This window comes from Strix uralensis, chromosome Z, assembly GCF_047716275.1.
Source record: "Strix uralensis isolate ZFMK-TIS-50842 chromosome Z, bStrUra1, whole genome shotgun sequence".
In the NCBI taxonomy this organism is placed as follows: domain Eukaryota; kingdom Metazoa; phylum Chordata; class Aves; order Strigiformes; family Strigidae; genus Strix; species Strix uralensis.
This window is the reverse complement of record NC_134012.1, coordinates 389650-636391: the sequence shown is the minus strand read 5'-3', so window position 1 is coordinate 636391 and position 246742 is coordinate 389650. Positions and strand designations below refer to the sequence as shown.

Here is a 246742-nt window from a genome sequence, read left to right as displayed (position 1 = left end):
GGATTTAAACTGTGATCCCATACAAGACATCGCTGTAGCTCATTACTGAGCCTCAGTAACACTTAACAAGTGTGTGTGCTTTCTGATGCTCTTGTGTTAAGTGATCATCAGACCAGGTGTTAGGAGCAGCAGCACCTCTGAACTGCTGTGAAGGGAGGAGGCATCTGCAACCCTCACTGCCTGCAGGGAGCTCAGAGTGACACCTCGAACAGGACCGGGCACGGAACTTAAGCGCTAGAAATAAAACTTGAAATATGCAGAACTGGTAAGTGCACGTCAGAGCTGGCTGGGGTGTTGGGGTGTCCCCTTAGAGAAAGCCACGTGTCTGTCCTGCAGCACTATTTACACCTTTAGCCTTGCTTCAGCAGCAACCCCCCTGGGGTGAATGTTTGTGGAAGCCTTTCTGGAGGAGATGCCCAGACAAGAGATGTCCTAGACAACTTGACAATGTGCTGTGGATTTTTCTTATTGAACAAGGGTGGCCTGTGCTGTACGTAAACCCCAGGTTGTTGCTCCTGAACTGAAGCCTGAGGCTCATCCATCGAAGGGTTTTGTAGGTGAAGAGTTGAGTGTTGTTCGAAACTTCCAGCAACAGGCCCGAGATACGGCTGCTAATTAAAACTGCTTCCTATCTGTGACCCTTAGTGCAGTAACCAGAGAGATTTGTTTGTTAAAGCAGTTATTGACCAAAGGAGAAGTGTCATTTTTTTTCCCAATGCCAAGTTGTCCCTTTGCTGCTCTTTAGACAGGCAAAGGAATAGGAATTTCAAGAAAAGGTAAAAATGTTTGAAAGTGTATGTGGAAGGAGAGCGCTGCTGTTCCTGGAAGGGTTTCTGGTCAAGAACACTTCAGATGCAGAAGGGGGCAATAAGGAAAGAGGGAGAACATCAACACCAACAGAATGACACAAACCTGACTGACAGAGGGTGAGAGAGGCAGTAACAGAACCAGAGCTGGTCACTCGCTTTAATTGATAAGGGTCTATGGAATGTGGTCACGTTTGTTTTGGAAAGGTTATCTGATCAAGGACCTTGTCAAATGGGATCTCAGGAGAAGGGGGAGGGAAGAAATAAAAGACAGAGGGATGCAAAACAGACAGAAAGACAACAAACCAACCTGGTTGATGGTGGTGGTGGCTGGGCTCTGGAGAAGCTGCATTGAGCCAGGACTTTGCAGCGGACGAGGCTGGAAACTGGGGGGACCAAGCTGGGGTGGGGGGGGACCAGGCGCTGCGCAGGGGTCACAGCCCAGTGCCCAGTGCCGGCTGTGGAGGGGGCAAGTGTCTGTGTCCTCCCCAGGCCGGGTGTGCACAGGGTGTGTGTTGGTGCTCGCTGGCGAACCCCGATGGAGAAGGAGGCCCCAGGTCCGGGCAGGTTTTGGGAGGGGTCCCACAAGCGTGGGGTGCCCGTGGGATGGGTGTGCAGCGAGCAGGGGACCCGTGGGGTGGTCAGAGGGCTGGGCAGGGGTGCTGGAGGAGGCTTAACTGCTAATACAGAAAAATGTACATGGTGACGCCGGTGCAGCCCTGATCTTACATGGGGTACGTGACCAGCACGTGAATGAAGGGTTTGTGTCGACAAAAACATACCTGACCTATTGTTCTAACAAATTATGGCTTAAAGCTTCATATCAGCACTTAAATACTGTCTGTACCCAACTCCTTTGGATGTTGAAATTTGAGTCTGCTAAACGCGGCCTGGAAATCAGCTGCGGACGCCGGAGCGCTGCGGTACCCTGCGAGCTCTGGTGCTTTTCGCTTCTTGTCTGAATACAAACTTTTCCCCGAGAGTTTGGCTTCTGCCTGGGACTTGATCTGAATTGAAATAAGGGTAGGAGATGGAAGGGCTGGTTGAACGAGGCGTATTGATAACAGCCTAGCTGATCGCTACCATGATGTGTGTTTTACATCACCAATCGCAACTGCAAAGCCCAGGGGCTGAAGAATTGAAACATTCACTTGCTTTTGCATTCCTTGAGTTTTAATTTCAGGAAAGACTACAAAAGGATCCTGAAATACCTGAACTGCCGCCGTTTAGAAGCACATTCTGTGTGAGTAACTATCTCCTCCCCACGGTGACAAGACTGACTTGTGAAAGGACAAACAGTAATTAAGATGTCTTGTTCCTTCCTTCTTTTTAAGCTAAAAACAACTGGGAGATAATTGATTCAAGTTGTCTTACAAGCTCTGATGTGTGAAATAAGGTTCCTCTTCATAGGCTGCCGTCCTGACTTTTTTTGCTAATATTCCTTGCTGTGAATGAATGACAGCTGGTGATAGGAATCAGAGTGGGCAAGAAGCAAGATTCGTTCGTGCTTTTTTTGAAACCAGACTGCTGCTACACTATCAGTAATTTTTTTTACTGAGATTGCTGGAAGTCTATTTCAGCTGATCTCAGGTGGAACTCAGAGGCAGGCAAAACCAAGGGTTAATAAATAAAGGAGCTGTGTGGATAACGAGGAGCACGGGTTGTGTGCCAAGCTTGCTGAAGCCTCTGCACTGAGGAACGCAGGGCCCGGAGGTTTGTCTGGCTTCCCCGCACGCAGACTGCTCCTCTGGCAGGCAGCCAGGTTGTACAAAGTTGTGCATGTCATCGGTCAGTCTTGAGCCCAACTGCTGCGCCACACCCATGAGGCTGTCCTAACTTCATTCCGTTGGTGAGGAACCTCTTCTAGAGTTTAAACGTCATTTATGTTCATTATTATCTTGGTTTTGTCTGGGATAGTTTTTGTCCTACCTAGTGACTGGCACGCTGCTGTGTTGTGGATTCAAGATGAGAATAACATTGATAACACACAGGTGGCTTAGTTCTTGTTAAGCTGCATTTACACTAAGTCAAGGACATTTCAGCTTCTCTTGCTGCCCAGCCAGTGAGCGGGACGGGGGTGCACAAGGAGCTGGAATCCAGCTGGCCAAAGGGGTGTCCCTGCCGTGTGCCACCACTCTTGGGATGTAAAGCTGGGGGAGGAAGGGGGGGGCGGACGACATTCAGAGCGATGGCGTTTGTCTTCCCAAGTCACCGTTAAGTGTGATGGGGCCCTGCTGCCCTGGGGATGGGGGAGCACCTGCCTGCTCACAGGACATGGCGAATGAATTCCTGGTTTTGCTTGCACAGCTTTTGCTTTACTTATTACACTGTCTTTACCTCAGTTTTCTCAAATTTATCCTCCTGATTCTCTACCCCACCTGCCCCAGGGGGGAGCGAATGAGCAGCTGCGTGGGGCTGAGCTGCCAGCGGGGGTTAACCCACGACAACTGTACATGAATGTGTTCCTGGTGCTACCACTGAGCTTAAGTCTTACTCCTCCACGACCCTACCATTTGTCTGAGTGTATGAGTAGCCACGACTTGCTGACATGTGTTTTGTGAGATTTTGTGGGCCCCTCACTCCAAAAAAAGCCATTGAATGACTCGAGCGTGTCCAGAGAAGGGCAACAGAGCTGGTGCAGGGTCTGGAGCACAGGTGTGATGGGGAGCGGCTGAGGGAACTGGGGGGGTTTAGTCTGGAGAAGAGGAGGCTGAGGGGAGACCTCATGGCCCTCTACAACTCCCTGAAAGGAGGGTGCAGAGAGGGGGGAGGAGTCTCTTGAGCCAAGGACCCAGCGCCAGGACAAGAGGGAATGGCCTCAAGCTGCGCCAGGGCAGGGTCAGACTGGCTCTTAGGAAGGATTTCTTTGCAGAAGGGGCTGTTGGGCGTTGGAATGGGCTGCCCAGGGCAGGGGGGGAGTCCCCATCCCTGGAGGGGTTGAAGAGTCGGGTTGACCCAGCGCTGAGGGATCTGGTGGAGTTGGGAACGGTCAGGGTGAGGTTCATGGTTGGACTGGAGGAGCTTCAAGGGCTTTTCCAACCCAGATGATTCTGAGATGCTGTGAATTAGCCAAGCTTTTGGGGCCTCCTCTTGGCTCCCCATTTCATCCTCCTGGTGTTGAATACTCCCCCGACTGATCTCAATTCCTTTGAAAGCAGGGGATCACACAGTCCCTGTTCTTATAAGTCCCTGTATGGACTCCATGCAATAGCAGCGCTCTTTGTCCTCTTTCTGCCAGAACTACTGTTCCTGGTACTGTGCTATGGGTATTCATGTTCTTCCCACTGCAGGTGTTCTCAGTTCCTCCCTTCTGTTCCCCATCGTTCTTCTCTAACATTGTGCTATCAGCAAATTTCTGTAACACCACCTACAAATGGCGTCCAGGCCACGAATAAAGCTATTTAACAAGAGTAGTCACAGACCAATGCTTGAAAAACGTCCTAGAAGCTCTCCCCTCTTCAGCAGATCACTTGTCATCTCTTTGACTCCCTTATGTTTGTAATTCATGGAATAATCCCTGTCCTTCCCAGAGTAAGCATATTTCTTATCTGTTGCAGTTTGAAGTGTCCTTCAGAACTGCAGTTCTGCTCAGTATTGTTTAGAAAAACCGCTCCCAAAGAAGGGCTGGACGAGTTTTGATATTTTAACAAAACTACGTTGTATGTTGATTTTATTTTGAGGAGCAGAAAACAAAGCTTTACCCCTGCGGCCCATCTGTTCACATGCTTAAATTATTTTTCCATTTAAAGCTTTATGTAAAGATCCTTTTTAAAGCTCCTGCTTTAAAATTATAACCCAGCAGATATTTTTCATAGAGAATATCATGCTCTCGTTGTTTTTGTTCTCCCTGCCTCTTTTCTTCAGAACTTGTCCTGGAGGGGGTTTTGCGGAGGAGCAGGCTGGTGGACAGTTGGAGTGTGAGGGTAATAGGAAACCGGCTGAGAAACTGCAGCTGGTCGGTGTTAAGATTAAAGCAGATATGTGTAATCTGAGCAGACAAAAACAATTACGTTTTAAGGGAAAATCAAAGTATGTTTACATATTGAAGCTAAGCTAGTTATTGAGTCTATAGAGTGAGATTCAGTATAGATGTAACAAAATAAAAACACACAGACCTGGTTTTGGTCAGGGTTGAGGCTGTTAGTTTAATTCCTTGCCCTTTGTTTTACTTAATTAAAGTCAATGCTAACTAAGAGAATTACTGCTCTGACATCTGTAATTTATGAAAATAGTGAAAAGTTAAAAAAACAGGCAGGAATGCCGTAGAAAACCTACCAAATGTCTAAATACCACCAACTTTCGTTGGGAGGGACAGACAACAAAATTTTAGTTGCTTTATTATATTTGGCAGTAGCTGCCAGATCCTTCAGCCTTAAGTTCTGGGTGCTTGAGAGCTGTAATAGTAAACGGGCTTCAAAACAGCTTTGCATTACACTGTCCTGTCCCCAAAACCTACTTAACCCCTGGGAGATGTTTTCCACGACCTCAAAATACCTCCACAGGTTCAGAGAGGGGTTTTGCCACCTGTCCCACAGGCACATCGCTCCCTCATGAGGGTGCAGGGACGGCGGTTGTGGGCATCCGCACCCATCTGCTGCTGATGGGACGAGAAGAGATGCCTCACGGACCCGTCCCTAGCTTGGTCTGACAGCTGTGGAGGGTAATTGGGTGGATTCCTCTACGTTTTGAGCACAGGAGTGAAGGTGGGCAGCACTCTGTGCAGTCCGAGGGACAGGACTTCTCCTGTCCCTGAGCACCGCTGAGAGTCGGACGGGGGAGCTCCAGATTCTTTGTGTTTGTCTGAAATCCAGGTACAATTCTGGTGAGCAAAGCAAGCAAAACACATTGTCCTGGTTTTTGTTAAACCTGGCTTTCACTTCCAGCATAGCAGGGTGCTGCTCCCAGACCTCGGGTACCTTCTGAACTGCAAAAGCCCTCCAGGTGCACAGCAAAGCTGGTTTTGGCTTGGGGCACGGGTGCATTTTTTTCTGTCAGATCTTTGTGTTTAAGTAGACTTGAATAAAATGACTCGCTAAAAAACCCTGTTTCTGAAAAAAATGTTTTGCAGTGGTTAACACTTTGACTAAGCTAATTTTGCCAACGTCAGGGATATCGGACAGACCAGAGCAACTTATTCCCTGTGTTCTGGGAGAAGGAGGGAGGGTTGTGCTGTTAGAGGACACTGTCACAGTTTGTGAAGTACGCAGCGTAATTCACACAGGGGTTCATCAAGTTAAAAAAATACATCAGGCAGACATTTATTCATTTTTGTCAGTCAGCTCTGGCAAAACCATGTAGACTCAGACACCCTGTGAACTGCTTCTCTGGTTTAATACGAGGGCTGCACTCCGTTAGAGAAAATAGAATAATCCACCGTCATTTTTGTTTTTATCATATTAGGTTTTTGGCAGAGAATTTATTCAGTTTCCAATATATAGTTATTTATGTGCTACTAACTAGCTTTTCTGCATTCCCTAGAGAAAGCTCCATTAAAACTCTTAATGTGACACCACATATTTTTAGTAGACTAGAAAATAGTTACAATTTTAATTTAAATTGAAATGACTGTGTAATGGCTGGACAAATCATTCTCAGATCCCTAGAGCTCTTAATTGTAATTCTCCATTGTTTCTATGCATAAATTTTCTTTTCAAGTGCTCATTCTGAAATACTTAGTAATTTTTTTAATGTTCTGTATTCATTTAATAGTTTTTTATGGTTAACAACTTCATGATTAAACTTTAATGTTAAATATAAATGGTGGAAACAATAAGCCTGTTCAAGTGTTGGGAAAATAAAGTGTGTTTATATTTTGACATGACATTAATTCAAGGAACTTCTTTTTGTGGCAGGAAAGGGGAGGAAAAAAAGGTCTCACTGAGAGTAATGGGAGAATTTCACTGCGTTTCCATAGCAGAGGAGCAATAATCGTGCTTTAACGAGCAGCCTTTCTTTAGCCCTTCCTACTGCCTTGAGTCATCGTGACACAAAATAAACCTTTACCCAGCAACTCCCAAAAACTGGTCGAGCAGTTTGTCTCTTGCATCACCCACGTCACGATTTGATTTGGGCAGCCCTGGGGTGTGGGGAGGAAGAACCGAGGGGCAGCTCCTGCCCCGGGGAGATGGTGCCCGCCCCAGCCAGAGACCCCCAAGGGAAGCCCTCGGTTCACACGGGGTCACCCTGGTTTTCAAAGTCCTTCTGAGACAGAAACACCTGCAGATCCCTGTCCTCAGGGGTAGCTCTTGGGGTTTGAGGTATCGTCAGTGATCACAGCCCTGGAGAGGCTACACTCTGCTTTCTCCCCCCTCAGCACTATTTTTCCACTAAATGCATTTTTTTCCTTCCAAACACATCCTGCCCCACAGCCTTGAGACCCTTCACACCTGTATGACTTTCTTCCTCCTCTTGCCTGCTCCAGCAGTTCTCCCTTTCTTCCCGAAGTCTCTGACCTTCTCCATCTGTGGAAGCTCTGAGTTCCTTTACCCCCACCCAAAGCCTCCCCATGGATCCTGCTCTTGCGCTCCCTTCCCCGGATGCCCCTTACACCCCACGTTCCCTCTGCATCCTCTGCCGCTTCTCACGGATTTCAGTTTCCCAGGCTCTCATTCTCCCTTGTCCACACCCCTGGTCCCAGGCTTGAGTCTTCTGAAGTAGTTGCCACCTTTTCTGAAGAGGATAGTCACAAAGTGAGATAATGACCATCCTTTCTAGGGCAAAAATCTCAGTTCTATCTGCTGGTAGGAAGAGAAATTGCTGTCTCGGACAGACTGTTGGCTGCAATAGAAAGGTGAGGTTGAACCTTCAGATCACTAGAAGACACCACAATCCTAAGGAGCAACTCTGGGTTGCAGAAGCTGTAAAAAGAAAACCAGTTACCCCACGATTCCCTACAGGAGGCAATTCCCGTGTCTCGCTGCTGATGCTGGGAAGTATTACAGCCTTATTTTGTGGTATGTGCCACCACGCTCATAAAACCACATGTGAGCAGCAATGTCTGTCCCAGGGCAGGATGGGGCTTGCTCATGTGCATGGGTGATGAACATCAGTGGAAGTGGTGAGCTGAAGGACAGTGTGGGACCTCTCGACCTGTACCAGGCTTTTCCCTGCAGGGAGAGAGCTGGGTGTCCCCGAAAAGGTCTGGACAGAGGGAGGATGCCCAGCATTCAGGCTCAGAGCAGGTGCTTGTCAGCACAGGGCAGGGAGCTCACAGGACTCAGGAAATGCCACAAAAATTCTGAGGAGTTTCAAGAGCTCGAGGAGGAGCGTAGGAGCAAGCACAGAAGCTGGCGTGATTAGGTCAAGATGCCCCTGCAACAGAAGGAAAAGCAATAAATCTTGTCTCGGCGTGAGAGGTTTGCCTTGCAAAACGGTGCTACCAATTGTGAAAATTAAATATTCGTTTGCAATTTGAAATTCCCCAGAAAACTGGTTTTCATGAAAACCTGTAGCTATCTGTGAAAGGAGGAAGCAGTGGAAAATACTCAGCCTTGCTCCAGAAGTCACTTCCAGGGTTTCGGCTTCACAGGCCAGCTGGGAAAAAGTAACTGAGTTGCTGGATGTGTTGGCCTTGAGCGCAAGCAAAGGGAAATCTAGCTAAGATAAAGCAAATCTCCCAAATGGGGAACAGCGAGGTGGCTTCCTGCTGTTGGTAGCAGCATCTTCATTTTGAAACGTGGAGATCCACAGCTGAATCTTCCAAACTCTCTCAGTATCGCTGTGCAGTGGTACTTTACAGCCTCCTAATGAAAATGTTCAGGGTAATACAGGTTTTCTTTTAATTAAAAGCTCAGCAGTTAGAAACTCATCCATTTTTAATTAATTGTGTAGTAATAGATTTTCAGTTTTGTTTAACTTTTGCGATAAAAAAGAGGTTTAACGTTAGGATTTGGGCTGCTGTAATAAAATCCTGTTCAGTATGCACCTACGTAATAAAACTAAAGCAAAAAACAGGACGCCGCTACGCAGAAATAATCCGTTTTAGAGAAAAAGTCCCGCGACGGGTGATTGCCGGGAGCGTACGGAAAGGACAGGGACACTGCACTGGGAGGGGCCTGACGGGGTGTCGGGGGGGTCCCGACCTGCTGCGTTGGGGGGAGTCAGATGGGCAACCTCCGACGTGGAACCCCCCCATCCCCTCACGGGAGCTCATGGGGTTTGGGGGTTTTGGGGGCTCCCCCCTCGCTCGGGGGCTGACAGGTGTTTTAGGAAAGGTGGGAGGGGAAGGGGGTGCCCTGCAGCTGGGAGCAGGATCCTGCTTTTCCGCTCGCCCAGAGGCAAAGGGTTGTGCTGCTGATGGGGGGTCCCCAGGGGTGGGGAAGCCAAGGGGGTGACGTGGTGGGCGAGCTGACTCTGGCACACAGCTCTGAGAAGGGGCCGGTGGCCCCCATGGCAGCAATGGTGCTTTGAGCCAATGCGATGCCTGTGCAAGGGTGTGAATTTTGCCTTTTTAAGAAGAAATTAGCTTTTTCTCTAAGACTGTTGCTATAGTATAGCTTCTATAAAATAACTTCTCCCTCTTGCCAAGAGCTGGCACCAGGACAGGGGTCCAGCACGTGGTCGTGAACCCTGAGCTCAGACCTGTCCCCTCGGAGCCTGGGGTGGTGACCACGGCGGGGGACGCTGCCCGCACGCTGGTTGCTCGGTCTGTGGTGGAACGGGGGTGGCCAAGTGACATGGCAAGCAGTGGGGAGAGGGTTTGTGGGTCACTGGGCTCCTCCAGTGCCGGCACTCGCTCCTTGGCAGGATTTCCGTGCAGCTCATGAGCGCCTGGTCTGCTGGTTCCCCGTGAAAAGCTAGCCAGGAGCCACCGCAGATAATTCTGGGTGGAAGCAGAACATGATTCTTCTTGACTTTGTTTTCAGGGTCAGGGGAGATGTTTTGTTCAACCAGAAGAGAAATGCGTATCTTGACTTCCAGACAGATCTCCCTCAGAAAGGAGCTGACGCAGTAGCAGGAGAGAAGTCATTTCAATATACCTACAGTGGGTGATTTAATAATAATAATAAAAAAATCAAACTACCCAAATACTTAAAGGAAACCTGCTCTGCAACAGAGTTCTTATTTTTTCCTTTGCTGAGAGAAGTTGTTTTAACTGCTTTTCACGTATACTGTTTCATTTAGCAATGGTCTTAGAGAAAACGGTTGGACTAGATGATCTTCAAGGTCCTTTCCAACCTAGATGATCCTGTGATTCTGTGAAAACCCTAATTTCCTCTTAAAAAGACAAACTCAAGAGCTTTTACCACCCATGCCCTCCCCACCCCCAAACTGTAACAAGAGTGGCCAGTGAGTTTTTGGTGTATCAAATGGAATTGATTAAACTTGATATCAAGGATTGTATAAGGTAAATTAATTAAATTGATTAAGTAGGGCTCAGGTGGTCATGGGCAGGTCACGATGATCTCTGGGTTGCTGCTGGCATGCCAAGGTTTATTAAAATGATAAAGTTACAAAAGGAGAAGATCCTGCTTACTATGCACAGAACAGAAAGAAAGAAAAAAAGGTTAATCAACAAATCATAATCATATAAATGAGCACAAGCTCATCCTGAAAAGCAATTACTTTTCTGGGCAATTTCATTCAACAATGGTAGGCTGTGCTCTTGAATCATGTCTCTAGCAGAGACACAATTAGCACCAAGATGGCCTCATTATGTCCTATCAAATGTAAACAAAAAAAAAAAAAATTGCTTGCAAATACATCCTGTTTGGTGATTTTCATGTATTAATACATTTTATGTTAATTTAATCATAGAATAGATCTTTAAGGATATGCCTTGTAAATAATTAGTAGAACTCCATTTAACAGCAGCGTGCCAAACCTTTGCCCCAAAGGATGCTGAGCAATATGTTGTATTTTCTGCAACCAGCTCTCTGAATATTGCCTTGGACACAGCTTCTCTAATCTCATCGTTGAGCTCGCTGCCAAAAGGAGGCAACCAGGACTTTGTCACATTTGAAGTTACAATGGATTTTTTTGCATTTTCAAAGAGAAGAATCATTATCTCCACGTGCTCTGTCACTTCCCGGCTGGTCAGGCTGCGCTGGCTCGGAGGTGTGAGATGTCCATCCTTCACTGTGGCCTTCATCCCCCTGAGCCAGACCTGGGGAAGCTCCAGGCTGGAGACGCTCCTTGACACCTGGGGACAACCGTGGTGGGTGTGGGGAGAAGGGACAACCGTGTGCACCTCGTGCTTGTCCAAGAGGCCTCCACCACGCTGTGGTTCTCCCGAGAGCACGTCCGTCGCTGTTGGCTCGTCTCTAACATCTCCCAGCAGCCCACAGCTCATGATTTCTCCCAAGACCGAGGGTGCAGTGCCAGGCAGCAGCATCCTGCAGCCTCGCTGGGGAAGGGGGTGACGGCCCCGGGGGCTGAGATCAGGTGCTGGGCTACAGGACTGCAAAATGCCCACAGCTGCCAGAAGGGCAGAAGCTGCAGGTTTTTTCCATGCAAATGGTTTGCAGTGGCCTCTTGTTTCTAGGTGTTGTATCTGTGACAGAATCCAAATGGTAATGCAACTCCCATGTCCTTTGCAAACTCTTCTCCATAACTGTTATTTTATTTAGTTTCTATTTCTCTGTTCCTTTGATGGTCACTAGGGGCTGGTATGGGCATCTCTTGTACCACTCCTGAAAGACCAGCCTTCTTAGAATCGTAGGATTTAGGTTGGAAAAGACCTCTAAGATCATCGAGTCTAGCTGTAAACCTAACACTGCCAAGTGTTTGGTTCTTAACACTTCCTGGCACCAGTTATGGTCCCAGGCTTTAGCTCTGACGCACACAAAGCAGAGAGGATTTGAGCCCAGGTCTGCAGATGGAGACCCCAGCCAAGGTCCATTTGGGAGAGGCCATTCCTCCGGACGTGTCAGCTGTTGGGAAACACAAAGATCTGGGACCCCTCTGGGTGTAAAGGGTAGAAAAATGTTGAAGCTGCCTGTTTCACACCCAGCTGGTAGTACCCACATGCCAGAAGAGGAGCTCTGGATTCTGCTCTACTTCCCGGCTGCTCAGAGGGACGCTTCTCGATGCCCCCAGCCTTGGCTCCCCGTGGAGATGACGGCACCAGCACCTCCCTTCCCTGCCCGACTCCTTCCCGTGGAACCGGGCCAGCTCAGCTGCTGGTCAGCACTGACGGAGGACCGAGCACGTACACAGGGAGGATATACTACCACGGGCCCAGTGAGGGGCTGTGACCTTATACAATCCATATGTGTACGTGCTCCACACGTGTTCTTCTGAGTGTGCAGATTGATACATCTCATCCTATCCGTACAGTGTTGCACCTCAGGTAGAACCACCTTTGTGTCACTGACTGCTACAAACACAAGTTCCAGTTATTAAATCCCTCTCTAGAGATTTTTTTTTTTTACTCTGTCTGGATATCAACAAGCTGGACCAATGGGCAGAGAGGAACTTCATGAAGGTCGACAAAGGGAAATGCCCAGTGCTGCCTCAGAGAGGAACAACTCCAGGCACCAGTATGTGCTCAGCTGGAAAGCAGATGGCAGAAATAGCCCTGGAGGTCCTGATGGCCACCAAGCTGACCATGCGCCAGCAAAGCAGGCAGGACTCATCGTGGGCAGTGTCTCCAGAAGGTCGAGGGAGGTGAGCTTTCCTCTCTACTCAGCTCTGGTGAGACACATCTGGAGTATTGTGTCCAGTTCTGGGACTCCCCGAAGCACAGAGATGATGAAGGGGCTGGAGCATCTCTCCTACAAGGAGAACCTGAGAGAGCTGGGACTGCTCAGCCTGGAGAAGGCTTCGGGGGATCTTATCCACGTGTATAAATATGTAACTGGAGGAATGAAGATGAGGGAGCCAAGCTCTCTTCAGTGGTGCCCAGAGACAGGACTGTGTGGAAACACAGGAGGTTCCTCCTGAACATCAGCAAACACTTTTTTCACTGTGAGGGTGATGGAGCAGTGGCCCAGGGGGCTGTGGAGTCTCCATCCTTGGAGATGTCCAAAACCCAACTGGTCACAGTCCTGGTCACCAGCTCTAGGTCACCCTGCTGGAGCGGGCAGTTGGACTGGGCGATCTCCAGGGGTCCCTTCCAACCTCCAGCATTCTGAGATCCTGCCCTGGATTTTCACTGAAAGAGCAATTTAGGGAAACTTTAACCTTTTTCTACAAGAGAGGCAATAACTCTACTGGGATTTCTAAGGGAATAGAAAAACTTTCATTCAGACAGGAATGGGGCAACTTGTGGGTTACTGAGACTGCTGAGAGAAAGAATATGTGTACAATACTTGGTAGTTCTATGAAAACAATGATTTTTCCCCCAAAACAAAGTAGTACTAAGTATCATGAAAAAAATTAAAATCTGTGACAGAAACCAGGGGCCTCTCCAAGTTTTGTGCTCGTGGACACGCACACATTTGTGATGGAAAAAATGAGACTGTTGACACCTGTTGTACTTTGTTATTCTGGCCCTTCTTTGGAAAATGTACAAACATTTCCAGTGAGGTCTAGATGGAAATCTGTTTCCATCCCCTGGCTAAGCTTGTCAAAGCAAGAGTGCCCATTTCTGTCACGATGCCGTGAGCACCTTCGTTCTTCTGTCCTCATTCTGCTGCTATGGGAAGACATGTTTACTATTTCAGTGAGGTGTAGTGGGACTGAACAGTGGACATGTATTAAACAGTGGGTTTTTTTTCCTTAAAAGTGTTTTGTACTTTCCCGGAGAATAAATTATTAGTGTGTTCTGATATGGATAATCGTGTGTCAGGAGGAGAGCACTTCCACCAATATCATTACCTAGTGCAGCTGCTAACATCTTTCAAAAAAAACCCATAAAGACCTCACAAAAGACGCTTCAGTTCAGGATGGCACCCCACAGCGGTAGAGGAGAAATAAAGTCTGCATTCACGTGTGGCTGTAGCCATATATAAAGAAGTCTGTACTTGTTACCTGCTCACCAATTCCCATGAAAATAAAACGTAATAGGTTTAAGATCGTTTAAGCTGGATTTGGAAGACTGCGTAGATCTTGTAAGCTTGTGGTATGTGCAGAGGATGGGCTGGTTCGTCAGAGTTAAAGGGTTAAGTTATGCTTCTGAATCCCGCACAACACTAGCACAAATTTTCTTAGATATGGCCAGAGATTAAATGAATTTGGTTCTAACAGAATTGAGGGGGGGGGGGGGGGGGGGAAGAAAAAAGCCCACACCAAACAAGCCTGAACTGCACAGCGTTACGGAGAGAGATGTCCTTGGCTTTTAAAACTGTTCTAGAAGAGGGATATAATTATCTGGTAAAACCTATTGGTTATCATTTTCTATTAGTTCTATAGGACACTTCCATTATGGAAGGTCACTTTTCTCCAGCTACTATATTGCATTTTGTACAACAAAGTACTCATAGGATGTGACATTTGGTGTTCTGCAAAATAAATTACAATTCTTGTCCCGTGAAAGCAGCTAAAAATAGGCAAGAGAGAGCAGACAGTTACCTTGCAGCATATGCCATCTTTAAATGCGGGCAAAGACCCCAACTTTATGGGGGTGGGAGCCGGAACACTCGAGTGTACAGCCAGCGCTTCCTGACCTGCTGATGCGTGTTTTTATCTCCTGAGGGGGCCATGGCTCCGTGGTTAATAAATACCGGTTTCCACGTGTTGTAGCAGCTTTGTCTGCCTGCCTTTTGCACACAAACGAGAGGCGGAGCGACCAGTCCTCTTTTACAGCAGTGGCAACACAAGGCAAAATTTTTTTGTTTTATTTTGATGCAATTTGGCATTTGGTTGGCCGATCGCTTGCATCAGGAAGGAGCTTCTTAGACCGGCTGCGATTACTGCACAGCAGCATGTGCGTGCCCTCCGTGCCTCGAGGGTGGACGCTGTGGTGTGACCTGGCCCCACCTCACGCCAGCACCCGCGTGGCCTCACGCAGGTCCAGGGCTAAGCTCTGCTAATCCAGTGCTAAACTCTGCACTGCAGCCCTGCTTTGCATAACTGAGGATGTGCTGGGGAGCTTCCGACTTTCTCATTCTCGCCTCCAGGAGAAGCACTTCAAATATTCTTCCCTAATAAGCAGATAATTGAAGGACTTGCCCTGGCATTTACTCCTATCTCCTTGCCTAGAAAGAGCCTGATAAGTAAAAAGAAGAAACATCAGCTTGCTCACAAGCCTAAATGGAATATTTCCTAGGCAGGGCTCGCAGAACTCTCATTATCTTTGAAGAGGTGGTTGCTCTCTCCTTCGGTCCTCTTTGTTTGCGTTCTCCCCCCCATTTTTTAGGTCTGGATTTGCTTTGCAGCGGTGCTGCTGGGCCCACGCCATTTGTTAGCCCTTGCACAACATCACCGTGCTGCACACAGGAGATACTCATTTCTGACTTATTACAGATGAATAAAAACTTGCATTAATAGTTAAAAGTAGAGTATTAAAGCTGTGCTTTGCGCAGGCATGATTGATGGCTTCCATTACACACCATTAGATATTTTATTCTTGTTAAATGAAGAGCAGCCAACTTTGTCAAGTATTTTTAGTTCCCTCTGGTCTTATTGGCTCCATCTATTCTCAGGGATGTCCTGTAAATGGCCACATATGGCTTTGTGTCTGTAGGAGTGATGACCGTACAGCTGGCTTTCATTGCCCACCAATTTACCGGAGCCCCCTTTATTGTGAGCCTGACAGCACCAGGGAGCTTTGTAGAACTAACAAAATATATCTATTTTCTAATTGTCTATTTATCACCTTCCAGGGATTGGTGGGCCTCTCATCTGAAAGCAAAGGGGGGACGGCCTTGAACAATGATCCTTGTCAGGGCAGTTGCTCACTTTAAATTAGGGTCTCATTGCTAAATAACTAATTTAGTCCTGCTATCAGACTGAAAAAGTGGGTATTCAGTGCAAAGTGCCAACTGGGGAATTGATTATGTCTCCTCTTAGTGTGCATGATAAAAGTGCCAGACCTGCAGGCAGTAGGTAGCTCCCCAGGGGCCGGCAGCCTCCCTGCACGGAGGGTCTGTGCTGGACCACCGGGCAGGGGCTCCGCGGGGCAGCTGGTCCCTGGACCCTCGACACGAGCCTCGGGCGCTTGGGACCCGCGTCCGGCTTCTCGGGCAGGAGGTGGGGTAAGGAGAGAGGGTCCGGAGACAGGCCGGGAGGAAGGCAGGGAAGGGAGGTGGCTCGGGAAGAGGGACAGAGAGAGGCTCAGGGCAGATGGAGGCTGTTTGCAGCGATGCCAGCTTTTGTTCCCCAGAAGCAATTTGCCCAATGTCCCCATCCACTGCGAGAGCTCTTCTCCCATCAGCGTCCCAGGGGGAACAACCTCAGCAACTCTCATCAACCGCAAAATCTCTCCCGTGTGCCCAGGCTGCCCTTCCCCGTCAGGTTCAGTCCCGTCATGGAGCTGTGGCTGGACCAGGATTTGTCACCGTGGATGAGCAGAGCCCAGAGTCAGGTCTGAGCACTGAGGAGCCTCTTTCCCGGCTGCAGCACAGGTCTGGGTTGGTTCCGGGTCTGACTGGAGGACACCGGGCTGCCCCTCTCAGAGCTGCTCTGTGGGTCGCTCATCTCTGCCTGAGGCAGGTTGAGGGATGGGGGTGCGGGTGAGAAGGGCAGCATGAACCACCAGCCCCTGGGATTTTTAGCCAGCAGGGACTGTATTAGAAAATTTTGTTGTATGAAGCAAGAACAGAGCAGGCTACTGATTATGTAAATAATATTAGCAAGAGGAGAATGCATATTGTCTGTGAGTTAGAAAACAGGCAGACACAAATATTAACACATAAATATTGATCTAAATATACATGTATGCATTTAATATTATCATACATTACGTATTTATAAAACATAAATAATTATGTTAAATAACAAATACCTGGTTATGGGTCTCATAACTTTCTCCCATGTGCTCCTTTCCACAGGCAGCTTGAGCTGCCATATGACTACCTCTGCAGATTTTGGGGACAGTTCGTGGATTCCCCGCTGAGGACTATGGTGCGGGCACACAAACGGCTGAGCGCCCTGCAAGGCACGTGGGGAACTTGGTTTTGGGCACAGACCACCATCACCATCCCCATCCCAGCTAAAATCTAAAACGCGGCTTTGACCTCGTTGGAAGGAGGGTCGAAGTGTGAAGGCATGCAGGCAAACCTCCACCCGAGGTTAAACTAGGCCATGCTGCAAGAAACCACTGGACTTTGGTGGAAGGGGGGAAGGTTGGTCTGCTCCAACTGGGGCCTAAACTAGCCCTTTTTATTAAACTCAGTAACTTGTGTTTTTAGTGAAGTGTAAATTCCAGAAGGGCACCAACTTTAATTTGAAGATAGCAGCAAATTCAGATCCCTGCCCCAAATAACATATTCAAGTGTTAATTGTCCTCGTTATCCTGCATGTTTGTGTCCCTGCTCTAGTTTGAATTTGTCAGCCTTCAGTTTCTAGTCATGTGAGGGATTTATATGTAAAACCAGAGAAACCCACAGGCATGATGGAGTGGCAAGGGCAGTGAGGGGATCTTCCCTCTGGGGAAAGAGACTGAAAGGGAGTCATGGTGTGCCAGAGCCATTTGGGCCAAAATGACCAGATTAGGGTGTAAAATCAGCAAAACAGGCACTGACATGGAAAGACTAAATAGGGTTTATCTGGGATGGGGGGCAGAAATGTTGCACGTCCTTGGGGCTGCCCTGCTGAGCATATCCTGTGCCTGGCCAGCCCGAGGTGAGCCCCGAGCATCCTACAAGAAGAGGGAGGATGGAGGGGAACGGGGTGAGGCCCAGCTGACAGCCACGAGGTCTGGGGCACCCATCTACATCACCAGCAGCGTTTGCGGAGCAGATTTTCAGTGCTTTCTCCTTGGGAAAAACCCACTGACACATGTTCTGAAAGAGATGTGGAGAGACCTCCTTCATTCCCGAGGGACTTTGCAAAGAAAAATCCATCAGCTTTATTCCAGCTACTGTTGAAGTTTCAGCATAGGTGAGGAAGCAGAAGGGGTTAAGATCTGTTCCTGATCAATGTTATAGCAAGGGAAGAAACACTTGTGCTTATTCCTTTTCAGATATAAGTCTCAGAAACTATTTGCCTGGGACTGTGAGCGGAGCCCTGAACTGCCTGTGTAACCTCAGTGCTAAAGGCTGGAAACTGCAGTCGGACACCAAGTACCCCGAGCTGTTTCCAATGACAACGGGGGATCTGACACATCCAGGAGATCCCCTTCCCCTCCAAGCCTTTCCCTCTCCTCTCCTCTGCCCCAGCCCAGGCTTATCAACTGCAGAGAGGAAAAATGCTTCACTGCAATAGCCGAGAGCAGAAATTGCTCACTTTGTTCTGCCTCTGCAGCACCTGGCCGGGATAGGTTCCACAGGAGAGGGACCCTTGGCCACGAGCAGGCCAGCCCAAGCATGCACTGAGGTGTTTGTGACCCATGTGTCCCCCTTTCTCTGCATGTCTTACACTGGTGCTGGCTCTCCCCTGCCTCTGGTCCAAAGCTCTGCAGAGGCAGGGTCTTCCTCGCTCCAGGTCTCAGGTTCACTTGATACTACGCAAGTTTCCTTCTAATGCTGGAATTCATACTCCAGGGAGGGAAATGCTATGAAGTTAAAACACCTTTTCTTTCCTGCTCCCAGCTGGCTTGGACAGACCGAGCATGGAGGGGCATTTCTGCTTTCCTCTGAAGCTTCTGTCTACAGGGCACCCTGCACTCAGCCACGGCATCATCCATTTGTGTCCTGTCTTCGGTCACTACACGCTCTTTTATTAAAATTCCGGAGATGCCAGTCGGTTTGAAGGAAGCTGCAACTTGCAAAAATTAATGTCCTTTTTCAGCAAAACCATCAACCCACCACAGTGAAAAGCTTCTTCCCTGGGACCTGTACACAGCGGCATCAGAAGATGAAAACTCCTCTCCCCCTCCCCTAAAATACTGGCTTTGGAAATAATATTTTGCAAACCTGCCTGCCGTGAAAGGCTTTGTTCCTTTCAGAGCCCAGGTTACGCGAGGCGCGGAGCAGCAAATGTGCTGCTGTTTGTGGCTGCTGAGCATCGCACAGGACCTGCAGCTCAGGGCAGCCACAGAAGGAAAGGAGCCCAACGTGAGCCCTACCCACGGTGCTGCTCTCAATGACTACATTGTCATCGCTCACCGGGACATGCCACAGGACACACGGTCTGGGTAACCTATTGTGACAACATGCGGCAAAGGCAGCGGTTCCCAGTCAGCCCCCCTCCCCCCGCAGCGCAGCTCCGAAGAGGAGGAGAGCAGGTTATGGATGTCGTGGTGCCTGTCCTGTCCCAGGCTTTTCAAAAAGTGCTCCCGTGGTAATACAAAAAAAAAAAAAATTAAAAAAAAGCCACTGCACGTTGTTGTGGAGGTCTTCACAAAAAAAAAGAAAAACAGTAGTTTTATCTACATCTGCTGCTCAGATTGCCGTCAAGTGGCTGGTGTGTACTCAGCTGTGAAACAGTTCATTTTCAGTCTTTCAGGAATGCCCGTTTCCACCTGAAGCTTGTGTGTGTTTAGTAATTAAAACCAATAAACAGACTTACATCTGCTACCCATTAGAAACTCATGAAGTGACCTGTGCCGATGACACAAGATGTTAGCGGAGGTGCTTGCACAGGTTGGGTGTGACGGGCTGGCCGAGCTGCCCTTGGGGGGCAAGGGCGACCCTGGTATGTCAGAGCCAGAGCAGCCAGGGGATGTTCGTGGGGATAACGGCTCCGCACCGTGTTCCCACCCCAGTCTGGGGGCCCACAGATGGTTTGGGTTTGCTGTGGGGCATCCAAAACGCTTGGCTGATAGTCTTTCTACACCCCTCCCATTGAAAGGTTGTGCAATTTATTCCTCCTGTAGTGAGGCCTTTGAAACACACCCCGGTCCCTCTTCCCATCGGTGTCTCCTGGACACATTCGGATACCACCTGCCAAGGCTGGAGCTGGAAACCCACTGGCCAGAATTGCCTTTTCCAGCCTCCCTCACCCCCAGCCGGGTTTGTTTATCCACATAATCTGATCTGACATTGGATTCCCAGTAAGGGAAGTGCCTGGAGTTGTTCCTCCCCAGGTTTGTGACTTTGCACTTCTTGAACTTCATGAGATTTTGGTGTGTCTGTTTCTCCAACCTGTTGAGGTCCCTCTGAATGGCAGCATGACCCTCTGCCAAGTCAGCCACTCCTCCCAGTTTGGTGTCAGCTGCAAACTTGCTGAGGGTACACTCTGCTCCCTCATCCAGACCATTAATGAAGATATGAAACAGGAGTGGATCTGGTATTGACCCCTGGGGTAGACTGCTACTTAATGGCCTCCAACTAGACTTTGTGCCATTGATTATCATCCTCTGGGCCTCGCCACTCAGCCAATTTTCAACCCAATTCACTGTCTGCTCATCCAGCTCACGCTTCAAAAGTTTTTCTAAGAGGATCTTATGGAAGCAGTGTCAAAGGCCTTACTGAAGTCCAGGTAGACAATATCTACTGCTCTCCCATCATCTACCAGGCCAGTCACTTCTTCATAGAAGTTTATCAAGTTGGTCAAGCATGACTTCTCCTTGGTGAAGCCATACTGACTAGTCCTCATGAGGGTTTTTTTGCCTGTAATGTGCCTGCAAATGGTTTCCAAGGTTAGCTGCTCCATCACCTTCCCAGGGATGGGGGTGATGCTGACCAGCCTGTAGTTCCCTGAGTCCTGGGTTCTTGCAGACAGGAGTGACGTTTGCACTCTTCAGTGTTCATGGCACTTCTCCCCATCACTATGATTGATCAAAGATTATTGAGAGTGGCCTTGCAATGACATCTGCCAGCTCCCTCAGCACCAGCTCCAATCAGTACTGGACTTACGTATGTCCATTTTGCTTAAATATTCCCTGACCCGATCCTCTTCCACCAAGGGAAGATCTTCCTTGATTCACCTTTTCCCTGTGGTCTCTGGGACTTGGGATTCCTGGAGGCTGGTCTTGCTACTAAAGACTGAGGCAAAGAAAGCATCCAGTACCTCAGCCTCTTCCATGTCCTGTGTAACCAGGTCCCCCATCTCACTGTGCAGTGGGCCCACGTTTTCCCTAATCAGCCTTTTGTCTCCTATGTACTTATGGAAGTTCTTCTTGTTGTCTTTGACATCCCTGGCCAGACTCTGTTCCATTTGGGCTGTAACTTTCCTAACTTCATCCCTGGATGCTCAGATGACATTTTTATATTCCTCCCATGTTACCTGTCCTTGCTTCCAGCCTTCGTACACTTCTTTTTCGTGTTTGGGTTTGGCTAGGAGCTCTTTGTTCATCCACCCAGGCCTCCTGGCATTTTTGCCCATCTTCCTATTTGTTGGGGTGGACTACTCGTGAGCTTGGAAAAGGTGATTCTTGAAGTAGTTTTCTTAGGTCCTTCTTCTGTCCAGGGCCTAATCCCACAGGACTCTTCCAGGCAGATCTCTGAAGTCTGTTCTCCTGAAGCCCAGGGTTGCAAGCCAACCTCCTCCCTGCCTTCAGGATCTCTCTCCCTCCCCCACCATTTCTAGTTTCAAGCCCTCCTTACCAGGTCAGCCATCCTGCTGGCAAAGGCACCTTTGCCCACTTGCTGAGGTGGATCCCATCTCACCCCAACAGATGCTGACCAGTAAATAAGGTCCCAGAACCCAAACCAGCACAAGTTCCACAACCAATTATTGACTTGCCCTACTAGTGCCCTTCTCACACCCGTTCTGCTCACTGGTAGGATTGGGGAGATCACCACCTGGGTGCCCATGCTCTTGACTACCTCCCCCCGAGCTGTCTCATCATTTTTGATACTGTCTAGGTTGCTCCAGGCAGTGTCATTGGTGGCCACATGGAAGAACATCACAGGATAATAACCAGAGGATCAGACAAGCTTGGGCAATCTCTCCACAACATCTTAGAGCCAGGCCCCATGGCAAGCAGCAAAACTCTCTAAATGATAGAGCAGGTCAGCTTCTGTCCCCCACAGCAGGGACTCACCCGCTACCGTCTTCCTGGTGGTCTCGAACAGTTTAGGGCTGGCTGGCCCAGATCCTTTGCTTGAAAGCACATCTGGCTGCTCTTCAGTTTTGAGGGTGGTGAAGTTATTTTGCCATTGTATGCTCTTAGGTGGGGCAGGAGCCTTCCTCTTGATTCCAGAAGCCACCAGCCCCCATCCTTCCCCTTATCCAGAGGTTTCACTTACCTTGACAGTGGGGGTAGACACTGCCTGCTGCTCTATTTTAGGTGGGGACCCAGGATCTTCAAGCTGCTGTGTCTTGGAGCAGATGCTGTCTATATCCCTCTGATGCCAAGATGGCATAGCTCCCACAGGACAGAGGGACATTGTTCCTGGCCCCAGAGGAAGCCCCAGACATTCCCTGCAGCCTGGGATGTGGAGAGCTGCATCTAGCAGCCAAAGCTCCACCTGAATCAAAGCCTCTGCACTGGCTGGGGCAACTGGGCCAGCACCTGCTGTGGAAACTGCCCTGTGGCTCATAACCACCACAGCTGAAACTGGTTATGCTAGTATAAATTTAGCTAAGGACCCCTTCTTTACACTCCTCTGCACAAACTCCAGCCCCTCAGAGCTGTGCCTTGGGTCTGGCTCTTACTCGGGGCTCTTTTGAGCACCAGCTGAAGGGTGACAGACCCTCCTTAATCCAGGGCATCTGCAACACAGGCTCCAGGCACCCTGCGTCAAGGACAGCTCATTAGAAGCTGTTGCTCCTCTTACCTCATCCTTGCCTGACAGCAGCAGGCACCCTCAAATTTCTCAGGAAGTCCCCAAAGATCCTGGACCTCATCCCCAGAAGGTCCAGGAGCTCCCAGAGCAGAGCCCAGAGACTGCTGCACAGACTGCTGCCTCCGTTAGCTGCTGGCACACAGAAAGCTTTGGAGAGCTTGAGGATACCCATTTGATCATTCAGGAGACCACAGTGAGGAGGACAAGTTCTTATGGAACTAAGGGTCTGATAGAGTTGAGTTTTCTTTTAACTGTATAACGAACCACATCAGCAGACTCGCAGCCTTGTGTGATTAGAGGTGAGCCTTGACAACTGGCAGATCTCACCCTTACCCGCAGCTGATCTGGCAGGAATAAACGGCTGCAGGAACGGGACTGGCAGCAGTCAGTCTGATTACTCTTCCTCCTCTCCAGTCCACACAGTTTGCTGGGGCTGTGCTACGAAGTACCTGTAACAAGAAGCATCCTTGCACGTGGACAGTGATGTAACAGAAAAGCTGATGTGGTCCATAGGCACCAGAATACCCCAGAAATCCCGTTGCGAAGCCCTCATGCCCTCCTTGCACTGCTGAGTGTTTCATTGACCACTTCTGGCTGCCACACCGAGGTATCTTCAGCTGCAATGGAAGGAAAGGGAGAAAAAGTACCCCATTTCCATGTAGCCCTCACAGCTCAGTGGTAGAGACTCACAACGTGGAGTTTATGTTCACAGACCGTGCTTGATGTTGACTCGACATTTAATTATTCCCAGGAATGTGGGGCTGAATGTCTCCGGGGAGCAGTAGTAGGAAACAAACCCTTTAACTCCTGGGTCACCTGCTTAAGTAAAGCCTGGGGCACTAGTGCCTTAAAGTTATTTCTGTCTCCACGCTAATTTGTGAGAGGAATTAGTGTCTTTAAACCTGGTTGTTAGCAGACAGCTATGTAATGACCCCCTAGACATTGTATTAGTTTGCACTGCCAGTGCCTGGTCAGCAGTTATGCTAATGTGTATTTTGATCCTAAAATGGAGCTTGGGCCATCAGTAAACCTCAGTCTTTCGTGCAGGTTTAGTTGCTGCCAGGTTACCATTTCCAAATGCCAAATTCTTACTGGAAAGTGACAGAAGATGTTAGGAGTTTGCTTTGTTTTTTTACCAAAATTCAGAGGTGATCTGGGTGTGGAATACTAACTGGATTGATCTTCTACCAAATTAAGAGGGGTGGTATATATTAAAGTGCCATCAAAGAGCACAACAAAAACATCTCTGAGAGAGAATTCTGTTGGAAGAGTTATCAAAATACCACACGATACAGCTGCAACCAGCACTGCAGTCGGGCAGACGTTTGATTTTGTAGTCACTCTAACTCTTCTCAGAAAGTATGCAAAATCAAAAGGCCGTGATTGAGTAGCTGAATGCTGCCTTCTAAATATTGTGATTAATTTTCACATTCCACCATTTTGATGGCCACCAGTGCTCACCAGCGGAAGCTGTTGTGCTTTTACACTTGGTGAGACATGAGCTCAGAGGGAAGGTGCAGTTAGCTCCCGTACCTGCTGCCGATACACCTCTGGCCGTCTCCACTCCACTGACCAGTATTCACTTACCACCTCTCATATTTTACAATGAGTTCCCAAATCAACACCATGCAGCTTCCATCACCACTACTGTGGGTTTCTAGGATCCCACTGTTTTCCATATCCCAGGATATGGAAATCCATATTCATTTTTTGATGTGTTTTACATTGAACATAAAGTAAATGAGGAAAACAGGCAGTACCCAAATTGTGGCCATCTTATCCACGCCTCAGTTAAGGTTTTGAATCAAAGTGTGATATCTTCCATGATTATGTTTTCCATTTCTGCCAATCAGTGAGAAAAAATGACACATGGGAATTAATGAAAGAATCTGGCTTTTTCCCCTTTGGCATTTACCTTGGTACTACTGTGTGTACGGATGCCTACGAAATCATACAATGGTTTTGAATTTTAAGGTTGAAATAACACTAGTGATGAGCACCTCCTCTTAGTGGTCACAGATGTCACAATAACCAGACAATGAGAGGGTCCAGCATGCAAAGGGACCTGGATTTTAAATCCAGGCTGAGCTACGTGCGCCCTTACACCTGCGCTGCTCCGGCACGCTCCTCCCAGCTGAACTGATGAAAACTTGAAATAATGCAACGACAGACAGTCCTCGGCTTTTGGATTTCTACTCTAAGTATCTGAAATACTCGTAGAACAAGATTGCAAAGCGCTAAGCAGAAAACTCGTTCTCTGTTGCTATTCCAGAACTGCTAAACCCCAACCGCATTAAGACTTGATGGGACTTACCTCTCTGCCACTGAGGTAAAGTAGGAGAAAGTGGGATTTCACACAGCACACCGAGCACTCTGGAGTGCAGATGCCTCTGTTGTGGAGCAAATGGTTGTCATGGGCATCCAAAGGATGTTAAATTGCAGCGTGCAGGGCTGTTACTGGCATCTTGCTAAATAAAAGGGCTTGCGGTTTCTACCTGCTGGAAATAAAATGGGTAGGAAAAAAACTAGAGTGGAGCAGCAGCAGGCCTACCAGTGCAAGAGACCTGGTTGTCCCAAGCCCATAGAGAGGAGGGAAACACTGCAGATACAGAAAATTCTCTATTGCTCCCCTTTTTTCATTTCCTCCTAGCTATTATAGGCACAACTGATGCGTGTCAAGGTGTACAGAAAGCCAAACTTCCCTCGCATCGTGGGTCAGCACCCAATGCTCAGCACCTCCTCGAGACCCAGATACAAACCTCCCTTCAAGGGAACTCCAGACAACAGGGTCTGTGCGTGAGAGCACAGAGACAGCATCCAGGCACCAACCCAAATCCCCAGACACCACCACGCATTTGAGGGGACTTCTATTGGCTCAGTATGGGGAAGAAACAGAGGGATCTTTACTCAGGGAAGAACAGATCTCCCTAGTCACCGGGACTGCTTGTCCATCATTTTAAATTGTTTTGGTATTTATATAATCTAATCTGGTTAATCAGACACGCATTTCATTCCTTCGGGGTCATTTACAAGTGCATTATGAATGTGCCAGGCAGCTGAACAGCCTGAATGTTTCTGGTGTGTCGCTGATACCAGGATGCTGGAAGGTTCTCCCCAGCCTGACACAGATTCAGACTTTCCCTCTGTGGGCTGCCCAGTGAAAACAAAAGCTAAAATCTCACAGTAATATTTTACAGCAACTCAGCCTGTGATTCTGCATTCATTAACTTTTTATCTTAAACAACAAAGGATATTGGTTTTTATGGTCCTTTCATGTGGTGGTCGAGTCAAAAGCCACAGCAGCTTAACAACCTGGAAGATTTTTCATTGTCTTGCTGCATTCAGCCTTTCTCAGGCTGCCTCCCTGTAGCTCTCCAAACCTGAATCCCAGAAAAGAATTAAAACTGCAATTTATTTATACATCTTCTGTACAGATATTATAGATCCCACAATTGCTGTCTTCTAGTCTATTCAGGCAGTGTCCTTTACGAGATGATTGCAAGCTGTTGTATTAGAGCAGAAGCCCCACAAGCAGAGCAACGCAAACTCTGGCATGGTTGAATTACGGAGCTTCAGAGGAGGCAGCGCCAGGAAATCCAGCCGGCAGCGCGTGATCTGAGGATCAGAAACGGCAGAGCTGGGCTGACGATGGAGAGTTGATAATTAGCTTTTTGCTTAATCCTTTCAGCAAAGGCATCGCACGTGTTTTTGGCGGCCGAGCCACGGCGCCAGCGATACAGCGTTGTGTGCCCTTTCCTCAGGCTCATCCCTTAACGTGACAGGCTGGGGGATGAGCAAGGCTCCTTCCATTCCATGTGCTGGCGGGGATGCCTGTCTGCCCAAAGCAGGGCTATTTTTTCACTTGAATATGCAATAGCTACCTCCACCTGGGTGACAGGCACCTCCCGTGACTCTCCGGGACGACATGACAACAGCAGAGCTGCAATTTTAATAGACTCCAAGTAGTTTTCGCAGAGCGAAGCCTTAAAAACTCCCCAAGGAGAGATCATCAAGCGGAATGGTCCCCGGTGCTGGATTTATTAGCAGGCAGGACGGGGAGGTTGATGAGCCCACGCGGCTGAGCAGACACGCTGTCAGACAGGACTCTTAATCCAATCAGTTACCTGTCGGAGGGGACCGGTCTGCAGCTTCCAACCGCAGCCCCTCTGGGGAGCACCACGGCACAGCCCCCCCTGTGCTGCCCTGGTTAGGGATGAGGAGCTGGGGGGGTCCCCGTCCTGAGGAGAGGGGACACGGCTAAAGCCACGCTCGGAGCCTTCCTCTCCTGAAAGGCACCACTTGCTGTACAGCTTAGAGCCTGCTCGCACTCTCTGAGACTTCGTATAGGCACAATTAAACCTCTCTGAGGCATTCTGGTGATTTTTCTGGGGACTTTTCACCTAGGCAACAGCCTGGCAGGGCTCATGACCACGTCCAAAATAGCATTAGTGTCTTCAGAGCCAGTGACCTGGATTGCCTCGCCTGGGGTCTGTTGAAGCTTTTTGCAAATAAATTAATCCTATAAGCACGTTTTGTTTTGCTGACGTTTTTGCACAACACAGCCAAGAAGAGCTGCTCAGGTATCCAGGATTCCTTAAACTTAGTGGAAAATTGTGATTTCAGTAGTGACTATTTCAGGCTCTTACTAGCAAAGACGGCCAGAAAGCGATGGTTCTGCTTTACAGAAATGGTTCAGGTTTTATGTCTTTTATCTGAGGATGACAAAGAGCGTTCTCACAAAATCAGATAGCCCACCGCCTAGTTGTCTGGCTGGAAAACACAAGGAGTTCAAGATCCCCCCATCCCACAGTGCTGCAAATGAGGCAGCAGAGGCTGGAAGCCCGGCCCAGCGCTCATCTGCTGCTGCCGACCGCAGAACCCCTGCCAAGAGCCCCGGGGACGAGAGCCAGGACGGATGGAAACGGCTGCAGAGCCAAGTCCTGGGCCCACGGCACCATTCCTTCCGCGAGGACAAGCGGAAGCTGTGGCTTTGCTCAGGTTTTCTAGGCCAGATTAAATCTGTCTGCACAGTTCAGGTGTTGAACTATGCAAGCATTGGGATGGTTTTCCCAAGGAAGACTCCAATGGTGAACCAGTCTGAGTTGAAATAAGAACTCTTCAGGTTTGCAAGCTCTATGAATAACCTTAATTACAGTCATTAGAGGATAAAAATATGTGCGTGTGAACAATATATATGTATGTATGTGTGTATTTTCAGACCCTTATTACTATAAGACTTACAAAACAGATGCTGAAACATGAAATATTAAAGCATTTGTGGCTGCAAGGGCTGCTACCTCAGATGCTTTCCTTCTTGGTCTGCATGGTCCCTTTTTATCTTCTTCCAGATACAATGATAGCGACTGTCCTGTTTTCAGCTGGAATAGAGCTAATTTTTCTTCTTAGTAGTTGGAATAGTGCTGTGGTTTGGATTCAGTATGGGACTTGGTATAGGAAGAATGTTGATACTACACGGATATTTTCTGTTGATGTTAAAAAACCCAGGACTTTTCAACTTCCCCAGTCCTGCCCATGTGCACGTGCACACGAAGCCAGGAGGGACCTTCATGAATAAGCGTGGCTAGTCACACAAAGGTGAAAACCTGTGAGTCCTCGGAGTTGGGAGAGATGTTGGGAGCACTGCGGGGTGCAGCTGCAGGTGAGGCACTGCCAAATCGGGCTCAACCGACAGCCTCGCAGGAGGCAGCAAGATGAAGGGGAACAGCACTGATTGGGGGTGGTTTGTGCCTGAACTTGGTTTGTGCATTTCGGGGGTTTTCTGGCCACAGTGGCTAAATCCATTCTGGGAGACAAAAAAACTACTTGGGGACTCACCCTTCGTCACGGAGCAGGCAGTGAGGGGTCCCTGCCCCTTTGTGAGCACTGCGGAGGCACGCAGGGGCTCTGGTTCCTCTGCCAGGAGAAAAGCATCAGACAGATTGACAGCAAATCTGCTGCCCCTTCTCCTCTCCATCCTACCACGTTATCCTGAAGAGGTCCATGGAGGCAGAGCACATCAATTTGAGCATTGGGGATGTTCCCCGTTACCGTGTGCTCTACCTCTGTGCCCCCAGCCCCTGGTTTTTATGATGGTGTCTCCATGGGTTTCTCCTTCCACCAGTACAGGAGGGTTGTGGTCAGGAGCGGGGATGGCTGCGCTGCCAGCTCTCTGCACGTGCCGTGTGGGACAACCTCAGCCCTGCTGCTGCGGGTTCCAAACGTTCTGGCACGTTCCAAACACTCACAGCTGATGAGGAGCCCTGCAAGTGCAAGAAGTCGGTACCTCCCAGGACGATGCGCTGGGTGGGGGCTCTGGAGGGTCCCCATTGCTCAGCTAGTTTGGAAGTCAGTGGGGAGATGCTCTGGCAGAGGCAGACTGCACTCATGAAGGGGTTTTCAGGCATGTGTTTTGAGTGCCAGTGCCTGGGTAGGCAGGACTTGGGCACACCTGCCTGTCCTGCCTGCTGGGAACACCCTGACTGCAGAGGGGCCCTGCCTGCTGCCCGTCCCTGCCCACTGCGGAGTGGCTGGAGATGCCCTTGGCTCCTTTCCTGGCTTCTTCCAGCCCAGCGGGCAGCACAGGCAGGGCAGGCAGCACAGGCAGTGCTGGGGAAACAGGCACCGAGCAGGGGGGAGGACAGGGTGTGGGCTGTGAATGGAAAGAGCAACCCCTGACCAGGGAATAACACGGTTGAAACAAAAAACCCCAAACCAACCTGATTTATTACTTTCCCCTCTTATATGCTGAACGTCTCTGTCTCAAACGTCTTTTACCCTTTTCTGTTTTCACGGCGTGCATCCGTGACCAGACAGGCAATAGCTGCAAGTGCCTGGGCAGCAGGAGGGGGCTGCACGGAGACTGTGACCTGGGGGTGCCAAAATCGTGGATTCTAACCCCGCTGCCAGCTTGGGTGACCCTGGGCAAGGCACTTCTGTTACACCCTGAAAATCGGGAACTGTCTTGCTCTGTTGCCCTTTATGTCTATTGAATATTTAAGTAGGGACTCTTATTGGCTGTGGTTGGGTAGACAGGATATCAGGTATATGATTTTACTGGGTCTAATAGATAATTCTGGGGTACAAATTATATAGAATATAAACCTCTGCCTAGAAAAAAAATTACACAGCTTGAAAAAAGAAAATTGTTTTCCTTAGAACAAAAAGAAAGTTTTTATTAAAATAAATCCAAAACCTGCATAATTTTTCACAATTTCTGTTCCATAATCACAAATTGAATGTGTGAATTTGTTATTCTCCTGAAAAGATCAGAAGCCCGATATCTGCTGATAGCAGTTGGTCTGTTATTTGTGAATGATCATGCCCAATGTTTTGCTTCCTGGTCCTTTAAGGATAAACACAAGTCGTTATATTTTCTGTGTGTATGTGTCTATGACTCCTGCAAATTTAAACAGGATTAATGACTCTCCTCTCTCCATCTGCTAGAGGACCTGACAGGAACACGCAGAGGTACTGCTCTTTTTTCCTTCTAGTGGCCAGTGCCATCTCTTGATCAAGGAGACAATTTTTAATACGACGGGACTAATATTTCCACTCACACCAGAAAGATTTTTGTTTGAACTGTTCTTGAAAGCACCATCACTGGGCTTTTTCAAAGGCTTATGATGTGATGCAGCATGCTGGCTACATGGTTTGCCCTCAATTTACATCTGATAGTTATATTTTCTAATTAATACAACCTTGTCATGGTCTCTACAAGAATAGAAAGCAACTCTTTAGGCTGTGTTTCTATTCTGATCCCCTGTATTCACATCCAAGGGTGAACCTCGTGCTAGCACTGGGTGGTTGTTCAAGTACATGTTCAAGTAACACATTTGACCAATGTAGTGATATAAATCTGGGAAAACAGTAATATGGATCAGATTAACAATATTTCCAACTAAATGAAACGACAACAGCAAACTCTCTGGCATTACAAGTGGCAAAATCCAGTGTACAGGCAGATTGACTTTATGGGAAGTTCAACCGAAGTCAAGAAAAATTTAATTCTGAAGGATGCTAGAGATAACTAGAAGCCCTGTACTTTACAGCAGAAGCCCAGGGGTGCTTTTTTCATAATTCCAATCAGCCAGTGTGAATCAGCCAGTACCACTTCTGCCAATTCTCCCACCGATATTCCCGGGTTCCTGTTTGTGCCCACCCTTTGCAGAGAGACCCTGGGTGAGCGAGCATGGAAGAGCTGTTTTCACTGGTTTGAGCTTTTATAATTAAAGCCTAAACACCTCAGAGTCATACATATGAGTTAGTACTTTTCTGTTGCCCATGTTGTTCCTCCGCTCTAATTAAGGAGCCCACATTTGAAGACAATTAAGGGGACATTACTTTGCTGTACAGATGTGAGGATGCCTGTAGACTCAGGGACACTTTTTATGACACAGATGTGTCTTTTGCCTTGGGCATTAATTGCTCATCAGCTCCTGTCAGGCACCATCCAATCAGTTTCCTCATTTTTATTTTTGCATTGTCAAAATCTTTCCCAAATGGGGGGCAGGAGGGAGAAGACTACATACAGTTGTCCAAGAAACACTCCTTACCACTTCACCTAGCATTCTCCATTTGCTCTTGTGGGTTTGCGTCCTTTTGAAAATTAAGAGCATCAATTCTGTGATCAATCAGAAATTTCTCCTCTGCCTGTAACACCCGCCCTGCCCCAAGCCAAACAGAAAACAATGTTTTTACATTCTACTTTTTTGGGGGTCATTTATTTAATACAATTCTACTTTTAGGCATATAGGAAGCAGATAAAAATGTCAGGCCTTCAAGAAATAAAAATCTCCACGCATTTGATGTCAGGTTTGACACCCCCATGAATTCATTATGGGAGAAACAGGTATGATGTGAGAATGGGCAAAACAAACAGTCAGGCTCTCCAGACCCCCACTGACAGGAAATTTTTATGGATTTTCCCACCAGGTTCTCACCAAAAGAGAACCTTAGACTCATCACAAAGCCCAGGGAGATTTGCCCAGCGGCCTGCCCAGCCCACCGGTGCCAGAGGGGTTTTGGCACGTGGGGAGTCTTTGTGCTCCTTTCCCTCCTCTTACTACTGCTTCCTTCCTCCTCACCTCACGTTTACTCCTTTCACCAGTTCCTCGTGGAGGAGCTGCTGGTGTTTCAGGAGCCCGGTGGCAAGCATCCTCACCACGGGGTGAGAGTGCAAACCCCACTGTTGCCAGCAGTGCCGGTGGCCACCACCCTCCCTGGTGAGGAACCCGCCCTCCACACTGCCAGATGTGGAAGACGTAGTACTGCCTTGGGGGACCTGGGTGGACCTTAATTAGCAGTGTCTATCTGCACGCAGCCTTATTTTCTGTAGGAGAATGGTCGTTAGTTTTACTCCAGTAGTTAATTTTTCATTGGTTATATCCTGTAGTACATACAACTTGTTTCTTACTGTCTACCTGGATTCGAGGACTGCGTGACAGAACTTCAGTTTTGTTTAAGTGGTGATCAGGGGAAAAAAGGAGAAAGGAAAATACTATGCTTTTCCATTAATTGTGAAGACACAAAGTAAGAGATCCAGGTATGTTTAACCTTATGATGTCCTGAAGTGGTTCAGCTATCCTGGGGGGAGAAGAAGGTGATTAAACAAATGTCACTTAGTCACAGCGTGATGTTGCTGTAGAGCAGTGTACTGTCACTTTTCAGGTGTTATACAACTCTAAAGTCACAGGCTTTTTACATAACTCAGAGGCTTTTTATATGTAATCCACAAGGTATACATTGCTAGGAAGAGCAGACAGAGAAAAGGAAAATATTCCCGGTTTCCCCTTTTCTGTATAGAGCTACTCACTTATCCAGGTCTGTGGGCTTGAGGCTCCCTGGGATATTTTCAGAGCTGTCTAGGGGCAGACATAGCAGCCCCCTCAGAGGGGACAGGATCTGGGGCTCTAAATAGGATGCTGAATTTTCCCAAAGCTGGCAGAGCAATGCTGAAGGTGTGTGGTGGGGGTGGGAACGTTGCTGCCTGCATTGCACTGTGGTGGAAAACGCTGTCTGAGAGTGACGGGGGCTGTGTGCTTTCCACGTTGGATCAGCATTCCAGACCTTTTCAGGACTCCTCCGATTCACCCTCTCCCATCGTAGAGATCTGTGCTCATCAGTAGAGTCATGGGGTCTGGCACACGAGCAAGGGAGCTGCCTGGTTGGGATGTCCTCAGGCAAGTGTCGAAGCAGGAGATGGTTTATTTTCCATGGGGAAAGCATCAGGAGTGTCTGGTCTAACACAATTTGCATGTCTGCCAGCACGTGGTGTGCACACCATGAATGTTGGCACAGATGTCAAAGAGAGGACTAAGCCTTTGGCACCCATCTCAAGATTTCTGAAGATCGGATGAACACCGTCTCACCGCCCATGGGTGTGTTTGGTCGGAGTCAGCTGCTCAAGGCACGGTGTTACCCCGGGGAGGTGCTCTGCCTCCCCCATCTCTGAATGGCATCCAGGACACTGACTTCAGCTGAACACTGGTGTTTTAAACAGCCGGAGTGGGAAAGAAACCCTGAAATGAAGAGGGTCTCCAGAAGTGCCTTGACAACACTCTTTATACATACTGGCCCTTGAGAATTTTTGCAAACCTCAACTGCTGAGAATACCTGTTGAGATGTTGTAAACCTTCATCCTAAGTGCTGTTCTGGAAAAGTGGGGTGAGAACCTTTTAAGGATATGTCTCCAGTGCTATGTAAAGAGACAAATGGAGAAGTAAAGGTTGGTGAAAGTCCAGAGAGGGACAGGATAGCAAGGGCCAATTACAAATCTGCTTCGTATAAATCTCATTTTCCAAGATGTTATTCCTTAACAGGAGGTAGAACAAAGTGATCCTGGCACACCAAAGCAAGGCAGATCCCAAGAGCCCAGAGGCTGGCTTGAAAACATGACATTTTATGGGAAGAAACCAATTGGTTTTATATGATTTCTGGGTTTATAAATTCAGTGATAAATCAAATTGCTACCTCAGTTGTTCAGAGACTAAATGTGGACAATTATTATGGAGAAAATCTTCAACTTATATCTCCAAATGAAGAGTGGAAATACTGTCATTTCCCTTGGGGACGTGAGAGTCATTCGGCCAGGTCGTAATTTTCCCCTGCCAGCAGAGACAGCTGTAAGGACAGGACCAGTAAGGAAAGACAAATCAGCCTGGGGACATAGTGCCCAATAAGCTTCCCTGCAGTGTTGTCACCCAAGGGCAGGCACTGGTCCACAAAATCTTCAGGGATAAACAGCATCCGTTAGGACCCTTGCAGCATCCAAAAATAAAGGCAATCAAGGTGGTGATGAGATGTGCCTATTGCATCTCGGCCATTGGTACATCTGAGACATTCACCCTGAAGGTGGACCCCTTCAGTGACAATAGATAAGAGCAGTGACAGCTCTCAGGGAGCTCATGGGAGCCAATGGTTGTGCAATAAGTGATGATGTCCCTGCAAGGGACTCAACAAGAGCAGAGCATTCGGGATATCCACACAGTCGGTGTTTCTCCGGGCTTTCAGTTGCTTACAGCTGACTGTGCGAGTGGTGTGGTGGGGATCAGGCAACAGCATGGAACAGCAAGAACAGGCTGTAAAATCCCAATTTTGTTGTTTTGTTGTTGATCAACATGTCACCAGAGGAAGGGAAATACATGAGTTGATTCAAGTTGTCCTGCAGCAGGCAGCTGCTAATTTTTCACTTTGTCTTAACAAATGAATTCAGGAGAACCAACTCCAAATCTACCCTGGGCAGGGCCTTTTATTTGCAAAACTCTGGGATGACAATAGTTGCTGTAGCCTGGTGCAGAGATGGAAAGTAAGGGTGTCTGAGCTGTTCAGCTTCATCTCAGAGCCATTCAGACCTCACAAAGAAGGACTTTAGAGGCTGAGGTTACCCTGGGACACGGGAGAGTGTAGGAAATTAAGAATGACATTTTTCAGCTTTAAGTTGCAGGTGATCTCTCATAACTATTACTTTTAGAAAGAAAAAGGAGAAATACTTGACTGGGGCCCATCATGAAACCAACATCCTTCAAGCTTTCTTCACTCAGCCATAGCCAAGTCAATCCACCTGTCTGAATGTCTCTGGTTTTGCAAATATGTGCCTTGTGATAACCCCCAGTTCCCTTTACAGCTTCTCTATATTTGGAACTGCACTGGACTCTGATACATCAGAAAATTAAGCAGAAAATGCATAATCAGGAAAAAACCAAGTCTACATGACTCCCTGTTTCTTCCAGCCCTTGCATGGACCCCTCCTCTGCAGCCAGGTCACTGATATGACTCAAGCCAAGGTATTTGCTGTCAGAAAAGGCAAAGTCTCTCCTGAGGGACCAGGCTTGCAGCGTTGTGCATCCCTTCCCTTGTATTTTCTTCAGTGGCAGGCTGATGGTCGCAGGTCCCAAGCCACGCGGCTTGGGCGTTGCACAGAGAAGCATGTAACCCTAAGTCACGGCACGGGGATGTAAAACCTCCTTCCAGCAGATCTCTTATGTAGAGCTCTGGAAAACTAGTCTCCATCACTAACCTGAATCCAATCATACCTTGTTGCACTTTGTTTAAGTATTTTGCAGGAAGGGACAAAGCCAATTTTATGTTCATTACTTACAAAAAGTTAATGATAGATTACTGAAACCAACAGAAAACTGAGGATGTGTTAAATATTTTGGGTTTTTAAAAACTTTTTGTAGATTCTCTTCAACGACTGCTAGGAGGACTGGAGTGCTAGAGGGGTACAAAAAGAGCAACGGACCTATTTTAAAATCAGTTTGAATTTTATTGAGAATTCTATAATTTATGTGGGCAAGAAGACCTGAGGGTCATTCCAGGCTCAGTCTGGCTGGTGAGAAGGCTGGGACTCGGTGCCAGGCACTCTGCAGTGACAAAATAATGTTTGAGCAGTAACTCCAAGATGGGGCTGTGCTGACTGTTGCCCCATGTGCCTTTCGCCCTGCTGATTCAGTAGCCTGCTGGGGCCAGGAGCTTGAACCTTCCGTAAGATCACGCCTGTGACTCTCAAAACACCCTTAGTAAATGGAAAGAAAAGGCAAGTCTCCATTATTTTTAGCTGCTTTCCATCACGAAAGGCTCAGGGGGGGGAAAAAAAAACAAAAACAAAAACAAAACAACAAAACAAAACAGGAAGGAAAAGTATCTTGGCTTTGAACCAAACAAAATCTTTCATTTCAGATATGACCATTTTTCAAACACTTTTCTATAAGGAAAGAAGATTTCAAAACAAAACAAATTTTAAGCAAAAATTCAAAACATTTTTTATTACAGAGCCTTAGTGGACTATTCTTTAAGCTTTTTGGCTCGTGGTTCTTCTTATTGGTCAGTGCACACAGGATCTCCTTGGAAAAGGATCCAGGACTTCTGGCGCTCCTGCTGCTGTGCAACACAAATGATCTGTTTATCAATAATTCACTCACGGGAAAGCTCTTGGGCAGCAGCTGTCATTATTGTTGCGGGTGGTCATATGCTGCAGGAAGCCCAAAGGGAACAAGATCCCATACGCTGAGGTGCTGCACCAGCCGACAGCACAAGGAGGTGCAGGACCCTACGGCTTTACGTTCTAAGAAGCCACTCCTCAGGGAAGAACACAAATTAGTGCTTGTCGAATCCCCTGCCCCAGAGTCCAGGCGCCATTTCTCTCTCCTGCCAAGTGTAAATGTAGAGGACAGCCCCTTCTTTAAACACAGCACTTCTTATCGGGGTGCACCCAGCCCAGTTCCCCCCCAGTAAGACCGTCCTTACCCAGTGACGGGGAGCGACCCAGGGAAGGCAGGGCCCCTGCAAGTTGGTTGGTGGGAACGGAGCAAAACCTGTGTGCAAAACCACTCTTCACCACTTCGAGAGCCACTGTTCTGGGGTCAGTCTGCTCAGATTTGGAAATCCCTTCTCTTTTGAGAGTCTCGTTTGCAGAGGGGCTGCGGATGCATGTGCCACGCTGCGCGTAGAGACTGCGCCCGCGCGCCTGCTCCATCCAGGGCCGGGTTTGCTGCTCTGCTCTCTGACTGCTGCCTCTCCTCTTCCTCTGGACTGACTCAAACTTCCCCTGATGTTGTGCTCAGCTTTGGGGGTTTCTGCCTGCACCCTTGAGAAGAGTGTTCTCCTTCTTGTCCTGGCCTGGTGGTCAGCACATCTTCCTCAGGCCTGGAGAACTGCTGGTTTTTGATCACCCTCCTTTGTGTTTTCTGTTACAGCCAAGGAGTTGACTTTTCTTCAGCTTTCTCCCCCAAACGCAACGTGGGGGAAAGACACTCCTTCCATGCAGCCAATATTGTCACCGTATTTGTTATCCTACACAAGACAAAGTAATCTCCTCTTCAGTACTGTATATATCAAACATAGATAAAATGTTCCTTTTCTTTCTTTCTTTCTTTCTTTCTTTCTTTCTTTCTTTCTTTCTTTCTTTCTTTCTTTCTTTCTTTCTTTCTTTCTTTCTTTCTTTCTTTCTTTCTTTCTTTCTTTCTTTCTTTCTTTCTTTCTTTCTTTCTTTCTTTCTTTCTTCCTTTCTTCCTTTCTTCCTTTCTTCCTTTCTTCCTTTCTTCCTTTCTTCCTTTCTTCCTTTCTTCCTTTCTTCCTTTCTTCCTTTCTTTCTCTTTCTCTCTTTCTTTCTCTCTTTCTTTCTCTCTTTCCTTCTTTCTTTCTCTCTTCTTCTCTTCCTCTCTTCCTCTCTTCCTCTTTCTCTCTCTTTTTTCTCTCTTTCTCTCTTTCTCCCTTTCTTTCTTTCTCCCTTTCTTTCTCCCTTTCTTTCCTTTTTTTCTTTTTTCCTTTAAATTCAGGATTCTTAAATATCAGGATACCAGGCTGGGGGCTGCAAGAGAGCATCCGCTGGCAAAATTTTGCTCCAGTGCTCAGCAGAGCAGGCAGTGAGTGGGGGCAGATGTTTGCTGTGTGTAAATGCCTTGCAGAACTCTCATGGCTGGTGGAGTGGCCTCCCATCTTCCTCCACATCTGGCCACTCCACAGCTGTTCTCAGACCAGTTCCTGAGGCTTGAGCCCCATCTTCTTCGTTGTTGCCTGATTCAGTATGTATAATCCAGCAGTTGTACACAGAGTGCATAAAATCGGTTGAATTTCATAACTCATATATGGGAAGACTCCCAAACTCTTGCAGTATTGTCATCCAAATTAACTCAGCGGCTGCGGTGCTGAGTTGTCTATATAATTAAAATAAATAGAAAACAACTTCACTAAGGTATGCTGATCTGCAGAAAGGTGCCAACAACTAGTGGTTTCCTTTTAACACATATGCAAAAGACTGCTTCTGAATCAAACGAAAAATTTCACTCCGGATCTCTCTCCAGGTTTCTGCATGCAGATATAATGGAGAGTGAAAGGGAAAATGGTGGGGAGGAAGAAACTTCTGCCCTGGAGGGGCCAGGCAGTTGGACTAGATGATAGTTGTAGATCCCTTCCAGCTGAACTTCTATTCTATTCTATTCTATTCTATTCTATTCTATTCTATTCTATTCTATTCTATTCTATTCTATTCTATTCTATTCTATTCTATTCTATTCATTCTATTCTATTCTATTCTATTCTATTCTATTCTATTCTATTCTATTCTATTCTATTCTATTCTATTCTATTCTATTCTATTCTATGCTATGCTATGCTATGCTATGCTATGCTATGCTGTTCTATTCTATTCTATTCATTTTAGTGAAGTCAATGGAAGTTTTAATTCCAGCAGAAATTCATCACTGAAAAAAGCAGGTATATTGCTCTTAGTGTAACACTTCAGAGACTCTCAGGTTCCTGAAACCAAGTGTTTTCCGTCCTCACTCACATTTCCCCCTCATTTCTAAAGGGAAATAACCTGAATAAGGCTGAATGAATCATAGGCTGAAAACCTCTGGGCCAGCTTTTCTAAACACACCCAACTTTGCCTGAGTTTTATGTCGTGCCATTGTGCATCCCTGCCGTGTAGCCCGCCCTATGCCCTGGATGCTGATGGTTCCCACACTCGGGATGTGGGAAGGGGATGGGCTGGCGGCAGGAGGGGAAGATCTCACATACAGCCTCCAGTCCTGGCATCACCTCCACGCAGAAGTGTCCCTGCCTGCCGGTGTGGCAGAGAGGTTCCTGTTGTGGGTAACTTGTGGAGAGCAGCAGACGTGGCCATGACCAGGTCAGGAGAGGACATGGGGATTTCCAGGAGACCCCCAGGAACTGACCCAAGGGGTCTGTGTCCTTGCCCGTAGCACGAGTGTTCAGTAACAGCACGTGGGTGGAAGATGTGCTGGTGGAAATGTGCACAGATATCACATCTCTTTGGGATGCAAGATTTTAATTGCTGTCAAGATCAACAGTTCAGCGCAGACAGATGGAGATAGACTGAGCGTAACCTCCCCTCCGGGTTAAGCTGCCTGCCTGGGAGAGGAAAGCCCCTGGTCAAGGCAGAGCCCCCGCGGCATGGAGCTGTCGGTGCTCCCCCCATGGTGTTGCACCCTCGCGGGGCTCGGAGGATGGTGAGGGAGGACGCCTGCACGGGCATCCCCCTTCTCAGTTTGGAGAGCAGGTGCAGTTTTCGGCCTCAGTCACCCCCTGGTTCCCCCCTGAGGCTGCCGCAAGGATAAGCACCGCGGGCACAGCGAGCCTCCACCTTTTCTGTGTGTGTTTTAGCCGCAGCAATGCTCCTTCCGAGACGGTGCTAATTTTACAGCATCAGAAGACATGTCCTGAGGCTCTCGCCTTGCTCATGTACCCTTTTAGTTTCTAATTTCTTGGATTTGTCACACACCCTGTAGATTAAAATATAGTATTTTATCTCTGAATCATTAACTTTTGTTGCTTTCTTATGCCCGTTTGGATCTTTTTCTGCTCCAGACAGCTCCGATTATAAATAGTTCAATAACACATGTCCTCCTTATTTTAAGACTATCATTTATATGACTGGAAGTATGAATGTGCAGTAAGTTAACAGTGATGCCATAAAGAGGCTAAAATAATTAATCATTTTGCCACAGTTAATGGATTCAAGGGCACAGGAACATGTACAGGAGCTCCTGCTGCAGGTTTCAAGAACATGCCCAGGAGACAGCAAAAAGCAAAGGTGTAAGTAAGCATTTAGGATGAAAACTGGGGAGTGGGTGTGTGAGCGCCCGTGTCTGTTGAACACCAAGGTTTCCAAATACTGGTCTGGGAATGTGTCCCAGCCCTGCAAGGACCGGCAGACAGCAGTAGGTGCGGAGGGATGCCCCGCAGAGTCCAGACCTGGCCGGCACAGAAGGAGGGGAGCAGAAGGACAGTAGCGAAACTAAGGGAATTCCTCCAGAAAAAGAGTGTGCAGCATGTATTCTATGCTCCTGCAATGTGGCAGAATAAGTGCAAGGGCTCAAGGTCTCCAGGCAGATGTGCCATCCAGCTTAGGAGGACGAGTTGTACTGATTTGATGTGAAATCTGTAACAAGAGCTGAGCTGAGCCTCTGAATCAAACCAAATTCCTCTTAACAAGAGCACACACTTTCCCAGGAGATGCTCGCTTCCCTAAAAATGCGACCGGGGAGCATGGAGAAGGCAGCTGAGGACTAAAATTGCATTTTTGGCATGTTGAGACTGACACGTACAGATTTTAAGGGTTATTTTGGTGTGGAAAACTGGAGTTCCTCAGGTTTCCTGCTGCTTGTTCAAAGCCAGCCCCCAGGTACCAGACACAGACCAGCCGCTGGCATGGGCGCTGGTGCCAGTGGTAATTAGTAGCTACTTAACCAGATTTAAATGCTTCTCATGGAAGACAGCGCAGCTATTCCAAGGTAGCTCGCTTTCTCCATCATCAGCCTGGGGCTGAACTGGTTTATAACACAACTGAGCCGTGTGTGAAATTAAGCCCCCGAGTGCCACCTCCTCCCTTGCTTGCCAGATTTCCTCCAGCTCGTGTAAGACGCTGTGCACATGCTTTTGGCGCTTCAGGAAAACCTTTGCACAGCCCCTAGGACGAGGAAGTGGCCAAAACAGAGCTCTTCTGAAACACGGCTCTACAGCCCTGGCTGAAATTTTATCCTAGACCAAAGGAACCAGTGCATGGGGATGGGGGGATGGGGGGAATGCCATACCCAGAAATAACAAAGGAGCAGGTAGACAGAAACATTTCTACTTATTCATTATGTGACTTGTCAGTGTTTGATTTTTCCTTTGTAGGACTAACTTTTCCTTTTTTCTTTTTTTCAAAAGACATTTTTTTCTGTCTCTTTTCCAGTCCACTCAGCGTTGAAGCAATGAGAGTGCTATCACGGATTACAGGCAGGTCAGAGAGGGCAAATTACTTGCCAAAATAGTCTCTCTGCAGGGTCTTATTGGTGTTATGTGCTAAGTTATGTGATAAGTCAAAGTTAGCGTTGCATAACATTCTCTCAGTACTTCTTGTAACCGTTTTTGCAGTACATAGACTGATTCACTTTCTGCAACGCTGCTGCTGTTTTCTCCTGCTGAAACTTTTCAAATGCATGTGTTAACTTATTGCTCACTGATTCCTGCTTCTTGCTCCTGCCTTTGTGCCAAACATGTTTGTTTTCACTTGATCACAGTCCTCTGAGTTATGATTAAACGCAGGTTCAGTAGAAGGGTGTCTTGCTTACACTCACTGAATTTATGGCTCTTTGGATCTTTGGATCACAGAAAAGTCACCATGAAACCTCTAAAAATGGTGAGATATTTTGACTAATACTTACTGAGTCAATAAACCTAGAACTCTAAAGCCCACAGGAACCTTTTCTGGAAGTCTTGACGGAAGGCACGTGCTTGGCACTAGACTGGGGGGAAAAGGTAAGGTGTGCTACAAGAGCTGCTCCCACACGCTGAAAACCCAAGACTAAATGTGATGGTGTCAAAGAGTACGCCTGTGCTTTTGGGAGGACTGTGCTGTGGGCCTGTGGGGTGATTTATGCTGGATGAAGGTTGAGCAGGTGTGCTGGCAGCTGTCGTGGTCTGTTGTGCAAGGTCAAAGACAAGCATGAAGGTTTTCTGCACTGCTCGGGCTCGGTGGTGTAACCAGGGAGGAGGCGGGCCTCGAGGTATCTTCATTACCCACTATTAAAACCCAATCTTTTGGCATTTCCTCCTTCTTCCTTCCGATGGAGGTGTTCTTGGAGAGGTTTTGGCCCCCTTGCCTGGAAGGATAGCCTTCTGGTGGCATCGCCACTGATGAGGCTGCTCTGTTCACCCAGTGCAGTGGCTCAGCCACAGGTGTCATGTAGGTTATGGCATGCAGAAGCATAAAGACAGTCAGCAGGCGACCCAGGCAAGGACCACTTCTGTTCCTTTTTTAAAGGAAAAAGAATGTGAGATGCTTTTCTGACACTTTGTGATAACCATTTCTCTGTGAGCATCAACAGCAGCTGAGGGCCACATCCCAGGCATGTGCAGGTCCACATCTTGAAAGCAGCGCCTGCTTGGTGTATTTTGGGTGCTGTGATCTCAGGAGCCTTCCCTTTTCCCTTCTGAGCTGTTTCTCCATTCACTTGCTTCTCAGCTCCTCCGGCGATGTGTCTGCCTGGCAGTGCTCCCTCCCCTGCGCATGTGCAAGAGGCAGAGGCCATGGCCTGTGGCCAGGGGTGCTCTCCAGTGTCGGTGTTCACCGGTCCTGCACTACTGACACGATTCCTGCAGTCCCAGGGAATAGATGGAAAGGCAGAGCATCGTCGAGCAAGGATTCAGATTAAAGGACAAATGTAGCTGGCCAAAGTGAACAATTATATGAAACAAAGGGAAAATAACGACTAAAGATCTTTCATTGCAGCCAGTTAATTATCATGAGTTCTGGACTTAACTGTTCAGGCATAGAATTAAAAACCTTAATTATATTGTCACCTTTGTCTCTCAGCTCCCATTGCCCACAAATGAATCCATTTACTGTAACTGCTGCTGATGGGAAGAAATTGATGGCAGTCCCAGTGAAGTGGGAGAGAGGAGCTGGGAGAAAAAAAAAAAGTGAGAGGCAACATGGTGATGGCTGCACAGCTGGGTGACAGCTACATTCCAGGACATTATAAATTAAAAATACTTTTAATGAGACAAATATGGGTTTGATGGATTTCGTGCTTTCCTTCCTTTCCCTCCCCCCTTCCCACACTCTTGCTACCACCAGTGTTGCCTTTCTAATTTTAAGTCGTGCCTCCTGACAGATCATTCTCTGTACTCTGCCGCCGGCTCCCTGAAGAGCCTCCTCTGTAGCCCCGTGGAATCTCCCACGCACTCGGGCTCTGGAGGGGACAGGTGCTGCTGGAGAGCCGTGGCCGTGGGTCCCTGCCCTGGGAGGGGGATTTTGCTGGCCACAAAAGCGAGTGTTGGCTGCTTACGAGCTGCAAACCTGGCAGCCACACAGCATCAGTGCCCCCTCCTTGCAGACAACGAAGCAGTGTGATGCTCACCCAAAGTCTTGCTATTTGGCTGAAGATATTAGCTTATTTTTTCCTTTTTTTCCCCCTTGGTTCTGGGAATTTTCTTCAAGACCTCTCAAACTGCGGGCAGAGCTGTTCCCAACGAACAAAATTAAGGGGCCTTATTAGCGCTTCGCTCCCCGGGTGGCACGTTCGCCACGGCCAAACTCGGCAGTGCCGGGGTCTGCGGGCACCGGATCTGGACCCACCGTCATGTTTTTCACACACGTTGCCATGGCTACGCAAGGATGAGTTAATGTGACGGAACCAGTGCGCGGAGCAGAGGGCTCGCTGCGGACGCAGCCGGTGCACATGGCCGTGTCGGAGGCTGCGCGTGTTCACACCGGTTTATTACCCTCATGTAGTGGCAAGGCTTCCCGCTGTGGGTTTGAAAGCTTCGGCTTCAAACTCTATCCGAGCTCAGAGGTTGGGGCTGCACTGCTGCTGCCTGGTCCCTTCGGCCGCCTGCCAGCCCCCGTGCTGGCTGGAGGGGCTGCACTCACACCCAGTGCCTGTCCTCCACCGTGGACACCAAAATTAAGGTCTTTGAGGAGGAAAAGTGAGGTTCCCTGGGGTGGGCTGCCCAGAGCTCGCAGCAATAGTGATGGCGTCAAACCTCTGGTGAGGCTGTAGGGTTGCTTTCAGGCAGTTTTGCCAGCATCTTACTAACCATTTGCTTTCTCTGGTATTTTGTGGATAATTTTTTTTTTTTCAATTTTTTCAATACAGACTGTAGCCCCTTGTGTTTTCTGCAACCACAATACATTGTACTCTGGATTTTACAGCTGGGCAGGTCCACACTGATTTACACTGCGAAGCTCCCTCTCTGCTGCAAACATTTATGCATCTATCCTGCACTCCTGCTGTGGGTGCTGACAGCTGAGCCACATCAGATCTAGTCAAGTCATTACAATGTTTGTTGCCATAAAGCCAAAAGAGCAGCCTCAGCCCAGGGGTGTAAACGAGGTTTATCATCACTGCTGCTAACCTGGGACGGACCCATGGACTCGTGCTCAAAAACTCCCTGTTGGTGCTGATGTGTTCGTTTGCCAGCAGAGATTCTGGCAGCTTGGAGAAACGCGTGGTGGAGCAAACTGGGACGAGGATTTCTGGTTTGCTGTGATTTTTAAAAATTTTTCTTTCCAAAGAGTGAAATACAAGCTACAAATTTGACAGGAAAAAAAATCCACTTTAAACCCTGCAAAAGTCCGATAGCATCTAGTTGAAGATGTCCCTGCTCACCACAGGGGGGTTGAATTAGACGACCTTTAAAGGTCCCTTCCAACCCAAACTGTTCTATGATTCTATCAGAAAGTTGCAATACTGCAATAAACGGCTTAACAGAGAAGAAAACCTGAACAATGTGAATGAAACTGGAAGTGAAAACAAATCATTTTTACCTCCTTTGAATTACATAAATGCAATTGATTCAGTTCAAATCTCTCTTGCCTTTTGTAAGTTTTTTTTATAATGTTTCAGCTCTGTAATATACTTTGACACTGGAACAACTGCATTTTCTGGCTGATGGCCCCTATCCAGGCTCCTGAAACTTTCAGAAAGCCCCCTTACCTGTGATTCTAACTAGAAGAAAAAGTTTCAAGAACCTTCAGACATTATTTGGATTGCAGAATGAGTCCTCTGCAGTCCATCGACACAGCAGTGTGCAGGAGGTCTGATGCTGCGGAGCAGGCTGTTATGAAGTCCCCTGTATTCGCTGCTGTGTGCATTTACTCCTCAAACCCTCGGGAGCAATCCTGTCCCAGCTCATCTCTGTGGGCAGTTCAACTCTTGTCCTCCATCCATCTGCTCCAGTCCAGACATGGAACGGGCACCAAAGTTACTTCCAGGATGACCTGGAAAGTATCAAGGGTGACAGCGTGGCTCTGGGCTGATGGTCAGTGGTGACCAGGGTGGTCTTCTCCTTGATCCTGTCAGTGAGGGGCAAAGGCTGGAGGTCGACAGGTTGAAGATCAACAAGGACTTGAAGGTCAACAATTGGTTATGCTGCTGCTGTTGGCAACAGGGTTTTGGTGTCTATGACCATGAGAGGCTCTTAGAGGACTGAGACTTGCTTGGAAGAGATGGGATCCACCTGACCAAGCATGGCAAAAGGATCTTTGCCAACAGGCTGGCCAGCCTGGTACAGAGAGCTTTAAACTAGGATCCACAGGGTGGGGAGAGGATCACCAAAACCAGGTGAGGAAGTGGTAGACCAGAATGGCAAAGAAAAGGCACAGGAGGGAGCTTGTAATCAACAAAACAGGGCTGAAGAGGGTCTGCACAAGGGTAGCCACATAAAGAAGGAAGGCCCTACCAGACAAACTTATACCCTTTCTGGGAAACCAGCACATGAGGGTCCCTCTCTGAAATGCCTGTGCACAAACACACGCTGCGTGGGGCACAAGCAGGAGGAATGAAGGGTCTGTGTGTCATTGCAGAGTTACGATGTCATTGGGACCACGGAAGGGTGGTGGGATGGCTCACCTGACTGGCATGCTGCACTGGGTCGGTATGGGCTCTTTAGGAAGGATAAACTGGGAAGGGAAGGAGGGGGAGAGGTGAGAGCAGCAGGGCTCTCTCTCGAGGTGGGTGATGAGGCCAGTGGGAAAGACAGGGCAGGGTATACTTATCCTTGGTGGAGCAGGATCAGGTTAGGGAATAGTTAATCTAGATACATACATGAGTCCATGGGGCCTTTTGGGATGCATCTGTGACAGCTAAGGGAGCTGGATGATGTCATTTGCAATGCCCCTCCTGATTATCTTTGAAGAGATTCCTGAGGACTGGAAGAAAGCAAATGTCCCTCCTATTTTCCAGAAGGGCAAGAAGGAAGATGCTGGGTAAGACAGTCTCAGCAACTTCACAGTGATCTGTGGGAAGGTGATGGAGCAAATAACCCAGGAGACCATCTCCAAATGCATGAAGAAGAAGGTCACTGGGCAGCACCAATTTACAAAGGGAAAGTCATGCCTGACCAACCTGATAGCTTCTATGATGAAAAGGCTATCTCAGTGGTGAAGGGGAGAGAAATGGATGTTTGTCTTGACTTTAGCGAGGCTTTCAACTTTGTCTCACACAAAATATTCATTTTTTTAAATTCAACATTCAATTGAAATATTCACTCTGTTAGACAAACTGAGTGGATAAATGGTCAGTGAGGTGGACTGAGAGCTGACTGAACAACTAGGCCCAGGGGGTTGTGATGACTGGCAGGAATCCCAACTGGTGGCCAGTGACCAGTGGTCAATACCAGGGCCAGTGTCATTTAACATCTTCATCAATGGTCTGGATGATGGGGCAGAGTCCATCCTCAGCAAGTTCACAAGTGATACAGAAATCAGTGGGGGGGATGATAGAGCAGGTGGATGTGCTGCCCTTTAGAGGGATCTGGACAGGCTGGAGAACTGGGCAGAGAGGTATCTCGTGAAGCTCAACAACAGGAAACATGACCCCCACTGTCTGGAGAGCAATAACCCCGATCACCAGGAACAGGCTGGGGACCAAAGGCCTGGAAAGCGACTTTGCAGATGTTCGGGTGGGCAGAAGTTGAACGTGAGCCAGCACTGTGCCCTCAGGGCAGAGGAGGCTGATGGTCCCTGGTCTGCATTAGGAGATATGTCACCAGCGGGTCAAGGGAGGTGATGATCCTGCCCTCTGCTCAGCACTGGTGAGACACATCTGGAGTGCTGGGTCCAGCTCTGGGCTCCCCAGTATAAAAGACATGGACTTACTGGAGGAAGTCCAGTGCAGGGCCACCAAAACAATGAAGGCACTGGAGCATATAGTCACATGAGGAGATGCTGAGAGAGTTGGGACTGTCCAGCCTGGGGAAAGGGGGGGTCAGAGGGGATCTTGTTGACATGTGGAAATATCTGATGGGGGGGAGTAAAGAAGCCAGAGCCAGGCATTTCTCAGTAGTGTCCAGTGAACAGATGAGAGAGGATGGGCAGATGCTGAAAGCAAAGAAATTGCATTTAAACATAAGAAAAAACCTTTTTACTGTGAGGGTGGTCAAACACTGGGAACAGGTTGCTCAGAGAGGTCATGGAGCCTTTGTCCCTGGAGATACTCAAAACCTGAGACAGGGTCCTGAACAACCCTGCGTTGAACCAAGGGGCTGGACGAGATGATCTCTGGAGGTCCCTGCCAACCTCAGCCATGCTGCGATCCTGGGATTTTCCTGAGAAACAGCTGACAGGAGACCTGGTCCTTGAAGCCTAGGTCCTGCCGACCACAGTGCCCGTAAGATGGAAACTTCAAAAAAAATCCTCATGGGCACAATCCTGCACCAGAAACGGCCAGCACCGACAGGACAAAGCCTTTCTCATCTAGGGGAAGTCCTCTTCCCCGCACAGCTGGAATAGCAGAAATGACCTTTTCCTGTAAAAACACACAGAGCTACCAGGGAGGGTCACTATTGATCAACCACAGACCTTGCCTTACTAATTGCAGAGTCTTGTTCTGCACATGAATGTGTAGCAGATCCTCTTTCTTTTTGATTATCTCTGTGTAATTTAGAAATAGCTGAAGATCAGATGTGGACCAGTGCACATTATTATTGCCAATATGAGTTTAAATTGCTCTCCTTGAATTATTTGGCTTTACTTATCTTCTTCATCCTTGCTTTAATTTTTCGCTGGTTTAGGGTCAGATGCTGCCATCCCCACACACGGTGAGCAGGTCGTTCTTGCAAGAGCAGATCCATTCTGGTCTGTGGAGTTCATTTAGTTTAAGCAAAACAACAATTAGGCTGAAATGAAAAGTTTAAGAAAAGTAATCTTTGCTTCCCTGTGAAGAGGCTTCACAAGCATGTGCTGACCTTTACCCCAGGCATTTTCATGACTTTTAAGAAAAAAGCTCACGCATAAATCAAATGCCTGAGGCGTTGCAGACTTGGAAGGGGTTTCACCTCGCCAGTCCTCAGCTGCTTAAAAACACAGTGCCCCAGCAAGGTGCAACTTGTTCAGCCTCTGTGACGAGGAGGGAGGACCACACATTAAAGACATTAACAAAATTTGACGCCGAACGGGCTCCCTTGGTCCTGTTGCTGCGGGCACCTGCCTTGTGTCTGGCCTGGGACAGTGTCCCAGCAGCCAGATTTCTGCTTTTCTCCCTCTTTCTGCCCATCTGTGCCGTGACGACAAACCAAACATCCAGCAGCAGCTGCCAGCACCTGTTTCTAATCTCCACCCCGTCACTGGGACACTGCAGCCTGTACACAGAGCTTTGTAAAAGAAAATAAATTCACTGGGTTCTCTCGATTTGCCTTCTAGTTCCTGAAATATTATTTTCTGCCAGGATGAAGAGTTTCTCCCTTAACCTCTAAGTGAAAACTGATGTCTTCATTTTTCCTTGTTATTATAGGACATACAAGTTTAAACCAAACACTAACATACAAATTTAAGCAAAACATTAAAAGCAACACCAGTGTGGCTGATGCCCTTTAAGCAATGTGTTTTCTAATTCTTTTATTGCAAGAGCAAGGAAGCAATGTCTGTTAGTGACTCCACAACTGCTGCCTGAGTGGCCTTCTCAGATCTATCAATTCCTACTTCTGGCTGTTACCGACGTCCTCGCTTTGCCCTTGCAGGTGACAGAAGGGCACTCTCAGAGGAAGCTCCCTCTATTTCATGCTGCTGGAAGTGATGGGTGAGCTGGGAGCCCGTGAGGAGCTGCTGGACCTCGGGGCTGCGCCGGGGACTGAACTGGGTGATGCTGGTCTCCCAGAGAAGGGGCTATTGCAAAAATTACCAGAGCGAACCTGTAGCCATGTCTTGTTCATGACGAGAAGAGTATGTCTGGTTATTACCCAGCCTTCACTAAGTGTACCAACTAATGGAGCGAGAGACATGAAAGATTTCCATGGCCCACCTGGAGTGTAATTCAAACCTACCCTGAGGGAGGTCACGATAAGTAAGATGAATCTCTATCTTTCCTTTTCTTTACAACACCAACCTTTGGCTTCTAAAAAGTTATTTAAACGGTGATAATTTGATGGTAGCTGGTTGCCTTGATGAACTTACTAACTCTCCGAGGGCTGCAGATGTGTCAGGTCTTGCAGGAGTTGGTAGAGGCAAATACATATTTCTCTATTTTTTGATTAAAGCTCTGGGTTTAAACACCGTAGACAAGTGAAAGCATTTGGTGAAGCTCTTTGTGATGGAAACAGAACTGTTCAGTTCTAATTACAATAAGGTCGTGTCATTGCTGCTTTTTTAAATCTCTGTTTTCCAACAAAGGGTCTTATAGCTTTCTATACCACACTCATTACTACCTGCAGACAAAATGATGGGATGTCAGCTTGGAAGTAAGGGTCAGATCAAAGAACTTCCATTTTTTCTGATCAAAGGATTGGTTCTGCGTCTGCAGATACACAATCCCTTACCTCAGAGAGGACGTGACTTGAGGAAGACCTGCAAGATCAGACTTCCCAAGCCCACAGCAGCCCCTTTTCCCAATTCCTCTTACTCTGGCTTTTCTCCAAATGTCTTTTTCTTTTTTAACCTTACTTTTCTTTTTGGGATCTGAAGTGTCACTTCCTCAAATCTTAAGTAAATGCTGGCTTTGCAGCATACCCCGTGAGAGATCAGGTGTCTTGTCCCTCCAGCAGAAAGTTGTGGCCACCGTACGTCCCAGGCCCGTCCCCATTGACTTTGGAGACCTGGGGGTGAGATCCTGAGCCCACAGGAGCTCAGACCAAATGGCATGAAGGACAAACAGGTTTTTCTTTAACTCTCTGCTCTGATGCTCGAAGGCCAGAAGATGTTGGCTGTCACTCAAGGCTCTCTCTCACAAGCCAATCTCTCTCCCTGATGTTCAAGCATTCCACCTTGGCCAGTGAATTTCAGCCTCAGCAAGGCTGGAAGAGGAACCTTTCCAGAAAAGCTCCAAAAGCAGGCAGGCTCAGGGTTGTTTTCCAGCTCAGCACTTCCCTTCAGCTTCCCCGCTTCTGAATAAAGCTGAATTATGGGACATTTTACAGCTCTTGATTTCGGAAACTGCCTCTGCCTTCGTGGGAGGTAAATGTAATGTTTTCTTCCATCACAGACTGTGGGATTGTCCAAGGGTTGGGAGAGTCAACAAAACCTCAGATTCTGCAAATGTTTTGAAACAGAAGGTATTTTAAAGTGTTTCTTAAAGCCCTGCACAGTAAGGTTTTAATCTAATTGAGCAATTCCCAAATAAATTTTGTTGCCAGTAAAATGTAACCCTAAATATTCAAAAGCAAGAGATCTTTCCAAGTTACAAGCAGCTCATTAATGTCCTTTTAATAGGCTTTGTGAGCACAACCTCAGCACCAGAAACATACGCGTGTTCCCTAATAAGGCCCTTCCTGATGACAAATAAGAGCTGCGATCCTTTGTGCTTGAATTCCCATGCCTTAATCACTTCAGCTACACGAATTGCTCCGTTAACGGGCTGGAGAAATTGTGTCCAGTCAACAGATGTCAGTGTCTTCATTCTCACAGAGCCGGGGCTGTGTCCAAGCCCCGCTGAGCATCCGGGACTCGACCCAGCGCCCAGCTCACCGCTGCAGAGACAGGACTTATCCCCGGCAAGGCACCGTCTCTGCCTTCGCCTGCACCGCAGCAGGGAATCCTTGGGACAGGAGTAATAAAAGGCTGTTGAATAAGGGAATGCTGCTTTTTCAAAGAGTGAAAATTTTATTGCCAACGTGAAAAATAATACTTTGATTAAATCAGCTAAACAATATTTTTAGAGATATAATAGGAAACAAAATTTTTGCACCCTACTGAAAAAAAAAAATTAAAACTGCTGAAATAAAAAGTTTTGAAATCTTGGAAGAAAAAATGCATAGAAAATGGAATGAATTTGCTAAAAATCGATGAACACAAAAGATACATTTTCTTTCCAAAAGAAGTACAACTGTGTACAAGAAATACCAAATTAATCTGGCTCTGAAACTTCATCAGACTATGCAAAAGTGTGAAGACACATTTCCCTCCAGAATTACAGGACACGTCTCTTGACAATGTCTCTGTGGATCCGGCTTGATAGTTTTTAGGGGAATCTACTCATAGCAAAATTTTAAGATATTTTCAGGGAGTTTGGCCCTGGAGTCATTCAAGCAGCAACTTTCCTGTGACCGTAACTCCGTGTGGAGCCCGCGAGTCCCTCCCAGGGGTGGGCAGCAAACAAGCGTGCATGCAATTAACCAAATTCCCCTTTCCCTACCTTGCGGCTGGTGGTGGTTGAACTGGTTTTGGTAAGCCAGGCACCCAGCTGGAGAGGTTTCACCCGCTGACATACCCAGGAAGCTGTGGACAACTGACAGCTGCTACTGCACCCAATTTCCCAGCCCTGTGTTTGTTCCTGAGACCGCCTGTTTCCCTGGCTGTCATTTCTCCTACCCCAAAAAATGCTGTCATGATCAGAGACTGCTCTAACCGGTGGGGTTTTTTTCTTTTTTTTCCCCCAGTTTTTCATCTTCAGAGTTTCTAAAGAGATTAGCGATGTGCAGGGCTGACAAGATGAATTCCGACAAAAGATAATTGCATGAATCCTTTGTAGCTGAGCGCTTTCAGCACCTCAACACTGTCAGTTCCCATTTCGTTCAAACGTGTGTGTCAAAGCTGCTTGGCACACGTAGGGTGACCAGGAGTGCTCGGCCAAAACCATTTTGAGGATTGCAGTCTGTGCGTGCTCAGTTTTTGTTTTTTTTTAATGAAATGGATGTGGGTGAATGGGAATTTGGGGACCTAGGTACATCTGAAGCAAGTTAATGCCTCACGTGAGGGATGGGTGTGGATGTGCCGTGGTCAGAGCGGGACCAGCGGCCATGGGAAGGTGTAGCAGGAACCATCTTCCCCCAGGACAGGGATGAGTTCCATGGGGCACAGCGATCAGCACCACGGGGCTTGGCATGGGGCCGGCCTCCACAGCAGCACTGCTCTTCCTGCAGAGGAAAAAACACACACAAAAAACCCCAAAGCCCCTAAGGAATGAGGTGTGTGTGTTTCAGCTGGAAGCACGGGGACATGAGGACAATCTTCTGCTCCTTCAGGCTTCAGAAGAGCCTGGACAGGGTGGGAGGACGGTGTCCAAGGCTTTGCTTTGCTAATGCACAAGTCAGGTCTTTGCTCTCAAGACTCGTGATGTCTCCCACAAGAGAAGTTTCCCAGTTTTACCCAAGTAAATATTTTTAATGAAATCCGTTGTCTGTAGCCTTCTCACGGATGTGAGTGGTCACAGACCCCCCTGCTTTAAGGGTGTTCCTCATGCTGCTGACTGATGGTTCTCCATCCAGGAGCTCAGACCTTCATTAACTCTTAGCTTTAATGAGAACCTGTCTCTGCATTGTCATTTTGTTTTCTTGCTCTGGCCGCTAGCCAGTTGAAGTGGGTCACAAATTTTTCAGTGCATTTTGTTGGAAAACACTGATTTCACCCAAAGAGACAGCTCTTAGCATATGCGAACATTTTGAGAAATTCAGAAATTTCCATGGGAGAAACTTCCAAAACATGTTTTCAATTTTGGAATCTTCATTTTAAAACATTCCAGAGCAGCAGTTTGAGATTCTTTTCTGGGGAGAGGGTTCCCCCTAGTTCCATTATTTTCGTGCTTGCCACATAAGCTCATGAGATGTTGTGAAGTGATATCAAGAAATACAAAATAATATTTGAAACAGTTTTGGTTCCCCCATGAAATGCCACAGTTGTGGAACGCCAATTTTCCTGAGCCAATGGCTCCACGTGGCACCTCTAGAAATACTCGATTTCACTCTGAGTCAGGAGGCTGACAAGTTTCAAAACCCCATGTTTCTCTTAAATCAGAAATTCCAGATTTTGCCTGGCCATGCAGCTTGCCATGCTCCAACAGGGAAGCCTGTTTGCATTAATGATGCTGATCACCACCTCCGCTGCCGGAGAGGAGCTGGCGAGGGGCTGCTCGAGAAATCGTTTCTCCTGCTTCACAGAAAAATGTCACTTTAGCAATTAAATTTGCACGTTTTCTTCTGTTGTCTCAAGATTTCTTCCTTTAAAGAGCTGGTCTCCTGCAGCCACTTGCCCCAGTTCAGGATATCCAACTGATTCCCAGTCCTCTGATAAGCAAGCCTGGACCTGCAGCAGGATGCTCCATGGTGTTTTGGGGCTGTTCGCTTCAAATAGTGTTGCTGTCCCTTTCACGGGGCGTTTCATTTGGGTCTTTGTTATCACAACTCCAGGGTACTACACAGAGACTCTTGGCATACGATACCAATCCAAGAGGAAATCCTATAACTGTAAAAATTAAATGTATTTTTTCATGCAAAGTTACAGCTAGGAATTGTATATTTAAAAATGCAGTTACAATATATGATGTAAACACAGGTGAGAAGATGAGGAGAACTTTGGATATCCAGAAAAAAAATAAGTGCATGAGGCCTTGTAACTCTGAGACAGGGAGTTTTTAATTTAGTTTGTTGACTTCTCTCTCCACATAACCAACACTGAAGAAGTAGGTGCTGGGAAGTGACACATGGATTGGTTTGGCTTCCATCTTGCACATCTCCAGAAAAAAGCTGGATTAATTGTGCACAGCAGGCTGGGTAGACGCACTTTTTGCGTGCTGGGGAAACTCCACTGGCGAGCGACACTAGAGCTGCCAGTGCTGCCGGTAAAACCAGTCTGGGCTTGACCTTCAGCCGTGTGTTCACGCTGCGTAACCTTCCTCCTCCCCAGACCAGAGCCCTTGTCCTAGACCATGGCGGGCGCTTGGGCTCGTTTGGTTCATGGACACCCCGGGACTGATGTGTAATTGCTGATTTCTTGCTTCGGTAAAATTTGGAAAAAGAGGTAGAAGAAACACAGCTCTTTGCTTTTCTCTGCTATCATATTTAGTCAATTCATTAACTTTACTCTCTCCCTTGCCTACCTCCAGTTAGCTGTTAATTTCAGGTGCTAAAAATGTAATTTAGTAACTGCACGAGACCAAGAGGGAGAATATAATTCACTTCTCTGCCTCTTAGGGGACCTGTACATAAAGTAAATGAACCCAGACTTGCAGTTATATAAAAGTTGGTTTTAGTAGGGGGAAAAAAATCAGTATAAGCAGACAACTGGCAAACTCAACTATCAAAAATTACGAGCCCTAATGGACTCAGTCAAAGACACTCTATCTCCAGTTGAAAGGGCTAGGAATTTGTCAACCAGGCGTAATTAGAACTTGATGAAGTGCTGTGGTGCTGCAGCATAATGCATGCAACGATGTGGCCTTGATATAAAGCCCTTTCCCTTCCCCACCTAATCCCCTCTGCATCCTCAGATTTATGCAGTGGCTTGGCCACAGGCAAGAGAAAGGAACGGTTAAGAGCTGACAGAAACACACCTGATGATAACTCCAGGATTAACCCAAAAAGAAGGAAAATCTATGGGTGCCCATTCAAGCTGAAACTCTAAGAAATCATTAGTAAGCCAAGTTCAATGATGATGACAAAAGAAATTTAGGGATGAAATGGAATTATTGGCATTTACTTAAATTTGCCAGTTTCGACAGCACAGGGAAAAGATCTGTGCTGGGGAGCTTGCAAAGGAAAATACAGTTTAGGGGATGCACACAGCGGTGGGCTGGTGAGTACTGAAGTGGCAGACACAGACCCATCCTCTGCCTGCTCTGGCTGTGCTGAGCTTGTTACCCAGTTACCTGCCTCCTGACACAGGATGAAAACCTGTCTGTTGGCCCAAATTTTCACCATCCTTCCTCAGATCAATGAGGGTGCTCTTCTCAATGCCTTGCTGTTGGGTTGGGTGATCTCTGTTACTCTTTTTGCTGAAAATTAGAAGTGGAATAAACACGCTGCTATGTTGAAGTTCAGCCCAGGTGAGATTCACAAACAGCCGTTTACTTCCCTCTTTCAGCACTTTTAATGGCCCTACGTGTGGATCTGCTTCCCCAGCAAAGCAGAAAAATTCTGTATCCTAAACCTTATGAAATGTTAGACTTTGGCTTTATTTTAAAGTGGATTGCCCAGAAGCTACAGGATGATCTGCAAAAGCAGTTCTCCACCTATGAGAAACTAAGCAAAGAGAAAGGTTCCTGCCTGACTTTACTCTTTTTGGTTTAGTTTCAGTTTTAAATTTTCAAAGAGATTTCATAGTCTCCGTATCAAATAATAATAAAAAAAATTTACTTCAAAATGGCAGACTCATTTAAGCCTTATTGATAAAGTATTCTACCAGTCTTTCTGCGAAACCAAATTATTTTCATTAAACATTTTAATATTTGCAAAAAAATTTTATATCGTTATTATTTTTTACTGGATCTGTAAAGTTGCATCTTTTAATTTGTTTGAGCTAGAGACAGTCAGTTTTAGAGCTAAGGCTTTTGGCTAGCCCAAAAAACTGTTCCAGTGTTGGAATGCCCTTTTGGTGACCGTTACTGGAGGATATTGGATCGGACAGACCGCTGACTGTAACCACACTGTCCCTCTCTTCCTCCGATTTTGTTTCATCCTACATTTTTCCTGTTTCCCCAGCGATGGTGTGTGGAGGGGTTGGTAGGACCATGCTGTGATGGGCAGATCAAGCGGGGATCCATCCAGCTGGCTCTGCAGGGGTGCAGAGGGGCAGCTCCCCTCCACCCTGCCTGTGGAGGGTCATCACCCCTTCCTCCTGATTTCGGACATTTCTTTCGATCTCAACCAGGATTACGAATTTCAGAAGACATCTTATCTCATAAGGACACTTGCAGGGTAAGGATGGCAACAAGAGGCTTTTCAGTCTGTTCTTTATTTATTTATTTTCCTTTTCTTTAAGGGCCATCAACCATTCAGTCAAAGTGCCTGTACAGGAAGGGTCTCGAGCTGACGCTTCTCCTCTCCTCCCCCACCCCCAGGGACAGGCAAGACACTAAAAATGATGGATTGTCCTCCCACTCAGACGTCAGACGAGCTGTTTACAGTGCGGTGTAAAGCCTGGCACCGGGGGAACGCTTGTCTGCCCTGGAAGAGAGATGGACGATGTAGGGGCGTGCAGGGGGACGGGCGCCGGGGAGGGACCGGGTGCTGCCGGGTGGACAAGGACCTGGCCATCAGGGGCCAGCAGGAGGGCAGAGGTTGGGGCTTTGGGGTGAGGACGTGTCTTCTAGGGCAATCCCGGAGAGCGCTGGACATCTGCAGCTTGCAGGGTGGGTTTACCTGCCGAGGCATGTGGGTACATGTGGGTACACAGACCTCCAGACACACTCTCTTATCACCCAACTTCTCATTGCTGCCTTACAACGGCAAAGAAAGCCTTCTGCTCACACCTCCCAGCTGTCTTCTTTCTACAATAGCCTGTACTTGAACAAAATATGGGTTATTTAATAAACAATATAATCCATTTCTTACAAAATACGTTGGGTTTGCTCCTCCTTAATCAGCAGAGTAACCTCTTGCCCTTTTTTTATCCTGTGATTTTAAACCCTCCCCCTTGCTTAATTCAGAGAAGGAGCTGGAGCAGACTTGAGAAACTTAAAAGGCATCAGAACAGTTCATTTACTTCCTTTCCATACTTCGAGCTCTGTCAAGAGCTGGCCAGCATCCCCTAATCTGGAAGCCCTGTGCAGAAAGGGGGACTTGTGGTGCCACCAGGAGATGTTCTCCTTCTCCTCATCGGCTGACCACCACCCAATTCCCCCAGCACATCGTTGGTCTACGCCCTCCTGTCCTCTGAGCAGATTTAAATATACGCCTGGTGCTTTCTGCCTTTCTTTGGCGAGCAATGAAGGGGACCATCTCAGCCATACTAGTCTTCTCATGAAGGCTGGATTTATAAATCCAGGTTGGCTAGTCTGGGGACCAGTCCTTTGCAGAGCTCTGTGCTGCGGGACAACCACACCGAGCACTGACTGTGCACACGCAGAGCTTCGCCGGTTCAGCTGTTAACATTGTTCAACCGACCATTCAGTGGCGCATCAAGTAGTCCTGCCGCGGGACACAAACATGTTCGTCCACTTTGCACATGGCTTACGTGACAGAAGCTGTCGGGTGGTGTTTTTAGTTGAGCTCCGGTTTCACTGGAAAACAATAACTTGGGGCTCCGAAGTTCATAATTAATTTTAATAAAACAATTATTCTTTTTAATTAAGATAAGAATTACACACATTTGCCAGCAGTTCGTCTATGCCTATCTGAGAACATTTTGCCATGAGAGACTTCTCTCAGAACTGACTTTGCAACTAATAATGTGGTCTTCGTCACTTAACTCAAAAGTCCCTATTGGCTTTAGCACAGTGAAGCATTAAGGAAATGAAATATTTTTTAAAAAATGCATACCCTGAAGTTTGATTTGTTGAAAGCATTTCCTGAACTGACAAGTTACATGCCGTGTCTACGAAACCCACTGGGAACTTTCAAAACTTGAGCAGCAGTTTCTAATCACTGACTATCATTAGCATTTTAGTGAATAGATTTTTGATAAGAAAAATCTTTGCCCTGTGAAAAAAATAACCTGACATTTTTAGTGCAAATAGAGCTCCTCTTTTAATTATTCCTTTAGCTATCCCCCAGGCGCTGGGTGCTGCAGTGAACGATCCTGTGGTGCCCCGGCAAGGGAGTACAGTGCTCTGGCAACAAACACTTGACACTACAGCAAAACTTTACACTGTCACTGATATGTCACCACACCAGGGGATACGTCTTCTGCCGAGCGTGCTGGTGAGACAGAGGGTGGGTTCCCGGTGTGGAGGGCACACAGGCGTTTCTGGTGGACCTCACGGCAGCTGAGTGGTGCCAATGCCGCCCGTTAGTGGGGGCTGCTCCATCAATAGACCAGAGCAGAGCAGATGGGACCCCTAATGAGGGACCCTACTGGGAAGTACACACGAGGGCAGCTTAGGCACAGAAAGATTTGGCCATTTCAAGCTTGAGGGTGGGAAGGCTCTACAGAGGGATCTGGACAGGCTGGATAAATGGGACGAGGCCAATTATATGACGTTCAACAAGGCCCAGTGCTGGGTCCTGCACTTGGGTCACAACAAACCCCTGCAACATTACAGGCTTGGGACAGAGTGGCTGGAAAGCTGCCCAGCGGGAAAGGACCCGGGGGTGTTGGTCAAGAGCCAACTGAATATGAGCCAGCAGTGTGCCCAAGTGGCCAAGAAGGCCAAGAGCATCCTGGTTTGTGTCAGCAATAGGATTGTCCCCCTGCTCTCGGCACTGGTGAGGCCACACCTCAAATACTGGGTTTAGTTTTGGGCCCCTCACTCCAAGACAGACATTGAGGTGCTGGAACACGTCCAAAGAAGCTGGTGCAGGGTCTGGTGCACAGGTCTTACGAGAAGTGGCTGAGGGAACTGGGGTGGGGGTCGAGCCTGGAGAAGAGGAGGCTGAGGGGAGACCTCATCACCCTCTACAACTCCCTGAAAGGAGGTTGGAGTGAGGTGGGGGTCGGTCTCTTCTCCCAAGGAACAAGTGACAGGATGAGAGGAAACGTCCTCAAGTTGCCCCAGGGGAGGTTTAGATGGGATATTAGGAAAAATGTCTTCACCAAAAGGGTTGTCAAGCTCTGGAACAGGCTGCCCGGGGCAGTGGTGGAGTCACCAGCCCTGAGGGTGTTTAAAAGATGTGTAGACGTGGTGCTTAGGGACAGGGTTTAGTGGTGGGCTTGGCAGTGGGGTTAATGGTTGGACTCGATGATCTTAAAGGTCTTTTCCAACCTCAATGATTCTGTGATTCTAAGCTGAAGAACCAAATACATAGACTATAGGAGACATGATGAGGAAGCACAGAGGAATTTCAGTGCAGAATTTCTGAAGAATGGAGAAATCTCATCAACATAACCATGGAAAGAATGATGAGTTGGTACTATTTCTATAAGATTTCAAGACATATTTGGCAACATCTCTCACAAAACATTCAGAATACTGGCTATGAAGTTCAAAGGTGTGCTATTATGAGTTAGAGACAGAAAGCCAGAAGCAAGAATAAACTGTCAGACCAGTCTGTTTCTTCCACGAGGCCCTGGAGCACATACAGTACCATGACAGGCAGCAAAATAGGCAACGGGCTTTCTATATTTCATAGACTCGACTCTGACGGTGTCTGAGAGGCACTGAGAACCACCAGATAAATGAATACACTGATAACCAGAGCAACTCGTAATTTACCAGTGATACCACCCTCTGCTTTGGAAGAGCTTACACATTGCTTGGCTGTAACTGGAAGGAAAAATGTGCTGCAGTAGCCAGGAAGGCAAATGGAAATGACATGGGAAGGGAAGGGAAGGGAAGGGAAGGGAAGGGAAGGGAAGGGAAGGGAAGGGAAGGGAAGGGAAGGGAAGGGAAGGGAAGGGAAGGGAAGGGAAGGGAAGGGAAGGGAAGGGAAGGGAAGGGAAGGGAAGGGAAGGGAAGGGAAGGGAAGGGAAGGGAAGGGAAGGGAAGGGAAGGGAAGGGAAGGGAAGGGAAGGGAAGGGAAGGGAAGGGAAGGGAAGGGAAGGGAAGGGAAGGGAAGGGAAGGGGAGGGGAGGGGAGGGGAGGGGAGGGGAGGGGAGGGGAGGGGAGGGGAGGGGAGGGGAGGGGAGGGGAGGGGAGGGGAGGGGAGGGGAGGGGAGGGGAGGGGAGGGGAGGGGAGGGGAGGGGAGGGGAGGGGAGGGGGGTTTCAGGCCCACCCATAGCTGGCTGATGCCCTTGGCTTGTGTCTGCAGGACCAGGGAGACCCCACAGGGGTAAGCAAAAATCCCAGTGCTATGGGGGTTGTCCCCCAACAGAGGGAACTGCCAAATGAAGCAGAGCCAGTTCAAAGCTTAGCACTGATCCATGATTCTCTGCACATCTGAACAGTTGCTGTGCCCCTGCCACAACCTCTACAGCCCCAGGGACCAGGACCCAGGGTTAGCACAGGTGAGACCACAGCCTGAGCAGACCACCAGCCCCTCTTCAGCACCAGCTGGCAGGGCTGTGCATCCTTCACGTATCTTGCTGTGTATGGACACCATGAACTGCAACACATTTTCCCAGCCTCTTGCCAGGTAAACATCACTCTGCTGGGATGGGGGAGAGCTCTTGTGTTACTTCAGGTGCTTTGGCTGAACACCACATCATGTCCCCTGACAAAAAAAACCCCAAACATAACTACTCTGTTATTTTTAGATATTATTGTAAGAGAGGGGCCAAAGGGGAGATGGGGCAAGTTCGCTGTGATGTGAGTGCAGCAGTGCTGAAAAACAGCTTTTGGTTGTCACCCATCTGGTGCTTTAGTAAGAACTCATACCATAGTATGAGCTGGGGCTGGGGCAAGGGGCTGCTTCACCAAAAGCAATGTTGAGTTTATCCTTGAGATGTGCTTGGCAATGTCTGTGTGGAGGGCAGGAGAGGAACACTGGCTTTGGAGAAGGCACTGGGAAAACCATCAGAGATGCCCATTCCCTGCCAGCATGTTCCTGAGCCTGGCTGGGTGGTTAGTCCTGCCTTAGGCAGCTTTTCTTCTGAAGCGTTTGTGCGTCAGGCAGTAAGAAGGACAGAGGAGAAGAAATCAGCCCTGATCAGCAGCGTTTTATGGACATCCATGACATGATTTCTGGTTCTTCTGAAGTCCTGTGCTGGTCAATCACAGCCAACTCCTTTTCTTCATAACTGGGTCCACTTGCAGCCTCCTTTTCTCTCTGCTGGAGTCCAACAGCCCCTGGGCTCCCCTGCCTTGGCTGCCGGGACTGCCACCCCTCTTCCTCCTCTTTTCTCCCCGCATCAGCTGGCATTTTTCTTCTGCTCACTGACATTCCTGGGCCAGGGAAAGCAGCACAAACAAGGTGAGGAGGGGATCTGTCCTCCTCCAGCAGCATCTCCCAGTCTGATGTAGACACAGGCTGTGGGGACCGCTGGCTATTACCAACTGTGCCGGAGACTACTGGAGACAACAGGCTGAGGGGTCACCTTGCCTGCCTTCACTGGTCCCAGCCCTGCCTGCAACGGGCAGGCACTCTGAAGGAATGTGTCTCATCAGGCACGGAGTGAGGGGTCAGGAGGGGACTCGGTGGGGCAGATCAGACTGTTGTGCAGGGACCAGGGAGCTGGGGACTTTGGGGAGCAGCAGGAAGAGGGACAGGAGGGGACCGGGGCTGGGGTCAAAGCACCGTGGCCAGGATTTTTCCGAGGAAGGTGAAGGAGGACGCACAAAGAGCTCACAAGTCCTTTTCCCTGCCGTCCCTGCCACCGTGTGCCCAACTCGCCTGCTGTCCCGCCTGACAGGGAGGAGGTGAGGGGCTGACAGCGCTCGGCACAGAAAAAGGGATGGGAAAGAGGGAGAGGCTGGCTGCAATCCCCGCTTGAAGCTGATAATTAATAAATGAAATGCCCTGGGACTCCACTAAAGCTTCCTCAGATGACTTATCTGTCGTGGGCTCGGCAAAGCATTAAATGGCCATTTTCTGACAGAATGACTTCACTGCGCTGGAGCTTTCTTGACTTTGTGAGGAATATTTCTCCCCTCCTCCCACCGTTTTTGTTTTTTTTTTTTTTTTTTTAAATCTTCTCTCTTTCTTCCTCCCTCTCTCGCTCCCTCTCCCTCTCTCTCTCCCTGGTTGACGGCTCTAGTTCATTTCTGCCTATTTAATTGGGCCCCGGATGAATTTACTCGACAGGGCCATTCATCATGTGGCAGCGGCTGGCGGACGAGCCCAGGGGGAGTGGGGCTGACAGCTCCGGCAGCCTTGGATGCTGCCTGACTCTGGAAGTTCACATATTTGGGCATTAGTGCAGCTATTAGTTTAACAAGCTTCGTTTATCCCTGTCACTACCACTTCAGCTTCCCATGTAATCATTTGAAATGTAGATTACTGCTAGACAAATGGGACAGAGCAAGAGTACACAGGAGGGAAAAAAAGTGACATGGATTGCTTGTTACGAGCTGGGTTTTTTTTTTTTCCCCTCCCCTCTTTTAATCCCTTCCAATGTGAGTGCTTTGATTAACTTAATATTCACATTATTTCTATTGTAAGCAGTTTGTCACCTGTGTACACCCCTTTTTAGAAAATAGTTGGTAGGGATTTATTGACCAAAAAAAAAGAGGTTTAAAGCAATTATACAGGTGTCTAGGGGTCCAAGGTCTGTGCATACCCAGCCCTCTCCCTAGGAGATGATGGAAGTCACTTTCTTCCAGACAGATACTCTTATGGATTCTGGACTGGGACCTTCCCAGCATGGGTCTGTCCCCTGCAGTGGAAGCCATCTGAGGTGTTGTGGTAGGGTGACATGGCAAGTTTAACCAGCCCTCCCAGCCTCCATTTGAAAGGCATCTGCCCAGCACATTATGTTTTGCACTGCAGGACTCAAAGCAGACCGATGTCTCCAATGCTCAGAGAAAAGTGTGTTCCGCCACTTGTGACCCAGGAGTAACAGCAATGCTGCATGCTCTCCACCCCCAGACCTTCATAGGTCGTTGCGCTCTTGTTGAAGGCCAACGCATAGAGCCAGATGTGGGGAGGGCAGAAGGTAACACAACCTCACCTGCCCCAGCTCCCTGTGTAAGATGGTTTGATACCATCTGCCTTTCCCAGCAGTCCAAGACAGGCACCAAGTTCATCTTTCAAAACTACATCTAGAGGTGTCAACAGTGGCAAACCCATTTGATTGCAAAGAAAAATGGTCCAGTGCTGCTCAGTTATCACCCCAACTTAAACGTGCATGTTATATTCTGCGTTCATCCGACCCAATCCTGGGCTGCTTTTCTGACTTTCTCTGCTCAGCGCAGGAGCTTTCCTCTGTCAGATTGCAGCCTTGTACTCGGAGCTCCAAACTGTAGACAGGTAGGTGAAGTCACTCTTTAACTGACCCTTGGACCAACCAAAAGGGTTGCTCCTTCTTCAGTTTCTCGGTACAAGGAAGGTTTCCAGGCCCCGAGTTATTCTAGGAGACTTCCCTTGAGCCATGTCCAGTTTGCCTACATCTCTTCTGACTCAGAGATGCTTTACTTTGTTGCAGTACCATGAGTGCTGCACTCAGGAACAGCCTTTCTGTCTGTCCTACTGTCCCTACTCCCTGGTCCTTCCCTGATCTGTCAGCCCTGGGAGCTCCTGTTCAGTTGGTTTTGCGCCTTGAACCTCGCCACATCCTTTTCTCTGTCACTCCTTCCCAGACACGCCTGCCTCCTTCCTGTAAATCTGACAACATTCCATGCTCGTACCTGCCAGACCTCACATTTCATGTGAAAGATGTGTTGTTCAAGTAAAACCAGCACACTGTGCAGATTCAAGTCATTTACCAAGCCAGACACTCCACTAACCTGTGGTATCTGCAAACTTTACCAGTATGGGCTTGGGATTTTCTTCCTGCTCCCTGACAGAGCAAAGTGGAATTTAGAAATTCTGCTCTGGGTCATTCAGCACTCCTGTCCACACTGGAGAAGGATGAAGCATTAAAATTCAGGAAATTTTTCAGAATATTTTCCATGTTTTAATCCATTTGAAGACACTGAAGCATGTAATGGGAAAATAGTGAAACCTCTCTGAATGGAAGTTGCCTAAATTTCCTAGAGTGAGATGGTGGGTGTGCTGTTTGTCTCTGGGATTGCAATTTATGGTGGTGTCCCTCTTGCAAGAAACATGCTGGCAGCTCTGGTTTTGGGTGTGATCACTGGCATCAGCATGGTTTGCGCTATTATCTCCCGTCTCTTCCCCTATTTGCACAGGAAGATCTCCAAGGTGCAGCTTGTGATATGTTGTTATCCCTTTCCAAGCCACTGCGAAGTGACACAATTCATTTATCCCTCCCTCCTCTGCAGCTCCCGGACTCTCCTGAGGGCCTCAGCAGCTGGTGTCTTCCCCTAATGAAAACAGCTCACAGGTCTGTGTCAAGTCTCGTGGCAGATCAGTTCAAAGGCAGCTGATTTTCTTTCACCAGCAACAAGCCGGAGCGTAGCACCCAGCCACCTTCCTGTTCCCTCACCGGCTTGGCAGGGACAGAGAGGTCCTGGCTCGACTCCAGCATGAGTCTCAGGCTTGCACCCCCGCACTGGCTCTGCAAAGCCCCTTAAGGATTTCTCCTCTTCTCTGTCCTATTCCACCCCCATAGAGTTTCAGGGGATGCAGCAGGAGACCAGCTTCCTGTGTCGCAGGGGTTTCTGCAGGAGATCCAGGGTCAGTGGGATGGGGAATTGTTCCAGGGAAAAAGTCAGAAGGAGACAAATGGGGGAGGGGAAGGGGTGATGGGAGTGATTAATGGGTGCTACTCTCCCTGTCTGATCTTGGAAAACCACAGCTGTGCAGAAGCAGGGACATTCTTGGGCTTCCCGGCTGAGCTGGAGCTTAAATAGGGCCCTGTCCTGCTGGGACGGGTCAGCCCTGGGCTGTCCCCAGAGCTCAGGGCTCCCAACTGCAGGCAGCAGGGGCAAATATGTTGATTTAATGTCCTCCAGCCTGCTTGGCCCTCCCCATAGAGAGCTGCTTCCTTCAGCTGCTTCCCCAGCAGAGCAGCCAGTGTCTCTCTGCTCTTGGTCTGGGCCATCACAGGCAGCTTCATCCTGTCCTTATTAAACTCAGGGAAGAGAATAACTGATGGGGACCCGTGTCACCTGGGACAGGGATGCTGCAGCTAACCATTGGTGAGCACATCTGAGCTCCCATGGTTTCTGACCCACGTCGCTACCAGAAAACCATCATCCCAGCCTGTGCCCAAAAATGTCTCGTGGGGGGCAGGGAAGGGGGGACAGGGGAGGAATCACCCATCTCCAGCTTTCTGCAGGACTGTTTTGGCCATAAGGCAGCTTTGACGAGGTGGGTTCACAGTCAGACTCTTCTGGAGTCCACCTTCGCTGGGCTGCCTGTGATTTTGGAGGAGGGTCAAATGGACCCTCCAAGGTGCCGGTGCCACTGTCCATGGGGTGGTATCTTCTTTTCAGGAAGGTGCAGCAGAGGACTGTTCCCCTGCCCTGTCTACTAGGAACCATCAAGATCCTGGGCTGCGATGAATTACTCAGCGTGTCCAAAGAAGAGCAATAAAGCTGGTGCAGGGTCTGGAGCACAGGTCTGATGAGGAGCGGCTGAGGGAACTGGGGGGGTTTAGTGTGGAGAAGAGGAGGCTGAGGGGAGACCTCATGGCCCTCTACAACTCCCTGAAAGGAGGGTGCAGAGAGGGGGGAGGAGTCTCTTGAGCCAAGGAACCAGCGCCAGGACAAGAGGGAATGGCCTCAAGCTGCGCCAGGGCAGGGTCAGACTGGCTCTTAGGAAGGATTTCTTTGCAGAAGGGGTTGTTGGGCGTTGGAATGGGCTGCCCAGGGCAGCGGGGGAGTCCCCATCCCTGGAGGGGTTGAAGAGTCGGGTTGACCCAGCGCTGAGGGATCTGGTGGAGTTGGGAACGGCCAGGGTGAGGTTCATGGTTGGGCTGGAGGATCTTCAAGGGCTTTTCCAACCCAGATGATTCTGGGATTCTGTGGATCCCAGGCATGCCTGGGGAGCCTTGGTTACACAGACTGCACCCTGAGAAAAGGTCAGCATTGCTACCATATATCCAGCCAGTACCTCAGGATGGGAGTTATTTTTCTGGGGGTCATCCTCCTCCCCACCACGCACCTGACAAGTTTGAAGCTCTTGAAGCTCCCATCCCCAGCAATTTTCTGCTGCATTTCCAGGACGTACTTGCAGTCCAGAAGAGGGTTATTTGCGGGTCAAGTGGAGAACTGAGGAGTTTGATCAGAGGCGTCACGGTTTGGGGCTGGTTTTGAAGTCGCTTCCCTGGTCCAATCTGGACCTTTCTGCATCGCAGGAGAACTAGGAATTGTCCTTATTGTAATTAATTACAAGCTATTAGCTAATTATTAATTAGCTATTAAGTAACCATGAGCAGTTTTAGAAGACCTTACATGCTCACCAATTTTGCAAGACAGCTCTTTTAAATGAAAGCACTTTCTACATCCTAATGAAATGCCTCTCTGAATAAAAGCAGCAACGTGATGCACGCCTTGCAAAGCCAGGGAATAAGCCCCAAGGTAACACGCTGACTCCCTTATGTGACTTCTTCTCTTTAAAAAAAAGCTACTGAATTATAATGTACTGATTCTCTATGAACTGTCAACAACTCTGAGGAAGTTTTTTATCCTGTCAAATGCCAATGATTCCTCAAACTTGCATTCCCCAGTTCCTACACAGCTTCTTTTCTTTTCTCGGAGATAGGATTGTAGGGAGCGAGCGAGCCCATCACTGTCCTCGGGTTCTTGTGAAACAGTGATTTTGTGTGATCTGCCAGGGGTGCTGGCAGAAGGAATGACCCTTCCTCCTCTACTTTGAAGTACCCTATTTTCCCCAGGGTTTGCTATCTGCCTCAGGGTGCTCCAGCCAGAGCGGTTCATTTACCAGGTGTTCAGCAATGGATGATTATTCTGAGTAAGTAGCAAAAGGTTAGAGAAATAAATGCATGTGGAAAGGAGACTTCTCCTTGCCTAACAACACTTTTTCAAACACCATGCTTCCCAAACAATTGTGGATAAACAAGAGTGATTTCCCATCTGGGGAAACAGATTTCTCTGCAAACAGTAATCCTGACCCCCAGGAAACAGGTCTGGTACAGGACAAATAAAAGCCAGTGTCTGTCGCCTTCCCTTTTCCCTGAGATGAAATGTGAATAGCTCCCACCAGAAATGATGAAATGTGAACGGATCCCACCAGAATGGCTGTTTGAACTAGTCATGGTTTTCAGTTTGTTTGACTGTTAGATTTGAGGCCCCAAAGCCAACACATAATCCACAGTCATTCGAGAAGTGAAGGACTGTTTATCTGTTGAAACCTCATTTAATCTCAGGCAACTTCCCTCACCATTTGCCAAACATTTTCCTTTATGCTTCAAGGCTAAAAAAAAAGAAAAAAACCTTCATTCAACATTCAAGCAGTAATTGCAAGACTGGACTTTACAAATGGAACATAAATAAAATTACCTAGCTAATTAAGATGTATCATGAACTGAAGCTCGTTTCTATGATACTAATTGCGTATTTCACCTCCCTGTTAAGTGGATTTGATAGTCTGAAAATAAGCCATTTGTGTTATGCAGAGGGAGAAGTTTCAGAGATCAACCCTCTGTCCAGTGGGGTGTCAGGCCTCCCTGCTCAGACCCAAGACGAACACGTTCAATTGACGACCCTTTTTCCCAGCCCCATGAGGAGTTTGATTTTGAATGTGTCAGCTGTTTGTTCCGCCCCAGCCCCCTTTCACCTGCATGTACAGGAGAGTAAAATTCACTGGAACAGTGGAAGTGTTTCAAATACAAACACCGTGCAACTTTTCTGCACGGACGAGGCAGGTTAGAAAACTAACTTGGCCACCTCTACCTCTACCTAGCGACAGGCACCCACAGCATTTGTTGTTTTAACTCTGTAATTAATTTAACTTAGCTAATAAGTTGAAGTTTAAAAAAAAGTGAATAGGTTTAACTCTGTAATTATTTGCGGTTCTGTACGGCAGGCAGAGAGAGCTGTCAGCACTGCACGGCACGTGAGGACGTGGTGATTACAGCCTTCACGTAGGAGATGGAAAGCATGATCTGAAGTCTTCACTCTGCAGAGGACCTTCCCCGCGGACATGGCCAAGTCCCGGGGTCCCCCTTTCCTCGTTGCGGAGTGGGGACAGCGGCTGCCTCGCCTTGCAGTAGGGGCGCGTTCCTACACATGTGTGTAAATGTATTTAATGTATCTAACACCAGTGCAGGACAGGCATGTCTGAGAAGCACTGCCTTTCAGACAAAACCCCAAAAATTTCTGCTCGAGGGAGAGAAACCCAGGGTCTGCTAAATAGAGGGACAGATGAATATTTTAAGATTAAATGCTTTAAATCCTGCAGTGAGGGAGAACGGAGCGGCGTGCCCGTGCCATGGCCCTTGATGCCGCCAGGAGGATGCTCAGCAGGAGAGGGGGACGGCACTTGCCTGTGCTGGGCAGGCCACCACTTCTTGTTGGAATGTTTTGCTCAGCTGTTAGCAAAAAGGGCACAGTATCTGTGTGGGCTGAGGTAAAGAAAACCCCCAAGAGAAACAAGTTATTTTCCCCCAAAGAGCTGTCCGTTGACACAGACACAGAGCATACACACATGGACACCCAGAGCACCCGTGGCCTCGTCCTTCTCCTTCTCCTGCTGAGCAGGACAGAGGCCTACCAGCCGGAATATCTATACATCCCCTCAGGAACAGATATACATCCCTCCAGCAGCTCCGTCTGCCCAGCAGCTGTGCCTGCGTCCCTCCACCTTCCCTGGGAGGGCTCCGGGTGGGATGTCCCTTCCCCTGAGTCCCTAATTTGGGTTCCCAACTGCTTTTGTGCCCCTGTGCTCCTCTGGGCTTGTGGAGGTGGCCCAGGGTTCCTACTACCCCCCTGGTACCTGCAGGTGCCTCAAGAGCAAAGCCAGATGAGGGGGGTTGCACTTTCTTCAGGGATGGGTTTGGTCTGTGCCTGACATTCCGGGCTGGGTCTTCAGACTTTCCCAAGTTTAGGCTTCTGTTTCAGATTCAGAGAGCGCACAGGGCTTGTGGTTGATGTTATTGTGTGACTTAATGAAACTTTACTCCATGAGTTATTCCAAGTGCTCAGATTTACAGAAATCGGGTCACCTGCTGGGGGCTTGTGGATGGCGTGAGACCCAGTGTTTTGGCATCCTAGTTCCCATTCCTCTGACACTTCAGGATACCTTAATTACAAGTTAGAAATGGGTATGAAGATACTGTAATAATCTCTTCCGTGTGTAATGAGTTTGTTCAACACTGATTCCAAAGAGCAGTAATGCCACCAGGGCCAGGGTGCAACCCAGCCCTGGGAACACCACAAGCTTCTCTTGGCTTTGGCTCTGGGAATTTCCCCTCTCCTCACCCCGGACCCTGTGTCCTGCGTGCTGGGCCAGCCATGGAGCAGGGAGGAGACCCCCACAGAAGCAACTCTCTGGCTTCAAAAAGCAGAAACTTTTCTCTCCCATTTTGCTACCTCTGCTCCCAACTTAGTGTCTGTTCTGTGTGGGATTCTTGACGTGGTCCCAGTCATGACACAAAGCGGTGAAACTGACAAATCGCGAATCAATGCTGCTTCTTGCTTTCATAAAAGAGACATTATCAACTGAAAACATAAAGATCATTTTATCTTTATTAATAGTTTAATGCATATAAGAAAGCGGTTTGACATTTTATACACCTCCAACTCTTTTCTTCATGCATTGTTGAGCAGGCTGCACCAGAGTTCACCCACTTAAATCCATTTCATAACTCCGTAGATACACAACAAAAGGGTTTCAGGATACAGCGGTACTTAACTAGCAGTATTTTAAAAAATGTAGCCATCTCCTCCCTCAACGTTTTCTGGTTAGAGATTAAAATCACTGCTAATAATGAAATTTAAATCAGACCTGTTATTTAGAGTGAGGTAGTCTGTCCCATTCCCCTTCCTTCAGCAATTTGTAGGATCTTGTGTTGAATATTCCCAATTCTTACTAGAAAATGTCTTTGTTTTGCGGTGTAGGGAGGGTTTCCCTGCCCAAGGCTCCTCCAGAGTTTTCTCTTAGCTGTTCCTTGTCAAATGCTGGTTGCCTTGTGATCAGCCCCTGAATTTCATTTCCTTGACAAAGCGTATTGCTTTGGTGTGATGAGTGCTGCTGACCGCACCCACAACAGGAAGATTTTAAGCACAAATCATCAGGATAAGGAGTAATTTCAGCACTCAGACTGTGCCCGTGTCCCACCTTGGTCTCGTCTCGCCTTGGCTGCAGCACAGCCCAGCTCCTGCACCATGGCAGGGTCCTTCCTCCTCTTCTCGCAGTCACCGGCCTCTCTCCCCTCGTCACACAGCTCCCAGGCTTCTCCTCTTCAGGACCCTTTTCTGACCCGCCTGGACCAGAAAAACCCACAAACGTGCAAATGCTTCCCCACCAGCTGGAAAAACGGTGGGGCGAGGGGCCTGGAGGAGCTCGCAGGGCTGGATGCTGGAGGAGGGGTGTGACGACAGCCAACGCGTGCACTGCCACACCGATAGTGTGTTCATCCTCATCCTCATCTCCCTCTGCCCAGGGGGTGAATGAGCCTCGTGCCCCGACAGATCAGAGGGCAGCCTGCCCGCCCCTCAGACGAGCGTGGCCACGAGCCATTGACAGGCTGCGGGAAGAAACCGGTGACTCCGGTGGGTTGTGAGGCCACTCTGGTACCCTGGGCGAGCTGCGAGGCACCTCCGCCACCCTCGCGGGGCTGTGAGGCACCTCTGGTACCCGCGGTGGGTTGTGAGGCCACACCGGTACCTGCGGTGGGTGCGAGGCACCTCTGGTACCCGCGGTGGTGTCGGGGGTAGGCAGGCCATTTTCCCACCTGTTTCCCCGGTTTCAGGGTGTTGCTGGTTGTGGGCAGAGGCAGAGCCGAGAAGCTGCAGCGCCCATGAGAGCCCGGCGTCTGGAGCAGCGTGTGATGTGCTGGGATCTGAGGAGAAAACCCTTCCCTGATCCCAGGTACCCAGCGCCTCCTGGTGCCCTTGTCCGCTCATGTAGGAGTCTTCAAATTAATAGGTAAAAAAAAAAAATTAAAGAACTGCTTTGCATTTTCTGGGAGTTGTCATCCTATTCAGCGAAGGATTACCTTGTGTCACTGTAACTTACACAATTACTGTTTTTGATTAACAGCAAACCTGATGACCTGGCCTGTGCAGGAGCCTTAAGCAGAGTCAGCCAAGCAGAACATACAAGTGAAGGGAAAACAGTTAAAACTTAGTTTATTTGCTGCATTGGGGTTGATTGTTATTTTTACACATATTTTCCCCGCGCAGTTTGACAACCTCCCCTGCACGCACAGCGCCACACTTTGAGTGACAACACAAACTCAGAATTTCGTGTTGATAGAGTTAGTTCGGGGTTAGGGACTGGGAGGGCTCGGCCGGGATAGAGTTAATTTTCCTCCTCGGAGGACAGACACCGCGGCAAAAATATTGATAAGGCCGAGGCTGTGGTGGCCGCGGAACCATGTTTATTCCAACTCAAGGCCTCTGCAGCTGCTCCCACGAGGCGGCAGAGGGACGCAGAGGTGACACCTGACGCAAACTGGCCAAACGGGTGTCTCGGACCCCGGCGCGTCATTCCCAGTATATAAACTGGGGGGGGCGGGTGGGGGGGCAGAGCGACTGGGACCAGGCTGGGCATCCGTCGGTTGCTGGTGAGTGATTGTTTCAAAACTGCGTCACAGCTTTTTCTCGGGTTTTATTTCTTTCCCTTTCTGTCATTTTCCTTTTCATTGCGATCTATAAGCAGTAGTAGTAGTATTTTATTTAAATCATAAAACCGTTCTTATCTCCACACACGCGTTTCCTAACTTTTACACCTCTGATTCTCTCCCTCCTCCGCCGTCAGTGAGCGAGCGACTGACACTTCAGCTACTCCAACCCCTGCGGCACGTACCAGGTACACTCACTCCCACCCATACGACCGGCTCTGGGGCTACTCCCACCCTGGAGCCGGCACCGGGGCTACTCCAACCCCGCTGTCAAGGTACCGCAGTTACACCCACCCCGTGACCGGCACTGCTGCTAATCCAACCCCTGCGACTGGCACTGGCTTTACTCCCACTCCAGTGCCAAGGTGCCCAAACTACTCCCACCCCACTACTGACACTTCAGCTACTCCCACCCCCGCGGCACGTACCAGGTACTCTCACTCCCACCCCTGCAACTGGCACCGGGGCTACTCCAACCCCGGAGCCAAGGTACTGGGGCTCCTTGTACCCCACGACCGGCACCGGGCCTTCTCCAACCCCACTGTCAAGGACTGGAGTTACACCCACCCCTGTGACCACCACTACTGTTACCCCAGCCCCAGCGACCGGCACTGGCTTTACTCCCACTCCAGTGCCAAGGCACTGGGGCTACTCCCAGCCTCCACAACCAACACTTCAGCTACTCCCACCCCCACAGCACATACCACGTACTCTCACTCCCACCCCCGCAACTGGCACTGGGGCTACTCCCACTCCCACAAACAACACTGGGACTACTTCAACCCCTGAGACCGGCACCACAGTTACTCCAATCCCCATAAACAGCACCAGGGCTACTCCTACCCCGGTGTCAAGGCACTGGGGCTACTCCCACCCCTGTGTCCGGCACCAGGACTAATCCCACCTCGGTGTCAAGGCACCTGGTCTACTCCCACCCCTGTAATTGGTACTGAGGCTACTCCCACCCCAGCATCAAGGCACCAGGGCTACTCCAACCCCCGCAGCAGGCACTGAGGCTCTCTAACCCCAGTGTCAAGGCACTCTGCCTACTCCAGCCCCCACATCCACCACTGCGGCTACTCCAAGCACCACATCCATCACCATGGCTACTCCAACCCCCACATCCAGCACTGTGGCTACTCTAGCACAGGCGACAATTACTACGAGTACTCGAATGAGCATGACCGGCACTACATCTACTCTAAGCCTGGCAACAGGCACTGTGGCTACTCCAAGCCGCACAAAAGATGATTTGGTCATTCCAACATGCAAGACAAGAACTGTGGCTGCTCAAATCCCACAACCAATACCTTTGCTACCGCAACCCCCCAGCTATGACCACAACTACTTTGACCCCGGCAACAGGCCACATGACTCCTTCAATCGTCATGAGAGGCCCTACGGCTGTTCCAACCCTGGCAACAGGAACCACAACTTCTTCAGGCCCCCTGAGAGCCTCAACGACGATTTCAACCTCCACGACAGGAACTACAGCTACTCCAACCCTGGCAACAGGAACTACAGTTACTCCAATGCTGACGACAGTAACTACAGCTTCTCCAACACCTACAACGGGAACTACAGCTACTCCAACCCCAACGATGGGAACTACAGCTACTCCAACCCCAATGACGGGAACTACAGCTACTCCAACCCCAATGATGGGAACTACAGCTACTCCAACCCCAACGATGGGAACTACAGCTACTCCAACCCCGGCGACGGGAACTACAGCTACTCCAACCCCGGCGACGGGAACTACAGCTACTCCAACCCCGGCGACGGGAACTACAGCTACTCCAACCCCAGCAACAGGCACTGGGGCTACTCCAACCACTGTGAGAGGCGCTGTGACAGCTGCAACCCCCAAAACAGCCCCTTCAGGTACTGCAGTCCCCGCAGCAGGCACTGCTACTCCTTCTACCCCTACAACAGCCACAACCCGTCTGACTACCCCAACCACGGCAACAGGTTCTGAGCTACTCCAGCACCGGTGACAGGCATTGCAGCTACTACAAGCCTGGCATCAAAGCACTGCGACTACTCCAAACCCAACAACAGACACTGCCGCTACTCCAACTCTCCACAGCAGGCACTGCAACTTCTCCAAGCCCGGTCTCAAGGCACTGTGGCTACTCCAACCACCACAGCATCAGGGCTACTCCAAACTCCTTGACAAGCAATACAGCTACTCCATCCCCTGCAACCTGCATCCTGGTTATCACAACCTCTGCAACAGGCACCACGGCTACTCCAACCCCGGTATCAAATCACTGCAGCTACTCCAACCACTGCGATGTACACCAGGTCTACTCCAACCCCAGCAACTGGCACTACAGCTACTCCAACCACCACAACCCACACTACAGCTACTACAAGTAGCAGTTGGCAGCAGGCAGCAGGGCTCCTCCAACACCTTTCTCAAGGCACTGTGGCTACTTCAACCCCCACAGCAGTCATTGGGGCTACTCCAAACCCCCTGACCACCACTACAGCTACTCTAACACCTGCGACCTGAAACCATGGCTACTACAACCTCCGCGGCAGGCACCAGAGATACTCCAACCCCCATGTCAAGGCACTGCAGCTTGTCCAATACCCGCGACCAGCACTGCAGCTACTCCAACCACCGCAGCAGGCACTGGGGCTCCTGCAACCCCAGTGTCAAGGCACCGTGACTACTCCAACCCCAGCAGCAGGGACTGGGGCTACTCCAAGCCCTGCAGCTCACACTGGGGCTACTCCAATTCCCAGCCACAACAAGAACCAGGACTACTCCAAACCTCTCAACCATCACTGTGGCTACTCCAACCACTACAACAGGCATCAGGGCTACTCCAGTGCCCACAACCGGTCCTGTAGTAACGCCAAATCCCACAGCAGGCATCGGGGCTACTCCAACCCCCACGACCAGGACTGCTGTTACTACATCCTTGGTTGGTAGCAGGCACCAGAGCTACTCAAATTCCAGTGTCAAAGCACTGAGGCTACTCCAAATTTTGCAACTGGTGCTGCAGCTACTCTTCCCACAACAAGCACTGGGGATACTCCAACCTCCACAACCAGCACTGTGGCTACTCCAACTCCCGCGACCCATAATGCGGCTACTCCAACCTCAATGACAGGCGCTGGGGATACTCCAATCTTCACAACAGGCGTCGGGGCCACTTCAACCCCCTGGACTGGGACTGCAGTTACTCCAATCCCAGCAAGCGACACCGCGGCTACTCCAACACCCACGACTGGCATTATTGCTACTCCAACACCAGCAGTCCACACTGCAGCTATTCCAAACCCCACCCACAACAGGCACCGAGGCTACTCCAAACTCCTCAGCCAGCACTGTGGCTACTCCAACCCCCAACCACAACAAGCACCAGGGCTACACCAAACCCCTCAACCATCACTGTGGCTACTCCAACCACTGCAACAAGCATCAGGGCTACCCCAACGCCTGCAACCGGCACTGCGGCTACTCCAATCCCCACAACAGGCACCATGTCTACTCCAACCCTAGCAACCAGCCCTGTGGCTACTCCAGCCCCCGTGGAAGGCACCAGGGCTACTCCAACCTGCTCGACTGACACTGTGGCTACTCGAACCCTGGTGTCAAGGCACTGCAGCTACTCCAACACCCATGAGCAGCACTGCAGGTACTCCAACCACTGCAACCATCACTGCTGCTACTCCAAACCCTGTGACTGGAACTGCAGCTACTCCAACCTCCATGACAGCCACCGGGGCTACTCCAACCCCGGTCTCAAGGTACTGCAGCTACTTCAACAACCGTGACCAGCACTGTGGATACTACATCCCACAGAGCAGACACTGGGTTTACTCCAAACCCAGCTACTAGCTACTCCAACAACCGCGGCAGTCACTGGGGCTCCTCCAACCCCAGTGTTAAGGCACCGCAACTACTCCAACCTCTGCAGCAGGGACTGGGGCTACTCCAAGCCCCACAACCCACACTGCAGCTACTCCAAGCCCCACCCATGACAGGCACAGGGGCTATTCCAAACCCCTCAACCAGCACTGCGGCTACTCCAACTCCCATGACAGGCACCAGGAGGGCTACTCCAACCCCATTCTCAAGGCACTGTGGCTACTTGACTCTGAGCAACCAACACTGCAGCTACTCCAATCACCATGACAAGCACCAGTGCTACTCCAACCCTGGTGTCAAGGTGCCGGGGCTACTCCCATCCCCACAAATGGCACCGGGGCTACTCCAGACCCCATTGTCAAGGCATGGGATCTACTTCCACCCCCATGACTGGCACTGGGGTTACTCCCAACCCCTGTGACCAACACTTTGGCTACTCTAACCCCCCCAGCACATACCAGATACACTCACTCCCACCCCCATGACTGGCACTGGGGCTGCTCCCACCCTAGTGTCAAGCTACCAGGGCTAGTCCAACCCCTGTGACAGGCACCGGGGCTACACCCATCCTGTGTCAAAGCACCGGGGCTACTCCAACCACCGCAACAGTCATCAGGACTACTCCAACCCTGGTCTCAAGGTACCACAGCTACTCCAACTCCTGCGACAGGGACTGCGGCTACAACCTCCAGCCATGACACATGCCAGGGGTACTCCAAACCCCTCAACCAGCACTACGGCTACTCCAACTCCTGTGACAGTCACTGCTGCTAGTCCAACCTCAGTATCAAGGCACTGCGGCTACTCCAACCACAACAACAATCACCAGGACTACTCCAACACCAGTCTCAAGGTTCTGCAGCTGCTCCAACCACCGTGCTCCGACTACTTCTTCCACCGTGGCAGTCACTGGATGCCCTCCAACCCCCATGTCAAGGGACCGCAAGTATTCCAACCCCTGTGGCAGGCGTTGTAGCTATTCCAATCCCTGTGACCCACACTGCAGCTACTCCAACCCCAGCAACCAGCACTGCAGCTACTCCAACTTCGCTATCTGCACTGTGGCTTCTCCAGCTCCCACGTCAGGCACCACAGCTACTCCAAACCCAGTGTCAATGCACTGTGGCTACTCCAACCCTCGCAACAGGCATTGGTGCTACTCAAAAATCCTCAGCTGGCACTGCGGCTACTCCAACCCCCATGACCAGCACTACTCCAACCGCTGTCACCCACACCAGACCTACTACAACCTCCATGACAGAAACTGGGGCTGCTCCAACCCTGATGTCAAGACACGGCAGCTACTCCAGCTCCCACTGCAGGCACACCACGGCTACTCCAAACCTTGCGACAGGCACTGTGGCTACTCCAACCTATGTCAAGGCTCTGCAGCTATTCCAACTCCCACGACAGGCTCTGCAGTTCCTCCAACCCAGGGTTCAATTTCTGCCCATATAGAACATGGTGTGCCCCCAGGACAGTCTGCAACCTCTTCTGGGGGTTTTACCTTTCCTGGCAGCTATTGCCCTTCTACAAGAAACAACCTTTCTGGTAAACCCTGGAGTGGGGCTACACAGACCAACCTACCACAAGTCCCTACAGGGCCAGTGCGCAGTTATCTGCAGACATGAGGTTGGTGTGCCAAACCCCTGCCTGCTCTCGCCTTGCCTTAACATGCAGACACTCTGAATTACATTTTGGTCTGGTAATTGAGTGTTTCAGTATCATATGCTTGCATCAGCTGTATGTAAATGGAAAAGGCCTTAATGTGTTTGTTAATGAAAAAGTTACACTGGTATGTTAAAGAAGAGTTTATTTAACTTAGTTTAATTTAAAGGCCACTTAGCACACTGAGCATTAATGATCTACGATAAATGTATTTCTTCAAAGGATTTCTCCATTATTGGGTGTTCTTAGACAAAAGTCTACATTGCATATATAGGATTTAGATAAATTGCTGCACTGGGTAACAAAGTGTGATAAATGGACATTAATTCATGCTAAATTACGACGAGATTCCTTCAGAGGAATTATTATATCCCTATGAATATAAAAGACACCCTCTGTATCTGAGAGTTTCCTGGGAAGCCAGACATTTCTATGCGTTATACCAAATTACAGATGTATTCATTACAATAACATTAATAATGATGACTCCATTTGTCAGTTCCACTCTAATTAAGCATTGTTGCCATAATGGACCATTATTTTAAAGTGTTATCAGAGAATGTTTACAATGGGTTTAACAGAGTTAGGAGCCAGAATTTAGCAGTCTCCTGTTAGGTGTGACTTTCCCAGTGTTGTGAGGTGGCAGAGACTTAACAGGGAGATCAGATGACAGGGTTGGCTGGAGCACCCCTCTCATCCCGACCCCAGATGACCAAGGGGATATTCCACGCCACGTGACATTGTGGTCAGCAATAACATCTTGGGGAAAGAAGGAGGGAGGGGGGATGTTCACAGTTATGGCATTGGTCTTCCCAAACACGACTATGCATCCAGGAGTGGCTGGATGTCTGCCTGACGATGGGGAGTGGGGCATGAGTTCGTTATTTAGCTTTGTTTGTGCATGTAGCTTTGCTTCTTTTAATAAACTGTCATAATGACAACTCACAGTTGTGTTTTTCTTACCTTTTCCCTTCTGATTCCTTCCTCCATCCCATGGCAGAAGTCATAAGCAAGTGGCTGGGTGAGGGCTTACTCTTGGCAGGGTGGCCTGTGCTGGGTTTGTGTGTGTGGTGGGGTTTTTGGTAGCGGGGGAGGGGGCTACCCCTGTGAGAAGCTTCTGGAAGCTCCCCCAGCTCCAAGTCGGAGTCGCCTCTGGGCAAGGCCGAGCCAATCAGTGACGGTGGCTGCACCTCTGAGATAACGTATTTGAGAAGGGGAACCTGGGAGGAGGAGTGGGAGTTGTGACGGAGACACCTCTGCAAACACCAAGGTCAGTGGAAGAAGCGGGGGGAGCTGTGCCGGAGCAGACCCCCCTCAGCCCGTGGGGCGAGGGCAGGCTGTCCCTGAGCCCATGAAGGGCACCGGGGGGGGCAGATGCTCTCCTGCAGCCCAGGGAGGGCCCCACGCTGGAGCAGTTCAGGAGGAGCTGCAGCCCATGGGAAGGACTTGTGTCAAAGAAGTTCATGGAGGGCTGTCTGCTGTGGAAGGGAGCCCACGCTGGAGCAGGGGAGGAGTGTGAGGAGTCCTCCCCTGAGGAGGAAGGAGCGTGGGACTGACCACACCCCCCATCCCCTGCCCCCCTGCAGGGAAGAAGGGAGAGAAATAGGGAGCAAAGCTGAGCCTGGGAAGAAGGGAAGGGTGGAGGGAAGGTGTTTTCAAGATGTGGTAATGCTTCGCACTGTCTTACTCTGTCTGTTAAGAGTTGGTGGTGGTGTTTGAATTAAATCAAAGTTCTTTTTCTTCCCCTAACAAGTCTGTCTTTTGCTCCGGACCATAACGGGTGAGTCATCCCTCTCTGTCCTTGATTTCTGAGCATGTTGTTGTATTTTCTCTTTCCCATTCCTGAAGGGGAAGGGGTGGTCAAGCAGCTGCATGGTCCTCAGCTTCCCTCTGGGCTCAAGCCACGACACCTCCACACCCAGGTACAGAATCTGGGGCCGTGGCCAGAGAGGACGCTCATGCGTGTGAACGCCATTGGTGGTACCAGAATCCAGTTGGTCTGTACCCAAGTTCTGGTGCCTCTTCTCCCACCAGCTCCCAGCTTGGCTTCATGGTGGGTGATTCTCAGAGCAGCCACTCTCAGGCTGCCCAGTTTTGGCAAAACCTTCTTTTGGCCTCTCTCAGCTTTCTGGTGTCTTCCGCCAACTAAGGTCCCATTGACTCAAACTGGAGTATTTTCTGCTGCTTTATTTTCAAGGGTCTTACCATCATTCCCTTACCATGCTCTAACATGGTGGATCCCCTACAAACGTTCTGTGGGAAAAGATCTTCATCTTCTCTCAACCCTATTTGACCCAGTAGGGGATTTCTCCATTGAGGGAATTCAAACCCAGAGGGTGGAGGAAAGGGACGTAGTGGGTTCTCACTCTGTGTACACAGGAGTGTTGCCCTGCAGTGCATATTGGTGAGATGGTGCAGCCTTGGGAGGAGGGAAGGGTCCAATCTAAAAGTCCTCTGTGGCCCTACACTGACAACGCCTCTACTTTTGTGGCTAGAAGAATTGTGTAAACAGCCCAGATTTGAAGACCTTTCCATCTAAGAAAATCATGCTGAAAGACAGGTTTCCTCCAAGTCCTTTCACAGGGCTCTTGCCTTTTCCAAGTAGCTGCGTTGGTTTGGTTGCACACACAGATGAGATTACACAGCATGATGGATGAGTTTACACCTTTTGGAAGTTCTCTGGTGGATTCATTTCTTCATATTCTTTTGCTGCTTCTGCAAAATATGACTCATTGTTAATTCATGATCCTCGCCTTTATTTGAGTTTGATGTTGCTGCAGCCTGACAAATTTTACCTGCTTTGCTGTGGGTGGGTCAATTTCTCGTGCATATGGTGACAAGCTTTGGCTCTGCAGTTTCTGCTACACTTGCAACACCTACCGCTCAGTTTGAAGCAAGGGCATGGCATCCAGTTTCAGGTGTACTCAAAGCTTGTCCAGCAGAGCCTTTGGAGGGGTGCAGGAGTGAGAACCACCACGTTTGCAGGCAGAGAGAAGGCCATCCAGGTGGATGGCTGCTGAAGCACTCTTCAATTCACTGTTTGGGTATGGTCAGTAGCCCCACTGTTTCTATTTGGAAATGCTGCCCTAAAGAATGTTTCCTAATGGCTCCAAGACAGCGCATACACAGACAAACAATTTTCTTTTCTCCCTAGGGCATTTCAAGTCTTTAGGGTTTTGGGGTTTTTTTAAGAATTAAAATAGGTCATGAAATCCTGAGGCAGAAGCCAGAAGTTCTCACCAGCTGTCTGTGACATTATTTCCAGATGTTCCTGCTCATAGCCATCACGGCCCACTGCAGGAATCCTGGCAAAGGGGCTGTCACTTTGATCTCTTTGTACCAGCTCCTGTGTACCCGCCATCATTGCTCCTGACTGTCCTGGATGGGCTGCACATTGCCCTTGTCTGCAAAATCTATTACAATACAGAGATGTTCCTTTGCTAACCAAGGGTCTTCATTTCCTATTCATTAAAAGTTTAAATGACAATTCCCGAGCATCTTAAACAATGGCCATTTGTACAGAGACTTGAGCAAAAACTGTATTTGCATCCTTGAAGGGCATTCTCACTGAATGAAGCGGTATGGGGCCTCACACCTGGAGAGACAGGAAGATCCTGTGCCTCTCGCCACAGTTTTGTCAGGTCTAATCCCACTGTTCTGCTGCCAGCAGGCTGACGTGGCATTTCACATCCAGACGTGGGAGGGCTTAATGAGGAACGGGGACTGCCTGCCTGCTGCAGGACAGACGATTTGCTCCTCTCTTAACCTAGAGCAGCTGAAAGATAGCAGAAGTTCAGAAAGTATAAAAAACAGAGCCAGGAACGGTGATCCCTCCCACCAGCACCTCGTTGCAAGGAGAGGACAGCCACAATACGGCTCCTGGTGTCACCACCTGACAGTTCTCTTGCACAGTCCCTTTGCTGCAGTGTCGCCAATCTCCCCTGAAGGCTGCCCATGCATTGGGAAGGGGAAGGCGGTTGGGTTCATCCATCCCTCTGCCCTCTTCATCAAGTGCCAGGAGCTGCACTTGGACATACCCTGCTGTAGGACAGCCAATGAGTGTGGTGTCTGAGCACCAGACTCACTTCTGGGGTCTCGCTGCCCAGGAGGTGAGCCGTCCGTGGTTGATGCGGTGGGCTCCAGGGGCTGAGGCCTCTCCTGCCTCCCCCGGAGGGGTCACCATCAGCGGACAGTCCCCAGCTGAACGGGATGTGGACAAGAGCTGCTGGATGAACCTGGCAATTACACAAAACTGTAATTTTTGAGCACCTGTTCTTCTCAAGTTCTCTCCATGACACTGCGGGCTCAAGTGCAAGAACACCCACTCCACTCTGAAATACTATTGCATGAAAGCACCCCCAGTTTGTGCTGCTGGAGCGGGGGGTGCAGGCTGCTCCCAAGAGTGGAGCCTGCAGGGGGTCGAGTAAATACCGGATGCAAGCTCTTGGTTGACTAAATTCTGCCTCTTTCTGCCTATTGCCTATTGATTAGACTGTGATTTTATTTATCTGCAATTACCTGCTGAATTGTAGAAAGTTCTGTGAGTTGTGTTTCTCAGGTTTAAGACTAAAATGTATGGTAATGGGGCACAGAAATAAAATGGCATTGCTCCCATTCTCTGGAGCTCCCTGGAGGATGTTAACTGTCAGAGTTGATGTTAATGTTTATCGTAAGGACTACACTGCTGTGGTGAGTTTAACACGGCCAGCAGCTCAGCATCCACCTGGCCGCTTGGTCACTCCCCACCCCGCAACAGGATGGGGGAGAGAACAGGAAGAGCAAAAGTGAGCCAATGCACAGGTCAAGAGAAAGACAGTTTACTAAGTGAAGGATGGGGGGAAAACAAAACCAAAACCAATGATGCAAAGGGAGATGCTCACCATCTCCCACAAGCAGACTGATGGTGCCCAGCGAGTCCACAAACAATGGCTGCTTTGGAAAACCTCACTCCCCCAGTTTTATTGCTGAGCACGGTGCTGTGTGGTACAGATGTCGCTGGGGTCAGCTGTCCCACCCGTGTCCTCCACCCGCCCCTTGTGCACCCCAAGCCTGTTCTCTGAGAGCATAGATGCTGTGCAAGCCTGCTCACCAAGAGCTCAACATGGGCCTGTTACCAACACTGGTTTAGCCACAAAACCAGATCACAGCACCATACTGGGTGTCATGAAGGAAATTAACTCCATCCCAGCCAGATCTGGTACAAACATCATTAGTAAAACACTAGAAATTCAGAAAGGGTGAGGACAGAAGTTCTGGACACCTTCACCATTATTTGTTCAATGTTAATTAAAACTTGCAATACGTCAGTTGCTAGAATACTGTTAAAATTAAGACAGAGAATACAGGAGCTCAGTCCAAACCCATGCTTATGTCAAACCAAGTGGGTGTTCCCTCACCACTGTTTCACAAACCCAGCTCTTGGGTGTTTAGGACACCGCGGCAGCACTGGCCAGCACTAGCAGGACACGTGTGATGATGATCCAAGTAAACTTCTCACAACTCAAGGCTACCCAAGAGGTTTGTCTCTGGTCATGCAGACCAGACAGCAGTCCCAAGTGCGTGTGAGCACCTGGAGGAGCATAGAGCTGCTGCCATGAGATGGCAGATGGAGACAAAGGTGAGCTTGAAGAAACATCAGTAGCACCACAAATAAACCCCCACGTATGCCTATGTGTCCAAATGTAGATGCATTTATATGTAACTCATTGAGAATAAATAATTCATCAGTCATTAGCTAGAGCTCTTTCTAATAAGAGGGGTTTTTTATGGTAGTAGCAGTTAGCGAGATTAATCCTGCATCTCAAGACTGGGATGGATCCCAGGGCAGGGGAAAGGAGAACTCATCTGCTCCCCAGTGCCTCCCTGTCTCTGCTGGTGGCCAGCAGTGACATGGGCAGAAGTTTGGGCTCTTCCCATCTGTATCACAGTGGACAGGAGATTTTTGCTTGGAACAAGAAGGCAGCTGGGGTGAAAATCCCCGTGCCCGGGAGTCCCCTTCCCTTCTGCCTGCACAGCCGGAGGATACCCCCTCCCACGGCAGAGGGGCTCGGTGGCAGTGCAGGACAGCAGAGACCTGCTCCAAAGCAGGGGAAGCCTCAGCAAAACCACTGTGGTCTTCAGAGACCAAGAGCTGCTCTTTAGATGGTCCTAAACAGCACTTGACACCAGTCACTGGCAAGCTGTCCCAGCTGGTGTCTGGGGTTGGCTTGGAGGTTGTCTCATCAGGACACCAACCCGCCTGCAGGACGAGGACATCTGAGAACCTGGATTTCCCTCACCGACTCAAACCCGACCGCATGCACAGTGACTCGGGCTTTGCCGGAGGGTGAAGGACCCCGCCGGGTCCGACGGTGCAGCCGGGTGGTGATGCGGGATGGGTGAGCAGTGCCCGGCGCTGCCTCCTGGGCGCCTCTTCACCAGGGCCCCCAAAATCCCATTTCAAATGCAACTACCTGTTTTTTATTTTTTTCCAAGGGATCCAGGACACAAGGGGAAAACAAGAAAGAAAGCAGGCTTTTTGAACTTAAAAAAATTACTTTTATTTTAGGAACCAATAAAATTATGGTAAATATTTACAAATAATTATCTCACATAAAGGTTACATAAAACCAAATGTCCACAAGTAACAGTCACTCTCATGAAAAGACACACAGATATTGAACTACGCCAATCTTATTGCATGTTTCTTCAACTAATCTAAAAATAAAAAGTGTTGCAGTCAACCATTTAACTTAGAATAAAATCACAAATTTCAGTATTGACAAGAAAAGGAATTGAAAAAACCAAATAAATGAAAAAAAAACCTTCAAACAGCCCCTCCCTTTTGACCCATGCCTTAGCACCCCTGCTCCCCAGCCCACCTCCCTTTTTGCTCCCCAAAACAAAACCCAAAACAAAAACCCCAAAATAATGTTCGACATCTTTGGCAAATTGGCACTGCTGTAATTACATTCAAATATTATAACACACAAAAGCAACACACAGCACTAAGGAAAAAACACCAAGATTTCAAGTCTGTTCTTTTCCTACTAGAAAAAAAGAATACAAAACATACACATTTTAAGAAGCATTTTTTCATCTGTTTTGCAACAGATGTTATCCCCTACTTTCAAAGGCAATTCAACAGTTATTTTTACGAGTTCTTTTTTTTTTTGTAAGTTATTTTTTTTTTGTTTGTATGTATTTTTCAAGGGGAGGAGGATTTTCTTTCACTCCCTCTCTTTTCTTTTTCCTCTCTTTTTTAAGAAGTAAGCTTCAATGCAGGCATTGCAGACTTTGGTGGATACAATAGATATGTATTTCTTTGATGCTAGAAGTCCCTAATACAAAGTAGTTTGTCTCTAAGAAAAAAAAAGCCTGTTCTTTTTTTTTTTTTTCTTGGAAAGGAATTCCATTTGCAATGAAATGAGTTTCTGTAATTTCAGAATGTACAAAGGCCACTAGAAAGTGAAAAACCAGGACAAGGTTTCTTCCCACATGAGGCTGAGCGAAGTGAAAGGCAGGTCTAAATGCCCACCGGCCATTTTCCCGCTGAGCAGGAGACCCCGGGCACAGGGGTCAGGCCGGGCGGTGTCCAGGGCTATCGCAGGACTCGGGTCCACCCGAGCGTGCCTACACATACACACGTGTGTGCACAACAATCCCCGCACCGCAGCACTGTCCTGCAAAGCCCCTCCGGTCTGTCTCTTGCCCTGGACCCCCCTCACAGGACATCGCCACAGTGCCGGAGCGAGCAACCCTGGCACCAGGCACCCCTTGGACGTGCGTTTCACTCGCTGTTCGCACGTCAAGTCTCATGAGCTCTGCCACAAAAACGACTCTAACTGGTTTAGATCCTTCCGGATCTTTTTGTTTCTCACACTGCCTGCGACAGGAGTGGGTTTCACTCTGAGGGACACAACGGGGCTCCCCGGCTGGCATCCCCAGCCTGGCGCTACCACTGCCGAGCACCGCCTCGGTGCCAACCACCCCACCCGGCTCTGCCTGATCCTGCCCATCCAGGGCTCAGCAAGATGCCACATGGCACGTTACCCAAGAGCCGTTGGCCCTCTAACATCATTTTCTCAGTGAATCCAGAAGAAAAATCAGGTTTTCCCAACATTTGCTGGGACAGAGTCACAGGCTGGGTCAGCGTAATGCCGTGCTACCTCCCATGGCCTCCCATGTCCTGGTGGCACACACGTGGGCACACACATGCAGGAAGGAGCTCGGCACTGGGGAGGACACTCGGTCGCAGCCGTGGAGCTGCCGGCGGCAGCCACACAAATGAACTCCACCTCAGGCCACGGCTCTTTGAAACCGTGGGAACTCGTGGTTTAGAAAAAAGCGACACTGCAACATGGCTTCCTCTCTCCTCCAAGCTGAAGGACGTGTAGAATAGGTAAATTAAAGAAAATAAGACAAGGAATACAGCGCCATCAGTTAAGACCAGGCACAGCAGAGCATTTATCAACAGCGAGCCATTGCCAGCACCCGGTGCATGAAGAGGACTCAGCCACGGGGAGCCGAGTTGGGGTGACGGGTGCCCCAGCACTCACTGCTGGGAGCTCCACGGACCATCCCTCCCCGGTCAGACAAGCTTTCTTCCAAAAACCACCTCTCAGCTTATTTCTTTTTCCTCTTTTTCTTTTTTTTTTTTTTTTTTTTATTGTTTTGTTTTCCTGGTGCTGTTTCTTCCCTCGCTGTTTCCTTCCCAAGCGCCTCAAGCACCGCAGCTGCCCCAACGCCCACGGTCCTGGCGCGGATCAGAGCACTGCTGGGACATCTCTGCAACTCTGAATCAACACGCACCCTCTGGCCCCGTGCTCCCGGAGCTTGGAGCATTTTTCTGATTCAACAGTGAACAAACAAAGTTTTCAGTCTGCAACTCCGGTTCATGAGCTCTGCAGTCAGAGGAGCTGCCTAACAATTATGCCTCCATAATGGAGCCTTCAGACACAGATGCTAAGCAAACTCAATGCCCACAGATTTTATGTCTTCTTTACAGTCACACTCTCACAGCGTTTGATTGAGGGTTTCCTCAACAAGTCAGATCATGTAACCCTGGCTCATGGCCTCCATTGACTGAGTCTTACAGCAACGTTTTCCCTCTCCATCTCTCCAATCTCACTTCTCAGCCTGTGCTTGATGAATTTATTGCTGGAGTGCATGCGACTGGAAAACCCTCCCTCTAGCCAAGTCTATTACAGAGTTTAGTGCTGAAACTGCCTAAAGGCACTTTATTGGGCTGATTTCTGCAAGGGTCTAGTAATGATACACTGCGCTACGGGGCGTCCCGCCTGAGTGAAGGGTAGGCAGGGCACCTCGAACCCCCATGCTGGTCTTGCTCTCTCCCTGCCTTGCAGCTCCAAAGGGTCATTTGCTTCCAGCGTCCACCTCACCCAGTGACCCGCCATGAAATGGAGGGGCCACAGAGGAGGGAGTGGCAGCAGGTGACTCTCCAGCATCCCCAGAGGACCACATTCTGCCAGTGGCACCTTTCAAAGATGCTCCTCAAGGAGGAGGATTCCTGTGACAAAGGCTACAGACAGAAAGTCCAGACCTCCTGAGGAAAGCAGTTTGTAAACCCCAGGTGAAATATTCTCAGAACCAGAAAGTACTGTCCAGAAGTGTCTTTTCCAGAAGTAAGGCATGCACGCTCAATGGCCCAACTCTTACTGGCCTTTCTTCTGGGAAGCGGTCCCGGCAGATATGAACGAGCCATGGCTGCCATGTTTTGGGAGGTGGGCCAGGTGCAGGTGTGTGCAAGGATAGGAGTTTGGGGTTTCCCCTTCGTGGCTCCAACTGGGACCTGTACGTTGCCCTGCACCCCTGGTTGGAGGGATGGAGCCCACCACCATGCCCAGCAAGGTGGTTCTGGCCAAGGACCACCCTCGGGGTGTCCTGATGAAAGTCAGGCCTGAGCACTTCAGGTCACTTCATCCAGTGGCATCCGTGCATCCTTTTAGGGGGAAACACATCCACTGTGCCTTTCCTAAGTCCCCAGCCCAACTACAAGCACCGCTGGCCTGAGTGTGCTCAGATCCGCCAATGTCTCATGTTTAGTCTTCTCAGCGTTACTTGAATTGCGTACAGCACACGAGCCATGCCACCCAGGAAACATGTAAAAGAAACATGTCTGCAGGGCAGTACGCAGAGTGGGTGAAGGACCCACCCACCGTTGACAGGAGCTGCTGTTCCCTCACTGGGCAGACAGAAACACTCATTTTAACCCAGCCTGGTCACCAAGCAGGTGGTGTCTCCGTAGCTACTGTAGCTCAGCCCACCTCTGCTCCAGAGCCATCACCTGTACCCTCACTGCCTGCGGTCAAACACTCGTTTCTTTTCTCTTCAGCCAAGGCACTGGATGGCCTCATCCCTTCCCAAGCTCACAGAGAAGGTGTGTGTGCTCAGGGTGCAGACCCCTCAGCCAGGAGCTCCCGTGGAGTCCCCATGCAACCAGCATCCAGAGACAGAAACACCCTTTGCAGCTTTGTCAGCAGGGTGCAAGCAATCACGGGGTGCTCAGGAAGCAATGACACAAAGCAATGCTTCAGAAGGTACCCTCTGTAAATCGTCCATGCTGTTATTTGTCTTCAGTTAAAAATGGGTGTGTATCAGCTATTAATTGCTGAAAGATGAAAAGCAGGACTTTTCTCACTAATAAGTTTGTCACAAAGCTTACTTCTGGGTTAGCGACACAGTTTGAAGGACTCTGACCAAGCTCCATGATGGGCTCCATGAACATCCCACTCAAATATCATTGAGCTGGTGGGACCTGGGTGTCTCCATGGCTTTTGAGGATCTAAACACATCTTCCCTGGAAACTTGGAAGTGATGGCTGCATTTCCATAGGGTGAGAAGATGCCACTGGAGCTGAAGAGGGAGCTTCTCAACGGGTCAGTGGCCACTAAGGACACCAGACATGCAGCACAAGTGATGAGGTGGAGAGGGAGGAGAGAGAAGAGTGTTAACTCAGGAGCTGCCATTTCAGAGAAATGCTTGTACGGCTGGAAGCAAGTATTTGTACTCGAATGTTCATCTGCAGGAATGCATCACAGGTTCAACACCAACAACCCTTCTTCAGCCTTGGGACACGCACAGGCAAGCGCCAGCAGGACCCCTCTGCGCTGCCTGTGCTCCTCTGGGAGGGTGAGGATGGTCAGGTCAGGATAAAGGAGCCTACAGCCACATCTTCATTGCAGGAGGACCAGGGAGCTTCCCCACTGCCCTCAGGAGGAGGGGATAGGGTCATGCCCGTCATCCATATGTGACTGAGGTTGGCTGCCCCTCAGCCTGGGATGCAGGGAGAAATCAGCATTTCTCCTGGCTCCGTGAAGTGGCAGAGATTGGTGTCGCTGCTTAGCGGGTCATTTGCCCTGCTCTTCATTAGCCCCAGGAAGCCACACATGGAAGGACATGTCACTGTTAGTGCTCCCTCTCTGAGCAGGAACAAAGAAACATGGAACTAAGGGGACAAAATTCCCCCCAAGTGCACATCTGGACTATGGTGGCTTGAAATTGAAACGCCTTCGCCGAAACGTAGAGACCCCAGAAGGAGCACCTTCCCCTCCGGTTTGCCTCGGGAAGCACGTGTGGCTGCCACCCGCTCCGTACCGCTCAGTACGTCCATTTAACAAAAATCATTACCGTGGTATTTCTCGCCCTTCCTCTCAGGGTGGTCATAATTGGGGTTTAGCACACAACCTATTGAGATGTACATAAGGTGTGAATGATTATTCAGGAATTCCTTCTTGGGTGCTGCCTAACTTGAAACCAAAGAACTTGTTTCAGTGCTCATTATGATGCCAAATGAACATAAATGAATATTAAGCAGTAAAATGTCACAAAACGGCCCATGTCTTTCAGTTGCCCATGTGTTTGATACCAGCACACAGCATGATTGCACACGACTGTCAGATAGGATGCTCTACACAGAAATAACAGCAGCCTGAAATACAGCCACAATGAGTGTTAACCCGGTTCAAAGTTGCTTAAAGCTTACTGAATTCTTTGAATCAGTGCACCAGTTTCAAAACACATTTTTGGATGCGTTTTGAGTTCATATTTGTACAATGTTGCTGCTTATGCTTAAGCCACTCTTATAGTAATACAAACAAGCAAGTATTTACAGTGGTGCTTGTGTAAAATTGAGCAGACTGATTTTTATCTTTGCCACCAAAAAAAAAAAAAAAAAAAAATTGCCTTGAGTCTCACAGCCTGTTTCAGTGTGCAGCAAGAGGAAGCTGCCCCAGGGGGGGCTGCTCACACCTCTTCCTTATCCCCAGATACAGCCGTGGCACCCACAGGCGATTAAAGCAGTAGCCAGCCGGCTGCAAAAGACGTGAAGCTACTGCGCGTTTTTGATCACACAGAGCGTCGGGAGAACCGCGTCCTCCCGTTTCTTTGTTTGATTTGAGACCCAGCCAACACGACCAGATTTAAGAACACAACAACAATCGCTTCACACCAAGTTTAAAGAGCAAAATTTCAATTAGCAGGTTCCTACTAGGTACTTTCTCCTTCCCTGGCAGCACGGCCGGCACGGTTGCGGCAAGGTGACCGGTGGCGGTTGTCCCAGGCGGTACGTGCCGTCGGTGCCGGCGCCCTGGGCTCCAGCGTCAGTGGCGGTCGTAGGCAGCGGCGGCCGCCGGCGGGGCTGCCCCACGGGCTGCGGCGCTGTAGTAGTACGGGGAGCCTGCAAGGGAAGAGGCGACCATGAGGAAGACAAAGGTGGAAAGGTGCCAGCCTGCAGTGTGCTGACACGGGCGGCAGCGAGCTCTCCGGCCTGAGCTCCGGCTTGCAGCAATAAAGGCCGGGTAATTAGAATAAAAATCACATTCGTGCATTCTGCTTGAGAACGGTGCTGCCATTGCTTTGCATTTCTGCCAGCTGTAGGTACCCAGTTCCCTTCCTCCACTCAAAACATTACTTTCATTTACTTCACCAAAAAAGCCAATTACTTTTCAGAACGGAAGGTCAAAATGTTCCAGCTGCAACATGCTACCACACTCCGACTTCTCTGATTTATTTTTCCCCTCCTTTTGGGAGAAAGAGGAGGTTGAAACCCAAAGCATTCAACATATTTCACTGGACTCAACAGTAGTTCCCCCTTTTCTGAAACTACTTCTATCAGGGAATAACCCCCTGGATTTTGCTTAGCTCTGGCAGTGACCTTGGAGCTCCAAAAAGAAACACCAAGTTTGTGCAACCAGGTCTTTGGGATCACCCCACTGCGTGGGCCTCTGCCTGGCCAGGGAGAGTCCTTTGGTGTCCAATACATTCATCGAGCAGAGAAACAGTCTTTAGAAAATACTGGTGACTTTCTCTTTGACTTGGTGAGGAACTTGAACTCAGAAAGTATTTTTACAACCACCTCCAGTGAATAATGCCTCGTTCAATGAAGTGTCTGATGCTCCATATCACAGCTTTTGAAATAGACACTTAAGCCTCAAACTGATCAAATTCATTCTCTATTTTGTCACTGAATACTTGCGTTACACATCTGAATGAACTATGTGGGCCAGGCTTAAAGCGTCACAGATTGAGGAATGATGAAATGCTCCTTTACCAAGAAAAGGCTCTGCAGGGCAGACTGGGTGACCAGCGAAGGATCACCTGAAACCTGGACCTTTTGCTTTGACTTCGGATGTACCCGGCAAGATACCAATCTGTCCAGACAGCACCAGCTATTAAAAACCTTCCAAGTGCACCGGTGATGAAACCGGAAAAGATTCAGGCAAAAAAATTTTCAAGGCACTACCAGTTGGGCCTCCAAGCCACCATCAGTTTCAGCTGCATGAGATGTAAGGCACACCACAGTGTGGAAGAAACCCTTTGGGAGGACTCACACTCGGACACATGCGTCTGAGACCCCAGGCAGTTTTGGATGAGCAACAAGAGCCAACGCGAGGAATGCCTCTGGAGCAAGCTGGGCTGTAGGGTCTGGTTTCACGAGTGACCCCATCCAAGATCCACCGGCCATCCCGAACTCCCTACCTTCACCCCACTTGGGACAGCAGCCTGGCAGACACAGTCAAGGGTCTTCACGGCCAGGCTGTTCCACCACCGTGGCCCCGGCACACCCTCTGGAGCGGGAAGAACCCAGACAGCGCACCCGTGCTGATGGCTGCCAGCTCTCTGCTGAGCCAAGGGGCCTCCGTGTGGGAGGCTGGAGAACCTCCTAGCCTCCCCATCTCTTCCACAGCCTCCAGCTGAAGGCAATGTTTTTCAGAACAACTTGAGTGATTACTTGAGGCCTGCTGGCTCAAAAGCCTGCCCACAGAGCGAGAATCCCACTGCCAGCCTCTAAGAGGAAGCCCATGGACATTTACCGTTAACCATTGACTCAAGATGGTGGCATAACTGCAACACACAGGGTTTTCTTCCCCTTCTTCCCAAACTGTCCTCGGTAAGTGGCCTGGAGTGTTCTCCAGGGCAGGTGATATAAGTTGTGCTGCCTGAGAGGACACCCTGAGGAGACAGCCCCACCAACTGAAACACCTCCTGAAAGGATGGGCTCTTCCCCACTACCTCCCTGTCATGGATCCACCAGGATCTATCCACACGCAAGTCCGCCTGTTTCTTCTAGGCTGCTGGTGTCCTGAGCACCACGTCAGGAATCAGCTCAGGCTTCATCGGCAGCTCATTTCCAAGGGAGCACAACCCAACGCGTCTAAAAAACAAGAGCTCAGCCAACATCTGCTATTGCATGGTACCAGCAATGCGCTCCTCAGTGCAGAAAGAAGAAACTTTTCTCATAATCAGAGTCCTACCAAAGCAGGTGACACTCTGCTGTTGCAACCCCGATGGGTCAGAAATGATGGGGTTTGGCTACGGGAATGTGGCATCTGCATCAGACAGCTCTGAGCCAGCACGGGAGCTTGTACAGGGCTGGGATCTGCATTGTCCTCAGCACCATCCTCAGCGCCCCAGACCTCTCAACTTAAATATCACGCAAATCCCCCACAAAGGGCTGGGTTTAAAGGAGGTAAATCAAGCTTTGGGACTGTGGTCCCACTTGTCTAGAAGGGCAGTCTTACCATACACAAGAATAATTCAAGACAGTCCCTGAAATCACCTGCCAGGCTAAGAATTTGCAAAGTTGTTTGAGAACTTATAGGCAGGAGTCCATTTCACCTCAGTTTATTAATGAAAAGGTAAGTATTTTAAGCCATAATAATGGAAGCAAAGCAGATCCCTTCAAGGGTCATCATCCCATCTACACTTGCACAGTGCAGAGCTGGCAGCCTTCTGTTATCTGCTAAGGGCACCACAACTGCGATCCCAGGCTGGATGGAGACTCCTCCTCCAGACAACTGACATCAGGTTGACAAGCCCCAGCCTTAGGAACCGTATTTTAAGGACAATACTGGAAAGCTTCACATGGACAGTGAACACCGATCTCACGGGTAGCCTAAAATAAACTGCTGTGTATTGTGTATCCCAGCCAAACTCAAGCCATTAAAAACGTGGAAGCCTTCCTTGGCCAAATGAGGCAGTCTTGAATGAGCAAAGGCAAAGTGAACAGCTCACCAGCCTTTGAGATGTGCATGCCCCTGTCTAGCTGGGATTTTGGGGATGTTCTCTGTAGCCAGTGAACTGGGGGCTGCGCTCTCAGGGGTGCCCAGTTTGTCAGTCTGTGTCCCCTCATGGCCACTCCTGCTGCCCGGGAGCCCTTGGGGACCATCTCCCATGGTGGGACAGGCAGCACCTCGGGGTGGAACAGCTCGCAGGCCCGTGAAGAGCTGGGTGGAACTGCTCCAGTGTCCTCACCCACCGCAGCACCAGGGAGGTCAATGGGGAGCAGGGGCTGGTGGTGCCCAGCTCCCCGTCATGACCGTCAGCAGAGATCCAGGTGCCTGCCAGCACCAGCACTGGCTGTGGCAGCTCAGCTCAGGCAGAGGGGTGGGAAATCCAGGGAAGTGATCCAGTGGCACCAAACAATTTCATCCTGACCCATGTGGGTCCCACCGCAGCTGGATGCAGTGCTTCCCAAGCTTTTGGGGTAAAGGGGCTCTTTTTGGGGTCAGGGCCTCCACTTTCCCCCTCCCTCCTCCTCCACTGTTCTGACTCAGTGCAGCTACCAAAGCCCAATATTTCTCTTATGCTTTCCAAAGGCTTTACACTTCTCTCAAGTTTGATTTTTCCAGTTTGCCTTGCAGCAGTGAAATCAAAAAAGCTTGTATTTAAAGTGAAAAATGAAAACATCACATCACAAAGCATTCACTCTTCCTCCCTGTCACCATGCCCCCATCCAGAACACACTTGTCTGTCCTTCTGCAATTTTTCCTTTCTAATTCATACTACCATCAATTTATTTCTTGACACAGTCATTTCTGGTGCCTATTTGTTCTCTAATCTTTTCACAGAAACCCACAGAAGAATTGAATCTAATCCTAATTGACCGGCTCCAAGCCCTGCCCTCGCACGATGCCATCAAACCCTCGCAGCCAGCGTGCAGGGACCACGTGTCAAACGAAACCCACCGCGAGCAGCACCAAGACAAACGCGGCGAGCAAAAATGGTAAAGAAGTTACCGCAACAAGCCAGCACGAAATTGAATCGTTTTTCTTCATTAGACCGTGTTGCCGCTATCCGCTCTTAGCGTGCGCGCGTGCCCCGAGCACACATGTGCTCGCTTCCCGTGCGCTTGTGTGCGCTTCCACGTGCAGCCCTGCACTGCACCGCTTGCAGGTCATTCACAGCACAGTGGGGAGAAAAAAAGAAAAAAAAAAAAAAGAGGAAAAAGATGCCCCTTTCTGCACCTCCTCTTCTGGCTTTGGGATAGGGACACAAGCTACAGCCACCGAGCCAGAGGCCACGTGAGCGGCCAGGTTTTGCGTCCTCTTCCCAGCAAATCCCTCTGGAAATTCAGGGTCTGTCCTCACCCTGGCCATGGTCAGGGTGGAACTGAGCCACCCCACGCAGCAAAGAGACACCACTGTTATCTCTCTGTTCCTATTCTATTTAACCCCCCCAAAAAAATCACTTTTCAACCCAAGTATCCTTTCTTCCTGCCACTTGCAAATCACAGCATCTCTCCTTTTAGCTACTCTTTCACAGGTCTCAGCCTGGTGTGATTGCTGCAGTGCAATTCTTCCTTGCCAGCACAGGGAATTAATTGAACATAGGTGCTGTTAAGTGCTTACAGTATTACACTTTCATCTTGGTGAAGGGAGCGGGACTTAGTAAAACAAACTGTGTCAGTCCATGTACCAGTCCTGATTAATTTTGTCAAGGTTTCTGCTTTGAGGCTGATACTGCCAGAGCTTGCTCTCAGGAGAGAATTACTAAACACACTCACGTATACTCCTGAGAAGAGTGGAAGCATCTTGGATATAGTCTAAATTAACCTCCTCTCCACTGCAGGTGCTCAGGCTCGTCACATGGAGCCTTCTGGGTGTGCGAGGAGACTGGGAGGAGGATTTTAAGGCTCTGCCACAGATTCCTACTTGCCCTGAACTACCAGTGGGGTTAGCAGGCCCCTAGGCAGAAGGGAGTGTGGGATCAGGCTTCCAGGGACAAAGGCAGAGCTGTGGATAAGCAGGATCCCCACAGGGCATAAGAGATGTGTCCGACCCACAGCCTACAGCTGAACACGGAGACATGCCGCGCAGGTCCTACAGCTGTACCTGGACCTTGCACTGTCCCTTGGAGCAGCAGCTCGCTGCCCTTGACCTCCAGCACTGTGTGCATGGGCAAGCAGTGTTGGGCACAGGCAACCCGTAGCTGGGTCATGGACCTTCGCCGTGCCCTGCGTGGTATGATGTTGACTTCTAATGCCTTTCCAAACCGACCACCATTTTGCTTTTGGTGCTTTTCTGACAGAGAGGCTTGAAATGAAAGGGAATCCCGAGGTTCAGCTCATGAGAGCTCACTGCCCAGCTCTGACATGGTGCCCACAGAGCACTTGAGCAGCGCAGGGGCGAACGGGCTGCACCAGCTCCCAGCCAGCTCGGCAATTCCTGCAGCAAGGACAGGAACAGAGCAGAACGGGTATTTTAAAACTACCAATGGTCAGACAAGGGGGTTTCCCCCTCCAGGAAACGCCAGCACTCCCAGGTTTGTGACCAGGCTGAGCTGGAATGGCAAGTACATCCTTAGGACTTGCTGCAGAACAACATTTCCCATTTCTTTTTCTTTTTGATGCATCAAAACTGCCAGTCTCATAACTCCAAATCAGAGTGTCACTGCACACTCAAAGCAATATAATGTTACCTGTGCAGTGACTGAGTCTGTGTTTACTGAAACGTAAGATTTTGAAAACATCGAAACACAGTATTTCATAGAGGATAAAAACAAGGAAGCAAGATTACACATTTTAACAGCTCCCACCAGCAAAACCCGCCAGCATTGTTGTCATTATACCGTGAAACATTTCAATTTCAATACAGCTGCAGTTTCTGGAGGAAAGTGGTAGCATCCAAATCTTTTTGCCCTTGCCTCATTTAAACACATGTTCACAGCATGCTACTGAGTAAATACTGCTGCACAAATCCTCGCCAGCCTGAGACAGAAGCCTTGCTATGGGCAGCACACCATCCCTTCAGCTCTGCTCAAGCGGCGTGCCTCCCACATGGCTGAAGATGAGGCGGAATTTGCCCCCAAAACGTGTCATCCATAAAGGGAAAAAGAAAAGAGGAAGAACATGGAAAAAAGGGAATGGCACAGGTAAGAGGTGTTCTGGCAGCAAGTGGGTGGCTCCTGACCAGCCTCTGGTTTAAAGTCTCCTCCTGACGCAGACCTGCCCGTCTGCCCCGGCTTCAGGGCACCACGGGGACGTGCCCTGCCCTGCACCAGGCCCAAGCACTCAGAGCTCACACAAGCCCGTCATCTCCACCAAAGAGCCAAGCTGGGTGTGGGCACAACCTGCTGCTGACAGGGTTGAAGGGCCACTGCCCATCCCTGCGGGGCAAGCACGGAGCTTCGGGATGGCTCTGGTGCATGTGTCGTCCCCCCCGAGGTGTGCACCCACGGCGGGGAGCACGGTGTGTGGCCCAGGAGCCTTGCTGAAAGCCCTGTCTCCACCTGGAAGGGCAGGATTGGGGCCGGGCTTTCATTTATTTGTAACATCATGCTAGTTTCTTGACCAGTTTGCAAGCAAAATTTAAAAAGCCACCCAAAACCTGGCTTCCCAGGCCTGCCCATGCAGCGGAGCTTTGCTGAAGCGGCTCTCCTGCTTCCAAAGGAGTTGCAAAATTGGAAAGGAAGAAAGTGTGGCACGTGCTCTTACCGCTGGCTAAAGCCTCTTCCCCACATGGCCAAGCCAAAATCCCGCAGGCGCTGCTGGCTGTGGCCATGGAAACTGCGGGTTTAAGCACAGGGACTCCCCTGGCTTTGTGCAGCTATGCCCATCCATATTAGCTGGAGATCTGTCCGCTGATTTATGATGGAAGCGCTAACAAACCCTTAAATGTGGCACGGCAAATAGCAGCATTATACCAGCACCATGGCATGAGAGGCAGAGGCTGTCTATTGCTCCCCAAGGATTTGTTTAAGGACAAGAACCATGATGAATACAGCCTGGGTGGCTCAATTACATGGGGACTCAATTACTTAAAACAAAGAAACTGGATGAAAAAAGTATGACAAAAATTCAGAATTATTTCGCTGCTGGAGGTCACATATAACAGCCCTGTCATCCATAAATCTGGAAATCTCTAAGGCATGCTACTCCTGTGTTGAGAGATGACAATTAATTGGTATTTTACTTACCTCATCCATGCAAATTATGCAGGGAAAAATTCTAATTACTGCATGCTACATGTATATAAGGTCAAAGTGGGCCAGCTTTTGACAGTGGTGTAAAATGGATTATGTTTATCCTTCACATGAGGGCCATGATCCTGCAGGAACCACGGGGCTCCCACCCCCCCACTGCTTGCAGGGACCATGCCAGCATCGGTGAGGCTGCGCGGGCACTGCGGTCCCTTGCAAGGAGGGATGGATCATGCAAACACACAACTGGGGAGCAAACGGAACACAGGGTTGGGGAGAAATGCAAAGTGCTTGAACGAGCAAGAAACAACAGCCTGGGGAGCAGCGGGACTCTCATTCGGCCATACATAACTCAGCAACCCAAGTTTTGTCTGAACAGGACTCCTCAAAAAATGGGGTTTTTGCCTTCTGACAACACCCCATGTCCCTGGAAGGATTTTATGGGGCAGAAATGGGAAGAGAAGAGGTTTGGGTGGGGGCTTCTTGCTGACGAAGGGAACCAAGAGCATCTGTGTAACCTGATGGAGACCTGCAGTCCTGCACGGGGACCAAGCACGGGAACTCAGGACTGTACCAGGACCCGCATCCTGCCCCGATCGCTGTCGGGTTGCAAACGAGGCACAGCTTGCACCGAGCCCCCAAGGCAGTGATGGCAACTTACCAAGGAGTCCAGGGTTGGGAAACCTCCAGGAGTCGTTGTACGTTGAGTATTGTGGGTGGCTGTATGGGCTCCCAGAAAACTCACTCCCTAAGTTAAAGAGAAAAAGACAACACAAAAGATCATTTGTTTTGAGACCACAGTTACCATTGTGGGTGGAAGGAGGTGTTCAGTGGGTGCTGTGCTCCAGTGACGGCCTTAGTAAAAGCACTGCTGGCCACTTTCTTTGAGGAAGGGCAATACAGGTGGGTGAGTTATTACATAAATGGGTGCAGCTTTCTTTTATACATCCTTTTTGTGCTGCAGCCCAGACCTGCTGAGCTGGAGGAATTTTCTCAGGCAGCCCACGCTGCAGGACAAGACAGCAAGGAGGGATGGAGAGGAGTCTGGGATGCATCAACTAAGCCAGCCCTTGCCTCTATGGCCTTACACCACTCACAGCAAGAAACACAATGCGAGGACAGGGATGCTCAGACAGGCTCTCTGCTGGCCGGAGAAGATGAACCAGCTGATCTTCTAGATACTGCGTACCCTTCCAGGCTCTCCAGGAGAGTATGGCCTTGGTCCCAGGCATCCATCTATCACTGCGACCCAAGGAGAGGGATGCTTGCATCAGTTTCAGATGGCTTTGAAACCCTCCAGACAAAGGCACAAAAATGGCTCAAATAGTTATTGCTATTTATCTCCTCGCCAGCTCCCGCTCTCCCCATCTGTTTGTTCTCTTCACATGTCACCTCCTGTTTCATACTTCAGCTGTGAGCTCTTCAGGACAGAGCCTTGCACCATGGGGCTTTGACCCTGGGCAGGGCACCCGGATCCACCACCATGCAAATACCAACAATGCTGCTGATTTATGAGGAAATCTTCCACAAATGACAGTTTCCCACTTTCCTCCTCTCTTTCTTCCTCCTCTCCTTCTCCCTCTCCTGTACACAAATATATTCACGGACAACACAGCATGGCAGGAGAAAAAGTAGGATTCCTATGGCAAGAGGAGAGGGCTGCCAGGCTGCAGCAGCAAACACTCGCCGTGACCTTCACCCATTCTGGTCCTCAGTGCTGGTGTAGCCCCCGACCCATCCCCAGGGCTGCCTTTCCCCGAGCCGAGCAGCAAACCCCTGATGCCACGTCTCCAGCTCCACCTGCAAAGGTATTTTCTGCCAATATAGAAGTAACACAGGTTGGTCATTTCTATAATATAGGTTACTTCTAAAATATAGGGTCAGGACCGGGGTAGCTTGGTCTCCACATGATGCTGCTTCAGTGAAAATGAGCTGCCCCTCAGCCTGCACCAAAGGATGCTGGTAAATGTGCTGACAGCAAGAGCCACCTACCACTGCTCCGGTCCATGGGGTCTCCATTAACACCCCCTCCCTGCTCCCCACCGTCCTTCAGACCCACAGGCCTGCACCCCCCAGCCTCGACCCGCTCTCTGCCCCACTGGCAGGGAGATGAGAGGAGCCCCGATGCCAGCAGCCACGAGTGCCTGCACGCTCAGCATGCCTTGCTGTGTTAACCATGTTTCTTCACAACCTCAGAGCAGGTTTTCCTCACTGCCTCTAAGGATTAGCATCAATTCACCATGAGCCACGGGAAATGGAGCTGTTTCCAAACCTTTCTTCCTAGCGAAGTACATCGTATCTACATCCCCTCTCTGCTCCTTGTCCTTATGGACGATAGATGACTTCAGTACCCGAAGGTTACCTCCATCACACCTCTCACTCTCAAAGAGTGAGGCATGATGAAGATGGACAAGCCAGAAGAGACGTCAGGAACCACCCGAGGTGCCACGGGGACTGGCAATGGTGTCCCCATTGCCTTCCGCCATCCAGGGAGCAAGCTGCCTCGTGCAGGACACAGCGGCTCCTCCCTGGCCCCTTCTGTCTCTTCACCCGAGGCCAATGCTCAGCCAGAGCTCTCCCTGCTCCCAAAGCCCCTCAGCTTCCAGCGCATCTCAGACCCAGCTCTGCCCTACCGGTGTTTTCCCAAAGCACATGGGCAGCTGTACTGGGCCTGGCTGGGATGGAGTTAATTTTCCCCACGGCAGCCCTCAGAGTGCTGCGCGGTGTGCTGGCAGCTAGAAAGGTGCTGATAACCCAGCAGTGTTTTGGCTGCTGCTGGGCAGCGCTGGCGCAGCACCAAGGCTCTCTCCAACATCCCCCCCGCACACACTAGTGGGCTGGGGGGGGCGGGGGGCAAGATCTTGGGATGGGACACAGCCAGGAACCGACTCAGGCTGACCAAATGGGTATTCCAGACTGTATGGCACCTGCTCAGCAATAAAAGCTGGGGGAAAGGAGGAGGAGGGGGGCATTTGTTATTTATATTTGTGTTCCAGACCAACTGCTGCTCATCCTGAAGCCCTGCTGCCCAGGAAGTGGCCGGACATCGCCTGCTGATGGGAAGTAGAGAATAAAATCTTCTCTTTCCCTTTGCTTTTGCATGTGACCCTTGGTTTTGCTTTATTAAACCATCCTTATCTCAACCCATGAGTCATCTGTTATCTTTTCTCTCCCCTGTCCAGCTGTGGAGCAGAGTGATAGAGCAGCTTTGGTGCGACTTGGCATCCAGTCAGGGTCAACCCACCACAGCAGCAAACTGGCTGGTAACTTCATGGGTGAGTGACACGATCCCTTCCAGTCCCCGAAGGCTCATGGCCAGGTCCCAGTGTGCGCTGCACACAAATCCCTTTGTCCCATGGGGGCCTCTTCTCGCTCACCACCTTCCCCAGTGGTTTCATTTCTTCCTTTCCACAGGGCAGTGAGAAACACAGAGGCTGAGCCCCGTTTTAGCTGCACAAAACATGACACTGCACACGAGAGCCGACGGGAGCAGGTCTCACTGCCACATTCTCCCCTGGACCTGCACCGTGCACAGGCGGAGGGACAGGGTGGACAGGACAGCAGGACAGACCCCGATCCCCACTGCAGGCTCTTTGCACAGGGTGTGCAGAGGAGTCTGCCCGCCTCCTCCACACGCCAGCACCACCCCAGGCTTCCAACGAAGCCCACGGCGAGAACTGCGCCCCAAGGGAGGCCACGCAAACCCACCCAAGGACAGGACAACCCCTCATTTTCAGCTGTCCCACCGCTCTCCCTCCCCATCACACCCACTGCTCCTCTCCCCCATCCTCTCGAAGCTGCATGGACCTGGTCCGTCCTGCGCCGATGCTGTGCACACTGCTGAGCGGCAGCACTTTCTAAACGCTCGTCAGCGCTGCGGCAGGGCTGCGGGTGGGAATGGGCTGACATTTCATTGTTTCATCCTCTCCTGCCTTGCTCTCCTCCCCCACCATCCCCACTGCCCTCCTCCCCGCACTCACACACAGACACACATCGTGGACCCTCTCTGGGGGATGCTCCGGTGCCTGTCAGGCTGAGGCTTCCAATTCTCTGTTTTTTATGCCTCAGTGGTCAGGGTGTCAAGCTCCTGCAGTACAGACCAGCCAGGAGCTCGAGGAGTCACTGAGCACCATCAGCTCGGTGACAGTATTGCTTGCTTCTTAACATACTCTGCATATCCATCAGCCTTGCAGGGGAAAAAAAAAAAAATAAAGAGAGAGAGAGAGAACAGGGGCAGGAAGGAAAATGAGAAAAAAAGAAATACGGGAGAGGGGAGGGGAAACGGAGAAGTGGGGGAGAAAGTCTCAAGCCCTGCTGCTACCATCGCAGCACTTGGGCAGACAAATGGTACAGCCATAAGTGAAACTAAGCTAGATGAATGAACGCTGCATGAATGCCTCGTGATTTCCACCAGATATTCCGAGGTCCATCAGCTGCACTTCTTGACAGCACTGTTCCGCGGCCAGCCCTTGCCCCCTTCAAAAACACAACGAATCAGCTACCGGAGGACGCGCACACGTGCAGCGTGTTGCACACACGTGCACGGTGTCTGCCCGCACCACGAGGAAGGGGTGGCAATCGGACCCGCTCATGCAAAATGGTAAGCCCCCTCCTTAGTAATTCCCATATCGCTGAGACACAACGATGCCAAACCAAGGGCTTCTGCCCACCTCTCGCTGCAGACCTGACTCCGTGCTGCCACGATGCTTTACGTGGCTGAAGCCCAAAAAGGATCAGACCCTTCTGTCACCCCGGAGGCAGAGGTGCAGTAGGGGAGGGAAGAACAATTCCCAGGAACGCTGCTGCTACAAGGCAGCGACAAGCCCTGGGAGATGCTCTCCACCCTGAGAGGGTGGGAGGCCCACGGGGTGAGCCCCGTGGTGGACAGACCCTTTGCTGCAGGCAAAACGGTGTCATCCATTCCGCAGCGTTTTCTCCAGGGATTATCAACTCTTGTTTACCAGTCTGTTTGGTTTCAAGGTAAGTTCCTGCATGTTTCCTTCGTGATGCGCAGCAAAACTGAAAAGCGTGAGCTTAAAAATCTTGAGAACCAAGAGATGAAGGAAGAGGTCTCACGTGTCTTTCCAACCACCATGGCTTTAGAGAACTGGCCCTGGAGGGGATGGGGGAGGATGCTGGCACCTCTGTGCTGGACTTGGGGCAGGAGGTTGTGGGAAACCTTCCCCCCCCTGCTGAAAGGCAGAAGGATGGGGCAGATGCTCAAAGCAGGACCAGCTTTGACATGGGCCATGTCAGGCCAAGGTGTGGCCATCTCCCAGGATGGAGAAAGCCTGACCACTGCCACCACACTACCACTGTTCACCACGCAGAGCACCTGGCTGCGGTCCCAGGAGGCAGCACAGCAGTAACGAATGTGTCCTTTAGCCTTGTCTTCTTAAGACGCTGTGGCACTTAATACCAGCAGAAACCAGCAGCCCAGTCCACACAGAACATGCTTGTTACCCAGCTGCTGGTACCTTCAGACTGAAATGCGAAATTTGAACAAATACTCAACAAAGCAGTTTCATATGTCACTTCCAAGTTCAACACATTGCTCTGGTCCCCAGAGTCTCAGAAGACCCTGTGACTCAGAAGTTCCAGTTTCAGTACAGCTCAACCAGAGCCAACTACATGAAGGCAGACACGTGTTTGGACACTTTTCACTGCGTTTTCTCAGATACCATGTTTTTGCACATGCATTTGGGATGGGAAGAAGCCATCAGGACCACGGGGGTGAACGGATGTATCCGAATGACGGCTGCAGGTAATACAATGTGCAGGCAATACAACGTGCAGGTGATACAACGTGCCTTCCTCCCAGCGACCACCACACGACAGCTCTCCCAACGGGGAGAGCAGCCACAACCCCGCAGCTGTGCCATCCCTCCTGCCAGACTCATCCCAGCTGCTGGTTTTCTCCACCAGTCCCCATTAGCCCAGCTGTTTTGCTGTCCAAGCTCTGGGTGTAGGACAGTGTCTTATTCAGTCCTTCCATTTGGCAGAAAATTAAACCAAACCTGGAGAAAAGGTGTTTAATAAATGCAACTGCATAAGGGACAAGAACAGAAGATCATGGGACAAAAATCAGAGCCTGGCCAGCAACAGCAACACCTTGCTTGTTCCTCATTTGGGTCCTGGGTAAGTTTAAAAACCATTTGCTGTACTTGTCCCTAAGTTGGGGTCCTGCTCTCGCCCTCCAGCCTGACCTCCCGCCAGGGGCTGCAGGTGCATCTATCTTGCCCCTGTGGCAGAGGACCTTACTGCAACTTCTAAAAAATTAACATTCTCATGGCTTTTATTTGTTTTCTATCGTTTTCTTCCGTGGAAGTAATCACATGGATCATAAATTCCTTCAGCGAATTCCAATAACAATCATTACCCTGGTAGCTAAGATATGCTTGACTGCATGGGCAGCAGGGCTACACACGGCACCGAGACACCCAGACGGACCACCCGGCCAGCACCGCGAAATAGCGGCTGTTTGAACGCAGCCTCGAAATCCATGACACGGCAGTCACACGTGCAACAGGGCCAGGGGTCACCTGCGCTGGAGGGGACCGAAACCAAAGGACGGCAGGAGAAGTCGCTTCTCACCGCTCGTCAACACTGCCCAAGAGATCGCTTCAGCGTGACCTGGGCAGCATCCCCCGCAGAGTCAGAGTGAGAAACAGCTGTGGGAGACCTCAGAGAAGAAGGAAAGTGGTCTGGCTTCTCTGCAGAGAAACAACGGCTTAATTTCCCCTCAATATATGCCTCTCCACACCAAGCCGTTGTAGTGGCTCAGGGCGAGAGAGACAGAGGTCTGCGGCCCTGCCTGGAAAGCTGCAGCCTCTGTGACTCACAAAACTCGCTCCCTTAGAAGTTTTCTCTGTGTACAGGGGAGCCGGGAAACACCTTTCAGTTGAAACTTCCTTTCACACAACAAAGTAGTTTCACATCACTAACATACTTTTGCAAATTTGTGACAATCTTGACTAAATCCTTCAGTTAAAAAGAGCCCTGGATTTTAATTTTTTTTAAAAAATCAGATGTTTTCCAAACAAATCTTTTCTTTTTCTTTTAAATTCAGAGAGGTGGTAAGTTTTCAAATTGAGTTCAGTGATGCTAAAAAAAAAATTTTCAAAAATCTGAACTGGAAAACAAACTGTATCTTTTAAGCAACATCCAAAGTAATTTGTACTGTTGGGGTTTTTTTTGATTGAACCTTGGACTTTCTTCCAATTTTAACATTTACTAGCAAACAACAGATCAGTGTTTTATATTGCTCTAATCTATAAATATCAACTGCATTTAACCTGCGGGACTAGAAATCCAGGGTACACCATGGATTGATTGCCAGGTCTTCTCCTGGTCCCCTGCCTTTTTTTTTTCCCACAGAAGTCCCACCGGAGGAAGGACATTGATAATTCTGCCTTCTGCTCCACGGACCGAGCACCCTGGGCTGTTAATCTGCCTGCTCTGGACCATGCAGTCCACACACTACAAAAAACAGGAGCATGAAAAAGGGAAAAATTACCAAAGTACAGCGCTACTGAAACAAAATGTGTATTTCAGAAACAATGTTCCCCCTGGGAAGAAGCTGAGTAGGAAAATACACCGTATATAGCAAAAGCCCACCATGTTCTACCCAATTTATCTCAGTGAAAATAGCCAGGGTGATAACCAGCTAAAAACCCCAGGACAAGCATGCAGGATTCATAGGCCAGTCTTTGCAGAGCAGGCTTGGGAAATCTCAAGATTGGAATATTGGAAACCACGCCAGGGCGAATTCCAGGTCCAACACGTGAGGGCGATGGCTGTTGCAGAGAGATCCCTCTGGAAGGGATTGTCATCCTGGGCCGGGGGGGCCACACACCCGTTTCGGATGTTGATGTCACCCTCCTGCCCGCCAGCTGCGGTTCCCACCTGGCCTGCAGCGGCTGGAAGGAGTTTGACTGAAAAAGAAACGTTTTCCCTGATGGGACTGCAAAAAACCTCTTCAATGAGCAGTTTTGAAAAAAGGAATTGCTTTTCAAAACACCCGAGATGCTCTGCAACAAAATGGAAAGCTGCTCCCAGCCCTGTGGATGCTCATTGTATCCAGCAATTTATCTATTCCCACAGGAAAGAAGTGAATAAAGCATTAATAAATGGAACATTTAATTTAATAAATAAATAATTTATTCATTTCCGTTAATAATTGACAATTTAGAGAAATGCGTTCTCTACAGTTAGTATCCCTCCCCCCTTTTTTTTCTTGAGGATGGAATCAAAAGTGATAGATTTCAGCAGAAGAACAGCCCTCACAAATGATTTTCAAGTAAAACTTTCCTTACGCAGAACAAAATCTTCACTTCTTGATTTTAAATGAAAAAAAACCTGACAAATGGCAAGTTCTTAGAGCACTAAGCCCTCTACCTGTGTTGTTTAAACACAATACGATAAAACTATGTCAAAAATTTCATCCAGCTGCAGCCAAGACAGAGCCCCCAGAGCGGCCACGTTCTGCAAGAGTCCAGCCGACCACGAGTACACAGGCGCTCGCAGGATCCCAGGTAGTGCTATTAATGCCATCCAATTAATTAGACAGCGTCTGTACCGCTCGTTGAAAGAAATGTGGTGGTAACTGCTAATTACCACGGCCGGCAGTGTAAGCAGCTCTCGGCTGAGCACCTGCAACACCCTCCTCGAACAAACCTGAACAAACAGTGAAATACTTCTTGTTTGTTAAAGCTCCCTTCTCTCCTAAAAGTGGGAGGAACAACCTCCTGGCCGGGACCCCAAAACGCTTCCTACACCCTTCATGTTCAGTCCCCTACAGATACGGTCACAGCAACCCTCCTGCACAGCTGAAGTGATGCTGGGGGCAAAACCAATCTTGGAGCAGGGGCCGGGGGTCTGCTCCGTTGGCTGTCGGGGTACCGCACACGCGTCCGCGGGGAGCTGCCACCACCAGCGAGGCCAGCATCTTCCCGGGATGTTAGGGACCGCGCCGTCAGCAGCAGGTTCCTCCCAGGAGCACCAACGGTGCCTGTGCAGAAATACAGCCCGGACGGATGGACGGACGCACGGACTCCGACAGGGATCTCCAAGGTGCACGCACAGGTACGTGCACACGCTTTACATGCGTAGGGAAAAACAGGCTTGTAAATCCAGGGGTAAACCTGTCGTAAGAATCCAGCGGATCGATAGATCGGTTATTATCCCCTATGACCCCTTCCACCCGCACCCTTACACTCCACGGGCACATCCCACTTATGTCTGTAACATCCTGTAGTCATTGATTAACCCTTTGACGAATGCTCTAGGTGCAACCATCACCTGAACTTTCACACATGTGATTTCAAAATTAAATTAGCCCCTGCACTGGCTAATTTTTCCTGCACATCAGCCAAGCTGAAGTCTGTTGCAGTTGCCGCTGGAAGGCACTTGGTCACAGTCAGACAATGTCCCTCCAAAGTTCCCAGTCCCATCAAGACTGCCAATTAACTTCTAATGAAGGTTGTAAATAATTTTATGATCATACAGATTGGACAGTATTTCCCCCTTATTTTATCTTTATATTAACTAGCACCTGCTCAAAGATGTACAATTTTATTTTTAATGGTTCTGAGTAGGTTGTCATATTTTAAGAAAACAGTAACATGCAGATTTTTGTAACACTACCTCATTTCCAAGAAGCTACAAGGCACAGAAATCCCATCAATGACTAATGAGTTGTGGGTTAAGGTGGACGTACCTTGCTGTGAAGTCACTGTACTATTCTCGACCCGTGCTGCCTGCCATAAAATTTTAATGCTGCTTCTGACATATTTATGAAATACCTCACCTAGTCTTCGCAGGATGACAAAAAGATTTACATCTGCAATTACTGCAAGCACATAGGTTTTAGCTATGCACTTTAAACTTTTGTACACAAAGGTATTTAACTTTAATACAACAAAGGTAGGTGGTGCCACAGAGCAACCATATTGGAACTGCATTAGGAGAGATTTATCTCCCCGTACCAGGAGGACAACTGCCCAACTCATCTGCATAGAAGATGGCACTGCAATTAATGACAGTGAGGAACCTGCCCCTTCCCTCTCCCCCCCGCAGAGTCGTCCGCCCTCTCTACCAGCCGCCGGCGCCCAGTCAGACCCCGCAGCAAGAAGCTGCATCGCCGGCGATGCCCAGCGCAGAGACCCACGCCAGAGCCTCGGCACCGCTTCATCTTCTCCGCTCCAAACTGACCGACCAGGCAGAGCAGGCAGGAGGGAAAGCAAAACTTCTGTCTCGCAGAAAATACCAAGCTTTGCAATACGGTTTCATCCCAGATTGGTGTAAAATGTACCACAGAGCATCTTGTGGAATGAAATCCTCCAAACTGTGTAATGGAAATGTGGTTGGTTCAGATGAAAATATTCCACTCCACGCTTCATCCTAACTTTAGCCTTTTTTATAATTTCAGCCTTCATAATGATAATGTAATGTGTAGTTACTTCCAGGAATTACACAAGTAATTTAGCTAGTAGCAGCAGTAGATATAATGTTACGAGCCGTAATAACATAACTATGGTGTGGAAACTGTGAAGTCTGGAAATTAAGCATTTTGGTAGCTTGATAAAGCTGCTGACATGGAAGCAGTCTTCAATTATCTGCAAACACAGGTGTGAACGGGTCCAGGAAAGCGTCTGCATGGCTGAGGGAGCATCCTCCTGCACCGGCGTCTCCTCAGGCATCCTGGTGTCCCCGTCCTTGGTCACCATGTCCGACCATGCCGGGACCAGCCGTGACTCTGCTGGGACCAGGCCAGCGGCTCCGGCTATGCCGGGTGACAGCCAGGTCCTGCCCCTCGATGGACAGAAAAGTCTCTTGTCCTCGTGTAAACCCCCTGCTCCCGGCTGAGCCACTCAAAACCTCAGTGTCTCGGCCCTTCTGCCTGCAAGATCAGGTTTTCAGCTGGACTCCAGGCTTCAGCCACCCCTGGACCCGGGCTTTAGCACATCAGCAGGGTCTGCCTTCCCCCTCCGGTTCTTTCTGTCATCGCGGGGAGCTTGTGCGAGCTCTGAAATACAGAGGCACGGCCCCAGCAGAGATGTCAGCTTTTCTTTCTGACACCAAACACAATGCAAATGAATGCCTGAGTGACAGAAGACAGATAATTTCTCACTTGATTTTCACAGCACTGCTTTGGTTTTACACCACATCCACGTTACAGTCATCCTTTTAATGCAGAGAAAAAACATGTCAGCCCATCTCAGGTCAATCTCCGGGAGCGCGGCGGCTCAGCCCTCCGGCAGGACAGACACTCTGCTGGCAAACATTCTGCAGCCAAAGCCATTTCCAAGTAATGTCTGCAGCTGCTCAGCCTGGCCTGATCCAGCTGAATCAGCCCAAAATTGTGCCAAGGAAGAGAGCACGTGGTGGGGGAGGGATGATGGACGGGGCGTCTCCTCCCATGCGTAGCGGGCTGATGCTCGAGGACACATCCCGGCGGGGGGACACCCACAGCTCCCCACGCATCCCAACAGCCCAGGGCACACCTCCCCGGGACCAGGCTCCTTGCCGAGGGCTGGCATTATGCTTCCTGACTTCAAGACTAGGCAGCCTGGGCTGAGGCGGCTCCTTCGTGGTAGGAGGAAGAGAAGATGGGGCAGCAGCATCAGCCTGTGCCCAGCGCCTCCCACTGACACTTCAAGCAGCCCTTCTCCCACCCAGGCACTGCTTATCCCACCGTGGAGTCCACGCACACCTTCTCCATGTGAGTAAAACATCTGTGTACGCTTGGAAGTTATTTATTCTGTGACAACGTGTCTCTGTGACAAAGCAACCTTTGCTGCTGCTAGAGACTGAGAGGATTTAGTGTATCTGCTGCTAAACGGATACTGAGTCAGGACCAGAGTGCTGCCATTAGTCTTTTTATGCAGGAATTAAGGGGGTTACATCTAAACTTCCCAGCTTACTCCGCAGCTAGCGCAGATCCTGATTCCAAATCTACTGCAGCCATAGCTGACGGATGATTTATTTGCAATCAAAGTGCCCCAGCGCCGTATTTGCTGCTAGAAATGAGCAAATGCATCTTTCTTTCTGAAGACTTCTCACCTCCCCACCCCGGCTGTCCCTCTTCTCCTGGCACAGGCAGCCCGCCCGTGAGCAGGAACTGCAGCAGACACGGCCTCGGGCTCTTCCCCCCTGCACCTTACACCTGCCAGACACGGCGCACACACAAGTTTTCCAACAAAAACTCAGCTTCCTACAGTTTGGCAGCTTCTGCTTTAAAATGTGTTTTTCAGAGGAAAGTTCTGCCGTGGAAATGGGGCAGACCTTGGAGCGCCTTCCTTCGTTTTTACGAAGGCATGTAATTTTTCTTAGAAGTTTTAACTTAATTTGGTTTTCTTTCTGTTACCATGTTTTGTTTCTTTTGCACTGATTATATTACATCGTATTGTACTGCACTGCAATCTATTGTAATGTTGTGGCATTTTCGCTTCTTTTGATGAAGTCTCAGTGTGTCCAGAAACTCCTGGAAAGAGAATACTTAGTTCTCAAAACAATTACTTTCAGTCTGAGCCCTAGACATCAGTTCTGAGTGTTGGAGTTTACCGCAGGGCAGACGTTCTACGTCCAAACAGTCCTAACTGGAAGCAAACTCCCTCCAGCAATCATCACACAGAATCAAGCGTACAGGCTCAGAAAACAAGTCCAGCGAATGATAATAAGGCTGAATTCATAAATAACACTCTGCAGGAGAATGGCTGCAAACCCAAAATCTATGCACGGCTCACCCTGCACAGCAAAGGGGGGGTGACAGGGGTGCCTGGGTGTGGGATCTGGCCTCCAGTGTTCCCCTGGCCACACGAACTCTGGAAGCAGGAGACATCCAGTTCATCACAGGACAACTTAGGAAGTGCTTCCTCACGCCATAAAGCCAGGCAGATACGGAACTGCTCAGGCTGTTGCCCAGAGCCAGACAAATCTTTCAGTGTAAGCAGAAAACCAGGCTTGGGGTGACGCAGGAGAAGCCGCCCTTCCAAGAGGCGCTCAGCGTGAGCGGCAGATGGGCTACCCAGGGTCTAACACCCGGGGGAAAAGAAACCACGTCCTCCCCAGCACCCCCGGAACCACAAAGCGCCCACCAGTTGGGCTGCGGAGCTCGGATGTGATGGAAAGGCTGCTGCCTTTCGGTGGGGGTGATCCCATGCGCTCCCCGCGGGACAGCAGGAATACAACGGCCACGTCACGCTCCCGCTCACAGACACGGTGGGCCCGGAAGGGCTTCCCACCCTGCTGGCTTTGGGGATCTCAGCACTTGGTTGTATGAAACAGTTTGTCAGGAAATAGCCGTCACGGATGCCGGGGACACCACCACGCTCAAAGCTCCGGCAGCTTGTTGTTCGCAACCACAATGCTTTTGTAACCCCCAACTTTTTTAAACTCTGGGTGCTGACATGACAGAAGGAGACACCAGCACAAAACCGCTGAATGCTCAGAAATTGTAAAGCATTTTGTGTGCTCTGACATGGCTTGTTGCTCTGGTCAGAGAAACCTTATCACGAGCAAAGGGGTTGAGTTCAGCCCTGCAAGGACAAGCCAGTCCAGGTCAGCCCCAGGCACATGTTCCCACCTCGGAGGCAATGCCTGCGTGCGGCTCAGGACACCCGGCACCTTAACTGGATTTTTGGTGCTCTGCTTCACCAACCCACAGCTTCCCAAAATCAGAACTAATTTAGACCTCATGGCTTTCTAATTACAGTTAGCTCTCACTGCGTTTCCACCCACGGACAGCTGTCAGTAATGACAAAAATGGAGCAAACGGAGGGGGAACCATGGAGGGCAGAGCAGCGTGCCTCCCCTCTGGCACGCCATGTCCCGGCTGGACACTGAGTTCTCACCAACGGCACGTCAGGGGTGCATTGGTGTCATTGCTGGTTTCCAGAGTCGGGCAGACAACAATCCATTGGGAAACCCTTTGTAAAGCTGTTCCTGCCTTCCCGGAGCAGGTGGAGGATGGCGCTGCATCCCCCACACAGAGGGGATGCCCTTGGTGCCCAGAGGAGACCCTGGGAGCTGCCTCGATGGGGGCAAATGGACCCTGCGTAGAGCGAGCTCTGGCAACCAGCCCCACAACGGGCAGCTCCCGCTGCCAGGTCCTACAGGGCTAACGCAACTAACGAGCAGAGGGCAAGCTTTTAACACAAAACAGCTACTCGCAGCTCATCTTTGAATTTCTGTCTCTGGGTATTTTGGGGTAGAGGGTCGTATTTCTTGTATCTGACAGCACAAGGGGGCTCAAAACAACTGGCTTGCCGGGGGCAGAAAAATGTTGAGTAACATAAAAAAAAAAAAACCCAAACAGCAACAAAAGGCTCTTTTAAATTCTTGCTGTTGCTTTTATAATCACTGGTGTTACTTAAAGGTGGGCAGCCATCAGGCTCGTAACACTGAATGAACTATCAGCAGGGAACAGCCCCCGTTTTCAGCTGCGGCCAGTGTCTCCTCATGGGCACCTTGGCATGTGCTGGGTGGAAAGAGAAGCCGGGAGGGTCCCGTGGTTCCCCACAGGGACACAGGACAGAGCCCTGTCCCATCAGCTGGGCATCTCCAGCCCTCTCCCCCCCCATCCACAGGCAGCATCCCTCGGATGCCAACCACTTCTTGGCATCCTCCACAGTGATGCTCCGCAAGCTCCGTAACCACGGCCACGCCAGGAGCCTCCAGAAGAAACAACCGCAGACCCCAGTTTCCACCCCTCAGCACTAAAAACGCCCAACCACGACACTTTTTGGCCGCGAATAGCAGCTTAACTTGAAAATCAGTGTCTGAACAGCGCGCTCCCCTATTCCATGGGCGGCATCGCTCGGCTGCCGGAGCCCCAAACCCCCGGCACCATCCCGGGGTGGGGAGGGGGATAGTTTTGGCATTGAGGTCTGGCTGAAAACTGTCTCCCCTCCCCGCTGCAGCCCCCCGGCATCGCTGCATGCCGCTGCCGGCTGACGCGACTGATTGATTTGACTGAAGGTAGCCAAACTGTCACTCAGGAGGTGCCCCCTTGGTACCTCTTCTGGCTGGATCTACTTGAGGGTGGGCTTGCCTGAGCCGTTCCTGTCAGGGATTTCAAAGGGAACAAGCGGCTGAATGCGGATCTGACAGCTCGGCCGAATTAGAGCTATTTGCATGCTAATTTCCACCGTGCTTAACTCACTGGCAGACCTAGAGCGAGAAGCAGCCTCTGCGTGTTTGGAACAATGCTTGACTGATCTAGCTGCGTTAACGAGCAAATTATGGTAATTTTGTTATTACAAATGCATAGAAATTTCCAAAGAGTGGAGCAATACAATATGTTTTCTCTCCTCCTCCTCACTCCCAAATACAGACCCTTTTGTTTATACACACTTCGCCTTGCTTACTTATGTTTAGATATGCACAGTGTCTCACCTTGATGGGAGGAGGCAGAAATGACCGCCGGAGCGGAGAGGAGGGAGCCTGCAGAGCAGACGGGACCGGCTTCACTGCGCGTGGGACGCTGGGGACCGCATCCTCAGCTGGTGTAAAGCAGCAGAGAGCCTCGGCGATTGGGGTCAGGGCTAATTGACCCCAGCTGAGGGTCAGGTCTGCGAGAGGAAGGTGGGTTTGGGAACAGCAGATCCAGAGGCTGCTGGCTTCCCAACACTTCACCTTCTTGCCCTCTCTGGCATAATTTCTAAATCAATTTAATGAAATAACATCTGACAACATCATATTGAAAACAATATAAATTTTATCTATATTCTGTGCAAGCGCAGTAATTACATTCCTGAGAGATGAACACCGAAACGTTTCTCCAGGCTTCCAAGGTGCTGGCAGACCCTCATTCAAAATGTACATGAGCAGCGGATAAACACAAACCATTTACCTAACTGCTTTGTTATTAATTAAGGGAATCATTTGCCAGTTGATTTGCAATCTGGTATTGCCCCAAGATATTTGCGAAGGCACATCACTTGCTCCATCATATGTGATGAAACTTCTCTGGGATTTGTCTTCTGAAATTACAGAAGGGTGGGGAGACACCTTTGTGTAGCATCCCCAGACTTGCAAAAAAACAGTAAATTCACTTAACCAGAGAACACCAAATGTCAATACTCCTGTCCTTTGGCAGTGGGTCTTCTGGCTGTGGAAGCCAGGGGTGCTTTGCGTGCATGGGTGGGGGGTGAAGGTGTTTTTGGGGCATGCTGGGTGACGGCTTGGTTTGAGCTACATGACCTGCAAAAAGCGGCAATACTGGCACAAAAAAAAGTAAAACTGCCCATAATCCAAGCGGAGATACACATCCCCACCATGACAGCAGCATGAAGCAGGTGGAGCAGATGGCAAATGGCCTTAGGAGTCACCTCCAGGCTCCAAGGAGGTAACTTTCAAACTTTCCATTTCACCAAAGAAATGTTAAGGTTTATTCCCCCATTGCTCTAGGTCCTTCTAGCATGAAGGGCCTGATCCTCCTTTCACTTTCACTGGCCACAACAGTGTCTCTGTCCAAGTAACCAAGCAGTACCAGCTTTATGCCGTACAACAGCGGAGGATCCAGTTGAGGCTGTGCCACTGACGCCCTCTGTCACCCCACGTACTGCAGTTTGCTTTCTCTGACCCCGTTTTTAAGCATTTTACCTCCCAGCTGCCTTGCTTTCAAATATTTACTGCTGCGCATCAGGAGGTGACAAAACACTGTCACAAAACTTTGGCAGAGCCAGAACAAATAATATAAAATAACTCTAAACAAAGTCTTCAGCGTGACAGAGCAGACCAAACCCCACCAGCCCCTACAGCCTTTATTCTGGAGGTCCTACACACTAACTGCTGCCTCCTGACCCCCCCACAACACGGGGCTCCCCTGCACCCCTCACTGCAGGACAGGTTCATGTGGGTTGGGGGGGGGGAGGGAGTGCTGTCTCTTGCAGGCTCAGGTGGGAAAAGCAGCCCCAGCAGGGAGAGGTCACACAACCTCATTTCTCCTCCACGTTAATACCTGCTAGCCCCAAGGAAAAAACACATTCGAAAACCACGTGTTTTGCTTCCCAACATCACCTCCTTCTGCTTTGCACATTAGAACTAGCATCTTCTCCTAGGTAAAAGATTGCTAATGACACCGTTGCTATTTTTTACACTTTTCTTTTCAAAGCCCAGTTTTGAATGTCACTGTTTTCAGGTCCCTTTAGTCGGGTAATTGCACATAGACTTCATATAAAGGAAATTCATTTGTTCAGGGTCACTGCATGGTTTTTCATTAAAAACAAATTACCGGTGTTCAGAAAGGACATCTGGGTTTCGAGAGTCCCATTAATGACTATATTTTCAGCATCACTATTCCGGACAGTCTACCCTTTCCTGTCACCCGGCTTGCGGGGCCCGCCAGGAGAGGAGGGTACAGGGTGAATGACAGTCCTGGGGAGGGGAAAAGGGGTGGTGGGTCCATCCCCAGGGACAGGAAGAGGGGGGGAAACAGAAACCGGGGTTGGGGGGGTAGCAGGGGCTGCTTCTGACCCAAGAGCTGGAGTAAGTATTTAAGTGAACTATCATGGCTACTTGAGCACAACAGCTCCGGGCACAGTGGTCCTCAGAGCAGGCACAATCTGGCATTGCCCCAAGATATTTGTGAAGGCAGATCACTTGCTGCAGCTCTGACAGTGCTCCTCATGCCTTCCCCTCCATCCCCTTGCCGATGGCCACCATCTTCCCCACATGTAGGAGGACACAGACCCTCAGACACGCCTTGGGAGCGGTCCCACGGACACGAGTAGTGATCTGTGGAGAGAGACCTGACCCACCACTGGAGCAACAGAGGACCAAGACAACACCCCAGGCAAGCAGCGCCGGTCCCCATCACCAGCCAACCCCAACCAGAGCCCAGACGGTGCTGGAGGGAAGGTCCGGCCCCGCAAAGGCGAGGGAAATAGGGTAACGGTGTGCTATCGGTGACCAGCGGACCGTTGCTCCAGCAGATGCGCTCCCTTTCAAACACTTCACCTCAAAAAAGGCCCTGGGTCACCCACACAGGTAACGGAGTAAACTCCCTGCAAATATTGCATTTCCCAGTGATGTGCTCCCCGCTTGCTGCTGCTACACTCCTAAAGCCCAGTCTGCAGAGGTGAGGCAGGAGAGGGAGCAGAGAGCAGAAGTTGCGAGCAAAAGACAGCACTGCCTCCATCAGAAGAGTCAAATGTCCCTGGCACTCCTCTTTGGAAAGGGGTAAGCAAAACCGGGTGGCACTAAGCTCCAGGCTGTGACTCCTGGATGGGGTGGAGAAGACGCACTTTGCTCCTGCCTGCTCTTCCCGTGAGACAAGGGAAGGCTGGAAAAACACTGCTCCATGTTTCTAAAGCGATGGCACATCAGGGGCACAATCACAGTGTGAACAAATAATAACAATAATACCAAATTATTGGAGATAATTTCTGCATATAGTATCTCATTAACCTGTGGGATCCTGTGCCCCGAGGTGGTACTGAGACCACGAATCTAGCAGGAATCAACAGTGGATTGAACCTCTAAATAGATAATGAGAACATACAGAGAGCTACACTAGACAAAATAAACATTTACAAGGGATATAAACTCTCATGCTTCGAGGCATAAACCACTAGGCAATGAGGATTAAAGAGAAGTGTCCACTTTGGGTGAGCTGCTCGGGGCGCTGCTGCACCCCCTGCCCCAGCTGTGGACAGGTGGTGGCTGTTCCCAGGACCCCGTGGTTTCCCACAACAGATGCCACACAATGCTCTTGCTCTCTTGCCTGCTCCCAACACATCCAGGAAGAGTCACCAATTTTATGCCAGGTCCACCCGCCTTCCCCATTTCATCCCTGGTCTCCCAGAGGAGAAGGTGAGCCAGGCAGGGAGCACGGGGCCAGGGGATGCCAAGCCAGGGGCACCGCCGGGACTGCAGCAGGGTGAGACCACAGTCACGGGTGGGAGGAGGAACATGGAGGGCGATTTCTCCCGGTCCCTGTGCAGACATTAGGCATTGCCCTGTGACAGGGAAGCTCCCTCCAGCCTCCAAGGGGGATTCACGGCTCGGTCAATTAATGGCGACTGGGGTCTAGAGCAGAGCTGTCCCATCTGTGCGCCCGCGGGGACTGCTGGCATCACCGCTTTCCAGAGGGGGACCTGTTCTCCTCCTGTTAACAGCTCATTGACTCCGTCTCTGCTCACAGGATCAGGCAGAAATGTCTAAATTCCTGACTCTGCAGCACATTTTCAGCTGTGTCATACTCAAAACATTGAGTCAGAGGATGGTGGGGCATTTCAGGTTGGAAGGGACTTCAGGACATTCTCCAGACCTTGCTCACAGCAGGATCAGCAATGAGGCCAGACCAGGATGCTCAGGGCTTCATCCAGCCTGGCCCTTAAGACCCTCAAGGATGGGACCTGCACAGCCTCTCTAAGCAACCTCTTCCCTCCTCACGGAAGAAAGTTTGAAGCTTTTCTTCATCCCTAGTTTGTGTCTTGCTTGTTTCAACTTATGCCCATTGCGTCTTGGTGTTGGGGGCCCAAAACTGCGCTACTGCTCATCTAGTACACTTCCCATTTGCTAGTAGACATGGTTAACAACTGCGCTAGTAGCTCTAGCTACTGCACATATGGGGAAAATCCTGAGGTTTTGAAGACTGGTCAAACAAGACTTTGAAGCGTGGTCAAGATGGCCCTGATTAGTGATAAGAAGTTCATCAAGAATAAGCTTTGATCTCTGAACCCTAGAATATAAGCAGAAAATCCTGGACCGTAAAGACAATGTCTGGGGTTGTGCTGAGGATAAGTTATTCAACAACCTGGCAAATGGACTGTTCAATTAATTAACTTGGCAATGAAACTGACTTTCGAGTGGCCTGCAAGTGAACTGCTTTCATTGTAATACTAAAAACCACACCGCCAGGTTAAAAAGCCCCCTGCGTGGGTGAAGACCCTTCCCCTGAGCACGTGCAGTAGTAGCAGCATTAGATAAGCTGTGTTATAATTGTACGTTAATCACTGACCAATAAGTATCTAAAAGGCATGTTTGGAAAAGCACTAACCTCTGATTTTTGTGTATAAAAGGAGCACGAAAACCTGCTGTTGGGTGCTTGATTCGTGGAAAAGGGCCCTAAGCGCCCAGGCCTGGATAAATACAGTATCTGTCCTGGGCATGTTCAGGAGGGTCACTGCACAGTGGCACCATGCTGCTCTCCAGAGCACATTCCCACTGCGAGTCTGTGAGTGCCAAGTGAGGGGGATAACCCCTTCCCTCCAGCTCCTGGCCAGGATGCTGCTGGTCGCCCTCGCTGCCAGCGCACGCTGCAGCGTGATGCCCAGCTGCCTGCGGTCCCTCCAGCAGCCAGCCGGTCCTCAGCCCGTTTTGTGGCAAAACTGCTGCAGGATTTTACATTTGCCCTTGTTGGATTTCACGCTCCTGCCCCAGCCTGCCTAGGTGCCTCCACGTGGCAGCCCTACTCTGGAGCATACTGACGGCACTCCTCAGTTTGGCATCGCCTGAAAACCTGACGCAGTGAGCTCTTTCCCAGCTGTGGATGAAGATGCCAACCAGGACGGAACCTTGGCTGTGCCCTGCAGCGCCACGCGCGACCAGCATCTGGTGGGAGCCTGGCATTAACCACCACCCCCAAGCTTGGCCACCCCAACCACTTATTTTCCCATTGTTTTCCCATTTTGTTTGTGGCCCGCTGGAACTGCAGTGACTCCCGGAGAGCTCCTCTCTGGTCACCTTCACAGGGTGATAGCCACCAAAGGGCAGGAGAAGCCTGCGGGGCCCATGACCTGCAGAGGGAACGCATTTACGGGAGCCTCGAGTGATGCCAGGTCTCCGTTTGTAAAGCTCTGGGCTGACATTGAAGCCACATATTTACTTGGTCTGTTCCTTTAGAGAAAAGTATTTGATTAATTTATTCTCTGGGCCACACAAGCCACATGAAAAAAGGAATTCCCCGTTGCTATGCAAGTGGCTGTTTTTTCAGGGAAGCAAGGGAGGAGATCTGAGAGCACAGACCAGGTGTTTGTGCCAGGCACGGAGATGCCGCGTGGACAGGTTCCTGTGGGAGAAGCAGGGAAGGACCCAGGGCTGGTGGGGGAAGAAGCTTCTCCTGTTCAGATGAACAGCGGGAGAGCTGGAGAAGAGACAAGATCGGAGCAAGACACTGAATCCACAGACCTTGGCGATGCCCAGGAGCTGGATGGTTCCTGGCCCCACCAGTGTGTGACAGACCCCCGGCAGATGCGGGACAAACGCGTTTGAGGGAGGGGTTTACCCCCAGTGGCACAAGCGATAGTGGCAGCAACAAGCATGCAACAAAACATGGCCTATGTCTTACCGTGTATATATTTCTCACACGTCTCTAAGCACTTAGCTCACACAATTGCTTAATTGCGAGCAGAAATTCATGGCTAACGAATAAAAATCTTATCAAGGAAGCACATTTCTAGCAGGGGCTCCAAAAACTACGACAAGGTAGCGGCAGATCGTGAAATGAATCCCTGAGACCTGGTACAACAAACGTGCACCCTCAGCACAGCGATTTGGATGTTTCGGAACGAGCGGGGATGTGCCAACAGCACCAGACCAGATCCGGCACCTGCGTCAGAGTCAGTCCCTTGGGGACTGTGGTGCCTTCCCCAGCCTGGAACTGGTCCTGCAAAGGACAGGACTCAAAGAAGGATTGAGAAGGTATTTTGGATGCTAGTTAGCAAATTCTCACTTAAATGAGAAGGAGAACCTACAGGAATTGCAGCTGACCTTCACACTAGCTGGAGCAGAAGGTTGTTATTAAAGGAACCAGTGAAAGGAACAGTGCAGTTATTCAATATAATGGGTCACACAAGCCTATGTGTAGTTAAAAATAAAATCTATTACCCAGGAAAATCAGCTCAGACGACTCTACATCACCGAACCCTCCCTGCACCTCCCCTGGCTGAGCACTGTCAAGGCCCACGTCCTGCAGTTTTGCCATCCCACCCTGGCAGCTGGTAAATCCCCAAAAAAAGAAGGAAGAGCAAGTTTTCCCCTTAGCTGGGGAAGGGACTGGTGCTCACAGCCAGATTTTCAGTGAAAGGTGCTCTGAAAGAAGGCGGTAGATTCCCACAAGATTTTCAAAAGCCTCTCAACCTCCACCTTCACCAGGAATGATGCATCCAATGCACCCGGGTTTTCCGATCTTCACTCTCAGCAGGAGGATGCACCAGGAGCGAGGGGGGAGCTCACGGCGTCGGTGAAGAACCAGCCCAGGAGGGACTGGGCAGGAGAGGAGGGGACCAGCAAGGCAGGACGTCTGCCCACCTGCACACGGCCATGACCAACCCAGGCTGCCACTCCCCAGGCTTTAAGGCGTGATTAGAGCTTGCAGTCGTGCTACGGAGATGATGCGAGTCCAGACCTTCACCCGAAATGAGCAGCCGGCCGTGCCGTTGCAGTCAGGCAGGCCTGGCTGAGGACAGAAGAAATGTACCCACAACGGCGTCTGTACACGTGCGTGTCCACGAAACAGTGTGAAACACGGAGCAAACCTCACGCTCTTTGCCAGCAAGGCTTGCTTTTGGGTGTTTGCTTTTTATTCTCACTTCTCACAAACTGCATCTGATGCCCTCTCAGCAGCTCTTCCTGGTTACATTTTACGGGTAAAAATTGGTTTCCACACAACCTGTGATCTGATTTCCATAGCCAGTTCCTAACTCTAACACACCCATAAAGTGGATGATTTTTTCTTAACTCCTGAGTAATCTGGTAGACCCCAATTTGCAGAACATAATCAAGGCTGGTAACAAAGACTAACCCTGAAAGAGCGTGGACATCAAATCACTGTTGCCAACTCCCACTTTCCTACTATGAGGGGATTTTTTTTCTGAATCACCACATCCTGGAGCCACGTGATTACAGATGAAATCCCACTTTGGAGGATTTTCCTCAGTAACTCTCTGACCTTGCCGACTCCAAACAACTGTCTCAAATCACCTGAAGGGGTTGAAAAGCAATAGGGGAAAGAAAGAGAATCCCCAACTCATATGATACTCAGTGGCCAGATTCATAACTTTTAACATATGTATTTGGGCCTCAGAACACCGCTTTCCCTCACAGCCTCTGTCACATCCAGACCAAAGGAGGCAGAGCTTGGGGACAAATCCCAGCAGTTCTTTCAAGCTGAAATAAATGCTGATTTCCGGCACCATCTGACCTCCAGCACTGCTTGCTGCCAGCACCCTGATGTCACCATCCTACCGTGGGTCACCCACAGACCCACAGCCGACAGTGACAGTGGGTGTCACCAATGACATTAGGCACCTGAAGACCCTGCCCTGCCCACCCCGGGCTCCTGCACACTGGCTGCACTGGCCACGCAGGCAACCGCTGGCCACCGGCCAGCTCATGCCACCCGGCATTTCTCACCACGAGGCTCCAAAAGGGGAAGGAAATTACAGAAATACCATGTCCTGAGGATGACTTGGTGTCCCCACAGGAGTCTGGGCACAGTTTTGCACAGAGGAATGTTGAAGTCAGGACATGTCCAGCCCCCAAGGGCCGGTGACCTCACCACAGGGGCAGCACGGAGGGACGCGGAGCGTTCGGAGAAAACAGGCAGGTTCAAGCAGAGTCTGTGTCAAACGGGAAGAGCCTGGCACAGCCCAAAATGGAGCAACCCCCAGACCCACAGAAGGGACGCTGGGGACTCTTTCAGCATCCCAGTGCAAACCATTCGCTCTGGCACTCTATGGGCTGGACGACCTCCTGCGCCGAGGAGCCTGCTCGTCCTCCACGCTGGACCGCTCCACACCTCCCTTTCCCCTTCAGCGCTGCGGCTTCTGCCTCGCACTCGCCTCGGCTCTCCTCCTGAAATGCTTGGTTTTTTTCCTTTCCTTTCCTTTCATTTTTTAATTTTTTTTCCCCACCCCCCCCGACCCCCTCCCCACCATTTTGAAGACTCACCAGGCACCATTCCTGTCAGCGCTGGAGCGGAGTAGCTGCCCTGTCCGGCTGGAGGGACATGCGGAGGGTATCCTGGGAGGGTTGTGCTTGCCAGCTCTCGACCTGAGGAATCAAACCAACAAATCACCACGTGAGCATCGCGACGAGCGGACACGGTTTTACATCTCCCCGAGCGCCCAGAACACAGCCATGCATTTGTCATCACTGCTCTGCGAGGGCCAGCGTGGGATTTCCAGCCTGGCAGGGAGGGGAGGCACAGTTTTGCTTTCTCTATAAGCTGCCACAAAGCTCCAACGAAGTGCGAGACAGGAAGGGGAAGAGCCTGAACTCTGGCTGCTCGCCCCTATTCCCAGTTTCCTCCAAAGCTCAGATTTGCAAAGTCAGAAACAGCGAAATGTGAAATAACACTGATGTTAATGACACTTTTCCAGAAAACTCTCCAGAAAATCACAGTGCATGGGCTGACAGTTTGCAGAGATCTAAATACAATGCGGGACATGGTTTCATCTCTTATTAAAAAAAGAACAAACAGAAGACATGAGACACATTGAGATGTGAAGATAGTTTAAAATATAGTTTGCCATGGTGCCAGAAGAAGGGTCAGATTTGCAGACACAGCCTCATGTAGTGCTCTTTACTTAGACTGCAGAAATATTTCTTTTTATTCGAGTATCCACAGGTCTTCCATGGAAATAACCCTGCAGAAAGCAGGCTGTGGGGTGTCCCCCATCTCCGTCTGCCCCCAGACCAGGGGGATGGGGTGCCCCCTCTTCACCCCCTTCCCAGACACAGCTCCCAGCGCTGCCCAGGACACGTCACTGCCCATGGAGCAAAGACAGGAGGTGCAGGCAGCGCATCTCGCAGAGCGCTGCAGAAGTGACATCGCACACACGGATCCTGGGATAGCCACCACCCCCACAGCAGGATTCTGGGGAAATCATAGAATCATGGAATTGCAGAATGGTTTGGGTTGGAAGGGACCTTAAAGATCATCTAGTTCCAACCCCCCTGCAGGGCAGGGACACCTTCCACTAGCCCAGGTTGCCCAAAGCCCCGTCCAACCTGGCCTTGAACCCTTCCAGGGAGGGGGCAGCCACAGCTTCTCTGGGCAACCTGTGCCAGGGCCTCACCACCCTCACAGGGAAGAATTTCTTCCTTGCATCTAATCTAAATCTACCCTCTATCAGATTACTCCTCATCCTATCGCTACACACCCTTGTACAAAGTCCCTCTCCAGGTTTCCTGTAGGTGGAGGTGGCCCACCAAGAGGAAGGGAAGCTCCTGTGACCCCACCAGGGAGGATCCACTCCCTCATCCCAGAGGGGATCCTGGAGCCCAGTCCTGGTCTCCTGGACTCCCACGGCATCCTTGGGCAGATCATTATCCTCGGGTAAAGTTGCCTTCAACGAGCACTCAGGCGCTTAGTAGCATCTATCCTGGGACCCCTAGTAGCGCTGCTCTGCCCGACCCACCACCCCGGCCAGGCAGGGAGGAGCAAGGGGATCCCCACAGCTGTTGGCCCAAACCAGCCCATTAACTGGCAAAAATCACTGTGAGCACAGGTTCCTTCATCAAAACGTGGCATGTCAGGTCAATGAGAAAAGTTACATGACTGTCAATTTTAGTGCCACTGACAAGAAGAAATGCACAGATTCTCATGTTTAAATTGTTTTCCGTAGGCATTTGGTTTTATGACAGTATTTTTTTCAAGTCTTTAGAGCTTGGAGAGGTTAAAACTAAATGTTTTCCCATGATCCAAACCCACTTCTAAACTTTTTTGGTTGGCAGAGATTTTGAGCCACGATTTCATTTTGAACAGGTCTAAAAATAAAATTTTAAAATCTTTCTTTTTTTGTTACCATCAAAGAAATGAGACCTCATCTGATGAGACGAGAGACGGGAATGCTAAGTTATTGCAAATTGCTGCTCACCACCCCCAGGTCATGGCCACGAAGGCCGCTTCCCCCACCACCCCCGCCAGATGAAGGGGTCTGCGCCGAAACGCTCCGGCAGCGCCTGGCATGTGGGCATCGCTGCAGCGATCTCTCAGCACGTGCCCCACTTTCCTCAGCGCTCTGCATCCACAAATTGGGATGCATGCTGTTCCTCTCAGGCCCTTCCTACAGAATATTTATGGTGCATCCACATCCTGAAAGAATTTAAGGTTCAAAACAATTGATTAATTTGCTCTCCAGTTCTAGGGGAAAGCCAGATCCCTTACGGAAGGGCATGATGAATTCTAATTATTCAATGCAGGCAGAAAATGGCTCTTTTAGATTAAAATGTTCTCCCCTCGTCACTGCCCTGCTTTCTTCTCACCCGCACAAAACTAAACTCTGATTATGTCATCTCTACAGCCTGGGGAAGGCAAAAGCATCTGTGATCTACTTAAATTTGGTCACAGAAGCAAAGTTCACCCCTAGCGCTGGCAGGGAGCACTGGCCCTTGACTAAGGGCTGTCCCTATTGCAGAAGAGCATCTCACAGCCTGACCTCATGCTGGTACCACCACCCAGGAGCCCTCCCTAGGCCCAAGAAGAGACACCACCACTTGTCCCTTCCTCGGCAGTGTGCTCTCACCGCAGATCGGCCCGAAGTCTCATCTCCTAAAGGTGCCCACAGCTGTGGGTGAGCTCCCCTCCCAACCTCTTCCACACTGACCACTCCCCACTCCTCACTTTCCAATAACTATTAAAAAAAAAAAAAATCCCTACATTTTTTTCAATATACTGGAATATTACAACATTTTTAACTTTCTCCAAAGCCGTGATCACACCCAGCATGGTTTGGATCTTTGTCAAGGGCACTGAGCAATGGAGCCACCACTGGAAATACCAAGAAAAGTAGGATTTCCACTCCTCCGCCATCAAGACAACACCGCTCATGGTCTGTACTACAGGCTTGGTCTGGTTTCCATCACATCTGATTTCCAAATTAAACAGTCTGGCATCTGCTGACAAAACTTTATAGCAGGGTCACTGCAGCCAGGCCTCAGGCAGGGACCGGATCAAGGGAGGCTGGCAAAAGGTGACCAAGGCCACAGCTGCAGGTGCTGCAACCCCACCTCATCCCCTCAATTGCACCCAATGTGCTTCCTCCCCAAAAAAGAGTGGAGCATCCCCATCTCTATGAGATTTTCCAATGTTGGCAAGCTTCAACTGCACTGAAATAAATGATTTCAGAGAAACACTGATAACCCAGGCACAAAGAGAGGATAAGAAGCAGCCTCCACCCCAAGGTGTTCCCATCCTACTCATGTAGGCAAAGTTGCCAAGAAGAAACAAATATCTACATTTTAGCAGTGGGGCACAGAGACATAGAGACTAAGGCCCTTCAAGACACACTTACTCCTAAATGCCTTTGGTCTGGGCTTTTTTAAGGTTATTTTAGATGCCAGAAGTCAGAGATGGGGCACAAGCGGCCACGGACAGAGCTGCCTCACTCCTTGAGGGTGGACTGGTGTCGTGCAGGACGGAGCAGCTCAGCTGCCAGCTCCAGCCTATGGAGAAGCTCAACCGGAGCAGAGCCTAGCAGTATCTTCCAAGAACAACTTGCGCCAACTCTACAAGGCCACTGCCTGAAGCTTCGGGTACCCAAATACCTTGCTGAGTCTTGCTCATCCAGATCCCAGAGGAGAAATGTCTTAGAGGAGAGGGTCTAGAGGACCTGTGCAAGACAGGTTGTGTTCAAAACACACATCATACACAGTGCTTGTGTTACTGAAGGCAGAATAGATCCACATTCTTCGAGCAGGATGCAGTGAGACTGGCAGTGTCCTTTTCCCCATCACAGCTGGGTCCCAGTCAAGTGCTGTCTCCTCCATCGGTGACCTTGCCACAGATGCTTCCCACCACAGCAGCAGAGAAAAGCTCCATCCCTTTTCCTTCAGCAGCACCCAGGACACCCCAGGCCCAGGCTGTCAAGGCCAGGAGGTGAGGATTTGGCACCTTCAGCTGGAGAAAACAAATATTCTGGAGTCTCAGGAGAGCATCCAGCAGCCAGGTGTAATGTTGACGAGATGGGCTGCCACTGCACGAGTGCGGTGTGAGGCTGGTGACTCTGGGCACCCCACTGCCTTGCTTTTCTACAGGCCAGAGAGAGAAGTGCACCGTTCACCAGGACACCGACTAAGCCAGGGACTGGTTTGAAGTAGGTTGATGGAGACAGGATAGAAATAGTAGTAACACCAGAAGCGGTGTTTGGACAAAAAAGGTGAGTAGGGGATTACCTGCACTCCACAGTCCTTGCCACAGCATCACACAGGTACAGCAAATAACCTCGCTGTGAAAAGCAAAGATGCAGAGCAGACCTGAGGCTGACTGGAGAAAACTCCATCCTGGAGATGGAGGTAAGGAGCTCATTTTCGGTTTTAAGCACTGCTGCAGACAAGTTGCTTTCCCTCAGCCCTTCCAATGAAGAAAAAATTTCACCAGTCCTTTGGTGAGCTGCTGTTGGTCTGAGGGACTGAAAGTGCTGCCGCACAGTCAGTGACGTAACTTTTCAAACACTCTTCCCACCCAGGCGAGCTGCAACAAGGACGGGCCAAGCAGCCCCTCGGGCAGGCAGGTAGCAGCGAGCGGTTACCAGCACTGACTCATGACGGTGTGACGCTGGATGGCAACAGCACAGGCACGGGCTCACAACTGTCCACACCACAGATCCAGGGCTGCCCCGGGGATCTGAGCGGCCGAAGCACTCTGTGCACCACTGGCACCAAAACCCTGCAAGGATCCAACTGAAAACACCTGACATTGTGCCAGCTAGACTTGTCCGGAGAGGGACTGGGGACCATGTAGCTGGAGAGCAAAGGTACCCCAGGGGACAGGGGAGCCAGTGCTGGGGGGAGCGGAGCAAATTCCTCTGTTACAGACATCTGTGCACATACACAACAACCGTGAGCTTGCTACGGGGATGAAAAGTTGCACGTGATTTCCAGTCTTAGGTACATGCCTGTCAGAAATCGTCCCGCACTACTCCAAAAACCAGGCTATAATGATGCCAAGCAATAACAATATCAACTGGCACTGTGGGACTGGAGGGCGCAGCCTCGTGTCAAAGGGCTTGGCTCTGCATACAGAAGATACGCAATAAATGCCGGTCCCTCCGTTCACCAGGAGCTGGCAGCGCGCTCGCGCTGAAAGCGAACTATCATTTCCCAAAAAAAAAAAAGTGTAAATAAATAATTTTCTTCCATAAAAAAACCTATTTTGCCACCAGCTGCAGGAGAGGTCAGCAACACCCCGCCGAGCAGACGTGGCAAGCAGCGCTCAGACATTGGCAAATGTCCCTGCTGCAGGACAAGCTGCCCGAGACTGGCTGGGCCAAAGAGTAGCACGAGGCAGCAAAGGACTCTCCTGTCTCCAAAACCTGGTGACAAAAAATGAGGGAGCAGTTTAGAAGCATTCTTCAGTTTGTCTACCTTTTTTTAAAAAAATAAAATAAAAAGGCGGCAAAGAGCATTTGCAAGTATGTCTTTGTATACTACTGTGTGTAAACGTGAATCCAATTAACTTCAAATTTAACTACTAATGAAATTAACTCATTTTGCTATCAGCTCAGCTCTCATCCATGGCAGTAATTAACCACTGGGGGTTGTCACTCCCAGACACATGACACGAGGACTTCCCCAAGCTCAGGTGCTTCAAACCCTTGCAGAATTCATTACCCTGACAGTGTGAAAACCCTTCACTTTCAATACCACAGGGCACCAACGTGTTTTTTCCCTTTATCTAACTGATTGCCAGTAACGGTATGAAAGAAATGAACCCACTGGAGAGGTAATTAATTACTGCAAAGGATACATTAGAAAATGCAGGGGGTTCAGGTGGTGGGGAGGGGGCTTTTAGAGCCCCTTTGCTGCTGCCTCAGAACCATCCCCGGCAAGAGAAGGGCCAGTGATTTTCCTCTCTGAGGCAAACGGAGCCTTCACACGCCAGTCCACGCTTAGGGCAGAGGCAAAGCTGCTGTTGGCTCAGGAGCGTGGTCACCGATCAGGCATTTGGTTCATGGGGTAACCCCACCTCTCCAGAGACAAAGGTTCAACACCAACAGGTCGGCAGTGTTGGGAAAGCCAGCCTGGCGGTGCTGGCAGGTCCCCATGCCCGCTCACCCTCATCACAGGCATCACCGCAAGGTGTTACCCTGCCTGAAATGGCCACCCAAGGTAGCCCAGCACCCCCCAGTAGAGACCAGCATCTCCCCAGGGTCCATCTCACGCACCCGCATGCTCTCTACCCCTGCCCAAAGCAGGGACCTGCCCCCCTGGCTGCACACAGAGGCTGATGCCTCACCCAACTCTTTGTGTCTTTCCAGAAACCAGTTAAAAATGCAAGTTGATTGATGCTAAGCAAAGTGGAGATGAAGGGATGACCTGCCCGCAGGATTGTGTAAGGAGCTGGGCAGGGGCTTCCAGCACCATCCCATTCGCTCTGCAGGTCTGCAGCCCCTCACCCAGCAGTCCCCGACACCGGCTTGGTGCAGGAATGCTGCGCAATGGCTCCGGCAGCGCATCCACAGAACAGGCAAAACAGTTCCAAAAGGTGGCTGAGGCAGATGGATTGGCTTCGTCTCTTGGCTGTGCTCCCTCTGGAAAGACCTCGTGCCATCTCCGAGATCCCTTGCCCCTGTGTGGTGGTTTGACTTTGGCTAAATGCCAGGTACCCACCAAGTCGCTCTATCACTTCCCCCCCCTTCCCCTTTTTTTCTCAACAGGGCAAAGAGGGGAAAGAAAATAAGATAGGAAAAAAACCCCAACCTTTGTGGGTAAAACAAAAGCAGTTTTAATATAAGCAAAGCGAAGCAAAGGTCCACACGTGGAAGCAAAAAAAGAAAACAGATTTATTCTCTACTTCCCATGAACAGGCGATGTCGGGCCTTCTCAGGAAGCAGGGCTCCAATACGCGTAGTGGTTGCCTCGGAGGACCAAGGGTGACCCCCCCCCCTTCCTCCTTTCTCCCAGCTTTATACTGATCAGACATCATATGGTATGGAATATCCCTTTGGTCAGTTCGGGTCAGCTGTCCTGGTTGTGTCCCCTCCCAAGATCTTGCCCACCCCGTCCCACTGCGGAAATGTCAGAAAGAGCCTTGGTGCTGTGTAAGCACCACTCAGCAGTAGCCACACCACCAGTGTGCTATCAACACCCCGCCAGCTCCCAACATAAAACACAGCACCATGAGGGCTGCTACAGGGGAAAACCAATTCCAGCTCAGTCAGACCCAGAACACCCTGAGAGCCAGTTCCTGGCCCTGGAATGTGGCATCACCTTTGCCAAGCGCCCACAAACGTTGTTAGTAGAGGAAGGGACCTGCACCAATGCTGCTCGGCCACTGGGACCCCTGGGGACTGTCCTGCTGCCCTCAGGACCCAGAACGTGTCACTTGCTCTATCAAGGGGCTTCAGCAGCCTTCCCGATGTGGCTACCCCAGAGTGAGGGAGTGAAGCCTCATAGTCAGGGATGCACTCGCTTAACACCAGAGTAAAAACCAAGTAATCGGCAGATAGTAGCTTTGGGAGCCACTTCATCTCTGGGAAGTAAACACAAACTTCCACCCTATTTCAAGTCAAACCTGTTACCAGAACTGACTTTTCTTCTGAAAAATCCAGCTGTCACTTAGAAAAGCTCTCCCCTCACCCAGTGGAGATTTTATTAGTGCTAGCTGCTTTTCTTCAGTCATTATCCTAAAGAAAATGTTTAGGCCAAACACACAATCCTGTCAGCAGAAAAAGGACCTGACAAGATCCATCACCTGGCTCCTGCTCCCCCCACTACCCAGGGACACGTGTGTCACACCCAGAGTCTGCCTGGGGCAGCAGCACAGGGCAGTGGAGCACCTCAAACCAGAAATGAGCACATCTTAAAAAAATAATCTGTGTTTATCGTGTACGAAACACCACCCCACACTTGGCACAACAGCAGCACGGCACATCCATCGTCACTACCTCGGGCCCAGAGCCGCCGTGCAGGTGTCCCAGCATTTGGTCCTGCCCGAACGCGGCTCGGACGCTGCATCCTGCCAAAGCAACGCCCGCGGGATAACATCTCATCCCCTTATGCTGGGAAAGGAGATGCTGCCGGACCCCGACACACCAAAACGCCGCTGTTAATGAATAACTTCCCTCCTGTGCTCATCTAGCTCTATTTGTGGACATCAAACCTAGTGCGGCATGCTTACTGCGATGAGTTACCTCTCCTGCACCTAATTAGAGGCAGATAAAACAGTGGTAACACACAGATCACCTGTAATGATTTTGCTGACTCGATTATTCTTCTGACAATTAGCTCTGGCTGCCAAAGCCTCACAGGAATGTCAAAGTCTACTTCCTACAAAGCAGGTAATGTCACAGGTGTGACCATGAAATCAATAATGAGGCATAGCTCTTGCAGAGGGCATCCAGGTCAGATGGAACAGCCCTTAAATTAAACATTGATAAGCAGAACACAATTATCCATCATGTTTAAGTGCCTGCGTGAAATTAGCAGCCAGGGAACGGAAGCAGTGGGGGAAAGATTAGTGGAGGAGGTATTGAAATGCGCAGTGTCCACCGTGACTGGGGCTGCAAGGGCTTGTGACAGCGGCACTGCAATCTGCTATCAAAGCCATAAAATTCAGATTAAGCACACTGCGCTGAAACAGGGGTTGCAGATGTGGGTCTATTTTTCTCCTCATCTGCAAGGCAGCAGCAGATGTCTGGAGGAGTCCAGAGCTGTCCTTCATAGCAGGTGTATCTGCTACTCTTTCCATTGACACAACCACACTTTTTAAAGAAAGAGGCAGGGAAAAGAAAAAAGAAGGAAGAACGGTACTTTCTGGTAGAGCAAAAATGCAGTGGAGAAGCACAGACAAATACTCCAGTCTGGTTTCTCTTCAATTTCTAAGCAAGAGTCCTGGAGCTGCAGAGTGCTCTGCCTTCACCCTTGTCTCTTCTGGGCAATCTCTTCTGGCTGCTGCTGCATAAAGCTCCTGTCTCTTCTTCCTTGCAGCTGTGCACATCTTGCACCCTATGAACAACCCAACAATCCAGTTTTTCACATACTCTTTAGGGTTGCTAGTATGAGAAGGCTTTGTCTGCAGACTTGAGATGAGCTGCAACGTCATCCACCTTGACCTTCAAGCTGGGTCTCTTTCCCACCTTGAAGGTCAAGGTCTTTAGACTCAGGTCTACCTGGGTCTCTTTCCCCTCCTGTAACACGTGCAAGGTTAGAATGCCCCGGTTTGACCCCTCATTTAACACAAACACACACACACACACACACACACACACATACACAAAGTATTGGAGGGGACGCCTGTGTGGAGACTCAGAAAAGATGCCCTAGGTGGACAACTCTCCACAAGAACCCACCCCACCCTAATTCTTGTGTGGCCAACAATGAGCCACGTACTAAAACACATCAGCATAATTTAACCCTTCCCTGGCTCCCAGTAAGCAAAATCTCCATGCCTGGCAGGATTTCTCTTCGTCCAGCTCAGCGTGGGGCTAGAGGCCATGCTGGCTGTCCAGGGACAGCATGGTTGGGTCTCAGGTGCCCAGCTGTGTGTGCAGAGATTTGGGGATGCGTGGGGACATGTGGGGAAGCGTGGCAGACAGATGGCGAGGGTCCCACCACACTCCAGGTACACAACACCACCGACTCTGGAGAGGACAACTATCCATTGCTGGCACTTCATCTATCAAGGGGTGACCAAGAGGAACGGAGGGCAGGCGGAGGTGAGCGCGAGAAGGAAGAGACCTTGTGGGAGGACACGCAGCGGCATTTTATCAATACATCCATTACATCCCTTCTGTGGGGTCCTTCCCCTCCTACACCTGCCTGGAGAACAGCGGAGGAGCAGCGGGGCACAAGCAGCGCATGGGCATGAGCCGGAGCAGGATATGGTCCTCGGGCAGGCTGCAGTCTGCTGGCACAGCCCACGTGGTAACTCCTGGGACTTTAAGCGTGGCCCCCGTGTGCTTAAAACCTGTGAACGCGTCTGTTCCTGAGGAGCACAGTCACTCCCAAAGGAGGGGATGAAGAGGCAGGCGTTGGCAAACCCAGTCTGCAGCTGGGCTCACCACTGCACCCGGCACTCACTCGAGCACGGTGATGTGTGGGAAAAGCGTGTCCTGTGTGGAAAAAGGGGGCTCAGCAGCACGGGGTGAGCACACGGCTTCCCTAGGTCGCCAAGCCATGATCTCCAGGTTGGGGGTGCCACTGGGGTGTCTCGCCTGTCCCCGCATCATCAACCCTGGGTGTGCGTGTTTGCCCCTTGGTGAAACCCCGCGGCTGGCTCTAGCCAGTGCTTCCAGGGCTCCTGATTCAACGTCACCGGCTCTAAATAAAATCAGGGGAAGAAAAAAGAAGAGGGAAGCAAAGCAAGCTGCGCAGCTCAGGACCGGGCAGGCGCTGGGGCACTCTGCGGCGAGGAGGATGCGGCAGACCACGGAGCCATCCCACCTTTCTGCCAGAGACAGACAAGACCTTTTTTAATTAAACCTTTTCATTAAGAGACAGAAATGCCCCCAAAAAAGTTGAATTGTGGGAACCTGGAGTTTATGCAAACAGCGAGGCTGTTCATCTGGGCATTTTAACTCCAAAAGCTCCTGGGAAAAGCTCTGCGGATGTTAGAACATTTGAATTTCCTTTAAATAAAAAAAAAATCCCATTTTCAAGTTTGGAATGACTTTTCTATGTAAAATGTAAGCTACTGAGGACAGATGTAAGAAGTGGTCCAGATAAAAACAAGAGGTGTACACTGCTCTGAGCTGTTTTTACCTTGATTACTACTTTCACTTGTCAAACTCTCCCCCAATCTGGTGGGTATTTTTAATACAAAATAGACCTGAAAAAAAGTCAAAATCTTGAATATTTTCACAGGGCAGGAAAACCCTTTCCCTCCAGCCTTAGCTTTGAGTTCAGCTCGGCGCACGCCAGCAGCCACAGGGTCGCAGGGCTCTGCCACAGCCAAGGGGGGCTGGACCCTGCATGTGCTCAGCCCAAGATGGGGACCCCAAAAAGGGCTATGGGGGCACAAGGACCTGGCAGCCCGAGCTCAGCTGAGTCCTCTCTGGCTCCTGATCCAGTGCTCAGTCCCTCCACCAGCATGGAGGAGGAGCATTTCCCCAGACCCCATTTCAGGAGCAGAGGAAAGTGGCTTGTCCTGGCTCCAACAGGACAGGGCCTGCTGGCAGGCAAAATGAGACCGCAAAGATGAGACCACCGTGTACTTATCACTGAAACTGATGGAGATATTCAAACAAGTTTTGGGCCTGGTCACACCTTGTCTTTATATGGAGATAAAGTGTAAAGGTGAGAAGCGGAGTCCCTCTGACCCAGGTGACAGCAAGGAGGGGACTGAGACTTTGCTGGTAACAGCCTGGAACAGGCACGTCTCCTCATTCACGCTTCCACAGCTCGTAATCCAATGGGAAGAGGCAACGTTGCAGACAATTAGCACGTGGGAACTGATGAAGCAGCATGAGGGAAGCCAAGCCAGCTTCCGCGGGCTCTGGAAGGAACACTGACGAGGGAAATGCATCCTGGAAGGACGGGCACACGAAGGTGTACATGGGACAGAGGCGTGCAGAGGTTTCTCCTCCAGCTCTGGTCAGACCACTGGTCCCAATTATACCGACCCGCAGTTTCCACTGTTTCAAGAGGGATTCACTGCACATCAAGTGCTCTGCTCAGCAATCTGCATTAGTTTGGAAATGACATCAAGTGTTGCCTTCAAAGGCAAAAAAACCCATGTGTCTCCTTATCTGTGAGACCAGTTAGCCTCCTCCTGTCAAACAGACATGTTCAAAGGGGAGCGAAAAGAAATCTCACATAAAAATAATGGGCTTACCACCATGGCAGATCTTAGCCTAGAAAATATTATTTTTCGGACGAGTGCAGTTCACTGTGCAGTGTATTTCACAAGCAGCAATGCAATGAAACTTTAAAACAGAAATAATAAAACCAACTTCAGATAGATCAGAATTTAAATAAATGCAAGAGAAACCAAAACCAAAAGCCAAAAAAACCCCGAACCCCTCCCAAAACAAAACACCTCTTCCTGTTAAAATGCAGAAAGTGCCAGTCTGGCTGTTTTTCTGCTGCTGTGCAACATGCTTCTGCATTTCATATCCCCTCGCATCTCAGGTCTGAATGGCCCTTACACACCTCACAACCACTGCCAAATTAAAGATGGTTTTTTTCATCCCATTATTTCTAAAATGTACTCCAGCCAGCACGCTACACGCAATGAATGAAAGAACTAGGAGAATTAAACCACGCAATGAAACAGCTTTCTGACGAATAAAGCTATGGAAATTTTAGGCTCCATTTACTTCTCAATCTAATTTTGCCCTCCAATGCACATTATGTCTGAAATGGGATCTCATGTGGTTTGATCAGTGCTCTTAACGCATGCAGAAGCAACATATTCCCTTTATTGTTGTTTCCTTTCTGCAGCACAGCAATACTTCTAATAAGAGCAGCACAGCAGGCTCTGTGAGACTGTCTCTACAGTAATCACTGTGCTGCTGGAAAGCTGCAAGATGACCAAGAGGATCAGCAGCCTGAGAAGTTTGTGGTCTGAGGGATCCCTGCAAATGCAGAGGTAGCTGTCCAGTACACTACAAAAATCGTGAGAGCGATCAAGTTACCATAAAATGTTTAAATACAATATTTTTTTCCTTTTGTTTCTTTTACAGTGCTTGAATTTTTGCATACACCCAGAAGCTATTATCCAGCCTCTCCTCTCAACCAAGAGGACTAGAAAGCTATTATCAATTTGTGAAGAATTACAAACTCCTCTTGCTGTAACAGGACTCCAGACACTGGAGCTACAAGAAAAAAAACCAAACAAACAAAACAAAAAAACCATGCTAGGAGCTACAGGATGAAAACAAGAGCGTTGGTAGTGTTTTACTGTGGAGCCACAGATGCTCCTGAAAACTAATGGATACGTGTGGGGAGAAGTGGCTGGCCTCCAACTTCTACCCCCTCAAGAAATGAAAATCCCACACGTTTAGTAAACATTTAGCAGTTAACACACATCTCAAAGCCAGCCCTGCGGAGGGTGAGTGGTCTCACACACCCCTGTTCTCCAGTTCATGCCAGGAGCTGCCTGAGGATGGAGGAGCTGCTGCCAAGGGAGAGCATCCTTCCTCAGGCTACGACCCCAAGATCTACCCCAGAGCCTGGCCGACAGACCCCACTGCCCGTAGACAATTCAGACGTAGCAGCGCACAGCCTACAGGTCCCCGTACCGTGGGGATGCCGGGCTGTGACATCAGCTTGCTGGCCACCTGCACAGAAAGGCCCTCAAGGTGCTGGCACCACTCCGGAGCATCTCCGGCGTCGAGTGAGGAGCAGCGGGCTGGGGACCCCACCTCCTCCTCCTCCTCCCAGTCCGGCAGCTCCCGGGTCCGAGGGCCTGTGGAGGGTCCAGGAGACAGGCGAGCCCGTGCTGGCGGGCTGCCAAGACCCCGGTCCCTGCCGAGACCCCCGCGCTGGGTGGGGAAGGGGCTTTGAGCCAGGGGACTGGGCGAAAGAGGAGGGTGTGGGTTTCCAGATGCCTTGCAAAGGACAGCAGTGACATCCAGAGGGCTTTTGGGAGCAGTGAGAGGAGGAGGAGAAGCCCAGGAGCCAACGCAAATCCGCCTCCGCGCGCATCCCAAGTCAGACCCTGGAAACCCTTCACCAACGCCCACCCCAAAGAGCGAGGACGCGCCGGCGGGTCGCATCACCCTCGGGGCCACGGAGTGTCCAGCCTGGAGCCCCACGAGCACCGACACGGGTGGGCACGACCCAGTAGCCCCACTGGCGCATCCAGGACGGGGGAGAGGGGAGCGTGTTGGCGATCAGTCATTCAGCTTGCCAGAGAAGCAGAGGGAGGGAAAAAAAACCCAACCAACAGCTTCCACCGGTCTGTTTTGCAGAGACGTTAAACCCATGCTGAAATCTTCCATCTCGCATGAATCAATATTTATGATCTGCATCTGGAATTAATCTGAGATGGAGACATTTCCAATCTAAGGATCATTGCTAATGTCATCAGCAGTTTTCTGCTCCTCACAGGAAAAATATTTACACTCTAGATTTTAACATCTTAATTAGGGCTCAACAAAGTCCAGATCGACAACCCAAGTGTGATTTTTCTGATATTTCAATAATGCTATTTTTATCCTGGAATAAGATGGAAAGCTGAAAGCAGGCATTTTACCTGGATTCTGTGATGGAAAAAGGTGAAGCTGTGGAAATGTTGACATACTTGGGTTTCAGCATTTTTCCATCAAAGTATTTTTTATTGTCAAGCTTGAAATATTTTATTCTCTTCAGCTGAAAGAACCTGAAACACCTCGTTTGAAATCACTTTAAGACAAAATTGCATTTTTTCATCTGCCCTGTGAAGCAGCAGGACCAAATATTTCTAAGTCCCATCTCTTTCCCAGCTGCCTGGTGGGCAGATAGCATCTCCCATAATGTAGCCAGATGTGAGGCTCAAGTGATGCACCAGGTAGTTCAGAAAATAATAAACGTATAGATTCCTTTATGGAAAGTGTCCTCCAGTGAGTTCTGGACAGAACAAGATGTGGAACTGCGACTCCCGTATAGCATGAAGCACAGGAAAAGCGGATAGTCTGGGGTTTGGGGGGCTCTTCCACGTTAAAAGCAGTTGATGGGATTTTGCTCCCAAACTGGGGTGGGAGATTCCCCCACTGCAGCCCCACCAGGCTTGCCTGGCCCTCGGCCAACACCCTCTGCGTGGCAGCTCCTGGTTCAAATGTCCCCCTGCCTGCGCCCCTCCAAGGAGCACAGACGAGGATGGTGACCGGGGAGACAAAAGTGGGGCGGGAGAGTGGCCAGAGGAGGTCCCCAGCCCACGGTGCCCGTCATGGCGTCAGGATTTATAACTGTATTAAATGGCATGACAGTTGGCCACAATAAATCAGTTCCCCTTCTTCCCAAATCACAGACAATAAAAGCTTTGGCAGTGAAAGTCATTCATCATCATAAAGACTTGAGACATTCCAGCCATCAATTTCACTCACATCCTTAATACACTGGAGAGGAGTGGTGGAGTTTTAGGGGGGAAAAAAGAGAGGGAGAGAAGAAAAGGAAAAATAATTAAAAGAAAACATGAAGAGAGATTGGACAGGAATGATTACAAAGGTCAGAGAAGAGTCCCTTCAGGACAGCATGCTTGATGACGGGGGCAGAGCTGCCCTGCTCTCTGCGGGGGCAGGTGAGATGCTGAGCAAAGCTGCAGGGTGTCCCCGTCGCCCTGAGGGGTCCAGGGGGGAGGAGAGACCGTGGCCAAAGTGTGACCAAATGCCATGCTGCCTCCAGCCCTGCGTCCCTCCACAGTGGCACTGCCGGGTCCCCGCTGCCTACGACACCTTCGCGCTGCTGAGGTGCCAGGTCCAGGTCGGGCCGGAGGAAAGGCGGCGAGGATGGGGGTGGCAGTGCCTGGGAGCAATGGTGGTGCCTTCCCTGCATTGGGGGCTGCAGGTTCATTGTGCATGCCCCCTCCCCAGGGTGAGAGGATGGTGCTCAGCCCCCCCAGAGCTCTGCCGTGGTGAGAGGAGCACAGAGCAGCCACCTACGATGCTTCTCAGAGGAAAGCATGGAGGTGGTCACCCTGCGGCCTCTGAATGCTCAGGTGACATCATGCAGCAGAGCATCGGCTTTGCATCGCTCCAAGGGGCCAAGCACAGGGAGCTGAGCTGCTGAGGGGGCTGAATGGCTGGCGGGTCCATTTCCAGGAGCCGGAGGCAAAGGGAAGATGAGGGTCAGCAGATGAGCCCAGCGGCAGACTGGGGGTGGAGGGCAGCAGAGGGCACAGTGCAGGCACCGCCGTTGGGGCTCACAGGGCCACCTCCTGCTCCTCAGCCACCACCACCTCAACAACCTGAGGTTCTACTGAGCACACACCACGCACTGGCAAGGCACTGGCAAGTCCACTTCACTGCTTCAGTACCAAAGTGTCCAGAGAAGGGCAACAGAGCTGGTGCAGGGTCTAGAGCACAGGTGTGATGGGGAGCGGCTGAGGGAACTGGGGGGGTTTAGTCTGGAGAAGAGGAGGCTGAGGGGAGACCTCATGGCCCTCTACAACTCCCTGAAAGGAGGGTGCAGAGAGGGGGGATGAGTCTCTTGAGCCAAGGAACCAGCGCCAGGACAAGAGGGAATGGCCTCAAGCTGCACCAGGGCAGGGTCAGACTGGCTCTTAGGAAGGATTTCTTTGCAGAAGGGGTTGTTGGGTGTTGGAATGGGCTGCCCAGGGCAGCGGGGGAGTCCCCATCCCTGGAGGGGTTGAAGAGTCGGGTTGACCCAGCGCTGAGGGATCTGGTGGAGTTAGGAACGGTCAGGGTGAGGTTCATGGTTGGACTGGAGGAGCTTCAAGGGCTTTTCCAACCAAGATGATTCTGTGATTCTATAAGCCACTGTCCGTAACACACCCAAGGAGCATCACAGAGCTACTTCATCTACAGAAAGGTCCACCAATATCTTAAGAACTTAAGAACTTCTCCAATTAAAACCTGGGCTGATGAGATTTGCAGCTGGTGAACACCCCAGAGTACGGACAAAATTCATCTCCTGAGCAGTGAGCTGCACAAAGCAGCCTGTGGCAGAGCGCCCCCGAGCCCATTAAGCAGCAACAAACCCTCACATGATGGACAAGGGTGCGCCTGGCCCTGAGGTGCTGATCCCACCCCCGCACCCCTCTGCAAGACCTGCTGCACCCCCCACAGCATCGCGTATCCTCACAGCGCTGCACCCTGGCGTACACACGGTGTGTGACGTATGGGATGCTTATCCCACGCACCCCTGCCACACAGATTATTGTCAGTGCTCCCTTGTTTTTACAACAGCTGCCCCTCACTTGCCAGGTCCAGGGGCAGTTCTGCCACCCAGGCTCGGCTGGGTGAAGCCCTGGCTTGGCAAGATCAGGCCACATTTAGTTCTGATCCAGTGCCTACCCCGTCCACTTGGCTGTCTCTGCGTCAGCATGGGACCAATCTGGACCAGGACACGTTTGAGTCTGCCTGTACTGGCTAGCACAGGCAGGCCCGGCAGCAGAGAACACGATTCTGCTCAGCAGTGAGCAGCTACCAGACCTATTCAAGACCACATCAGTGCCTGGGAACCGTTTGTGTCCGTATTCCATCTTTATTACAATATTAACGGACAGAGGAAAAGCAAGCCCTCTGTTTAGCACCAAAACCCAGATTTGCTGACAAAGGGAGTCTCATCTGCATTCCCCAATATCCCACGCCTCTTATGGAATTTGCAATTATTGCAGCTGCAGCAGCATTGTCTGGCTTCGACCATGCTGTTCCAAACCCTCCACCCTCCTGCAGATCCTCAAGCCCCAGCAGTCCAGGACCAGCCTTCCACGGAGGATGCTCGTCTCTGGGGAGGGCACCAGGTCTGGACCCGCAGCTGGCAGAAACAAAACCTGCTGGGGAGGGAATAACCCACATACATCCCCTCTTTAGAGGGACATTGCTGAGGCACAAGCCCTTTTTTTAGGAGTTAGTGCTCAAAAAAGGTACAGTGTCATCACAGGGCTAAGCTCAAGGAATTTAGATGGTTACAAAGGATGTACGATGAAAAGAAGGAAAACTCCAGTGGGACCCTGATACTCCTTTTATGCCCTCACTGAATTCACTGTTCAGCCACATCTATGTGAAAATCCCAAGTCAGGTGTCAAGTCCGTGGCAGCACAGGCAGTCCTTGTCCCCGCTGATTCTCCTGGGATTTCCACAAGCGATGCTCCTCACTGTTGGTAGATGTGCCAGTTTCATCAAGCTGCTCAAAACCAGGAAATTTGTATTTTGAGGAAATGCCAGTGACATTTTGTTTTTTCCACTGCATTTTGGTTTTTGCATTTTCTTTTTTTTTTTTTTTTATTTTTTCATTACAGTTCAAGATTTTTATGAGAAATGACATCAAAACCCTGAAATTCACATCTTTTTGGCCTAATGTAATATGAAGTCATAAAGAAACAATGGTCCATTACAAAAAATCCCCAAATGGGTTTATAAAATCTCTATTAATAGATAACAGTTTTTTCCAGGGCCAGAACTACAGGAAAAGCTCTTTCAGAGAAGATGATAGGGAAAGTAAGTAAGAGCTTTCCTTCCTATTCTGCTACAGATGTTCCCCCTTCTTCCAAAATATGCTGCAACATCGTTAAAACATCTGGATCCTTTGGCCTTCTCTCCCCTGGCTCGGCGATGGGCTCTTTTGTCAGACTGGGAACAGCGAGGAGCCATCGGTGCGTGGAGCTGTCAGAGCTCACACCAGCTCAGACCTGGTCCTGGCTCCTCACCGAGGCCTCCTGGAGCTCAGCCTTTCGGGAAGCACCTACACTGCTCGGCACCCGGAGGCACCATCGCCCACCAGCCTTTCTGCTCACGTGATTTTGAACACTCGACACTCCACAGATTTTCCTGAGTCCTCCTAAGTTTCTCCCAGATTTAAAAAAAAAAAAAAAAAAATGCATGTTCCCATTTCTAGTGGATGGGTACGGCAGTGCGAGCTCATGGCAGACAGCAAGCAGAAAAGAATTCAAGGAATGAAATTAGATGTACTAGATTCTTTGGGAACTTGGTTCAATATTCGCTGAAATCAATGGAATTTTTTAGTCAGGTCCTTGTGCTCATTTTTGGTTTTGCGACCTGGGTTCATAAGTGACATAATCTTCTTTCAAGATGTTTCCAGGGTGCAAAAGAACTTTTAAGTAATAATGTGTCACTTTCAGATTGTGGTGGGTGATTTATGACTAAAAATAAGCATTTGGGGGCATAAGAATATCAAAGCTGCCAAATCAGATCAGACCCATTCAGACATAGAAAATGGCCACATGCATGACAAGACATTATAGGAAATCACGTACTATATATACATACATATACGGACTCGTGCCATGCTCTCCATCGCCCAGCGGTGCACAAACCCCTCAAATTGTCTCTGTTTTACCATCCCCTCCACTCACTTCCCAAACCGCCGGCCTGACAACTCACTGCCCCTGTGTAAATACACAGAATCTCCCAACTGGTCAGGTATCAGGTGAGAAGTAACTCATATTTGGCCAACTAAGGCCACCTATCATCGGTGGCATCACAAGTTTGGAGGTGTCTTCAACCGCTGTCATCAAAACAATTACCTCATCCTGGAACTGGGATCTGTAGCCTGGCTCAGACTGCCCCCAGACTTTCTTTCTGTGCTGTACTGTGGTGGTTTATCCCCTGCCGGGGTCTGAGACCACGCGGCCGCTGCCCCTCCCCCACAAAGGGAGTGAAATACAAAGCCCCAGGGCTGAGATAAGGAGAGGTTTAATACAACAGTGCAATAGCAACACAACCACCAACAACAATAACAATAACAGTAATAGTGATAGCAATGAACAGAGCAAAATAGCTACCAAATACAGCAGTTTGAAGCACGATGTACAAAACCACGAGTGCACCGCGCTCCGCGCCAGGAAAAATGTGACCTGCCAGGATGTGACGTCCACATGGTATCTGAATAACCCGGCTAGAGCTCCCCCCCACTGCTGGGGAAACTTAACCCTATCCTGGTTAAACCAGGACATGTACATATACACAGATGCCAACATGTGCCTCTACCCACCTGGAAATATCATTTTGGTGGCTTGCACAGGCACTCTCAGATGTTTTGCTATTGTGCAGGCCAAAAAAAAGCAATTTAGGAAGCATTTATGCTAACTGGAGTGTTTTCCTTTCTATTTTTTTTTTAATTTATTTCCAATTTGGAGATTTACAACAGATTTACAGCATTTCTCTGGCAGCAAAAAAATACTGTCTATGGACTAAATTGGCCGCTGATCCCTAACACAGTGAGGAGGCCAAGCTCTGAGCACCCTCATTTTTATGCTCCAAGCCCTCATTTTTAATGTAAAACCCTCACTTGTAGGGTACAAACCCTCATTTTAGGCCTCAAAGCTTCATTTTGGGGTCCAAAGTTTTGATTCTAGGGTTGAAAGCCTCCTTTTCATGCTCCAAGCCCTCATTTTTGGGGTACAAATCCTGACTTGTAGGATCCAAACCCTCATTTGAGGTCTCAAAGCTTCATTTTTAGGGTGTAAAGTTTTGATTCTAGGGTTAAAACCCTCCTTTTCATGCACCCCCGGGACCCAGACACCAGTGGGAGATGCTGCAGGTGGAGCTGGCAGAGCATTTCCCACCCTTCTGTGCAGAGCTGGTTTGATGCCCCGGTTTTTTTCAGGGTGTTTCAGATCAGGGTGAGCACGAGTCGGGGCTGCTCAGCATGCTTGCAGAACAAACCCCAGCCCCGCCACAATCAGGACCAGTGCGGGGGCACCAGAACCCTCCGGTCTTAATCCTCCCACCATGGCTGCTCGATTTAAAATTGTATTTATTATCCATACCACAGTGGTATTGGGGGCAGGGGGAAACAGATTTAATTAATTAGAGATTGCAAAATCCTTAAGTAAAAGATGCTATGTAAATGCAAATTGTTATTATACATGCTTTGCACCAAAACATGTTTACCATAGTTAAATTCAACGTTTAAATCCACAGCCAAACTCCCAGCAGAGTCAGGCTGTACATCATCAAAAGAGGCAGTTAATAGCCTGGGTCTTAGTGGGGTACAAGTGGCCTCGTTTGCTTTCTGAAACGCGCTTGTTCTTTTTTAATGGCAAGATAAGAATTCATAAAAATGGAAAAATTCAACAGTGTTTCAGTTAGACTCTGTCCTGTCATTAAAAATGACACTTTTGTTTTTCAGATTGGCTGCCTTTCCACGGGAGTTTATGTGGCCTTTTTTCAAGTCTTTAACATGACAGGCCCTATTGGGAGTGACGAATAGATTATTGGAAAATGCATCTGCACTTTTATCTATTAAATGTAGAGACTAAGCTGTAAATCTAGCATTATGCTGCACTAGAAACCAGCCATCCACCAACACCGATTTGCACTTCAAAACGGTCCCACAGAAATTAAAGTATAATTTGGTGATAATATTTAAACACTGATCAACATTTCTGCGTAGAGACGGATTATATGACCAAAACATAATGGCCTCAGAAGAAGACTTTTTATTGTTGCTGTTACAATTAGCCAACAAAAAATTTAACAAGGCATTTTTCCAGGAGAAAAAGCAATTTCAACAAAAGCAAACCTTTTCTTTGCTTTCTTCAAAACCGTGTTGGTTTTCAGGGGAGAAAAAAAAAAAAAAAAAAAAAAAAGAAGAAGAAGAATTGTGAAAATGTTACATTACTCTTATTTCAGAGCATCGGAACGGGAAGTATAAATTATTCTCTTTGAAGCTACTTTTCACAAAAAATCTGCAAATATTTTTAAATTTGGAATCAAAATAATTGAAACCCTTTTGCTCAGCTGGTGAAAACACAGCTGTAAAACTGTCGCTTACAGATATTTCAGCAAATATCAGCTGGAGAACAATTCCCTCCAGGGCTTTCACACAACCCTCCTTCCCCTCCGGCGGCGGGGCCACCCCACCCACAGAGGTCTAGCTTAAACTGAGTGCTCCGCGTTCCCTCAACAGTCCTTGGAAGGAAACAGGCACCCTCTGATGAGGATCCCTAACTTTATATCCAAAAATTTATGTAAAAAATTTCATGGGATAAGTCACCTTCTGCAGGTGCTTTCTCCTTTCCACCTGGAGATCTTGCTAGAGAGATGACCAGCCACTGACCTCCTAAATGGTGAGAAATCAGTGAAGAGAGTCCACTGCTATGTCATTCTTTAAATGTGAAGTAGCAGATGCATTCAAGGGACAAATAGTGTTTCCTAACAGAACCAGGTTCTTTCACTGTAGTTATCAAGACCTGGGTTTGGACCTAAACTCACAACAATAAACAAACTACAACTGCAGAATCGGCTAGATAGAAGATTTTTGGGTTAATTTTTTTTTTCCCCTACAGCAATATATAAATTAAAATAAACATCCTCTTTTTTCCCCCAGGGATCAACAACGGCAGATTTCACAATGCATTTCTCAGCATTATTAAGGCGCTTTCCGACTTCCCATTAATGAAATATTGACTCTGTACCACATTTTTGCACCTCTAAAATAACAGTTGTCTTAGCTGTGAACATCAGGTGTGCAAGGAAGAGTGAAAAGTCCTATTTCACTACAAATTCCTCAAAGGCATGTATTGGGAGCTTTATTTTTGCTCCTAAGAAAAATTTCTATTGGACACAAAAAGTACTTGGCTGTCTCAGATCATCATCAAAAAGGGTCCGTAAAAGGCAGATCAAATAAGGCTTAGGCCAAGCGAGAAGCAGCCCTTTCTGGGCTCCTTTCAGCACCAGTTCCAGGGAGCACAGGAGCACTGTTTTATCAACTAACCTTCAGCTTGGCAATAGTAAAGAGAAGGTAAAGCTTGGGAGGAGGCGGTGACTCGGCTCTGGTGTGGGATGAGCGCTCAGAACCCAGCCAAGGCACGGCAGAGAAGGGCGGCGTTTCCTTCGGGGCCCACCCGGACCTCCGCCAAAGGGTCAGCCCGTGACCATTTCCCACCTCACCCATCCACACTGATTAAACACTCCACCTCGATGTACGCACCTCACCACACACCACCCCTGCAGCTTCTGACTAAGGCTAAACTCTTGATTTCTCTGATGTACACCCAAGATACCTATTTTCCAAAGACATAAAAAGAAATAGGCCAGATTCCAAGCTGCTTAGACAACTCCTGTGTCCCCTCTTCTCCCGACACTCTCTCAGCCATTCCCAGAGGGACACATCCCTTCCAGTGCTCATCGGAGAGATTCGGTCAGGCCAGGAATCCCAGGGAAAGCTTTTGAGATCTGGTATCTTAGCTGGGTGGGTAGAGGGATGAGGAAGAATAGAAAAAAAAAGAAAAAGAAAAAAAAAACCAACAACAACAACAAACCATGAAACAAAACAAAACAAGGGAAAGCAAAACATCCATCTTTTCTGTCATGTTTTGTGGTATCTTGTCATAATTTCAACCCAGCTGGCAGCTCAACACCACACAGCCACTCACTCACCCTCCCTTGCCCCAGGGATGGGGGACAGAATTGGGGGGGTGAAGGGACACTCATAGGTTGAGATAAAAACAGTTTAGTAATTGAAATAAAATAAAACAATAACAGAAAATACAAACAAGTAATGCACAATGCAATTGCTCACCACCAGCTGACAGATACCCAGCCTGTTCCTGGCCAGCGATCCCAAAATACCAAGATTCCAAATCCCAGAAGCGAGAGAAACCCCCCCCCCCTCTTCCCGGCCGCCCCTCCTTTATACACTGAGCATGACATTACTGATAGGGAACATTTCATTGGCTAATCCAGGCCCGCTGCTCTGGCCGTGCTCCCCGCCAGCTTCGTGTGCACCCACACACGGGCAGGACACGGGGAGTTGGAAAGTCTTTGATGTCTCAGCAACAACCATAAACATCAGTGTGTTATCAGCATTCTTCTCATACCAAATCCCATACTGAGCACAGCACTATTCCAGCTACTAAGAAGGAAAATTAACTCTATGCCAGCCAAAACCACGTACAGACAGAGTAAATAAAGGGATGAGACAGCTTCCTTGCCCACCTACTCCACTTTCAGGCACATCCCAGTACAGGCAGACCCTCAGGAGGTACCAGTGGTGGCTGCTCCACAGACTGCAGACTGTCGTAGAGCCACCAAAGAGACGACGACGCACACCTCCTACCCAGCAATCGAGAAGCGCCGTGCCTACCACAGAAACACAGATCAGCTGAGGTTAGAAAGCAGCTCTGGAGTCCATCTAGTCCAACTCTCTTGCCCAGAACAGGGTCACCTCAAGCCATGTCAAATTGGGTTTAGAACATCTCCAAGGACAGACACTCCATAGCCTCTCTGAGCAATATGTGCCAGCGTTTGACCACCCTCAGGGCAGAACGGTTTCTTCTCACACGTAAGAGGAGTTTCCCATGTTTCAGTTTGTGTCCGTGGCCTCCTGCCCAGTCACTGGGCACCACCGAGAAGAGTCTGCTTCCCTCTGCTTTGCTCACCCTCCGTCAAGTACTGATGCACAGGGGGAAGGCTCCCTCTGTGAGCCTCCCTTTCCTGAGCCCTCCCAGCTCTAGCAGGGCACACCATCACCACTTCCGAGCATGCAAACAGAGTTTCTGTGCCCCTTCTCTGCACCTTTCTGCACAAACTGCTGCATCTGCCGGCTGCTCCCACTCTTGCTTTCTCTTAGGGACACTCCGCTTCTGTCTCTTGCACAGGACCCCTCCTTGACATCAGCTCAAAGAGTCTTGACCCACCCTAACCAGGAGTCAGCTGGAGACCGAAGCTCAAAGCACCCTTTGATCAGGAGTATCATGACCAAGTGTGTTATAAGACCCTCTTACTGGGGTTATGCAAAAAGTAGGTGTCTAGTCCAAACACAACACCTAGGCTCTAGCCTGTGGAGAGAGGAAGGCATCTCCAGACTCCTCCACCCAAATGCCGGTGTCTGGGGTTGCTCCAGTGAATCATCCATCCATAGGCTGAGAAGGATCTGCTGCCATTCTTCTGGAGGTGATCTGCATCCTACACGCCACTTGTTTTCTTGTTAAAAAAACAAGAAGTCCTTTTGGATTGCATTGAGCTAAATGCTAAATATCATCAGTGTTCAATCCTGGCAAGACATCAGCCTGGGATTTTAGAGGAGCAGCTCCTTCCCTCTGTTTGAAGGCATCAGTATCCATGCTGGCTGCAAACACCGAACTGCTCAGGGACGATCCATTTTTGGCAAAGTGTCCAGTCCGACTGCAGTGCCACCATCTCATGCCTAGCTTGAGAAGTGAACAACAGTATCTGCCGCTCAACAAAACCTGGCAAAAGAGTGTCTCATAAATCGCAGTCACAGCACAATGGGATGAACGAAGCAGGATGAAGAGTCAGGAAAAAGACTTCTCCTGTGAGACTGAGCACTCCTAAGGAAAAACACGCTGAGAGGCTGCTGAGGACTATGATACAGCAGAGCAGTAACAAGGAACAGCTCATGTTTGACATACATTTATCCCATTTCAGCATTTCCATTTCCTAACTACAAAAATTTGACAAAATATGCAGGAATATGGAAGGTTAAACATCTCCATGCTGCCTGCCTTAGCCACAGACCTGTGCCACTCGTGAAGAAATAACTACCGGGCATAATATACCCCATCTGAGGTGTTGGATGTATCCACGCTAAGGAAAAAGTCAAGCTGATCTCTCCAGGAGTGGAGTATTCTGCTCAGCCAGATGCATTTGACCCGTTCGCTCTACGTTCCGTTCAGCCTGAAGTCTGGGATCAGTTTTGTCTGGTGGCTGAGTCCAGAGCAGATAACTGAGCCACTGAGAATGTCTCCCCTTCCCCATCCCTCCAGATGACAAACTGACTCAGCTCCTGGTTTTGTTCTGTTTCTTCTTGCCTTTTTGATGTGCATCCAAAACGTGCAGGAAAGCCAAAGCATGTGGCTCTATGGGGCCATTGTCTTCAAGGCTGACCCCACAAAGGAGCACATAAGGTCACGCATGACAAGAGCAGGCACAGGCAATCTTGGATGTGCGGTTTGGAGAGGGGCTGAGCACGTGGTATTGAGTGGTGGGCAACTGCATTGTGCATCACTTGCTTTATATATTCATTTTACTAGTATTGTTGTTGTTATGGCCTCAAGCTGCGCCAGGGCAGGGTCAGACTGGCTCTTAGGAAGGATTTCTTTGCAGAAGGGGTTGTTGGGTGTTGGAATGGGCTGCCCAGGGCAGGGGGGGAGTCCCCATCCCTGGAGGGGTTGAAGAGTCGGGTTGACCCAGAGCTGAGGGATCTGGTGGAGTTGGGAACAGTCAGGGTGAGGTTCATGGTTGGAATGGAGGAGCTTCAAGGGCTTTTCCAACCTGGATGATTCTGTGATTCTTTCTCCTCTTGTGTTGTTCTATTAAACTGTCCTTATCTCAACCCACAAGCTTTTACTTTTTCTCCCGACTTTCCTCCCCATCCCACTGCAGGGAGCAGTGAGTGAGCGGCCACGTGGGGCTTTGTGGCCAGCTGGGCCTAAACCACCAGTCCTTTTAGGGGTGATGGAGACGTCCCACCATGGGAGAAGACCAGGCTCCCCCACTCCAACATCTGCCAGAGAAACAAGCGCTGCCAAAGCTTTGCTCTGCGGTGCTTCTTTGAACGGTCCCCCTCCAGCGAAACACGCTTCTCCGGCTGCAGGGTTGGCCAACAGCCGCTCCTGGCTCTGCCAACACCAACACATTCTGCAGGTTTGTCAGTCGGCTCAGCAGTGCACACATCGGAGAGCCACGCGGAGGTGTTGATTTAGCACGACTTTGTCCTCTCAAAGTGATGCCAGCCACGCTGAAATCAGCAAACCGGAGCAGGGAAAATGCATCTGCAGGTAATTAGTAACAATCACGGGCTGCTTGGAAACTGCTGACTACAGCAGTAATGAGCTGGGCACATGTCATTGGCTTGTAAATGGAGAGAGCACTTATGGACCGTGGCAGCAAACAGTGAGGGAATGGGGGTTTTTTAAACTTAATATTTAATGTGGCATAAAAACGATGCAGAGAAACTGAGCGGTTCTCTAACCGGAGGTTTGGCTGGTGGTCCATAACACAACAGAGCTGGTGGATGAAGAGGTATTCAGAACTGTCACTAAATTTTTCCTCAGAGGTATTCTAGCAGCAAGTACTGGCATGAATGACAATGTTTAAGCAATTGTTTCATCCTCAAGAAATATCCCAAATTTTTTGGTCTACCAGCTTGCTAAGAAATAGAAATTTTACATTTTCTACCAACAACTGCACAGAGGATCTTCTGCGTCTCAACCCTCAACATTCCTCTGCCACCCACACCACAGCCTGGTGACAAGAACAATGAAAGACTGTGATCATAATTCACTTAAGACCTCAATTCTTGGCTTTATTTGCATTAAATTCTTTTACAATCTGTTTTACAGACTTAAGACTGACAAGATGAACTAGACTTAGGTCTCTTCACATATGGCAGCCCAGAAAGTCTCCAGACTTTCTCATAAAAACTGATTAAGCTTGAACAGCAGATACCAGCTATCAAAAGGATGTAAGTGTTCTTGACTCAAACTCCTGTATGCCATATTTCAAGTTCTTTATCCCCATAAACACAGCCTTCCAGCCCCATGCCCACCAACAGCCCCACTCTCTGTTGAAACATCGTGCAATCACGCATTCACAGCTCTGCTTCACACACACCAGCAGAGCTCCAGGTACAAACAACATTTCCCACCAGCAGACTCTTCAGCATACTACTGGTGTTTTAAGCAGTTCTGGGTTTCATGATAGTGAAGCTGTAACAAAAGTGCTCATAATCTGGAAAGTCAACTCAGAAGCGAGGTCAACCCCTTGACCCACTAGCACCACCAGGCACAGACTTTAGATATCTTTATCCAACCACCCCTCACTTTTACAGCTGAAAACACACTACCTAGCATGACCAAAACAAGTTGTTCCCCAAGGCTTTCAGCCTCCTGCTCTCAGTTTGCTTGGACACATCACAGGACAACCTGTCTGGAACGAGGAAGAGTGGAAACACTCAAAAAAAGGGTGAAGAAATTAAAAGCAACCCAACTTTCTGGATCTCAAGAAAAGACTGGAGTCTTGACTGGAGTCAAACGGTTGGCCATTTCTCCTCCAAGGAGGAGCAGTTCACAGGAGAAACACCATCACGGATCTGTGAGGCTCAGGCTCTTGCCTGCCAGACAAGGGGCCAAGGCCCAGGAGGTGGCTCTGTCAGGACTTCTCTTGTCAGTCTGTCCCTGACCACCAAAGCGGGGCTGATACAAAGCTAACCTTCTTCCAGGTGTCACCTGCCTTATCTACCACTTAAACCCAACCACCCACCCTGGCCCCATCTTAGGAACACTAAATCACCGAATTTTACCGTAGTTCTGGTCAGACCACAAATGACCAAAATGTTCCCAGAAGGCAGAGTACGTGATGTGTCAGCAAACTTTGGTTGGACCTTGTGCTCAAAACCACCATTGTGCATCATTGCCCAGTTCCTTATAATTTTCAGTGATACCTACTACAGATGCAAAGCCAGTAGCAATATGCAGCTTTTGGTTACAAGTGAAAAAGGATCAATCAATGCATCTCCTCTTCTGAATCTGTTGTTCCACCAATGAAACAGGTAGGAAAAGAGGTGTGACCGAAAAGGGGAGTTAATTCTTGGGAGAAAATGGAGAAGTCTGTCCAGAGCTACGGTGAGAAACGCATCATCAAGCGTGCCGTAACCTACCTGCCTTGCACATTACAAAGTGTGTCTTGCTGCTTAAATCCTTCTGCCCCTGACAGTCTGCACATCCCCTCAGCTCATCAGGAAAGCCTCAGGGCAGAGAGGGTGACTCAGCCGTATCATATATGCCCAGCGCTATAGGGCCCAGATTGTGTCAGGGGGTTCTGGGTGTGAGCAGCACAAGGGAGTTGCTATGGGTGTTAGGAAAAGAAAAGGGAGGATAACAGTCAGACAATCTTCTCCGAAAATATATCAGAAGGCATAGGTTTTAAAAGAGTTTTGATATGCTCGTGTAAATCTAAGTTTTATGAATGCAGGTGTTAGAAAACTCTACAGCAATATCAAATTAAAGATATAAATACCTACTGCCTTGTAAAATGTGTTCTGTTATAGCTCTCACCCTGTCACATTTAAGACCAATGGCAGGTTTTTTCTAGGCTTGCTACTCATAAAGCCAGTTCCACGTTTTTGATGAGAACTAGTAAATTTAACATTTGGAACTTCTGCTCAAGTGTAGGTAATGTTACAGAGAGAACCCACACGAGATCTGTAACGAGTTCCTCAGCATAATTTCTGTAGTCAGTTTTGCTTTAACAAACCTGATCAGACAGCTCACCAAACTCTAGTAACTTAAGAAGCATGAGAAGTGCTTAAACCAGCATAGAAGAGCAAGCACTGCTGACGTATCAAATCAAACAACAGCTCTTGGCTGAACCTGATTTTGACCAGGTGCAGATGTTGAAAAGGCAGTTCCTTAGAAGAAGACAGAAGTGAGCAAGCACTCAGCTTCTCCATCATTTTCTTGCCTCCATAACTTCTCCCCCCCAGCATGATAACACAGCTCAGTAATTTCATCCTGTTTTGCTTCCCCCTGCAGGCACGGCTCCCATCAGTTCCCATCCCGCGCCATGAGCTGCGGGTGCTCCCAGCCAGGGAGCCCCAGACAGCAGCACCCCCAGCACCCGCTGACGCAGCCCGAAGGGCTGCAGCGGAGCACAAACGCCGCTGACGGAACATCGGGCTTGTCATGGACTCGGACAAGCAAAAGACAAACAGCCAGAAGATGAACAAAGGGCAACGTGACACCCGTGATGTGCCAAGGCAGCCTGGGTCTTTTGCAATGAGCAGCACCTCAGGCTTCGAAGAAAGAAGCAGGGAGCTCTGTAGCAAACAATTCCAGAATAAATTGCCTTAGGAGGCATTTCTTTCTAACTTCCATAGGCTGTATGTGTTGCTTATGACCCCAAACATGATGGTTCATGTTCCTTCTTTTATATTCCTTCTATTCTATGATTCTATAATTATATATATCTCCCTGTGCTCTATGTCCCTACCTGTTATAAAGCCACACAAGGCCAGAAATCCTCTTTCTGTCCCTCCATCCACCTTTAGACACTCTTCTTACCTCTGAATCTGCCCTCAAACCACCCACCCAGTACCAGACAGTTATTTCAAGAAGTCTCTCCCCTCCCACACTTCAAGGTAAACATGGATTTCCTTACGGTTCCTGTAACTCTCTAATTTCTTTTGAATACTCCTAAACTTTTGGCAAGAAGAGCCAAAGACTGATGCACTATTCAGTTAAAACAATTTTGTAACAAAGTTTATTTTCAAAACTGCTCTCCTCATAGATGAGAATGTAGCGCTTTCAAGATACGATAATACTGTCCTAAAAACAGTATCACCTTCCCTTTTAGTAACAAAATAGACAAGTAAATCCAATCTTTGGCAAAATGGAGAAAATCCAGTGATGAAATCTGCACATTAGACACAAGGACAGAAGTAACACACAGAGGTAACATGCAGATGAAACACAGAGTCTTAAATTTTAAAATCCCTTTTTTTCTGACTCCCACAATTCCTTCAGCACAGAGTTTTGTCATTTTCTTACCATTTAGGCAATCTCCTTTCAAGCAACGTGGTCAGTCCCAAATAACGAGAGGACCAAGGCATTTATCAAATTCTAGCTGTTCCTTAACTCTCACCTTAAGCCTGCTAGATAAATGAAGATGATGCTGCATTCCTTGAGCAAACAACCTTTGCTTTTCATTTAAATGCTCAGCCTTAGTGCACCAATTACAATTCCAGAAACCATATAAAACACAAGTATCTGTAGGAATCAAAAGCATCCAAATTTCAGGCTAGTCTGAACTGTCATAAAAACCTCATCCAGCCAAATATGCCAGGCGTTTTTACAAAAAACAAGCAACAAAGCCCAAAAGCAGAGGTGAGCATTCTGCTTTTTGGTCACGTGTTGGTACTCAGGGTGCAGCTTTGGAGTGGAGGGGCACATCCCTTCCTGGACAAGAGGATGGATGCTTCATCCGCTGGCTCCAAGCAAACACTACTGATTTACACAAGCCGTGCACCTGACTTCCAACAGAGCTGCTATGAAATCGCACTCGAAAAGGGACTTTTTGAGCAAATGACTCCACAGCTGACACAACTCCTCCATAAAGGGCATCACCCTGCAACGTGCACACACATACACGCTTCACACCACTTATCAGCGCTGGAAAATTGCTTACCTGTGACGATGGGGTATGACTGAGGCCCGGGAACGCTCGCCCCCAAATCTGCAGAAGTAGGGCTGGTTATATTGGCCTTCATGTCATCTAATCCACCAGCTAACGATGCCATGGCTGAGTATTCAGTTGCCTAGGAAAAAAAAACAAGAGGCATTTTAGCAATAGTGAATTTACTAGTCAAGTGCTTTTGCCTGTATGACAACAAGTAGATGCAATACAGAACTCGAAAATCCTTTTTTCTGTCAGTTTTAAAGGCAGTACCCATTTACACATTCAAAATGCTCAATAAGCGGGTCTGTGCTTATCACCAGTGCTCTCAGAGAACATCAAAACGGGCTTTCTTTATAAAACCGGAGCCAAACTCACCAATAGGTAACAAGGCTTTCCTTAAAGAGGAAATTTTGTAAACTGGGGGCTGTAACTGCTGAATGCAAGTTTCTTGCTTGTTAGAGAAAAATGTTTGTGCCAGTTAACCTGAACTGTCCTTATTTCATTGGTGGCACCTGAAGAAACAGGCACTAACGAGCAGGTGGGAGCAGGGTGTCCCATTTCCCCCCTTTTCTTGGGAATGCTGCATTTCCTCATCATCTCACAAGAAATAAAGTGCAGGTAAATAAAAGTGTTTGCTTCATGGATGGATTTGTAACCAACTGTTTCTAAATCCAAATTATTTAAAAATAAATCACCTGACTGTTGCAAGGATGTTCTCTCATCTCATGGGAATTTCAATCTCATTAGCTGAAGCTACGGTAAATGAGCCCAGGTCCTCAGAAATCAGATTGTTTCTGCCCTATAACCCTGTAGAAGTCCACGTAGCTATGGAAATCTATAGCAGGTGAGGCCAATCCATACATCCAGAAGCACTTCTGTGCACACGGCAGAAAGCTTATCTTCATTTGCTTTTTTCCATGATTTCTTACTGTCAGGATTGTTCACACAAAAACGGGAAGTTCCCTTTCAAAGTTCTTTCTTCCCTGCTGCTATTTGCATTTTAAGTTTTAATCCCTTATTTGTGATATCGCAATCACACCTGTAACAACTGGAGGATGATGAATTCAAGTGAAGAACGGCAACAGGAACAGATAAACTGAAGAACAACCGCTCCGAGGCTGATCCCCACTGTACTTCTATAGACTAAGTCAACACAGCATCTGTGCAGAGCTGGAGCAACGCAGGGGAACCCAGGACCCTGTGATTTTTCTGAGTGACCAAATCAAAAACTTTTTTTTTTTTTTTAAGGAAACAAAAGCTGATCTGAGCGAAGACATCTTTCTCCCTGTTGCAAGTTTCTCGGAAGTGTCTGAGAACCCAGCACACAATCAGGTATTTGCCACAAGCTCAGTGCTTTGGGTCAGATACATCTGTGTGTACCTCTGCCGCTCAGTTCTCACTCAGACAGAAGTTAATTTACATGGACAATCCCTTGTTAGCAGGTCTGCATTAATACGCGTGTTTCTTCAGAGGATACAATCTGCATGAGGCACGAGCACACCCCATCACCTTGAAGGATCCCCCATCCAAACCTCTTTCGGGTGAGTGTGTCAAATACATTTTCCCGGTGACCAGCCGCCAGCCACCCTGCCCCTTCACTCGGCCCACGGATCAGCACTGCGGGGTCCTCTGGACCAAAAGCTCCTCAGCAATGACCCATCCCCTGTGCTCCTCCCCAACCCTTGCTTTAAACTTGTCTTCAATTCCATTAAACTTGAGGAATAATTAAACTATTCCTCAGCTCTTTCAGCTATTCCTCCTCCGACACCCGCCATGCCCTCACGTTTCCCTTGCCATCATGCACCCAGACCCTTTCTTCCACCACCGCTGCCTCAGAGACCACAGGCCCACGCCTTTTCTTCATCCCCTCTTCTGCCTTGGAGCTCCCAGGCTTTCTCCTTCCTACAAATGCACCCAAAGCTCCTTCTTCTCACTCCACATCCTACCAAGGTGTATTTTTCAGCCTTCTAACCCCACTCCATGCTGTCCTGCACCTTCAACCCCACCTTCCCCCTGCGCTGGGTACGTGCATGTGCAGCGGCACCGCTGGGCTTTTTCGCTCCCCCAAAGTCCCGATTTAACAAGACACTGGAGGAACGACAGCACGGCCAAAGCCCTGTGGAGACATCCTGGGCAGCCAGTGATGCATGAGTGGCATGGGACGGGCCAGCAGCGCAGCAGAGGGAAAAACTGTGCTTGTGCACTGCTGTTCAGTATTTCCGATGTCTGCAGGAGCGTGTGCACCACCCCCCGGGGAAGGACACCTTATTTCACCCCTACTGCTCTACATAAAGCCGTAACCGTGCCGTATCCACACTAGAAAATCTCTTTGTGCCTTCCCGCAGCATGCTGACTCGCTGCTCCCCAGGGGCAGGGTGCAAACGTGGCTCCCTGTGTACGAAGCGAGGTCTGGCCACTTGTAGTTTGGGAGGGAGCACCCAGCTGTACCAGAGGCTGGGTCACAGGTGGGGCTGGACACGGGGTGCACATCCAAACCCACAGCCACAGGTGGCTTCTGGGGCTGCTGCTCCTCACACAAACCCAACTAGGACCAGTCTGAGCCCCTGTCTGCAAACCCCAGACACGGGGCTGCCGATGTCGAAACACCACAGCTTGCTTCCTGTCAGGGTCCGAGGAACCGACCCAAGAGGAAGCAGGGCCAGGTCCCGCCTCTTAACTGCAACGCTCCCGAAGTACCTCACCAACGAAGGCCCTTCAAGCTCGAAGGGATTGACCAGCTCCGGTGCCAGGATCAAGCAGCTACCAGGGTGTAGCACACCCAGCGTGGGGACGGGACGGTGGTACCCCGTGCTCATCGGTGTCACCCCGCCACGGGGAGATGGAGTGAGGGGCAGCAGCATGGCCGGCCCACGGGCAGCACTGCCCCGTCTCACCAGCCTGCAGCAGCACAGCCCCAAACCATGGAGCTGATTCTGCAAACTGGGGGGACCTGGAAGCGTTACAGGAGGACAGTCCACAGCTGGGCGGTTCTGCTGAGGGTTGCAGGAGATGGAGGCGCCAGAAATGGAGATTTGGGGTCCCCCCCTGCTTTTGGTCCCCGTAGACAGGAGCTGCACCTCTTTTGTGATGGCCCAGCAACTTTTCTCAGAGGTAAGAACAGTGGGATTTTCAGGGATTTTCCAGCTGCTTCCCTGGTCCCGTGGCAAAACTGTGCTCACATCCCTCCTTGGAGCCACCAGCAGCCGCACTGACTGTGCCCCGACCACTGCCATGGCTACCAGCACCCGGGAGGAGTGAGCCCGGGCTGAGGGCCAGCCCCGGTGGCTACCGACCCCCCCCACCTCCTGACGCTGTCCCGGCAGGGAGTGACCCGCCATGTCACACCCGTCGCTGCAGTCACAGGTGCAGGGAGGCAAGGGTCAGCAGAAGGCATCTTCTTGCCCCAAAAGAGCAGGGATCCAGGGGTGCAGAGCGGAAGAGCCTCCACCCCCGAACCAACCAGCGGGTGCTGTCTGCACCCCTCCTCGCCCCCGTGGAGGGGCTGGGGGACCACAGCACCCCTCGAAAAAGCAGCAAGCCTCACTGACGCCATGGGGTCGCAGGACCCGGTCCCCCCAGGCAGAGCTCATCCTTCCAAACACCCCGTCTGGAGAGGAGAGGAAACCCTGGGGGGAGGCGGCGGTCGTGGAGCAGCCCCTCACCCCATGGCCCCGTCGAGACCCTCCTGCCGACCCTCCCCAGGAGCCTCACCAGCCGCTATGGGCGGGCAGCACAAGGGGTCTCAGATTCGTCTCCTCCACCAGTGCTGGCACGGCCACCAGCAAGGAGCAGCCTTGGAGGGCCAGGCATGGCCAGGCATCCCTCCCCGCACAGCGGGAAGCCCGACCTGCTGCTCGGAGGGTGAAAAAGCAAGAGTCGGGTGTTCAGTACCCTAGAAATTACCTGAAAAATGACTGCCTGCGGTTGTACCACGCACTGTCTCATCAGCATGGAGCACCACTGCCATAGCATGGAGGAGAGAAAACACAGACACGTGAAACGAGGAAAATATAAAAGGAGAGACCGAGAAGGACAAACTGAAAAGAGGGGCAAGATGGAGTCTCGCGTGTTTCCCCTGTCCCATCCCGCTCAGCTCAGGCGGACAGGACCCAGGTGCCTGGCGGGGAGCTGGGTGTGGCCCCCCCAGCAGGCAGGGTGCCCAGCGGGGGAGCGGCTGGGGTGGGGAGGAGAGGGGGGGGTGTCTGCGCACCCGTGGGCAGCAGCACACCCCCCTCTCACAGGCAGCGGGGTCTGCACGGCCCTTCCCCACCAGCTTTCGCTGCAGAGCACTCAGGGGAAGGATGCTGCGTGGGGAGAAGTTTCACATCCACCTTCACTGCAAAAGCTTTATTTCTAAATATTATCCCCGCGGGGCAGGGGAGGTGGTGGGTGGATGGAGGGAAAAGGGGTGCAGGAGTGTTTCGGTACCATTTTTAAAAAATTTACGCCACAAGGCAAGCTGCAGGCTCTGCCATCTCCTGCTGCACTACAGTGAGGCAGCGAGACAGCCCATCACCAGCTTCACCCTGACCGTAACCCACCAAAAGGTCAACCCACCCTGCGCCCACAGCACTCTTCTCTTTGAGATTTACCTGGTGTTTTATCCTAAGGCGGCAGGCAAAGTGGGGAACAAGAGTGCTCCCTGAAACAGCCTGGTTCTGGGCTGCCGGCGTGGGAAACTCAGGGAGGTCCCACGAGCTGGGATGAGCCCTACGGCAGCGCTGCGACAAAGGCATTCCCCTCCTTTTTGTGGGGCACAAACCCCCCACCCCACACCAAGCAAAGACTGAAAAGAGGTGGCTGTTAAAAGGAGCCAGCTGGCACCCGCTGGGACTCACACGTGTTGCTTTTTGCATCTGCTCAGTTTTCCAGATCACACCTTCAAAATGCCAGGCGGGCATGAAGCAATGCCTCATATGCCCTCCCGCTGCCAGCACGGCCACCCCCGAACCCGCAGCAATGCTCGGGATGCAGCAGCAGCAGCAGAAACACGACTGGGGCTTGGACCCTCAGAGCAACGCACCAGCTTGGGGGGTTTTGGGACTTGGCCTGCCTCCTTCCCTCCCAACAGACACGGTGCAACAAGATGCCTTCGCTGTCAGAAACAACGCTGCTCCTCCTTTAAGCCAAGCGTCCATCTCAGGCGTCCAAAAACCTCAGTGCTGTCCCCCAGGTCACGACCACCAAACCCCCCGCTCGCCGCTCGGGGCAGCAGCAAGCCAGACCTCACACCCAATACGTCCAAGTCATCGCGTCGTTAATACTTTAAAATTAATAAATAAAGGCAGAATTGGCGTGCGCCAGGCAGGCTGTCCATGGAAACCCCTGCCTCAGCCTGACAAAGGGAAGGAATTTGTAACATTAGATATGGTTCGGAGAGCTTAATCCAAAGCAGCTCTAATTAATCTCCCCAGGCTTTCAGAAACCCAGCGCCACTCGCAGCTGCACGGGCACCGGTGCTGTTCTGCCTGAAATTTTATGGGAATGGAAAATCCATCCAAATGCCCTCCTCCTCAGCCACCTTGGATCCGGACAGAGAAGGCATCCGAAAACCTATATATCACAGCCCCGCTGCCACTGCCGGCCAGCCACCCCTCCATTTCATAATTTACATCACATTCCCTGCGCTTCCCACCGCCGCCGCCGAAACCAGTTCTGCTTTGGAGTAAAAGCTGTTACCACAGCTCACGGGGCCCAAACCCCAGTTTCCCTTTGTTTTCGGCAACACTGGGCTCCTTGCTGTCTCACAGGGCACAGAAGTTTGATTTCAGCAGCACAACATTTTTCCCTCAGTTTAAATGGAGTATTTCTGAATCTCCCTTTCACAAAACATGTGTATATTTAAAAAATTAACAGCTGTGCTTCGTTTTAGCCCAAATCCAATTAGGATTGTGTATGTCCCCAGAGGTTCCTCTGAAGATAGTGGGAATTAGCTAGTGCACCCTGCCATGAGCACATTTACCCTCATACTTCAGAATAACTGACCTGTTTTTGACCCAGTCCTCAGATTATCTGCATGTGGGAAATGACATGCTACGTTTTACATTTCCATGGTGCAATCCATAAGCGGACGCAGCCATTCTCCAATTTTCCGAAGGGACGCCCAAATCCAATCTAAATGCCTAGAATTTACCTGTTGTTTTTCTTTTATACATATAAATAGCTACATTTCCATTCGCTCTTTGTTTCTCATTTTCATTTTGTTCTAATATCTGCATGTAAATGTCTGAAAATAGCATCTGTAATTGAAGATTATGAAGTATAGCCAGCTCCTGACAGGCTGCTAAGGAAGATGGATTATCCTCATTTTTCTGTAAATTTTGTCAATTTTGGAATTCATAAGCTATCAACACTGATCAAAATGTGACCGCACAGCTGTGTCAAAGCGGACGGCGCGGTGGTGGCGCGGCTCCCGAGGAGGCACGGGATGCCGGAATCCTTCCTGGCGGCTCCCAGCACCTACGTCCCACCCCCCCCATACCCCCCCGTCATCCCTCCCCCCCCCCCCAAAATAAAAAATACTCAAATAAATAAATTGAAAGTACGCAAATTCTCTGCTGCGCCGATTCACATCAGAAAGCGTAATTTATTGCATGTTCTCCCTTTTTATTTATCCCTAAGTAGTAAACACGATTTCCATTCAGGGGGTTCGTTATGTTCCACTCCTACCAGACAATCACAGCACACTTGAGGCAATTGTTTAGCCTCTTCCTCTCAATTTTCCCATTACTGGGAGTAAGTACTGTTGGGACTCTTTAATAGCCCGACTGCAGCCCATATCAATAACAGATGAGGTTTAATCGTCCAACACAAAAATTATTTAGGCTCAGTAAGGACATTCAATGTCATTTGCATAATGGCATTTCTATCCTGAGCACCTAACCCATCGTGCATAAACAAGGCCCTGGGACCATAAATAATAATAAATCATGACGTCCACGCTCCTCTTGCTGTAATAGGAGCCTCTCTTTGTAGAAATTATTTCAGCAGGAAATGGGCACTGTAATTTTAAAGACATGTGGCATTGCACAGGGCAGTAAATCACACCCATGCGCACACACACGCACACGCACGCTCCAGCGAGGCTGCCCATGGTGAACAACAAAACCCCGCGGAACAGCAGCGCGGAAAACAGCCCATGCTTGCCGCTGAAATCGTCCCTTTTTTTATTGTTATTATTATTATTTCTCAGTCAGAGCTAGCAGACTAAATAAAGGCAAGGTCTGAATAGTGTGCATGGTGTCTGGGCATGCGTATGGGGGGATGCTGAACCCGAAAGTCTGACAAATCCCCACCTGGACGTCCCTTGAACCTCTCAAGGGCCCTGCAGGCCTTGAACCTCTCCTGGAAGTTCTGGTGGGAAGAAAACAAAGACTTGCAGACGCTTGCAGGTGTTTTTCCACCAAGCTTTTCACTGGCCATGGCAACCCCAGTTGCCCGGCTGGGGCAGAGGAGGCCGGCAGACTCTCCTCCTCTGGTTTTTAAGCAGAAGCCTCCATAGACAATGATGATAAGGCCAGCCCGAGGGAAGTAAAAGGACACATACCACCCGGTGAGGTAAGGTGGCTTTCCACTATTCAGCCTCATCAGGACCAACCAGATGAACACTGGCGGGGAGAGCCCACCTCTGCTTTTGCCAGGACTGGAAAGTTTCACCGTCACACACCCAACCCTCTACAGCTCTACTGCTTCCACTGAGGCATCTGGCATGGGTGAGCAGGGGAAAAAACACAACCAGCAGCACAGTCAAATACTTCCCTACGGAGAAATATGAAGCAGAATTATGAAGGCACACTGGGAATGGGCATGAAGTTGGCATCAGTATTGCCAGATCTTCCATCCATCCTACTGACATGTGTGTATCTGCAGTGCTTTCCCATGAACTACCTGAAGGGTATTTCACAAATGCCACCCAAGAATCCTTTCATAGCGCTCTCTGTATCCTATTAAGTATTGTGCACAATAAACTGGTTTCAAAGCTGTACCCCATGGCAAAATAAACGGGCAGCATTTACCATGGGTCAAGACTCCCAGGTAGCCAAAAATCCAGGTGCACCAAATCTGTACCCAGGTGAAAGCCAACAGAGAAAGCCACAGAGTTTGCTGTGTTTTGTGGTGTGTTGCAAAATCCATGCTGAACAGATCCATATCAATCCATAAACTTCTGAATTTCAGGCCACTTTCAAAGCTGGACACAAACACACATTCTTTGTTTTCCAAAAAAATTTTAACTTTTTCTTCTTGGTGCTCCTGGGAGCCTGGTGACCCTACGGGGATCAGGAGTCTGCTGTTTTCCATTTTCAGGGTGGCAACTTTCCCTACAACGCTGAACTCCCCACCAAATCCCCAATGTGGAACCGACCTCATTAAAAAAAAAAAAAAAATAAAATAAAATTAAAAAATAAACCAACATAATTTTCCAAAGTTTTTTTTCATTTCTTCACCTGTACCTCAGACTGGATTGGGAAGGGCCACAATATTGCAAGGCAGTTTTCATTACAGCATGTTTATGGAAAAGCATCTGCACTGAGCATGTTGCTGAGGCTCCTGGGTGCTTCGTCCCAGACAGCTCTCCATCCCGTCCTCCACGCTGTGTGAGCCAGCTGCTGCTCTCCCACCCCAACCACGCTCTTCCCATTTTCCCTCGCAACCCTATGAAAGCTTCCCCAAGTCACACTGCAACAGTTGGAACAAACAGCCAGTAGCTGAACATCAAGGTTGTAGGATAATCCAGGTTGAAAGGAAGTTCCAGAGGTCCCTCAAGGCAGGGCCAGATACAGGGCCAGGACGGGTCGCTCAGGGCTTCATCCAGCTGGGTCTTGAAAACCACCACGGATGGAGACAGTGTGACTTCTGAGGGCAACCTCTGCCCCGCCTGACCAGCCTTCGCGGGGGAAGAAGTGATCCTTTGGATGCTGCAGAGCCCCTCCTGCATCCGCTCATGCCCTGTCTCTTGTACTCCCACCAGGCATTGCCGTGGAGAGTTTGGCTCCTTCAAAGATGCTTGAGCACATCAAGATCTCCAGGTATTCACTAGCTGTGTAGGGAGCATACTTCAAGGAACCCCACCTTTGTTAATTAAAGTGATGGACAGATTTAGAGAAAGCCTACAGAATGAGTGTAAAACAGCAGTGGTTTCCAAACCAAAGGGCGGAAATTGTATTTGAAACTAGTCAAGGCTGCAGGATCCAAATATTTACTGGTGGTAGAGAAGAGAAGCCTTGTTCCATTCTTCGAATGTCGGTGCAAGCCCTTCCTCTCAAATATAATGTGAGCAGGCCAGGCATTAAATAAGTCAACGGGCAAGTGTGTTTACTCACAGATTTGTTTTTCTCTCTCTTGCAGGACTAACACAGACATAAGGAGGTTGGTGAATTTTGCTATGACATAATATTGGCTGATTAGTGCCATTACACGATGTTGTCTTTTTCCACAGAGAAAAGCAGCTTCAGGAGAATTCCAGATCTGTGTTCCTGTGCAAGTGGAGCATCACATACATACACACGGCAAAGTGCATAGACGACTCCTCTATTATTGTTCAAAGGGACAAAGACTACATAAGCAGTTATAATTCTATTCATCTTACTCATACATTACGCTTTGATGTGATACTGAAAATGTGACGGGTGGCCAGTAAATCACTGCTCTCCTTCAGCTCTCGAGCAGCGTCCACGGTTTGCCTGGCTGCTGTCTGTGACTTCTTCTGGAATGATGGACTTTACCATTAGCTGTCTGCTGGTGACATGGAACCCTGGAAGGAAGACTCCACTGAAGACAAAGTTGTGGGTTTTTATTTAAAAATTGCTGATGCGATAGACCTGGTTTATCTCTCCAAACTGAAAAAAAAATTGGCTATTTATCGCAAAACACATGATGAATAAAGGGATACAATTACTCAAAGCCAGCTCCCAAATTGCAAGGAAATGTGGAAACTTCTGGCAAGATAGCAAGAGGGGAAAGTTTTTCTTAGATTTCCCACCTCTGCACCCCACTTACAGAAGCCGTGGCAAGTCCCCAGGAGGAGATCACCTGCTGCCTTTGCAGGACTTTGTGTTCCATTGTCATCACTAAGCTCCAGGTGTAAAGCTGGTGGAAAGTGCTGAGATGAAACCTGGTGACTGGCAAAGCATCCCTTGCCGGCGTTACCCAACAGAAACAGTGCCAAGCTTGCAATTTCCAAACCCTTGACCCTCAGGGAAAAAGCACACCACGCTCCTCCTCAACGGCCACACATCACTGACAGCCCCTCTGCATAAGCCTGTGCACAACCTGGGGAGCCTACCCAGGGGGTAAAAACATCCCCCACTATGCCCATACAGAGCAAAGAGAAAAGAGACAAGGATGAAGGAGGTGTCAGACCTCCAGACACAGCAAGAGCGGCCTTTCCTTTAACTTGGGGATTTGTATTTTCACCTATGGTCGTACCAGAGAGCAGTCATGAGGAGAAAAGGCAGTGTTAAAAACCAGGAATGCACTGCAATTCCTGAAGGCATTGCCTACCTCGTACTTTGGGATTCCCCTTGCCTGCTGGGGCAAGGGGAGGAGGTGACAAGGACTGTATAATCACACGCTTTGCTGGGTAAAAAACTGGCTGGATGGCCAGGCCCAAAGACTTGTGGTGAACGGAGTTAAATCCAGTTGGCGGCTGGTCACGAGTGGTGTCCCCCAGGGCTTGGTTTTGGGGCCACTCCTGTTTAACATCTTTATTGATGATCTGAACAAGACGATCAAGTGCACCCTCAGTAAGTTTGCAGATGACACCAAGTTGGGTGGGAGTGTTGATCTGCTCGAGGGTAGGGAGGCTCTGCAGAGAGATCTGGACAGGCTGGAGCAATGGGCTAAGGCCAACTGTAGGAGTTTCAATAAGGCCAAATGCCGGGTGCGGCACTTGGGCCACAACAACTCCCAGCAGCGCTACAGGCTTGGGGAGGAGTGGCTGGAGAGCTGCCAGTCAGAGAGGGACCTGGGGGTGTGGATTGACAGCCGGCTGAACATGAGCCAGCAGTGTGCCCAGGTGGCCAAGAAGGCCAATGGCATCCTGGCTTGTATCAGCAATAGCGTGGCCAACAGGGACAGGGAAGTGATCTTACCCCTGTACTTGGCACTGGTGAGGCTGCACCTCGATGACTGGGTTCAGTTTTAGGCCCCTCACTACAAAAAGGCCATTGAATTACTTGAGCGTGTCCAGAGAAGGGCAACGGAGCTGGTGCAGGGTCTGGAGCACAGGTCTGATGGGGAGCAGCTGAGGGAACTGGGGTTGTTTAGTCTGGAGAAGAGGAGGCTGGGGGGAGACCTCATGGCCCTCTACAACTCCCTGAAAGGAGGTTGCAGAGAGCTGGGGATGAGTCTCTTTACCCAAGTAACAAGTGATAAGACAAGAGGTAATGGCCTCAAGTTGCACCAGGGAAGGTTTAGACTAGATATTAGGAAGGATTTCTTTACAGAATGGGTTGTTAGGTGTTGGAATGGATTGCCCAGGGAGGTGGTAGAGTCCCCATCCCTGGAGGGGTTTAAGAGTAGGGTCGACATAGTGCTTAGGGATCTGGTGTCGTTGAGAACTGCCAGTGTGAAGTTAACGGTTAGACTGGATGATCTTCAAGGTCCTTTCCAGCCGAGATGATTCTGTGATTCCTCTGGGTAGGAAACACACCCATGCTCTGCCCCGCCGGAGACAGACATGGTCCCACATGAGCAGGGAGATGAGCCCCAGCAAGCCTGACGTGGCAGACTCGGAGGGAAGAAGCATCAGCATAAACCCAGGCCATCGCTGGGGCTTCCCCAACAAAGCAACAGGCACAGGGAGAGCTCTGGCCTTTACATACACCCTGAAGTTGCCCTCTAAACTCCCTGAAAGGAGGGTGCAGAGAGGCGGGGTGAGTCTCTTGAGCCAAGGAACAAGCACCAGGACAAGAAGGAATGGCCTCAAGCTGCGCCAGGGCAGGGTCAGACTGGCTCTTAGGAAGGATTTCTTTGCAGAAGGGGTTGTTGGGCGTTGGAATGGGCTGCCCAGGGCAGGGGGGGAGTCCCCATCCCTGGAGGGGTTGAAGAGTCGGGTTGACCCAGAGCTGAGGGATCTGGTGGAGTTGGGAACAGTCAGGGTGAGGTTCATGGTTGGACTGGAGGATCTTCAAGGGCTTTTCCAACCGAGATGATTCTGTGATTCTATGAAATCCCTGACACCTCTGGACTGCTGCTTTCCCCCAGCCTGGCTTCATTGCGCTGATTTGGCCACATGCTGCTGGGAGGAGAGGGACGAAGCAGGCATGTCCCAGTGGCTCTTTTTATTCACTTTTTGGTCCATTTCTTCAGGCTCTGACTCGCTGAAGCCTGGCTGAGACAGAGAGACCCAGAAGGACAAGAAACAGCCTGTGCATTTCCTTACAGGGTGACAAGTACCTCCAGGCTTTGCCAGCACAGCAGGGTCAGTGTGATAAAACCCCGGCTCCATCCTCCGCCAGCAGACACTCCTCGGCAGAGCAGTGCTGCTGGGGCGTTGCACGCTGGGCACCACAGACCCCTGGAAACACTCCCAATCGGCTCACGGAAAACTTTTCAGGAGAAATCCTAACCCCAAGGCTGCCCACCGCTCCCAGATGAAGGAGGGGAAGCAGTCACCCACGGGAAGGGGCATTGAGCTCAGGTCCAGGCAGGGGTATCCCCAGCTCTCTGCTTGGGTTACCCCACCCGGGTTTCTCCCCACCTCTTTTTCTTACTCGAAGTTTTAATTCCAGCCGCTGCTCACACACACCCCCGGGTGTCCACGCAAGCTGCAGGGTGCTCTGTGCAAAGACGATGCTGATGCAGAGAGACGTTAGCAGCATACGCAGTTCCTGTCACGCTACTTCCCCAGAAAATTCCCCGCCACCACAGCCCTGCCACCACACAAACTACCAGGTGTCTTGCAACACGGTCTGCTGTGACTGTCACCACCCAACACGACATGTCACAACAAGGTGGCACACGCGGAGAATTTTGCACAGCCTTCGGAAGCTCGTGCACAAAATAAAATGCTTGTAAGGGTGGGCAGAGAGGCAAGGATGCGAACGGGAGGTGTAGGCCCAAGGAGCTTCCTGCTGCTGTTCTAAAAAAAAAACGCTTGCTGTGCATGAAAGCTGATTTTCAGCAGGAAGAAACGCCATGGCAGGTTTCTTTTCTCCTTCTCGAGACGAAAACAGAGCAGAACCAAAGCTCTTAGCCCCGTGCTGCCTGTTGGATCCTCCCAGCACCACCGTAATGTGAATAAGCAACAACCACAGTGATGGTGAACAGGAACAGGGATCCTACAAGCCTCACACGCTGAAGGCTCGTCCTCCAGAAGCCAAGGGCAGTTCAGAGCTCTGAGCTCCCTGGAGCATCCGGGGGGTCCTGGCAGATGGAGGAGCTCTACCCAACACCTCTGCAGAACAACCGGGGGCTGGTGGCTCCCCCTGAACTGGGGGCTGCAGCATCGTGTCAGGGCTCGAAAGGCTTTGAGTGCAGAGTGGCTCCCAAACAAGCACCTCACGCAGGGAGATGGGGGTAAGTGTGACTGTCATCTCCAAAGAGCTGCTGTTCCTTCCCAGTGAAATACCCTGTGCTACGGCTGAGCACTGGTCCTCTCTGGTCCTTTTCTATACCTCTTTAAATTTTACCATTATTGAAAAGCTGGGCAAGAAAAAATATTACCAGCCCAAGATCTCCTTCCGAGCAGCCTGTGACTCCCTCAGAGGACCCTCTCCCCATCCCTGCCTGTGCCAACCACCAGCAGCAGGGACGGGCAGCACCAGGAGTGAGCACCCTGCCCTGCAGCACACCCCTGGGGTGCACGCACCCCGTTCCTACATCCCGTCCCAGCTTATCTTGCGGAGCAGCAGCAAAGTCCCACACTGGGAGAACCGACAGAGCAACCGCGACAAAGGGCCAGCGCCACGTCCCGGCGAGCGGCAGGAGCACAGCAGGGTCACCCCAGAGTGGGGGGAGCCCCCAAATCCCCCCCAGCCCCCAGCAGGCTCCATCTCCTACACCAGCATGCGTGTTCTACTGAGCTGCAGCTGCCCCAGCCCACGCCGCTGCCCGGGAGGGGATGGTGGGGGACAGAGGGAGCTCTGCACAGCTTAACCCCCAGCCTGGGGTGGGGGTCATGGGCATCCGTGCCTCCCACCGTCCCCCACCACCACCCTGCCTGCTCAGACCCCGCGCCCTTTCCATTCGGTAAGGGTATTGATCTGCTGGCAGCAATGGGCTGGATAATTAGCCAGGAATTAGGGTTTCTATTACAGCCAGGAGGCTGCCCCAGCTGATTTATCACCTGAATAATTTACTGTGATTGAAAGGAAATTAAAATGAACTCCATTTGACAACTGTGCGCTTTTATGGGCTTTAGTGAAGACTCAAAAGCCAAATTAATAGCCTGGTGTTGTTTAATAGTCTACCGAGAGTAAATATGGGAAGGTTTTTCCTCTCCTGATGTGCTCTCTTAGGCTGGATTTTAGAGTTGTTTTTTTTCCCCTCCCACCAATAAAGCCACAGATTGGATCAGAGGAGGTTTCAGCTGGGAGAGGAGCAGCTGTAAAACCACAGAACTGTCCTCGCTGGCTGCTCCTCTCCGGGCTGCCGGCACTGGCCCTCCCCTGCCCGTTTCTGCAGGCAGAGGGGCTCGCGGTGCTGCAAAATGGGGGCGAGCAGGCAGCACCCGCCGGCTGCCCCCCGCCAGCACTGGTACCAGCACACAAACTGAAACACGGGTCATGCTTTCTGGCTTTAACAGACTTTTCCTGACTCTTCTTCTATCTGTTTGACACATTTCTGACTTTTCCCTGTTACTCCTGAAGATCAAACCCCACCATTACAAGGAGGACTGTACACCTCCGCGCTCTCATGAGCGGCATTCCTGCGGACACACCCTCCAGCACAACTCCACACAGTAAAAAAAAAACTTTTGCCTTTCAAAGATGACAAGCATCTGTCCAGATAAAAGTGAAACATGAAGATTTTCAAAAGGACTTATGCCCCTCTCTTGGTCAGTTCAGAGAACTTCATCACAACTCTGAAACAGAGGGCAATCAGGTTTTAACTTTGTGCAATTTTTCCAACTTTTTTCAATTTATTAGCAATTTTTTCAGGCTCATTAGTTATCCAAATTTCATCTGTCTGTGTGTATCTCCAGATCCAGATGTATCCCTGCTGCCTGTCATGAATACACATATTAGTATATGTTTGCCTGGTTTCTGCCTAAGCCCAGAATATCTACATTTTATCCAGAAATGAACACGAGAACAGATACTCAGTTTAGTTCTAGCTAAAAGCAATGGGAAAACATCACCAAGGGCCTGGGAATTATCTGCTATTAGCCGCAAGCAGTTCTCTTCTAAGTCGGTGACCTACATAGTGTTGAATCTGGTCACATCATGTTATGCCTCATTATGGCCCTGATCTAAAGTCTATTGAAGTCAATAGAAATATTCCTCTTGGCTTCAATGAGTATTCGATTGGACCCATGTGTGAAGCTGAAAATACAAGAGAATCCATTTCTGTTGTGGACAGAAATCCAGCATAGATAATTCTCTTCTTTATTCTGAGGAAATTAATGCACTGCCTCTCCTGCCGAGCCGATCCTGCTGTATATCCTTCACCCCGCAGTGTTCCCCTGTGGAGGCATTAATCCCACTCTCACGGCCACCAAAAGTGCATCATTCTGCCAGCCCCAGGCTTGTCACCCAACCACTTCGATGGGGCTTTCCTGCACCCGTCCAGCCTCCCGTGCCTGAAGCCCCGCCCCAGGTTGTTTTGGGGGTGTTGATCCCCTAGAACATCTTCCTGTCTATGCTTTACCTGGCAAATGTGTTTGAGTCAATGACTGGTGCCGCAGGCTTGGCCGGCCCGGGACGGCTTCCCCAGGGAGCTGGAGAGAGCTCTTCCATCCTTCTGGCTGGAATCACGGGAACCCACTGGGGGACAATCGGCCTCATGGCCACGCAGGGGGGTTTGCTGAGTACAGCCAGCACCTCCAGTTCCTCCCAGTGGAAAATCACACCACTTAGCACAGCGAGGGGAGGGCACGGGATGAGTGCCAGTGCTGGGTAAAACCTGAATTGTGGGCTCAGTGACCACGAGCAGTGGGGTTTTGCCTACGTCAGGGGCCAGGCTGGGCTACGTTGGTCTGCCACAGATGCAGCTGTACAGCACAACTCCCGGGCAGGCAGGCAGGAGACACTCCTTGTGTCAGTTCAGCTCCCCCTCCGAGGGGAGCCTGTAAGGAACTGAAGGAATTAATGCCCCAAATATTCATCGAGACAGAAAACCTCAAGGACAAGCTGTGGCCTTTGTGATGAGCCTAAGGAACACCGCCCAAGGAAGCGCAGAGTGTATCAAAGGATGCACGTCCCCACTCCCTTGCGGTTGTATCACCAAACTCCTTAGAGTTTGACTCCGTAGTCTCAAAGAGGGGAATTGTAGCCCATCCAACTGTTTCTCCTCAAGCACAAGGACCGCTAATCACCGGTTCCGTTGTGTAAGCCTGATAGGATCCAGGCCTTGCTAAACTTCACCGGTGAAGAGGCGATGAAGGATTGGTAAGAGGGGAGCATCCTGCCCCAGAAGGCGCCAGGAGATGGATGATTGCCCAGGAAGCACGAAGTCAGCAAAAATCTACAGAAACTGGAGGAGAAGTAAAGGTGTCAGGGCGAGCACAACTGCTGACGAGGGGGTTGGTGCACCCCATTCCCCCTCAACACATGCACAGAACCCCTGCTTCACCTTTTCCCCGTCTCTCGTGGGAATGAGTTCATGGAATACCTGCCTCTCCTCATCCAGTATGCAAATCAGCTGGTAAAATTAACTTAAAAGGCGACAGAAAACATAGCTGGGTGTGCACACACCACCCCCCCCCCCCCCAAGATCACCAGACCTGAGGCAACGCTGGAACCTGGGGTGGGGATCTGGGTTCTTTAGCTCTTTCTCTCTTTTCATTTTCTTTTCTTTCCTTTCTTTTCTTTCTCATAGATTTATAAGAGAGCACATCGCTTATGATCCTTTTCCAAGTTTAAGCTGTTCCTACCACAAATAAAACATTTTAACCCATTGTTTGGTGTTGTTTCACCTTAATTTAACCCAACGGGATCACAGAACTTTTAGGACTCTCTGGCCTCCCAGTCCAGGTTGTAACAGAGCCTGGACATTGGCCATGCAAGGCAACCCCTTGCCTGCGGGCAGGGGTCTGCGCCACGGAGCCGACACAGCCAGCAGCAGCAAGACCCGTCCCCACACTCCCCGAGGGGCACAGGGAGGAGAGCGGGACCCGCTGCCGGTCCAGGAGGCAGACGGTGCGAAGGCTTTCCTCCTCCACGACCTGAGGAGTGTGTGACATTCAAGCTGTGGGCTTTGTCCCAGCCGATGAAAGAACTGCGCGGTGCTGGGGGGAGCAGCCGTGAGCAGAACAGTGGCCTGAGATGGGTGTTGGAGCACACCGCTGCGCGCGTTTCCAAAGCTGTGCCCAGAAATACGTGAAATCAGTTTTCCATGAACAATGTGCAGCCAGTGCAAATCGATCACAGGCTGTTTGCAAAAAAAATGAGCACAAAAGGGCACAAACGTGAGGGAAAGGCATTCGTTTTATAGAAGAATTCAAGTTTATAGCAGGGTTCTGTGGGGGAAGGTGGGCCAGGGTGCTTCTAGAGCACTGACTTTATGCCTTGGTTACTCGCCCATAACACAGAGACACTGTTTGCCACAGCCAGCCCTCAGCCTCAGGCTTCTGGATGCTGTCGAATGTCCCTCACACTCCGCACGTGCGGGTATCACATGCCGACACACGCACAGCTGCACCGTCAGGCACTGGGTGGCAAAACAAGGCACATAATAGGAGATGCCTTAATTCTGCCCTCCCCATGCACACAGCCTGACGCGGTCTTTCATGATACGACCCCACGGTGGGATCCCGGCCTCACCCAGTGCGTGCAGTGGGCGCTGTTCCTGAACAAAGACCTGCCTGATATTTTATTTTCCTGCCATCGTCCAGTGGTTGTCTTCTCTCTCAGCATTTTATGAGCCCTTCCCCAAAGACCAGTGTTCATTCCCTGTGGGTGTCTCTATAGAAGGCACAGCTTACAGCAGACATGAAAACTCAGCTGATGCTTGTCAAGAGCACAACATGTTTTGAGGTGAGAAATAACTCACGAGTCTCCATTTTATACAGGTGAACTAAGGGAAATGTTAAAGATGGAAAAGTAAAGGAAATAGATTGGAAGCACCCAAAGCAAAGGGTTTGGCAGCCATCAGCCAGCGCTCCCACATAGCCCATCAACATGTCAACCTACGTGAGGGCTGATGTACACTTTCCACCAGGCAAGCCCAAATTTTATCCAGAAAATGCATCAGGAGGACTCTGGGCAGCAGGAGCCAGCCTTCAGCTGGGGACTGAGCACGATGAGGCTGCAAATGCTTTGTCATGTAGGAGGGACCTGTCTCCCCATGCCACAACTCACCACAGCCGAGGGACTGTTCCCAGCACATGAATGAGGAGGAAGATATAGAGAGGAGCCACAAAATAGGGAGAACAAGTAACTTCCTTGTCTAGAGAACCGCAATTCTTCCAGTAAAATACCTGGAGTGCTCCTCAGATGAACAGCACAGGGTCATCAACAAGTTTTTGTGCTCAAATAAAACTAGTGACACTCAGCTGGCTGCTACTGAACCAAGTTTCTAATAAAATAGGTAACCAGCTACTACTAGACTTCTCCCCAGATCTCATCTCTTTGGGGAAGAGCATTTTTTCTTTATTTTCCTTGAGAGAAATCGCATCCACTGCTGACTTTTAGCTCCTAAAGTACCACTTCTGGGTTCAGCAGCACCCTGGACAGACAGATGCCAGAGGCAGATCTTGGTTTACTACAACAATCAATCGCAGGGACAACTCTCATTTTCCAAGTCACATCATTGATGTTCTCAGTATTTTCTTTCTCATTGATTTCTTTGGCCTTACTAATTGACCCGGACAGCTTCTCTGCTTTAGTTAAGTATCATCACAGCTTTCCTTGACTCACCAAGGAGATAAAACAAGACCACTTCGGTAAGGGTGGAGCTCATACCTCATCCTCTTGAACCAGAGCTAATCACGCAGAGCACACATGTTCATGTTGAAAGTTACACTTTACATGCCATCAAAAAGCAGAAGCCAACCCCAAGCAGCCATGAGCCCTTAACCATGGCCCAGCCTTCCAAAAGCAAACAACAAAGCGCCGACCTACATGAAAACAAACAACTACAAACTCCGTTTGTAATTAAACTTAAAAATGCCTAGGCAAGGCAGTTCTGCTAAGCACCTTTTGTACATGGTAATATCCCATTTCTCAGCATCTGTCTGACTTCCCAGAGCATGCAGAGAATACCCTGTTAACCAAATTAATAACAGCATATCTCCAATCTTAATAATCTGGCTGCACAGCCATTCTGGTTGCAGTTGCTTACGTGGACCCACCTGCCTCCACCGACAGCCAAATATCCCATATTTGACAATCAGGATAACACTTCAGCAACAGCCTCACTTGATTCTCCCATTCTTCCTATTAAACCAGTAAAAGTTTATCTCTGGATAAACATTCTGTCTCCCTTGAGCTACATTTCTGCATGACTCAGAGACTTCAGAACACAGAAACGAATAACAACCCCCTTCCACCACTGTCCTCTTCGTAACGACTTTCTTGGCGTATAAAAGTTTTGCAGGGACAGATCTAACACCACACAACTTCCAAGTGACCAACATCGAAAAGGCTGGCCATAGGAATGGGTGCAGTGCCTGTCCTCTCCGGGATCACCCGTGTTCAGATGGGATAACCACCATCTAGTGGTACGTGGAGGCCATTTCACCTTCCAGAGCCACCGCCTGCTTGGCTTTCCTAATGAGTTTTTCAAAAAATCACATCAACCTCAGCATCTTCCCCATATTTTTCCAGCTTGAGTTCAGATCTGCAGTGTTCCTCAGCAAACACAAACCGAGGAAACCACAAAACCAGCAGAAGCTGGTGAAAAACAAATGGCTCTATCAATGAAATAACAAATGACAGATGTGAGCTTAAAGGCATGAGAAATTTCTACTCTATGACTTCCAGCATAAGTAATTTGTCAAAAAATTTATACCAATATGTGTTCCTTAAACTGGAGCCACGATGGTAGGAGGCTGCCATGAGATAATCTCCAGTGGCCCTCAAATGCGTAGATTCCTCTAAGGGAAATCAGTATTTATCTGCAGTTTGAGAGTCCATCCACCTTGCTAAAAAGCAGGTCTAATATTAAGAACACTGCAGATTAACGGTCAAATACATTATTAAGTAGCAAGCTAGACAGATATTGGTGCTGACAGCAATATATGCATTTCCACCTCCCTCTCAGCAGCTAAATTAAAGGCTGCTGCCCAGGAAGAAGAAGAACACAGAGAGACACAGCTCATCAGTTTTTGCATGTGCTTCTGCACTGTGCCTGCAAAAATGGAACTTTCCCAAAAAATTAGTGCCAAGTCATTCTCAAACACGCTGCTAATCTGTAGGTGCAACTAATTTACCTCCACATACTAATTGGGTGTTTCTCTCAGCAAATGGCCAATTACATGCCTAATAAGCCATTTCTGGATACAAAAATCTAATTTGTGTGTACAATCATGCTACTATGAACTGAAACTAGGCGTTGAGTTTTGCAAGTCTTCTCCTTGTTACCTGCACAGCCTGCTTTTGATCTAACAAAAGCATCAGAAGCTGTGGCGCTCTTTAAGGACTCATTTGACGTAACGGGCCCAGATCAGGTGTAATTTCATACGCAAACACTTGCCAGTCTTTACACAACAAGCGTTTTCCTTCATTTTTTAATACTCAGTCTTTTATAGCTAATTGCACTTGGCTGAAGAGCTTGATACGACACGCGTTTCTCCGTGTTTTTCTACTGAGACTCTGAGAAGTGTTTGGTGATGTCCACCAAGCAGATCTCTGCCAGCAGAAAGAGTATCAGGAAACCATTGAACATTTGCAATAGTACCTGCTCTGGTTTGATGGGCTCAGTTGTTGTGAAAATGTCAGAATAATGTTGCCTCTCGAAGACTCGATCCAACACTTCTAGCTGCTGCTGGGTGAAAAGGTCTCCTCGCATCTGTTTCCGAAGAAAATCTCTGCCCGGGAGAGAATGGCCATTTGGTACTGGAGATTCCTGAATACCTTTCAAAGAGGAGAGAGAAGTCGGAGAGTAAGTAGGTATCGCAGTGATGAGACCTACAGAGGAGTGTCTCGTTCTATCCCTTGCACAGATGTGGGTACCAACATGCTGACACCGTGAAGACTCCTTGAGGGAAGGTTACAAGCAAGACACATATTGCTAGAGATGCACTGACCAGCCTTCCATTACAGCCAACCCTCCGCGCAATTTACCATCAATGATTTCACACGTCATTTAAGGGCAGGACAAAGGCTAACAGTCACATCTTTGCTCGCACCACTCTTACCGCACCCCCTGAGAACTTGTCTGGTTCATGGTCTGGATGCAGGAGGAGCGGGGGGGGTCAGCACACCGCCTGATGCTACAGCCACAGCCAACCCGGGTCAGCCCCGGCAGATCTGCTCTGCTCAGTCACTGCCCTTGCGCTTCACCCCCTTCCTACGGCACCTGCAAGTTTTGCTCAGCTCCATCCTGTGCTGTGCTCGGAGCTGTGGTGTGCCCACATCAGGCAGCAGGGACCCTCATCCCACACCTCATCCCGCTGCCAGCAGCTGGCCCAACAACCCGCGAAACACCAGCACGACTGGCACCGTGTTGAGATGGGATGTCCCTGGGGCTCAGAGTTACCACTGCAACACCCTCAGCAAGGCCTGATCCGGTGCGCTCTCCCAGCACCACAATTCCACTTCGTTTCTGAAGCTTATCAGCGTGACGAAAGCCTGGGGTCCAAGGCACGTTTTTCTCTCTCTCTTCCCTTTGGCAGAGATTTTTAGCAGAAGTCAGAAGTGACTGCCCATGGCTGAAAAGCCATGAGACAAGTTTGAGAAATGTTTAGACTGGCAGTCCGAAAAGACTCTTGCAATACAGGGGCTTGTTTCAATTTGCTTTTTGCAGATTCACAGTGGTTTTCTACTTTTCCTTCACCTGTCAGTGCTAGAAATGTATCTTTTATGCACTGAAAGCTGAGGTCTGCAGTATTCCCAGGACTCTGGGAGGTGGGACTCCAAGAAAACCAGTAAATATCAGATTTCTTCTCCAGATGGCAACACCGCACTAGACAGAAGGAGGAAATGTTTTAAAAATAGAATCTTGCTGCCAAGATTGTTTTGAGGAGCAGAATTCAAATGCATCCTTAACAACAAGATTTTCGCCAGCGGTGCAGTGGCTTACTTTCCAAGCAGTCTGCAGGAAAATAACATCCCTCAGACCTCCCCTGGTAGATTCTGCATCAAGTGTTTTGACAGCAAGGATCAGAGGCGACCTGTGCAAAGACACCCCACTGCTGTAGACACCAGTGTTGTCCCCAGACATGTGCTGGCCAGCAGTAACATGGGTGATGTACAGCGGACAAGAGTTTTCACAAAGGACTAATGATTTGAGATCATCCTTCAGCACAGCTGGATTTTGCAGAAAATGCTGTGTATCCAGAAAAACCAGGCTGCTCTAAGACAGATCTCTCAAACTGGGGGACCGACACACAGAAATACTTTTTCAGTCTAGATCACTCTCTGTAACAAACTGCTTACACTGAACAGGCATTTGATGTTAGCAACTAATCCTGGAAACTTCCTTTTAAATTTTAGTTCAGCAGTTTAGGCAACAACAGCTTCATATTTGCCTGTTTAGACAAAGTCTAAATCAAGAGTAGACAATGCTGGCTGTTGTAAAATTCAAGGATCAGTTTATTCCACACAGGAAAAAAAACTCTGAACCTGTCCTCTAATGGACAGTCTAAGTGTGTGCACAGAGGTGTGAAAAAATACAAAGGGATATAAGAAAGCAGTGTATCTTTAAATCTTTTTTTTTTTTTTTTTTTTTTTTTACTATTCTAAATCAAATAGTATCTAATAGACCTAGTGCTGGGTTTAGTCAACCATGGCTTATAAAATTAAAATTCTGGTTGCTAGCTGCATGGTAGCAAAAGGCCGGGGAGACCCTGTCTCTGGAGCACGGAAACGCTGGCTTTAAATTTCAGGTTAAACTAATGTTATTCACAATTTGGCATCGAAGTTAAAGCTTTATGCAGTTTTGGTCTAAAGGGGGTGATGAAAGGGAGTGAAATGATCCAAGACGTGGCATGACCTGGAAAATGTTCTTGGCGATGCCGGTACAGTTTGTGCATTGTTTATACACCCAGAGATCAGGTGTATAATGAGACCTCGTCGTATTTAAATACGGAGCAGCTGACCCACGTTTCACCAGCAGCACTTCTATTACGGAGAGCAGCTCTGGATTTTTTGGGGGTGAATACATTGAGGAAGAGGAGCCAGTCGAAGCAGAAGGGTGGCACAGCCACCTCCCGCCCCGGATCCAGGAGCACAATGCCCGGAGGGGTGGCTCGACCGTGTCCATCCACATCCTGAGAAATGGGAGGAAGAGGAGGAGATCTCCCCCCCTGCAAGGGAAATCCGCAGGCAAACACCGTGCCAGAGACCCGGGAAGGAGCCACGGCGCTGGCGAGACAGCAAGGGGTGAAATGGCATGGTGGTGTGGCTCTGGAGGGGGTTGGTCCCAAGGCCAGGATCTGGTTACCTGGCGCAGCCAGACCCCCCGCACCATCCACATGTCTCTGTTTGTCCCGAGAACCTGAGATCAGCCCCGGCGATGTGCTGGGATGAAGGAGCAACGCCCGCAGGGTTTGCTGCTGGGGAGGGACCTAGGGCAGGGATGGGGCCACCGGGATGGCTGACACTGCCCGGAGCATCCAGCACCTTTGTGAGAGGAGCCTGGGAACCACCCAGACCTCACTCACCCTCCTTATCGCTCCCTCTCCGCGCCCCGCGAACGAAGGGATAGCTTGTTCTTTTGCACTGTGTTTCCCAAACTCGGACTAATTGCAGGTAAGTGCTGGATTTCACCGCACAAGTAAAGGACTTTCTAGACACTGCACATGACACCTGAAAGTTCGTGGAGGTCTTTGGGATGCGTTTGGCTGTTAGACATTCTATAAATGTGAGATAATTACCATTAGCATTATGCGTTGTTTGAATACACTACAATATCTTCGATAATTAAAATACTGTTGGCAGGTTTGAAACAGTTTGGGTTATAAATAGGCTCCAGGGAGTGGTAAAAACATTTTTCATATAATCAATGCATCCACCTAGGAGGGTTATGTTTTGTTGACAGTAGCACTACGTGTGTACCTACCTACTCTGCAAAACAATTAGTTCCCAGTCCAATGGCATCTTTCCAGAAATGCTAATGAAGAGCACAGATATAATACTCCCCTTAACGCCAAAGAGGACATTCTTCCCAGACAAACATTTCATCCCTTATCTCTAGCAGGTGATGTAGACAGGACAAGATGGTGTGGGATCTGCTGGGGGGAACTGCCCTGTCCGGCGCAGCTTTGCATGGGGCAGGGTCCCAGCAACACCTCCCTGGCTCCGAATTCACTAGCGGGAGCCTGCCAGGTGTGGGAAAAAGCGATAACTTCTCACTCTGAACTGCACGGACACCTTCTTCCCTGTTTACATCTCACCCAGAAAACTGACTCGTGGTTTCACAACAAAAGCTGGGCACGCTCCTAAAGAAACTGGCCTGACTTGGACATAATGTTAATATTACACACTAGCCAAGATTTCCCATGACTAGCCAAAGTCTGAGCAGTCTAGGAAGAGTCAGGCACAAAACACATCTGAGAAGAGGTACCACGCACATCCTCACTGACAAAAGGCTGCCTGAATGGTGTGGATATCACCCAGAGATAATTAAGAGCAAGTTATTTTCTGAGAACCTAAGCAAATGGCAAGATCAGTTTAAAGAATTTGATAAATTGTGATCTCATTTTTTTTTACCATACTTTTACAGTTAAATTCTTGCCCATGACATGTTCTCTGAAACAGCAGAGAAATACTTGAAATTGCAAAATACATCTAAACCAGATGTTTAGCAATACTCACCATGTAACTCACGTGATTTAAAATAGAATTTTGCTTATACTAAGACTATGGGCCAAAATAAGGAGAGCAAATGACCCTAGATTCTACCTTCACAAAACACTAGAGCATGTTTAAAAGGCCTAAAGTTTAGTATTAAAAAAAAAGTCAAAATACAATAATACCAGTAAAAAACTCCAAAATGAAGAAAAAGATCAACTCCACCTTGCCTCTTTGTATTCAGAGAGGGACAACAGCACAATTTAATTACGGCGTTATGGAGCGTCACTGTGAAATAGCACAGGGCAGACCCTGCCCTGCCCCGAGTGAGCGTGGCTCCGCTCGAGGATCTCAGCCAGGTGACAGCAGCTGAGAAATGGGTGCCACCCGCCAATTCAGCCGGAATAGTCTTTCCAGTGTTATTAATAATCACGATGTACCATGAAGTGCACACCTCCATGGTACATCTGTCTGGTGCAGTGCTCTTGTGAAGAAAAAGAGAATCTTCTGGTTTCAGGTTTTCAGGTTGCTTTCTTTTTTTCAACAATGTGGTTTTACAGGGTTAATCAAGGAAGTAAATAGCTAGTACCATGAACAGCCCATATTCATAAAGGACATGGTTTCTGTCTCTAATTTGTACTGTCCAACTTCATTACTTGGTATCATACCTAATTACTCCACCTTATAGGGAAATGCAGGCTAATTAGGAAGGATGTTATTCACCACATTTAAAACATTATGAAGCAAATGAAATATTACCAGGAGGCAAAAAGGTGATTTGTTTCCTTGTAGCATGCCTGTAAATTAGTCCGGAGAAGATAAAGACTTTGTTTAATTACCATTTGGAAGGCTTTGTTTAAAACATAAACTGAATTTTCATGCCACCTTCTTGGGATTGTGTGCATCTGGCAGCCAGCAGCCTCATGCTCTTCCCAGGAAACGTTCGTTTCAGCACCACATACATGGTGAGAGATCTTTGCATTTACACTTTTTGAGTTTTCTACGCACTGTTATTTACTTTTTCAAAGGACAGTATCACTAAAAAGAAGCTTTATATTTTGAAGTGTATATAGCTGATCATTGCACAAATATTTTCAAGAGAAATCACTATGTTTCACAAAGATGGGTATGGGTTTTGCCGTAGATCAAAGTGAGAAAGAGGGGAAAAAAAAGATAAATCATCAGAGATCCAAAAATACTTTTCATTTGGAGAAGATATCAGGCCATTTCGATGGCACTGATAGAGTCTCTGCTCTGTCTCCATTACCCACTGAAGGCAGCCGGAGTCAGGAGCTGACTACGCTAGATTATATTCCCTATAAGATGGTCACCAATATATATATATATGATCTTCAACCTCTATTGATTGACCAATTTCACAAGCAAAGACTGGTGAAATGAAGCTGAAATGAACATCATGCTTTAACTCATTGAACCCATCAGGCCTGAGTTAATCTCACTGCCCACTGTCTCTGATAGAATTCAATTGATCAATCATGTTTCGGTGATAGTACCATTTCAGTGGCTTATTGCTTCTTCATTTCAAGGCTTGACCTGCTAGATATACTTGGGCCAGCTCTGCTCCTCCTAGAGACACAGGCAGCGCATTGTCCTGCCCCCAGTCTCAGAAAAACTCGGGGGGTTTTGCTGAATGCTCCCACCTTCACATTGTGTTTTTGCAGCTATTTCACTGATTTTGCAGCCAGGATGGGTGCAAGGACATGAGGAGCCCAAGTGGCCCAAGCCCCCTGTCCAGCGCCCGCCACCTCCCACGCCACACTGTCCCCCACTCAGACAAGCAGAGAAAATACCCATTTTCTGGCAAATCCATGCTCCATCCCCTGTGTAGGGCACAGGCTGCAAACCGGCTGCCCAGTGCATCCACAGACCGCATGGGAGAGGGGCTTGCCGAGGGGTCACCATGCTCATTGGTGATGTCCCACCCCCCATTTAAATGCACGGCCAGCCTGGATACACCCTGCTTGCCCCCAGTTCCTGCCCTTTGCTCCTGCACAGTCCCCCAGATCTGCCGGAGCCAATCCAGGCTCCGCAGCCACCTCAGTCCCTGCTGCCCTCACCCCAGACAGCATCAACAGGGGGGTCCCCAGCTCTGGGCAGGGTGTCTTCACCCTGTGCATGGTCTTGCAAATGAGGTTGCACCTCCTGGCTAGGCACGACGCTGCTGGCAGCACCTGTCTGGCACGTGGCTGCCCGGTGTCGGTACACCCAGTGCTGCCTTTGCCCCAGCTCCGGGAAATGTCAGAAGCAAGACAGAAGTGGCTGAGCTGCGTCAGTGGCCTGTCAGGGCTGCTCTTCCTAAAATGCTCAGCAGCACAGCGATTAGCACTTTTATCATCCACCAGCCACCTCTGGTCTTCCGCTGAGAAGTGATGGAGCTCCCCTCCGCTGTGAGACCATTTATCTCTGCTCTCCGGGACAGCGGGAGGTCCTCCCTGATGTACGAGCCAGAGCCGCGCTGCGTACCCACAAGATGTACAAGCTGGAGCCCTGCCTGCACACCCGTGAGCTGCCGCCCCGCAGCATTGTGGCACACCCAGGGTGCAGCTCCGTAGCTGCAAAGCTGCACCACCAAGCTGATTACGGGCATCGCCAAAAAAACCCCAGGGTTTTACTTCACAGAACAGACTTCCCGTGAGATTACAGGGGATCCTCATCTCCTCCCACTCCTGTGGTTTTAATCCCACAGCAGTCACACAGAAATTTTATTACGTATCTTTGTTTGTGCTAGGAAAGCCCTGCAGTCACCCCATCCCACATTCCCCTCAGGAGCGGCCAGCAAAGGCACAGTGGGACCTCGCACCTCGGCACCCTTAACGCTGGTGAACCTGCCAGCCTGCACAAACACTTGTGCAAATGGTGCCACTGAGTGGGACCCCCACTCGTGCACTGGCGCGGGCTGTCGGCAGGATGGGCTTTGTTCACGCTGCAATCTTCGTCTGTGGGCTGGGCTGCTGGGCTGCCCGCCAGCTCGGAGCAAGCCTTGCCATGCTGCTGCCCAGTGAGCTGCAGACTGACCTTGGCCTGGCTTGGGATCACTCTGTGGAGCAGCACTGCTTGTCGCCCAGACCACCCCACCCCTGCACGCCACCAGCCTCCATGCAGCACCCTTGAGGAGCCACGGTCACGGCCACTGGCCTCACCACGGGGCAGAGCTCATCTGAGGACAGCGGCTCGAGGGAGTGACGGAGCTGCTGTGGGTGTTGCAACTGCGCTTACAACGGAGTTTTATGTTTAAAAAGCAGCAAAAAATGATGTCAGTGGGGAATTTGGAAGTGCAGGGACAGAGATGCGAAGGAAGCGGCTGAGCAGGATGGAGTGGAGGCCCCGGGGCCGGCTCGCAGGCAGTGGGCAGGTGTAATCCCCCCCATGGCTTCTGGGGCCTCCGGGGACCGCAGGCGCCTGGACAAGCCCTTGTGGCAGCAGGACCCCTCGGCCATAGTGTAGGAATGGGCTTATAATTCTATAATATTTAAATGGAGATATAGCTGCAGTAACTATATATATAAAATAAGCCATGACAAGTTTATTAACAAATGATTGCAAGAAACTGATTGTTTTTCTAATCCGTTTTTGTAAGCTGCATGCAGCAGCAAGCTGTGGAGACGTGCACTTTATGTCATGCACTCCCAGCTGAAAGTGTGTTTTTAAATGGCTGTTAAAAGCTCATTGAAGCAATTTTAACATAGTTTATACCTACTTCCAAACCATGCCATAACACATCCTTTCATCATTTCTTTCAAAAAATCATTTCTAGATACACTTGAGTGACACAGACTAAAGCAGGCTGTAGATGGAATTGTGCTCTGCGTAGCTTTGGAAACACCAAACTTGCCTCTGGTTATGACCGACTGGGAGAGGAATTACACCTCCGAAAATCTGACGGGGGCGGTAGAACACGCAAACACAGCCCAACGGGGTCTGTACTCAGTACAGTAACTCCGGGGCATTTGTTATCCCGCTGGAGTGAAACACAGTGGACACCGGAGCAGAACGTGGACCCACGGCAGCCAGCGGGAAGGTTTCACACCGCAAGCAGCTGTTGTTGCACACCCCACAACAGCGACAGCCTGTGCGGGCCTGACAGAGACCACCAAGCTTCAGTCAGAACTAATATTTTCACACAAGCCTAAAACAGCAAAGCAAAATTCCCACTTAGCATCCTGAATTCTTCACGAAGCGCAATCTGGGAAACTTACCCAGAGAAAATAAAAGCAGTGAAGGGCTCACCCATGTCCCACCCGCTTGATGAGCCAAGCTTAGAAACACCCAGAGCACTGCTGCACCCCAGCAGGCAAACCCCAGACCCGCCCTTCCCGGGGAGGAAAGCCTTCCTAAGATCCTGAAGAAACACAGAGGACTCCCCAGCAGCCATGCTGCTTCTCCTAAACTGCAAACCCCCGACAAAACATTCAAACCGTACCACCAGCCTGGGACAAGGCCGGATTTACTGCATGCAAAGAGAGGGGAAGACCCCGGAGGATGCAGCTCCCTCCACCAGCAGCGTGGCTGCGAGCTGCAGAGGGATGCTGTGCGCCGTCCGACGAGCAGAAGGCATCCATCTGCACTGTCCGATTATCCACCAACAGCATTCACAAAAAGCTGTTAATACCTGCAGACTTTTCTTGTGCATAAATTAAATACAGCCTCAATTTACAAAATAAAGAACTGTGGCCTCAAGCCTGCAAATGTGCACGCTTGCAACGAAGCAAAGAAATGTCTCACCTGGATTAAGCATAATGGCTTATGGGCATAGTGCAAAACATCGGAATAAAACACTGTTATAAAATATAACGTAATAGGCACCTACAGGTTTTTACAAGTTACACAAAGTGCAAGTTTAACGGTATTTTTATATATTTTATCCACATGCATTAGTCAGGAGAAATTAACTTTTAAAGATCCTCCACAGCTGTACAATGTGAGTTTTTATGCCTCAGAAATTTCTGTTTACTTCTTACACCCAAGAGCTGCATCTGCATCCGACTTCCTTCAGCTGCACTTTCTGCCTGCCTGGCCACGGGCACGCTCTCCCACACTGCCCACGAGCCACAGGCATCCCCATGCCCGTGTCCTCGGCACTGTTTCATGCTTAAGCAGCACCCGGCACAGAGGCCAGGAGGCGAGCGCTGCCGGGCACGGCGCTGTTACCGCATCCATCCACCCGACACGGCAACAGGAGCGGAGCACGGCGCTTCCCCACGCTCTGCCCTCCTCCGAGAGGGCGTGGACGATGGAGAAGGTCCATCAAACCAGCTCCTGGAGGAGATGCTGAGGTGATTTCTGGATCCCACTGAAGTCGACCACTGCCGACCACCAGCGACGGGAGCATGGGTGGGTGGCGAGACGATGCCCGACCTGCACCCGTGAGCGGTTCCCCCAGGCCACCGCAGCACACATGACACAGTTTGCTGCCCGCAGCATGGTCCGGCAGCTCCCACGGCCGGGGAAGGTTTCCCACTGGTACCCAGGGGATGGCACCGATGGGACAATGGGACGGTGCAACAGGGAAGCCCTGGCATTCCCCAGCCCCCTCCTCCCAAAGGCAGGGTACAGGGCTGCTGCTGCCACCCCCGCTCTCCCACATCTGCCACTCGGGGGGTGCTGTGAGTGAACGGGGCATGTGGAGCGAGGTCCTGTGCACCAGCACCCACGGGTCTCAGCCCTGGTGTGAACGGGGTGGAGGCTGCAACGTGCCAACTTTCGGCAGCCCTCAGCACCCTCCTGTGCTCCCGCAACACCATGCCAGGTCTCAAGTGAGAAATTGAGCCACTACCATTTCTGACCCCCACCTAATTTCACACTGAGGAGGAGATGGAGGAAGAGGAGGCGAAGGACAGGGCACAAGGGGAGCAGTCTGCAGCCTCAGGCAGGCAAGGGGAGACCCTTTCACGGCAACCTTGACAGTCTTTTGCAGGTTGCTGTGGCATGAGACCCTGTTAGAGTCCCCAGCAGACCCAGGGACACGCTCTCACCCTCCCTGTGTGCCCAGCTCCATCCTGGGGGGTCTCCATCCGGCACAGGGGCATGGCCAGAGGCAGGTTGGGGTGGGGGAAAGGTGTTGCAGCATGTGCAAAGGCACGGAAAGTGTCACGTTGGGTGTTTTAACTGCAAAGGCAGTTAAACGTCATGTTTGTTTTCATTATCACTATTTTAGGTTTCTAAGTGCATTCATGCTTCTGCACTCTTGGCTTTTTCAAAACCGCAGAAGACATCAAAAAGCACACATTGGTATACATACACTTGAGGTCGTTGTCCTTCTGGTTCTCTTCTGGGGAGGCAGCTATGGAACATTTCTCACTACTCTGGTTGGCCTGGTTTATTCCCTAGCCAGTTGCAATTGTGTGAGCATTGCCACTTTGGACCCTGCCACCAAGTCCTTCAGTCTAAAGCCTGCCTCAGCAAGTTGGCCAGCTGCTCTCCGTAATTTTTGAGAAGTCATGGAAGAAGAGTGAAAGAAGACTGGAAGAAGACTAATGTCACCCCCATCTACAAGAAGGGCTTAAAGGAGGATTCAGGAAATTATGGGCCCATCAGTCTTATTTCAGTCCCTGGGAAAGTTATGGAACAACTCCTGAGGACCATCCCAAGTCAAATGAAGAACATGACTGGTAAAAGCCATCACAGATTCACCAAGGGAAAATCATCCCTGACAAACCCGATCGCCTTCTACAACAAAGTGACCTGTTCAGCTGATGTGGGGCAAGCGGTGGACATTGCCTACCTGGATTTCTCCAAGCCTTTCAATACAGCTCCCCACAGCCGCCTCCTCCTCCAGAAACCAGTGCATTATGGCCCAGACAAGTGTCCATGCAGTGGGGGTGGAACTCGCTGTCCAGATGCACCCAGAGGGTGGGGGGAAATGGCTCCTTCTCAAACTGGCAACCTGTCACAAGTGGGGTCCCCCAGGATTGATGTTAGGCCCAACGCTGTTTAATATGTCCATAAGAGGATGATGGGATCAGCTGCACCCTGGTGAAGTTTGCTGGCAATACCAAACTGAGTGGGGAAGTGGACACTGAGGGACGGAGAGCCACCCTGCAGGATGACCTGCACAGGCTGGAAGAGGTGGCTAACAAGGACCTTATGAAGTCCAAGAGGACAAGTGTAGGGTCTTGCACCTGGGAAAACATCATTCAGGAGTGCAGCACAGGCTGGGATCTACCTGGCTGGGGAGCAGCTCTGGGGAAAGGGACCTGGGGTGGACAACAAGCTCAACATGAGTGACCAGCCAATGGGGTGCTGGGTTACATCAACAAGGGCATCCTCAGCACAAGTAAAGAAGTTGTTATCCCACTCTACTGAGCACTTGACAGGCCATACCTGGAACACTGTGTTCAGTTTTTCTCCCCGGTACTCAAAAAAGCTGTGGCCAGGCTGGAGAGGGCCCAGAGAAGGGCCACAAGGATGATCAGGGGACTGGGCAGCCACGTGAGGAAAGGCCGAGAGAACTGGGTTTGTTCAGCCCTGAGAAGAGAAGGCTGAGGAGAGACCTTGTCACCATGTTCCAGTATTTAAAGGATGACCACAAAGAAGATGGAGACTAAGGAGTCACATGGAAAAGACGAGGGGTAACGGGTGCAAGTTACTTCTGGGGAGATTCTGATTGGACACAGGAGGAAAATTTTTCACCATGAGAACAATCAGCCACTGGAATAATCTCCCCAGAGAAGTGGTGGATTCCCCAACATTGGACAGTTTTAAGATTCAGATGGATGGGGTCCTGGGCTTGTCTAGACCATGCTTTTGCTAAGAAAGGTTGGACCAGCTGATCTCGGAGGTCCCTTTGAACCTGGGATTCTATGGTTCTATGAAAAAGGCAGTGGGTGACCCAAGAAAAATGCCATCTCCCTGTATATGTATTTTATGGTTCTGCCTTAAGTGTTCTGATGCACTGGACACGGAGCCAAATTAATCAGCCAACATTTTACTTCTAAGGAAAAACAGTGTAGCTCTTTGCAAATTACGGTAATCAATTAGTGTCATCTAAACATTAATTATTTATCCTGCAGTAAACTCAGCAATCTAGAGTACAAGTCCCCCGGCACTGTGCTTATCAGAAGGATGCCCTTATCAAGTGTGGGAGAATCTCACTGCACGTGTTTCTGTTATTTCAAAACCTGCTCTCATTCAGAGGGAGGCTGAGCAGGTCACTTTTGGGGCTGCATCACAGGAATTCTGCCAACGATCTCTCAAGTGGGTGAGCCTGTTCCTGCAGCTTCACTTGTGACAAACACGCCGGGAACAGCCCCACCACTCCACCAGCTGAGACTGGCCTCTCACTCACGCCCGCACCAGCTTTCCTAAGCTCTCTTATTCCCCTCCCAGCTAATGGGATAACTCCTCCAGGAAAAATAAAAAGTTTTTTTAAAAAAAGAATAAAAATATGTGGCTAGAGCTGGGCAAATGATTTTTGAAGACTGCTGTACCTGAATGTTCCCTCTCCGTTCCCAACAGCCAGCTGTTGGCAAACAATATTTTCAATGAATCAGTCATGGTGGTCTGAGAGCGTGGCAGATGCAGGTCTGGCCTCCCTGGGTGTGCTCGGTGCAGGGTGATGTGATTCTGACTGCTCTGCAACCTGCAGCAGCAGGGGAATTTTTCAGAGTTTTTCTTCTGTAGGAAAACACTGATTGACTGAAACTGAATCTTGCTTGCAAGTGGGGATCATTTCTAAAGAACTGCATGACACAAAGCCCAGCTGGGGAAAATCCAGAATGTGTTGAGAGAGACCATCCTGAGACTTTCAGATGAAAGTTATTTTAGCTTCAAAATCATGTGTTTCATCAGTTCAAAATCATTTTAGTGTTTAAATATAAAGTAATCAGCTTACATAGAATCACAGAATCATTGAGGTTGGAAAAAACCTTAAGATCATTTACTCCAACCATTAACCCCACACTGTCAACTCCACCACTAAACCCTGTCCCTAGGCGCCACGTCTACACGTCTTTTAAACACCCCCAGGGCTGGTGACTCCACCACTGCCCCGGGCAGCCTGTTCCAATGCTTAATAACCCTTTCCATGAAGATATTTTTCCTAATATCCGATCTAAACCTCCCCTGGTGCAACTTGAGGCCATTTCCTCGCATCCTATCATCTGCCTTTATGTATCTATCTTTATACATGCAGAAGTATTAAAAAGTAAGCAAGCCTCACTCCTCACGACTGACCAAGCCCCTCCTCGCCTGCCACGTGCTCCTGTTTCAGGAGCATCCTCTGGCCCAGACGGGTCCCGCTCCGGCGTGTCGTGCAGTTTACTGCATTGCTGTCCGTGCTCATGGTGCAGCACATTGCATGGAGTGTTAGGATGCTTTCCGAGGCATTCTCCTCATCGCCAGTGCAAATGTTCCTGCTCCAAGAGACTGGGCTGCGGCTCTGCACAACCAGGGCAAGGGAACACATATTTAAAAAATATCAGTGCTTTAGGTGTAAGCAAACTCTTCAAATTATTTTCTACAACTTGTGCAAGGCATGATTATCCTCCATTGTAGCTTTTGTCTAAAATGCTTTGCAAAAGAAAAAGTAGAAATATTTAGGGCGAGTTGGCAGGCTTTTTAAGGCAAATTAGTTCTGATTAATAAAAAACTGAAAATAACTCCAACTTTGTACTTTGTACAAATAGTTCAGTAAAAGACGAGCACTTTCCCTTTAGAAACATTTACAGAATCTCTAGGAGGGGCTCATTATAATTTTTCATGGGTTTACTTCCCCAACTCTCTTCTTGACTTTATTCCCTTTAGAGAGAAAGGAAGCACACTCGGGATGCACACTGCCTGAATTTTTTTTTCCTTACACACGTGCACGTGCATGTACGTAAACATTTACACGTAGCCACGGGCTCCTCACAAGGCGTGCTCTGCTGACCCAGCTAAAGCTCGTGCCGACAAGACGACACCGTGCAGAGTTCACAGAAATGGCTGGCTCGCACCACTCTGCTTCCGGGTGAGATCTCTGAAAGTGACTTTGTTTTTTTATGTAAAAGAACAGGAAAGAAAGAAAACTTGCAACGTGTGAAGCTAACACCCTTGGGAAGGTGCCCCGTGCCTGGGGGCTGCCCGCCGGGCTCCGACGCCTCCCCATGCCACCAGAACGCGGGCACCAGTCGTTACCATAACACACTCGATTGTTCTCAGCGGTGCTCCGGCAAATAAAGCCATTAATTACGGTCTCTCCCTCAGCCGCCGTTGGCTGGAGCGGCAATCAATGCGCAACCCCTCATTGCCTGCTCTCGGGGAGCGGAGACAGATGCCATAAAAATGATCCGCAGCCCGCGCCGAGCCCCGCCAGCGCGGCGGCAGCAGGCTGTGCCCGGGAACGGCCGCCACGCTGCTTCGACACGCGATGCCGTATTTATTTGGCCTGCCGCAGCCGTGGGGGAAGGCATCCCATTAAGCGATTATTTTTTTCTTATAACGTCAATTTACTTATACTGATTGGCTTCCTGCCGCCAAATATCAATTAAATTGCAAATGCCTGCTGAAGCTTATTTTCTGTCTCTTTCTCTTTCCCCCCATTTCCCTTTCTTCTTTCTCTCTCCCCTTCTTTTTAAGACAGAGAGAGAGAGAGAGAGAACCCTATGTTCGAACATAATTTAATTTATTTCCCTTTCCATATCTCAAAGGAAAATCTATATCTCCCCCTGGAAGGCCATTTGCCCTCTGTTATTGGGAGCTGAGGTATCACAGCACTGGGCAATTTGTTTCAACCGACTATCGGCAGCCCATCAGGACTCCTCAGGACCTCTGCTATCTCAATGCAATTGTACCTGGTATTGCCATTTATGATTTAATAGCTGCCAGAACCCACTGGACGGCCGGGTTTCGGTTCTCACACAGCATGCCCACCCCACTCCCCGTCACGGCGGCTGCCTCCTCTGCCCATCAGCTGCTGACAGAGATCTCCACTCATCCGCCGATAGCTCATGGCACCTGGAGGATGACCAGGAAGTGCCAGCGGCCACACCAGAACGAAGAGGCAGGTGCTAACCCATGATGAAGAGGTGAAGCCCCTCGTCTGCCCACGCCGCCTTCGACATGTGGGACCACCCCAGGAGAAGCAGGGGAGAGCACAAGCCCGTGAAAACGGCCCAACAAAATCAGTTGCAACCTCTCCGGACGTGGAGGGAGCCCTTGCATACGTATCCCCGTCACTCCCCTGTGTTGTGCACACACACTCGGTCTATGCCTGGAGCACGGGGCACACAGAGGTACAACGTCATGGCAAACACGTCCCCACGCATGCACGTTCCTCCAGCTAAGCACGACACCCACCAACGGATCACATCAATCCGAAAACAGTCATTGCTCTGCCTGTCAGGCCACCGCTTCTCTTTTGTTGGGGTGGTGTCAGAGAGGATTCCTGAGAGATCCAGATGTGGCTTCCTCGGACAACAGGTCCTCTGAGGGCAGGAGGGGCTCCCTGGGACACCCGAATATGAGCCGGCACGGCTCACGGGGGCGGGCCTGAACCGGGTCTTCATAAACCTAGCTCCAAGCCTTGGCTCTTCCACAGCCTTGCCAGCAGCCCATAGCAAGACTTTTCCAGCCACTGGTGCCTCAGTTTCCCCTCTGGTGAAGTGAGGACGCTCTAACTGAACACATCATAATGTAGCAAAGATCTCCTATCAGCAAAGTCCCACCCATTATAAATTGTCTGTAACGCATCCAAAAATTCTTTGGCACCTTAGAAAAAAGCAGGTGTGTTTATTGTGGGCTTGTCAGCTACCAGGGCAATTGCCACGGTGGTTGTAACTATCTCCACAACAAGGCTCTGGACAGAAGCTGTATGGGTTTAGCTAAGGCTGGTTTAAAAATCTTGGCCCACGTATTTGAATGACTTATTCAGAAAGAAAGAAAACAAGCTACGGGGAGCACACCAGCGTGCCTAGAACTATCTCTGTGCTTGTGTACGCTGATATACTACATGTATAAGCGTGCAGAGTGACCATCTATACTCCATCTGTCCATCCATGCAGCTATTCCCTATGCAGAGATGCTCATAAAAAAATATCAAGGGTAATAGGAAAGACCTCTGCACCCTTTGCAATGGTGATTATTGACTGGTTCACTCAGTGCCTGACGGAGATAGCGTGATTGCCTGGGATGTACCTTGCAGGTTTCTAAACAGAAGGCTCCAGAATCAATTTTGTGGTAACTGGTTAGATGTGACCGGCTTACAAACTCAGCATGGGCATCAGGAAGCAAATTCAAGCAGCACCATTACTTTTTTTTAAATATCAGAGGTGAGGAAAGCCTCCCGGCTGGGCGAGCCACAGGACAGAACAGAGATTAACAATTTGGGCTCATTTTCATCTCCAAGGTGACAAACGGGTGCACAGCAGGCGCGGTGCTGTGGCTGGCGGTGCAAGGCTCGCAGCTTGCACGGGAAGATTTGTGTCTCTCCAGAAGTGAGGACAGCGCTGGCAGCTTCAGCAGTGTGAGACAGGTTTGGCCGGCGATCACCACCTCCACCGCGGCCCAACGTCTCGCTCTGCTCGCCGACGATGTGTGGAGGGCAGCCCCGCCGGCTGTGCCCAGCTTCCCCTGCCCAACAGTGCCACCAGCAACTCCCACAGCCCCCACTTTGCTGGAGGAAACACCACAGAAGAGGGGGGTGGATGGAGGAGGTGAGCATCTCAGGAAGCTTGGCAAGAACTTGTCCTTGGTGGCCACTGTCGGCTGGGGTCGTCTCCCACCCCAGCAGTGGCCAGGGGACCCACGCGTGGATACCACACCGCCAAACAAATTTTTCACCCGTGGAGTGGTGAAGTAGCAACAGTTTCATACTCTGGAGTCAAGTCACCGGTTCAACGGCTCTGTTTTCATCCACGGCATCCTAAGAGGGAGCGTACGCGGGAACTTACCTTGGCTGTGACAGGGCTCTGGAAGGGTGACCTGGCAAATGGGAAGAAGGCCAAGAGGTCCCAAAGGTTTACGCTGATTTAACCAGACACTAACTTCCTGGGGAACCACGGACAGATTTCTCAGCATCCCCACACCCTGACCTCCCTTTTTAAAGCAAACGGGCCCACTAAGGTGTTGTGGTGATCAAACCTTCTCTGCACATGGAGGGAGAGGGAGAACGGGTAAACCTGAAGAATTACACAAATTCAAAACTCAAAGCCACACACCTAAACAGTTCCAAAAAAAACCTTCCTTGGATTCAGACGTGTCTATAATTATGTTCCTCCCATCCTGGGAGTGGCCCACAGCAGGCCTTGGCCACTCTCCCCATTTCCAGCCAAGGTCATGGCGGATGAGGACTGTTCTTTGAACCCCCAATGGGGGCCAGGTAGGAGAAGACAGGCTCTGCTGTGTCACAAAACCTCACTCTTCCAGAAATGCCACCTCCTGCATCCTCCTGCCTGAGAGGAAACCTGGGCAAGAACGAGGAGAGACAGCTGTGTGCCAGTTCTCAGGGAAGCAACTGGAAAACTGAGGAATCAGAGAAGGAAAAACCCGCTACATGACTATTTCTTATTAGTCGACTTTCAGAAAAAAAAGTCAGGCACTGTCAAGCATGAAATATTATTGGGACAATAGAGATGGAATTGCCACTGCTGACAGTAATGTTTACAAGGGCATCATGTGTCGATGCTGCACAGCATGAAACCAGCAGCCCCGTCTAGCTCTGTGAATTGTAACAAGAGACAAAATGTCCCATCTGGGACAGGTAGGAATTGTACCACCAAAAATAACCACTCAGGTGTAAAATCCATTACAGGCGGACGGGAGGAAATGCAGAGGAGCCCTGTTGGCACGGCAGGAGGCTCCTGAGCTCTCTCCAACCGCAGGAGCTAGCGAACACGGTCTCTGAGCTGGGGAGACGAGTTGTTGCTTGGTTTGGGAGCTTCCCTTCACCCCCTGCCAAGCATGGGCCGAGCAGAGGGAGCAGGAACGCACCCACCCCCACTGTGCTAGGCTCCGACCCCAAACCAGTGGGCATTGCCAAAGGGTTTGCAGTTAACACACAAGATACTGCACCAGCTGCCTGTGATCAGGCACGCACTTTGAGCCCTTATATCAGATCGTCAAGAGATCAGTGCCACATCTGAAGGATGTGAATTTTTCACAAGCCTCCACCACAAAATGTGTCCAACTCCAATGAACCGTATTCAGGGTGCTCAGGCAGCTGCAGCCCGCCAGGCCCTATGACAACTGCTCGTTATGAGACCTTCCAAAGAATGATCTGACATGCAAATGGCCCAGAGACAGCAGCTGCAGAAAATTATATTGCAAGGAAAGCGAAACCAGAAGGAATACCTTGACCACAAAGTCCAACAGTAATTGCTCAGAATTACGGGGTGGGGGGCTGGAGAGTGTTTAGTCAATGTAAGAGGTTCTGGTGTCTTCACCTGAAATGCTCAGCCACCACGAAGCCTTCGACGTGCGTGCTTGTGCACCACCATCTCACAGCTCCTCTCTCAGGGCTGCACCTTCTCTCTCTCATGACGCACCGACGCAGGTGATGAGGTGATGTACCACCAGAAGCAGTGGCGTGGAGGCAGAACCAGGTCCTGCTCCCCAGGGCAACGCAACAGCCTACCAGGCCAAACCCAGTGCCCCACCAGTTACTGCTGCAACAAGGAGAAACCAAGCTCTGCCGCGTGAGATGGCCACCGCCCAATGAAAGTTGTTCTTCCAGACATCTCTGAAAGGTGGCTTTCTTCACTTTTTTGACTAAAAGTTGATGTGACTTGTGTAAAGCATCAGAAAGAAGCACCTTCCCCCCGTGATGCCATCGTTCCCACAAGAACATCATCCCTACAGCAGGTGGCCTGCTCTGCTCATCAGCATCTCTGAAGTCCTACAAGGGATATCTTTCCTCCAGCTCTGTGCCTGCTTGCAAGGTGTTGGAGTACCACAACAACAGGGCTGCAGAAAGTTTCTGAACAAAGTAAGTGCTGGCAACAGCCACACATCCTTACCCAGCCTGCAACCAAAGAAATTCAAGAGAGCAGCAGACGCAGTCTTCAGACATTTCACTGCTTCAGCACCCCGGTACGTGGCTACAGGGAAGCTGTGTTATGAAAATGGAGCGTTCATGTGGCCAGAAAACCATCATGTTTTGTTGATGTTATTCCCTGACAGATTTACAACACCCCAACCTCTGCTGTAGATGTCTCTTTTGCCACGCTACAGATCAGCCAGATCAGTGCCCAGCTGGGTAGGAGATTTTAACTGGATTTCCTTTCAACGTGAGACACCTCAGCTAAAGATCCTTGGACTGTGACTTCCACCTGTAACGTGGAACTGCAGCAACAAAGGAAAATCAGTTTCCTGCTAGAGCCATGACCCTAAAGTAATTACCATAGGTATATTTTGTCTACAAATACCCCTCAGCAGATTCTCAGAGGAGATGAAACACAAGGAAACTCCACACTTAAGTCTTCTAGGCATCTGCCAGAAGAAAAGACATTGGTTGTTTTCAGAAGTCCAAGCACTTAGACTGCTCTTCCCATCTCTGAAGTCAGGGGCATCGTTACATCACTGCCCCAGAAGTGAGAACACATGAAAACGAGGAAGCAGCTGTGCAGGCGCCTCCATCTACACGCCAGTCTCCACAAAGGAGGTCCATGAAGAAAAGCAAAGGCCGTGGCTCTGAAACTGACTCCAAGCTTATGCAAAGTCACTCCAGAGTTATCAGTGGGGTACATCAGCAGCGGGGTCCTGTCACGACAGGGGATCTGGAGTGTAGGGAAACAAACCTCAAACCACCTGGGGCAATTATCCAGGGATACAGGCAGGAAAAAAAGCCTAGATGAATATGAAGTGAGCAAACAAGCGGCAACTAGTCGTCTCTTTCCATTGGCAAAGTCTGCTCAAGTGAAAAAAAAGAACGAAAAGAGGGGTTTGTCTATCCGTGCAGCACATCTGGATGTCACACTCCTGCCGACTGCTGCTGATGGCTGCTGCTGCCCTGCCTGGGCTGCTGGATGCCCAGGACCCCAGACTACGCTGGGCACACACAGGCTGCCCCTGCCTCGGCGGCTGGTGGCAAAACGCATCTTCCCCCACTTCCATCTGCAGTTCCACACCTGGACAAGCCCTGCCCCAGTTTTTGTGCTCCAGCACAGAATCACAGAATCATCTCGGTTGGAAAAGACCTTGAGGATCACCTAGGCCGACCATTAACCTCACACTGACAGTTCTCAACTACACAAATAATGGTGCAAATAATCCCACAGCCCGTCTTGTGTTTCCTTCCCGGGTTTGTTCAGTAATGGGATTGCTTTGGAAACAATGGGACTATTCTCCAAATACTAGGACCAGCCAAAATTGGCAGGATTTGGTCAACACTGAACAACCACCTGCAGCAATAAGTAACCCTCGGTGTAAAGAGTACACACAAAGGCCATGGCAGACAAAAACTGACCTGGAGAAAACCTCCAGTCTCAAGACACCTTCATTTTCTGCATCTCACTGATTTTGCACTGTCTGCTTACCAGGAACTTCCCGATTGGCAACAACAGCAATTACAGCTTAAAATATTAACCCTGGCTCTTCCCAAAGCACCAACAGAAAAAGTGGTTTTCCACTATCATTCAGGATTTCGGGAGTTTGTCATTTCAGCCAAGAAAATAATTCTGAGCTTAAAGCCCCAGTAAGCTCGAATCAAATCTTGCACCAACTATGCCCGAAGCGGCTTTCAGTCCTACATGATAATCCTGGCACTAGTGCTGCATTTTGTGCAGCCACGGGGAAGGCAGCTAACCAGCCGTTATGCGCAGGAGAGCCCTGTTTGCTGCTCCCCCAGGAAGAAGAGCAGACCCGGGAGGTGGGACAGAGACCCCGGCATGCAGAGCGAACACAGGACAAGGCAGTGGGAAAGCCCTCACCACTTCCAGGGAGCACAGAGGAAGCCTGGCACAGAAATACGTGATACCCAGAGAGTTCCTGCCACCACAGAGGTGCCAAATCACTTAATGCTTTGGCATTGGATCTTTCATGTGGGAATAGCCCCGGTGTCTTTCCAAGCACCGTCTGCAACTAGCCAAATCTCTCTCTTCCAGGGTAAATGCGGGCTGAGCCGGCTGCAGTTCCCCAGAGCTCCCCTCACATACTTGAAATTGAAACCTTTATTTTAACAGCGTGATATATTCTGACAGACCCGAGCGATGCGGATCTATACACAGGGAGAAAAAGGGGAAAAAAGTCCAGCGTCGCACCTTGCCACGTGAAGCGTGCAGCCCTCCTCTCACAGAAACACCTTGCTCCAGGGCGTCGTTTGAAGGAAAGTCACAAAAATAACACAGTACTCCAACAGAAACCTGAACAACAACCTTTTCTCATCTTGGTTTTGCTCTCCAGTTGTCTCCGAGATCGCTACCACCATTTACAACGTGGAAAGCTGATTGTGAAAGTCTGTGAATAATACAATATATCCAACCTAAGGCAAAACTTCTATCACCTCCCTCTGCCTATGTATCTGCAGGTGACAGATACATGAGAGGTGTGTACATACATGCTCTGTATGGACACACAGCTGCACACACACACTGTAACTGCACCTCCGTGTTTCCTCCTCTCTGGATTCTACCGATTTCTCGATAAAACCAGAATGATTCATCTTGCTCATGACCTTTCTATTTTATTTTATATTAGCATTTATAACAAACATCCATCAAAATTGACAAGTCCTGCTTTTCCACAAAACTGCTTTTTCTTTGGAAAATGCATTCCTGGAAAAGAATCCTGGCCAGCCCCGGTTACTGGCACTGTCAGGACAATCTGACAAGACATCTACCCCTAAACTGGTTTTTAGCTAAACCTATATGAAGAGGTTATTCCTTGAAAAGCATCCAGCACTCGACAGCTCCTGATGAGAACAGCTGGAGCTACAGCAGGGCTGTAAGGAGTGGTGGAAGTCTGGGCTTTTCATTAACATAGCTCTGGGAAAATCCCCGCTCCACCGACGCTGGTGGCAAACCGGCAGGGCTTCACCCCAGAGCTGGAGGAGAGCTCTCTAGAAAATAGGGGCCCCGGGGACTGCATTAGGAGAAAAGTGACAAACACGCTTGACGTGCGCACAAGACAGCCGGTAACCCGCTCGCTCGGAGAGGGCAGCCGCGCTGGTGGGGGATTTTCCTGCGTTGAGCTGTGAACACGTAAAACCTCCCCGGGTGAGCATCACCGAGGGCTGGGGCGGAACCAGCCCATCCCTCCAGACCCCAAAGGGGCTGTTTGTCGGCACCGGTACCCCAGAGCGCAGGGGTGCAGGCAGCCCTGGGGGGGTTCAGCACTCGCAGCTCGGGGTGTCATGGGGAAGCGGGAAGCACGTGGACAGCAAAGAGCATGGGATGCTCCACTGGCCCGTGGAGCTGAAGGAATTTGTCCCAGGAGGACCTCTGCCCACAGGCTCCATCACCCGCCTGGGCAGAGGTTGGTTCTTCCCTCCCCAGAAACACCATCCTGCCTCACGCATCACCCTCAAACGGCAGAACAGCTCTATTTGGGTGCTGAAATGGCTTTTCATTTCATTTTCATGAGTTTAGACATGCAGAGATTCCTCAGAAGCCCAGACTACACCATTTTAACGTTGCCATAGCTGAGATCTGAACTGACCCACATTTATTCTTTTGCCCCTAGAATTTCATGAGGAATGTCAAAATACTCTCTCTTTCCCTCAAAGAGAAATCCTGTGCCAGCTGAGCTACACTTATTAATGTCCGGGATGACTGGCTCAGCACCAAAAACCCCATGGATGGAGGGTGGCTCTTGGGAACACCCCAGGGTTTTAGCCTCACACCCTGGGGGAGTCAAACTCCTCCTTCAGACACCCACCACCATCTGCGGGTGACGCTGTCACTGCTGGTGTCAAACCACCAGCGTGGCCGGAGGCTGTTGCCACTTCAGCACATTCAGAATGCCCCACTTAAGGTGCACAAAAAGTAAACACAAAGAGTGAAACAAACAAACAAAAAAGCCCTGGTGTTGTGGGAAATTATATCCAAGGACTCAGGAAAAAAAGCTTTCAATTAAATTGAAAAAAAAATTAAAACCTTCACCAAGCCATAGACTGCGTTGGCTATAGCGCAGATGAAGCCATCACTGCAACGTAACCAGCAAAGCCCAGATCAAGCTCTAAAAGGATGATTTCAGTGTCCATGTGGTGAGGGAAAGCCACGTCTTTCGAGGAGCTAACGAACCGACGGGACAAACAGCTCATCCCACTCTGCAGCACCGGGAAAGGATCCCTGAACGCAAAGGACAACCTGCATCAGCAGGAGAAATTCAAATCAGGACTTGCTGACCCTGCGGAACCTCACTCCCTTCAAAGGCTTCATCTCATTATAGTCACTGGAGTGAGCCCCAGGAGTAAAGACAACTCCAGTGAGTAAGCACTGCTGATGTGGGCCTAGAAATTATTAAACTCCAGCACTTCCCTGGGACTCTGGAGGGGGTGTCTTCCTCTTTAACCTCTGCATGGACTTGGGTGACTTCACCTGCCTCCCCCGCCCCCTATGCAGACTCTGGTTTCTGATTTTTAATGCACTTTTCCACCACCTCTTTCTGTCCATTGCTGCCTGGGCAGCGGGGTCTGTGCCTGCACTCCCCCATGCTCCGGGCAGGCATCGCCCCTGCGGTGCAGAACAGGAGGCACGGCCAGGCCCCCACTCCGCTCCCTCAGCACTCCCACTGCGCACCCCTTACAGTTCGGCACTTTGGCATCGTAAGGTTCAAGTTTCTACTGGTTTCTCTGTAACCTCCTGCTTTTCTCCCCTCATAGTCTTTCTGGTTTCAGACACTCACAGTTCAGACCCCCAAAGGCTGCAGCCCTTTGCACATCGCTTCCATGACACAAAAGACCCCAAGGAAGAGCTGGAGAGGTCAATATCGATCCCCACCACGTACTGTCAAGCTCAGGTCCTTATCTGGGGTGAGAGCAGTCACGGGGACTTCTGTCAACATGCGACCTCGCCAGTGGATAATTTCTCCACTGAACTTCACCACCCACCAGCTGCAATGTGTGTTTTCCTCCTGATGATGCCCTGGAGTGTGGACGGGTAGCACAAACACATCTGTGGGCTCCTTCAACTCCTGCACTCCCACGCCAGTGACTGTCCAGCACCCCGCGGTCCCTGGCAGTGCCATGACCCCTCATTTGGTGAGTCCTCCCTGAGGGGGATCTCAAACCCCACAGGCCAAAAGTGCCTAAACCTATTCAGGAAACTCCAAGGAGTAAGTCTGGAGTGGGCGGAGATCCCAACCCCTGGTCAGGAGAGGGGAGAGCTTTTACACCAGAGCAGTATCTCACCAGAGGCATCCCGGGATGAGCAGTACACTGAGACCACCCACAAAGCCAGGACCCAAGTCTCCCCAGGAAGAGGGGACCATGAGTGGCCCAAGCCCAGCCCTCAAAGATAGTAGAATAAAGATCCTCCACTGCCAGGGAAGCTACAATTTGATCTACTTTGCATTAAGGGTGACTTGGAAAGCCGTGGCCAGAACGGGGGGTTTACACGCTGACAACTAACCCCATGGCTGGCAGGGCTCTCCTTATAATGGGCAGGAGAGGGCACAGGCAGGACAGTGGGACAAAGAGGGCAGAACAGGCAGATGTTTGTCTCCACTGCAAGACAACAGGGCAGCAGGATGCCCTCGAGCGTGATTAACGTGCCCCATGTCCCACGCAGCAGGTCATGGGGCACAGAGCTGCAGACGTTGCACCTGACCACACTCGGTGACGCTGGGTACCAGCTGCAGTGCCAGCATCCAAAGAAGTGGAGCTAAACCAAAGGGAAGAAGTACTTTACAAGCCTTCCCAGCAACCTCCTAGAGATGTTCTGGAAGCCACATTGTCCCTCAGCCACAAGAGGCGATGACAGAAGACTCCGGCAGCACCTACTTGGCCCTGGGCTCCCTTCTGAGGCTGCTGACCATCTGCCATGCAGCCTCCAAGGCATTTATACCCACAGCCCTGCAAGTCCCTGCCCAGCTGTGAGTGTAGCTCCTTATTTCTGTCCTGCTGGGAAAGCACAGTTTGTGGGCCTGGTATGGAGGAAAGACAAAAAATGCAGAAATACTGCCTGTATTATTAGTCCTTGCTCATGTTTGGTCATGCTTGCTTTGTTTTTCCTGGTCTCTCGCTCTCCCCCAGACGTGTCACTGACACGGTGAGCTCACATCCGCGTTTGTCCGTGCAAAGCCCTTCCCCAGCCATTCTCAAGGGCGGGCGTCTCCACGCTGGCACCGGCAGAAATGTGCCCGGCAGCTTTGGGTGGCCGCGGAGGTCAGGGCTGCCTGGACATGCCTAACCCAGGGCATCCCTGTGTGAAAACGCGGGGGTTGTCGTGTTGGATTGTTTTACAGTGCACTGGATTGCACCCACCCCCCAGTTTCTTCTCATTCCCATTAGCGTCCCTGCCCCTCTTGGAGGCTCATCCTCCCAGACAGAAGGCTGTGACCCCAACGCCTTTAAATATACTGAGTCTATGTTTAAAGGCAAGGCACTTTTCAATGAGTTCAGTTGAGAAAACAAGGCACAAGCACCTACATCATCACACCAGATGCTGACAGCAACGCAGGGCTATGGTTGGTGAGAATGGAAACAAAACAGCTCGTACAACTGCAGGCCTCCTGCTACGCTGGTTTCAATTCCCCAAATGCCTCCATCGCTGAGAAGACTCTATACCCGTGAATTTGAAATACGGTCTGTGCAGCTGTTCGGTGCAGGTATTTAAAGCCGCCAAACCTCTTCTGCAGCAAGAAGGGGTGGGTGGGTAGCAGATGCTCGCATCCTGCACGCTGCTTTGTGGAGGGTGTCCTGCTCGATTTGCTTCCGATGGCATTTCCTGGCAGGGGCCAGGGCCGGGCTGACAGTTTGCGGTGAGATGCTCATTGCTGCACGTCGCCTTTTGCTCTAAGCAGCTGCATCTGCACAAGGGATGTAAACAGGCCACTGGGTCCAGCACAGCCTGCATCCCTGCTTGGAAACACTCATACCCTCTGTGCCACCACGGCTGCACCCGAGCTGAGCAGCAGGGTGCTGCCCACTCTGCCTGAGCAGACACTGCCCGGGAGGACACCAGTTTGCACACACCAAAATGATCCCAGGGCAGTGCTAACCGTAGTGGGACGGGCTGGCTGAAGTCTGTGCCCATGCACCAACGGTCTCTAGTTGAGCAGCACAGATGTAGCATCAAGGACACAACAGGCGTCCTGGACTTACGGAGCCACTCCTGTATGCAAACAGATTTCAGCCTGTCTTGGCTGCTGCTCCTGTTCACGGATTGCCCCTATCACCTGCCAGTACCAGGGATTTCTGCGTGTTCCTGCATTGGAAGTGAGGGCACGAGCACACTTCCACATCAGTCAGGCTGTGGGTCTTGGGCTGGCTAAGTTGCTAAAAGCATGTAAACGTCTAGGGGTGCAGAATCAGGCAGTTGGTAGAAGACTCACAATGAGACATGAGCCAGGTCTGAATTAATTCTAAGATCTCACATGCCCATTTATGTCCTTCTGCCATAGAGACAACATACATTCCCTTACAGGAAGAGTAAGGGCAGAAGATGGTTTGCATTTTGCGTAAAGCGAGGAAGAGCCATGAGAACGGGGGATTCGCATAATTCTCCCAACCTCTGGGAAGTAGTTTTGTTCAGAAAAACACCGGGAACCAGGCATGTCTCTCTGTGAGGGTACGGGAACCAAGCCCCCAGGCCCAGGCCCTGACAGCGGCTGCCGGCTGGAGTGGAGCACCGACAGCAGCTGCCCATGCCAAAGGGATAATTCGTGTACAGACGGGACGTGCTCAGGCCGAGCAGCTCGAGCCCTCTGTGGCCTGGCACGCAGACGGCTCTGCACAAGGTGCAGCCTCCACCAAGATCATCCTTGTGGCAGCCAGCGCCACCCCCACCGTGCTCCCCTCGCTCCAGGGAGGCAAACAGGCTCAGAAAGGAGCCACAGGAGTCACGGGGCTCTTGGGGAAGCCGGAGTCCTGGGCTTGGTCTTGCTTTGACAGAGAGATGCTGCTCTCCAGCGGAGACAGCACCAGGTCATGAGGATACCCCAGAGGACAGTCACGTTCCCTGCCTTTGGCACGTCTGCCTGCTTTGGGATCCCTCTGCTGGGATGGCACAAACACGGAAGGAGCATCACCGTTGGGCTTAAGCTATTCTGCCAGCTCGAGCTCTGCAGCGCGCAGGATAGGAGTGAGGTCTAGGGGAGAGGAATGAAGGAAGAAGGAGGCTGGGCTCTGCCTCACTGTGCTTTGGCCCTTCCTCCCCTCCTCAGATCCTCCTCCAGAGCACCCGCAGCCCCCAGCAACCTCCCTCATCCCCAAAACGTGCCCCACACCGGTTGCACCTTCCTGGGGACACAGCTCCCTTTTGCCTACCCAAGGGTCACTCAATGACGCTTCAGAAAGCTTCAGCTTCCAGGTGGGGGATGCTTACCACTCCCCAAAAGGCAGGCCCGACCAGGTGTCCATCACAGGACCATCACCAGCTGCCCGACAAGCTGTAAGCGGCACGGTGAAACTGGACCCCGCACCACTGCCAGCTGCATGCAGCTCACTCTGACTTGGGGTCTCGCTGCCCGCCCTTGGCTTCCCTTCAACGCACCCCGTTCACTAGCAGGTGCTCAAAAAGATCATTCTGCAGAGCCCTGCCACCCCCCTGCACCCCAACAGCTTTTTCCTGAGCTGCAGGGCCAGGTGAAGGTGCGGCCACGCAACGCAGAGGAGGCGATCTGCAGCCGGCTGAATCTCTGCCTTGTCAGGGAACCTCCCGCTTCGTGTGTCAGTCTCCAGGAGCATGTCCTTTAACCACGAGTGAAAACAGCCGAACCCCCACCAAGGCACATCTGCTCCGAGTCCGTATTACAACTGGGAAAAAAATGACACCTTCAGCTATATAAACCAATAAAAGACTGTCTGATTTGGTTTGCCCCTGTTGTTACCCAGCAAGCTCCCCACTGGGTTAAAGACTGGTGACATCTGCTAAAAAAATGTCAAGAGTGAGGAGAACAAAACTGGGTGATGAATCACACCGAGCGCCCGATGCAGCTGGAAGCTGGAGGGGTGAGTCCACCCCATTTCTCTCCCTGGACAAGGGGGGCCGAGCACGGCACAGCCCGTGTCTCCGGGAGACGTATGCAGGGAGGAGCAGCAGCCAACACGCACCTCCCAGCTGCAGCGGAGAAACGCCACGACACAGCAAAAGACACGAGGCGAGGGGCTCGCTGCAGAGGTGGTCCCTCTCCGGCTCTCTGAAGTCAGGAAATGGTAAAGTTAACTCTGCCCCCTTGTGCATCTGCATCATGATACAGGACGTAATTGGATGACACGCTTCTCTTTTTCACATCATAGGGTGGGAGGTATGACCCACCTCCCTGTCCCCTGCAGCCTTGGGACGCCTCCATGGGCACCTCACGCCCGCCCGTGCAGAGGGACCCTGTGCTGAGCAGGATGGGGGGGAGGGGAGTGGTTATGGACGATGGTGGGGATCCCCTCAAGTAGACAAAGACACTGAAGTAGCTGTTTATGCCTCTCCAAATCCGCAGCCCTGGGCCTATTATAAAAGCAGTTTAGATGGTCTGCTGAGGACAGCATTACTGTCCAGCTTACGAGCTCGAAAATCATGACTCATCCTGCCAAAACGACGGGGGTTGTTTTAGAAATCACGTGCTCTCTTCTAAATGCAAACTGGCAAAAGCTGGGGAATTTCTCAGCTCTGCTTCTGATCTTTCCAAGGAAACATTTAATTCTTTTCTCTGCAATTAAACCAGAGTCCTCTGTAACTGCAGGCAGCCAAGAATCAGTGCTTCGGGACAGGGCTGTGACAGAGCCGCGTGGCTTCAACACAGGCGACCTCTCTTCTGACCTAGCTGATAAAAATACAAAATTTCTACCCTACCTGCTTTAATGCTTATATTTATCTATGCACTTGTGGCCTTGATTTGGAAAAAAAGTATCATCAGATGTACGATGGCAGTTAACTAACAACAGCATATTCAGCGTGGGGAGCTTTATACTCTCACCGTCAGACCAGTTCCCACATGCCTGAAATTGGCCCCACCAAACCTCTTGAAGACTTTCCCCCAAGTTTCAGCAACAGCAAGCACTGCTCCATGACCTGACCGTGCATTTCCACCAGCGCATCCACTCAGGCGCCGGGTTGTTCACCCGATTTTGGCCGCGTTTCCCCAGGGGTTTGGTTAATGCCACTACAGCTTCTGCCCACTCCATCCTCCTGGGGCCAGACCACAGGGGGGACCAGGGGGCAGCAGGGGGCACAGGGACATGGACCCACCACACAGGAGCCAGGGTGCTCCAGAGCAAGGGCCAGGACCCCGACCCGGCAGGCAGGACAGCATCGCCCCACCAAGAGCAAAGGGGACCCCCAGGCCGCCGGTGCTGCCGCGGGGTGGGCAGACATGCCTCCACAGCCACAGCATCCCTGGTAAGGCTCCAGTGTCCCCTCCACGACCACAAACACGTCCACGGTCTTGGCCTCAACTCCCCTCTGTAAATTCTCCCTAAGCGAAAGGGATGCTCTAGATTAAAGGCACTTTTATAAGACACCAACACAGAATTTCTTGTCTTTTTCCTTCCACTCTACCCCCAGCATCCTTCTCTCCAAAGCAGTGTTTTCATTAGGAAAATGCCCAGGACGCAGAACAAAACAGAACCATAAACGCTGCAGTGGATCTGAGGAGCGTTGGTAATTTCCAGCTCCAGCCAGACTGTGCTCATTTCCACCCCTCAGCCCAACAAACCCTGCCCGGTGCTGGGGGGCCACCACGGCAGACAGCTCTGCCACAGAGTCAACACAATGGTGATTCTGCCCCTTTCCACTGGTGGGAGGGAAATGTTCCCTGGTCGGGACGAGGGTCTGGTTAAAATCTGTGACACACCCCCAGTGCTTTCTGAAACACCCAGACAAGTCCCTGCTCCTCAAATTGGTTCCACCTCTGGCCACTGGGTCACGCTGAAGGTCCCCAGATTCACTGTGACCTTGGCAAGGTCCTGCTGAAACAGGGCCAAACCCCACCATGGCAATGCTGATGGGGGACATCCACAGCTCCACGCCACATGCACACAACGTCTGCCCCATCCCCGTCCCACCCCTCCCAGTCGTGCATCGGCCCACCCCCCCTCCAAAAAACATCTCCCGCTACCTTCGTCCCGCTTGCGCTTGTTGCTCTCGGTGCCGGGGGAGGCGATGCCCAGGATCCCACTGATGGAGTAGGACGAGCCGGCAGAGTCGGTGCTGACGGAGGACACCTGGGTCACAGACCCCGTTGAGGCTGTAAGGCAAGGCCAGGTGGTCAGCGGGCACGACAACACGAGCATCAGCCCCCCAAAAGCCAGCAGGCCAGGGAAGACCCCCAGGCTTGCCCAGGGCCACATGGCTGAAAGGACCTGAGGCTCCCCAAAATCTGAATTAAATCCACTTTGCTTTAATAGAGCCCCCAGGAAAGGGTGCTGGCTGCGTCCAGACGAGGCAGGGGTCATTCATCGCAGCCCACCCAGGTCTGGGGATGTCAGCAGATGCCATGTCCGTGTGATGCTGCCGAGTCCAAGGCAGAGGAGGCAGCACTGCTGTCACCTCCATCCGCTCAGAGGCTGAGCCCATGCGGGCATGTCTCTGCGTCCCAAAAAGCACCGTGCGGGCCCTGAGCACCCGGGGGGGTTCTGCAGGACCATACCACAGACCCTCAGCCGCAGCCCAGAGGGAGGAAACCTGCATTGGGAATCCCTGCTGCCTCTATCAGCCCCAAGCCCTCAGACATGAGATTTCTCTTCTCGTTTTCCTCAAGGAGAGAAGGCCCTTAAGCCACAGTAGCAAAGTGAGGGATGTTTTTCCTCCTCTGGGATTGTTTCGGCATTTCCCAGAGAGAAAGGCTTGGGACACGGGGCTGTGGCATGATTGCTCGGACCAGCCCCAAGAGTCGATGCAACTCTGCACCCACGCTCTGCGCCCTGTCCTTGCCAAGGGTGAGGGCAGAAAGCACTTCCCCATTCCACAGGCACCGGTATAAAGCCAGAGAGGAACAGGGACCCCCAGCCCACCTCCCTCCTGCCTGCAGAGCAAGGGCTTACCCATGCCCCGGCAGCCTTCACGGAACAAGAACAAAAAGAAAGCAGCCCCTGAGCCCTGACCGAGCCCCCCCAGAACAGCCCCCCCAGAATGAGACCATCAGCCTCGTGAAGGGCTGAGGACACCCCCGCAGCCGGGCCGACCCCGCCAGGGACCCCCTGCACCGGCACGGCCTGCCTTGGGGCGCAGCGTCGCCGGGCTGCGGCTGGATTAAAGTTTAGAAAAGTTTTGCTACCTCTTCACTCAAGACTGCAAGTGCACAAAGAATTATGGAAGGGATGGTTGATAGATGAAAAAAACACATTCAAAACTACTTACTGACTAATGATGCAGAAAATGTTATGAATAAGTATCCCTTTCTTGATTTATTACTTTAATTATCTGACATTCTATAGACCCCCATTAGTGGGGGTTTTTTGGTTTAGATTTCAATTTTCTGTCTCATGGTGAAAGCTATTTATCATAATAATCAGTAAAATTCAAAACCTTTTAGCAGTATTTATAAAATTCATTTACTATGTTCAGCCCTTGGAGAATGACAAAGAAGGCGCATTAGCACGTGTGCTGAAGTGTTTTATGCAGAATTATCTGTCCATAAGAATGATTAAAAGTTCTTTAGAATATTTGTAATCCATTATGCTATTTTTTTTTTTATATTAAGGGGGGGAAAAAAAAGTTTTTCTTACCTATGCTGTGACTGGAGGCTGGGACCTGCTGATTGGGTGGCTGCTGCACCTTCGTCCGTATGATCCTGTGTGTGGTTGAAAAGAAACGGCTGCTTAGCATCAAGCCTGCAATGGCAGGGGGCATCAGACACTGTTTTTTCTGTCCAGGTCACCTACATCAATACAAAAATGCCTTTCTGCCCGTTACCCTGTCATCCACTGAAACACCAAAGTTTGGCGGGCGGACCCAGGACCATGTTTTTGCCTCCAGCTCATTACGGACGTTTGTCTGACCGACTCCTGCACCTTCCCCGGGATGCTGCAGAGTTCGGTGCCATTGAGGGCCTCATCCTCACCCCCCAGGAACAAAACACCCGTTGCTATTTGGGCACCCATCGGGCCCAGCACCCCCTCCTCAGGGACCCGGGCACTTCCCAGCCCAGACATCCCCGCAGGCTGCGCTTTGCACCCCTGGGTGCGGGGACACGTTTGCCAGGTTGTCCCCAGGCCACCCTGGGTACGCTACTCACACAGCTAAACAACTCGGATACCTCGGAAAAGGACCTGCTTAGCCAAATTAACATTAAAACAAAAATGTGATGGATTAAATGTTAATCTTAAAAGTTGAGTAAGTACATTGTCATCCCTGGGGACAGACTCTGCTCTGATTTATAACGATGTCAATCAGGAAAACTTCAGAGATGCAGAAAAACTAGAAGGCCTGTGTTGTGTTGCAGGATGCAGGGCAGTGGCTAAGAAGTGCTGGGGAGGTCCTCTAGCAAGCGCTCACCTGCCAAGGCAGCGTGAAGAAATAAAAGACGGGGTCTGAAATGCCTCCCGAAGTAGCACGGCCCTGCCACCGACTGCAGCAGAATCGGAACGGGCTGGAAGGAGGCAGGCTTCCCGCTCCCCGCACACCGACCTGCCCGACGCAGCGGTAACGTGCCATAAGCACTTCTCCTCCCTTTAACTAACAACTCTTCTCCCGTTTCTGCCTGCCGTGAATTTGGGAGAGGAGGGGAGGTGTGAGTCAGAGCTGGCATGGGGATGCATCCATGGGAACAAGCAGCTTGAAAGTCACCCCGTGAGCGAGTACGGGAACCACCACCCGGCCCCAGCCCAGAAGAGGACACGGTGCCGTCCCCTCCCGTCCCTCTGTGGAGCTGACGGGGACCGGGTCTGTTAGTACGTCAGCTTTCGGCTGCCAGTCCCAGAGCGAAGCTGTTGGGTGTCAGACATCTCCAGTGGCAGCAATCCCCTGCCAGGGGCCGGAGGAGCCAGCCCAGCGCTGGGGTCAAAGGGACCTTTGGTGGGGCACCGTGCAGCCAAAGACCTGGGACCCTGCATGAGCGGGAGTGGAAACCACCCCCGGCACAACACCTCCTTGCGCCGCAGCGAGGGAAGGGGGCCCGGGGCCTTCTGACACATCAACGTCTTCATCTCTGGGGGACGGGGCACTGCAGTGCTTTGAAGCAGCTGGGCAGCTCTCAGCTTATTTGAGCAAAACGAATCGCAATGATTAATTAAGGCTTAATCACATGAAGTTGCTCCTGCTGTGGAGGAGTGGCCTATTATTAATATTAATTAAAGTTATTAATTAATAATAATAGTTATTATTCACTTATACAGGGGGGTAGCAGCTCAAATTTGTCTGCTGCAAGGCCCCCTCTGCAGCGGGGAGCGCAGCGCGGCCCGAGAGCAGTGAGGGCTCCCCCGAAGGGAACAGCTCGGCCCTGGGGACCCCCCTCTCCCCATCAGGGTCAGGGGGAGCAGCATGGCAGCTCCATCCTCCCCACCGTGGGAACTTCAACTGCTCGGCCTCACCCTCCCTGCAGCAGGATGGGAACCCGACCGCGCGATTTTCTGAGGGGTTCAGGTCTGCAGCGACAGGGCTACCCCCTGTCTGCACCTCAGCGGTGAACAGGAGTCGGGGCCTGAACCCTCGGCGTGTAACGTCCCCGCCAGCAAAGCCTTGACACGTACACTTAATTGTAAATAGAAGGATAAATCCCACAGACCACAACGTGGAGCTGGGAGGATTTAGCGCTAAAGCCAAGTATTTTTGATGTGAATTCCAGGTTTCTCGTCATGATAGGTTGGTCTGGGTTTTCAGGATGTACTCCTAGGCTGGCAAAAACAATCCTCTCGGTAAACAGACTGACTCAAAAAGATCGCATGCGTTTTCAAAAAGGGATTTCACACCTTTAAGAAAAGGAAAAGACCTTAGCCACAGTGGCAAGCAGATGAGAAAGAATGAGATTTCCGGCCAAAAAAGCTTGGTGGCGGATCACGAAATGGGTGTCTGATGCAATGGCCGTGCGTGCATGGACGCTGTCAGTGTGGGAACACACAGGGATGCAGTGGGAGGTAGAACACGGACAGTGGCTCAAAACATGACTGGAAGCTACTTAATCTCTCTTTTTCACAGAGCTCAGAGTGCCTTTTTCATAGTTTTTTTGGAGGATGCGTGAAGCCCTGCTACACAAACACGGGGCTGCTGGCAGCAGGGATGCTTCTCACGTGGCAGGGCTCGAGCTGACTTTCATGGAAGCAGAGTTTGCCCTTGGTAACTTGAGGTCAGTCAGCGTGACATCTTCCTTCAGTTTTCCTGGCGTCTATATTATTTCTCAGGTCCTTTTAAAAACTGAAAATGCCTTGTCCGTGGGGTTACTGAACACCACTCTGGAGCCTCGGCGAGTCGGGAGCTCCCAGGCAGCAGCACGGGCTGCACGTGAACTGACCCATTATTGCCCTTAAAACACAGGAACGCATGACTCAATGTTCCGTTCGGCAAGGCAGAGACACCCCTCCCCGCCAACGCTGGGGAAGCCACTCCGGCTACTCAAGCGGCAACTCCATGAATGCAAATCAGGTTGGGATAGCCAATAAAAGAATATTGCATCAATTTATTTCCCGTCCATGGACACAGATGGGACTTTATAGCTAGCTGCATTCAAAGAATTTGCATGCAATCGCACAAGTGAAAACCATCTCGCCAGCACGGTGAGGTCGAAGCCCAGCGCGGGGCACACCCCAAGCGAAAATGAAAGGGCTCCCTGCTTGCCAGGGCTGCGGGTGTGCGTGAGGCTGCCCCAGCGCTCTGCCTTCCAAGTATTAATCCCTTATTATTGGCCTGGCAGGGCTGGAGACACAACAGAGTATTTCGCTGGGTTTTTTCAACACCGGCTTTAGCCATTCTTCGACTCAGAAGGAAGCCGGCGAGCACAGGAGGCGTCACTGAGGTGGCAGTAGGTGAGTGTAAGCTCCAGACCCCTCTGCAAGACCAGCCCTGCCCAGCAAGGCCAGGGCAAAACTCCCGAATGCGGGACTTAGGCTCCAAATGAGATTCTCCTGCATTTTTACAAAAGGCCATTTAAGTGCATCCATGTAACAAGCGGATGGCTGAGGCACTCGAAGGCTACCGACCCAACTCCCCTGGTGACAGCCACGCAGACTCAGCCCTGGGCCAACTTCAGCAAGACCGAGCAGGCGACAGGGGGACAGAAGTGGTACCCTAGGCCTGTGCCTTGAGTCCCCTTCTCTAGGCACCGAGACCCCCACTTTTCCCAGATGACTGCCACCCCGCACAACGTCCTGCTGGACGCCCACCCCGTCGAGCAGAGCTGCGGCCTCGTTCGGAGCAAACGGGCGGGATCGTTGCCAGTGAAGACTGAACCTCCCGGGCTGGGGAAAGGACAGGAGGGAAGCAGAGGGCAGCAGCAGAACCTGCCCGCTCTGAGGACACGTTCATCGTCTGTGATGCTCCAGCCACCGAGGCGAGCCCACAGCTGTTCCCCAGCCCCGAACGCGTCAGGGAAGCACAATCAAGCTGCATTTCTTGCAAACAGCACAAAACGCCCAGTCCAACTGGCCAAGGGGGATTCAGTGGCAGCGCGTCGGAGGAGCGTCCCTCCTCAGGACCAGGCAGACCTTTACCTGTTAATTGAACTGACGCTGGGCACGGTGTCGTTGTCACACACTCTCTCAGCAAGGAGTCTATCCCTGATCTCCCAGGCAAACATGGTGGGATTTTGGCGTTTGTACTCTGCAATTTTTTCAACGACTTTGGGTGTGGCGACCTTTGGTTTTGATCCTCCAATCACTCCAGGCTTAATACTCCCGGTTTCGTAATACCTGGGACAACATCCAAAACAAAGCTTTAGTTATCACAAATAGACAGAGAACATGCTTTGAGATTTATAGAGAACATAATTTCAAGGTAACCAAACCCCAGCAAACCCTGAGATACATCTTCACTTTCACATACACATTTTCTTCTATGTAGTGCTTTATCACCTAATAGATTAACTTATAGTAATTGGAATCGGGCCTCGGGATACAATATATATTTTTCTGTAATAGCAAGACAAAAGGAACAATGCGAGATTAAAGGGCATGCTGGGATCCAAAATTAACTGAAAATGTGTGTTATTAATCAGCGGTACTGGCAATAATAGAAACAAATCACACCAAAGAACACTTTTTGCGGTGGACTCTTTCATAGCAAATTACTGTTTCTACAGAAATTCTGTGTCATTAATATCTACGGCTTGTTATCATTTCATAGTGAAATGAAGGCTAGGTATTGTGTTTTATTTGCACCTCCCGAATAAATACGCCAGCATACCTTTTTCCCGTTTTATGGTTTTAATATGCATATTATGGTTTTAATAGTTAATATTTTTCAAAATTGAATTTTTCTAACATCAGGTTTTTAGCAGTTTCAATCATGAATTTCAAGGAAAAGGGAGCTGCCCATGCTCTGGAGGGGCCCAGCTGATGTGGGGTTGGTTTCTGTGACCAGTCCTGAGACCCTCCCTCAGGTACAGCACCTTTCCCCACACCAGCAGCTCTGCTGAGGCCGCGCCAGGAAAAGTGGAGGACTGGATCCCTAAACCGACCGAAATCTGACAGATTCCCTCATGTGTAAATCACGCAAGAGCAACTGCTTTCGGTAGCACTGCAACGTACATCGCAGACGAGATCCCCGGCCCCACAAGTCTCCCCTTTTAATAAATGAAGCCTTGAGCACGCTGCTAAGAGCAGAAGTCGTCTCTTACCCACCGAGGGTGGGAATGGAGACCAAGAATGAGATGGTGCTCCTCGGTGTCGTGCTCTCAGGGAGCACAATGCACGAGGCACGCTCCCGGCCACACATTTCCTTGGTATCTTGTGAATTTTCTCGTGGCCGGATGGGAAAGAAACCCCGTGCCTACCTGCAACAACCGCCCCAACCACCCTGAGCCGGCACATCCTTTCTGTGCAGAGCAAGACCTCGACTTGAGGAGCCTTTCAACCCGGCGCCCACCGAGCTGCTTAAACACATCCACGCAGTGCTCCATGCCCGCGTTAACAGCAGGGAGCTCAGAGAAGACTCCCAACTAAGAGCATAAGATTGCTTATAAATATATTTTCTGTGCAACTACTTGACATACCCATTATATGAAAAAAAAAAAAAAATTAATTCCCCAATCTTTCCAGCGTGAGCGGAACACAAACAGGCTGCGCAGCGAAGTCTGTCTCACTGTAACACGCAACCATGTTCATCAAATTTCTGCCAGGCTACAGGTTTTCAATCTTTCCGGGAGAGCTCTGTGCGCAGGGCCTAAAATTCCTTTAAAGAGACTGACACCATGTTGTTTGTACCTGTTTTCAGATATTCTGGGTGCAGATGTGGACTCTGTCTCCATCAGCCATTTAAGCAATATTAGTAATGGAAAGCGTCAAGTGTCAGAGAGGGATTAACCCTCCCTGTGTCCCTAAGCACAGCCTAGTAGCAAGCTTTAGGGCAGAGGGGGTAAAATTCAGCTCTTCCTATGCTTCCTGAGGACATGACAAAACGATGGCAAATGTGGACCATCAACCTGCTAAAACCTTGCCGCCCGGCCTCAAAACCTTCGCTGCTGGCCCCTGTCCTGTGAGGAGGGTGCAGAAGGAAGCCACACAATACCATGAACGCTACCAGACAAAAAGTTGCAATTCCCTTCATTCCAGCCAAAATGGCAGATTTTACAAACGTTCCTTTGTGCTTTCCTCCAACAGCGCCGCGCTGCACCACGACACGGTGCCTGCCGACCACCCCGCAAGCCCAGGAAGCCGTGGCCGCGCCAACGAGACGGTGTTTCCCATGGTAGGTAAACCACAACGGCAAAGGCTCTTGCCGCCGTGACGCTCACTGGGGGACGAAGCCCCTCCAGACAGCAAGACCCCCGCTCCCAAATCCCCTAAGCGCTGCCTGCCCTTAGCACCTCCAGGCCTGCACCGGCGCGTGTCGACGGGAAGAGGCGCCTCGCCCCCGACGGTGCGGGATTGGGCCCAGACCCTCGTTCTCGGGTAGTGAGGCCGCTGACGCCCCCCTCCCCTTCACCCTGGCACAGAACATGGGCACAGGGAAGGGGCCTGCGGGCTGCACGGCACCAGCATCCCTGGCTCCCGTCTCCATTTTAAAGGCCGGGAGGGCTGCAAGCGGCTTCATTTTACACAGATCGTGTCCGGGCCTCTTGCTCGCAGCAAGTTGCCGCTGCAAGTGAAGAGTGGGCACCCCTGCGGTACCCTCCTCCGAGGCGGAAGAGGTTCGCATCTGCCACTTCCCTGCCTCTGGATGACTTTTCAGGCTGTATCGAGGACTGAAAAATTCTGATCGTAAAATTCCAAACGTAAGGGTTTATCATAAGGACTCCCGTTTTTCACCCACACGCACGTGAAAAAACACACACGCACGGAGAGCTGCAATTACAGTGACATTTTACCCACTGTAATTACTAGTCATGAAAATAATGAGCTATGAAATTCCAATTTATTGTTGACAACTTTAATGACAAAGCTCTAGAGCCTCATTCTTAGCTCTACAGTGCAAATATATCTAATGGTAAATCTATTCCAAAGTATCAGAAGTAAAATCATCGGACGTTTGCCGGGTAGGTGAATAAATTGGCCATTTCCCGGCTGCACGTTGGTCCTGGTGGGAATTGGTGGCGGTTCTGCCGTGGCGGAGAGTGTCACTGGCCAAACCGCACCAGCCAGGCCAGGAGCAGGGGCTGCGCCAGCAGCAGATGCAAAGCAATAACCGAGAGGAACAGCCCGGGAGGGGCCGGTGGGTCTCGGATAAAACCCACAGGAAGTTCTCCTCTCTAAGAGAGTGAAGGCACCAGCATTCTCAAACCGACAGCGGGAGGAGTGTGCGCAGCTCGCAGGGGAATGTATCCCCCCACCATGCAGGCGTGGGAGAAAAAGCAAGAGATGCTGAGCTCGTGCAGGGCTGCAGAGATGCTCCTCGCCGCGTAAAGCAGTATAGGGACGAGGGGGCTGCGGGGAAAGGAGCTGCAAAACCGGGGGCCTGTGGCCATGCCAAGTCAGCCCGACTCTGAACACTGAAATGGCCACTGAGAGAGTGTAAATGCTGCTAAGTCAAGCAGATCCCCTGCGTATACTGCCAAAAAAAAAATGCCTTAACAGTCTTCACAGCTATGCCACATCCAGAAAAGCAACTTGGTTAAAAATTGGAGAAGAAAAAGGCGGTGAAAACAAAAATAGCAAAATTCTATACCATAAAGTTAACTGTGAAAGTTTAGTCAATAGTCCAGGCATTAACTTTTCCAGATTATCAAGAAAAACATATTCTAACAAAAAAAATGTTTTCCTCAATACAAGTTGCCCAAATACCTCAGAATACTTGGGGTCCAAAAGCATTTTAACACTATACTTCACAGAGATTATGTTCAGATTTGTTCACAAGATACAAAGACACAAGGATGGTATTTTTGGCCTGAATCTATGTCAAATTTAAAAATGAAACCAGGAAATAGTAGGAATTTGGAGTTTAATTTCCTGTGTCATAGTGGTTCAAGCAGCTCCAGCCTGAGCAGAGGGCTACTCCCAAAGCAGCCAAAATTAAGATGGTTAATAGTTACTTATGGTATCCTGTGCTCTAATTAAAAACGTGTGCCAGCACAAGAGTAGAAAAAGATGTTGAATTAAACAGTGGGACGGAACAGCCTGTGTGAAGGAACGCACGGCAACGCTGATGTAATACGGAATATTATTGCTAAAGAGAGTCATCTTCAGAAAGCAAAACGAGTAACTTCCACAACTTCCTTTTTTTTTTTTTTTTTTTTTTTGACATTTTACTGAAGATGACTCCTGGCTTTCTCTGCTAGTTCAGAAGAGGCAGGGGCAGGACACAAGCCCTAGAATGGCAAACGCACCCCACGTGGCGTTTCGCGCTTTGCGTTGGAGTTACCCACAAGAAACCAAGACGGGGCAAACCAGACGTACAAGGAGCTGCACTTTTTACCCACATTGGGCATCCAAACCCAGGAGTGGTCAGGAGGCCCCTGTGCTCACTGGGCTGATTTCCTGCGGTTTCTGCCATTCCCCATTTGCCCGCAGCCTTCAGTTCAGGGACCAGCACTGACACTTTTCTGATGGACGCGGAAGGATTCGTCGTCGTCCCCCTCCCTTTTACCTGCCAAGTATTTTGCTGACGCAGCCGTGGCTGACGCGGAGCTGCCGGGAGATGTCACAGGGCCGGACCCCTTGGTGGGCGAGCTCCACGATCCTTTGGCGAACCACATCTGGGAGGGGGCGGCCGTTCACAAAAACACCCCCCAGCTGATTCACGCCTCCATGTCCTGAAACACACACACACACAGGGGAGGGGGAGAAGGGCAGGACAAGAAGAGCTGTGTCAGAGTTTGGGACGTTTCCACAGGGCAGACCCCCCAGCCCAGCGCTCCCCGCTGCTGGGCATCCCCCTCCCTGCCGTCGGTCGAGCCTCCGGCTGCTTTTCCCCGGAGCACGGAGGCGATCACGGCCACGCTGCCGCAGTGACACTGGCCGGAGGGGAGAATCCTCCTGCCTGAAGGCAGATCGTGGGGGAAAATGGCCACGGGGAAACCACGCAGCGATGCCCGGCTCCCGGGACGTGGGCCACCCTCCCTCCGGCGCCAGCGGCCGCGTTCGCCCAACTGCGACTCCCAGGGCAGGCCCGGAGCTGCCCCGTGGAGAGGAGGCTGCGGGAAGCCTCTGGCTGCGCAGTCAGCGGGAAACAAGGCTGGGTGATCGCTCAGCCCGCACACTGTTTGTGTCTAAGCACGGAGGGGATACCTCAAATGAAATACGTGGTTTTGTTTTGGTGTGGTTTTTTTTTCAGATGCCTTGACTTAATCAAGAGGGAAAAAAAAAAAAAAAAAAAAAAAAAAAGCGCGATTTCTGCTCTTGTGATTTACAGCAGTCTTGGCAGGTATTATGATCCCACAAATGAAACATGAACACTCAGGCAAGCCCACTATATTATTCCTTTTCGAGCAGATTTGCACTGTTCACCTTTAGCAAGGTGAATCATATATCTGGTGGGAAACGGGACCCACTCGGAGGGACAGTAGTGAAACTGTGTAAAACCCGTGAACATGTGAGGATCCCAAGTGAGGAAATGCAATTAGCCCTCGTGCTGTTAATCATCCAAACTGTTTCGATGGCAGAGGAGTGGAGAAGTTGAAAACAAGCAATAGGGGCAGTGGGGATGCTAATTCTGAACAAAAATAATACAGGACATCTATTTGCGCAGGAGTTGAATGGTACTGAATAGGCTGACAAGCCAAACGCCTCAGTGTTTCTTAAAAAAAATAATTATACAGAGCTATTTTTATTTAAATCCGGCCATTTCACCGCTGATAAACTGCTGTCAAACTTTGCAAGAACCTTCTAAAACCGTCACAATGAATCCACGTGAAATCCGCGCTCGCTGAAGCCCGTGGCGAGCAGACGAGTGTCCGCGCTGCCTTCCTCGGTGCGCGAGGAAGACCCCGCCAGCGGCCGAGCCGGCAGCCCCGGGGCGCGGACCCCCGGGCGCAGGGGCCCCGGCGGCGGAGGGGACGTGCGGGGCTGGGACGGGCCGGTGGCCGAGGCGTGCGGGAGCCACCCCGCAGCGCTGCGGCGAGCGAGGGCGCCGGCTCGTCCCCATCAGCGGGATTAATTGTACGGAATGACGGGCGGCGCGATCGGTGCGACCGGCGAGATGCTGCGGCGGAGGTCGGGGAAGGGGAGAGGGAAGGGGCGGAGGAGGAAAGGGAAAGGGAAAGGGAAAGGGAAAGGGAAAGGGAAAGGGAAAGGGAAAGGGAAAGGGAAAGGGAAAGGGAAAGGGAAAGGGAAAGGGAAAGGGAAAGGGGAGGGGGGAAAGAGGAAGGCAGCAAGGAAGGAGGGAGGGAAGGAGGGAGGAAGGTAAGGAGAGAGGGAGGAGGAAAACAGAGGAAGAGTGAAAAGGGGGGGGGAGAGAGAAGGGGGAAAGAAAAAGAAGGAAAGGAAAGGAAAGGAAAGGAAAGGAAAGGAAAGGAAAGGAAAGGAAAGGAAAGGAAAGGAAAGGAAAGGAAAGGAAAGGAAAGGAAAGGAAAGGAAAGGAAAGGAAAGGAAAGGAAAGGAAAGGAAAGGAAAGGAAAGGAAAGGAAAGGAAAGGAAAGGAAAGGAAAGGAAAGGAAAGGAAAGGAAAAAAAAAGAAAAGAAAAAAAGAAAAGAAAAAAAGAAAAGGACAAGAAAAAAAGAAAAAGAAAAAGAAAAAGAAAAAGAAAAAGAAAAAGAAAAAGAAAAAGAAAAAGAAAAAGAAAAAGAAAAAGAAAAAGAAAAAGAAAAAGAAAAAGAAAAAGAAAAAGCGCATTAAGACATGCATTCCTTGGGGAAAGGGCCGATTCGCTCCCCGGAGTCAGTTCCCAGCCCCCGGGAGGCCGGCGGAGCCCGGGCCTGCCCAGGCCGAGACCATCCGACCCTGCAGCCGCCGGGGGAACAAAGGCGGGGGCCGCCGCCGTCCCTCCCGCCGCGCCGGGGGACCCCTCCCCAAACCTGCTACCGCCTCGGGAAGCGGCACCGGCGCCGAGCCCCCTCCACGCCCCCCCGGGGTCCCTCTCCGCAGGCCGCGGACGGGCGCCGGGGGCCCCGTCGGGCCGGGGGGCTGCGGGAGGCGGCGGGGGGGAACACCCACGGGGCTCTTACCCTCGGCCCGGCGCGGGGATGGGGGAGCGGGGCCGGTGCGCTACCCCAAACCCCGCTCCGCAGCCCGGAGTCCGTCCGTCCGTCCGTGTGTCTCCCCCCCCCCGGGGACGGGGCGAGACTCGGGGGCGCCTTCGGGCGGGGGGATCCCGGCCAGGCACCGGGCGCGGGGGATCCCGGCGGCCCTGCCCGGAGCCGCCCGCAGGGGTCGGGCCCCACCCGGTAGCCCCTCGCCCGCCTCGGCTGACCCCGGGGCCCGGGACGGCGGCTCCCGCTTTTCACCGGGGTCACCTCAACGCCCCCCCCCCCCGCGCCCCGGGGAGCTGCGGGTGCGGAGATCGTTTGGGGACGAACGGCCCCAGGGGCTCCCCCGCTGCGGCGGGGGGTCAGAGCGAAAGCACCGGGGTTTTAGTTTTGTCTTTTTTTTTTTTTTCCCCTTCCTTCTGTTTTGCCCCGAAATTCCCGCGGAAGGGATCGATTTCCCACGGCTGCGAGCGATGGGAGGGCGCCGCTGAAACCCGCCGCAGCTTCTCCCCCGCCCTGGGGGTGTCCAGCCCCACGCGGGAAACCCGTCCTGCGTGAGCTGCGCGGCCGCGGCCGCCGCGTCCTGCCCACCCCACCGCATCCCGCACCGCGGGTTTTGCGCCCTTAAAGTTCGCCTTTAAAAAAAAATTAAAAAATAAAAAAAGAAAAAAAAAAAAGAAGCGCGATTTGGTTCAATGACGGGAGAGAAATAAACGCGGGTTTAAAACGCGGTGCTGCCGCGGGAGGGAAAGTCCGTTTTCACGGGGGTGGCAAAAGCCCGGTACCGGCTGCCGTCCCCCCTCCGGACACCTTCCGAAACGGTGCGACCGACGGGAGGGAGCGGGCGGAAAACCGCGAGGAGCGAGGGGCAGAGGAAGGGAGATTTCGAGCCCCAGCGCTGGACGGTTTTATTTTGCAAACAAATTTCTTTAAGCTGAAGGGCTGCGGCGCGCCAGGAAATGAGATTAGTTCTCCCTCACATTTCCCCGCGATCTCTCCCCGTAACGCAGCGTTTAACTCGCCGTGAGAGAAAATGTCATTTCACATAACGCTCCGCTAATGGATAAATCTTCCCCGACCCCCAAGCACAACAAATCGCGCACGACCTGTTAACTTAACCAGTTCCGCTGCCCGCTCGTCCTGCCCGGCGCCGAGCCCGACCAGGAATTGTTAAAGCCTTTCTCTGGATGGGTAAAAAGAAAAAAAAAAAAAATCTCCCTCCCAGCCCCGCTGCGTGCCCTTCGTATTTGTTTGCCTTTTTTTTTTTTTTTTTTTTTAATTTGGTCGTTTTCAATTAAACGAATATCAAAATGTTGAAACAGAGGGAGAATATCGTACAGCAAACTTTTCCGTTCGTCGGAAATACCGGGTGGCTTTCTTTCCCAGAGATTTAGGGGGGGGAAAAAAAATATATGTATATATATATATACAGCACGTATCTATAGATAAGCGCGCGTGCATATACGCAGATACACACCTACAGTCAGGCGTGTGACTACACCCGTCTGTGCGTAAAAATACGGATTTCCCTCGGCTTTTTCTGCACGGGAAAATAAACCCGGGACAAGCCCGCCGCCCGCAGAGCCCCCCGCCGTCCCTCCACCGGTTCCCCCGAAGGCGCTCGGCGGCCGCGGCCGGCCCGGGCCCGGGGAGAGGAGACGGGGGAGGGCGGGGGGATGCGGTAAAGCAGCCCCGAACCCCCGGGGCCGTCGGGCCCGCGGTTTGTCCGCTCCCCCGGGGCGGGCGGGGGGAAGGGTGGCGGCGGCCTCGTCCGCGATCGCGCAGGGCCCGTCGCGGCCGTGTCAGAGAAGTTGAAGTGGCAGCCTACTTACTATGCATTGCTGCAAACGGGTCGTGCTTACAGTGTATTTCCATCGGAGCGTCCGGGCCGGGGGTGGCCTCGCCGAGCTGGTCTCGATTCGCCGGCGGCGCTGGGGTTTGGGGCTGGGGGAGGGGGCGCGGGGAAACAGCCGGAGACCGACCAAAAAAAAAAAAAAAATCCCCCGGAAAAAAAAAAAAAAAAAAAAAAAAAAAACAAAAAAACAACAAAACCAAAACACAAAACACCCAAAAAAAAGGAGGGAAAAAAAAAAAAAGGAAAAAAACCCCGAAGAGTCCCGCCCCGAGCGGGGTCGCGGTATCCGACAGCGCCGGCCGAGCCCGGCTCCCCACGCCGCTCGCAACGTCCGGTGGCTCCGTCGGGGGGAGGTGCGTGGGGGGGGTGAGAGGGTCCGAGGAGCGGCCGCCCCGGGCTGCGCCTCTGCTCCCGGCCGCTCCCCGCGCGGCCGCCGAGCCGCGGCACCCGCCTCCCGGCTCCGAGGCGGCGGAGGGGGGCGGGAGTCTCGGTCCGTCGGCCGGGAGCCCGGCGCTCCCCTCCCCGACGGCTCTTTGTGCTGTCGGCGCCGGCGGCTGCGCGGCGGCGGCGGCCGGGGCGGGCGGCAGCGGGGGCGGGCGCCCCGTCCGCGGGGGCTCGGTCCCGGGGCGGCGGCGCGCTCCGCCTGTGCCGCCCCCCCCCCCCCACCAACCACCCCCCCACCCCACCCCGCTCGCAGCGACTCGCGGAGCCGGGAGGGGCGGCGGTGGGCGAGGGCAGCGGCGGGGGAAGGTGTGCGAGAGGGCGGGGAGCGGGGCGGGGGGCCGGGCTCGCCGCGGCCCCGCGGGACCGGGCCGCCCCGTCAGCGCCCGCCGTCCGACGTGGGGCACCGCCGCGGTTCGCCCATCGCCCCGCCGGGCCGTGGGGCCGCCGCGGCCGCCCCCTCCCTCCCCGCCCGCCCGCCGAGGGCTGCCGGGGCGGCGGGGCGCCTGGTGGCTCGGGCGGTGAGCCCGGCGCGCTGCCGGCCCGCGGCGGGCGGCGGGGGTTGTGGCGGGCGGAGGGGGCGGGAACGGGGGCGGGGCGGGGCGGGGCGGCGGGAACGTGGAGGGAGAAGCGGGGAGGGGGTTTCTCCGCCGGCGGCCGGTGCGACACCGCCCCGGGACCGCGCCCCGCGGCCGAGCTGCGCGCCCCCGCGGAAGGAGACGCGGGCGGGCGGCGCTTCAGCACCGCGCGGATGGACAGCGGCGGGACGGGGCGGGGCGGGGCGGGGGGGCGGTGCCCGAAGCCGTCACTCAGCGCCGCGGCCAATCGCAAAAGTTAAACTTGCCGGCGCCGCGCATTGGCCGCCGGGAGGCGCCGCCGGCTATTGGACGGCCACGGGCCAATAGGGGCGGGGGGGCGGGGCCGCGCGGCGCGGTGGGCGGGGCGGGGGCGCAGCCACGCGAGACCGGGGGCGGGGGGGGGGAGCCCCGGGGCCCCGCGGGACCCCCCCGACGGCCCCGGCAGCGCGTGAGGGCGCCCGAGGGTGCTGGGCCGGGGCTGCGCTCGGGGTCCGGCCCACCCGCGGTCGCGGCGAGGGAGTCGGCGGGCCCCGGGGAAGGGCCGCGGTGGCGGGCGGGGGCCGCCCCGTCCAGGTCCGACGGGTGGGGACACGGCGGAGCCCAGCCCGCCCTCAGCCCCGACGGGGGGACCGAGGTCCCGGCTCCCCGCCCCGCTGCGCCCGCGGGGCCTCGGCGGCGGCGAGACCGAACCCCCCCCCGCCCCCGACGGCGGGGAACGGGCGAGCGCGGGGGGGAGTTTTCGTGGAGCGCGGGCGCGGTGGAGCCGCCGCGGGGCCGCGACGGGGCGGGGGCGTCCGGCCGGGGCCGTCGAGGGCCCGCGCAGCCGGGCCACCGAGGCGGGGGCCGTCGGGCCGGTCGCCCCCCTCCGCTGCTCGGCGCCTCGCCCCGGGAGAGACCTGGAGGTGGGGGGGGGAGCAGGGCCGGCGCCCCTCCCTGCCCGGCCTTCATCCCTGCCTGCGCTCCCCCCCTCCCCCCCCCCTCCTCCTCCCCGGCCCGCCCTCCCGCGGGGACACGGCGCGGTCCGGCCCGGTCAGAGCCGCCGGTGCTGCCGCTCCCGCCGCCCCCCGCCCCCCCGCTCCCCCCCCCGCCGGCCCCTCCCGCCGCGCGGGGCGTGCGGCGCGCCGCCATGAAATGCTTTTATCGATTAAACGATTATTCAGGCGATTTAACTAATAAAAGGCCCCATCGATCGCTTCGGGATCGCGTTCCGCCGCCCGGCCGCCTCTGCCCGCCCGGCACCGGCCCCGCGCCCGCGCCGCCGCCGCGCTCCCCGCGGGGGGACGCCGACGGACACCCGGGGGGCCCCGGCGCCGGCGCGGAGCCCCTCCGCGGGACACGGGGGGGTCGGGGGGGGTCGGGGTCGGTCTCGGCAGCCGCGGCCGCGCGGGGATGCGGCTCCGCCGCCCCCAGCTCTGCCCCGCGGGTCCCACCTGTGCGGCCGGAGCGGGGGGTCGCGTAGGTTTTCTCCAACTCCATCCCGCGCTCTCAGGACTTGGGGAAACGGAGAGAAAAGTTTCCACGTCGTGTTCTTATCGCCTTCCTTTTCCTTCTTTTTTTCCTTTTTCGCTCGTCTTGTCTTTTCTGCTTTGCTTTCTTTCTTTTCCTTTTTCTCCTCTTTTATCTCTTTTATTTCTTTTTTTTTCTTTTCTCTTTTTTCTCTTTTCTTTTCTTTTCTTTTCTTTTCTTTTCTTTTCTTTTCTTTTCTTTTCTTTTCTTTTCTTTTCTTTTCTTTTCTTTTCTTTTCTTTTCTTCTTTACTTTTTTCTCCGTTCTTTTATATTTTTTCTTCTTTTCTCTTTTTTCTTTTTCTGTCTTTTCCTTTCTTTTCCTTTTTTCTTTTTTCTTTTCCCTTTTCCTTTTCTTTGCTTTTCCTTTTCCTTTCCTTCTTTTTTTTTTATTTTCTTTTTTCTTCTTTTCCTTTTTATTCTTCTCGATTTTCTCTTTTTTTCTTCTTATTTTCTCTCTTTTTTTTTTTTCCTTTCCCTTTTTTTTTTTTTTTTGAGGGGCTCTCGCAGGTTGGAGTAATTCAACTCTTCCGCTCCCCGCCGAGCTTTTGCAGCTGATCACTGAGCTGAAACTAAACGTTTTAGGTGGAAAAAAGCCTCTGAAGGAACCGTGAAATGATTAAGAAACTAAAGAGCTCCTCACCATGTGAGATCATGTCCTGTTCTCTAAAACATCACAAGATGTCCCCAGACGCAGCCAAAACCCAAGAAAACTCTGACATCTGCTGTAGCCGAGAATCAAAGTTCGCTCGCCAACCAGCAGCCCCCCGAGCGCTCCGGCGGCGGCTCCGGAGCGGCAGCACCGGCAGCCCCGCAGCCCCGGCAGCGGCCCCCGCCCGCTCTGCCCCCGCCAGCCCCAGCCCGTCACCAACTTTTCAGCAGAACCGACTTCCCCTTCCCGGGCCGGGGGGTGACGCTCAGCCCCGGGGCCGCGCTCCCCGACGGGCCGGGCCGCCGCGGGGGCGGGACGGGGACTCGCCTGCGGGTGCCTGGGGGGGGCGGTGGGGGGACCCCCGGCTCCCCGCATCACCCCCGGCCCTGCCCTGCCCTTCTCCCCTCGCTTGGGGAGCGCCGCGGACCCCGGGGTGGGGGCGGTGGAGGTGCTGGGGGGGCCTGGGCGGGTGTTCTCCGCCCTGGGGGAGGGGGGCTCCCCTCGCACCCCCCCGTTTGCACGGCGGCCTCCAGCCGGTACCGACCGGCGGCTGCGGACCCACGGCCGCGTCCGGCAGGCCTCGGCGGCGCGGGGCAGGGCGGGGAGAGGGGCAGGGGAGAATTCACCAGGCCTCGAGCGCTCCCACATTTATTTTTCAGCAAAACGTCTCGGGGGGGGGGGGTGTAGAAAATTTAAAAAAAAAAACTTAAAAATTTTTTTAAAATTTAAAAAAAACAAACTGGCGTTCCCCTTCCCAAAGGACAAAATAAAAACTCGGCCCCGGGGCGTCTCCCGTGGAACCGGGCCCCGCGGCAGCTCCTGCCCGCGCTCGTCCCTTGCCCACTCCCACCCGCGGCCTCCCACGGACCCCGCCCCGACACCGAACCGTCCGCGGGCGGGGGACGCGGGTGCGCTCTGCTCCCCTCCTCGCGCTGCCCCCGTCGGCCCGCGGGCCCCTCCGCGCGTGGGGTGGAGGGGGCAGCGGCGCCGCGCTGCCCCGCGGGCAGGGAGAGGAGCCGGGGGTGGGGGCGGTGAAGGGAGGGACCTCCGCTGCCTGCAGACAGAGCGGGCAGGGGCAGCCCCCTCGGGCCGCATCCTGCCGGGACGGAGGGACGTGCCCGGATTTGGGGCCGGTGAAGGGGCTCTCGAAGCTCCCCCGGGTCGGGGGGAGTGTGACACGGACGCGGTTCTGTTCCCAAAATATTCCTTTTTCCCTCCCCCCCATCGCTCCGCCGAGGACACCGAGGACCGGCGGCCCCGGACGGCTCCGCAGCTGGGTCGGGGTCGGGCCCCCCCGGCCCCTCCCGGCCCTCGGCTCCGTCCTGCGAACAGCGCGGCCGGAGGGAGCCCGGCTCCGGCCTCTCGCCCTTCTGCTTCCCTTTTCACCAACGTTTCTTCGCTCTCATTTGCTTACGCGAAAATAACCGGCGGCCAGAGCCCGTTTTCCGCCGGCTCGCCCCCAAAATATCAGCCGCCCTCCGGGATCGTCCTTCCCCCCCCGCGCTGCCCCGGAGGGGAGGGAACCCCAAAAAAAGCTATCCAAATTAACAGCACACACACACACACCCCCCCATCCCTCCAGATGCTCGCCTCTCCCGGCCACCCCGGCTTCTCTGACCGTAGGAAAACGAACGAAAAACACTTTATTGTCCTAAAAAATCAGGCCGCGGGTCTCCCGGCCCGGCAGCGCAGCCGCCTGCCCGCCCGGGCCCGATCCTGGTGGGGAGGTGGCAGAGGGGCTGCGGCGGTGGCTGCAGGGACACTCACGAGACCGACCCGCGTGGGTACCGCGGGGATCCGCGGGGGATGCGCGTACGCGTATCCGTCCGCCCCGCCCGCGGGCCGCCGCCGTGATCGCCCGCCCCGGCCTGGCCCGCGGTCGTGCCCGTTGCCGTCGGGGGCGGCTCCCGCCAGCGCGTTGCCCCGCGGAGGCTTCCGCGGGTATCTGCGCCCCTCGCTCCCTGCCCGGTGCAGGGGGGGCAGCTGCGGGGTGCGACCCTTGGGGTGAGACCGGCGCTGCTGTCCCCTCGATCCCCCCCCCCCCACTCCCTCCCCATTGAGGTTCCTTGGGCCGGAGCCGACCCCCGCGGGGGGGTCCCGGGCCCCATCCTGCGCCCTGCCCCAGGGTGCGGAGGGAGGCCGGGTGTGAGAAGCCTGTGCCCCATGGACACCCAGGAAAAGCCCCCTCTTGTCCCCACAGGGGTGCCAGTGGGGCTGGAGGCAGCCAGGATCCCACCACTCCCAGGAACCATCCCTAAAAATAAAACCCAAGAAAACCCCCCACGGCCCCAGGAGCAACTTCTCTGGGGACACGAGATCACAGTGTGGCTGAACCCCCTCGGGAAGGAGACACCAGGGAGCCAGCCCTCCACCAAGCCGCGGCCTCAGTTTTGGGGTGCTGCTGCACTTTCTACACACGGCAAGAGTCACCGACAAGACGAGGTGGTGGTGCCGCAAAAATTTGCTTTTTGGGGGTTTTCCAAATCGTTGCCTGCCTTCTCTCAGGTGATGGGAAAATCATAAACCCGGCCTAACTTTTTGTCTCCCGATCCCTGACGTAACGTTGGGATGCAAAGGGATAACCCCCACCCCAGGAGGCTCACACTGCGACCCCCGGCACCGCTCAAGGTCCGGCGTTAACAGATCCCAGACAAAACACCTGGAACCACCAGAGTAAAGTATTTGCACCCCCCCGCCTCCCCAGGCACCAGCCCGCTCAGCTCCCTGGGCAGCCTCCCTGTCCCGAGGCGTGGTTAGTCATGGTTTTGGGGCAGAGGGTTGTGCAGAGCATCCCAAACCCAGGGCACCACCTTTGCAGTTGTTTGCGTCTTCTGACATTTCTGTACAACGCACCGATACTGAGCGTGGAAGAGGGGGAGCGCTGCTGCGAATGAGGACCTGCCTCTCGGCCTCAGCGGGGCCAGAGCGGGGGGGTTTTACTGTTTTTGACATGGCCGCCACTTCTCTGCAGCACCAGAGTCTCTTCTTCTTTTTCTGATGTCTGTCATTTTAAATTCAAAATGTGGGAGATCTGGTGGTGATCGCGGCCCAGCATGTCCCCAGAGATAAAAGTGAGCTCCGAGGCGGGTGTGCTAATTACGCTAAATCATTTAAAAGGTGTTAGATGGGCCGTCCCGTGAGGCTGAGAGCACTTGGGCAGCATCATCCAGTTCACTCGGTGGTCTCCAGGCACAGGCAGCCATCAGGAAGCGAGGCCGGAGAGGTGCGAGCATGGAGAAGAGGGACCCCGCTGGCAGCGACGTTTTCTGGGGTGGTCCACGCAGAAGAGGTGCTTTGACCCCAAAATGATGATCTGGCTGGAGGTGAATGGTGGCGAGACACCCACAACCTCGTCATCGCTCCCTTTCCCCCGGGGCAGAGCCGGGGCGGCGCAGCTGGCAAAACCAGCGGGTTTTATTTCCGAGCGTGTGAGAGGAGGGCAGGAAATGCTGAGAGACTGCTCTTTTTTTGGTCAATATGCATTATTACTTTTGCTGTCCCCTCACCTACCCCTGGCAGGTGTCTCTGAAGCGCTGCCGGCTGTAGCAGGGCGCGCAGCGCTGCAGGGAGTCCTTGTCGGGTGTGTTTGGCAGAGAAAGTCTCGCGGCAGGGAGAACCCCAGCAGGATGAAATACTTTTCTGAAAGAGCCACCGGTCCCGCACCCCGAGGGCTGCTCCTCACCACCTCCCTTTCTGCACCCCCAGGACTTTTTTTTCTCCAGTCCACAGCGATACAGTGACCAGGGCCTGAATTTTTGGGGGTAAATTTGTGTCGAAGCAGAAGACCAACCTCGCTGATCAAAGCAATGAGCAGCCTCAACCTGCTTTATCAGTGCAGTGTGGGAGGGTTCAGGGCCAGAGCGAACGCTTCAGTCCCCTCCCTGGGACACTTTCACTGATCTCGAGTGTGGTTATTTTGATAGTTAATAAGACATGGTTTTAAAAGTCAACTTTGCAGAACTTTCTGCCGGGTGACACGCTTACATGCACAGCCGAAAACGAGCCAGCATCCGAGCCACACCAGATGCTGGGTTCTACCTCTTCCTGAGAGCTCTGTCAGAAACCCCGCTGCATCTTCTGAGATTGCTGCGGTGACGTGGTGGAGCAGGGGCCTGTCCTCCTGGGAGCGCGGGTGGCTGGACGGCAGAGCTCAGGCTTCCCCACAGCTCCTCATCCAAACCCAGTGGAAGAGTGAGACGCGAGGCGCAGTCGGAGCCGGAGCCCCCCAGCCTGCGGGTCGTCCCGGCAGGCTCCTCAGGAAGAAAAAGGGCTTTATTTTCAGATGCTGTGGTGTCTGGGGGTGCCGAGCAGCCCCTGCCTTGCCCGGGGAGCCGCAGCAGGGCCAGGGGACAGTGGGAGGAGGGGAAGGTTGCCGGGCCCTTTGACACAGGGGGGACATGGGGAGGTGCAGCGGGAGGCCTGGGCAGAGCAACGGGCAGGAACCAGGTGGTCTCGGCTGTAGCTCAGGGGCCTCGGAAAAAGCACCCTCGAAATCCACCCTTGGTCACTGAGCCTGGACTTTAACCATGGCCCTGGGCACCCGTCACACGAGGCTGTAGCAGCATGGAGGAGCCTGCTGCGGTGCGTGGAGGAACACCTTGCTCAGTTATAAGCCCTGCTTCCCTCTCTCGGAACGCATCCTCCCCTGGATATTTTGCAAAGAGAGGCCTGATTTGTCTGTGCTGCGAAGTAAAGAAACCAAGAATGAGAATTTCTTTATGGGAGCTCTGGCTGGAAAGTGATCGGCTCTACCATACAACGCTTGCCTTTCCAGTCTCTCTCGAGAAAGCCAAGAATAAAAATTTCAACCCAAGTTCATCCTGTGCTGTAACTTTTGTGTTTGCTGCTATTAAAACTTTGGAAAGGGTCAAATTGATTCCTTTGCTCCGAGAATTGCTGGGAGAAGAGGTAGATTGGAAGGTAGGAGGTTAAATCACTGAACAGTCTGCTCCCAACAGTTGCCAGCAAAGAGGAAAATACAGTTAAGTGAGCCCTTTGCTGGACATAAAAGTGCCCAGAAGATGCAAGCAGAAGACAGGAGGTTAAGAAATCTGAGGCTTTCTCGAGGCTCAAAAGGAGACATACCCAGGGTATTAATAGTTATCTTTCCGAGATTAGGTTTCATGTTAATAACCCGTTTCTCCCTATTGATTGAAAGAAAGGGTGGTGGGTCACAGCCTGTAAACACATAATTAACTCTAATCAAATAAATGGCCAAGATCAGAAACTGGGAAGCATTCAGAGTCCAGCTCTGTCCAGAATCTGTCTAGATCAGGTATTTAATACCTACAGGAACATGGTACAACATTCTCCTGCTCCTCCTCGGGTAACTGGTTGATTGTTAAATAAATACATATTTAGGTCGACACGCTGCCATGTACGTAAGGAGATGCCGCTGTAAATCCCAGCTGTCAAAGGATTTCTCATCTTAACATAATTTGCTTGTAAAGAGATTTCAAATTTTCCCTGGCATATTTATTAGATACGTGATAGTACATGCTTTAGGTTGGTGTTTTAGGCACCACCTTTCAGTGGCTTGCAGAAAGGTTTCCTTCCACACATTTAGGAGCCACTCCAGTACATGGAAGAACATTGAAATACACATTTTATCGTGCTAATCACTGGAGCCTTCGTGCAGCAGGGGCTATATATTCACAGCAGATATTCAAAGGAGCCCTGCACAAGCACAGATGAAAATGTTTGTTCATTTTCAAGCCCCAGGCCACGGTGTTCCAGCCCAGGAAGTTCTTCATTCACAGCAGCCCTGGGTAAAATCCTGGTTAGACTCATGGGCTGGGGAGGGTTTGGGCAGGGCAAGGTGGGATGCGGGTCCCGGGGTGTGGGTCTCGCCTCTTAAATGGGCGCTGTGACCAGGAGCCGAGGTGAGCAAAGGACTTGCCCACAGCAACTTGCCAGATTTTCATATCTGCAGAGGACCACCAGGATCAACTCTGATGTCCCCCCCATTACGAGCAGATGTCTTTTTGACAGGAGAGGCTGAAGCCCTCAAGCTGGGTTTTTTTAAAAATCTCTTTCCATATGTGCACCCAGCACCACCTCCCGGGGTCCCTGACTAAGCAGGTCTGCCTTTCATGCAGCAGTTTCACGTCATGGCCACGCAGCCAAACCTGCACCCCCCTCTCTCCCCCCCATCTCTTCTCTACGGCCGCCTCGGAGGAGCTGAACTCTCAGAGGACAAATTGTTTATAACCATCGCGCAACGTCTGTCCCCTGCAAGAACTCCCTCAACTGGCCCCTGCTGGGCTGCGCCAGCGCAAATATCGCTGGAAGGGGAATGACAGGGGCTCGTGCCTGGGGAAGGGGCCGGGGAAGGTGGTGCTGGGTGCTGGCAGCGACCTGTGGCGCTGGGCTGGCGCGGAGCAGCCGGGGCTTTCCCAGGCAGAACCTGCAGCCGGGGGCTCGTCGGATGCCAGGAAGGAGCAAATGACATCGGCTGGGCCCGTGTGGAGCTCGGATGCCCTGGACGTGGTGCTCGAAAAAGTAATTACGTCTCTTGCCAGCTCCGCTCTCCTCCTGTTGTTTTGCTGCTGAGGGTCCCCACCACCGCACCCTCCCCACATCCAGTCTCTACAAAATGGAAATGCCGGTACCGCGGCGGGAGGTGGCAAGTCGCACCCTCACAGAGGCGACTCCACCATGGTTGGCCAATGCACGGCTTGGCCAGCCGAGTGCCACCTTCCCTGTCCCTGCATCGCTCCCTCTGCTCAGCACGGGCGTTTTTTTCCAGGGACTGTTTCCTTTGTTTTGCCATCTGACAGGATGCACAGGGACTGGGACAGCCTCCCGTCCTCCCCGTTCGCGTCCCTCTCGGCTCTCCCAGCCCTGCTGAGGCTGCCGCTGCTCACGTCCAGGGCCACGCTGCTGCACGGCGCAGCATGAGAACAAAAGTGTTGCCCAACGGGGAAAAAAAACTAAAAACAAAAAGCCACACTTGCTGCTTGCACTTCAACTTATTTTACTTAAAATAAAAAGGTTTATTGCCTTTTCATTTCAAGAATCAGCTCCTCCCCTTTTGCTCTCGCTGCATTTCTCTCACCTGCACCCCAGCCATTAGCCTCATAGTAACTCACACACTGGCATAAAATCAAACAAAGCCTTTTTTTCCCCCCTGGAAACGCTCCTGAGCCATGTCTCAAACAGCCAGGCTTTGGAAAACGCTTGAAGAGGCTGAAGCCACCTCCAGCTCCAGGTCCTGTGCAGAGACAGGCGTCCGCTGCCCGACACAGACTGACGGGCGGATCCACCCGTGCAGGGGCTGTGCAAGGACCGTCCGCGGGGTGCGGGTGACTTCAGCTGCCTACAGCCACAGGCCGGGGGCGTTCTCAGCCCTCACGTTCCTTTGAGAATAATTACCGCACGAGATGTTTTTTTCCCCTCCTTAGGTATTTTTGGCATAATTTCTTTTTTCTTTATTTGCATTCACTCTAATTCTGCAGGGCAGGGGCTGTGTTTAGAGCAGGTGACAAAGAGCTCTGCCCTTTATCATCACACGGCGTGTTGTAGCGAGCTGGAGACTCTAAGAACAATACAGAAATCTATTTCATTAACTGCAGATACTGCTCACCTCCAATTATACAGCTGTATGAAAATTACTAAGTGTGAAATATAAAAAGGTTGTCTTGTAATTGAAACCTTTTTTTAGTTAAATTTTGAAATCAATAAGAAGAAAATTAAAAAAGAGCGGTTTGATAACACTTACCCTGTTTGCTCAATATCTAGCTATAACCACCATGAAAAGCCATTTACCCTCTGATACGTTCTGCGGGAAGGAAAACTGAAGACTTTCCTAGCTTACTTGCTTTAAAATACAGTATTTCAGCTAAGCACAAGATGAGGCAACACGTCTGAGCAGAAACACAGGATGCATCACCGAAAGGCCAAAACTCTGGTGATGGCGGCCGGCAGGCAGGGCTCCTCCACCCTCCCACTCCCAAAAACTGCTGTGCAAAAAGGCTTCGCCCACACCCTCGGGCACCAAATCCCTGACGCTGCCCTGGTGATGCCTTGACGTGGGCTGGGGACGAGCCCCGGCCCTGCGGGGAAGGGGCCGCGGGGCCCAGCCGTGGGCTGGCACCCTTGGGTTGTGCCGCATGGTGCTCCCTGGGGAGCGCTGCATAATTGCCTGCTCAGTGGCTCAAACGGGAAGAAAAGGCTCGTTTTCCCATAAATCTAGTCTCTTTTCTCGGGTGGGAGATCCCAGCAGATGGTTTGGTGGAGCTGTGGCTCCAGGTGGGTAAAACGGTACCCAATGGCTGAGCCCCAACGTGTGGATGGGGCACAAGCCCCGGGTCGCACGGGGTGTGCTCGGGTCACCGCGGCTCCTGCAGCCTCCAGCACGACCCAGACTGCAAAGACGAGCCCTCATATCTGGCGCCGCTAAAGCGGAACAAAACATGCTTTAGGGGAATTTCCTCACTCTGCTCTGATATTTACTCTGCTCATTAATGCTGCTATTTTAGTTTTGTCTCTATTTCTTGCCCTGTAGGACATGCATTATTTTGAGTGTAGCAACGGATTTTGGGGGGAGTTTTTCTGAAATTTTGCAGCGAGACACATGGGACATTGTTAACCCCTTGTTTTCTGAGGGCACGTGCCAGGCTCCCAGTCTGGAGACCTCTCTGGAAACGTGAGGTGTGACAAAGACCTTGCTCTTTGACAGGGCTGCCTTTCTCTGCTCCCCTCCCTGGCTTTAGGACCAAAGAAACCATCCTGGCCCATAGTCCAACCTCACCCCCAGCACAGGACCGGTGGAGCTTGTCTGCTTGGGAGGGCTGTAAACTCGTGCTGTGCAACTTGGCCTGGGTGATCAGCGGGGAGTTCCCCATCAATCTGGGTCGTTCTCAGAGAGGATAACGCCTGGGCATGGAGGACAGAGTTCATATGTGCCACTAGCCTGGATCGGCGTGTCCTAAGATCTGCCAGACCTATGTGGTTAGGGCAAAAAGACCTCAAGGTGATGAGCAACACAAAGATCTGTAGAAACTCTCCACCGCTGTTATCTCATACTTTTGTTTCAGATTTTGAGGTACTTTTTGCTAAAAGCTCCACCACGTGGGTTCGTGTGAAGCTCGTCAGGCTGTCAGCTCTCCTTGGAAGAATCAACACTTTTAGCATCTGCGAGACAGCGGAGGAGAAGCTACGAGAGGCAGCTCCTGAGCATGCAGAGCTAACAGCAGATAAGAAGGGCCCGTGTTAAAAGAAAAAACGTATTATTTTGCTAATGATGCTACAATTCCATGGCTGTTGACCTGGCACATTTGGCTGCTGAGGGTTGTCTGTACCACCTCATCCGCAGGAGCGGCACTGACGCACAGCAGACGCTTCAATGACCACCACGACCAGAGGCTTTGGGAGGGAGCACGGGCATCTCGGACCGAGTCCAGCCGTCTGTGCCTGCCCTCTGCACCACGGGGCCAAGTGGTTGCGCTCCCAGCACCATCAGGAGAAGACGTGTCACCCCCCGACCATCCTCATTGCCTCACAGCGAGTAAACTACACGCTCCAGACAGACAGAATATCAGCAGGGCAGGTTCCCCCGCACCCCAAACCCTCCTCAAACCTGCGCTCACTAACTAGCAAATACCATCACCTCCGCAGGGGCTAGAGGTCTGAGTACACTCCCCAGTATGCCAGCTGCTGTGCAAGCTTCACCCTTCCTGGCTCCTAGTATTTTATTTTTTTTAAAAAAAAGAATACCACTAGTGGGCTTCCTCCCTCCACATCCACGTGTTTTTAAGAAGCCATCATGGTGAGATAGCAGACCCGAAATGCAGACCCTTGTCTTGTCTAGGTAAGCCAGATCTCATAGTAGTTAATTTTATCAGCATAGCAAATCCTACCTTTCAGCTGGTTGAAATTCAGTCTAACAACTTCATTTGCTCTGGTTCAGTACTGGCATTTTAAAATATAAAAGTCTAACTGCAAACTACTGTCTTTAATCCAGCCTTCAGAACGTGGGCCTGAAATTTTAAAACCACACAGAAGAAGGGCTTTTCTGCTTGCTGTATTTGCTATCTGAATATTGCAAATTATTTTAAAAACAGAGTTGTACATGTATATCAGATATCATTTGAAGTAATGAGTGTATTTTTCTAATCTTCCCAATGCCAACCTAACAACCCATTTCCAATATCATGCATAATAATTAATTTGTTTTCTGTATAGTAATAAGATTAACAACTTCACATTTACACGGGGTACTGAGTTATGTTCAAATAAAATAAGTTCTAATGAGAAAAATTGGAAGTGGCAGCAAATCAATGTTCCACTCAGCAATCCAGGTTCATGTGTGTTTGTCTATCTTTTCTGCATGTATTTTTGTCAAGATTCCACTGTAAACAAGATAATTTCTTTCATGTTGGGTTAGCCTGGGTAAATATGTTTAATGAACAACAAATACATTGTAAACATTGAAATAAATCTAAATACCTCAGAAAACATCCTGGAAACTATAGGGTGCTTCAGCAGATGTACAGAGCACTAAATACGAGGCTGCACTGCATGAACTCACCGCACAGAGCTGACACCAGCACAGCTTGATTTCAGCATAATTCCTAAGTGCTTTATTTTAAAAGATCTACCCGCCTATTTCTAAGGAGCTTCTTTTTGTCAACAGGGCCAGAAAATTTGCCTTTTTAAAGTAAAATATCAAAACACTAGCAGAAATCAATGAATTCTAACTAAGCAAGACAAAGATTAGAGAGATTTCTAGTTCTTTCTAGAAATCAATATTCACAGAGGAGTCAGTGCTAAAACACACAGCAGCGACTGAACCTAAACCTCCAGGATTTATCCTAAAAGACTCCAGGATTTACCCTAACACCCCTTTTCCTGGGACTCCCACTTAAGTCCACACCTCTCAGGCAGCGCAGCAACCAGGTGACCAGTGTATTTCTGCAAAACATGTGAATGAGTCATTTTACTTGAGCATTTCTGTACTAACACTTCAGGCATCCCTCTGCCTTCCCATGAACAGGGAACTTGACACCAAAGGAGCAGCAGGTCTCCACCACGGTTTATAGCCGAGGCAGCCATGCGCTGCCTGTTGCGACACCTGTGACTCCCTCGAACGCCAGTGAAGCCCTCTGTTACTAGGCAAAGCCCCTACATCTTTCCAGGGCAGGATGCTCACAGAGGGTGAAGGCACTTTCCACGCCACCAGTGCAGAGGTAATTGCTGGTGTCATCTCATCCCAGGCAGGAGCTGCTCAGAAAGGGGAGCCGGGGGTTCCTGGTCAGGACGTTTCTCCAGTCATATCTCCACCAAACCCCAGCAGAAGGTATTCTCCCAGCCAGTGGGAGGGATTTTGTCCCTTATCCTTTGTATTCTGCGTGACTGGGTATCAATCAGCTGGGGGTGAGCAGCCACATTGTGCATTACCTGATTGTATTTTCTATTATTGTTATTGTTTTATTTTATTTCAATTCTGAAAATGTTTTTATCTCAACCTATGAGTCTCCCTTCACCTCTCCAATTGTATCCCCCATCCCCCGGGGCAGGAGGAGGGTGGGCAAGCGGCTGCGTGGGGTTGGGCTGCCGGCCGGGTTTAAACCACAATGGTCATCTACAAACACACCCCTCTCTGCTCCCTGAGAGGAGAGCCCCTGCCCAGAGGCAGACCATGGCTGCTCTACGTGGCTGCAGGTGACCCAGGGGGAGGAGAAGCAGAGGAACTCGTGTGCCACCCAGCAATCAAGACCTGAACCTCTGGGTCCTGTAAATGAGACAGGTCCTGCGCAGGAGGGACTGAATCTGCCACTGTGTGCTCCATCAGCACCAAAAATTGCATTTTCTGCCTCCCCAGGATCATCCCTGTTGCTGTGGGGCTGCACTGGTCCCCATCCCTGATGGTGGCCCTCCAGCTCCCCGCGCTGCAGACACCTTTCCTTTCCTTCTATTATTCCCAAGGCCACATTGATATTTGATGAACACATTTTTGCCAAAGCTCCCCACACTCGATCCTGTGGGCTAGATCTAGTTGGGGAGGTGGGCAGGAGGTCCCGCGAATGACCCCAGAGTTGGGGAGGTCTCTGCGGTGGGAGGCAGAGGTGGGAGCTCCCTCTCCCGTCATCTCCCACCGCTCCGGAACTGCCACGTTCAGCTCTCAGCAACGCCGGCAGCTGCACGGGTGCTCTGGGGAACCTGCAAGGAGCAGCACAGCAAAGCCGACCAAAGCCACTCGCTACCAGAAATGTCTCCTGGCCTTGCTGCACATGTGGGCAAGGTAACAGGATGTGAACATCTGAGTCCAATTTCCAGAACAAGCCTTTTCCAGCACACCATCCTGCCTTGGCCACAGTCTTGGGTTGTAGGGCGAGCCAAGAGGGAAGGGACGCGTCACCGAGGAAAAGTACTGGGTTACAACCTGCATGTCCCCTTTGGACGTCTGCTTTACCATGGGAGATGGGACTCAGAGTCCCTGTGTCTGCTTCACAGAATCCCAGAACCATCTGGGTTGGAAAAGCCCTTGAAGTTCCTCCAGCCCAACCATGAACCTCACACTGACTGTTCTGAACTCCACCAGATTCCTCAGTGCTGGGTCAACCCGACTCTTCAACCCCTCCAGGGATGGGGACTCCCCCCCTGCCCTGGGCAGCCCATTCCAACGCCCAACAACCCCTTCTGCAAAGAAATACTTCCTAAGAGCCAGTCTGACCCTGCCCTGGTGCAGCTTGAGGCCATTCCCTCTTGTCCTGGTGCTGGTTCCTTGGCTCAAGAGACTCACCCCGCCTCTCTGCACCCTCCTTTCAGGGAGTTGTAGAGGGCCATGAGGTCTCCCCTCAGTCTCCTCTTCTCCAGACTAAACTTCCCTTCTGCTTCCCTTCTGTCACCCGTGGAAAGCCTCGGTCGGGTTTGCCCCAAGAAATGTCGCGTGACAGTGGGACCTGCCGAGGCCAAAGTGGGGCCAGACCCCGTGCTGGCATGGTGGGGCAGGGTCCAAGGGCAGCTGTGCCTCACCGCAGGGACCAGCCCCAGCATCGCCAGCAAGGCTCCGAGACTGGCCTGGCCCTAACTGCTGGCTGGAGAATGGTGAAAATGAAGCAGCTATTAATAGCTTGTTTGTATAGTTTCCGGTGTACACACATGTTTCCTTGCCTAATTATAGGTGGTTCAAGCTTCACTGCCTAACTGAGCACGGCCGTCACTTCCCATGAGATCTTCACTTGCTTACACCTTCACCAGAGTTTAAGAGTTTGGGCCAAAATTTTCCACACCATGTATGTGACTCAGACTATGGTTTGGTTTTTGGGGGGTTATTTTGTTTGTTTGTGTGTTCATTTTCTGAAAAACCTTTGATAAAAAGTAACTTTCTCAAAAACACAACAATCATTGCTGTATTCCTACCACAACTCTTTTTGCAGAATTATTTTGCGTTGGAGCACTGCTTTGACCGGTTTTTACCATAAGAACATCACACTTTTGCGGCAGGGGACTCCTCAGGGTTACACACCTACTTTTCTCCACAGAAGGACATACATGTTTGAGGACACTGTAAACTGCTGGTTCATACAGTGTCAGCAGAGATTAGGCAACTGGCTGCTCAAACACCCGCATTTCCACCTACGCTGAGCAGCATCTCAGCTTCCTTCCACTTCCTTCCTCTCCCCGGCCCAGCCACGTGTTGATTTCATAAGGTCAATGAGTAGTTTGTTCCAGCGTGGTCTGAACAGGGCGTCCCGGGAAGGCTCTCCCCTTCGGCCTTGCCTTTGGCCTCCCAGGGCAAGAAGGGCGGTTCAGCAGGTCACCAGAATTTGGTCCTTTCCTAAACACCGGTACTTGACATCAGGACCGACATGTTCTGTACACACAGTGTAGCCTGTCTGCCCACTGATAGCAGCCAGTCTGTCTCTCCAGCACATGGAAGACGTGCGTAAGAGGTGTTCCGAGATATTTCTTGTCTACTAAATGCAGGGGATTCGACTAAACAGACCCAGTGGTTGCTTCCTCCAGCTGCTCCTAGAATCATAGAATCATTTAGGTTTGAAAAGACCTTTTAAGTTCATCGAGCAGGGACACCTCATCTCCATCACCTTGCTCCAGCACTGTCCTATGACACCCTTCCACTCGTGCTATTCTGGACCACCCTGCTCCTAGCGACATGGAATACCTGGGCAGGGTTGGTTGCCCTGAAGAGATCAGCAATTTTAGCTAATTCCATTGCTGAAATAAGTAGCAGGTCAACAGGATGCTCAGCAGGATGTTGAGCTGGGTATCTACTACTTATTTCAGCAATGGAATTAGCTAAAATTGCAGTGTTTAAAATAGTTCTACAGACATCATCATGGCCATGACGTTCTTGTGCTGGCAGATGTGTTTTACCACCCCTCTTCCCATCAGCTCGGGGCGGCGCTGCCGGCCTGTGGCTCTCACTCCTCCGCTGGCACAGCAGCCATCGCTGACTGGCGTCCCCTTGCCCTGGCGAGAAGCAGAGAGCTTTGCCTCCCCAGTCACATGCTGCCCCCGAGCAACTGCCTGCTTTGCCTAGGCTTAATAAGTCCCATTTGCCTTCAGAGGAGACATGGTGTTCTGCTCTCACGGTGTCCCTGGGGATGTGCCTCTGTGGTCTCCACAGCAGAGACCAAACATCCTGAGGCACCCACAACTGGACATGGTGCAGAGCTGCTCTCCCACGGACACTTCGCCACCACAGAAAGTGACTCCACTCCCAGCAAACAGGCTCGCACGCCAGCTTTCTGCATTTGTGATGTGAAAAAGAGAATCCAGAGGCCTTCGGTCGTGAGCACCAAAGCTTTGGAGCCTGGAAATGCCACCACGGGCCATCCCTGCGGCCCTGCACGTCCCTCCGAGCAGCGGGAGCTCTCCTGGAAGGCAGGAGGGTTGCAGCAGGGCTGGGGCTGACTGGACACTGTTAACCACACCATTCCTGCTCCATTTGTCCTCCTGAAATGAAAAGCAAAGGGAGAGGCAGTGGGCTGTGCGGTGGCCTCGTGGTTAAAACTGCGGCATCCGAACTAGTGGCTGTTGGCTCTGGCAGCGCGTCGGCTGTCACCTTTGTCCGCTCAGGCCACTCTGGGCTTGCTTTGCCTCTGCAGTGGCCTTACTGGCTGTGTTACCACTATTTGCTCTACACCTCGGTGCAAGACACCTGGGGTCTGGCCCTGTCAGCAGCCAGCAGCTGCCGAGCACCATTCAAATCAAACCTCGCCTCGCAAACGCACAGGGGAGCGGTGGCTGAGCTCTGCGGGGTGCTGCGGGGGGCCGGGCACCTCCCGGCACAGGTCCCTTCTCTGGCTGCAGACCCTGAGCCTGGGGAGAGCAGGGCCACAGGTCTGCAAACGCTCAACCTGGCAATGGTGACCACGGAAAATCCCAACACTCTGGGTAGTGCTGGTCTGCAGCCGGGAGACTGGCACAGTGTGGTCCCAGGGCTTCCCCCGGGTCCTGGTGAATCCACGCGGCAGCGGCTGGCATGCCGTGTGCTTGGGTGTTGTCAAGCTGGTTTGCCTGGGGGGTTCTGCACAAGGTGCTGTTCTGCCTTAACACCCTGGGGTGTTAAAAATTGAATATCTGCAGGAACGGGCTTGAGAGTGAGGAGACACTGAGAGCTAGCTCTGCCTTCCCTGAGTCCCTGCATCATCTCTCCTGGCCTGCCCACCCTCGGGGTGAGACGGGGGGGGGATCTTCATGTGAGATCTTCTTCCCATGAACAAGAACCACGAAGGCCACCAAGAAGAAACATGGTGCTGGAGTCGCATGGAGTGGGACATGTGGCTTACTCCCCCAGCCTGGTGCGGGTGTCTCTCCCCCCACCGGGTGCTGCCCGATGAGGTCTGGCTGTTCTGGGGGCCCCCTGACTCAGAGCCACTATATGGTGCCCTCCCTCTCCTCTGCCAAGTCCTCAAAGAGGCTGCAGTCTCCCCGGAGGGGTGGGAGGGCTGGGTAGGGTTCCTCTTCCACAGCTGCGCCTCCTGGCTCAGCTGGGTCCCAGCACCAAGGCAGGGACCGATGTGGGATACAGAAAAGAGAAGAGGGGTTCACCTCGGGGCAGATGGGGTAAGCTGGAAAACTCGCTGGGTTTAACTGGAAATCCTGGTGCGCAGGAGGAGGGTAAGCTGGAACACAAGAGGTAAAGCTGCCTCTGCCAGGGGCGTGCGCGAGAGGATGGCTTCTCTCGAGGACTGGTTCGTGTGGGCAGATTGATGGTATTTCTCTCAGTTTTCTGACAGAACAGGTAAAATCTCCACTGACGCTGTTTCCAGAGTGGGAGCGAGGTGAGCAGTCATGGATCTCTGGTAGAGAGGAAGAGAGATTGAGTGGTAAAGAGGGGAGGATCGGGGGGAGGGGGGTCCCATGGTGACGCCGCGCTGGCGCGTTGGGTGCCGCGCTGCTGCGGGGTGGCCAGCCTGGCTCTGTGCTGCCAGGACAGGTCCCATCCTGCCCTGCCCCACTCCGCCTGGACAGCGACCAGAGGAGGGGGTGCAGAGAGGAGCCACACAAGGTGAAAGGGCTGGAAACCTGGTGGGGCCCGGCTGCGTGGGCTGTTTCAGTTATCAAGGAGATGGTGAGCGCTGTCTGTAAGTGCCTTCTTGGGAAGAAGGAATTTGGCGGAGGGGTCTGTTCGGTGCAGCAGACTAACTTAGAGCCTGACCCAGCATCTGGAGCAGACGCCTGATGAACACAGGCTGGGAATAAGGTTTTGAACCATGAGGGTAATTCACTGCCGGGGTGATTTACTGAGCAGCGTTGGAAAACTTTAAAGGAATATTGATTTTGTTGCATGGTACATTTTTCCCCGAATGGGGAGTTTTCATCAATTGCTATGGGAGCTACCAGGAAATTGTTTAGGGGAGCTGCATGCTCTGCACTGTCTGGGTCACACCTCCCCCTCATGAGGATTCTTCCCACATTTTTAAGTACCCAAATGTCCATAATGATTCCCCAGAAACAGAAGGCGGCATTTCAGGTCAGTGCTAAGTCAGCCAGGAACATAAATCTGTTCTGTGGGGCAGCACCGGGGGAGCAGCCCGCTCCCCGCTGAGGGCTGCGATCCCGGTGCTTCCCGGGTTTTCCGTGCTCGCCTCCCCTCGTCTCCCCGCGGGGAGGAACACTTCAGAGAGCTCCCAGAAATTTTGTTCCCACAAGCATTAAAAATTTCATCAGCCCAGACAGAACGACTCGTGGGAAAAGCAATGTTAGATGAGACCAAAATCTCAGTGGTAGAATAACCAGCCAGGAATATGATATTACTTTGCAAATGAGGGTATTTACCAGCCTACCCACCCGAGCTAAAGTCACTGCTCCTTCTGATCGCTGCTCCCTCAAACCGTCCTGGTAAAGGGAGAGACATGGCACAGAGTGACTACTCCAGATCTGTGCTAAGACCCTTGTTTAAACACCTGGTCTGACACACACTTAATGCTAACAAGTAAATAAAAGCCTGCAGTTCGATGTACTATGCAATGATACTTGCAAAATAAGAAGGAGAAATAAGTTTGCATTAAGCATTGATACGCACATTTTTTTCAAGCACAAGTGACATGTGACAATGTGGATTTGCCCTCTGAGATGTCAGAGTTTAATGAAGTAGGAGAAATCCTGCAGAGAGTAGCACAGGACTTAGATTTCTCCTTATGAGGATTAACTTCATACCCCTGTTTGGGAAAACAAACATTTTCTTTGGTAAATGGAAGCTGCCCACTAACTCAGGACTGCCTTTTACAGCCACCGCATGGATTATTTTCCCCTCTGCTGGCCTGCTCCTGATGATGAAGCACATATTCATATCTGAATGCACAATCCCATTGGTAACAAGGCCCTGAGGTCCCTGCAATGATAGCCCGCTTCATGCAGAAGGTCCAGCGTGTCTTTCTTTCTCAGGCAAAACCATTCGTGCTCACATTTACATCTTTTTCTGGACCTAGTGAAGATCTGCAGCATCGGGGAGTGCACTGGAGGGGAACCTGTGGTTATACAGTAGATCGCTGTAGCTCGTGCTTGTAGTGAAAGGCGGCCTTGCCCGTCGCTTCCTGGACCAAACGTGCAAGACGGAGATCTTGCCGCAGCCTCGGAGCGTTGCTTAAGCATTGCCAAAACTACTTGGCTTTGCTTCATTTCCCAAAAGAGACTCATTCAGCTATTTCATATTAGACTGGGTAGTTCTGCTCACGGACTATTCCCCTCTGCCCCCAACCCTTCCGACGACAGGTACCACACAGCACAGCATCTGATCGGTGGACTCAGTGGCGGGATGCGGATGGGTGCCCCCTGTGGACCCCTTATCTGGCCGAATTCCCAGTTGCCACATTTCCCAGTCGGACTGGTGCTCAGGCAGGGAGTGGAGCAGACTGGGTGGGAAGAGAAACACATTCACTCTGGGGGGAGAAAGTGGCTTTCACAGAATCCCAGAATCATTCAGGTTGGAAAAGCCCCTCGGGATCATCGAGTCCAACCCTCAGCCCGACTCTACAAAGTTCTCCCCTACCCCACATCCCCCAACATCTCACCCAAACGACCCTTAAACACATCCAGGGATGGGGACTCCACCCCCTCCCTGGGCCGCCTATTCCACTCTCTGACCACTCTTTCTGGGAAATATTTTTTCCTCATGTCCACTCTGAACCTCCCCTGTTGCAGTTTAAAGCCGTTCCCTCTTGTTCTGTCACTAATCACCTGTGAGAAGAGACCAGCACCAACCTCTCTACAATGTCCTTTCAGGGAGCTGTAGAGTGATGAGGTCTCCCCTCACCTTCTCCTCCTCACACTAAACAGTTTCCTGGGGCAACTCCTCTTTAGTCTTCCATCAGACTTCACTAGGAAGTCCCCACTCAACCCTTCACTTCAGAATCTCCTACAGAAAGAGGAAAACGGCCCGTCACCTTCCCAATGAACTGCAGCAGGTGGCACACACCGGGGAGATGTGAAATGAACATCGTGGAATAAAGGCGCTTGTCGTCTGCACAAAAGACAATGGCCGACCTTCCGCCGGCCGTGGCAGGTTTTGGGTGAGGGCTGCGGAGAGCCCCAGAGCCCACGGACCAGCGCTGCTGTGCTGACCACGCGGCAGGCCCTCGCGGCCGCTGCACACCCTGTCATCAGCTGTTTGGTTGTAAAGGTGGGGATTTAAGAGCACAGTAAATGGCCACTTCATAAAGCAGTCCCGAAAGTCTTCCGGCGTGGTGTGGTGGCTGTGGCTTGAATCGCTCTTTCCAAATTTGCTCCTGAACTGTCTCCAGGAGTAAGTTCTGTGCTGAAAACCAAGCCCAAGTGCCACCATATTTATGCATTCTGGTGAATTTTTAGCAAGAATGTCATCAATTAGCAGTTTCTCTGATAAGTAGTGGAACTAACCAAGTCTACAACTTTCTTCCCTGTATCCCTATCTGCCTCATTCACCCCAGTAAACACAGTTTCCTTCACACATCTCCTCTGGCTTTCTGCACAACCTCCTCTTCCTCTCCACTCCCGTGTCCCCAGTATTTACCATTTCACAGATCCTGTTTCCGCAGTGTCCTTCGAGAGCCCTCCCAACCCATCTTCACCCCCTCTAACCAGCATGGAGCAAGAGGCAGCCTGTGCTCTGGCTGGTCCTGGACCATGTCCAGGCCAGGACACCACACAGACCCTTGCTGAGCCCATTCTGGAGCCCTGTGACCAGTGAGGGCACCAGTCTCTTCTCTCTTCTCTCTTCCCCACATAGATGTTGTTTTTCACAAAAAGTCTGTGAGCTTAACTCCTCCCGAGTTCCTCACCACTCTGGTGTGTCTGACCGGAGTTGGTGGCCTGTACAGCACAAGGGTGGAGAGCAGGACAGGGAAGAGGAGTGAGCAATGACTGATGATACAGTTGCATAACTCATTTTTTAGGGAAATCCAGCTAAAAAAAAGTCCACGGGCTGTTTTCTGATATACATGGAAGGAACTCAGGCCTTTGGCCCCTCTCCTGATTTCCCCGTAAAGAGGAATCCTGGCTGAGCATGTGGGGATTCTCACAGACTCCTGACATACGCTGAGGCATGGTGAGCAGCAGCTCCAGGACGCAGCTCCACACAACCGTTAAGAGCTCTTTGGACAAAGGCTCAGAGGAACTCCAGCAGGGAAATCTGCCACGCAAGAACTGAACATCGTCTTGCTCTCGCCTTCTGCCTCCCAGAGAAGAGGGTCCCAGGACAACTCAGGCTGGAAGGTACCCAGGGAACTCTCTCGTCCACCCCTCTGCTCGCAGCAGGCTCAGCTACGAGAGCAGGCCGGGTGGTCTGGCCTCAGAATCATGGAATCCCAGAATCATCTGGGTTGGAAAAGCCCTTGAAGCTCCTCCAGTCCAACCATGAACCTCACACTGACTGTTCTCAACTCCACCAGATTCCTCAGTGCTGGGTCAACCCGACTCTTCAACCCCTCCAGGGATGGGGACTCCCCCCCTGCCTTGGGCAGCCCATTCCAATGCCCAACAACCCCTTCTGCAAAGAAATCCTTCCTAAGAGCCAGTCTGACCCTGCCCTGGCGCAGCTTGAGGCCATTCCCTCTTGTCCTGGTGCTGGTTCCTTGGCTCAAGAGACTCCTCCCCCCTCTCTGCACCCTCCTTTCAGGGAGTTGTAGAGGGCCATGAGGTCTCCCCTCAGCCTCCTCTTCTCCAGACTAAACCCCCCCAGTTCCCTCAGCCGCTCCCCATCACACCTGTGCTCCAGACCCTGCACCAGCTCCGTTGCCCTTCTCTGGACACGCTCAAGTCATTCAATGGCCTTTCTGTAGTGAGGGGCCCAAAACTGAACACAGGAATCGAGGGGCAGCCTCACCAGTACCAAGTACAGAGGTAAGATCCCTTCCCTGTCCCTGCTGGCCACACTATTGCTGATACTGGCCAGGATGCCATTGGCCTTCTTGGCCACCTGGGCACACTGCTGGCTCATGTTCAGCCGGCTGTCAATCCACACCCCCAGGTCCCTCTCTGACTGGCAGCTCTCCAGCCACTCCTCCCCAAGCCTGTAGCGCTGCTGGGGGTTGTTGTGGCCCAAGTGCCGCACCCGGCATTTGGCCTTATTGAAGCTCATACAGTTGGCCTTAGCCCATTGCTCCAGCCTGTCCAGATCTCTCTGCAGAGCCTCCCTACCCTCGAGCAGATCAACACTCCCACCCAACTTGGTGTCATCTGCAAATTTACTGAGGGTGCACTCGATCCCCTCATCTAGGTCATCAATAAAGATGTTAAACAGGAGTGGCCCAAAACTGAGCCCTGGGGGACACCACTCGTGATAGGCCGCCAACCGGATTTAACTACCTGGCTTGGTCTCAGAAGCCCCCAGCGATGGGGACTGCACAGCCCCTTGCATCACTGCGCACCGGTGTTGGCTTCTGTTCTAGCATACGTCCTTGAGACCGGGGCTGAAGCACCTGATCTGCCCCCGAGCAGGTGAGTTCCAAGAGCTCCTCTTCCTTATGTATTTGGGATCAAACAAACCAAATCAAGCAATCTGGAGTCCTAGGTGGATCCTTAGTCATGTCCTCCCTCCTCTTTCTGCACGTACATTATGTTTAGGCATATTAATCCTCCCACAAGGGTCTGCCATTCTTACATGGTAATTAACGTAGAATAACAAACTTGTAAACTCTGAGCAGATTTGATTTGGAACATGTTGATATATTTGGCACCAGAAACTGGGTCACTGATTATATTCCCTCTATGCATCTGGTACTTGTTGTTCACTTTCTGCTACCATGCCAGGAGCACAGGTGCTAAAAATTGAACACTATTGCTCTGGATTTATGAGTCTATATTGCATTCAGTGCACAATGTCTTAAACTTAGCTTTCGCCTTTTGATAGTGCTATTAAGGAGAATTATTACTTTTTAAGGTTGTGTCTTTTCCCTATAACCCCCCAAAATGGAAAGGAATCTTCCAAACAGAACCATGCACAGGCAGAGAATAAAACAGAGAATTTAATCATAATGCTCATGCGTGGCTTTCAGACTGACATCTGTACATTAAGAATATGTAAAAATACCAATTTCATGCTCTGACAACTTATTCTGCATTGATGGGGGATAATGGGGATAATGCCATGGGAATGCCAAATGTCAAAGCATTACATAATGCAAAGCATTCACACGCTGTCTCCTGGGCCATCACCAGTGGTTCCTTAAGGGAAATTTTCTAGAAAAAGGAGGGGAACAGAGACTGGGAGCTGCCAAAAGAAAATGGAAATCATGAAGTCAGAGTTAAAAACTATTGGCAGTGCAGCACCAAGTCTTTGAGTGCGCAGTCTTTTCTGGCTCTGAATTGTCCTTTCACTTCTGTCAAAAGAGGAAATCCGCATGTGTTCATTTCAGAAGCTGTAGATAAGCCCAAAATGGTTTTCTACAGAGGACCTGCACATCCTTCTCTCCACCATGCTCTTTTAAATAACCTATTTTTGGAAACTGTGGATGTCCAGAAGGACAACCTCTTCCCTCAAGCCCAGGGCGCTCAGAGCAGGGGGCAGCAGCAGAAATGCTGTTCTCTGGCGGGGGCTGCCCCAGGGGCGAGGGGAGCACATGGGCAGCTTTGTCCTTGCTTGCTTGGTCCGTGTGTCAGGGGTCCCTGACTGAGCGCTGGGGTTTGGCAGCTCCGCTGTGGGGCAGGCTGGGGCCCCGCGTGCGTCCCTCAGAGGGCTTCAGCTCTTCATCAGAGGAGGGATGTTGGGTTTTTTGCCCTGAAAATGCTGAGGATTCTTACTTGCTGGAGTTGGGAGAGAGACAGAACACCGCTGCAATTATTTTGCTCATTGAGTGGGAAAATTAGGATGATTGAGGAAAGGAAATACTTTCTCTGACAAGGGTCAAAACGTTGTGAAAGCCATTCTGTCCTCCAGAAACCGATCCCCCTGCAACTGCACTGGCAGAGTTGGGATTGGGACCCCGGGCGTTGACCTGCTCTGCCAGAGGAGGCAGGCAGGCAGGAAGGACATGCCTCGATGCTGCCAGCACACGGCATCCCTCGGTGCCTCACCTGCGTTCCTGTCACTCTCCACGGATAAACCACGCTGCTACCCCCACGCAGCTCTGTCTGCCTCCTCTTTTCTCCTTCCGCTTCCCACTCCCCGCTGCTCTTGCCCAGCTGCCAGTACCCTTGTCCCTCCGCCCCATTTCACTCTGGCTTGTGGCTTCTTCCCAGCTTCCCCGCGTCCCTCGACCCATGCCCCCACTCCCCACATGCTCTCCTGGCCCTCCACTGACGAGCACAGCTGAAACTGTAATTAACAAGCTATGAAGCACTGTAGATCTAGCTCTAAGGAGCTGAATAATTACACTCCCTCCCCTCTCCCACTGCTCAGTTTGAAACGGCAAAGTGGAGCGTTGGGAAGAGGAGGAGCGGATCAGGTGGGGGGGAGTGGGAATTTAATTAACTTCTGAAGTGCTCCCGTCCCTGCTGCACTTGGCTGAGGATGATGATGGGCTGCAGCTCCGCAGGTCCAGACCCAATGTGGTGATAAGTGTCCCTGTGGTCTGTGCCCAGGTCCTGTGGCACTGGAGCCGTGCGTAGCTTCCGTGCTCTTAGGAAGGGCTCCTAAGAGGGACCCCACCGGGGCAGGTCACCCTGAGCTCTGCCAGAGTTCCGCACCTGAGATTTTCACGCTGTTTCCGTACAAAGTCTTCTGAAAGTGCCATTCCTGTGACCTGGGCAAGGCAGCTTTCTGATGCTGGAATGGGAGGCAAGATGGGAAAATGGCAACTGCAGTGGCAGACGTCTACCACCTCTTCCCTGTCCTGGCTCAGCTGCTCTTCTTCTCCCTCTTATTTCCCAAAAAAAACGAGCCCCAGGGGACACCACTCGTGTCCAGATGCCAACTGGATTTAACTCTGTTAACCACAACTCTTGGGGCCCAGCCATCCAAGCTGGGTAAAAACGTGGTACTTGTCACTGGTGAGGCCGCACCTCAATGAGTGGGTTCAGTTTTGGGCCCCTCACTACAAAAAGGCCATTGAATGACTTGAGCGTGTCCAGAGAAGGGCAACAGAGCTGGTGCAGGGTCTGGAGCACAGGTGTGATGGGGAGCGGCTGAGGGAACTGGGGGGGTTTAGTCTGGAGAAGAGGAGGCTGAGGGGAGACCTCATGGCCCTCTACAACTCCCTGAAAGGAGGGTGCAGAGAGGCGGGGTGAGTCTCTTGAGCCAAGGAACCAGCACCAGGACAAGAGGGAATGGCCTCAAGCTGCGCCAGGGCAGGGTCAGACTGGCTCTTAGGAAGGATTTCTTTGCAGAAGGGGTTGTTGGGCGTTGGAATGGGCTGCCCAAGGCAGGGGGGGAGTCCCCATCCCTGGAAGGGTTGAAGAGTCGGGTTGACCCAGCGCTGAGGGATCTGGTGGAGTTCGGAACGGTCAGGGTGAGGTTCATGGTTGGACTGGAGGAGCTTCAAGGGCTTTTCCAACCCAGATGATTCTGGGATTCTGTGATTCCCACCTCTCCCTGCCTTTCCCTGCCTCTTGCTTATCCTTAACCATCTCGGCGCTCCTGCAGCTGCAACCCAGAGCGCGGCTGCCGGCAGCACTGCCTGCTCCTGCCTGGCACAGTGGGGCAGGTCCACCTTTGAACTTCAAGGATGAGGAGTGGTTCATCACCTCCAAGTTTATGTATTTTACTGCATCAGGACAGATGAAACTGGTGTTCACAGGCCCAGACACCCAACACAAAAAATACCACCGGTTGCAGCTGCCGGACGAAAAGAGCGTGATTATCAGGAAACAGCCTACGCTGGGTCAGAGATAACTTCACTGAGCACGCGTAACCAGGAATGTGTACAACCCATTCCATTCAACGAGTCCAGGGGAAAATAATGTTTGACAAGATTGCAAAATTGAGCTCTTAAAAACAAGGAGATGATTGCCTGTGCACATTTAATCAACCTGCATTCTTCAGTCACATTCTCGCCTTGTTCCAGACTGGAAGGAACATCACAAAAGGTTCTCAACATGGCCAAGACTCTTGTGACTTTCTTCAGTGACACTCTTGGACCGGGCAGCTCCTTCCAGCTGCAAATGCTCGGAGGAGCACCTGGTGAAGCAGCGGCTCTGGGAGGCCGTTTCACCTCTCAGGGCTGACATCTCAGAAAGTAACAACCAACAGAAACCAGCACCCTGTCATGGACACCTTATTAATGAGTAACACTGCTGAGACTAATTCTGGATTCCTTCGTGATGTTTCCTACAGTGCTCAGAAACACACTTTGAAAAGAAGCAAAGGAAAATCAGCATTTCCCTTGCCCAGGGCCCTTTCTGACGGCTGCCCACCCGAGTGGCAGAGCCCTCCAGGCTTCCCCCGCGCGCCGGGAGAGCAGAGGCTGAAGACATCTCTGGCGAGCAAGTGGCCAGGCTTGCACAAAGGCTGGAAACAATGCTGCACATTCTTGGGTGCCACCTACTGGCATTTGGACCATAAATTGCCAGTTTACATATATAAAAAACCTCCCTCTTTCTTCCTTTTTCTTTTTTAAGCACATAAAGGTTGTGGTGGAAGAATGACGACCTCCACCTGCGATCTGAGAGACTCAGGGGGACCCAGACTGTCTCAGTGCTGCAAAGTCTCCCTCTCTGCAACCTGCACGGATTTCCCCGCAGACTCTGTCATGCCTCTTTCTTCTTGTGGGGTTTGTGCAGTTGTTTGTCCACTCACCAGCGGGCAGCCAAGTGGGGAGGGGAAGGGCACTGCGGGGATGGCGGGCAGCACCATCAGCTGTGGGAGAAGAGATGTTCCTTTCCCTGCACGGACAGTGACTTCTGGGGGGGTTTGGGCAAATCACAGTGGGAAGCTGGTGTCTGCGGCAGCCGACAGTGTCAGGCAGGAAGGAGACAGGGTTGTTCTCAATCCTGCAGCTCCCTGTGGCCTCAGAGCCCTGTTCTGGGCTGCAGAAAGATGCCTCCTTCCACCCTGAGCAGCTCGGAAATCTGTGGAAGAAGAGGGGACTTTCCCCAGGCAGGGAGTGCAGCCCCGCAAGCTGAGCTGAACAGCAGCTTGGAGCTCACAGCACCAGCAACGGGGTGGAAAAGGGGTGCCAGGCCCTCATCTCCGGGCCACGTCTGAGCGTCAGAACCTGAAACTCTGTGCTGAGGTCCTCTCCTCTCGTGAGTCGCTGGCACACCAATGGTGCGCTGTTCAGGGGAGGAGGTGAGCAGTCTGGGCCAGGTTTATCACTGCTCCCCAGACACAGCAGGCAGAAGCAAAGGCAGCAGCAGGACTCGGTTTGCCTGGGAGAGGAAGAATGAGAGGGTGAGAACGCCGGGTCATGCGTAAGTGCCATTGCAGTGAATGATGTCTGCCTCTCTGGAGCAGCAAAGCACCCCATGGCACATCTGAAATGGAGCTGAGCCGCTTCCCCACCTGGACAAGATGAAGTAAAAGGTCTGATGAGGGCTGTGTCTTCAGGGAGAGACAAACAAGATGAAGGCAAACGCAGCCTTGCTCCTCCTGCACCATGCGACGTTCAGAAATTCGGTGCCATGCCTAAACCCCTGTGCTGCAGTGTTGTCCTAAAGTGGTGACAGCTGTGAAGTCGAGCTCAGTAAAAGCCTTTCTTGGTCCTGATGACCTCATCTGCACGCAGAACTGGCTGGGCTAGAGAAGCTGCACTGGGAGACCTGGAGAAGACCCCAACCCTGCTGGGTGAGGCTTGCAGTGAGCACCGTTGTTGTGCGTTGGGTGGGAAAGTTTGTGCTGGTTTGTGTGTTCCCGTCCATGCTGATGCCAACCGGAGCAACACAAACCACACCGAGACCCACCATCAGGCCTCCATCATAAGGGAGCCCCATAGATAGACCTACGGCCCAGACTGGGCTCGGGGACTGGTGGCACGGAGGGGAACTGGTCGGGGGGGGGGCTGCAGGGGCTGCTGCCCACTCCTGCTGTGTCCCCAGAGCAGCGGTGGCCCTGGGGGGGCGAGTCTGTGGGGACAGGCCATGGCGCACAGGAGGCATCAGAGGCAGTTGCTGACATCCTGCGGTGATTCCACCACAAATGAAACTTCCTCTCAAGGTCAAATCTGGCAAGAACGGGTTCTTGTGAGCATAAAATGCCACTGTAGTCAGTGCTAAACCCAAATCCTCTAATCTCTCTGCTGCTT

At 50.9% G+C, this 246742-nt stretch overlaps 2 protein-coding genes across 3 annotated transcripts; one reads left to right on the top strand and one right to left on the bottom strand.

Annotated features, from left to right (window-relative positions):
- Positions 1 to 83015: 83015 nt before the first annotated feature.
- On the bottom strand, positions 83016 to 219855 carry PAX5 (paired box 5). Of its 2 annotated transcripts, XM_074856358.1 has the most exons (11): positions 218952 to 219855; positions 212111 to 212276; positions 207583 to 207780; positions 203668 to 203732; positions 202059 to 202187; positions 171865 to 172040; positions 154768 to 154824; positions 150874 to 151003; positions 120107 to 120208; positions 96870 to 96956; positions 83016 to 89186 (listed from the first exon to the last, which is right to left on the bottom strand). In XM_074856358.1, exons 1-11 carry the CDS (start codon positions 218995 to 218997, stop codon positions 89110 to 89112), a joined length of 1233 nt encoding a protein of 410 aa, XP_074712459.1. In that variant the 5' UTR covers positions 218998 to 219855; the 3' UTR covers positions 83016 to 89109. The 2 variants fall into 2 exon arrangements, with proteins under 2 accessions (XP_074712459.1, XP_074712457.1); XM_074856356.1 differs by lacking the exon at positions 154768 to 154824.
- On the top strand, positions 213629 to 215854 carry LOC141938425 (uncharacterized). Its single transcript, XM_074857304.1, has 2 exons — positions 213629 to 213675; positions 213917 to 215854. The coding sequence occupies exons 1-2, from the start codon at positions 213629 to 213631 to the stop codon at positions 215136 to 215138; spliced, it is 1269 nt and encodes a 422-aa protein (XP_074713405.1). The 3' UTR covers positions 215139 to 215854.
- Positions 219856 to 246742: the final 26887 nt, after the last annotated feature.

Bases quoted from the DNA above. Each gene is read 5' to 3' on its own strand.
- LOC141938425 (XM_074857304.1), top strand. From the start codon at position 213,629: ATGACGGGCGGCGCGATCGGTGCGACCGGCGAGATGCTGCGGCGGAG. The intron at 213,676-213,916 runs GTCGGGGAAGGG...AGGGGGGGGGAG, and splicing joins GGCGAGATGCTGCGGCGGAG to AGAGAAGGGGGAAAGAAAAA.
- PAX5 (XM_074856358.1), bottom strand. From the start codon at position 218,997: ATGGAGTTGGAGAAAACCTACGCGACCCCCCGCTCCGGCCGCACAG. The intron at 154,825-171,864 runs GTACTATTGCAA...ATGCTATGGCAG, and splicing joins AGCCCATCAAACCAGAGCAG to TGGTGCTCCATGCTGATGAG. The intron at 96,957-120,106 runs GTGAGTCTTCAA...TCTTTAACTTAG, and splicing joins GCTGACAGGAATGGTGCCTG to GGAGTGAGTTTTCTGGGAGC.